The following is a 250,445-nucleotide window of genomic DNA, read 5'->3' on the forward strand; positions in this document are numbered from 1 at the left end:
TACTCACTGTCTTATGAGCAGCCATTCATTTTAATGTAGTGTCAAGACTGAAAATGGTTAAGACAACCACTAAACCTGAGACTTTATATTTTGTTACAAAAGCATAATATCAAATCATGTTTCAGTAGACTGCTTGGTTGAGATTTTCCTCGTAAGTATTATTAATTTTACCAATTTCTTCATGTCATAAACTCTGGAGTTTGAATATCAGATTATCCTTATTAGAAAAAGGGAACTTCATTATCTTATTATCTGACCTCGCTCGATTCATAAATTAGTTAAAAATGAATGTCCTGAAGATGTCCATATAGCCACAACAAAGTGTAGATGACGTGTGATTCAAAACCTGTGTAGGATTAAATTATGAGCAGCAAATACAAAATAAGATAACGATGAAGGCCCTTTAAAAGGCCTACTTCACCATTCCACAAAGATCAGAAAAATGACCAACCACCACAGACAAACCTGAATTCCCCTAAGAGAAAGTTTAAATGACTGCACTAGTGTAATAAGCGATTTTATATAATTGAAACCTGGATAAAGTACCTTTTGCTGCTAATACGACAGTCCTTGATATTAGTGCATGCGTCAAAGTTTCTTCTGAATTACAGGTAAAACTGTATTCATTATCAATAAAGTGGCCCTGAATATTTTCGTGATATCTGTATCACATAGAAATGTTTAAATATTAATAACACTAACGTTAAAATTTTCCATTTTTGAAAGAAAAAAAAGACAGTTCCACCGCATAGAGGTCCCCTCTTGGTAGGTAGATATCGTTCAAGGATCCAAGTGCCCTCTTGGCATTTTCTTGAAGAAAATGTTCTCCTTTTATTTTTACGGACTCCCATCATTGGCTTATGGTAACCCCTTCTAGTCTCTTATCATTGGCTCACGGCTAACTCTGCCCACATCCTCTTGATTGTCTGCGTGAGGGAGTCTGACTCAGTAAGTCTGATTTAGTCTAGAAGAGTTGATCTTTTGTCCAGGTAATAGCCTAGACTGACAGGAGTCGACTTTAGTCATGACGGGTGTCTCAGGAAGCCTGATGGTTCTCAGGTCTTCACTCTCTAAGTCTGCTCTCCGTCTGATAAAAATAGGTTCCTGTTTCGAAAACAGACTCTGTCTGATAAAACCAGATTGCGTTTTTAACAACCGGAGTCTGGGGTTACAGATAACTCTATTCCATGGTCTACAAGATTACCTGAAGATGCTAATGACAGTTAAAACACACAAGTTGATGTGCCTGCTTGAGAAAACAGAGGGAGGGGTGGGTGGCTTGGGAGGGAGCGAGGGAGGGGCATTCCTCTATTCAGCCTGCTACACATTATGCTTAGCTACAGCAGAAAGACAGCACAGAGAAGAAGAGACACAGACTCAGTTTAAAGTTTTAAGACTCACAAGTTTCAGAGTAGGGAAATTGGGGGCAGGAAATACCAAATAAAATTAATTTGATGGAATGTACTCTGCCTGGGGGACGGAAATGAGGGGGCGGGGTGGGGGAGGGTGGGTTGGAAGTAGCTGTCAAAATTTGTTTGATGGAATGTCACTTATATATCTCTCTCTAGTGATGGAACTAAATAAAACTTTATGTGACCAAGAACTTTGGCTGAAACCAAATGTCCAGACTTCCCGGCCCTTGCGTCGTATCGTAGCCTAAAATGTTGGATTCTGGGTATGGGAGGTTTCATTGCAAAGGCAGAGCCACAATGTGAGATGTCCATTACAGTTACTCTTATTTTGACTGATGGGAGCTTCCCAGTGGAAGTGCATACTGTAGATGAATTGGCAAAATCACTGGAACAATCAGATATCCCAGGCCTCACCCTCTATGAGTTGTTTGAATTGAATTCATACAGTTCATTAAACTCACACACACACACACACACACGTTTATGGTTTTTTATTTATATACAGACAGATACACACATGTTTACTGTTTTATTTTATTTATTTAATGAATTGTATTAATTGATTTGTTCTTTTCTATTTTCCTTGTAGCTTGGCAATACTGTTCAATTGACATTCATGCCAATAAAGCAAATTTGAATTGAATTAAATTGCTGTTGATCCTAGACTGTTGCATGTTTTAACCCCAGGGCCTACTGTTTAGTAGCCACCTACCTTGTAATCATGTCGTTGATTCCCACTCCCCTGTCTTACCGCAGCTAACCTTCGGCTACTTCAGCCTGGAACCCCACTCTGAATGCCACTGGGACTCTGTCACCATCTTTAATGGAGGATCCCCTGGCTCCCCTGTTATTGGCCAGTACTGTGGGACCACCTCCCCAGGAACCATCCAGTCAGGATCCAGCAAGCTTGCTATAGTCTTCCTGGCTGACCATAGTGTGTCCAGTGGAGGCTTTATGGCCTCCTGGGCTGCTGATTCCTCAGGTGGGTTTTACACTAGCTAAATGCTGAACTGATTTTCTGTGAGAGAAGTACGTACAGTGGGTACACACATGTTTCCAAATGGTGCTTTTCTTTGTGCTATGTTCTTATCAAAACAGGGAGCCATTTTCTCCACAGAAGTTAGTATCAGCTGTCAGCTCAGTATAAAATCTTTACATGAGCACAGTAATCATACTTTATCTTTGTGTGTCCAAGAGTGAATGAGAGGGGGGTGATAGTGTCTCCCTTTTAAAAGCCTTGATGCCCGGTGACCATTGTATTCAGTACTTCATTACTGACAGAATAGATTGTAAGGCCAAACAGTGCAGGCTCCAGCCATACATATCTAATATAAGACAGAGTTGTGTCCCAGTACACAAGAAGTATGGAATGATATGGGTTAATGTGGCCGCTGCTGGTGTGGAATGTTCTTGTGCCTTTCTGAAAACAGTCCACACCTTTCAACTCGCCAGGGAACTTTCACAAGGATGAGAGCAGCATCCCTGTGAAGGTAGCTCATTCAGTCTGCTTTTATCATTGTTGTCAGCCTTCCATTTATATTACTTTTGTGAACATTTTGTACACGTATTTGTGTTTTTGGCCAGGCTGTGGAGGGGTGATCCATGCTGATTCAGGAACAATCAAGTCTCCAAACTATCCCCAGAACTTCCCAGCCAATGTGGAGTGTTCCTGGCAGATCATTGCCCATGAGGGAAACCACCTTGAGATGAGCTTCAACAGTGATTTCCAGATTCCAGACAGTAGTGGGTCCTGCCAGAGCAGCTACATCAAGGTCCCAGCACTGAGCTCCACCAGAAACATGTGCAAATGATTTGGGGGGATTCTGGAGTTAGTTTGGGGGCTGCTAAGAGAAGAATATTTCTAGATGGACTTATTTATGATGGTCACACACAGAAATAGAAATGAACAGAAAAACTCTAATAATAATAAGCTTTATTTATATAGCACTTATCAAACAGAGTAACCACATAACCACATGGTTAATAAGATACAGGGGGGTAAAATACAGAATGAAAGAACAAGGATCACAACAGAGTATAGCGCAGATGTTCTGCAGGACATAAGGAAAGATGAGACAAGGAAACAAAGATAAAGTGATAAAAGGAAAGGCAACAATAGTAAAATGACTAGCAGCTCAGATAAAATCGGGATATGCTTTCCAGTAAAAAATTTTTTTTTTAAAGATTTAAAAGAAGAGGCAGACCCCGCCATCCTAATTTCCTCAGACAAGTCGTTCCAGAGCTTCGGGGCCCTGACAGTAAATGCTCTGTCACCTTTCGTTCTTAGTCTGGATCCAGGAACAGACAAGAGGCCCCTGCCAGAAGATCTTAGACCACGAGAAAGCTCACAAGGAGTTAAAATATCTAAAATATAATCAGGAGTCAGGCCATGAATAGCCTTAAAAATAATGAATAAAATCTTAAAATCAATCCTAAAACAAATGGGGAGTCAGTGCAACAATGCTAAAACAGGGGTGATATGATCATATTTCCATGTCCTAGTTAAGAGCAGAGCAGCTGTGTTCTGTACAGTCTGTAACCTATTCAGGGTTTTTTAATTAACGCAAGTGAAAAGGCTGTTGCAATAGTCACTGCGTGAGGAGATAAAAGCATGTATAACAGTTTCTGCATCTGTAAGATTTAAGATAGACCTTATTTCTATGGTGGTTAAAACATCCAATTTTTATGTCGGTAAGGCAGTCCTGTGGTGAGCTCAGCATACTCAGGTCAGTGGGCTGTTCAGCTAGGTATAACTGTGTACCATCCGCATAACAATAGAAATAAATACCATGCCTACTTATTACATCACCAAGAGAGAGTGTATATATATATATATATATATATCACAAAATTGGATAAGTATGAATTAAACCAGTTCAGTGCAGTACCAGATACCCACATCCAATGCCTCAGTCTGTTCAACAGGATGCCATGATGAATGGTGTCAAAGGCAGCACTCAAATCCAGCAAAACCAGAATAGAACACATGACTACATCAGCGTTCATTAGGAGGTCATTGGTAACTTTCAGGAGTGCTGTCACAGTAGTGTGATGCTTACAGAAGCCAGACTGTAACTTTTTTTTTTAACTGTAACTGTAACTACAGTTATTTTCCATTGCAGCAAGGACCTGCTTAGAAACCATCTTTTCAAGGGTTTTAGAAAGAAAAGGCAGTCAAGGGTCAAGGCTAGCTTTATTAGGACTGGTTGTACACATGCAGTCTTGAAGACCGGGACACAACCAGTAGATAGTGAGCTGTTAAAAATTAAAAGCAGGTGTGGGCTAATATACTCCATAACTTCAATTAAAAACTTTGCAGGAATCAGATCAAGAGGGCTAGAGGAAACCTTCATCTGCAACATAGTTTCCATAGGTTCTGCTATGGTAATGGAAGAAAAGGAACTCCAAGGATCCTGGGTAGGGTGAACAACATCTAAAAAGACAGGGTTTGGTCTAATGATTCCACCTTACCGACAAAGTGTAATAAAAATGTCTCACAGTCTGCATCACAGTCAGCAGAGGCACAGCGAGAGGCAGGGTTAACTAACCGATCGAGAATCTTAAAAAGTAAACTGGGATTGTATTGGTGGGCAGCAATAAGATTTGAGAAATGGCGAGCTCTTGTTCATGGCCATGAAGTGGAGACCTGATTTTTTTTTTCATCTTCGTTCTGCTTTTCTGCATTCCCATTTACAGCTTCTGATATTTGCATTTAACCAGGGTTGCTTTGCAGATTTTAAGTTTTGTTTGGTTTTCAGATGGCCTATGAGATCAAGGGGTTAAGGAACAGAGAGTTTGAATAGTTGCTAAATTAACTGAAGAGGGCACCAAATTTAGAGGCGCTATGCTCATTTAAAATGCAGGTTTGTTTTGGGAGAGACTGGGCAACACAGCAGCCTGTAGTTCACAGTGGAAATGAATGACCTGATGATCTGATAGAAATATGTCCTTAATTTCTACAGCTGATATCTTCACACCCAAGCTAAGAACCGGGTCTAGAGTGTGCCATGGTGATGGTTTTGGCCAGACACATGTTGAGTAAAATTAAAAGAATGAATGATGTCAAGAGCCGGGATATCTGAAGACTTGTCAATGTGCAAATTAAAATCAGAAGAATTTTATCCTCATATAAAAGTAAAAAATTCAGGGAAATCCAGCATGAAGGGACCAGTTGGAGAGGGCAGTAAATGACAGAAATTATGGTCGGTGGATCATTACATGCAATTTGAGTGCATTTAAAGTGCTTTCTAACAACTACAAGGCCACCCCCGCAACCACACTCCCTGGGGCAGCTAAAACAGTCATGGTCTAGGGGTGCACAGTTCAACAAGCTGACTATGATCACCAGGACGTAGCCTAGACTAAGCCAGAAAGAGGGATCTAACATTAAGAAGAGCCAACTTTAGTAATCTATACTAAGGTAAAGCTGACGTAACGACCTGAGGCGAGGTTATAACCCATATCCTGATTAAATTATTAATATTGCTGAATTGAATGTGTCTGTTTTGTTTAACAGGCCTATGTGAAGTCAATACGGGGATTTTAGGAAAGCATGAGGTAGCGATGTCAGAAGCCAAACTCCCAGTGTGTAGGAAATTCAATTAAATTTAATTCACTTTTATTTATATAGCGCCAAATCACAACAACAGTTATCTCATAGCGCTTTTATATTTACTGCCAGACTGAAACCTAGAGCTCATATTTTCCTCTGCTCGCCTTCACCTTCACTTTCTGCTGCCTGTCATGTAGCTGTCCTTTGAAGAATGAGGAGAGGACGCTAGCTAAGTGTTATCGTGCTGCACAATGTGCGGGTGAAAATCATAAATGTTAGTTGCGTATTGATTTTATTGATCATGTGAAAGTTTAGTAGTACCATACGTTCTACAGTTACTTTCAACAACCCTAGCGTTTAATAAACTCACCCACGATTCTGTTTTCATAGCAACAGGTGTGCCGCATGTGGATCGAAACCAGCGTGTTACTAAGTGACATCTGCAGTGGTGCGTTCACTGTCGCTACGTAATGTCCACAATATCCACATCTTGTAACATTAAACCAGATAACGCCTCTCTCTGTGTTTGTCTGCAAAATGCTAAAATGGGTTGCCAGATATAGCCTACTTAAGCAGCTGCTAATATAAGTGGGAGGCCCACCCAAGTAAAGTATATGTGGGAAACACTATATTTTGTAAATATTAAATGGTAAATCTATTTTATTATCTTCCAACTGTGTGTCACATGACTATTTTGGTCCAGTCATGATTGAGTGATCATGCCTGCAAGTTAATTAACCCACGATAGATAACAATAATAATGCCCCCACCCCCCCAAAAAAAAAAAAAATTATTAAAACAGAAGAAAACCAAGGTATGAACCTAAACCGAACCATGGATCTGGAGAATTGTTACTACGATCTGATTAACTGAATCTTTTATGAATATATTATCATTGCCCCTGACTCACTATTAATTCACAAACTTACTGGATAAGATGAAGCAGAAAAGTTAAACTATGTGCGTTACATGGCACAGGTACACTAGTAATTGAGAATTTGTTAGTTATTTAGGGCAGTAAACCAGTCCCACCAGGATTTCGCGTTGTAGTGATCACAACTATTAACTCAAATTCAGCAAATCCCTGGCCCCAGCTTTCACCTCTCCCGTCCCCCCAGGCAGGAGGACTCCAGGTCCATTAAGCCCAATTCTTGCGGCAAGAGCCCCCCCGAGCACTGGCAGCACCCCACAGCCAGCGACCATCCCGCCCAGCCCTAGCAGTTCAGGCAAATGTTTGACTACATAAGATCCATCCTTCTTAAAACATTAAAGATAGTAAATAATATACAACAGGATAAGTGTAGGAAAATGTTCATTGTTGGTTAGTTGTTCATTTTAATCATTCAGTATAAAGCAGTCCACTTAAACAGTTTCTTCAATTATTTTACATGATGTTTACACAATGTTTGGATATTTTGTTCCTACAAATTCAGACATAGGTTTTTATTTTGTAGAAAACTAAATGTGCAAAGTTGTCTAATAACTCCATCAGGTGTGTGCAGTATGGATCTCTAAACCACTGTTCCACTGGACAACACTTTCTGAATCAGTGTGCATTTTCCTGCAGGTATGGTCAGGTCAGACCCAAAATATAGAGACTCTGCTGTCGACAAGCTGTGGCTCAATGGCGCCAGGCCCCATCATTGCTCCATACAACATCATCACCAGCCGATTCCAGGGCACTGAAGCCCCTGGCAGAGGTTTCACAGCCTCCTTCAGCACCAGTAAGAGCCAGGCAGCCAGGGCAGCTTCATGTGACCATGTTAATTTGACCATACTGACTGACTGTCACAGCATTTGCAACTGAAACACAAAACTCCCTGAAGGAGAAGACATGTTACCTAGTAAAGGTCCTTTTGTGGCTGGAAGCTTGTGATTTATTTGCATTGTAATTACTGTGAGAAAGAGCTTTCTTAAGACAACTTAACTTCAGCGTGGGTCTGATGTTTTGTGTTCATCAGGGTGCGGGGCAATGTTCACAGCTGCCAGCGGTCGTGTGCTTTCTCCAAATTATCCAGCCAACTACCCTGACTACTCCAACTGCAACTACACCATACATGCTGGAGAACAGACCGTGGTTGTCATCACCTTTCAGGTCTTCCAAGTAGAAGGCAAGTGTTAGCAGTAGTCACATATGGACAGGGTCTCCCTTTTGGAATATTTCTTTGTTGTTTGATGAGCAACAGTAAGTTACTGTGGAGTAAGCGGCCTGTCTCTGTTGTTTAGCACACTCCACCTGTCAGTATGACGCGCTGAAGATCTACAGCCTGGCTACTACTGGCCCTGCTATTGCCACTCTGTGTGGTATCAGCATCCCAGGGCCCTTTTCCACCTTTGGCCCTATGTTACTCCACTTCTACTCTGACTCTGTGATCAGCGACAGAGGCTTCATTGCAGAGTACAGAGCCATTCGTAAGTAAAGAAATGGTGAAATAAATGCTATGTCGTAATGAGCAAAATTAAGCAAAACAGGGTGAGGATGTGAGGACTTTGGACTAAAACATCTGTCAATAATAATAAAAAATTAAATATTAAAAACTCAGCATGTATCCATGTATAGATATATCTATATTGCTGTACTGTATCAATGTCCTGTGTGTGTGTGTGTGTGTCTCTCTCTCTCTCCCTCTCTCTCTCTACAGCATGTGGTGGTTTCTTCAACAACACTATGGGTACAGTAAGCAGCCCAGCACTCTCCATGACCAACTACCACCACAACATCAACTGTACCTACCATATTGTGGTCTCAACAGACAGGGTGCTGGATATCAAGTAAGACTGCATTCACTGGACTGCAGGAGTAGACTGAGGAGCTCAAAGTACTTTTCAGTTACAGAGAGAGGCGGATTTTTCACTTTCAGTCTGGTGAAATTTGCTCTAGAGGCTGAGATGCTTTTCAAGTCAGTATAGAGGGTTCTCAATCAACTGCATATATTCTGACTGTGAATTAGGATTTAAAAAGCTCTGTAGCTTGCTGTAATGTTTCTGTTTCTCTCTCTGCAGGTTTAACACCTTTCAACTGGAAGCATCTTCTTCCTGTCGCTATGACTACGTGGAGGTGTATGATGGACAGGACACCTTGGCGCCTTTGCTGGGGAGATTCTGTGGTGCAGCGCTCCCGCCCAATCTGCGCTCCTCCACCAACCAGCTGTACTTGGTCTTCAGGACAGATGCCACAGTGAATGGGATTGGCTGGAGGGCTACTTACAGTGAGACGCTCGGTAGGTAGACATGATTAATGTCCACAAATCCAATGCATGTCGGGTCATGATTTAGTCACCTCAAAGATAAATGATTACATTCTAATTTAGTTATAAACTACTAACTTTATTAGCTCCTGTGTTTCAGCAGTTTTCTGCACATCTGTGCTCTCTCATAATAGTCATAATATTACCAGACTAACGTCATGATTTGATGAGAAGTCTACCTGCCCTTTACTCTCCGGTGCATTACATTTTTTTGTTAACTTCAGCAGCTCTGATAAAGTGCAGCTCACAGTCCCAAACAGAGCAACACTGGCCTCAGTTTTTAGGTGTTTATGTTGCAAAACTCATCAGCTACGTTACCACTCGTCCCAGCTGTCTGGACCATTGCTGATAACTATCACAGCGTACACTGGTGTCAATCAGCTGGGCGGAGTTTATTTGCTCCATGAATCTCATCAGTTATACATTTGTATTTCACTTCGTCAGAAAATTTATGTGTGGCTTGACAGCGCATGAAAAATGTAATTTGAGTGAGTCTCGTGAGACAGCTTTTTGCCTGACAAGAAATCTCGTCACAATTTAATCACACCCCTACTGTTCATATCTCTGTGTGATTCAACATTATCATCCGTTGTGTCCATCATTACTGTTCTGAGCTGCAGGTGTTCTCAGCATGATGGTTTCACTTACTGACGCTCTGACCACGATTTATGATCCAACATTTATTTCAGTTCTATGTCTGACCATTTGTCCTTCATTATACAGCTTACAGTGCACACTTTAGGCTTCCAATGCAATTACTGAAGCAGATTAGATGTGTTTTACAGCTGGCAATCATCAGCACCCGGACAATTAGCACTGGTGCCTCCCCAGGGGTGTGTGCTCACCCCCCCTGCTCTTATCCCTCTACATCAACGACTGCACCTCAGGAGACCCATCAAGAGACCCATCGGCCTCATCCGGGACAGTGACGAGTCGGCCTACAGACGGGAGGTTGATCAGCTGACTCTCTGGTGCGGCCAGAACAACCTGGAGCTTAACACGCTCAAAACTGTGGAGATGATCGTGGCCTTCAGGAGGAGCCGCCCCATTCTGCCCCCCATTACTGTTCTAAACAGCTCTGTGTCCGCTGTCCTTCAGGTTTCTGGGATCCAATATATCCCAGGACCTAAAGTGGGAGCCCAACACTGACACCATCATCAAGAAGGCCCAGCAGAGGATGTACTTCCTGCGCCAGCTCAGGAAGCTCAACCTGCCTAAGGAGCTGCTGATCCATTTTACACAGCCATCATCCAGTCTGTCTCTGCACCTCCATCACTGTCTGGTTTGGATCTGCCACCAAAAAGGACAAGGACAGACTACAACGGACAGTCAGGACTGCAGAAAAAATCATCGGTGCCAACCTGCCCTCCATTCAGGACTTGTACGTTTCCAGAGTCAGGAAACGGGCAGGAAACATCACTGCAGATCCATCTCACCCCGGACACAACCTGTTCCAGCTTCTGCCCTCTGGTAGGCGCTACAGAGCACTGTACGCCAAAACCAACAGACACAGGAACAGTTTCTTCCCACAAGCCATCACTCTGATGAACAGCTGACTCTGACTCACAGTGTCAGGAACAATTCCTGTGCAATAATCCAGTAACTCTGTCTCTAATCAGCCACCTGTTTACTGACTCCCACCTACTATTTATTCACATAGGAGCGGCTGTGGCTCAGGAGGTAGAGCCCGTTAATTGGAAGGTCGGCGGTTCAATCCCCGGCTCCTCCAGGCTGCATGTCAAAGTCTCCTTGGGCAAGATACTGAACGCCGAATTGCCCCTGGTGGCTGTTCCACCAGTGTATGAATGTGTGTGAATGTTAGTTTCTGTTTGAGCACTTAGGCTCAGGTTGCCTTTTTTAGAAAACATTATACATTTTAAGAAGCATTTGTCTCTGAATTGCCTGTAGGTCCAGCACAGGGATGTGGCGGCTACCTGTCCATGGTCATGGGCATGTTTGGTTCTCCAGATCCAAATCTGGATGGGCGCTATGAACCCAGGATGGACTGCCTGTGGACCATTGAGATGCCTGTCAGCAGGGTGATCAATCTGACCTTCAACTCCTTTGAGCTTGAGGCCTCCTCTACTTGCCGCTACGACTATGTGAAAGTAAAGAACGCCCAGCCATTTTCTTTCTTTTATTACATGTAATTGAGTTATGTGTCATGTTAACCAATCACAAGCAATGATTGTGGATAAGCAGATTTCTGCAGTTTGTGATGCCAAGGTAATAATCAGAGACAATTCATTCTGCCAGATATGTCCTACTTGAAGTACTGCAGGACAATAATACTGTTTGCTGTTTTCTGCTAATGTCTTTATGTATGTGTCTCTATCAGGTGTATGATGGCCACAACGTTAACTTCCCTCTGGTTGGGACATTTTGTGGGAACTCCATCCCTTCTTTTGTGTCAGGTGGAAACTTCCTGACTATTCACTTTGTCACTGATAGCTCAGTACAGAGACGAGGTTTCAACGCTACCTACAGAGCTGTGCCATGTAAGACACTTTCTACTCTCCAATCAGAGCACACATGTAGTTTACTATTCAATTCAGAGCGAGAGAGAACACAGCAGCCCAACGAAAGTTCCACATAGATTGGTGAGATGATCCTTCATCTGCTGCCTCACTTTCTTTCACTTTATTTTTTTCCGTGGACATGTGACCGCTATTAAGAGTTTCCCCTCAACACGTCAGACAGAATCCTGCAGTCGTAGCAACATGCACACTCTTTACACTGGAAACCTAAAGAAACTTTAGAAATTTTTCCAAACATCTCTTTGTGTTTACCTTTCTTCAGTGGTGTGCGGCGGAACTCTGAATGCCACGATCACCGTCCAGACCCAGACCTCACCCTTCTTCCCCAATGCCTATCCCCCTTACACCTCCTGCCGCTGGATCCTGGATGCTCCGGCCCAGGAAACCATTAAAGTGTCACTCCAGATATTTGTCGTCCAGCCCAGCCAGAGCTGCACCACAAACTACCTTGAGATGAAGGACTGGCCGATGGTGAGTTAGAGCATTGTATCACATTGCAACCAAGCTAATACCGATGGGACAAATGAGCAGCAGTTATCAGCAGCAGTCTTCCAGATTGGCCAGTAACTGAAACACTTGACTGAAATCATGGTTCTCTTCGTGCAGCTCCTTCAGATCCAGCTCAGTAGAGCTGACAGGTTTATTGTACAATATGTTCTGAATGAGGTGATTCTTGTGTTTCCAGGGAGACTATGGGCAGTCCCACAGGTTCTGTGCATCGGACGCTCATCCACTAGACTTCTACAGCTACGGCAGAACCATCCTCATGTACTTCAAATCCGACACCTTCATGACAGGAAATGGCCTGAGTTTCAGCTATCAGACTGCCAGTAGGTACCGGCAGTAAATCTGTCACCAGATGAGAACCCTTACTCAGGTAGAGGCACTGTTACTTAGTTATTATTTATATGAAATAACTTACAGCTTCACATGTGACATGATGGACATAACTTACACATGGGCATGTTTGGTTTAAAAAAAGAGAATGGACATGATCTCTGGTAACTTTGACCCATATGTGCCAGTAACTGATCAGATCGTCCCACCAAGCAGCAGCGCTTCATTGACTGAGATTTAGTAAATACTGTGAACCTATTTGAAAAGTTTGGGTCACCCACAGAAAACATGTTAGGATCTTTCATCTTCCTCCTTCTCGTGGTTCCGACCCATGCAGACAGTTTCTCATTTGTGCTGCTGAAAGAGACACTGTCCGTTTCTCTGGATACTCCCCAAAACCCATTCTCCCCTGATCTTCTCTGGTAGGCTGATCGAGATTGTAAGGAGAAACTATTTTGACACCCAGGGGTTCTGAGGGAACTTGGTCCAGTCAGATACGTGCTCTGACTGTGGTTGTGGTGATGGTTTCCAGGCTGTAGCAGAACCTATGAACAGGAATACGGCTACCTGAAGAGTCCAGGCTGGCCTGACACCTACCCCCACAACATGGACTGCACCATTATCCTGAAGGCACCGCAGAACAGCTACATCTCCTTCTTCTTTAACAGTTTCGATGTGGAGAGCCACAGCCACTGTGAATTTGACTACCTGGAGGTAAAACAACCAGCACACACTTTCACTGATCCTTCGTCCTGTAGCGGGGGGGGGGTGGCTTTATCTTTCTGTCTCTGTGAGCATGCCTTAACAATAAGTCAACAATATTTATACTAGAAGGACATTTCCTTACGAAAATGCGTGTGAGAGCTGCCAGCTATTTTTTGCGATTGCTACCGCCGTCGGTGCAATGTGCGGCTCCATCAGCAATTTTTTTAATTTTGTAGCACCACCTACATATAAGAGACTTGATGTGCCACACACTTGCTCAGCAAACATATGTAATAAGTTCTGCTCCATTTGGTTAACATGCGGGGTTTCATCCAACAATCTCTGGATCTGAAGAGCAAGACCTAAACCACCGGACTACTGAGATACACTGTGGAAGGAAGGCTTCCAAGTTTCTACGTCAATCATGTGTCTTATTCTGACAAAAAAACCCTCCTAAGCACCAATAGAAGGCATGTTTTGCTTACTAACACATTTTCTGTGATGTCTACTCCACTGTTGAAGAATAAAATAAACAGCCAAAGAATTATGCTGTGAAAGACTTAATTTCATGTAAACAATGATTTCATTTAGCAAGACTGACAACACAGAATTTTGAAAGTAAGCACTGCAAGTCAGAAAGGACTCCACATTTTGTTCATCAAAACCGCCATGCATCATGGGAATTCTGAGGGATGGACTTTCGCTGCTCCATATCACCTCGTTCCTCAGAGTTCACATGATTTATGGCTGTGAAAGAAAGTTTTGTTAAAATTTGCTAATAAGGAAGTAGTACTCTGAGGACTTTCTCTTTGCCACTACGCTATTGGACCACACGGCTTTTTGAGCAACAATTTTAAGTTTTGTTGATGCTAAAGTGCATTTGCCTTAAAAAATTAAGCTTTTCAGCTGTCCTTTGGTTTTTTTAGTTATAGCTTGAGCAGCTGAGCATGAAAATATAAAGCATGGGTCTTCACAATAATTACAGAGATAGATAGATAGCAAGTTGAAGAGAGGGAGCAAAGAAGACAGTCAGAAATTACTACTTAAGCCAACTCAAACTTGACCACAGGCTAGCTGTCAATGCAGCCATTTTTATCAAATGAAACAGGCACTTCACTCCTGGTTTCAATAGTAACCCACCACAAGAATGACAATTACCAACAAAAAACACTATTTTCTAAGCAGACACATTTAACAAATACATGAATCACAAAGTATTTGTTTTGTATTTCAAACAAATAGGAGACTTATTAGCAAATTTTAACAAAACTTTCTTCACTGCCATGCATCATGGCAGTCTAGCTCTGCCCCCACTAGGTTGGAAGAGGAGTCCCATAGGAACCCATTCATTTTAAAATGCATAAAAATATTAATATAAAATCGACCATTACAGATATCAGCTACACAGTAATAGCACCCATCTCATGAAGAAGATGTACAATTTGAAGTTGAAACCAAGTTTGTCAGACAAAAGGTAATATTAAAGAGCAAAGAGAAGTAAAGTGTGAGAGCTACAGCTCTGTGATACAGCGATTAACATGTAATCTTAAGATGGCCCATTTACAATAATCAAACTGGTGTTAAATGCAATGGACACTGTTCCCCTTTATATGATCAGTCCAGTTTGTCCTGTCATCGTGTGCCTGAGCTTGCTTCTAGCTCAGGGAATGCAAAGAACAGAGTCACTCTGGAGGCATCAGAGTAAATATGAGTTAATGCATGTGTATAGGTTCTGTGTGTGTGTGTGTGTGTGTGTGTGTGTGTGTGTGTGTGTGTATCTCAGGCCTGTGTGTATAATCATAACAGAGTGTAAAACCTGAACTTCCCATGGAGGGATTCATAAAGCTTCTTCTCAGCCCTGTAGTCAGTCTTTCTACATGGAAAGTGTTGCTGCTCTGGCCTCAGTACATCACAGTGCTCTCTATCGCCTCTCAGATCCGTAATGGCAGTACAGCAGACTCACCTCTGATCGATAAGTTGTGTGGTAGCACACTGCCCAGCCCCGTCTTCCCACAATCCAACCTGCTCTACTTACGCTTCAAGAGTGACTTCTCCGCCACCCGAGATGGCTTTGAGGCCACATGGACGTCCTCTCCTCACGGTCAGAACTGAACTGTTTATACAAATGATTTTAAAGCAGCTTCCATGAATCAAGAGCTTACAGCAGGTGCTGCACCAGTGAAAAGAATTTTAACATTAACGAACGTTGCTGCCCCACCTGGTTTTGCAGTTGCAAAACTACTTTGGTGAGAAGCTGAGAGAAGCCATAGCTAAAACATTCTGACTATCAATGTGGACACTCAAAACTTTCAAAAAAGCTGCACACAAAGTGTTCCTGAAGGTTTTAGTTTGTAATGGACTAGTGGCTAGTGTGACACAAGCTAAATAAATATATAGATATAAAGCAAAGTGTGTTTCATGGGACCATACCTTCACTTATGTCTTTAAATTCCACAGTCCCAGTTTAAAGCACGAGCTTTCCCTTCACACTGTAAAGCTTAAAGCCAAAGATGAATCAGCTGAGGAGCCAGCAGTGTTTCAGGTGGACTTCACTTGGAAGTTCTCCAAAATGAATCTGGTCTGGACTGGCAGTACCGTGACATGTCATGGACTGTGGATGTGTTTACATTGGTAACTGTCATCTTGCCTATTTCTGGTTAGTCCAACAGTCCAAGTTCTTGACCAGGTCTGGAGGTGGTACACATGGATAGGAGAACTACAGAAGCATCGGTTTTGTCTAACCTGGTTTTCTTCTACTAGGTTGTATATGGTGTTTCTTGTGGTAATGTTTTTGTTATATTTGATCTGTGGTTATTACTGTGTGTAATATAGGTGTAAATAATAATACGGCTTGCGAGCAGCAGAGATGGTTCATGTCCCTGCTTCTAAAATCCTGAGCATCTTTGTTGAATTTGTTTGTGTACTAGGTTGTGGTGGCATTCTGTACGGAGACCATGGCTCATTCTCAAGTCCAAACTATCCAGGCACCTATTCCAACGGTACCCGCTGTGAATGGGGCATCCTGGCACCCAGAGGCCGCGTGGTGACAGTCACCTTTGCCCAGATCAGTATTGATGACCCTGGAGATTGCCAGAACAACTTCCTGAAGTTGTATGATGGGCCAGACACCTCCTCACTGCCTGCTGGACCGTACTGTGGAGTGGTACGTAATACAAGAATCAGTTGTACTGTGGCAGGTGCAGGGGGTAGTTACTAAGCCTGTTCCCAGCAGGGGCAGAACATGTTTCTATTTAATGGACTGTTTTAGACTAAGATGTAAATGAGCCCAGCCTCACTTCAGTTCAGTTCACTTGAAGGACCACACAGCTTGGTTGGTGGAACTGGTTTCCAGTACGGTGTGCAACAGCGCAGTTCATCCACATCACTGGATCTGCAGAACGTGAAGAGCAACTGGTATCTACAGAGTAACCAAACAAACCCACACCGTTTGAATAAAGGAGTCTGTCAGAAACAAAGCAAGCTGCATATGATTCCATGCTGCACACAACAATGGGACACATTGACAGGAGTCTTCGTCTCACTGCTCACTACAGCGGGCCCTTGTGGTCCCTTACTGTTAGGCCTTCAGTGATCTGCCCTCAGAATATGACCTCAGTGCCAAATGCACCGTGTCTCCTGTGACTGCTGCAGCAGCAAAAGTAACAGCATCCAGCTCTCATACAGCTTTAGGGTAGGATTAAAGCTGAGGGAGGCAGATGATTCAGAAGCATTTTTGTTCTGTTTGTTTAAATTCTCTTTACATTCCAACAGTTAGTCATCAATAAATCAAATTCTCTGACACAAACATGGAAAAAATCTGGCATCTGTGGCTGTCAGGACTGTAATAAGCACGGCCCCTACCTGCCTGCCTACCTGTCCGCCCTCTGCCCGTGCACTCACTGCTCATGTACATGTGTTTTGAGGGAGTGGCTTTGAAGGGAAGCCTGTGGGGGGGGGTTTCTTTTTCTGGATGCTTTCAGAACCTACCTGTCACTTGCTGGTGTCTCCAGCGTTGCCTACCCCAGCTTTAAGTTACTTTACAATGTGTCTTTCTTGGTGCGGTCCTCTGTTAAACAAGTGCAAAGTGACTATTCAGCACGTGAAAAGCATTTTGGATTTCAGCTAACTGCTTTAAATTGGAATAAATGTTTTCTAAGAAGGATCTGCATAGACAGGGTGTTGTGGGTAATGTAGATATTCGCACAGTGACCAACCTGTGCGCGCGCACACACACACGCACGCACGCGCGCGCGTAGCTTTGTATACTAACCAAGCATGGGTATTACCTCAATTTAAAGATTTTAAGGACTGTTAAAATTAATCAGTTTGATAGATTGTGTGTGGGCTGCATCACATGTTGAGTCAGTCAATAATTATCCAGAACACACAAACACAGTTCTTTAGTCTCTCTGTCCTGGAGGTTGTTAACAGGGATGTTAAAATCACCAACAATAACTACACAATCAAAGTCAATACAGGTTATATACAGCAGTTCACCAAAGGCATCAAAAAAGGTTGCACAGTATTTAGGGGGCCTGTAGATATTTAGAAATATAGCTTAGTCTAGGTGATATGTGCCAAATTTGAGGTGATATGTTCACTTTTTCATAAAAGCATGAAACTTTGTACACTTCTACAGTTTGGGTCCTGAACATTTTCAGAAATGGAGCCATCACAAAACTATTCTCTCATTCTGTCTCCTCCAGACTGACACAGAGCTATGAACTTTTTTGCATTTGCAAATAGGGCTGAACGAGTAATTGCAGTTGCGATAATATCGCAGTATGATCAAACGAGATTTTGTAATCACAAACGCTGCGATTACACTGTGGTCACATGACAGACGGGAGAAAAACCATGGATATACTTGCTTTTCAACAATTGTTGTTGCTTTGTTCACATACTTGCCTGCGTACTTTGTGTGTACCTGGAAGATTAAACCTGAATCCACTAGGGGGCAGACCAGGACCGGATCATCCCGCGCCTGCACCGGATTATCTTCCTTGACAACCTCCCAATTTGCACATCACATCACATTTCCCGCCACTTTGGCGGACAAGGAAGACGCACAAGACTAAGACACATCTACACATGTAGTGGCGTATTGTGGCAATAGGCGCACGCGCCTGCGTCACACAGGCACACGCAGCTACCATTCAGCTCAGGGAATATCTGTGACGGCATTTCAAACCAAACCGACCAGTTCGGTAGAGGACCACTCTGTCCAGAGTTACAGCCAGTGCGCTGCTTACCAACAGCAAAACACTTTTTACTCACCTCCAGCTCTCTCTGTAGCTCAGACAATTCATTCTTTCACCCATATTCTTTGTCTTTATAATTGATATCTTTATAATAACAAACAACAGCTGGTTTGAGTGTAGGTTCGCATCGTTTCCCGTTTCACATTTCACGTGTGTTTTCTTGACAAAAACGTGGTTTGAACCTGAACAGCATCCACAAGAGCTTGGTTTTGTTGATGCATTTGATCGTTGCTCAAAACACTTCTAAATCTTTGTGACGGTGAATTTCCCTGTCAGAAACTCCTTTGCCACAAAACAGAAATTGAGGAATTGCTGCTTCATGGTACACCAGTTGTCAGTGGTGACAAGCGGATCAGCAGATAGTCTTGATTCAGTGTAGGGGAGAGCAGGGGCGAAAGTACCATTTTTCAGAAAAACCTGATTTTAAAAGATAATGTTTCAGAGATATATTTTTGCTGTGGTCACTAACTCACAGGTGTGGTCTATCAATATCAGGTGGTATTTTGTACAAATGTAGAACGACTTCCGTATAATTTCACTTTAAATGTAAGTGTCACATTGTTACTTTCGACCCGTCAGCTGGGACAAAAGTAACACAACAATACAAGCTAGATTTTTTGTGTTACCACCCTTGTATTTAATAAATAAACATGACTGTGACCTTGTTAATGTGTAACTGCAAACATCTTTTGTCCTTTATCTTTAAAAAAAAAAATTTAAATTACATTTTTATTTTAAATATTCAGTTTCAAAAGTAACCTGACAACCCAAACTTGAATTGATTAGAATATTTCATATTATATTAAGGATATATTATAAATATATAATATAAATATGCAAATGTGTGCACCTAAAATAGCGGGGAAATGGTAAGATGGACATTGTTTATGAACCTGACATGATTAAAATAAGACTTTACTGATCCTGCACTGGGAATATTTCCATGTTGTAGCAGTTTCAGAAACAGTGAAAAAATGAAACATAATTTAGATAGATAGGACAAAAATGAAAATAAACAATAAAATTAAGACAGAATAGGCCTATACAAATTTCACATTTTGAAATTAATTTAAAATTGTTTCAGTAAGAACAGTATGGGTCATCTGCATTTTGAGTGCTTTTTACTGACACCTACTACACTGACCCCATTAGGAGACAGGCCAAAATAAATATCAGCCGCTCTCTTAATATAAGCATGCAGCTTCCTTTCCTAGTCCAAGGAGAAGACTTAATAATGTGATCTGTATCTGTGGTCTAGTCTTCTCCCAAATTATCTCTGCCCTCCTCCTGCATTATCTGAACAGCTTTATCAGCTGACCTGAGTCTAATGTTTCTAATAGAGATGTCCAGAAACGCCTTCTCATAAACATCTGGCTGAATCAGACCTTTGTCTTTCTGACCCACACTATTGACATATTCTGTTGGTATAATATAACATGAACATGTTTTAATAACTGCTGCAACACACAAAGTCACCACATTAGCAGCGGGACAACAGAAACACTTGTGGTCAGGTATAGCGGGACAAAAGTAACAAGTGTTACTTTCATTCCAACAGGAACTCCTGACATATAAACACAATTTATATTTATACTGAAAAACTCTGACAGGGCAAACTTCAGGGTGTGTTAAAGCACTAAATAACCTGTAGATTAATCATTACTGTGACACATGAAACGAGAGAAACAACTTGTAATTCGACAACAACAGTCCCGCTTCAGAAAATTACTTGCCGTGCTCAAAAACAGTTTTCTGAAGACGTCCGCGGGAAACGATGACAAAATCATGTGATATTTGGCAGCTCCATCAAGGGTTGCGTGCTGAAGGTGCTGTCACAGCTTGGACTGCAAATGCAGTCAGGGCTCTGAGAACATCGCCATGTTACTTTTCCCCCGGTTTACCCCTACTGGTTGTAGGCTTTTGTCATCAGGATGTGGAGACTACTGGCAGTCACTTGATGCGAACACCTTTTCTGTGTGCCATGGGACACTTTCAGGAAGGACTCTGCTACTCCCTGGGTGGCTATGTTAGCTTGGACAAGGGCGTCCACCCAACCACTTCGAGCCAGCCCAGCTAATAAATATATTATTAGCTAGCTAGCTAGCTAGCTTGCTCCACATCCTGATGTCATATATTTCAGGGATATTTAAAAAAATCCTCTCAGGAAAGTGTATTTTTACTTACCTCAGGCAGAGTGCAGCTCTGTTCCCAACATGACATTAGGTGTGTTTGACTTCATGCGGCGCTGCGCAGCTGTGACTTAACGTGATGCATGCTGGACTTAACATAAGGCATGCTTGTTAGAAATTGTTTCCAACTTGCAAAATGTCACCATGTCACATTAAAACCTCACGGGAGCAAGGCGGCCGCAGTCCCTTTTCTCCTGCTGGACAAAGTTGGAACCGCCTTTTGCCTAGTCTTGCCTAGCATTTTTCTTTGCAAATGCCACAAGATCATTTTCTAAGCTCATAGTAAGCTCACGCAGGAAGAATGTGTCTGATTTAACGGCACCGTCTTTTTCCCCCCGTCCCTGCAGTCTCCTTCAGCTCACGTTAGACTATCAAGTCAGCGAAAGTCAGCCGCAGTCATCTTGAACGCACCTAATAGTGACAGTTCAACTGTCACCTGGCTGCAATTGCAATAAATGCTTCCCCCTTGTGGACACTAACATAACAGATCATTCTGTTAAATTGGTAAATTAAAGATTACACCAAATATGCTAGAAATTGTATCAGATACTGCAAATCTTGTAAATCTTCTCACAAAATCAATGAATTCACCATTAACTGTTCAACTGATGCAGGTTATGAACATGTTTGGTTCAGGAGATATGATGCAAAATACATAATTTGGTTATGGAAAGTAAACGTGGCGCCATGGCTGCCATGAGGTGATTTTGCAATGGCTCCATTTCTGAAAATATGTAGGGCCTCAAAGTGTACCCCGTTTTCATGCTTATATGAAAAAGTGAACATAATTTTCACATATCACCTGGACTATTAGAAATGCGATTCAACAGGAGAGCCACATATTTAAAAGAAGCAAAATTTCCATAAGACATCTTCTTTCACTGGAGGGAGTCGGGAGGGGTAGACTTGAAGAACAGCTGCTCTGCTCTGGCAGAAGATATGTGAAGACCTATCGATATGGCTAAGTTACCCCGTCCCAGTTTCCCCATCACTCTGCGTGCTGGGGGACCTAAGTGACATTAGTATAGAGGTTGACACATCATACATGTTTGCCCTGTATTCGGCATGCCAGTGCTGCGGGGTGGGTAGCCACTCTGCTTGGGTGTCGCGCGGTTGTTGGTATCGGTGCGCGGGTGGTGATTTTGACTCGCGCGCTGTGCACATGTGGTGGCGCTCGGTGCTTGGCTGCCTCTCTGTGTGTCCTGTGTGTGGGTCCGGGTTGGGTGGAGGGCATGGCGGTGGGGGTTGGCGGGGGGGGATGCTTGTGGTGGGTTTCGGTCCGGTGGTGAACGTGCGGTGTGGGTCACGGTGTAGCCGTGGGTGGGGTCTGTGGTCTCTCCTGCGGGGGGGATGGGGGCGGTTTGCGCCGGCTGGCATCTCTCCTGTGCAGCGCATTACTTGGCTGTTGTGTGCCGCTAGTTAGATTGGTAGCTTATTAGTGTTGGTTGGCTCACCTGTAGGTTGTTATTGGCTTGCGTGCTTGTTGGGGGTTGGGGGCACCAGGTGCGGGCCTGGACTGGAGTGGTGTGGAGGGATTGTGCTTTGGGGTGTGTCGATGGTTGCTTCGCAGTCGCGTCGCGGCCCTCTGGATTGTGGTCGTGTTGAGTCCTAGGGGCTGGGTGCATCTGCTGACTCCCTAGGGCTGAGGGGCTGTTGCTGCTGTCGCGGGGTGATTGCTGTCTCTTTTCTTTGGGGACGGTGAGGGTTTGTGTGTGAGGTGCTTCGCTGCTAGGGAGGGAAGGGCGCGGGGGTGGGGGTCTTCTGGCCTGATCTGGCCTGAGTGGCATTGCCTCCTGGGTGTGGGCCGACCTTTGGGTGTGGGCCGTTGGGCCGTTCTGTCCTTGGGCGGGGTCCTTGCTGCTCCGGACCTGCTCCCTTGTAGGGGGGGGGGGCCCGGCGAGGACGGGGGATTGTTGGACTTTGGGTTGGGGCTGCACTGACCTGCCTCGGGGTGCGTGGGGGTCTGGGGATGGCCTGGGTTGTCGCTGACTCTGGGGTGCTGCCGGTGCTAGAGGGGCTCTTGCTATAAGCCCTGTGCTGGACGGACCTGGCGTCCTCCTGCTTAGGGGGGTGGGGGACAGGACTGAATGAATGAGGGGGCCAGTCAGGAATCTGGTCTTCTAGCCTCCCTATGACCTCCTTCACCTTTCCCCCTTTGGTCATGTCTCACAACATACACCCTTAGGACCCTGGGGGGGCGGGCAGCCTGCAGGGCGTTTGGGGGGTGGGGCTGCTTTATTGCGGCCTCGCACTTCTTCCTCCCCCCACTGCCCGCCCCTCAATTTTAATTACACATTAGACAAAGAGGGCTTGGGTGGTGGGAGGGGCACGATGGGAGGCTCCACTACCTGCCTGTGTCACAACTACCCTCCAATTTTAGTTGCACCTTAGTTACTGCACACCTTATCTTTACTCCACCATACAACACTTCACAATCCATGACATGCATCCAACACAAAACAATACATTTACAGAGGCAGGCAGAGGGGTTGAAGGAGTGGGGGAGATTCTCATTGGCCTCGTGTCCTGGAGCCCCGGGCGTCGGGGGTGCTGTGGGGTTGGTGACGGCCTTGCCTGATCTGGGGGGTTGGGTTGGGGGGGGTCGGGGCTCCCTTGGTGTGGGGGCCCGCCCTTGACCTAGGGTTCTGGGGACTCGGGCTTGTGGCCTTTGCTCATTTCTGGGCGGGTCTGGCCTGGGGGCCCGTTGTCTCCTCTCCTCGCCTGGGCCCTCTTCAGCAGAGGTGAGGCTCCCGCTGCTTCCCCATGCCAGCCCTCTCAACGTGGGGGCATTCGGGAGTCTCTGGGGCACATGGCCGGCGTTGTCGGGGTAGGTTTTGGTGCTCTCCTTGGGGGTCCCTGACTGGGGGGACTGGGCCCCTGTCCGGGGATGAGATCGGCCTCGGGGGCTGCTGGCACTGCCTGCACTGTAGGGAGGGATGCCTCTGGCTGGGCTGGGGGACCGTTGGCCTGGTTCTCCCGCGTTATCGCTCCCTGGTGGCAGGGAGCTTCCAGGCACGGCTTTCTGCTGTTCTTCCTTGGGGCGGGGTACAGCTTCCCCCGGGACATACGGTCTGGGGTCCTTTGCGCTTTGGGGGGTCGCGGGTTGCCCTGGCTTCTGGGGGAGGGGGTCTCTGCGCGGGTTGATCCGATTGCGGTTTGGTGGGCTGCGGTGGGATTGTGGGGCGATTGTCGATGCATCTTGATGCATTGTGCTTTTTCCCTGGGCAGGGTCTCTGAATGGCTGCTGGGCGTTTAGTTTGTGCATTGGAGTCCGGGGGAGGCATTTCCTCATTGGCTTGGAGGGACCTGTTTGCGTCCCTGTTTTGCTTCATTGGCCTCGGATCCGTGCTTCCCCATTTTTTCTGTCGGCCAGTTGTTGGACCCCTCTGGATACTGAGGTATATAGTTAGTTTTCGGGATGTGCAGTGTGGGTGCGGGGCAGGGCTGTGCTCCGGTTTGTTCTGGGTTTGTGCCTGGATTTCTCGGCCCTTGACGGGTGGGTGGGTTGTTGGTGGCATGCAGCTGAGCTAGTTGATTTTGCCTCGTTGCTGGTTTGGCTGGTGTTGCACGGTGGCCGGGGGGGCGTGCTGGGCATGGGGGATGTCTGCTGGCGCCGGCGGCCTTAGTTTTTTCCAGCGGTTGGGGGGGACGGCGGACTTTTATTGGCGGGTGCATGGTGACCTGTGCGGCGCGTTTGCTGCCGGGCTGGGACTTGCTGCTGGTGTTTCTCTCCGCTGGCTTTCACTGTCGTGTTGTTCCGTTTGCTCTCTCTCGTTTGCCCGACCTCGCACGCGGGATTCGCGGGGGCGCTGCTGGGCATTGGCAGTCGCCGTACTCGCGCAGTGTACGCGTTGGGCTCGTCACTTGTGCATTGGTGTTGATGATTGCGTGGCATTTGGGCATTTTGGTTATTCGCTGCGCGGCGGTGGGGTGCTGGGTTGGGGGGAGCACTGGTCTATGTTGTGTGCGCGCGGCAGTCGGTCCGGGCGCGGGTTACGCTTTTTGCGTTCTGTCAGCATTACGTTGTCAGTTGGCATTTGGGTCGGGGTCTTCCGCGTTTGCATCGCGGTGCATCTGGGAGTCTTTGGTTTTTTTTTTATTGATTTATTCTTTTTCTTTCTCCCACCCCTATTGGCTACTGGGGTTCTTGCCTGCCTGTTGCTGGGGTAGGTGTGGCACAGTCGTGGCGTCCCACTCTCACTAACAACTACATTCTTTAACAGGCTTATGCGCACACACATGTACACACACACACATACAGACACACTCACCCACACGCACACAGACAAAATCAGTCTCACACATAGACACAAACGAATTTAGGTTGACCCTGGTAGAATTATTCCTGATGCTTTTCTTTCAGTTACTTATTTAAATTAATTATTATTCCAGCTCTCGTGGCTGTGCTGTGTTGCTTATTTAGTATGTGTGACTGTTTCTTGTTTTCATTTTTCTCTTAGTTGTCTTGCTATGTCAGCTGTTCATTGCTGCTGTTCGGCTGGTTGTCTTTTACTATTATTATTATTTTTATTGTTTGTTTTTGTTTGTGTTTGTTTTTTGTGTTTTTCTCCTCCCCAAGCCCCCCTCTCTGTTCTATTGCAGGTTTCGTTGCTTTCTGCAATTGCTGTTTCCCACTGCTTTTCCCTGTTGTCCCCACCTTCCATCCCCCTTTCCCCCTTCTCTTACAGGTGTTGTCCTTTCTCTGTGCTGTCTGTTTGTGCCCCCCCATCCCCGTGTCTGCCCCCCTGTCCGGCCCGGTGACAAATCAATACATAATTAAATATATAATAAAACAGACAAAGGTGTATTTTAATACTCTCTTGTTAAAGTAAAATCTGTCTGGCACAATATGGTATCCAGGTCATTATACTCTATACCTGCTGGGCAGGACAGGTTTAAAAAAAAAAAAGAACAGCTGCTCTGTTATCTTGGTCTAACCAAGTTTCAGTTAAAAACATGAAGTTAAGATTGTGATAGATTACACAATTGTTGGTTAGAAATGTTTTTTCTTGCCAAACACCCGACGTTTAATAAAGCTAAATTGTGTAAAAAACATTAGAAAACATTAACCCAAAGGAGGGATAAGGGGGTTCAGAGTCACAGTCTGTGGTACCTTGCAAGTGATGGCTGTGCTGTTGATATCTGTAGCTAACTAGCTACATGTAGTGAGCTTGTTGGAGAGGCAGCATGGTCAGGAAACGGGGAGAGGTCGAGTATGATGGAGTTTAACTGGCTGCATATATAAATGGAGTCGCTTAGGGAAATACACAAAAAACACACTATCAGTAATATCTCACACATAAGTTACTCTCATGTGTGAGTGTGGAAGGTGCTGCCTATACTACATAGTATATTTCGACTGTGAAGTAATGAATAATCAGGACTATGATTGATAGTTTGAATAAACAAGTGTGTTATTAGTTTCTCCTCTCTCTGTTGTTTGTTTAGGAAACCAACATCGCTCCGTTCACAGCCTCCTCACATCAAGTGTCCATCGTTTTCCAAGCCCAGTACGCTACCCTGCCCTCAGGGTTCAGACTCACCTGGAGCAGCTGAAAGAATGTCCTTCTACACACACACACACACACACACACACACACACACACATTTAAAGGTAAACATTTTTTAATCAAACCACTGTAAATCCACTCCGTGATAATAAATATGATTCAACAACAACAACAGGTGGTCAGTTATTTGTGTTTTCAGATGTTCATTTTAGTTTTGTTATGTTCCGCTGACCTGCTGGTGAGACACTTTCCAAACTGGGGACGGACGGACAAGCATTGTTTAAACCTAAAGAACTCAAGTGGACCTTGACCATTATTTAATCAAAGGAATTTTTCAGTATCAATGGATGAAAATAATCCAGGTTTGGACTAATTCTAGTTCACACTCTGCTTTTGCCTTCTGAATTGCATCTTTTGCTCTTCTTCTTCTGAGAAAAGAATGAAATACCACTAATACTACTATCTGAAGTATTTTACATTGTAAATGAACACATCCCTCCAAGGGTTCCCCTTGAATGCAGGCCATATGTACACAGCTGTGATGGAGTGACAAAGTACTGTGCTTGTGGTAGTGGACTGTCCTTTTAACACAAGTTGGAAAGAGACACTGATGAGCGCAGTGCTTACTGTGCATTGTTGCTGAGACGCTCTTCAAAGAAGGTCAGATGGTGTCAAAAGAGGGAGGGAAGTTTCCCTCCCCGAGAGTTGACCTTTTCACATGTAAAAACCAGAGACATCGCCTGGTGTTTGGTAAGGACCGAAAGAGACTCAATCAGACAATGCATCGCTTAAGGATTGTGTTTTCAAAGAGCCTTAGTGAACCTTTCTAGCCGTAAAGGTGTCACTAAAGACAGTCCACAGGACAGGAGAAGGGGCTATCTGACCCCTTTCTCCCTCCCGCAGGTCACCTCTGGCCTCAATCTGACTCTTTTCTCTCCACAGAACGGCTGAGCCATAAACCACCATTTCATTCTCTGATAGCCGATGCGATAAGCCAGGAATGCAAAGAAAAGAGACCATAACAACCCCTGTTTCTCGAACCAAGCAAGGTTCCATTATAACTGTGTTTGTTCTGTTTAAATAATAACCTTGCTAAGTGAGCAGCGGCATTTGCCTCTGAGTTTAGTAAGTAATGACCCTGTTGTTATCCTTTTAGTGATGGTTAAAAACTCGCAGACCCATAAGAAAGTAATCTTGAAGAAGTTCCCTAACCTCTTTCTGTTTTGTCTTAATTCATCCCTGTTACTCCCTAGTAATCACTGTCTGTTCAGTATTAACTAATGCTTTAGTTAAATGTTTCATATACAATTTCCTACTAAAATATCCATTGATACGCTCGTGCGTATCACCAGCCTCTCAGTTAAAGTGGAATGTCTACTGTTTTCTCGTGTGACCCGAGCGCCACCAAGGGGACAGGTAAGATATAACACGCAAGTGTTTAAAACTCGGCTTACACTGACATGATCGCTACCTATCACCATGTAATTGCATAAACGAAATTTTGCTGCCACGCTTACATCTAAATTGTCTCGAGTTAAAACCAGTAACCAGCAAGTATACTGAGGACATGTAATTAAGCGTTGTTACGTTTTATATAACCATTATAACCTTTTTCCATAGTGTTTAGCCTCGTTTTAATTGTTTTTATCCAAATGTTTAGAACTGAGTATTTTTCCAAATGTCGATATTGTGGAGAGAGAGATTAAAGGGAAATACGCGCATATATTAACATAACATATATATATAACATATATTCTTTATCCCAAAAAGTTAACACATTTGGGGACTTCCCTCGAGACCCCCTCCAAAATTGACGTCACCACTACCTAATGAAGTCAAATAAAAGGCCTTGCTGTCTTTTGTCTTCCTCTGCTTCTCTTCTAAAAAAAAAAACTCTCTTGAAACTAAACGTATACGCTCTCTTAACTTCCTTTACGTTTTGAAATTCCGATCTTTTTTTCGTTTCGTACTTAAATTTCCTTCAGACGAGCTGAGAAAGCTACGACCCTGAATCCCAATTTTCTTAGCGGGAGATTTGATTTTTGATTTTTGTTTGGAGCTGCCTGGGAGAAACTTTCCCCAGACCTGTTTAATCTCAGCAACATTAAATAGCCTATATTCCCGAGGCCTGGCGAACCTACGGCGAGTGTCAGTTTATTTGATTTTGTTGTTGCAACCTTATCTGATCGTTTTGAACAACTTTGGACCAGAAACTCTGAAGCCTTCATTATGGCCTTGAATGAATGAAACCACGGCTCTGATGAAAGAACCCTGAGTGGGCTCCGCTATAGCGACACCAAACGAACTGAGATCAGAGTAAAAGCCTTGGCTGACGACCCGTTGCTGCAAGCGCTTCCCACAAAGGACTCCTGAACAAATCCACCGGTTTCGAACTCAACTCGAAAACGCCACTGGGGTCGGGCCAGAACCAACTCCACAAGCCTACCGGCAGTCGAGCCTTGCTACGGGACGTGCGGCAACGGTAGGGCAAAACAAACCACACTCTGTGACTCGTTGGTGTTCTCTAGTTGGCTCAATCCACCGTTAATAAACCCCTAGATTAGTCAAACTAAATCTGCAACCTAATTTCGGTCATTCGTTCCCTCATACTCGTAGAATTCTCTCCCTCTACAATATAAATTGAAATTCAATCGAGCCTTACATAGGCTATCCTGTTCATTACCTCCTGGTTGTCAAATTGACTGTTGTCCCTGTAATATTACCACATTTACCCACTATTGTACTCTCTTTTGTTCACCTTGAGCACAATGATGTTGTGTGTGTGTTATTAAGTCCCTATACATAGAACTCACCCTCAGATTTGAGATTGACTGATTGACTAGAGTTTACGATTTCAGAATAACTGAACCAGTAACAACAAATGAATTACCAGAAATTCGTGTAATTCTCAGGCTATACTCAAGGACCTAAAGCCTTGGTCAGACAAGCAAATCTTTGGGTGGTGCTCCTATTTTGAGGCATAAATTAATATTCCTGGAAATATTCATTTTCATAACTGTATTAAAATTTTACGTAGCCTAGATCTGCTACAAATGGTGCCCACCGCGAGGTATGTAAAAACTCTGGACTCACACACGATAGTACACACACGAAATCCTTGACGCTGTGAAATTATAAACTGAAATACTGAAATTCCCCCATCCATATTGGGTTTTAATACCAACAATTAACAAACATTGAAGTCGCTCCTCAGAATGCTTTCTCTCTGATAGATGTCTGACCTATTGCTGAAATGTGTGTGTGAAGTGGGCCTCTACGCCTTAACCCGCTTTTGAAATTTAATGCAATTGAATGGCCGCCGCGCCTGTGTTTATGATTAAATAATCTGTAATTGAGCTAAACTGTACCGCGTTTCAGCCGCTGAACTAATGTCTGATTGAGTAATTTACGGTAACCATATGAGATTGAGCTACATTTAATAAACGGTCTGCTGACGAGTAGACAAATCCGCTTTGACGAAATAAACTCGAGAACTAAAATTGTGAATTCACTGTGAATTAAGGCCGGTTATTGTTTTGGCAAAAGATTATAGCTGCGCTGCGCCAGTATAATTTGTTTGCAGCTATAAATAATGGCTAGACGTGTGGAGCCATTGATCGTTAGGTTACCAGCAACTATTCCCATTTCTATTTAAACTAGCTACTTAAATAGTAAACAGCTACTTGCAGCGGAGTTATACAGCATCCGAAACTTGACTACGAGGCGTTCCTGCCCCGAGCCAAGCCACGGTAAAATTGAGGCTTGGATCAAGCTGTATTAAATAAACGGGAGACAATCCCTTTTTGACCCCGCGAACGGGACTTGTGTCGAGAGCTGGGTGAACTAGTGCGAACTCTGATTGGTGAACTATTGCGTTGCTACAGCAACGATCTGCTAACTGCGTTAGCCTGAGGCTAACAGCTACTGGGTCCGAGGACCATAGCCAGAGAGGAAGCCTTTCTTCTTCTGCTACATTGCGAAACAAACCAACCCACAGCACCCCAACTGGCAGGTCAGGTCCATTGAACGAAACAGCCCTCGGCGGCGCCACAGCTCCCCTCCGGGCTGGCGGAACAAATTACATGCTCTGCACTAAATCGATTTCTGCATCACTAGTGGCAGAAGTGGAACTATAGAGTCTGGCAAATTACACCAGACTTCTGTGATCAAATTTGGATAACTGACTTCAGACACATAAGCCAGTGTGTTAAGTTAATTTGGAGTGTTGCTCCTTGAGTGCAGGATAGAGCCCAAGCTCTCCTTCCTTTAATACCTACTAATTTTAAAGATCTCTTGGGTGTTGCTTTAGCAAAGGTACTATGCCAACTTTGCACCCTAACCGGGAACTACACTGAATAGTTCTAATAATTTGATGCAATCTTTTATTCAAAGTTTTGCTTAGCTAATTTGGATCCAGCTATGTTGGAATAAAAGCTTTATTCTCACTACTGCTGCAATATCCCTGATTTGAACTTTGCCATTTTGAAACCTTTTCTGTGATGCTATTATTTTGATCCTTGCAGGAATAAGAAATACGGAAAATAATAACATCTTGATTTGAATGTTGCTAGCTTTTGTTATTTGGACTGTTATTGGAATTCGGAAGCCCACATTAAGCTTGATCATTTGGATTGATCGCTTTCCCACTCAGACTTTCTTTAATCCCTACTCACGGTAAATGTAATTTGGACTCTGACTTCTATAGCAATTAGATTTTGATAACTTTGATAATTACCGTAATTAAGACTTTCAATTTAATCATTTTAGATTCTCATCTTAAATTTGACCCACATTAATCAACTTGGGGTTTTTGTTAATTTGGCTTGAACTTTGAGTTTATTCTCATTGACTTCGAACTTTGATTTTAGAAATTTAATTATTTTTAATCTCAAATTTTAATAATTTTTCCCAATCTTGACTTTGATTTTAAGGTTTAATTATTTTAATCTAAAAGAAAAAAAAAAAGGAAAATTTTTTTTTTAATAGTATTAAATTTTTCTCAACTTTGACTTGGATCGTCAATGACTCTGAGCTTTGATTACCAAGCCAGTTGTAACCTTAACTTTGAGTTGATCTAGAGCATTTAACTTTAATACCAAGTGTGATTTAATTTCATATTTCTTTCATATTTGTTTTATTAATTTTATTATATTATTATTATTATTAAGTTTTATTTTATTTTTTCATCCTAAATTTGTTTTGTTTTCCAGTTTAACCATCCAAGTCTGATTTGAAAGTCAGCTTTTTCCAACCTGACACCCGTTTTGTTTTCCCCAACTAGTAAACACACTGCTGAACTAACAGACTCAGGCCTGCTGTACCAGCGAACACCTGTAGTCCACTTGATTCCCTTAAAGCAAATTGTGTAACTGAGAGTCTATAGATTTGATTTCAACTCTTCTTTTCTTCAGATCCCCACCTTCCAAAATAACTTAAAGGACCATATACACAGTTCCAGTAAGCCATAGCAGCAACATCCCTTTTTATTTTAGAAACATCTCCTCTGATTTAACACACTTGCTTATTGTCGGGTTGAGACCCAAAACAAAACCCCTAACCAGAAGGTGCGATCACCCGTTTTCAAACATGGCAAACCAAGACACATCGGAAAAATCTGTGAGCAGTGGGGGAGGCCCTGCTGGACAACTTAGATACAGCACTGGCAAACATGACTGATGATTTGATACCTGGCTACTCAAATGACATCCAAAACGTTGACGCTGTTGAACTTGAGATGGTGCTGGCACAGCTGGTAGCAACTGCACTAGTCACTCCACTGAAAGACAAAGCCCTTGCCCAGATGCTTGGGAAAATGGTGATTGCGATGTCTGCACAATCTAAACACACACATAGGCTGTTAGCACAGTCAACAGCCGCACAAAAATCTGCCCTTCAGGAAAATCGAGCCCTTAAACAGCAGCTGGAAAACACCCAACAGCTGCTCAATGAAGCGCAAGAATGCATCACTGAGTTGCAAGCTCCTCGTACCTCCCAAAGCGATGACGAGGATGACGAGGATGACGAGGATGACGAGGAGAAATCTGAACTGAAGGGAAAGAACTCCCAGCTTGAACAGTTACTCCATCAAAAAGAACAGGAGTTAGAGATAACTAAATCAAAACTTAACAACACAACTAAGACCCTTGGCCGATCAGAGACCCTCCTTAAACAGGCAGCTGGGGAAATAAAAGACTTAAAATCACAAGTCAAGGTCCACAGTAAACACAGAGAAGCTGAACAAAAACGCACACACGATATGCAAAAACAATTAGGGGAGGCTAGGGACAGAATAGCACAATCAATGCGATAGCAGGAGTTCAAGGAGGAGGAGTTGGCCGACGCCAGAAGAGAGTTCTAACTCTCACTTGAAATAGGTCAACATACAAACCCCTTCTTGCAGCCCCTGCCTGAAAGGGACCGTCCTCGCTCCCCTTTACCAGACTTAGAAGACTGGTCCTCACAACCACTCCCCCTAATCCCACCAGACCACATGACTGAGCCCCAGGTAAGGAGACCCCCACCTGCTCAGGTTAAACAACTCACCTACCTCGGCCGCGTCCACTGCATGCTACTGACCACAGTCTGAGCCCTTCTGATAAGGGACCTCGACAAAATTGCTCGCCATATAACACGTTTCCAACCTAGCGCTGGGGGCTCGAACGAAACCAACATCTATCTAAAAGACATTGACTACTACTTACATAAATTCCCTGCTGCCACAGTAGATGACAAGATTTACCTCATCAAGGTAACATCTAGTCGAGAGGTTAGCAGTTTCATTAAACGCCAACCTAGGTATGTCAGAGAAGATTATGATATACACTGCCAAATGCTGGTGGAAGAATATTCTGATTTGGGATCCCAGGCAGGTTTGGCAGCTGCTATTGCGGTTAAGCAAGAGCGTTCAGAGCCTCCTCAGCAATATTATCACCATTTGAGACAAGCGTACTTCGGTACCAAAAACGAGCCTGAAATGGAGGAAGAGGTAAACTTTAAATGCCTTTTCATTCGATCGCAGGGAAACACACGCCCGAGATTCCCCAATAAGGACAAAAAGAAAGACGACACTGAAGGTAAGTCTGATGCACCTGCACTCAGTAGGGAAGAGCTTAAAACCCTCAAACGGTGGCTCCAAACCCTGCCTAAAGATGACAACAAGACGGCAAATCTCTTGACCATAGCCACCATTAAACCTGAGTCCTCTACCCCAGATACTACTACAAAACAACTTGAAGTAGTAGTGGACGACATATATCAGGGACCCGATGTAGCCAGTCCACCACTCCAAGCCAACATCTCAACAGAACCGGCAACCGCACCTGAACCATCCGGCGCACCGGTGGGGGAGATAACTCCCCCCAGCGCAATCCTTGTGGTACGGTCCGATTCAAAGGGAAGTCCTCACAAAGAAAATTCCCCAACCATTCAAGGCAGCCCACCTTTTCAACAGTTCTTGTGTCACCTGACTGAAAAGGGAGTGGCACGAAAATTCTTTCTGTCGATGACACTTGAGGATGAGCTGATGCATGAAGCACTCCTTGACACCGCTGCAGACATTACCTTAATGTCATATGCTCTTTTTAACAAACTGCAGGCCATGGTTTGAGCCTCTAACAGAAACCTGAAACTACAAACATGTGCCCTTGAGGTCCAACCATTTGGTCCCACAGGGACCACTTTAACAGCCATGGCATTTATTCGAATGACCATTGGCCCGATGGTACTCGTTCACCCGGTGTACATATCTCCTTTTAATACCATTCCCCTGCTCATCGGGAAGGATTTCCTCAACCGCTTTGAACCACTTCTTGACTTCCAGAACTTGAAAATCTGGGCACAGGTCAGACAACCTCTGCCGATCTCGCTTACTCAATCCGCCACAGCTCACTGCTGCATCCTCGAAACTGACGCCTTGCAGGCCCCCTTGTGGCCTCAAAATTAACTTCTGGTCCAGCGCGAGACCTTCTTGTGTGCATTCACTGCCCCCAAAGGGACAAATGACTGTCACATGCAAGTGATGAATGGTGTCCAACTTGAAGACACACATATCGATAACGTGGCTCTGGCCTTGTGGGCAGACAAATCTGCCATCAGCCAAGAGCTGTTTGAAGCACTTTCAAAAACCAGCCCCGATCTCCAGCTGGCCAAGAAATCTTTCCTCTTTCCTTTGGACCCTCTTCCCAATAGGGTGCTGACAGCAGTGGGCATCTGTGCTCTAAAAGTGCGCTGGAGCAAAAGTGAGCTGACTCACTCCTTTCTAGTCATTCCTGGTTTTCCATACCACGTCTGTGTCGGCAGTGACATACTTGTCAGACTAGACGTGCAAATAGACACGGTCAACAACATCCTCTGGTCCTTAACAGGGGTCCAGAAACGCCTGCCCCTGATTCCGAAAACATGATATCTGGCCAAACCATACCTGAAGCTTGCCAGGTAGCTACTGGGTACCATGCAGTGGTATCGGCAAACACGGCTAACGTGTCCATACGCGTGGACATGCGGCCGAGCCAACACCTTAACCATTCGCAGGCATTCTTTCAGCCATCTCCACTCTTCTTTGGACTAGGGCTCTCCATCGAGGCTACACCTCTAATGGAACCAGTCGCTAGACCAACTCACCTGTTGGTGGAAAACAACAGCAACCAGGACATCCTGATCCCTAAACCCACCCCGTTGGGATGGTTGATCAGCACAGAATTCCATGATTTTGAGCTCAGGATCCTAGTGATGGGGAGTATACCTCCCTTCCTGTCCCCTGACCTCTCAGAAGAAAAAGTGGTGTATAACAAACCCTCAGTAGCTATTGCTATCTTTGCCTCCCTGCCACTAAATGATGACTTTGTTTGCAGAGTCGACCTTAACCACGACAACCACATGGTTCTTGAAACAGTCAGCGTCACGGCTATCAACGTGTCGCCAGAACCACAGTCAATGCCCCTCCCACAACACATGGGGGGAGGGCCCGGCGCCACTCCACATGATGCCACTGCTGAACTTGATGCAAAGTTTATAGCTCAGGTAGACCAAATCGTAGTGGAAGCCAACGCCTTACATAATGATGAAGAACGCGGGAGACTCCGCGACCTCCTGTTCAAATACAAAGCGTCCTTTGCCAAAGATTCCCTTGACTGTGGTCTGACCACACTTCAGTCGGTGCGCATTCCCACTCCTCCTGACGCACCACCAACTTTTGTACGTCAGTACAAAATACCACTTGCATCTTACAAACCCGTTCAGGAAATCATAGACGACCTGCTAGAGAAGGGATCATCCGACCCTGTAACAGCACTTACTCGGCTCCACTCTGGCCGGTGGTGAAACCAAACGGCAAATGGCGACTGACTATTGACTACTGCCGGTTAACAGGTTCGCCTGTCCAGGTGGCCCATGACTCAGTTGGGCCAAGAGCTCCCTAAAGTCAGGGATGCCAAATACTTTTCGTCAATGGATGTGGCTTCTGGATTCTGGACTATTCCAGTCCATGTCGCAGACCACCACAAATTGGCTTTCACCTTTGCAAATAAGCAATACACCTTCACCAGGAGCCCGTTTGGCTACGCCAACTCACCTGCTGAATTCAACATCTTCCTCAACAAGGCGTGTCCCGATGCCGCTAGTCACGGTACCCTCATATACGTCTATGACATCTTGATGAGGAGTTCCACTCTGGACTCCCACTTGCTGGAAATAGATCACGTGCTCGGACAGCTAACTGCCGCCGGCGCAAAGATCTCACTCTCCAAATGTCAATGGTGTAAAACCAAGTCAACTACGTCGGTCTCCTCGTAGGCTCTGCTGGTGTAGAGCCACAAGCGACTCGCGTACCGGGCATCTCCAATATCAAAGCCCCTGCGAACGTGTCAGAGCTCCGTAGCTTTCCGGGAGTCTGCAATTATTCCCGACAGTTCATTGAATATGAACTGCTGGACTGCTGACGTACTGCTGACGTATTGCGGTAAGCGTGTCGACTTATTTCCGTTTCCGGTGCTTGTGTGTTGGTACCGTGTTGTGCTGCTCTCACTAAATAACAGTTACATTTGTTTGATTACAGCGGCCAACTGTTCGCTAAACACTTATTCTTTACAGTAATTTTGCCTAAGCACTCACAGTTCTTTCCATCTTTTAGTGACTGCTGTTCAATCTCATAGTTGTTCTAAAGTTTTGGTAGCTGACGCTACAGTACTTTAGCTTTTAGCGACTTTAGCTTAGCAGCTAGCGATGGCTTCTCCTTCTCCCTCTCTCTCTCCTACTTTCTCCTGCTCGGTGTGTCAGATGTTCAGTTACTCCTCTGCCTCCTTTAGCGGTAATGGTACGTGTAATAAGTGTAGTTTATTTATAGACATGGAGGCGAGGCTCAGTGATTTAGAAATCCGGCTCCGCACCTTGGTAGATCAGTCTTTAGCTACTGTAGCTAGCCAGTCCCCGGTAGTCGGTGCGGAACGGCCTGAGTTAGCCTCTGGTAGCCGTCCCCCGGCATCCCCTGTGCAGCCAGGAAAGGGGGGCTGGGTGACTGTCCGAAGGAGGAATAGTCGTAAGCATTCAAAGTCCACGGGGCATCATCAACCTGTTCACGTTTCTAACAGATTTTCCCCACTCAGCGACACACCCGCTGAGAAACCAACTCTGATCATTGGCAGCTCCATTTTGAGAAACGTGAATTTAGCGAAGCCAGCGGCCATAGTTAAGTGCATCCCTGGGGCCAGAGCGGGCGACATTGAGTCTTATTTGAAACTGCTGGCTAAGGATAAACGTAAATACAGTAAGATTGTTATTCACGTCGGCGGTAATGACTCCCGGTTACGCCAATCGGAGGTCACTAAGATTAATGTTGAGTCGGTGTGTACATATGCAAAAACAATGTCGGACACCGTAGTTTTCTCTGGACCCCTGCCAAATCTGACCAGTGATGACATGTATAGCCGCATGTCGTCATTCCGCCGCTGGTTGTCGAGGTGGTGTCCAGCAAACGATGTGGGCTTTGTTGATCATCGGCAGACTTTCTGGGGAAGACCTGGTCTGATCCGGAGAGACGGCATCCATCCCACTTGGGAAGGAGCAGCTCTCATTTCTAGAAATCTGGCCAAGTTTATTAGTGGACCAAATCCATGACAACCCAGAGTTGAGACCAGGAGGCAGAGTCGCAGTTTAACACACTTCTCTGCCCTTCTAATTCAGCAGTTACCCACCCAAAACCCTACGCAGAGTCGCAGTCTAACACACTTCTCTGCTCCTCCATTTCAGGAGTTACTTAGTGAAAATCCTATAGTGACGGTGTCTGTCCCCCGACCATTGAAATTATTTAAAAAGGTAAACAGAAGAGGAGCTGTGCATAAAAACCTCATAAAAATTAAAACCACAAGAGCAATAGTGCAAATGAATAGGAGAGTTAAATGTGGACTCTTAAACATCAGATCTCTCTCTTCTAAAGGTGTACTAGTAAATGAACTAATATCAGATTATGATATTGATTTATTTGGTCTTACTGAAACCTGGCTGGGTGATGGAGAATATGTTAGCCTAAATGAATCCACCCCTCCCAGTCATATTAATACTCACATTCCTTGAGGCACAGGCCGAGGAGGTGGAGTTGCAGCTATCTTCGACTCTACCCTACTAATCAGCTCTAAACCTAAACTAAATTATAACTCATTTGAAAGTCTTGTTCTTAGTCTTTCGCACCCAAGTTGGAAATCACTGCAACCAATTCTTTTTGTTATAGTGTACCGAGCACCTGGCCCGTATTCTGAATTCTTATCTGAATTTGCAGAGTTTTTGTCAACTTTAGTCCTTAAAACGGACAAAGTTATTATTGTAGGGGATTTTAATATTCATGTGGATGTTGAGAATGACAGCTTTAGTACTGCGTTTATCTCTCTGTTAGATTCCATTGGCTTCTCTCAGAGTGTTCATGAACCGACTCACTGTTTTAACCACATCCTCGACCTTGTTTTGGTGTATGGTATTGAAATTGAACATTTAGTGGTGTTCCCACAGAATCCCTCTTTGTCTGACCACTGTTTGATAACTTTTGAGTTTGTATTGCTGAACTACACGCCATTGGGCAAAAATTTTTATACAAGATGTCTGTCTGATAGTGCTGTAGCTAAATTTAAGGATGCAATTCCATCAGCTCTAAATTCATTATCAAGTCACAAAGTAACGGAGGACTCCTATGCTAATTTCAGTCCCTCCCAAATCGATCATCTTGTTGATAGTGCTGCAGGCTCGCTGCGAATGACACTGCACTCTGTAGCCCCTCTAAAATAGAAAATACTAAAACAAAGACGGTTAGCTCCATGGTATAATACTGAAACTCGCAAATTAAAGCAAATATCGTGGAAACTTGAGAGGAATTGGCGTTCCACCAAACTGGAAAATTCTCGTTTAATTTGGCAAGATAGTCTTAAAACTTATAGGAAGGCCCTCCGTAATGCCAGAGCAGCGTATTACTCGTCATTAATAGAGGAAAATAGGAACAACCCCAGGTTTCTTTTCAGCACTGTAGCCAGGCTGACAGAGAGTCACAGCTCTATTGAGCCAAGTATTCCCATAGCTCTCAGTAGTTACGACTTCATGAGCTTCTTTAATGATAAAATTCTAGCTATTAGAGACAAAATTCACCAAGACCTGCCCTCAACTGGCACCAACTTATCTCTTAACTCAGGAACCTTAGAAACAGCTGTAGAACCAGATATATGTTTAGACTATTTTGCTTCCCTCAATCTTTACCAACTAACTTCAATAATTTCTTCATCTAAACCATCAACCTGCCTCTTAGACCCCATCCCGACTAGGTTGCTTAAAGATGTTTTACCCTTAGTCAGCACTTCTATACTAGATATGATCAATCTATCTCTATCAACAGGCTATGTACCACAGTACTTTAAAGTAGCTGTAATTAAACCTCTTCTGAAAAAGCCCAAACTTGATCCGGATGTTTTAGCCAACTATAGACCTATATCTAACCTTCCATTTCTCTCTAAGGTTCTGGAGAAAGCAGTTGCTAAACAGCTGTGTGACTTTCTACAGAGCAATAGTTTATTTGAGGATTTTCAGTCAGGATTTAGAGCTCATCATAGCACAGAGACAGCACTGGTGAAAATTACTAACGACCTCCTTATTGCATCAGACAAAGGACTTGTCTCTGTACTGGTTTTATTAGATCTTAGTGCTGCATTTGATACCATTGACCATCAGACCCTATTGCAGAGACTGGAACATTTCATTGGCATTAAAGGAACCGCTCTAAGCTGGTTTAAGTCCTATTTATCAGATCGATTTCAGTTTGTACATGTTAAGATGAGTCCTCCATGCATGCCAAAGTTAGTCATGGAGTTCCTCAAGGATCTGTCCTCGGACCAGTCCTCTTCACTTAATATATGCTTCCTTTAGGCAATATTATCAGGAAATATTCCATAAGCTTTCATTGTTATGCAGATGATACTCAGTTATATCTATCGATCAAACCAGATGAAACTCATCAGTTAACTAAACTAAACTTCAAATGTGCCTTCAGGATGTTAAAACCTGGATGACCTGTAATTTTCTAATGTTAAACTCAGATAAAACTGAAGTTATTGTTCTGGGGCCTAAGCACCTCCGTGACGCATTATCTAAAGATATAGTTTCCCTTGATGGCATCGCCCTGGCCTCCAGCACCACTGTGAGGAATCTTGGAGTTATCTTTGATCAGGATGCCTTTTTTCACCTACGTAATATTGCGAAAATCAGGAACATCCTGTCTAAAAATGATGCAGAAAAACTAGTCCATGCATTTGTTACTTCTAGGCTGGATTACTGCAATTCGTTATTATCAGGCTGCTCGAAAAAGTCCATTAAGACTCTTCAGCTGATTCAGAATGCTGCAGCACGTGTTCTGACAGGAACCAGGAAAAGAGATCATATTTCTCCTGTCTTAGCTTCTTTGCATTGGCTTCCAGTAAAATCCAGAATAGAATTTAAAATCATTCTTCTTACCTACAAAGCTCTTAATGGTCAGGCACCATCTTATCTTAAAGAGCTCATAGTACCTTACTACCCCACCAGAGCACTGCGCTCCCAGAATGCAGGGTTACTTGTGGTTCCTAGAGTCTCCAAAAGTAGACTAGGAGCCAGAGCATTCAGCTATCAAGCTCCTCTCCTGTGGAACCAGGTTCCAGTTTGGGTTCAGGAGGCAGACACCATCTCCACATTTAAGAGTAGGCTTAAGACTTTCCTCTTTGATAAAGCTTATAGATAGGGCTGGCTCAGTTGAGTCCTGAACCATCCCTTAGTTATGCTGCTATAGGCCTAGACTGCCGGGGGATTTCCTATGATGCACTGAGCTCCTCTCTCCTCTACTTTCTCTCCCTCTGTATGCAACCTCATCCCATTATTGCATGTTACTAACACAGACTTCTCCCCTTTCTGGTAGTCTTGTGCTTTCTCGTCCCTCTCCTCTCTCCTCCTATCACTTCCTGCAGGTTTTCTGGCTCTGGAGCTGTGGAGTCTGGATCTGTGGCTGCGGGTCACCTGCTGCCCCCGTGTGCCTGCTCGACACCCTCTGCTACAACGACTATTGTTACTAGTCCTATTGTTATTATTGTTATTATAATCATTAACATTACGACTGTTACCATTAACACTACTATAAATATCTGTACCATTTTTTTCATTTAGTCTATAGCAACATCACCTTTACTGTCTGTACATCTGTGTGTGTATATTGTGTAGGCTGCCTCCCTCCCCTCTCTCTCTCCTTCCATCCCTCTCTTTTTCTCTCTGTTCCTCTCCTGCCCCCTCTCTCTCTCTCTCACTCTCTCTCTCCCTGTATCTCCTTCACCCCAACCGGTCGAGGCAGATGGCCGCCCACCCTGAGCCATGGTTCTGCTCGAGGTTTCTGCCTCTTAAAAGGAAGTTTTTCCTTGCCTCTGTCGCCTAGTGCTTGCTCTTGGTGGGAACTGTTGGGCTTCTGTAAATAGCATCATAGAGTATAGTCTAGACCTGCTCTTTTATGAAAAGCGCTGTGAGATAACTGTTGTTGTGATTTGGCGCTATATAAATAAAATTGAATTGAATTGAATTGAATGTCCCCTTCACCTGGGACAAACCACAGGAACACGCCATGCAGGCCCTAAAGGAGAAACTTGGTACAGCTCCCTGTCTAGCTTACCCCGACTGCTCCAAAGAATTTCACTTGGAAGTGGGATTTTCTGCCCACTGCTTGAGCGCTGGCTTGTACCAACTGCATGACATGGACAAACGAGTCGTTGCATATGCCAGCAAAACACTGCTTGCCCCAGAACTCGAATACACCGACTGCGAGAAGGCACTTCTGGCCACGGTGTGGGCTGTCAAAAACTTTTCCAACTATCTCGGTGGTCAGAAGGGGATCGTTGAAACCCATCACCATCTGGTGACTTTCTTAATAGCCAACACATTAGGGATGGGGTAGTCACCAATGCTCGCATCGCCTCGTGGTTGATGGCTCTTCAGAGTTTCGACATAGAGGTGCGTTATGCACAAAATAGGAAATCCCCTTTGGGCACAGAGCTAGCAGCCTGCCGGCGCTGCTCTGACGATACCCTCTCACATGCCACGGTACTTTGCAACCCCGCAGCCCCCAGGAACACATGCTGATGATAACATCTGCAAAGGCATGATCACGGCATATGTGGACGGCTGTTCCTTTCACCACGAGACACATGTCCGTGCTGGCGTGGGCGTGGCATGGATCCACGACACCCTATACAAACCTTGCTGGTTCCACTTGGGATCTCAGTCATCCCAATACGCTGAAATAGCTGGCGTCCTGATCACACTTGAAATGGCAGTTGCCCACAACGTCAAAACTTTTGTGCGGTGCACCGACTCCAACTATGCACGCCTCAGTTTCTCTTGTCACCTACCAACATGGCAACACAACGGTTTCCTGACAGCAGGACGGAAACCGGTCAAACACAAAGAGCTGTTCATAGCTTGCGAATACCTAGTGAACACACATGACTTGCGAGTTTACTGGAAGAAAGTTAGGGCCATTCCCGAGTCCCTGGCCAGGACAAAGACCTAAACGATTTGGCGGACGCATTAGCCAAACAAGGTGCCATGGACGGCACACCCTGGCAGTTCCAGGCAGACTCGTGCCCGAACCCGCCCGCCCCTACAGTCTGCGCGGTCACCAGGGCTCAAGCGGTGCATGCGCCTCAGACCGCTGCCCCTCAGCCAGCTACGGTCTCCGTAGCTCCCGCCTCCACAAACTCTGACTTGGTCACTCTGCAGACTCAGGATCCTGCCATTCACAAAATGGTACTCTGCCTTACTGAACCGGCAACTCCCACCACCTCAGTCAATGACCTTGCTTCCGTGGCCGGCTTCAATGACCTCTACCGCGTACGCCAGTCTCTACGCCTCGTCAAGGGCCTCCCTTCTCTGAGGCCCTCACTTCACCTGCGTTCGTGGTACCTCAGAGCCATAGGGGGGTTATGCTAATACATGCCCATGACTCGCCATGTGCGGGCCACAAAGGCACCAACGCAACACATCACGCACTCAAACAGGTAGCGTATTGGCCACACATGCAAAAAGATGTAGCAGACTACATCAAAGGCTGCCTGGTATGCTGCCAATTCCAACCTGCAACACCGCTTCACAGAGCCCCGTTACAATGGAGAGGCATCTCTTTCCCCTGGTCAGACCTACAGATCGACTGGGTGTGACCTCTAACCAAATCAGCCAGAGGAAATAAATATTTCCTCACAGTCACTTGCGCATTCACCAAGTGGGTGGAGGGCTTACTGGCGCCTAACGATACGGCCCAAACCACCGCATACTTGCTAATGAATCACATCTTTTCACGGTTTGGTCTGCCCTGTCGCGTCGACTCAGACAGAGGCACGCATTTCACAGCTGAGGTCATGCGACAGCTGTGGCAGCTGCTTGGTGTGGAAGCCAACTTCCACATCAGCCACCACCCTCAGTCCTCTGGCCAAGTGGAGCGAGCAAACCGAACAGTGACTGCTAATCACAAGGACTGGGATGTAAAACTGCCCCTGGTACTGATGGCAATCAGAGCAACACCCCACACGACAACAGGGATCTCCCCCTTTGAAATGATGACAAATGACAAATCGCCACTGCATATACGACACACCAGTATATGACCGATCTAAGTAAACACCTCAGGGACACGTTCGCCTTTGCCCAAAAAAACTTGAACAAAAGTGCAGAAGGAAGAAAAGCCTACTACGACCAGAAGACGTACCACCATGAGCTGCAAGTGGGAGACAAGGTGTGGTATTTCATTTTCGCCCCACTAGCGCAAAGGCAGCCAGAATGCAGGAAGGCGTGCTCGCAAGTTTTTCCCCCACTGGACAGGCCCTCACGTGGTCACAGACAAACTCTCACCAGTTGTGTACCAAATCAGAGTACAAAAGGGTCACAAAGAACCCATCTTCAAATGGGTTCACCGCAACCAAATCAAGCCACACCAAAACCCCATGGGACAGGTCGGGGACGCCAACGTCTGTTTGAATCAATAAATAATCAGTAACGAGAGCGGCTAGTGGCTAAAGAAAGAGTTTCTTTGTGCGTGCCAGGTTAGAAGCCAGGTATCTCTTACTCGGGCTACCATTAACAGCTCTAACCACTGCCAAGGATCCCACCTTACTTAGTGCCTGTCTCTCTAGTGCAGGACCTACTAGCGGCCGCCACTAGAGACACCATTACCCCACTCCAAACACACTTGGCTTACACGCTGGGTAGTGCCGTGCCCATCCATGTTGACCCGGAAGAAAGGGAAGTAGCCTTCCTCGTCAATCTTCCCATAATTAACTCGGAAAACATCTATAGACTCAAGGATGTGGTAAATGTGGGGCTCTGGCAAGGTAGTACACACGTTAAAGTGGAGATACCTGCTGTCGTTGCCTACCATGACAGCGACCCTGAACTACACCTGGCTCCAAATTTACATATGTGCACCCTCACCAGAGAAATCCACTATCTGTGTCCCAGTAAGCCATTCCTTCGCGACAACACAGATGGGTTCTGCCGCATCAAACCCATGGCGGAACATGCCCAGTGCCCCACAACGCTCACACCCTGGGCCCAAGTCATTAAGACGCAGGCCGAAATAATTGGGAACCGCTGGCTAGTCAAAACCCCTGCGAGAACTGCCACCCTGACCTACGACCTGCATGACACTCGCATCCAACTACCCAACCAAACCATGTGGGTAGACATACCAGAGAATGCCATTCTACACATAGAAGAGGTAGCCCTCTATCATCAGAAGTACCTGACTTCTTTGGTACCTGCTCTCTAGAGTTGAACCCTGACACTATCACTCAGATACAATACAAAGGAGCCCAGACAATTGATGTGACCCCTATTGATGACATGCTCTGTGAGACTGCCACCACGAATTACACCCTTAGTCAACCCCTAGCCCACTCATGGTCCGGGCCTGACTCAATCTTAGCCACCACCATCATTCTAGGTTACTTGTTCATTTTTGGGTTGGCCTTCTTTTATATCAAGTGTACCCAGGCTCTGCAAGGCAAACTAGACAAATGCCGCCCTAGTAGGTAACATGGCCTCTAAACGAAGACAAGCTGCAGATCTAGAAATAGTGGAGGAGGACCGCGAATACAGCAGACCAGAAACCATAATGGCCCCTGCTATTCTAGAATTAGTATACTAATAGAGCCACTCAAAACTTAGCGACTCTAGAAGTACACCAAACTGATCCCAGATGTTGTTGTGTTTTGCCACCTGTTCTCCCCTGCTTGATCCCTTCTACCTCACCAGCATCTCACCAGCATCTGACCAACACCTGACCAGCACCTGACCAGCGCTGGTTGCTCCTCATCTTCGACCCGGTGTTCCCTCAGAGCGAATACCCGCTCGAAAGGGGGGACTGTTGTGAACTCAACCAGACGCACTTCAAAGAAGGTCAGATGGTGTCAAAAGAGGGAGGGAAGTTTCCCTTCCCGAGAGTTGACCTTTTCACACGTAAAAACCAGAGACATCGCCTGGCGTTTGGTAAGGACCGAAAGAGACTCAATCAGACAATGCATCGCTTAAGGATTGTGTTTTCAAAGAGCCTTAGTGAACCTTTCTAGCCGTAAAGGTGTCACTAAAGACAGTCCACAGGACAGGAGAAGGGGCTATCTGACCCCTTTCTCCCTCCCGCAGGTCACCTCTGGCCTCAATCTGACTCTTTTCTCTCCACAGAACGGCTGAGCCATAAACCACCATTTCATTCTCTGATAGCCGATGCGATAAGCCAGGAATGCAAAGAAAAGAGACCATAACAACCCCTGTTTCTCGAACCAAGCAAGGTTCCATTATAACTGTGTTTGTTCTGTTTAAATAATAACCTTGCTAAGTGAGCAGCGGCATTTGCCTCTGAGTTTAGTAAGTAATGACCCTGTTGTTATCCTTTTAGTGATGTTTGAAAACTAGCAGACCCATAAGAAAGTAATCTTGAAGAAGTTCCCTAACCTCTTTCTGTTTTGTCTTAATTCATCCCTGTTACTCCGTAATAATCACTGTCTGTTCAGTATTAACTAATGCTTTAGTTTAATGTTTCATATACAATTTCCTACTAAAATATCCATTGATACGCTCGTGCGTATCACCAGCCTCTCAGTTAAAGTGGAATGTCTACTGTTTTCTCGTGTGACCCGAGCGCCACCAAGGCGACTTACACTGACATGATCGCTAAGTAGGCCTACCTATCACCATGTAATTGCATAAACGAAATTCTGCTGCCACGCTTACATCTAAATTGTCTCTTGAGTTAAAACCCGTAACCAGCAAGTATACTGAGGACATGTAAGCTCTGTTACGTTTTATATAACCATTCTAACCTTTTTCCATAGTGTTTAGCCTCGTATTAATTGTCTTTATCCAAATGTTTAGAACTGAGTATTTTTCCAAATGTCAATATTGTGGAGAGAGAGATTAAAGGGAAATACGCACAATGTATATTTCTTTATCCCAAAAAGTTAACACATTTGGGGGGACTTCCCTCGAGACCCCCTCCAAAATTGACGTCACCACTACCTAATGAAGTCAAATAAAAGGCCTTGCTGTCTTTTGTCTTTCTCTGCTTCTCTTCTAAAAAAAAAAAACTCTCTTGAAACTAAACGTATACGCTCTCTTAACTTCCTTTACGTTTTGAAATTCCGATCTTTTTTTCGTTTCGTACTTAAATTTCCTTCAGACGAGCTGAGAAAGCTACGACCCTGAATCCCAATTTTCTTAGCGGGAGATTTGATTTTTGATTTTTGTTTGGAGCTGCCTGGGTGAAACTTTCCCCAGACCTGTTTAATCTCAGCAACATTAAATAGCCTATATTCCCGAGGCCTGGCGAACCTACGGCAAATGTGTCAGTTTATTTGATTTTGTTGTTGCAACCTCATCCGATCGTTTTGAACAACTTTGGACCAGAAACTCTGAAGCCTTCATTTATGGCCTTGAATGAATGAAACCACGGCTCTGACGACAGAACCCTGAGTGGGCTCCGCTATAGCGACACCAACCGAACTGAGATCAGAGGAAAAGCCTGGGCTGACGGCCCGTTGCTGCAAGTGCTTCCCCACAAAGGACTCCTGAACAAATCCACCGGTTTCGAACTCAACTCGAAAACGCCACTGGGGTCGGTCCAGAACCAACTCCACAAGCCTACCGGCAGTCGAGCCTTGCTACAGGACGTGCGGTAACGGTTCTGCAAAACAAACCACACTCTGTGACTAGTTGGTGTTCTCTAGTTGGCTCCATCCACCGTTGATAAACCCCTAGATTAGTCAAACTAAATCTGCAACCTAATTTCGGTCATTCGTTCCCTCATACTCGTAGAATTCTCTCCCTCTACAATATAAACTGAAATTCAATCGAGCCTTACATAGGCTACCCTGTTCATTACCTCCTGGTTGTCATATTGACTGTTGTCCCTGTAATATTACCACATTTACCCACTATTGTACTCTCTTTTGTTAGTTAATAAATTCACCTTGAGCACGATGATGTTGTGTGTGTGTGTTATTAAGAATCTAGAGTCCCTATACATAGAACTCGCCCTCAGATTTGAGATTGACTGATTGACTAGAGTTTACGATTTCAGAATAACTGAACCAGTAACAACTAATGAATTACCAGTAATTCGTGTAATTCTCAGGCTATACTCAAGGACCTAAAGCCTTGGGCGGACAAGCAAATCTTTAGGTGGTGCTCCTAATTTCGAGGCATAAATTAATATTCCAGGAAATATTCATTTTCATAACTGTATTAAAATTTTACGTAGCCTAGATCTGCTACACAGCCCTACATGAGCCCAGCAGCAGCGCACCGGACCGCCTGCCCACAGAAAGCAGCAATACAAATGTCTATGTACAAAACTGGGACACGGGAGTAAGGGAAGTTTGAGGGAGGGAGGAGAGAGAGCCATTTCAATAACTGTGAGTAGGGGAGAGCAGGGACGAAAGTACCATTTTTCAGAAAAACCTGATTTTAAAAGATAATGTTTCAGAGATATATATTTGCTGTGGTCACTAACTCACAGGTGTGGTCTATCAATATCAGGTAGTATTTTGTACAAATGTAGAACAACTTCCGTATAATTTCACTTTAAATGTAAGTGTCACATTGTTACTTTCGACCCGTCAGCTGGGACAAAAGTAACACAACAATACAAGCTAGATTTTTTGTGTTACCACCCTTGTATTTAATAAATAAACATGACTGTGACCTTGTTAATGTGTAACTGCAAACATCTTTTGTCCTTTATCTTTAAAAAAAAATTTAAATTACATTTTTATTTTAAATATTCAGTTTCAAAAGTAACCTGACAACCCAAACTTGAATTGATTAGAATATTTCATATTATATTAAGGATATATTATAAATATATAATATAAATATGCAAATGTGTGCACCTAAAACAGGGGGGAAATGGTAAGATGGACATTGTTTATGAACCTGACATGATTAAAATAAGACTTTACTGATCCTGCACTAGGAATATTTGCATGTTGTAGCAGTTTCAGAAACAGTGAAAAAATTAAAGCTGCAAGCAGCGTTGGGCGGGCCCTCGCACTTGTAGCGCGTCCGGGCGTGAGCCGGCCGAGTTGCATATTCTGGAGCTCTGCCGGTGCGGCTGTGAATTTCCTACGCGGTTCCGACGCCGCATGAAGGTGTTATATGTCACTTCCTGTGGCCCCTATGTGGAGCTACATAGCACTTGCCGCTATGAATATAAATCGGTATTGGCGTGTAGATGTCTGCGGGGTGGGAGAGTTATCAAGCACGTAAAGTTTGTTTCAGATGTGAGCATGTACACTGAACAATAATGTACCCAAACAATAAAATAAATTCCTTTTATATTTCCCTGCCTTGTTGTTTATGTGTACATACAGAGGAAGAATGTGAGAACAGCACACATTTCATCGTTACTGTGTGTTAGAGCATGGGAGAACAGTGGATACTTTTAATACAGCCCACACCCCTAATACTGTGTAACTATAACAAGTAGAGAACAGAAGAAAAAGATGTTCTTTCTTTACAACTGTCTGCATAGCTCATTCATATTGTGTAATGAATGAAAATAAATAGGCCTACTAGGCTCCTCTCTACTTTGACATTTAAGATTAGCTTGTTTGATCCACCTTCATACACATGTGACATTACTGTACAACTTGAGAAAGGTGAGTTGTTTTCTGCTCCAGCCTGCCTAAAAGAAAAGCGTTTTTGGGATTAAATGGACTTTATTAGCTGCTGCAGTGCAGGATGAACTCAGAATAGACCCATTTCTCACCTTATTATTCTAAATCATGCAACGAAGAAGAAGAAATGCATAATAAATCCTGGGACAAAATCTGTCCACAAATACTGTACAGCATGTAGTCTGATGAACAAGACTTGTGTTATAGCTGACTTGGGCAGTGAAATGTTTTTTTAATTCATGCGGTCATAGTTGTCCACAACTCAAATCAGAATATAAGAAGAAATGTTTTATACCACCTCAAGAAGGCTTCCTATCAGAAAGGTAGGAAGGTATTGTACAACTGCAGTACTTAAATCTAAGTAAAGTAATTTCCCTGACATTTTTGTGTTACTTTACTTTTAATAGACGCATGTAACAGGTTTTATACTTCCTGTGAGTATAATCCAATCAATCTTATTTTCATACTGTATATCCGTTGTGTAATTTGATAAATTGTGTTGTATGTCGTGCTCGCATCTCAGAGAAGACTCTGACTGCAACATGCGTCTTTGTAAAGAGAGAAACGGACAGAAAAAGTCTCTAACTCTGCCTGTCAGCTCGCTCTGCTCCGTTAAAACTGAATTTACCATACAGAATTGAATACGAGTGCACTCCAGATTTAGCTGCAGCTAGCTGACCGTGTGCTTCTCCCTATACCGCAGTTCTGTGTCCATGCATGCAGCAAACTGAAAGCACTGTCTGTCGGAGCGTCTACGTGAAAAGAGAAGGAAGACATTGCTGGTAGTATTGTCTTCAGAGTTGTTAAACACCTCAGCGCACTGAAGGAAGCCATCTGACTGTGTGAGGGGCAAGATCGTTGATGTCTGCAGGCAGAGTAGGAGCTCTCCTGTCTGACTGGTCCACCAATAGCAGAGAAGATGACCCCTTGTCAAGCACGTAAAGTTTGGTTCAGATGTGAGCATACACACTGAAGTCATGGCGAAGACTTGATATTTGACGCCACGCCACGGACACGCCCATTGATGAAAACTCGCAAATAGCACAACTTTTCATCTTCAATGCCTTTAGAAGGCACAGCACAAATTTGAGGTCGGTCGGACTAAATCCCTAGGAGGAGTTCGTTAAAGTACGAAGTGTGTAAATCATCCAAAATTTGACGTAAAATTCAAAATGGCCGACTTCCTGTTGGTTTTAGGGCATCGCTCCAAGAGGCTTTTTTGTGCGTCTGGACAAGATACACGTACCACAGAAAATTCGTGCACGTAGGTGAAACGTGCGGCGGGGGCCGCTTCGTTAAATGTCACTTCCTGTTGCCAGCAGGTGGCGCTATGACTGTGGGTGAATGTCAGCATGTACATGTGTTCAGGGCGGGACTCTCATCCTACATGTACAGTTTGGTGCAGATGTGAGCATGTACACTGAAGTTACGACAACTTCCGTGTCATGGCGAAGAGTTGATCTTTGACGCCACGCCACGGACACAAAAATGTCAGGGAAATTACTTTACTTAGATTTAAGTACTGCAGTTGTACATTTGAAATACCTTCCTACCTTTCTGATAGGAAGCCTTCTTGAGGTGGTATAAAACATTTCTTCTTATATTCTGATTTGAGTTGTGGACAACTATGACCACATGAATTAAAAAAACATTTCACTGCCCAAGTCAGCTATAACACAAGTCTTGTTCATCAGACTACATGCTGTGGACAGATTTTGTCCCAGGATTTATGATGCATTTCTTCTTCTTCGTTGCATGATTTAGAATAATAAGGTGAGAAATGGGTCTATTCTGAGTTCATCCTGCACTGCAGCAGCTAATAAAGTCCATTTAATCCCAAAAACGCTTTTCTTTTAGGCAGGCTGGAGCAGAAAACAACTCACCTTTCTCAAGTTGTACAGTAATGTCACATGTTTATGAAGGTGGATCAAACAAGCTAATCTTAAATGTCAAAGTAGAGAGGAGCCTAGTAGGCCTATTTATTTTCATTCATTACACAATATGAATAAGCTATGCAGACAGTTGTAAAGAAAGAACATCTTTTTCTTCTGTTCTCTACTTGTTATAGTTACACAGTATTAGGGGTGTGGGCTGTATTAAAAGTATCCACTGTTCTCCCATGCTCTAACACACAGTAACGATGAAATGTGTGCTGTTCTCACATTCTTCCTCTGTATGTACACATAAACAACAAGGCAGGGAAATATAAAAGGAATTTATTTTATTGTTTGGGTACATTATTGTTCAGTGTACATGCTCACATCTGAAACAAACTTTACGTGCTTGATAACTCTCCCACCCCGCAGACATCTACACGCCAATACCGATTTATATTCATAGCGGCAAGTGCTATGTAGCTCCACATAGGGGCCACAGGAAGTGACATATAACACCTTCATGCGGCGTCGGAACCGCGTAGGAAATTCACAGCCGCACCGGCAGAGCTCCAGAATATGCAACTCGGCCGGCTCACGCGCGGACGCGCTTACAAGTGCGAGGGCCCGCCCAACGCTGCTTGCAGCTTTAATTTAAAATTGTTTCAGTAAGAACAGTATGGGTCATCTGCATTTTGAGTGCTTTTTACTGACACCTACTACACTGACCCCATTAGGAGACAGGCCAAAATAAATATCAGCCGCTTAATATAAGCATGCAGCTTCCTTTCCTAGTCCAAGTAGAAGACTTAATAATGTGATCCGTACCTGTGGTCTAGTCTTCTCCCCAATTATCTCTGCCCTCCTCCTGCATTCTCTGAACAGCTTTATCAGCTGACCTGAGACTAATGTTTCTAATAGAGATTTCCAGAAACGCCTTCTCATAAACATCTGGCTGAATCAGACCTTTGTCTTTCTGACCCATACTATTGGCGTATTCTATTGGTATAATATAACGGTCAGGGTATCTGTGGATAATCCGTAATTCGTTACGGATACAATACAATACAAATACAAAAACGAAAATACCGTTTATTAGTTTTTTGTTTCAAAACGAAAAACCAAAAAAACGTTTTTTGTGTCAGAATCAAAAAACCAAAAACCAACTAAAACGGCCCGTTTTTCGTTTTTTGGTGATTCATTTCATTGTTATTCCTTTCGGAACAAATAATGAAGAGAGTCTGTGAACTTCAGTCAATTCGTTTCTCGTTATAAACCAAAAACGGAAGTCACATGGTCTATTCCTTTTTTGGAAGGGATAGTAACCGGTAAAGCCTTCAAAATAAAGGTAGCCCATGTACCATGCAGTTAGAAAGGTGATTACAGACTAAAATTAACTAACGTTTTTTAGTAAAACTAAAGTAGCACTGGGTGTGAAAATTATCACTTTAGTTAACTGAAATAAAAACAATAACTAATAAAATAATAACTGTTTGGCTGTTGGGGAGAATGAAACGTTTGTAAGGCCATTGGTGACCTGTAACTTCAGATTAAGACAAGTGAACTTATGTTGTATGTAGTTTAGGACAGCAGTTAGCCTTTTATTTAAGTTTATATTATTTAATTCATATTTTAGTTTACCAACATATGTATAGGCCTTCTTGCTATGTGGTAGCTCAACCAGCAGAGGTCACTCTGCCCCCTTCTGTGTAAGAGTCCTTCTGTGGCGCCAACAGGCAACAAGGTTTTGACCTTTTGACTTGTGTTTATATCAAAGAGAAGGCTGCACTGCTACCAGAGGCAGCTAATCACTGAGTTTGAAGGGTGTGCAGAACTTCACCTGCCTTCCAGCTTCTCTTTCTGTGGTGCTATAGCTGCTAAAAACTTTCAGCTTCAACCATCTACTGTTATGTGTTAAAACTCTTCCAAAACAAATCTGTGGAGGTGAAACTTTTCATTTTCCTTTGCATTTTTCTCCAGTGTAATATACTTATTATATTAGTTAAGTAGTAATATTTTAATGCAGCCTGTAGTTCTCATTAGTTATGTAGGCATACTTATGTGTGAAACCTGGTGAGCATTAATGAGAGTCAAAAATGATCTCTAGCTCTCAGGCTTTCAGATCTTTTAATGCTTTTTGGGCTTTAATTCTGTTTGATGAACCACCAGGGAAAGGCCGTGCTCTGAACTGTTTGTACTTGTGTAAAGTAAAATAAAAGTGAAGTTGAGTCATTTAGTTTTTCTCCCTGGTACTCATCTCAGGACTTCCCAGATTTTCCCCCAATACCTGGAGGATGTGAGTCTGTGCAGGTTTAACGATAGTATCAAGGCTGGTCCCATCACCTACCGTCACTCCCTGTTCAGATAAATGCTGGACTGTCAGGACAAAGCAGAACACCACTCCTTCCTCCAGCACCACAAAAGGGCATGTTGTCACTTTCAGATATTTATATCATGATTTATGGTAACCACACCTTAAATAAGGATGGTGTCAACTTGTGTCTTAATACACATACAGTATGCTTTTATGTACAACAGTACAGTGAAGCAGGGCTCTGCAGTGCAACTCTTTCATTCACATATGCCCTTAAATGATTTACAAGCACAGTGGGTTAGTGAAGACTAAAACCTACTGTGAATATTGTTATAATGTTGTGGTTATATTATACCAATAGTTATAGAACATTCAGATCAAACAGTCTTCACATCATAAGATGGTCATTGCACACGAGGAGAAGGAGCTCAGGCAGATTATAGTTATGTATATAATAAATTCTGTGCTACTATAACATTTTTGGAGTACTGTCCTCCTTAGCAGAAAGGTTAGCGTAGTGCTACAAACAAATAAGCAAGCTTGGGAACAGATCCATGATATCTCTTTTTAACCCATGGGATTTATTTGTTTATTTATACAGAGCAGAGACATGCATTTTGACTGGAAAGGTGATTTATGAAATATCAAAATTTTAAGATCAGGTTTTGGGCAGTTTTATTAACACAAGCTCAAAACAATAAACCAACAAGATGTTAAGGCCAAGAGATGCTAAAAGGATAAAAGCAAACTGTTACCAAAGCACAATTGCCACCAGGATGCCCTGACACCACCACCCACAGGTGTGCTGCACCACCACCTAAAGACAGCAAGTCACACACATGAAACCCCACACAATAAGGCTCAGTTAAAGGTCCGCACACAGCTATCATATATACACACACACACACACACACACACACAGTGAAGGGAAGAGGGGCTCCTACAGTCCACCACCCTGTCAGAACACTTAAAGAAGAGGGAAAAGGGCTGAGGGAAGTCACACAGCCCAAAAACAAGCAAATTGCCCCACCCTTAGCAGAACCTAGCAGTTGGCAAAAACATTCACAGGGCTCATCCACCTGTAACAGAGTCTCATAAAAAATCCCCATTTAAAATCAGGACACAGAAATCAGCAGTAGCTATACAACCCTCAACTAATACAGTAAATCATCCACCCAGCTCTGACTCCACCTCATTCAAGGAGCAGACGTTTAAAGCAAATCAGGGTATCAACCTCCACGGCCATCTCTGTGGTGAACTCTAGCAGAACAGGCCATGCAGTCTACAGGGTCTTGGCGACAGGTGGCTTAAAATGCCTGTAATTAAAAAAAAATTTAAAAGTGTTCACAAAAGTTGGATGGCATACCATCCAAAATCCTAACCTGCTCCCTGATCACAATGCATCGAGAGATCCTGAGTGCTCCCTGAACATCAACTCTTAATGAGGTGATTGTCTCCAGGTGTGTGCCGCTACTGGAGAGGCAGGGTGGAGCTTACCTGAGAGGGTGAAACTAGACTGTGGCATTACTAGGCCAAAAGCCATCACAACAAGAAAATAGATAACCACACAGGCTAACTAATTCACTGATATACAAGCTTAAATTTAAACAGCTAGCCTTGTTATCAAACTGGAACCATCGTTAATATTTAGTTTGATCAGTGTTATTAAACAGCTAGCTATAAATACACAAACACGATAGTTTTTTGTTTGTAAAGGTGACGGGGGCAAAACTCCCCTAAACAGATGAGAAAGTCTGAGCACATTGTCTTCTCCAGAGCAGCCTTTACTGCCAGTTAACAATCTGAGGAGTCATCAGTCAGATGGACACCGAGCTTTATTGGGACATTAAGCATTTCATTCACAAACACCTCAGAAGAAAAACCTTCTGGATATTCACTCTGTCACATCACAGAATACCAACAGCAACTTGTAACGACATTTTCTCACATCGTTTTTGTATTACAAACGAATTATGGATTATCCAGAGATACCCAGAACCCCAGACCTCTTTTTCCGTTTCTTCGTTTTTGGTTTAAAACGACAAACGAAAAAAAAGGTGGTTTTCTCATTTGTTCGCTTAATGGTTCAAACGAAAAAACAAACTATCAAAACGAACACGGACCCTCATCACATCACAGTGGTAGACACAAACTTCTTATATTGAAAGAAGCTGGCCATGTGCTAAAAAAACCTCAGCTTAAACCATAGTTTCCCTTGTTATTCATCCAGCTTTTAATGTTTCTAATGTGTTTCTCATGTAAAAATAGATTTCAAAGAGCTTTTATTGGATGTCATATCATGGGATATAAGGAAACTGGAGATTATTGTTTGAGGGTGACCACCTTTACAGATTTACATACAATATCTCACATGGTCTCTACCCCTGGCATCTCTTGACAGTCACTTTAAGCATTCAGGAAAAGATATATGCATAGAATTTAATGTAACTAATGCACTGATAGCAGGTTGAGCAGTAATGGCACACAAAAACAAGCAGAGCGTCCACAAAGCCTGGAAACAACCAGGGTGCGGCCTGGGGGCCACAGACCAACTCAACCACGGCCAACACAACTGGACAAAATGGAATGATCAGGCTGAAAAACACCTTTTAACCACGAGAACAACTCATTATTATATTTTATTTCATCATACACATATGGTATGTTACTGAACCTTTTTAGCGTCAAAGCTTTAGCTCAACAGGCTACTCATGCTGCTACCTAGCTAGGTTTATTTCTCAGCATCAACGTGGGGACAATGTTAGCTAGCTCCTGTCGGCTCCACCTCTGCAGAGAAAGTCTGGATTTTTGCTTTTCGCAAAATTGTGCCTTTGTTTCTGAGGGGCATTTTAATAGTCAAAACATAGCCATTACGACCAAGCTCACAACCCTGCCTAGCTAGTAAGCTAGACAGCGTGTGCAGCGAGGTTGAAAAAAAATTCAATGTTATTTTCTGTCTTTGTACCGCCTTTATATCCAGCAGCAACTAGCTGGTTGACTTTAGCACTGCTGCTGCTTCAGGTAACAGGTACTACCTAGCTACATGAGGTAGCCACTGTTGATGTAGCTTATGAGAGGAAGGATTGGCTAGAAGAGGAGAGGTCAGCGACTGCACCACTGCCATGAAAAGTGACACGATCAAATAAAAATGAACTGAAAACATTGTTGAAATAACATTACATAATAATGAGCTGAGATTAAATAGCGAAGTAGGTAATAATAATGAATGAAACAGTAGTTGATGAAATGCACATTGGGCTCCACATTCTCACACTGCATCCATTCATTACTTTTGTACTTTTTACTGTTTTCTAAAATAAACCCCTCAGAGAATGTTCATTAGCTCGTCACTTCACATCACACTATAGATGGTTTTGTGTGTATCCACAGAGTTCAAGATGTAGTCAAGTGTCTCTCAGGTTTTTCAGACATCTTCGGTCAGTTTTGTGGGAATAAAAACAAAAACATACATATTTCAGATATATTTATTATATAAAAGTCATTTACTGCCCTCCTCTGTGTTTCAGCTTCAACGCACTGTGACATCCTGCTCTCTTATAGGCTTAATATGGAACCAGCTGCGAACAGTTAACTCTTTCAGAGGTGATCTGACATACAAATACAGCTGCCAGATGAAACAAACTTTACAGTATTAATATACCAAAAGGGTAGGAAAGTAGTGTTTATCTTGTCTGAGCTTTTTTTCCCACTATAGAAATATCTTCACGACTTGTCTTTAATGCGTCAGTACGCTTCAAACAGAGTCCGACAATTTGCTTAACTTTCCAAAGTCGACTTTACATGTGGAGGTGTGACAGCAGGCAGAGCTTGAATTCTCAAGCTCATTTTTCATTGTTCACACAACTACTTCCATCACTCACAACAACCAAGTGCTACACCAAGAATGTTTTTCCAAAGTGTGTGCCATTTTTCCTTCTTTGTGTCGAGGCACCACACAGTCTGGTGTTTAACAGGTGGATCTGTGTCACTTTAAGCACAGTCTTCATCTTCCAAATAAAACACTGAATCCATGAGATAAAGTCACCCATGCACAAACACTTTTACTTTGCTGCTACAGCCTTATTTGGTCTGGTATAGACCAAATGGTGGCTATTGGTAGGAGCCTTTGGATAGATGTTAGTTTGTAGTTACCTGGTCACTTCACTAACTTTATAATTGTTCTCTAGAATTAAACATCCTGTAAATGTCACTTCTGGGCACAATTCAGCAAATGTTACAGTCTTACTTGGGAACATCATCTTCCAAAAAAACCAGCTACCTAGCTATAGTCAGGAAAAAATGTGACAGAATTGCAGCATCAGGTGTGGATGAGACTGACACAGCTGTGCAGTTGTTGTAAGAGGACTTAACCCCACTCAAATAAACTGGCGTATTTCTTCAATTGACGTGGAAAGGGTTAACTTTAATGGTTCTGGCAATCACCACTGCAGCTTCTGTTTAGGATAAAACAGACATCAAGAGACAAGGTAACCCCTCGCCCAGCCAGAAAACGATCAACATGCTGAATTAAAAGTGAGTGAAAAAATGATTTTCAGGCTAACAAGACACTAGCCTGGACGCTCCTGGAGAGAGACTGAGGCCTTTACATGGTGGGTGCTAGTTTGTTTGAAGCAAACTGAGGCCTTAGTACCACCCAGCAGGGCTGAACAGTTTTAAAGCCTGTCTTGAGGACGACAAAAGATTACAAGTGTCCAAACAGGATAATGGCTTTAGACTAAACAAAACAGCTTGCTCTTGACCAAAGGGGAGAAGTGATCTGACTACTGTCAGTGTACTCATCTGGGATGGTGGTAGAATGATTTCCTGCTTAAATTGAACTTTAAGTTACACCACAGTGAGGTCTCACTCTCTAAACTATTAACCATAAAAAGCATTTTCACACCTGAAATACTAATGTATACTGAAATAGTCAAAATGATGGATTTGCTCTCTGATGGTGAAAAATTAATAAATGCTTATAGGCTTGGTTGTGGTGCGGACCGTTTTAGTGCACTCGTGTTCCTGCCTTGCTGTAGTGCATTTCAAGTAAAACTATTTTAAAATGGAAAAAATACATTACAAAGCTGCAGTTACCTTCCAACTGAACACAATCGAGTGACAAACACACTTTGACACGGTCAGGTTCCTTAAACGAGGTGTACATTCAGAAACCTTACAACTTATTAAAATGAAAACAAACCTAAAAGCCATTTTGTTACATTACTTTTTTGATTCTTGTTTTAATCTCTGAAACTGCTGTACAATTCTGTCAGACAAAAAAATCTAGTTGAACAGTAATAATGAGGAAAAAGCATAAATATGCTGTTTTAGAAATAAAGGTAAGAACCTTACTCTCCACTTAAATGTAAAAACAGAAAATTAAATCTAGGAACATCCTAATAATTAAGTAATAAGTTAATTGTTTCCAACCCTCAGTGCAAAAATATCGATAAGAAACTGAAAGGGTGTTCATGAGACAGTGAATCATCTCCATGGGAACCACATTTCCTCAGGCACATGTACTTCAGCTTCATGGCAGGTCCTTGGCAGGTCACCCTCTCTTTTTGACATGAAGTCCACAGGGAGAAACCAGAGGAACATCGCTGTGGAAAGACCAGAGAATCTCGCCTTCGTCCTTTCCTCTTCTTCAGTCGGCATTGTCAAGTGCTTCTGAAATGTGGGAGGCTGCGTACTTTAACCGAAAGCCACCTGCAAAGTGAAGACCAACACACAAGCCACCACATGCACACAGAAAGAGATGCATCCAAACACACACAGGATATACAATCAGTGGACAGCTGAAAAAAGTCTGAACATTACTGAAGGCCAGTGGGGGCCCTGAATGCTGTCAGGCTGTTTAGCTTGGGATGAACATGTGGTATACACTTTTTGGCTCTCTGTTTCTGTACCATCCTGGCACTTGCTGGTTGGCTACGGCTTCATTTCTCAATGCAAATCAAACTGCAGGAAGTTTTCAAAGGACACCACGTCCGCTATTATTTTTATTTTAATGTAAAGTTACTGTGTTGCATGAGAGGCTGTTCAATTTTTAGTTTAGAGACGAGTTGTAAGCCAGTTTCATGAGGTGCTTCAGGTAAAGTGTGGGCCTAAAATGCTGTCTCATATTTTGCTACTTCTTAAAACAGGTGAAACACTCAGACCTGCTGCATGCTGCTTTTTCAATTTGGTTGGTTTCAACGCAAACCAGGGGCTGGCACCGGCATGGTACTCATGGCGTAATCACTCACAGTGGCCTGTGATGTAGCCAAAACAAACTATTCTTGTCCCTGATAGCTGTTCCATGTTTTTCTTTCTCTGGCATTTATACCAGGTGAGAACACTCACATTCGGACTCCTACTCCTTGTTATTTGGTGCAATTTGAATGTTCCAGTGGCACAGCTTCTCTTCTGGCCAAATAAACTGAAGGAGGTAACCCACCAGAGCTGAAATTAAACAGCTCCAAATACAGCTACTGAGGACAGGCCTAACTTTTCTGGGGAGGAAGGAAACTAAGGGGTCCTCTGTTTCTCCCTGTTCCGTGAGGCTGCACTACCTTGCTGTGTGGAGTCTATGGAGGGTTGGCTGCAGTCCAGAGCGTAATGGCCGCTCACACCACAGTTATAACAGGACACATTGCCGTTCTTCTTATTGACTCCAGCTCCCCCCAGTGTAGCAGCAGGCAGCATCCCCAGAGGATTTGAGTACACATGCTGGTAGACACGGTGGCAGAACGACGGTGCCATCTGCTGCTGGATGTTGTAGTTTGCAGCTGCCGCGGCTGCCACTACCGCGGCCTGGGTGCCCAGCATCTGTGACGGCACGTCTGCATGGCTGTGAGAGTGCGTGTGGAGGGGCCCATAGGGAGGTGGGTGTGCAGGAGGTGGAGCGGTGGGGAAGAAGGGAGACAGGGTGGCAGCGCCGTTGGCCTGGTGAGGAGACTGGGAATGGGTGAGGTAACTGTTACTGCACAGGCTTGTGAGCTGGAAAAGAGGCGGCGGGACACTGAACACCTGCCGTGCTGGTGCTGCCATTTGGTGGGCAGGGAAGAACAAGGGCGCCTGGCAGCCTGAGGTGCCGCCCACTCCGCTGTTGTTACTGCCACTAGCCCGGCCGCCGCAGTTGTTATGACAACCACAGGTCCCGCAGCCCACTGGCGGCTGCTGCTGTGGTGCGGGGGGTGTGGGTGTTGGCAACTGTTGTTGCTGGGGTTGCTGAAAACTAATAGGGTTGCCAGGGGCAACAGGGGCACTTCCACAGGAAGCGCTGCTGTTGCTGTAGGACGTGCAGTCGCTGTGTGCCGTGCTGTGAGTGAGCGCTGGGCTGGGACTGGGGGCAGGTCCAGGGGTGTGGGTGGGCACAGCTGGAGGAACAGCTGCTTGAACGTGTCCAGGAGATGGAGTGACTCCAGTGGCCACAGGTGCTCCTACAGCAGACGTAACAGGGGGCAGGCAGTAGGGGGAAGGCAAACCAGTCGGTATGGTTAAGCCCGGGCTGGCATGTGAGCTCTCCACATGCGGCAGGGAGGAGGCCATGCCTGGGCCAACACTGGCCAGGTCTTGGCAGGCCAGAGACTGCTGTAGAGGAGAAGGGTAGGATGTGGGGCCAGGAGACATAACACTCATGGCTCTTACAGGAGCCTGGTGTGAAGCCTGCTGGCCAGTAGGAGCAGAACCACCCCCCGAGGCGCCATCAGTGCCACCCTGGCTGTGAGACAGAGCTGTTTTGAACCTCTGAACCAGAGGCTGCACAGCAGGACTTCCTGAAGGGTGACCAACAGGTGGAATACCAAACATTGGGTGCATGTCCCTTTTCTCTTGGTCTCCCACCATTCCAGGGCCTGGGACAGCTGGAGGCACTAGGGGCATATGCATTATCAGAGTCCCAGACGAGGGCTTCACATCGGGGATGATACTTTGGCTGAGAGGGGGGACCAGTGGAAGTGGAGAGTCAGCGGCCCCGTTGGGGAGCACATAGGGCAGAGACCGCATGAAAGACAGAGGGGGAAACTCTGTGCTGGTGTCTGGGAAGAGTGGCTCCATCTGGGCCTGGTGGTTGTTGGAAGACAGAGGGTGGACAGAGGGGACCTCTCCCACAACAGCTAGATCAGTCTGGTGGGCGAAGAACACATCAGGAACCAGACCTTTGCTGGAGTCATCAGAGTGGCTGTCTGTATCTAACAGAGAAACAATACTAGGTCAGCGTCAGCCCATGTTACATCGACATCCTCATGACAGCCGTGTGCATCACACAATCTTTAACTCATCAGGTGTACTGCATACAAAGTGTGTGTGTTACCTTTGTTGTTGTCATCCTCACTGTCCATGCTCTCTGGTCCTCGGTGTTGAGGGCTGGATGGAGAGCTGTAGCTTTCTGATGATGTTTCACCAAAGGTATCTGGACCAGAACCTCCATCTGCAACAGCATCAGTGGTCAAACTCCAGACAAGTCAAACTTTATATAATGTTAAGGTTGAATGTGTGTTTAATTACATGAAGCGGAGCTGTGTGTGTGTGTGCAGTGTGGCGCTGCGAGGAATAGGGTCCGCCATCATTTTTAGCAGTAAAAAGATATTTATTTGTCATATATAACAGACCAGGTGGATTTGTGATAGTAATGTTTAAATGATTTGATATTTGGCCTCGAGTAGGGATGGGGATCGAGACCCGGTTCCAAAATTTCTCAGAACCCGAAAATCAATAAGGTTCGAGCTTATCGATACTGCTATCGAGACTTGCGGTCTATGATGTAACGTTATGTCTCGAGTGTCAAATGTGATTTAATTTGAAACGCAATAGATAAGAAAATCATCAGGCTGCAGTCTCTGCCTGCTCTGTCGGCTCACACACACACACACAGCGGCAACAGAGCGAGAGGCTGCGCCGTCGCGGTGGAATACGGTGAGGGTTAAGTTAGCTCAAAACTACTGTAACGTTAGTTGATGACAGCTACGCTCGTTACTGTAAGTACGTGCGATAAAACCTTCGCAAGTAAAAAGACAATACTTTATCAATACCCCTGTCTGTAAGGTAACGTTAAACATGTAGAAATGGTTAATTTAATCATCTCTGTCCCCAGTATCTCATCCTGTATGTTTTATACAAGCACAGCTAACCCTAGCTTGGCATTAGCCAAATGTTAAAAACAAGCTAAATAGAAAGCTGTTTGTCTGGAGCACAGACTGGTCTGTAGTGTTAAAAACTCAGCTGCTGGCTGAGACAAACCAGCCGCTCCTCCTTCTACCTGGTAACGTTACCTGCAGCCAGCGAAAGAGGAGGAGGGACTGATACAGACTGATGTTGTTCTTTCTAAACGTCACTCACTACTTGTGATGTCAGATAAAGTTATTGAGTTACTTTGCTGTTGTAAACATTAATGTTGCTGCTCTAGAAACAACATTTAGCTGTATTTAAAATATTAAATTAAAAACAACCAGGCAGTTAATATGTACACTTCAATATATATGTTTATTTATCGCAAGTGATATGTCATCTCAATATATTTTCGCTCAATACGTTATCGCACAGTGAATATTTTTCTCATAACCTGCAGGCCTACCTCATGCCCGTTGTGTCTGGTCTTACCAAATAACCATCACTAAATAGTAGTAAAGTATCGATAGTGGTATCGATACAGAATCGGATCATTAAGCAGTCTCAATAAGGGTATCAATATCAATAAAAATTAACGATCCTCATCCCTAGTCTCGAGTCATTGTGTCACACAGCCATGCAAACACTCACCTTTCCTCTGAGGTGACAGAACGGGTACCAACCTACCGTTGGCTATGAAGGCAGCAGCCTTTCCCTTGTCCCTGAAAAGAGACAAAGACAGGAGATAGGGACAGAGTAATGTCAACAGAGAAGCCCAGTAACAAGGGATACAAAGATGGTAGACGAGTACAGACTGATGGGCTTTTGCCAGTGAGCTGCAATAACATAAGCAGCTAATATTAGTGACACTATGTCAATACACATCACATGATCAAATCATTCTGATGTTAACATGTTCAAAAATCCATAGGTTTTGATCTAACATACAGTGTAAGCATGACTTCTTATTTTTATATTTTACTCAACGGTTTCACCCTCCAGCACTGATAGCTGTAAATTTAGCATAGCTGTCGCTGACCCACCTGTCTGTGGGCAGGCCTCTGCTCTTTGTTTGAGCGACTGGGTGGCTTCTTTTTTCGGTGTCCGGGTGCTGTGAGGAGGACAGACAGTCAAAACAGCTTCACAAGTTTCAACCAAAGCCTTCAACACAGTTAGGTTTACAGAGAATTCCTTGGGGATACAGGATGGCCAGCATCACTGAGTTCTCTCGGTACCACTGTGTAACATGGTGAAAAGCCCAAATCATGTTGTTAAAGAGACACTACAAAGTTACAAACTACTACTATACCATGCATTAATGGAAGGGGGACAGAGGGGCACTGTATCGTTGCTCATGGGAATAGTCTTTTGAGGAAAGGGAAATTCTGTGCTACAAAAATTACATTTACTATGTATGTAACTTGTAAAAAAAGACAACCTTAAATACACTGTATAGAATATGATTTGCTATGATTATTGCCATTACAAGAACGAACAGACAAAAAAGACGTTTGGAAAAGCACACACGTCTGGCAGCACAGAGGCATTCAGTGTTAAGCCTCTATTGTGATGGTGGCACAGAACAGAGAAGGGATGTGCTCTGTCAGCAGCGTGCCGCCTGTCTCATGCATACACAGTCTTGAACTATATCAGTGAGATTAGTGCCGAGTACTCCCATTCATGTGGCAGTGTGTGACACATTCTACCAAACGCACGCACATGCACACGCACACACAGCTGTCTCACTGGAACAGAGGAATAGCTGTTAACTAAATCCTACAGGCCTTCATGTATCTCGCCATGTAATGACTAACTAGTGTTCATGGACTCCCTATGACTGGGATGTGGAGCTTCACAGCTGAGTTAATCATTAGACCCACTCTGCTGCCGTTACAGAAGCAATCATGTTGACCCAGCAAGGCCTTCAGCCCAAAAATCACCAAGACATCTGATTGGTGTTTTGATTTGTAAATGCACTTTCTAAACACCATATTAGTATGATGCCAGCAATGCCTTGTGCAGTGATTATTATTAATGTTAAAGGCTGGAACTGGACATTATACATTTGAAGGACAGCAAATGTCCAAACAAATGTATAAAGACGACATGAATCTGTGTACAGAGCACATAAAAGTTTGTCTCTGGCCTGTATTTCACTGGTGTATAGATGGACTGCAGATAAAGAATAAAGTGAATGCAGCAGTAGAAAGATATCTGGCCTTAGTCCTCCTGCTGCCCAGCCATGTCCAGTCATCATCCCTCACCTGTTCAGCCTTCTGGCTGCTCCTCAGTGTACAACTCTTTCTCCTCTCTGCTGGGCCGTTGAGCTCTGCAGCGTGCCCCCCCCTCCAAATATCCCCCTGGGAGGCTTTGGCACTAGAGAGACTGGTGGAGAAGAGAGGAACAGCACACCATAAAGATCTCTCAGCATGTTCCACTGCTGATACTGAACTTATTTCTCTTAAGGTTAGACTCAATATGTTTTAATCCTTTCATCTATAGAACTCTAAGTCTTGCTGGGGATGTAAGTAAACACCTTTGCTCAGTAATTAGGCAATGTATCTATAGTAGTATTACACTGTTTGCTACTTTTATCGTGGGGATGAAGACAGTTCTGATGCAGATCAGACCACAATCTACTTACCCCTGACATGGACTCTTGGTCCCATGCTTTTTCTTGTGTCCCTGAACATACAACTCCAAATCTGGGAGAAACATCAATAATAATTTAAATATTAATAATTATTTCCCACTGTGACAGGATGCAGAAGAGATATTGAAAAGATACAGAACAGCAGCAATCGCATCAGTATCACTTTCTATCTTAAAAATCTGTTACTGCTAAACCCTTACTAGAACCAAAGAAACCTACACAAGACGTACTACTCTACCACCAACCTGAAAACTACGTTATGTCAAAGCAGCTGTTCAAGCGAGACGCTGACGTATACAGGGTTTATCCTGCACGAGGTGGCCACCTACGTCAGATGTGGTCCAGCTCTGACGGTGTCTTCAGGGTGAACAGCTCTGCACTTTGTGGATTTCTATCATTTGTACCTGCAGCATCATGCTGACGTGGGGACACTATCATAATCAGCACAGTGCGCAGGGAATGACGCTGCCAAAACTTCCAGAGAGGAAGAACAGAGCAATCTGATTGGCTGGACCACAGCAACAAGTATCACTGAAGAAACTGAACTGCTTCTCCTGCTGTTCATGTTTTGATACAGTTTTATATCGCCAGCAGGCATTATAAAACTGTCTTTTAAAAGTGTGAGGGGATTACTTAAATACAATTATTTAAATTTTTTTAATGCTTCAAAAACAGTTTTGTCAGCAGAATATTCAGTATTTCAGTATTTGATGTTCTCTGTCTCAAACAGAGCTTAACCAGTTTATGTGACCTGTTTGAGTAACAACAAATATTACTGGGACACTAAAGAAAACTGCAGATGAATATTTAATATCAGGTGCAAGAGGACCCTGAACTACTGTATACATGAAAACAGGAGCTGATGTTATATTTTATTTGACAATATGCTGTTTAACTGTGTCAATGAACACATTAGATTTATGTTGTATTTTATGTTGAACATTATTCTTATTTTATTATAAAATATGCTTTAAGGTGATAACTATCGTTTTCTACAATCATATCATTATTAAAACTCTAAAAGCGTTTGTTTGAACCAGTTGAAGGTGCGGTACACATGTACGTGTGTGCACGTGATCAGTATGGTACCACCTCAGCCTCAGTTTGAGACAGGGAACACCCTGATATAGACAAATATATTACACTGAACTACAAAAACTGCAACTCATCATTAAAGATAGAGATACCCTTTCAAATGAAATCAAATATGTCATTTTATTATTTCTGATGTTAAAGGAGACATAAACAGGAAAGGACAACTTTTATATAACCTAAAGAGTCTGTTACCATCAGCAGTCTCAGTTTACTGTTGCCAGAGCACTTTTATCCAGAAAGTGGGACACTGAGAAACATGTTTGTACCAGTTAAGCAGTTAAGTACAGCGCTGACATTTTTCACCATATGCCTGAATGTAAAGCCTACTGAAACAACTTCCAGCCATCATAAACCCTCAGAAAGGCTCCGTGCTGCTGAGAGGCCTGTTTAATGACTTCTTTGTGCTAACCTACGCTACACATGACCTCTCTCTGTACTGCACACACATATGAAGTCATTAAGTCCTAAATTCTAGAGAAAGTCGGAGTATGACTGCTAATAATATTTCCACTCACACACACACACACACACACACACACACACACACACACTTTGCCCCATGGCTTGTTGCTGGGACCACTGAGAAACTACAGTCCATCCCGTAGATCAACAGCTACTCACTGATTTTCCTTATTTGTACCTCTGTGTGAGGTAGGCTAGGGCTGTGGCTTCTGCTGCTCGAGCTGAGCTCAGTCCAGCCCATGATCAGGCAAATATAGCCATGAAATATAGCCTTTCCAATGGCCTCCAAAAATAAATGCTAGTTTACTGTGACGCCACTGGGGGAAATGAGTGGATTCACTTCCCCTGAGCTCACCTTCCTCCTGACTGGAGGCATCAGAGCAGTCTCCCTGGTAGGCCTTACCCAGCTGGCAGTTACCTGTAAAGAAGAAGACAGCAGTAAGAACCTGTAGATGTATGAACCGGTGTGTGTGTGTGGATGAACCGTGTCATCTGTTGACCTTCAAGTTCATTCTGATAAATAATGTGTGCTGGAAGTTGGGTTAAATATTTAATACCTACTTTTCTATTCAATACATATATTATAGGTTTTGTTGTACTAAATGTTCAAAGTGGAACTTTTTAGGTTTTAAGTACTTTGGTAATTAGTCTACTTTAGTTCACCTCAGTAACAAGATCACACCCAGGAACATATAGTGAATATTTAATGTCTGGTTTTGTATTTTTCAGAGACGTTACGTTACAAGTCGCGACACAGTGGTTATTTTACAAGTGCGGACCAGGTAAAGTGGCAGTGAACACAATAGTGCAGATGTAATTCGTTAGCTACCATGTCGATTTTGTTTTGAAAGGCTAACATGCGGCACAGCTGCTGCTGTGAACGGAATCATGGGAGGAAAAGTCCGGAAGACAAGTTCTGGACCCCCCCAGCCTCCACTTAGCAGAAAATACCGATATATATTTTATACCGGAGTTCTGCCTAACAGTACCGGGATTGGGTCCATATCGCCCAGCCCTATTACCTGTATTTGGTAAAACCTCCAGTGTAGACACAAATGTATGTCAACAACAGTCCAACAAGAAACCAGCTAAAGGCATTAAAAAAAAACACCACTCCACACCTGAAACTGTTTAATACCCCTGATATTCTGACACTGTCAGCTGGCAAAAAGCTTTCTTCATGGCTTCACCAACAGCAGATGTCCCTCCATATCTGATGAAAATGAAAAAATGTTCCCTGTGCTGTCTAGGTGTTCTGGTCTTCTATGTATTACGAGGTTCCAGGTGCCTGGCCCACAACCTAATAACCCTGTCGTGTGCATTCTGACTGTAGAAATTATGTTACTGCTAACCCAGCAGTGCCTGGGCACATAAACAACTATTCAAATAACGATTATGGATGCTGCTATTTTAAAAAACCAACAACTGCAACAATCTGATGGTTATAGATGGCTCAATGCTGCAGTAATGCTCTTGCTCTTTAAAACTGCAATTTTCCACCAAATGTATTTACTCAACATAAACATAAGTCGTCACCTGAAAACTAGAATATCCGCCCCGTGGTCAGGTTGCAGTCAATCCATCCAGACTCGTAATATAAATAGTGAATACTTGGAAGGAGCTTAATAAAAAAGTATTATTTTTTGGCTTAGCTATATTGATTATACATAGGTATGATTTCATTCAGAGGCTTTATTAGCTAAACAGGTACACATGTACTTAATTATCATGTAAAGATGGATTCTTACAGTCCAGCTACACAACATGTGCTGCTGTTTTCTGTTAGATGTGAAGCCTCTCTATAAGCACGTCACGTGACTTTGATGACGCTCGAGTTTCAGCCCCCCACCCTCTCTGTTCCTGAGTAATGATGTTAAATAATGGCCAGGACGTATGATGTTACATTGAAGTTGACTTTGACCTTCTGGGTAAAAAATATCATCACCTCCTCATCTGGGTGAAATTACGTCATAATTTCTTGATTCTTATAGCCAGAATAAAAACGGCATGGGATGTGCACGGCCCAGGACTGGGGGGCTCTGCAGCGGGTGATTAAAACTGCTCAGAAGATCATTGGTACCCATCTCCCGAGCATCAGTTAAATTCACAGCTGTCACCGGTGCGAAGGTGTAAATATGGATCAAAGAAACGCGGTTTGACTTGCTCTAGAAGAAGATATCAGTGAGTGCACTGTGAAACGGAGGAAGGAGTATGTGGTGTCCTTGTGAGGAGATCAGATCGGTGAGACAACAGGAAAGCTGAACTGTTACTTGTTCCAGGGGCTGGCTTTAAAAAACATTAACATAGCTGAAGAAGGAGCACGTTTTTTAAACTCACATCTGCAGCAGGTAGGTTTTGTAGAGTAACTGGAGTCACAGTTGAAGAAGCTGCAGACCTTCCTGGTCTGTCTGAAGACCGGAGGAGCCGACAGGAACCTTTCCCTAAAGGGGACAGAACAGAGGAAACGGCTATTAGGGTTTCTGTCAGGGGCAAGCAGAACACAATGCATAAAGATCCATCGTCCATCTTCTCTAAATATTATGTTCACTTCTTAGTCTGTATCCATGGCAATGGCAGCGCATGTAGACGCAGCGACCAGTAGCTCCCTTAATTTTTGCTATTATTTTTGCTTTTAATCTGTTTTTTTCCTCCTTTTTTATGGAAACTTGTCTAATTATGATCACCTATGACAGAAATACATTAATCAATATTGGAAAAGAAAGTGCGGGGACTGGACTGAGTGCAACAGATCTGGAAACGATAACTAGCAATGGCATCTCCCGACAAAACAAGCAGACAAGCTGAAGGAAACATTGGAGAAGGAAGAGAGGAAAGAGAGCGGGGAGAAGAGTGAAATTAAATAAGTTCGAACTAAAGGCTTTCCCACTCCCGCCTACTCCTGGCTAATGTCGGGTCGTTGGAGAGTAAAAATGAGGAAGTAAGGCTCGCTCAGCAATGGGAAAGCAGAGACTGCTGTGCCAGAGACCTGGCTGCACAGCAGCGTACCTGAGGAAGCCGTCACACTTAACGTGAGGAGTTTATTCCGCGCAGACAGGGCACTAGAGTCCGGTAAGACGAGGGGAGGAGGACTGTGTATCTACATAAATAATGCTTGGTGCTCAAACGCAGCTAAAGTGGATGGACAATGTTTATCAGATCTGGAATTTTTAATGTTGAGATGTCGGCCATACTATCTGCCCAGAGAATTCTCCAGTGTTTTTGTCGTTGCTGTTAACATTCCTCCAGATGCAAATTCAAAATAAATGCACTACAGGAACTGTATGAGGTCATCAGCAGTCACATGACAAAACAACCTGATGGTGTTTGTATTGTTGGTGGTGATTTTAAATCAAACAAATCTCAGAACAGTATAACCTAAATTCCACCAGCATGTCCACAACCCCACCAGAGGAACAAACACACTGGACCACGTCTACACCAATATTCCTGGCAGCTACAAAGTCCTCCCCCGTCCCCATTTTGGTTTATCAGACCATATTTCTCTGCTTCTTCAGCCCACTTACACCCAGCTGATTAAAAGGGTCAAGCCAACAATTAAAACAGTCAAAATGTGGACAGATGAATCTTGAGCAGCTCTGCAGGACTGTTTTGGGAGCACAGATTGGAGTATGTTCAGAGAGACCACCGCCCAGGAGAGCCACATCAGCTTTAAGGAATATACATCATCAGTGACATCTTACATCAGCAAATGTGTTGATGATGTGGTGATCACTAAAACGATAAAATCATTCCCCAATCAGAAGGCCTGGATGAATGGAGAGGTGAGGGCTCTATCCAGAGCCAGAAAAGCTGCTTTTCTTGGGTGATAAAGAAGCTTACAGCACCACCAGAGCGAGACTGAAAGTTGGCATCAAGGAGGCAAAGCGGAGACATCAGCAGAGGAGAGACCTCAACACCAAAGATATGTGGCAGGCCATCAGAAATATCACAGGCTACAAAAGCAGGAGCGCCCCCGTCATGTGTGAGGCCACATTACCAGATGAACTTCACACCTTTTATGCTCGCTTTGATCTCCTCAACAAGGAGTCAGCTGTAAAGTCTACTCCACCTCCAGAGGACCGGCCACTGTCAGTATCCACAGCAGATGTGAGGAGAGTCCTGCTGAGAGTGAATATGAGTAAATCTGCTGGGCCTGATAACATTCCTGGCGGTATACTAATCAGCTAGTTGATGTTATTACTGACATTTTCAACATCTCACTGTCTCAGGAGAGGGTTCCCACCTGCTTCAAGACAGCCACCATCGTTCCTGTACCTAAAAAGTTTGCAGTGTCTAGTCTGAACGACCGCTCTGTGGCACTCACCCCTATTCTAATGAAGTGCTTTGAGAAACTGGTTATTCAGCACATAAAAAACAACATCCCACCCAGCCTGGACCCTCACCAGTTAGCTTTCAGAACCAACAGATCCACAGAGGATGCCATCTCCACTGCCCTCACACACCTTGAGAAAAACAACCCATACATCAGAATGCTGTTTGTGGATTTCAGCTCAGCATTCAACACAATCTCCCCTATGAAACAGATCAGCAAAACCAGCACTCTGGGTTTAAACACAACACTCTGCAACTTGATATTGGACTTCCTCACAAACAGACCCCAGTCAGTTCGGATTGGCGGACTCACCTCCTCCACTCTAGTCAACACCGGAGCCCCCCAGGGCTGTGTGCTCAGCCCCCTCCTGTTCATGCTGTACACCCTCGCCTGCATCCCCCAACATGAAGAGAACTCTGTTGTGAGGTTTGCGGATGACACCACCATCATCGGCCGGATTTCAAACAATGATAAGATTTCATATCGGGAGGAAATTCATAATCTTGTAGTGGTGCTCAGAGAACAACCTACTGCTCAACTCAGCAAAACCAATGAGCTAATCATTGATTTTAGGAAGAAGGAGATAAAGACACACTCCTGTCTACATCAGTGGTGCTGAGGTGGGGCAGGTGAATAGTTTCAAGTTTTGGGAATCTGCATCACAGAGAACCTGACATGGTCATCACACATCTCGACGCTGGTGAAGAAAGCTCAGAAACTACTGTATTTCTTGAGGAAGCTTAAGAAGGCCAAATTCCCACGCCAAGTTCTTGTCAGCTTTTACAGAGGAGCAATAGAAAGCATCCTGACTGGAAACATCACAAACTGGTATGGGATGTGCACGGCCCAGGACCAGAGGGCTCTGCCTCGGGTGATTAAAACTGCTCAGAAGATCATTGGTTCTCTGAGATAACTGTTGTTGTGATTTGGCGCTATATAAACAAAAATTTAATTGGTACCCATCTCACAAGCATCAGTGATATCGGTTTGGTGAGGGGCCTTCGCAGTGCCCAGAGTATACTAAAGGACAGTACCCACCCAGCCACAGCCTGTTCACCCTGCTGCCTTCTGGGGAAGAGATATAGAAGAGCAGCTTTTTTCCCCCCAAGCTACCAGAATTTTAAATTCAAATTCATCCTCAGCACTGCTCCAGTGATGATAGTTTATTTCTGTTACCATTTTTCATAATTGATTCTGTATTAATGTATGTTGTGTGCTATGTAGGAGAAGGGGGTAAAAAAAAAAAAAACTATATTTCACTCTACAACTTGTTTTGTGACAAACCTACTTACCTACATAGTCCCTGTCTCGTGGGAAACAGCAACGGCTGGACAGTCAGTCAGTCATGTGTGGCTTACACACAAGTTCTCAAAGCATGGGTCTGACAGGACATCTTAGACTTAGGGTCATTTTGAGGGTGAAATTAAACTATAAGGAGGAAGGAAACAGATGAGGACCAATTTATAATTCAAACTGCAAGCAGCGTTGGGCGGGCCCTCGCACGTGCAGTGCGTCAGGGCGTGAGGTGGCCGCGTTGCATATTCTGGAGCTATGCCGGTGTGGCTGTGAATTTGCCGCGTGCTTCGGACGCTGCACAAAAGGTGTTAATCATCACTTCCTGTGTCCCCTTTGTGACACTACATAGGACTTGACGCTACGACTATAACTGAATATTGGCATGTAGATGTGTTCGGGGCGTGACTGTATTCAAGCATGTAAAGTTTGGTGTAGATGTGAGCATGTAGACTTAAGTTACAACAACTTCCTCTTTCATGGCGAATTTGGATGCCACACCACGGGCACGCCGTTTCACAAAAACTCACCATTTGTACAACTTTTAATCGTCAATGGGTTTAGAGTAGACAGTGAAAATCTGAAATCAGCGGACTAATTCTCCAGGAGGAGTTTGTTAAAGTACAGAGTGTGTAAATCATTCAAAAATGACCATAAAATTCAAAATGGCCGACTTCCTGGGTGTCAGGCATCGCTCCAAGAGGCTTTTTTGTACGTCTGGACATGATACACTTACTACAGAAATTTCCTTCACGTACGTCAAACTCTGCTCTATAGGGGATGCTAGCGAACCATTTTACCACACCCATGCGCAAAAATCCATAAAAGACAAAAAATTTTGATGTGCCTGAATTATGTGCAGTTTGGTGAGTTTACGAGCATGTTTAAGCCCCCAAAATTGAGGTTACTTTGCAGGACTAAAAAGGAAGAAAGAAAGAAAATAAAAATTAAAGCCGCAAACAGCGTTGGGCGGGCCCTCGCACATGTAGCACGTCAAGGTGTGAGGCGGCCGCGTTGCATATTCTGGAGCTCTGCCGGTGTGGCTGTGAATTTCAAACGCGCTTCGGACACTGAACAAATGTGTTAGTCATCACTTCCTGTGTCCGCTTTATGGCGCTACATAGCACTTCACACTACGACTATAAATGAACATGTAGATGTGTTTGGGGCGGGACTGTTATCAAGCACGTAAAGTTTGGTGCAGATGTCAGCACGTACACTGAAGCTGAAACAAATTCCTCTTTCATGGCGAATCATTGATTTTGGAAAACTCACAGTTTGTACAACTTTTAATCGTTGAAGGCTTTAGAGTAGACAGGGAAAATTTGACGTCAGTCGGACTAATTCTCTAGGATAGTGGTCCCTAATAGGCGGACCGTGGTCCGGATCCAGACCCAGCCGCTGTCCTCTCCGGACCGCCGACTTACAGTGGATTTATTATTGAGACTACGTCGTGACGGAGCGTTTCTATTTTAACCCGCGCAGCTTCTCTAGCATTTACTGTACTGGTTTAGCGGCCCAGGAAACTCAGACCAATCGCATGTGCTTCAATCGTCTCGTGTCGCCGCTCTGCCAATCAAATCTGTGCATTCCGATGCTTGCGAGTCAAGTCCATGAGATTCACCAGAGAGGTTTAGGAAACACACACGAATTGAGGAGACGAAAGGGAAAAGAGATTTCACATGGCTTTTCAAGAATGTACAGATTCTTATATGTACATTCCTCCCACAGGCAGTTCAGAACCAGAATATCTCAGATCTCCAATGCTAGCTGGCAGGACAAAAGAGAGCTCACGTTTCTCACTGACCAAGAGAAAGTAGGGAGATGGTAGCTCTATAAGAGGGATTGAAAGAGAAGAGGAGGCATTACAGCTGTTCATTTGTTACGATGTGTTGAGTGTTTATTGTAAAATTGGTTAAGACTCCACTTCATCACTTCAAGCTACACTTTTTATGTAATTTTTCCTAAAAATTAGGCACTTTATTTTAGTTTACTTAAATTTAGAATTTATTATTAGATTAGTTATTTATTATCCCTCCAGTTTGATGTAAAAACTGACTGAAATATTATTTGATTTGACAGTCCGTTGTTGACTAAAAACATATGTTGATACAACTATACGTTATGGTACTGAATGATAACGCAAGTTAGTCGTTTTGATGTTCCGGACCTTTGCTTCGGGAAATTTTCTCTAACGGGACCTCTTTGAATTATAATTGAATACCCCTGCTCTAGGAGGAGTGTGTAAAAAATCCAAAAATAACCATAAAATTCAAAATGGCCGACTTCCTGTTGTGTTTACGACATCGCTCTAAGAGGCTTTTTTGTACATCTGGACATGATACATGTGCCACAAAAATTTCATACATGTAGGTAAAACGTGCCGCAGGGGCTGCTTCGTTGAAGATCACTTCCTGTTGCCAGTAGATGGCGCTATGACTATGGGTGAATGTTGTCTTGTACAAGTGTTTAGGGCAGGACTCCTTTCAAATGTGTAAAATCTGGTACAGATTTGAGCATGTACAGTCAAGTTACAACAACTTCCTGTGTCATGGCGAAGAGTTCAACTTTGCCACCACGCCACCGCCACACTGTTAACTGCAAAGTCACGAGTTTTACAACATGGCTTCAACAATGCATTATGGGTTTTCTGGGAAAGTTTTGAAGTTGATATGTCCAGCCTGCTAGGAGTAGTACATTACAGCGTAAAATGTGTTATTTCCTGTTGCCAGCAGGTGGCGCTATGACTTTGAGTGAATATTGGCATATGAATGTATTCAGAGCAGTACTTTTGTTATACTTGGAGGAGATGTGAGCATGTGTACTGAAGTTATAACATCTTCCTGTTTCATGGCGAATCACCAATTTTTGATGATACGCCATGGGCAAACTGGTCGACTTCTAATAACCGTTTGAATGAGTGCACAGCGAAAATTTCAGGTTGATCGGACTAAATCCCTAGGACGAGTTCGTTAAAGTACGGAGTGTGTAAATAGCCAAAATGGCTGACTTCCTGTTGGGTGTCGGGCATCACTCCAAGAGGCTTTTTTGTACGTCTGGACATGATACATGTGTCACAGAAATTTCATACATGTAGGTGAAAAGTGTCACGGGGGCTGCTCTGCAGGGGGGCACTAGCGAGCCATTTTGCCACACCCATGCAGGAAACCCATAAGAGTTTTCGAGTATGTTTAGGCCCCCAAAATTGAGGTTACTTTGCAGAAATAACAAAAATAATCCCTTCAATTTCAATAGGGACCTCGCACAGTTCGTGCTCGGGTCCTAAAGCTGCGTTCACACCGGAAGTGAATTTAATATTCGCCTCGCTTTACTCGCGCAAGTTTGACCGCTTCAGTGTTCTCACACACGCGTTTTAACACAGCCCGCGGATACTACAGCTATATGAACCCAAAGTAAACCTTTTGCTGTGATTTAATTGCAATAAACTGATCAAACTGCTGCCGAAATAACTACAATATGATGCCATTTTGTTAGACATATGAATTCATGCTTTGTCAGGTCTGTCAGCAAGTCAGCAGGACGACAACTTTTAAAATACGCGTTTTCTGATTGGACTTCGGATCGATCAGGGCTATGCTAACCTGTTCACAGTAAAGTACAACGACAGCTGGAATAAAGTTACAGACACACATTTTCTAAACTCACCAGGTAGTTCAACTTCCTCGCTTTCTTTTCTCCAAGTAACGTCCAGCTTTGTCCGGTTTTTATATAAAAATGAAGTAGTAGTCCAGCAGAACTCTGATGCCATCCGACGCTAAAGTCAACAGTGGAACCGGATGTGCACGGAAGCTAGCTGCCGAGAAGCACAAGTGAAGATAAATCAAGTTGTAATTCCAAAAACTAAAGTGAAAAGATAATTTAATAAAACCAGTTAACTCGGACCTCCTCCTGCTGGTAAACGGCATAGTTGTTAGAGCAGAATCCAGACCCACTACGGGTGTTTATTTGTCCGAAACCTGCAGCACTACTCCCCATCCACTTCCCCGTTCTTTAGCAGCTCCCTGTCGGACAGTGGCTTGTCATTACACCGCTCGCCTGGTCCTCTCCAAACAACGCTCCGAAGCCGCCAGTGACGTTTGGACAATCTCAACGCTGATAGGCCTTCGCAACATCACGTCAAGCGAATTTCTCGCCCAAGTTGAAAAATTTTAACTCGCACGAACTGCGCGACAAACGTCGTGAATTTGCGTCTTTGCATTGACTTTGGATGTAATCAAACCCCCCAAAACGCTGGATTTGCTTTCGGTGGGAACGCACCTTAATAATCCCTTCAGTTTCAATAGGGACCTCACACAGTTCGTGCTCAGGCCCTAATAATTTAGTTTCATCATAGTCAGTGGACCTACACGTGTTTTTTTTTTGTTTTTTTTAAATGCTTCATGAAAACTCATTTTTAAACCGTCTATCCCTTCCAACACCAATATACTGTAGGTATAAAGACCATCTGCAGGTAAAATAATAAAGCAAAAGCTTTTCCTGCAGCGCTGTAAAGCCCAGGCCCACAAAAGGTGAGAGGGTTGCAAAAGCAGGCATGATTGATTGCAGCGCATCCAGTTGTGGGCCGGGCTTCTGATGAAAAGCTTGAGTTCATGTAGGTTCACTGTCCAGTTTCACTTCCCACAAAATGAAACTGATGTGCACCAGTGTGAGAGGGAGGGTGAGCTGTGGATCACAAAAAGGGCAGAGCTGGCTTTGAAAGTCAGCCTCACCCATTGTTGGTGGTCAACTATCAGTCCAGCTATTAGGAAATAATCATAATATCTTTCCAAACGGTGAGGCATGGAGCCAGAGACCTACATGCATGACCTGTGTACTGGGACACACAGCTCTTGGAGGCAGTTACGGTACTTTAAAACCCTTAGGGTTTGATTGTCCCAGTTTTTGCATTAAAATTCCCCCATGTTTCATAACCAGTCAAATCCAAACACACAGACATGATACACACATTTTTAGATTGAGTGTGACTCACACTTTCTGAGGATATCATTATCTCTGTCCTCATGTTCGTCACATCAAGTTTTCTTAAGCATCAAAGTAATCCAGTGATAGACAGATATGGGCACTCTGCAAACAGGAAGTGCTAACAGCTAATTCAGCATACGCAGCTGTCCGGGAGTCCACAATGGGAGATTTTATAAAGCCCTGCTTTACATGACCATGTTTGGCTCTTCATACACTCCCTACCAAAAGAATAAGTCATGTTGAGTGACAACCAACAGATCATTCACATCAAACACACTGGAACTGTTGTGAAGAGTTTACAGCTTTAATCTAGGTTCTTCTAGGTCAGGGGTTCTTGACCTTTCTGGCAGTCCGACCCCTTTTTGAAGTTGAAAATATTTAGCTGCTTGAATTGTCCGGAGACTGCAACAAACTGTCCCTGACTCATCCTAAAATAAGACTTAAACCGATCATCATTAAGACGAAGCTCCTGGACCAGCGGTGTCTCCCCTTTCTTAGAGTCTCATGTGCCCACACAGATCTCAGTTTCCCTGTCTTCTGCGTGTTTGTAGGCTACACCTCACACACTCAAAACAGTGCCAGAGCAGGCGCTCTGCGTTTGGCAGATGTTTTTAGCAACAAAAGACACAGACCTGTGAGTTGTGATCAGGTTTCTGCTAATATGAAAGTTATTAATTAGCAGCAAACCAAAGATTAGCCTACAGATCGCTGGCGCTATAGCCTAATCTTTGATTAGACTGACAGGACAGCTGTTTCAGTGGTTGCCTAGCAACATTTAAAAAAACGCAGCGCTGTGCTCTTTTCTAAATTCAACCAAAAGCCATTGCTGTGCGCCACGTGTTTTTCGAACCTACAAAGCGCTTTCTGTCTGATCGGGGCCTGAGTCTTCTTTGTCGTTTTATAGCGGTTGGCATCACCGCCACCTACTGGATTCAGCAGCTCATTTCGGGTTAATGAAGCAAAATACAGATCACAGACTGGTTAAGTTATGAATTGAAAATGTAGCGAAATTAAGAGTAGATTACTAGCCCAAAGAAAATATTGGATTAAAGAGTAAAAATATAAATAATAAAGGAACGTGAAAAGGCAATGACTTATTTTTATTTATTTATTTTGCAAATTTGCGTTACTTGTAACAAGTTACAACCCACCCTGCTGCAGGCGCCCTCACTGCTGTATTCAGGTAGGTTGTAATAACAGCAGCACAGAAGAAAAGCCTGCCTCCAGCAAACTCGTATTTTTTCTCCCGTAACATTTCAGCATCTCCTTTGCGTTGTGTCGGATGTTTTCTATAGGCCTAATTTACATGTTTTTGTCCGCGTTTTAACCGTTTAATTATGTCTGATGTGGAGTGATTGATTGACTAGCCACTCATAGTAAACGTTCTCACGATGGAGAAAAGCGGGGGGGAGGGACAAAACATAGATTTTGCGTATATACGTTATAACGTTACAATTTCATCTGCCCGTTATACTTTACCGTTCGTTACGGGCACCGTTAAAGTACGTCTCTGTTGCAGTTAACGGTTTTACCACTCAATGTCACTGTGAGACTAGCTGTAGATTAAGGTTTCATAGTTATCACCTAATCATAATTATTTGTCCTTGTATACGTACATTTTTGTTGGTGTTTTGTTGCTATTTTTAGCCGTTAGCCTCTTCAGTATTGCAAAATGTTGAAAGAGAGAGAGACAAACAGATGACAAAACCGTAATAAACTCTGTTAAGAACAGTGCTGTTCACTGATTGGCCATGGGACGTGTAAATGTCATTTTCTGCGACACTGTTTTGATGAGTATGGACTTTATGCCAGAGTAGCTAAGATGCACCTTACGTCTCGGTGGTGCAACCAAACATCAACACAGTTTAAGTCTCAAACTAACTAGTTTCAACGTATTGTTTAGTGTGGACTTTGCACCCTAACTTAAGGTAGAACTTGCGTATCGCTGGTGCAACAGGCTGCTGGACTCTAAAAGTCATCTCAAGACTTTTGTGGCCTATTACTTTTCCTGCTGTTTTGACTATCCTGGCCAGCTTGTTTTTGATAGTGTGTTAGAGCCAGTGTTAGAAGTCCGAACTAGACAGAGATATTAAACACCAGAGTACTCTCTATCAGGAATACACATTCTCAAGGATGTTTTGACTGACCACAAACTCCTTCAGTTTCTTAATTAAAAACAGTCTCTGCCAGGATTTATTACATTTGGAATCAGTATTTTCAGTGAAACTCAATGTGTCATCCATAAGTGTACCTAAATACTGAAAACAGTTTCCACTGATTGACCACAGTGTGTAAGCGACAGGGGTGGCTCTGCATGATGTGAAACAAGGTCCTTATAGGCACGTCGTACCACTCGGCAGCCATCTTGGCAACGCCTCCGAGCAGCCATTTCATAAAAACTACATGACTGGAATCAGCAATAAAAGCTGATTAAAAAAAACGACTTTGCCTCAAAATAAGGTTTAAAAACCATTTTTCCCGACCGGTGACTCCGGTTATACTTCTACTGCACATGCGCAGTAGGCCCCTTATGTGGAAGCACGCAATTGGCTGAAATATGTTTCCCGCCTCGGACGATTGACTTTCTAGCAGGAGGGGTTGGACAACTGCCATCTTTGGCGTTATGGGTTTTCCCTATAAAGTTGTACTGAGGATTCTTAAAGTGGCATGTCTCCTCTGTAGCATATCTAAACTAGCTATTAATTTTAATAAATTTCTTGATTATAGTGAATTTATTAACTAACTAAAGCGATATAAAAGGGTGGTTAAATACATCAGGGAAAATAAGCAATGGCTAAACAATGAGAATGGAGGTTCGATAGTGGGAAGCATTTGACTCATACGGCAGAGGAGAACTAATGAAAGTAAGCTATGAGTTTAGGAGTTAAAAAGATAATATTAACATTATGGGACATCCCTGACCACAGAATGTTTTGTTGGGTCTTACTGCTTGTTGACGGCCTGCTTTGGCCTGTTGCACGGGTCCCACGCTAGCTGCCTGATCCTGGCTTTTTGCTAGGGATTCTCCAGGGTTCTCCGTGTCTGATTGAAGAAAAACCTCAAGGGTTGGCCGTCCTCCGTCTGGCAATTCGGCTGTTTTCAGGTTTCCTTCTTTGCCGGTGGTGAGACCACGTGGCTTGGTCTGACCTTGGTGAAGTTGGCTCGACGAAAAAGCTTAAAAAGGGAACTTGGTCCAGTGTAACTTAACGGACTGATAACTTTAACAAAACAAAAGAAAGAAAGAAAATAAAACAAGTAAAGTTGCTGGAACTGAGGTATGAATCGATGTCGCGGCACTTCGCGTAGCTTTCAAACAAAGACTTCGTTGCACCGGTCGGAATTCTTAGGGCGTTACCGGGAGAGGCACGCCGGACGCGTACCGAAGCATCCAGAGAGCAGAGCGGAAACAAGAGAACGAGGAGAAAAAAAGAGAGGATGACATCGTGTGTTGCTCTTTTGTGGTCTGGTGCGTGGTTCCCCAGAGGGCAGCCCTTTGTTCCCGACAGGCAGCGTTTCCGGTTTCCCGAGGGACTGTCTTTCTAAACTTTTAATGTCTATAAAAGAAAAGAATCTATAGAATCTATTTGCGCGTATTCTAATCAAATATTTTAGGATTTCCTGCCCCCCTCTAAAGGGGAGTTCCGATAGGCTGTTCAGGGAAATGCTAATCGCTGGTTAATGTCCCTTTTGTCAGTTTAACAGTCAGGCACCGCATTATCAGGCTGTAGAATCAAAGGTGCCAGTTTTACGATCAGGCTGCTCATGAATAGCACTTAGAGAAAGCAACCTTTCCACCACCTTTCTGTTGGGGTCTCTTCAGCCGTCTGCTGAAAGTTGATCTCAACCCCTCCTCCTGCTCTCAGGGAGAGGGGAATAATTTTGAGTAGTTCAAATTTATTTAATATAAAATGCACAATCCACACTGTTGGTCCCACTACACCTCTATATAACATCTCTGTAAAATCCGCTCCGCTGGACCTACACCACTGCTCCAGCCTGGAAACTTGAGCAAAGTAATCAGAGACAGCGAAAAATTCTACTGACTGCTTCACAATCAGGTCAAGAGGGGTCTTGGTTGGCAGCAGTTTGCGGTGTATTCATGTAATCGTATCTATGAACACAAAGAACACCAAACAGCAGCACAGAATCCACACAGGTCCATTGTTTTTTGCTGAAGGACCCAACACTGAATTTATTTTACTTTCACTGAAGGAGACCAATGCAGGAAAGAATACAGAAAGAAATGAGTACTAAAGAATTGTTTTCCAAACTGCACTTCCCCGTCTTAGTCAGCCAGTTCAAGAAGCACGTTTGCACTGTTCCACTTTGTTCATTAAATTTAATTATTATACATTATAAATAACACTCGACTGCCTTCAGGTTTGTATTAGAGCCACACTCAAAAGAATGATGCTAAATATAAATTATATTATATATCCCAATTATTTGACACTAAAGGTTAAATATCAAGTACCTGAGGCTCCTTTCCACCTCCCGGGTCTCCTTCTGGTCCCCCGGGTTCAGAAGCCTCAGGATGTTCTTCTCAAAAGACTCAGTACACTGATCCTTAGGAAGCTGCAGAGACACAGGGCGGAGGAGAACAAATCAGTGTGTGTGTGTGTGTGTGTGTGTGTGTGTGTGTGTGTGTGTGTGTGTGTGTGTGTGTGTGTGTGTGTGTGTGTGTGTGTGTGTAAACTTGTCAAATCTGGTATCAAGTGCAATTCAGCGTCAGCGGTCTTTACTGACTAGCCTTACCCTGAGACCTAGACTTGAGCTAATCCTTTCACAAACTAATAAAAATAAATTTTATTTGTAATGCACCTCCTATTTAAACAAATCCTAAAGTGTTACAGGATAAAAACGGGTAAGTGCTAAAAATAAAAACAATACGGCAAAGAAAAGGGCAAGAGTTCAACCAAAAGCTCTCCTTATAAAGGTGGGTGTTGAGGCTGCGTTTAAAAACATCCACAGTCTGTAGTTTCCTCAGGTGGTCACGGAGAACATTCCAAAGACTGGGAGCGGCTGAGCAGAAAACCCAATCTCCCACTGTATGGAGCTTGGTCCTGGGAGGTTTCAGGAGATATGAGTCAGAGTGAATGATGGCAGGGCAGCAGAGGGGGTTGTGTTTGCCCCGAGGTACAGTTTAGTGTCATCAGCATAGCAGTTCAATGAAATTCCATGCTGGCTGATGACACAGCCAAGGAGGAGCATGTAGAGAATAAACAGGGTGGGGCCGAGCACTGAGCCTTGAGGGATTTAACCTCACCCAAGGCGTCTTGCTCAGTTCTCCCAGTGAGGGTGAGGACCAGTTATGGACAGAGTCAGAGAGACCCATGGTGGAATGTAGACGGTGAAGGAGGATGTTGTGGTCCACAGTATCGAACACTGCAGTCTAGGAGCATGAGAAGAGAAGGGGAGTCAGTGTCTGCCGTCATCAGCAGGTCATTTGTGACTCTGACGAGAGCTGTTTCTGTGCTGTGGCCAGTGGGGAAACCAGACTGGAATTTCTCAAACAGGTTGTTTTGTTTTAGATGGTCCTGAAGCTGTGAGGCAACTACTTTTTGCAGTACCTTAGAAAGGAATGGAAGGTTGGAGATAAGCCTGTCGTTGCACCTCTCCTCTGAGGCTTCTGAATGAGAGTGAGTTTGCAGTTTGAGTTTGTAATTTATAGTGGACAAAAGTTGCTTGGAGTTGCCAGGGCTATTGTTGATGATGTTGGAGTAGAACTGTGACCGTGCATCTCTCAAGGACCTTGTGTAGGACTTCTGATGCTCTCTGTAGGCTTCAACAGTGAGTTCTGAGGCCTTGAGATGCCGCTCAAGGACATGCCCAGCTGTCATCATCTTCCACAGTTCGCAGGTGTACCAGGGGGCTGAGCGTAAGAAGATGACCGTTCTGGTTTTGACAAGGTGTGGAGATCTAGGGGACTGCTCAGAGATTGGTTGTAGAAGTCAACCAACTCAGTGACAGAGAAATCAGCAGAGGAGAGATCCTGAAGGTCTACAGTCAAGGTGTCTGGGTTGATCTTTTTCAGGTCCCTAAAGCAGATTTGACGCTCATCTTTGGTGTGTGGAAGGGAGTGGCAGCTTCATGGAGATCCATGAAGGACACATCCAGATCATAAGGTTGCTAATGGAGGCGGAGTTAGAGATGACAGTGTCTTTAAATGGTGCTGATCCACTTCACATTACACAGACCTGAAACTGAACTGGGATTTAGCCAAGCTTCATTATTGGTGCCTGTATGAACACATCCCGTGTGTTACTTTTTTTTCATAGGAGCTACAGGAGATGACTTATGAACACGACCACGGCTGCATGCCAACAAGTCTGGAAATTCAACAACACAGATGAGGACTGAAGCTGCTACCGCTCCTCCGTGTAGACACAGTGATGCTTTGACACTGTCGCTGCTCTAACGACTGGCTAAATGTGGTAGCAGTTGTTGCATATGCGTGGAAAGTCAATAACATCAGCAAAAGTGGTACCTTAAGAAGGAAGTTCTCCAGTTCCAGGTGGGTTTTGGTCACAGTGCTAGAAGAAGAGTCTGACCACTTCACCTGAAACACAGAACAGAACATTCTTCATCAAGACATAGGCTACCATGAGAAATCTGCAACATGAAAAAGGAAATGGGGCTACGCAGTGACAGTAAAAAGAACAAGATTAAACTGTACTGACTGAAGGGACCTGTTTTTAGTGACTCAGTGTTACATACAACTCATACAACACCAAAATGGTAATAAAAAGAACATTTTAAACAAAAGAAAAAGAACAATAAGATGTGTTAGAGCACCGGCTGAGACACAGAGAGAGGTCCCATCTTTTCTGAGTAACTGCATGAGTCTGAGGAATACATTCATAAATGGCAGGAGCACCACCATCCGGTCAGTTGCGAATGGTGAGGTGACTTTCAGTGGACACAGAGTGGCACAAATTCAATACAAATTACGTGATCAATGTTCATGAAGCTAAGAGCTAATGAGTCTAATCAGCTGTGGGAACACATCATAGTGTACTGTGACTCAACATGCAACACCAGTGGGGATGAACGTTTGAAGACCCCCGAAGACTATAAATTATATCATAAGGACAGATTTGGCAGACCTGGTGGTGGGGTATGCCTCTATGTACGTTCAAACATGCAAGCCGATGTTTGCGATCTTGCCGTAAATGATAATCATACAGACTCTCTCTTTATTGAGATAAAAAATGACAAAGGTAAAAACATTATTGTGGGCGTAATTTACCGCCCCCCAGATTCTGATTTAAACATTTTTAATAATACACTAGAAGAAATTCTATTACACATAAATAAATTAAATAAAGACTGCGTCCTCCTTGGAGACTTCAATATTGATGTCTCCAAGGACGATGCAGTCAAAAAGGACTTCATTAATACACCACATTCATCCTCTTTCTTTCCAACAATAAATATATTTACCAGAGTCACAAATACTTCTACAACTGTTATTGACAATATTGTCACAAATATACGAAATGTTAAGCTTGAATCAGGAGTTTTACTTTCTGATATATCTGATCATTACCCAATAATGCTGTTCTTTATTTTGATTATAAATGTTTACCCTTATGTCACCCGATAAAAATTAAAGTAGTAAACGATCGAACAATGTATCAACTTAAGGCAAGTCTGCAAGCTAAAGCATGGGACATTGTTTATTGTTGCTGCGATCCTGATACTGCATATGATTTCTTGGTAAATGAAATAACAGACTCCATTCGCTGCTCCATTCCTATAAAAACTGTTACAAGCAGAAGGGCAGAACACAAACCCTGGCTAACAAGGGCAATCTCTAACTCCCTTAAACAAAAGAATAAACTTTACCAAAGATATGTTAATAAACCAAATATAGAGAACAAAACTAAATACAATGTTTACAAGAATAAATTGGTATATATAATCAGGAAAAGCAAATATAATCACTACTCTGAATTGATAAAAACCTCGCAGGGAGACTCTAAGAAATCATGGGAAGTGTTGAATAATGTTTTGAATAGGGACCATAAAGATACCGTGCTCCCTGATACAACAAATAATACTGATCTTGCAAATGAATTTAATAATTACTTTGTATCAACAGGGGCAAATCTCTCAAAAAACATTACTCAACCACACAGTGTCTCTTACCAACAATATATGTCAGGCAATTATCCAAACTTCTTCCTAAAGCCTACTGATGCCATTGAATTGTATAATATCATAATGGCTCTGAAGAGCTCAAATTCTGCAGGAGAAGATGAAATTAGCAGTAAAATATTGAAAAGTATTGCCAAAGAAATAACTGAACCACTTACACATTGTATTAATCTCTCACTGCTTACAGGAACTGTTCCCAAAATGACAAAAATTGCAAAAATAATTCCGATTTTCAAAGCTGGTGATAAAAATGACATCATAAATTATCGTCCCATATCAATTTTACCAACTCTTTTCAAAATATTGGAAAGAGTGGTTTATAATAGACTTATTAATTATCTTAATACACTGAACATACTTAACCCATCCCAGTATGGCTTTAGGAAAAAACACACCACCTGTATGGCGATCCTTGACCTTACTGAAAAGATCAATGATGCCATTGAAAAGGGGGAATATGGTATCGGTATATTCCTAGACCTTTCAAAGGCCTTTGATACCATCGACTTTACCATATTACTGTATAAATTGCACCATTATGGAATCAGAGGTCAACCACTGAATTGGTTCAAGAGTTATTTACACCAGAGGCAACAATATGTAACTATTCACGAACAGAGATCAGAAAACAAACACATTCAATGTGGTGTTCCACAAGGATCCATATTAGGTCCTCTCCTCTTTATTATTTACATTAATGATCTGGAAAATTCTTCAAAGACCCTTCATAAAGTAATCTTTGCAGATGACACTAACCTGTTTCTATCACACAAAAATGAATTTGAACTTCAGAAACTACTTAACAAAGAACTTCAGAATGTGGATAACTGGTTCAAAGTAAATAAACTATCTATAAATACCAGCAAAACAAACTATATAATATTCTGTCCAACAAAAAACAACTTGATTTCGATGATCTAAATTTTCAAATTAAAATAAAGGGAGAGGAAATAAAGAGAGTGAAGACAACTAAATTTTTGGGTGTCTTTATAGATGATCACCTAAATTTTAAACACCATATTGAATATCTTGTCAAAAAGCTATCAAAATATGTTGGTCTGTTCTTTAAGCTTAGACATCTGCTTCCTCAAGCAATACTACTTACTCTTTATAAAACACTCTTTGAACCCCATTTAAACTATTGCAATATTATTTGGTGCAATACTTATCATACTTACTTAAAAAAATTAGAAATTCCACAAAAAAAAGTCATTTGTGCCATATCATGGTCAGATTTCAATGCTCCAACTCGTTCTATTTTCTTGGGTACGGTATTTTAAGACTAAATGAATATAATATATTTCACAATGCATGTACTATGTATCAGGTGGTCTTTGGTCTGAATAGCAGTTTGTGTGAGCTTTTTCCCCATCCGCTGTCCCCAGCACACTCACCTCACTAGAAAAAAGCACATTATTATTGGGAAAAACACGGAGATTAAAAAGCACTGGTGTGAGTGTAGTGTGCCGGGGACCGCGGATTTGGAATGAGCTGGATGACAATCTGAAAAACTCAAGCTCTTTTGTTTCCTTTAAACAAAATCTGAAGAAACAACTATTAAGCTTGTATTCATCTTCTTGATGTATGTACTACCTCATATTCTGAATGTATGTCAGTGTTACTCCTACAATCTCAAGGTAAACTGTAAAACAAAATTGTACTTGTTAAATGGGATCCCTTAATGTGTTGTGTGAAAGTTATGTATGAAATGTCTTATATGTAGGCCACACATTTTCTTGTTTTTGTTTTGTCTTTCTTTTTTTTGATTGTAATGGCGCCCGAGCATAAGCTTTAGATAGCTTCTTTGGGGACCAGTTCACATATATGATCACTTCTTTGTTCTTTGTTATATTGCAAGTGCATATGAATATATGTATGTATATGTGAATAAATAAAACCCTTCTACTTCTAAGACAGTCAGTTCATGACACGCTGCACGCTTTTCTTATTGCTTAGTTAGGCTGCAGTAAGCATGCTGTAGGGCTGATAAATTAGAAAAATATCTAATTGTGATTATTTTGACTGATACTGCATTTGCAATATGATTTGTAATACTAACAATTTTTAAGAATTGTTCTCATTCCATCACATATTAAAATGATTATGGTGTTTTTAAGGGTCTCTTTTCCAAAGATGTTTTCTGAATTCTGCAGAACATGATGTGTCGGCCAGGACATCTCTGCAGCGCCACAATATTTCATTTTAAATGCTATTTTTACAAACATCACCTTAAAAAACTGCCTTTTGAAAATTGGTAGTTCATTGGTAGTTTATTTCAATTCACTTTTATGAACAGACCACAGTACTGCATAATCTAGTTACACAGGAGAACATAACCATGTGTTGGCAGTAGTGAATCAGTGTTCCCACTAAAACAGTTTTAAAGTAGCAGTAAAGTAACTACAGTAGCTGTATACTTCAGGAGCATATCAATCCTTTGTTGTGGAAAATATGGGTATCACATAAACATGAGGCCAACGTGGTAGTTTTTTTGCCCATCACAACTAACACTCAGGCTTAGACAGCCGGTCACATTTACACTCAGCTCTATGCTAACCTTTTTCACAACGAGTACATGTGCTGCTAAAGAAAAACATTTAGCAGCACACAAACACATTTAGGAGCACTGTGAAAAAAGTAACACAAAGTTAATTAACAATTTATTACATACATATTTACACTGTGTGTGTGTGGTGACCTACCTCAAAGTTGTATTCCTTGTCTATTCTGGTCTGAGAGATGCCCCTGAGCACAATTCCCTCTATATGCACCGCTGCAACAACACAGAGCAGTGATAAACTCTTAAACCAAATATCCACTTGACAGTACATGTCTAATGAAAGCCTTTACAATTATCAGGGTTATTACAGCACTTACTATTATCAATCAGTATGTTCTGTGTGCTGAGACATTTATTGTTTAAAAGGTTACTGAAAGAAAGAAATGTGTGTGGGGGGAGCTGTACAGTGTAGTGGGTAGGTGTTTGATCCCTGCAGTGTTTATTTTAGGACCATTACTAAATCAAGCTTATAAAATCCACAAATCCAAATGCTGCACCTCCAGTAAATGATAGCAATTATTAAGTACAGTAACTGTTTCCATTCACCTTCTCTTTGTGTCGCCCAGCTGCTGGATCGTGGGCTCTGGCAGGGAGAGTGGGAGGCACTATATTCCCCCAAACCCAGCGCTGGGGAAGGCAGGTAATCCGTCTTGTGACACATCAGCTCCTGGAGAAAAAAAACACAAAGAGTTAGTTATTGGCTCACACGGGTTCTTCATTCGCCTGAACCTGATCAACATACCGGGCCCAATCAGATCTAAGGTACAGTATGTAAAATTTTATGTTTCAACTGAAATATCTGACGTTTCAATAACAAAGCCCCTGATATATGAGTCACATTCATAATGTTTGAGCACAGTGTAAAGTTGGATCATCCACATCAGGAGGGCTTTGCTTTGTTTCCTTATGATCAGGCTGCTCTCCCAGAACTCAGGGTTCCACATTTAAGAGTGGGCTTAAGACTCTTTGATAAAGCTTATAGTTAGGGCCATGCGCTAGAGGATAATTAGGCCGATTCACCCCTCCTGACAATCGCAGGGGGGACGCCTTCATGTCTGTTTATTTCTGAAGTCACTGAGAAACCGCCACTCTGAAATCATTCATCTAAAGGCCGAATGTGTGGTCCTGCTGACGCATGTGTCAGCATACTTTTTTTTTTTTTTTTTATTGATGTCTTTATTGCATTTTTCGAAACTGGCAAAGCATTATAGGACATACATATACAGGAGTGCAATATGTAAACAGGAGAATAGAAAAAAAAGCAACAACAAAAACGAGAAAAAAATTGGAAAATAGGCTAATCAAAAGTGTATTTGTGGAGAAGTAAAATAAAAAGCAGGGCAGAGATAATCATAATGAGCTAAGTGAGCATGGCTGAAATTTATTTTCTTTCCTCTTATTTATATTTATATATTAATATCGGATCAATTACAAATTATAGCATTACATCTACACAAACCCACTAAATGTTAAACAGGCTGAAAACAGTTAAGAGCAAACATAATATGTAATACATGAAGCTGACACCAGCTGAGCTGTAGCATGCAGCCTGTGGGGTTTCAAAAAGGCAACTAAAGCAGAATTGCCTGAGGACAACACACCAGGACCCACTGCGGCCTCCCTCTATCTTTTACCACATCTGACAGTACCACAGTCCAGAGACCCTACAGCACTCTAAAAATGACATGTGTAATTTTATTAAGAGCAATTCATCTTCACCAGGCCCTGACTCACAACACTGTCAAGCTCAGGGATTCATCCCAAACCGAGCCACAGAGCATCAGTCCTACTGGATGTCTGTTTAAAGGTACGAGCAACATGATAAAAGGTCTAACACCAAGTTGGTCATCACCTATTGATCACTACGGACCCATGTCATTTACATTAGACAATGACACGTTTCCAAACATTGCTCAGTTGCTAACTGGCTGACCCCGAGTGGTGGGGTTGGGGGGTTCACGTGCTGGTGGGAGGCTCGGACACTCAAGAGTCGGCTGCAGAACAGCTTTGCATTCTAACATGACTTCAGATATTTGAGATGTGATTTTTCCATTTATTAGTGTACAGTCAATAATCTATCCTTGCCTCAAAGACACACAGTACAGATCTCATATTTCAGACTGGAGGGTTTCATTCCCAGCAAAGACAACACTAGTTTTTCCCTCGAATGAATAAAACAGGTCTAATCAGGGCAAGCAGCAGTCTGAATTAGTCTGGAACTAGATGGAATAAAAACCTGCTAACTCACAGTCAGACCTCTATGGACAAAGGCAGACGGAGAGGAACGCAGAGACTGGCGGACAGAGACAAAGATGGTGCTTGGGTGATAAGGAATGCAGTGTAGAAATGGATTGACCCCGAACCACCAAATAGCTACTAGATACTAGCTTCAAGAAAGCTTGGACATCAAGGAAGTGACCTTAAGGTTTCAGTTGCTCACATGTGTGTCCTGGTGGTCATTTTTAATACAGAGGTTTGTTTGGAATAATGTTTGCTTGATTGGCAGGTGTCCGCCCTGGAGGTCTCCACTTGGCCTTCCCACATTAGCTCCACCCAGGCTCCATGCCCTTTGGCCACATCCGGATTTTCTGGCTTCAGTAACTGACAAGCACTGAACCCAAACTCCAGGGGGCGGTTACACAAAGTGGGTTTACAGATACCTGGATATCACTGTAAAAGGTAGAACCCCCTAAGATCTGGGAATGGTGTAGAAAGGTTTGTTTCAACGTTTGGTGAGGACTTTCAGTCCAGGTTACCTGCTTTGTAAAGAGCCAGCTTGCTTCCTTATTTCCCTCCTTAGATGCTACGTCTAGGTTTGTCTCTGGTAAACAAGACAACATTACATCACTGTGTAAGGAGGCTTGTACTTTAATCAGCACATCCTTTCAGCAACACATACTAAGCTTTAACACATCCAACACTAACACAGACACTGAAGTGCAGGGTGGGAAAGGGGGCTGAAAAAACAAAACTAAAAGCTGGAATACTCCTGCTGAGTAAATAAAGTCCCAGTTCTCAGGCAGGTCTCTCAAAGTTTAGTTTTTATCAAGTGCTCTGACGGTAAATTACAGATGAAGTGATGAAATGAGAAGCAGCTGTGTAAAGAGCAGCTCTCTGCTCATAAGTTTGTCAGTTTAAATTAAAGTTAGCGAGTTGTCACCCCAGTTTACCCAGCACCACTAACGTTAACGTTACATGGTCACCAACACATAGCAGTAACTTACCCCAGACATGTGAGGGACAGTTGTGGAACTGACTAAAACCACTTTAGCTGCTGGCAGGTTAATCTGCTATGTGGGCTAGCCTTTCCTCTGTTAGCATGAAGTTAGCTGTCCTGCCACAGGCGATCGCTCATGATACAGGGACAGTAAGGTTCATGCTACAGTACTTAGCATACAGGCCTAGTACCTTATTTAATAAGCTAATTTATCTAGCTGTGCTTCAGACCTCCCGGTTGAACTTCGAAGCAAGCGGTTAGCTTAGCATTAAACGTAGTGTTGGTGGTTACCGCTGTCTGGCGTCTCTCCTCCTCCATGGCGAGCTCCGTCTTGTTCAGCTGGCCTCGGACTATCTCCCGCTGGTGGAACTGGAAAGCTGGGTGCAGAGAGGCCATGGTGAACAGCAGGGCCAGCTGCTCCAGGGGCCCCGCCGCGGGGTCGGTAGAGGAGCAGTTCTGCTCGGACCCCGGATCCCCGTCCTGACACGGTGGCTGGAAATGAGGGTCCCTGAACGGAGGAAGCGGGTAGTCGTACTTCTTGTAGAACAAGGCCGGGTCTACATGGCTCAGTATCCGAAAGAGTATTCCAGCACATTCCCTGCTGTCAGACCCGAGGAGGGACAAGCACACCAGGAGCTTGGACCGAACAACTGGGTCGATTATGTCTGTCAACAACCCCAGATCACTCGGACTATTAGCTCGAAACTCGAAGTCCCTTAAAACATGGAAGTCTTTTCTAGCGAGATCCTCCAGGTAAGACCCCAGAAAGCGGAGCTCCAGGGGCTGGCACATGTGGAGCAGTCCGCACATGAACTCGACCCGCCTAGCCGGGTTCAGATGTAGGCCGAACCACTCGAACACGGTCTCCTTATCCAGCTGGGATGGATGCACAGACGGCCCGGGCGACTCGTGTAGTCTGCCTGACCCCGAGGAGGGAGGTACTGGTCCAGACTGGATATGCTGGTCCAGTGAGTCTTCCTCGGGCGTGTCGTCGCCTCCTTCCTCGCCCGTTTTCAACGGTAGCTTCATTTTCAGCATCATCAGCGCAGCGAGGGAGGCTTCAGAGCGGAAACACCGGCCCGGTCCACATCGTTGACCACTCACACCGGGTTTAAAGCTGAAGGGGGACCGAACTGTCACACGGGGCTCTCAGAGAACCACCTGACGCTGACTGTCTTCTACTTCTACGGCTTATTTCCGGCAGAGCCGCTGTAAGTGAGCGCACAATGCCACCGTGCGGCTGTTCCTGTAACCTACCGGTGAAACACACCTGAGTACAGACGAAGTATGTATCGTCTATGGTACAGGCTGTAATAAAGAGGGTATTTAGTGTTAGTGGCCTAGTGTGTCTGTCAGAATATGTGTCAATGTTGAATTAAAGTAAATGTCCCAGCACCCTGTTAGAGGTTAGAGTCTGCTAGTGAGGAAATCTAACAGCCAGTCAGAGAGTGTGGGCTTCAGGTCACAACTGGACCATTTGTTTGTGAATCTGTGAGGGAGGACTGTATTAAAGGCTGAACTATAATCAACGACCAGCGTTCTGATGTAAGCATTTATGTTTGCCAGGTGAGAGAGGGCTGTATGCAAGGCTGCAAAGGGGCAAAATGTCTGAGTGTTATTAAGTATAAGATATTAAGTATAATATCACAAGGATAGCAGTCAAAACTTCTTAACTTCTACCTTTACTTATAACTGATGATGATAATAATACACTTTATTTTTAGAGAATATAGCTTTCATACACAAAATGAAGCTGAAATTGCTTTGCAATAAAATAGAAAAACAGAAATTGGGAATGTATGTAAATAACAGCAATAATCATTACAGTAACAACCTTCACCACCACCATCTAATAATTGTAATAATCTGTCAAATGTTTAGCGAACACTGCCCTCTGAAGGAAAGGTGGACAAGACACCAGTGGCTGAGGGTGCAGCTTTACTTTCTCTGGGTTTGAAGACGTGTCGCTCAGTGAAACTGTCTGCTGGAGTGTTTGCTTTCTCTGAATATGAATTGTCAAACAACTGCCTCCTTTTCCTGGCAACATTTTCAACATGAGGTCAGGAAGTCAGATAAAAGGAGATAAGAAAAGACAACCAGGGTGCTGAGAGAATCCCACTGAGCTGACCCTGTGTGAAATAAAGAAGCTGTCAAACTAAACACAGATACAGATATGTTGGCTGGAAGATCTGCAATGCTTTTCACACACACTCAAATGTTTAATCTTTCTTGAGTTCCAGAAATACAAATACAAATACGGTGTATGAGAGCACTGAGATAAAAGGAAATGTTCTGTTGGTTCTCCTGGATTTACACATGTGGAAATGAGTCAGGACCACCCACACTGTGAAACGTCCATGCCTTCATGTTGTGGACAATTCTGTCTTTTAAGATACACCCCTTGGCCTTCAGTGACCTTCCTAACATGAATGTTAGGCTGTGCTGCAGTGTATTTAGTATGTAGACAGATGAGTATTGTATGTCTATAATCCCAAAGTTCCTTCCCCTTCCTGTTCTCTTAAAATAGAAACATGCAGCAGGTGCCTTCAGTAGAATGGTCAATTCCTCTGCAGTGAACACAGACTTGGAGCGTGGCATGGTCCTCTGTGTTGTCCAGCCTTGCGTGGGGCTGGTTGAAGAGGAAGTGAAGGATCATCTTTGGACATTTCTTTCATTGCTGTGTTCTTGCTGTTTTTTTAGTTATTTATTTTTGCAGCTCACAAAGGCCTTAAACCAGCACTGAGGGAGCAGCAACTTCATGATTGGGGTCTCTGAGAACACCTTTACCGTGCCGTTCCAACAGGGGGCAATGGCAGTTCAGAGTTCCTTGTTGTATGAACGCAGTGCGGCTGCCTCCCCTTCTTGTCTTTTGCGGCTTGAACTTTCAGTGCCCTTTGCTCTGCTTCTTATTCATATGGCTCCTGGTTCCGTGGTCACACTTCTCTGAAATGGACAGACATCTTGTTTCTTTTGTAAAATATATAAAATATTTTATTTGGTGCATTTTATTCTGCAGTATTCTGTTCTATTTTATTAGCACTATCTGGAGCTAGGCACAAACTAAGTCACTACACATTGAACAGTGTACGAGACAGATATACGTGATTTGATTTGATATGGTGACATGTAATAACATGAGGAGGAGATTTTAACCCTTTGGAGTAGCTACATGTTCAGCCACTAATGGGAAACCTGATCGTTCTTGACAGTGTTTGCATGTAATGATGTAATGAGTACATGTAGGCCTACTAAAGTACCGTGCCTAAGTACAAATTTGAGGTACTTTATATGAGAACTTCCATTTTATGCTACCGATATACTTCTTTTCCCTAAAGTTCAAAGGACATATTGTACTTGTTAGTGCACAGAATTATTTTGACAGTTACTAGTTAGTTACCAAATTAAGATATTCCATATAAAATATATGATATAGAATATAGTGCATTGCAGATTAAAATAGCCTTTTAGTCTTTAAATAGTCCAAATTAGCTCCACCTTGACCAACTACAGAAGTTAAATGCTAGAAGGTGCACTTTTCTAGTACTTTTACTTTTGATAGTAGTCCTGTATTACTGCAGCCCCGTGATCCTGTCCTTGGTGGCTGTGCTTCAACAGCCTCCGGATTCCCTGTCTCCTCCAGTTCATCTCACTGACTCCTAGTTGCCAGCTTCTAGTCCAGAAACCCCATAACCCACCTCTGGTTCTGCACTCCTGCTTTGTTGGCCAGCCTCCAGAGCGGTCCTGCCTGTCTGGTTGTCCTCCTGTGCGTCCTCCTGAGCGGCTCCGCTTTTGGTCCTACCTCCTAGTCGTCCTTCAGACCTGCTCCACCTTCTTTGACTAAAAGAACATAAAATATGTGATGGACAGTGTTCAGGTGTGTCTTTGGTTCTTTGACAATACTTTGGACAACAAATGAACAATGTCAACAAATGTTGACAATAAGAAAAATATAAAATATTGCCAGCATGATCCTTTAAAGTTAACTAGATGACTATGCCCGTAATAGTTTCTCCATCCACAAAGTCACTTTATGCTTTACTTTACGCTCTGGAGTACATGGTACTCTGACCTAGTTTACCCTAGCCCTTTTAGAAACCATCAAGTAACTGAAGATATCTTAACTGTGGGTTTCAGTCTATGTGATATATTAAATGATAGCAGTAATTCAATATGAAATAAGAAACATTAATGCATTTTCACATTGTGGTCAGTCCACACATTGGAAGTGTGTGTGTGTTTGTGTGTTTGCGTGTGTGTGGGTGTGTGTGCAAATCCACTTTCGGTCCACATTGGTCTCTGTAGTGTCTCATTCTGTGGTGAAGTTAGCCACAGTTTTCAGGGCTGCCGTGACACTCCCACCACTCCCTCTGCCAACCAGAGGGTTGACTGTCACCACTCTCTTCACTCTCTTCACTCTCTTCACTTTCTGCTAGCAAAGTGGCATTCATCACTGCTACTGGCAGCTGGAAGAGAAAGGTAAGGGTCTGTTATCATGTCTCTACTGCATGTGCTGTTATGGGCAGGGACTTTATGCCCTGCATTAAGGTCTGTCTAATCAGAGTGCCAACCATTGGCTATATCTGTCCAGCCTGAGATTTAGTGACATATATATTATGCTAATCAATATCAAAGGGATGTTATTTATATAGAGACAGTATTACAAATATATTATACTAATCAATAGCAAAGTGATGTTAGGCATAAGGGGACAGGGCTATAAAAGCATCCTTTGTTCTGTTTTTTTAAAGAACACAAATTTTGTCAGTTTGGTGGTTGTTGATCTGCTGCTGTATATATAGGATCTATGCCTAGTATCTATGCCTGCATGTATCATCACTGTTGTTAGTAGCCTGTTCCAAACTTGATGATATCGTGGCCTGGGTTTGGTTTGGCCAGGCCATGAGTGTCCGGCTACCAGGACAATGAGAAGACAAGCTAAATATACAGTCTAACTGCATACATCCACCTCTGTGATTATGGGTCAGCGAGGTCCACACCAGTCTCTCTCGCTCTGTGTCTCTTGGCATTTCAGAGTTATGCTGTTAAATCTGTAGTCGGAAATAATTTCCATCCTAATTACTGCATGTACAACTACCGAACAAAAAAAATGATGGAGAAGGTGTGTGTGAGTGGGTGTTTGTGTGTATGATGGTGTTCAGGATCGTCAGTGCAGCTATTTGTAGTTTGGGACATAGTGTATAGTTTCATCATATGAAAATGATTTTATTGACGAATGTCAGTATAGTCTTCAGAAGAAGTCACAAATTATCTGTCATCAAGAGGTTTTAGGCTATGTGACACTAAAATACTTGGCTCATTGCAGTTATTCTTGCCATTAAATACCTCAAAGTGAGACTATGCTTTTGCTAGCCCTTTGCTAGCACTGCAACATGATCCATATCTACACAAACCTTAAAAATCTAAATGGTATTTTTGATATCTGCTGTTCTGGGGATAACACAGATGTCTCCTCGTAACGTTTCCCGCTCCACTCATCAAGGATCTCATCTCTGCTGTGCTATGGCAGGCGAAGAAAGTCTGTAGAAATATTGGGTATATTATACTTAATATCTTATTATACTTAATAATACTCGAAGACGTTTTGCCCCTATGCAGCCTTGCATACAGCCCTCTCTCACCTGGCAAACATAAATGCTTACATCAGAATGCTGTTCGTTGATTATAGTTCAGCCTTTAATACAGTCCTTCCTCACAGACTCACATCCGCTGTGCAGCGGCCCAGATCCAAATCCATTCTGTGGCCCTTCGCTACGTGTTGCCCCCTATCTCTCACCCTCTTCCTTTCACTATGCACTGTCCTGTTGCAAAAAATGTATAAATAAATATTTATAATATAACAAATATATCTTTAAAAAAATACAATCAAGTAATACATCACTAGTAGGTGACCCATCCAAATGTAGGGCAATGTTTAACAGAATTTCCAGAAAATCAGTGAATGAATGCATCTCCTCCGTTTCATGTAGGCATAGAGCACTGGCTATGACCAATGATATTATGAGCAATCAGTCAGAATGTAATGGATCTTAGCGGGACTATATGGCAATACTGCTCTCCACAGTAAACAAACCAACCATAGGCGCTATGCAATCCCAACATCTGTGCACAAGGAATGTTCTGTGAGGCTGAAGCCAGCAGAGGCGGTTGATGTGGTTGGTATACTGTACTTCTGATTTGCCAAATGTAGAGTGAGGTTTCACTACCCACCTATCCACACTGTTTGTTTGTAATGACTAACGGGCTTTAAAATGAAAGAGTGAGGCACCAAGGAAAGGATGTATAGATGATCTAAGGAAGGGGAAAAATGTCTTTTTGAGGATCCTGGTGGAGACACTTTTAGAAACAGTGAAAGGTTTGAAAGTGCCGCGCTGTCTCAGTGCTACTTGCAGCCATAAAGTTTGAAATGGAAATCAAAGCAAAGAAAATTAAACTAGGGACAACGGTCCTTACATATTGCACAAGCGTGATAGTCGGGGGTCAGCGACAGAAAAAACCCACTAGGAGGCACCCGCCATTAATGTATGGACACACGTAGTATATTTACAGGAGTACAAATATAGTTTCCTGGTCTTCATCCAATACCTGAAGATACCTGTATTGGTATAGAGACCTGGCTGGATTGACTTATAATCCATTGAATTGCCGTAAAGCTGACCCTTTGAGACAAGGGCAAAAGAAAATGTGAATGAATGCTTGTCTCTGCTTCTGCTGCTGTGTGGACACGAGCTCACTGGCTGATGGAGATAAACAGCTGGTGGAGCTGATTCTCCAGTCACTGCCATTAAAAATGCCACCTGTTTACTAATTTAAGTGTTCAGTTTTGTCTTTTCAGTTACATGCTTGCTTTCTCTTTTAAGGAAGTTGTTTTCGTTGCTGATTGAGTTTAATTTGTTAATAAAAATCTTTATTTTGGTTGCACAGAATCTGTGGAGTACAAATTATTTCTATTAGTATAATATTCTAACATTAAATTAAAACTAATTTCATAGCTAGGCCTACTGTTAGCAGTGTTGGGCAGGAGCTGTAATAATATTACTTTTCTCATTTTACATTAAGTACATTACATACAGTAACTAGTAGTATAACGGATTACTATTTCCAAAACAGTAATAATATTTCAGTTACTAATCCAAGTAACGCTGCAGTACTGAGATACTGAACAATTCATTTAAAAAAATTATTATCAATTTGAAAGTCAGTTGCATTGGCTCTGAATACACATACAGTCAATCCATGGGTCACATGAGGGGTGGGATGTTGATCAGTCTGCAAGTCACCCATCCAAACAAGCAGTGGAGGGTGGCTTCGGCAGACTTCTTGGATGCAGCGTGTGGGAGAAGTAAGACAGGCACTCTATTGAGGGTAACCATGGCAACAGCTTCTGTGCGCTACACAGCTGTAAACATAACTTTACCTGGTAGGCCTCGTTTTGCAGGGATGTTCTGCCATGCGGATTCCTCCTGTTGATGCCCTGATAACTATTTAGATTCTGGAAACTCCCAAACAGTGAGGATCAGTCTCTCTTCCAATGATTTGTGCTCCGCATCGCGTACAAAACGTTCAAGACAATTTAACTTCGGCAGCTGGGAAACTTGCTACTCAATATAGACCCTTTCTGCTGCTCCCTGATAAAAGAAAAATGTTTCTGCTGATACCTGTTCAGAAAAACCCCAAGAAAACTGGACTCTGATGGTAATAAAAGGTTAGGTATAGGCTAAAGGTATAGGCTAATGCCCTGGCAGTGGCAAATAGCTATGGTTTAATATTTGATTTGATTACATTAATGTTTAAGTTGAGATTCACAAGAAATATTTTATTGCTACTGTGTAAAGGGAATACTGCTGGTAAAAAGTACATTTGTTTAAAGTTTTTGTAAACCACATGTTATTGCACTGTATATATAGCAGTACATTTAAATTAAAATTGCACAAAACACCACTTTAGAATTCATTATTCAATTTTGTGCATACCAATGCGATTAATCGCGAGAAAATTGTTGCCCAACACATTACATTTAATTACATTAACTGTAACTAATATGTTACAGTTACTGGGGAAAATGTGTATTTAAATACAGTTAGTTATGAAAATGTTCATGATAAAATTGGGGGTTACATCTGAATATTTTCTGTAAAAGGTCAGCTATATGTTAATAATATTAATTTTATTGCTTTACATGTTTTTCATGTGCGCAATGTCTTTCTTAGCCAGTTCCATACACAGCTGTTTAGTAAAGTTTGATGCTGTTCTGATGCTTTTGATTTGCAGCATCATCTACCAGTTAAACTGCGCCACCAAGCTGTCTTTTGAAAATGGTTAACAGTTGAAAAACATTCATTAGAAATTTAGAAAAGTAATGAAATGTGATGTGTGAAGTTAAATTACTTTGATAGAGTTAGTTGACCTTACATTTTAAATTTGTAATCGGTAACCTATTACATTTCCAAAGTAACCTTCCCAATACAGCCCAGAGTTACAGCAGTTTAATTTTTGTGGAATGATTCCATTTATAAAATCCATGTGCAAAAAAAACAGTCTGCATTGGTCTGTAATTTATCAATGCTAAGTAAATACTTGTCAATAATCATAACCATTCACGCAGAACAATTACGGTAGGTTGTATGTCATGTGTGCAGCCCGTCAGAGTGCTAAAATAGTTAAATATAATCAAAAACGTCAATACAGTCCCATAAAATAGAGCAGTGTCTGTGTGTTTGCATAAAAATCAAATCCCTCATCTTCAGCTCTGAGTAGGCCTATCTCGGGCTCAGCTACCCCTGTGCTGGCCTCTGCTGATTATCCAGCTACATATGCATGAGAAAGACATCAGTAATAATTAAAGCTGCAAGCAGCGCTGGGCGGGCCCTCGCACTTGTAGCGCGTCCGGGTGTGAGCCGGCCGAGTTGCACATTCTGGAGCTCTGCCGGTGCGGCTGTGAATTTCCTACGCGGTTCCGACGCCGCATGAAGGTGCTATATGTCACTTCCTGTGTCCCCTATGTGGAGCTACATAGCACTTGCCGCTATGAATATAAATCAGTATTGGCGTGTAGATGTCTGCGGGGTGGGAGAGTTATCAAGCACGTAAAGTTTGTTTCAGATGTGAGCATGTACACTGAACAATAATGTACCCAAACAATAAAATAAATTCCTTTTATATTTCCCTGCCTTGTTGTTTATGTGTACATACAGAGGAAGAATGTGAGAACAGCACACATTTCATCGTTACTGTGTGTTAGAGCATGGAAGAACAGTGGATACTTTTAATACAGCCCACACCCCTAATACTGTGTAACTATAACAAGTAGAGAACAGAAGAAAAAGATGTTCTTTCTTTACAACTGTCTGCATAGCTTATTCATATTGTGTAATGAATGAAAATAAATAGGCCTACTAGGCTCCTCTCTACTTTGACATTTAAGATTAGCTTGTTTGATCCACCTTCATACACATGTGACATTACTGTACAACTTGAGAAAGGTGAGTTGTTTTCTGCTCCAGCCTGCCTAAAAGAAAAGCGTTTTTGGGATTAAATGGACTTTATTAGCTGCTGCAGTGCAGGATGAACTCAGAACAGACCCATTTCTCACCTTATTATTCTAAACCATGCAACGAAGAAGAAGAAATGCATAATAAATCCTGGGACAAAATCTGTCCACAAATACTGTACAGCATGTAGTCTAATGAACAAGACTTGTGTTATAGCTGACTTGGGCAGTGAAATGTTTAATTTTTTTAATTCATGTGGTCATAGTTGTCCACAACTCAAATCAGAATATAAGAAGAAATGTTTTATACCACCTCAAGAAGGCTTCCTATCAGAAAGGTAGGAAGGTATTTCAAATGTACAACTGCAGTCCTGAAATCTAAGTAAAGTAATTTCCCTGACATTTTTGTGTTACTTTACTTTTAATAGACGCATGTAACAGGTTTTATACTTCCTGTGAGTATAATCCAATCAATCTTATTTTCATACTGTATATCCGATGTGTAATTTGATAAATTGTGTTGTATGTCGTGCTCGCATCTCAGAGAAGACTCTGACTGCAACATGTGTCTTTGTAAAGAGAGAAACGGACAGAAAAGGTCTCTAACTCTGCCTGTCAACTCGCTCTGCTCCGTTAAAACTGAATTTACCATACAGAATCAGAATTGAATACGAGTGCACTCCAGATTTAGCTGCAGCCAGCTGACCGTGTGCTTCTCCCTATACCGCAGTTCTGTGTCCATGCATGCAGCAAACTGAAAGCACTGTCTGTCGGAGCGTCTACGTGAAAAGAGAAGGAAGACATTGCTGGTAGTGTCTTCTGAGTTGTTAAACACCTCAGCGCACTGAAGGAAGCCATCTGACTGTGTGAGGGGCAAGATCGTTGATGTCTGCAGGCAGAGTAGGAGCTCTCCTGTCTGACTGGTCCACCAATAGCAGAGAAGATGACCCCTTGAGACACAGCCCCTCCTCATTTGCATAATGAGAGAGAAATGCATACAGAAATTTAAAAAGGACAGGCAGAAATAAATACCATGGGTGAAAACAAATAAGGTAGAAAAATACAAAGGAAGAATAAAACAGACAAAAATATTAAAACATACACATAAATAAATATATTTAAAAAATTAGTAATAAATAAAGTTGAATAAACAAATAAGGTAATTATAACAAAGGTTAATAAATAAAGGTATTATTATTATATATAATAATAATACTATTAAAGGCACTATTAAAGGCGTATTAAAGGCACTAATTAAAATATATACATTTATGTCTCCTTGTATAATTTAATTACTACCTACATTTATTTATTTACTTTATTTTTTTGTGTATTTAATTGGATGCTTATTTATTTATTGAGCATTTATTTATTTCTGTATTTATTTCTGACTGTGTCAGGATCAGTCCTCCATAGCGGGGTGGGAGAGTTATCAAGCACGTAAAGTTTGGTTCAGATGTGAGCATGTACACTGAAGTTACAACAACTTCCTGTGTCATGGCAAAGACTTGATATTTGACGCCACGCCACGGACACACCAATTGAAGAAAACTCGCAAATAGCACAACTTTTCATCTTCAATGCCTTTAGAAGGCACAGCACAAATTTGAAGTCGGTCAGACTAAATCCCTAGGAGGAGTTCGTTAAAGTACGAAGTGTGTAAATCATCCAAAATTTGACGTAAAATTCAAAATGGCCGACTTCCTGTTGATTTTAAGGCATCGCTCCAAGAGGCTTTTTTATGCGTCTGGACAAGGTACACGTACCACAGAAAATTTGTGCACGTAGGTGAAACGTGCGGCGGGGGCTGCTTCGTTAAAAGTAACTTCCTTCTGCCAGCAGGTGGCGCTATGACTGTGGGTGAATGTCAGCATGTACATGTGTTCAGGGCGGGACTCTCATCCTACATGTACAGTTTGGTCCAGATGTGAGCATGTACACTGAAGTTACAACAACTTCCTGTGTCATGGCGAAGAGTTGATCTTTGACGCCACGCCACGGACACGCCCATTGACGAAAACTCGCAAATAGCACAACTTTTCATCTTCAATGCCTTTAGAAGGCACAGCGGAAATTTGAGGTCGGTCGGACTAAATCCCTAGGAGGAGTTCGTTAAAGTACGAAGTGTGTAAATCATCCAAAATTTGACGTAAAATTCAAAATGGCCGACTTCCTGTTGGGTTTAGGGCGTCGCTCTAAGAGACTTTTTTGTGCGTCTGGACAAGATACACGTACCACAGAAAATTCGTGCACGTAGGTGAAACGTGCGGCGGGGGCTGCTTTGTTAAAGGTCACTTTCTGTTGCCAGCAGGTGGCGCTATGACTGTGGGTGAATGTCGGCATGTACATGTGTTCAGGGCGGGACTCTCATCCTAGATGTACAGTTTGGTCCAGATGTGAGCATGTACACTGAAGTTACAACAACTTCCTGTTTCATAGCGAATCATCGACGCCACGGACACGCCCATTGACGAAAACTCGCAAATAGCAAAACTTTTCATCGTCAATGCCTTTAGAAGACACAGCAGAAATTTGACGTCGATCCGACTAAATCCCTAGGAGGAGTTCGTTAAAGTACGAAGTGTGTAAATCATCCAAAAATGGCAGTAAAATTCAAAATGGCCGACTTCCTGTTGACTTTAGGCTATGGGTTCTTGAGGCTTTTTTGTGCGTCATGATATGATAGATGTCACCAGAAAATCTCGTACATGTAGGTTGAACGTGAACGAGGGGCTAATCTTTTCCAATTTTCTAGGTGGCGCTAGCGAGGCATTTTGCCACGCCCATGTACGAAACTTGTAGAATACGAAATTTTTCACCGGTTCTGACATGTTTGCACGGTCATGCTCGGGCCCTAATTAAAGCTGCAAGCAGCGTTGGGCGGGCCCTCGCACTTGTAAGCGCGTCCGCGTGTGAGCCGGCCGAGTTGCATATTCTGGAGCTCTGCCGGTGCGGCTGTGAATTTGCTACGCGGTTATGACGCCGCATGAAGGTGCTATATGTCTCTTCCTGTGTCCCCTATGTGGAGCTACATAGCACTTGCCGCTATGAATATAAATCGGTATTGGTGTAGATGTCTGCGGGGTGGGAGAGTTATCAAGCACGTAAAGTTTGTTTCAGATGTGAGCATGTACACTGAACAATAATGTACCCAAACAATAAAATAAATTCCTTTTATATTTCCCTGCCTTGTTGTTTATGTGTACATACAGAGGAAGAATGTGAGAACAGCACACATTTCATCGTTACTGTGTGTTAGAGCATGGGAGAACAGTGGATACTTTTAATACAGCCCACACCCCTAATACTGTGTAACTATAACAAGTAGAGAACAGAAGAAAAAGATGTTCTTTCTTTACAACTGTCTGCATAGCTTATTCATATTGTGTAATGAATGAAAATAAATAGGCCTACTAGGCTCCTCTCTACTTTGACATTTAAGATTAGCTTGTTTGATCCACCTTCATACACATGTGACATTACTGTACAACTTGAGAAAGGTGAGTTGTTTTCTGCTCCAGCCTGCCTAAAAGAAAAGCGTTTTTGGGATTAAATGGACTTTATTAGCTGCTGCAGTGCAGGATGAACTCAGAACAGACCCATTTCTCACCTTATTATTCTAAATCATGCAACGAAGAAGAAGAAATGCATAATAAATCCTGGGACAAAATCTGCCACAAATACTGTACAGCATGTAGTCTAATGAACAAGACTTGTGTTATAGCTGACTTGGGCAGTGAAATGTTTAATTTTTTAATTCATGTGGTCATAGTTGTCCACAACTCAAATCAGAATATAAGAAGAAATGTTTTATACCACCTCAAGAAGGCTTCCTATCAGAAAGGTAGGAAGGTATTTCAAATGTACAACTGCAGTCCTGAAATCTAAGTAAGTAATTTCCCTGACATTTTTGTGTTACTTTACTTTTAATAGACCATGTAACAGGTTTTATACTTCCTGTGAGTATAATCCAATCAATCTTATTTTCATACTGTATATCCGATGTGTAATTTGATAAATTGTGTTGTATGTCGTGCTCGCATCTCAGAGAAGACTCTGACTGCAACATGCGTCTTTGTAAAGAGAGAAACGGACAGAAAAAGTCTCTCACTCTGCCTGTCAGCTCGCTCTGCTCCGTTAAAACTGAATTTACCATACAGAATTGAATACGAGTGCACTCCAGATTTAGCTGCAGCCAGCTGACCGTGTGCTCCTCCCTATACCACAGTTCTGTGTCCATGCATGCAGCAAACTGAAAGCACTGTCTGTTGGAGCGTCTACGTGAAAAGAGAAGGAAGACATGGCTGGTAGTGTCTTCAGAGTTATTAAACACCTCAGCGCACTGAAGGAAGCCATCTGACTTTACGACAACTTCCTGTGTCATGGCGAAGACTTGATCTCTGACGCCACGCCACGGACACGCCCATTGACGAAAACTTGCAAATAGCACAACTTTTCATCTTCAATGCCTTTAGAAGGCACAGTACAAATTTGAGGTCGGTCGGACTAAATCCCTAGGAGGAGTTCGTTAAAGTACGAAGTGTGTAAATCATCCAAAATTTGACGTAAAATTCAAAATGGCCGACTTCCTGTTGATTTTAGGGCATCGCTCCAAGAGGCTTTTTTGTGCGTCTGGACAAGATACACGTACCACAGAAAATTCGTGCACGTAGGTGAAACGTGCTGCGGGGGCTGCTTCGTTAAAAGTCACTTCCTGTTGCCAGCAGGTGGCGCTATGACTGTGGGTGAATGTCGGCATGTACATGTGTTCAGGGCGGGACTCTCATCCTACATGTACACTTTGGTCCAGATGTGAGCATATACACTGAAGTTACAACAACTTCCTGTGTCATGGCGAAGAGTTGATCTTTGACGCCACGCCACGGACACGCCCATTGACGAAAACTCGCAAATAGCACAACTTTTCATCTTCAATGCCTTTAGAAGGCAAAGCAGAAATTTGAGGTCGGTCGGACTAAATCCCTAGGAGGAGTTCGTTAAAGTACGAAGTGTGTAAATCATCCAAAATTTGACGTAAAATTCAAAATGGCCTACTTCCTGTTGGGTTTAGGCTATGGCTCCAAGAGACTTTTTGTGCGTCTGGACAAGATACACGTACCACAGAAAATTCGTGCACGTAGGTGAAACGTGCGGCGGGGGCAGCTTTGTTAAAAGTCACTTCCTGTTGCCAGCAGGTGGCGCTATGACTGTGGGTGAATGTCGGCATGTACATGTGTTCAGGGCGGGACTCTCATCCTACATGTACAGTTTGGTGCAGATGTGAGCATGTACACTGAAGTTACAACAACTTCCTGTTTCATAGCGAATCATCGACGCCACGGACACGCCCATTGAGGAAAACTTGCAAATAGCACAACTTTTCATCGTCAATGGCTTTAGAAGGCACAGCAGAAATTTGACGTCGATCCGACTAAATCCCTAGGAGGAGTTCGTTAAAGTACGGAGTGTGTAAATCATCCAAAAATGGCTGTAAAATTCAAAATGGCCGACTTCCTGTTGACTTTAGGCTATGGGTTCTTGAGGCTTTTTTGTGCGTCTTGATATGATACATGTCCCCAGAAAATTTCGTACATGTAGGTTCCTCGGGTGGAGGAGGGGAGGGGAATAATTTTTAATCCAATTTAGGTTGATTCAGTAACATTTATCCGGATCAGTGTCCTTCAATCGCTCTCATCCTCAGCGTCATACGTGCATCCAGTTCATGTAGTGATTTCGACATTTCTTCTAATTTCATTGTCAGACCAGTGGTTACTCTCAGCAGCTCACCAGACTGCGCCCCGATGGTGTCAATCCTCCTCTGCGCTTCCACAGACCGGTCTGAGATCTTACGAAACAGTTCACCGTTCTGATCAGCCCTTTGATGTAAAACCTTCAGCTTTTCGTTCACCCCATTTAAGCACTCTTTAAGTTCCCCAGACAGCTTTTGGGTAAATTTACTGGTGGCTGTCTTACCAATTTTACGATATATTAGGGAGATTCCAAGCCCGATAAAAAGGAAGCCCACTAACAAAATTCCAATTGTCCATAAATCTTCAATGTCCTCCACAGATAAAACATCCAAGCAAACCGTTTGCCAGGTCTCCCACGAGTTGCGAGCGCAGCCTGCAGCGAATGTTCCACTGGGACAGTTCGGCTCACCCGGTGAAGCACGTTTCTGGGTGAAAAACTTGTCAATAGCGCTGAGTGACCAGTTGATTAATTCCATTTTGATGGTTTCAGGAAAACAGCAGGCCGGTGGTCGAAAGAGAAAAGTTTCCACACGACCAAAGTAGACAGAAAATAGGAGCAAGCCATGATAAGATGGGAGAGTAGGAAAAGCATGACTGCTCTCTACAGTAGCAGGAAGAGGAGGGCAGCAGGTGACTCGCAACCACAGATCCAGACTCCACAGCTCCAGAGCCAGAAACACCTGCAGGAAGTGATAGGAGGAGAGAGGAGAGGGACGAGAAAGCACAAGACTACCGGAAAGGGGAGAAGTTGTGTTAGTAACATGCAATAATGGGATGAGGTTGCATGAGGTTACATAGTGCCAGTAAAAGCGATACAGACACTGTCAGGCTATGGCAGACGTTTCATTCAACCTATTGTAAGTCGATGTACCATGTCAAGGGTCTTGGAAATATATTATGAAGGTTGAAAAAACTACATAGTGTTTCTTTAATGTAGAGTAGCTAGTAGCTTAGCTCACTACATTTTCCAAGTAGCTTGCCCAACACTGAAAATAGTGTAGCACAAAATAGTAATGTTTACGGTTTTGATAGAAGAGTGTTATTAAATAGCAATCTGAGTGTAAAGCAGTGAGTTGTGTTTACTGTAAAGCCTCTCAAAAAGTGTGTTATAAAATTACAAACTCACTGTAATCAGAATCAGAAAGAGCTTTATTGCCAAGTAGTTTTTTACACTTACGAGGAATTTGCTTTGGAGATAAGGTGCTACACATAGACAAACATAGAGTTGACATAAATAAATGTAGAAATATATAAATATGGAATAAACAGATGATATAAATATATAAATTGACAAAATATAAAATATGGAAGAATAACGATTAACATTTAACAACAAACAACAAATATGTGCAATATACCAGCTATGTGCAATTATGTGAAATTAAATAATATTTATGTTACGTTTTATGTGCAAAGATAGTATTTGAGAGTGAAGGGGGGAGTGTCAGTGAGGGTTCCAGGAATTGTTAATAAGCTAGCTGCAGAAGGATAGAAGCTGTTTTAGTGGCGAAAGGTTTTGGTCCTGATGGACCGTTTCATTCACTCCCTGGACAGGAGCCAGATTGAAACAGTGTGTTACCGGGATGGGAGGGGTCAGCTGCAATCTTTCCTGCATGCAGCTAATCAGCGCCTCTGCAGAGCAAATGATAGCAGCAGCAGCGTAACTTGAGCTGCAGACAACTGCAGGAACGGGGAATAGCAACGGCGCTGTCAAGTCGGACACATTCTACGTGCGTTATCTTATTGTGAGTTGAGATCAATGACCTCGAGGTATTTGCAAAGAAAAATGCCGCGAGACCAGGCAAAAGTGTGGGTCCAACTTTGTGCAGCTGCAGAAAAGTAACTGCGGCCGCCGGACTGGCCTCCAGCAGCCTTGCTCCCACAAGGCTTTAATGTCATGTGACATGGTGACATTTTGCAGCGCCAGCAAAAGTCGGACACAGTTTCTAACCAGCATGTTTTATTTTAAGTCCGGCATGCATCACATTAAGTCAGCGCTGCGCAGAGCCGCATGAAGTCAAACACACCTATTGTCTTTGGCAGGCTCAACTTCTTCAACTGCCGCAGGAAGTGCATCCTCTGCTCGGCCTCCTAAAGCAGAGAACGTGCATTCAGTTTGGCACACTTGGTAAATGATTTGGCTACAAGTGCTAATGGTTTCAGAAATAGTGCTTCAAGAATGACTGTTAGTGTTTAAACATTCAGACAAAACACACAAAATGTAGAATTTTGCCCATTGTGTCAAAACTCTACACAAAAGCCAAATAAGACCCAACACCTGGAGATAAACATCTCACTTCTTTGTCAGAATTAACTTCTGCAATCAAACACTTTTTATTCAAAAGGGCATGCAAGACAAAATATAGTAAAATACTGTACTGGTAAACAGACATAGTTGTGTATGGGAAGGGGAGGATCCTTTTATGGATTACACATTCTGGCCACATCATCTCATCCACAAGCTACACTCCCTGGCTCGGCAATGGGGGAAATATCATCTTGCGTCTTGTATCCAACCGTGAGTTGAACCCACCTGAATGTCTCCGCACATCTCCTCCATTGCTTGCAGAAGAGGCTTGTGGGCATGTGGTCGGCAGTCATATACTGTCCAACGCCAAGCTGAACAGAGTAAGGGGTAGCCATCGTCCAGCGGTGATGGCTGACAGACATCACGACATTGAGCAGGCATCGTGATTGTAAAAAAAGTGTCATCTTCCATCCGTTTCAATGTAGACATTGTCTGATGGAAATTTTGTAGACATCGGCAGCTTACCTGAGGTCTATGTGTAGTGCTACAGCTGTTTAATTGATGTTCAGTTACTGTGTAAGTGTTTTAATGTGTTTGTGTGGGTGGGTGTTGCCAATTTTAAATGTGTTTAGCATTTTGAATGGTTCTTGTTTTCCCAATAACTGCAAGAGTTTTAATTCTTGAACAAAGTGTGCAAGGTAAGAAACTGTGTGCAGTGTTTTGCACTGTGTGTTGCAGAATGGATCATAAGTGCAAAGCTGGAAATGTGTTTGTATTTTTGGTGTCTGTGTGGAAGGCATGACACAAACGTCCCTGCTTCATGTACGGTAAAGTGTATTTGCTAAATCTTTTTGCACTTTGTTGCATGTAGTTTTTTTGATACACCAACTTTCTACCTCAGCCAAGCGTAAAACGTTTTAGCTTGTCCAGCATTTCCACTCATGGTTGGATGGAAGTGCACTTGCTGCCGTTCGGCTCAGTCTCATCCAGAATCCAGCTGCTGTAAACTGAAGAGCGTCTTAGAGAACAAAACAACATACGTGATTTGTCATTGCCTTTAAAAACACAGTATTTTTTAATCTGGTGTCCCAGCACAGTATGTCAATGCCTTCAAAAAATCTGCCATGGCTATGGTTAAAGTTTAGTTAGATTTATACACAAAAAACATTTGTTTAGTGTTAGGAAAAGATTGTGGTCATGGTCAGAAGAAACCAATGTAGACATGTCACACACTTTGTTGACCCATCCATCCAGCCTGGCCTACTCCAGATCTGCTCTTTATCTGTAAATGCAAATGCAGGTCGTATTTAGACATTTCAACTGTGGGAACACCTCAGATCTGTAGCAACAGCAGGGCCCCAGCGGATGAAATTTTCTTATGTCTTATGAGTGCAATTCTAAAAGGAATGCAGCCATGAAAAGATTATTAGCTACATCTACTCTATATCAGATCATTTAAAATGTCTGCTGAAAGAAAAGTCCATTGTGTCCTGGCTTTGTTTACTGTTGTTTTCTACTTTTAGGCTGAAAAACAATAGGCTTCTTATTTTGTTCACCCCTTTAAAAAAGCGGTTAATAAGACAAAGTCTTTCTTCTGGTCTTCAATGCACACTGATTCCACTCTAACAGCTTTCTGTATGTCACCTAATGAAAGAGCATTGCTATGTTAGCATTAGCTTGCACTGTGTCTGGACCAATTTAGGTCAAGATAGAAGAGGCTTAAAACTAATTGGGGTGATTTAGTCAAGTAAAAGCTCTGCACAGGTGTCTTTGTATATTCTTGCTGATTAGACCTCTGCTCAGGTTTAAGATGGGCAGTGCTATGTGCTGGAATTATGTGGCATCACCAAACTTGATGAACTATAAGAATGATAAAGGTTGCAACTGGTGCAACCAAACAAATATGAGGTTGAGGTTTATGTTAACCAAGCATAGCCTAGCGAGGCCTACTCAGGCACACAAAGTAAGAAAAACCTGTGTGACTGAACCCTGGGCCTTTCACAAGAAAAAGAGAAAGAGAAGTACAGAAAAGGGGAGGGAGGGAAAAAAAGAAATACTCATTCACAGTTGTTGTAGCCAAATAGATGCTATCAGCAGAAGAAATTAAGCATTCAGCATGTTTTAGCAAACATGACCTGAATCTTAAAGTAAGAATTTATCTTAGAATCTAAACTTAATGCCAGTCAATCAATCACACCCATTGTTCAAGCTGTTACACAACACTATTAAAGGATCCAGGAGTCCCTTCTGGATCTCTATTTCTGTGTCTGTTGCAGTAACATATCTTCTATGGGACCTAATCTATAAACTCACCAGTAATTAATAAAAGTTTACAATCCACTGTTAGCTACTGGTCTACTTTAAAGCAATGCCTATAATGAGGGAAAATGTCATTGTTTGGACATGATGTGAGCTATTACACTTGCATGCTGTAATTCAGTAGTCAAAACTTAAAGAGCAACAGTTTGGGCTGAAATCAGTTCTCACCTTGTTACACCTGTATAGAAGTGTTTCCTGCACACTGACGTCACTGCTTCAGATGCAGCGCACCTGAACAGAGCAGATTTTAGAGCAAGAGATTCGAAACGTCAAAGATAATAATCATTTTCAGCTTGGTGTTAAATTTCTCTTTAAAGATCTCCATGATCAAATACTTCAACGAACTAAATAGCCCGTAAAGACTAAATGTCCCTTTCCTGTATGCATTCCATAAGTGAGAGATGTGTTTGGATTTACTGTGGCACGGTATTTAAATGGCAGCTGGGAGCAGACATGCAGAGCTGCAAACAGAGACTGAAAACATCAGAGGCCAAAGCAGCCATGATGGGCTGACAGATGTTTGGGTATTTATATAGATAGATAGAAAGATAGATAGATAGATAGATACTGTATTTTGAATAGATGTGTTTTCCCAATAGTACCCTGAGATTTCATTTTTGAGCTAAGTGTCTTATATATGAAATAGTGTGTAGTGTCTAGGAGCAAGTGTGTTGCAGAAAGGAGCAAGTGTGTTACAGAATTGCAACTAAAGTGCAAAGCAGCGCTTTTGTTTAAGGTATAGTAACAACAACTTCAAGTTATGTTACTTTGGTTTAAGCATGTGTCTATAGTGTTCAAGCAATGGGTGAAAACTGTAACACCTTTGTGCAGCATCACGAAGCACGTAGCCACACAGTCAGAGCTCCAGAATCTGCAACGTGGCCGCCTCACACCTCAACACGCTACACATGCGAGGGCCCGCCCACACTGCTTGCAGCTTTAATTTAGTCTGGTCCAGTCAGATGTGCGAGCGCCCGCCCCCCAGCACACCACACCAAAGGAAAGAGCCCTGGCCACAGCAGTCCTATAGAAGGTGCACAGCAAAGGTTGGCAGATGTTAAAAGATCACAGCCTTCTTAAAAAATATAGCCTGCTCTAACCCTTTTTCATATCGCCTCCATGTGGCTGGACCAGTCAAGTTTATTGTCCAGTTGTACTCCTAGGTACTTATAGTTGGATACAAGCTTTACATCTGATCCCTGTATGGAGATTGGATGTGGTTTGGGCCTCTTTCTCCTAAAATCAATGACCATTTCTTTGGTCTTTGAGATATTGAGCCTTAGGTGGTTATTGTTGCACCAGTCCACATAGTCACTAACTGTGCCCCTACATTCACTTTCATATCCTCCCCTGATGCAGCCCACAGTATTGGTATGGTATTGTTAATGCATTTCTGCAAGCAGGAGTCTGTACTGAACACATTCACTTTTACCAGCTATTTATTTTAATTCTGGTCCTTCCACATTGCATTGTTAACTTTGTTTGGGGGTAAAAACAAGTTACATGTGGAAGTAAATTGGTGAGATGTGGTTCTATAATAGCAAGTTAAACAAGAGAGGAAGAGAAAAAAGAGGAGTACTGGGAGGATACTTTCCATAAGAAAGCTTGTGGTAGCTGCACTGATCCTCCCCTGTCTTTATTGCTTCTGCCAGCACACTGCAGCCCTCTCAGCCATGTTTAGATTTCTGTTTTCCCATCCCAGCAGAGTGCTCACGTTGTTATTTTCTCCAGCCCAGCCTTGTGGTCAGTGGAACCATGTTTGAGCAGCAAAATGAACACAGGGAGAGCTCCACAGAAAACACACTACTAGACCATATGTTGCATGGCACAACATGGAAGCTCACAAAAGCATTTTACCGGGGAGAGGAGGAGGAAGGAAGCACAGTGGTGAGGAAACGACAGGTGTGGTGAATACACCAGTGCAGATGTCATTTGGTACCACGTTGGTTTTGATTATTTCGATAGGCTTTGTTATTAATGATACTCCTCCACATGTGGTGCACCTGCTGCTGTGAAAACAGAATACCAAAGACAAAAATCCAAAAGACAATTTCTGAGTCTTTTTGGCGACTTTTTAAAACATCCTTCTGGTGGAGAAAGTCAGCAGAGCAAACACATACAGAGAGAGAGAGACAGGAGGAGGCGGGGCTAGCAGGTGTATCTGCAGTGACAGTAGGTGTGTGGAAAAAAGATAAGTGAAGGGAAAAGCAAGGTGAGCAGACTGAAGTAGTGAGGAAACTCTAAAAAAGGTGGAGTGTGAAGAGCAGAATAAAAATGGTGAAATAAGATATAACCAACTAGAAACAGAAAATATACCCCTCCATCCCACCACCACAGTTACACTGTCATTCTGTGCATGATCATATCATATGATCATATGTGCCATCGTAGCATTACAACAGTCTATTCATTGACTGTTGGAAAGAAACACACTGTATTAGCTCTGTATGCGTTATAATGTGTACAGCATGTCATTGTTTGGACATGATGTGAGCTATTACACTTGCATGCTGTAATTCAGTAGTCAAAACTTAAAGAGCAACAGTTTGGGCTGAAATCAGTTCTCACCTTGTTACACCTGTGTAGAAGTGTTTCCTGCACACTGACGTCACTGCTTCAGATGCAGCGCACCCGAACAGAGCAGATTTTAGAGCAAGAGATTCGAAACGTCAAAGATAATAATCATTTTCAGCTTGGTGTTAAATTTCTCTTTAAAGATCTCCATGATCAAATACTTCAACGAACTAAAGAGCCCGTAAAGACTAAATGTCCCTTTCCTGTATGCATTCCATAAGTGAGAGAGGTGTTTGGATTTACTGCTGGGAGCAGACATGCAGAGCTGCAAACAGAGACTGAAAACATCAGAGGCCAAAGCAGCCATGATGGGCTGACAGATGTGTGGGTATTTAGTTCAGCTTTAGTATGTATCTGCACTGAAACAGATAGCAGACGTAGACCTTTCTCCTTTCTCTCTCTCTCGTTGTCTCACACATTTTAGACTCACTAAGTCACTAAGTCAAACAACACATAACATTGTTTTATTGTCAGTTATTGTAAACAGGGTTGAGCCTGTCTGGACTATGAATGTACTAAAGACGTGGTGCTAGATGAAAGGCTGGGAGGTTACCAAACACATTAGGAATCAACATCTGGCATCATGAATATCCACAACTGTTATCTTTGCTGTTTTTAACACTAATACAGTAGCCAGGTTGGGCTGGACCGAGGTAGACCGCTCTCCTACGGAGCCATGTTGCTGTGGTCAGTATGGAGTGCAGTACTGCTCCTGACCCCCCTGGAGGCAGTAGAGGTGGACGATGTCCGAGCAGGTAGGGATGACTGTTATACAGAGCCCAACAAAGTGCACCACGTGAAAACACAAGCAAATAGCAACACTTCCATACCTGAAGGACGCTCTGTTTGTCTGATTTGGGATGATATATTTCACGGTTAAAATGATGACAGCGTCAGATACTGACCTCGAGTCTGAAACGTAATGGGAAGTGCAGAATTTCAGTTTATATCAGTCTGTATGTTTAAGATATTTCTCTTTGATCACTGTGTGTGTGTGTGTGTGTGTGTGTGTGTGTAGGCTGCAGCACAGCTGTGAATGACCTGGTCTACATTGTTGATGGCTCATGGAGTGTTGGCTTCTCTGACTTCGACACGGCCAAGCAGTGGCTTGTCAACATCAGCAGCAAATTTGACATCAGTTCCCACTACACACAGGTACCACAGGAGTCTGTATGTTTGAACCTATGGAGTCTGTTCATGGCCAGTCTCAGTACTATCACCTGATTGTTTCCTCCTGTCAAATCAAGAACTTGGTGTATCTGTGTCCGTACCCAGCTTGCCACAGAATATGAGTAAACCTGCACAGCACCTACTTTGCTTTGTGTCTGCTGTAGGTGGCTGTGATCCAGTACAGCGACACTCCTCGTCTGGAGATTCCTCTGGGGAAACACCAGGCAGGATCAGAGCTCATCCAGGCCATATGGAGCATCGCCTACTTGGGAGGAAACACACAGGCAGGACTGAATCTTTTCTCTTTATAACTCTATCAGTCCGACTTCTATATCTAGGGCACCTATCTGAACATATCCTATGAGTTTTGTGATGATTGGCCCTACGGTTGCTGATTTGTGGTCATTTATGTCCAGAGCCACGCCCCTTTCAAAGAAAAGTAATTGACATATCGATATGCTTTATACAACTTTTAATAGGCTTGATCCAATGATGATTCACTGAAAATTTGTTGGCAATCGGTGCTACGGTCTAGGAGGAGATGTCAAAAATGTGATTTTCAAAAAATTCAAAATGGCGGAAAAAAACTCTAGGCGGACCTTAATAGTCCTTGAGGCTTTTTTGTAGAGCACATTGAGCTGCACCTGTGTGTGAAATTTAAAGTCAATCACACTTACGGTGTAAGAGGCGTGGCCTTTCAAAGTTTGCATTTTTAAGCCTTAATTATAGCGCCACCATGCGGCCGATTGGGTTCATATTTCTATGGAAGCTGATGCACACCATTTCCAGTTATTTCCCCAAGTTTCATGTTTCTAGCTCATTCCAGCTCACGGGAATTTGAGCCGGCGCGGCAGACAACAAATAATAATAATAATTAAAGCTGCAAGCAGCGTTGGGCGGGCCCTCGCACTTATAAGCGCGTCCGCGTGTGAGCCGGCCGAGTTGCATATTCTGGAGCTCTGCCGGTGCGGCTGTGAATTTGCTACGCGGTTATGACGCCGCATGAAGGTGTTATATGTCACTTCCTGTGTCCCCTATGTGGAGCTACATAGCACTTGCCGCTATGAATATAAATCGGTGTTGGCGTGTAGATGTCTGCGGGGTGGGAGAGTTATCAAGCACGTAAAGTTTGTTTCAGATGTGAGCATGTACACTGAACAATAATGTACCCAAACAATAAAATAAATTCCTTTTATATTTCCCTGCCTTGTTGTTTATGTGTACATACAGAGGAAGAATGTGAGAACAGCACACATTTCATCGTTACTGTGTGCTGTACCGCAGTTCTGTGTCCATGCATGCAGCAAACTGAAAGCACCGTCTGTCGGAGCGTCTACGTGAAAAGAGAAGGAAGACATTGCTGGTAGTATTGTATTCAGAGTTGTTAAACACCTCAGCGCACTGAAGGAAGCCATCTGACTGTGTGAGGGGCAAGATCGTTGATGTCTGCAGGCAGAGTAGGAGCTCTCCTGTCTGACTGGTCCACCAATAGCAGAGAAGATGACCCCTTGAGACACAGCCCCTCCTCATTTGCATAATGAGGCAGAAATGCATACAAAAATTTAAAAAAGACAGGCAGAAATAAATACCATGGGTGAAAATAAATAAGGTAAATAAATACAAAGGAAGAATAAAACAGACAAAAATATTAAAACACACACATAAATAAATACATTAAAAAAATTTGTAATAAATAAAGTTGAATAAACAAATAAGGTAATTATAACAAAGGTGAATAGTAAAGGCACTAATTAAAATATATACATTTATGTCTCCTTGTATAATTTAATTACTACCTACATTTATTTATTTACTTTATTTTTTTGTGTATTTAATTGGATGCTTATTTATTTATTGAGCATTTATTTATTTCTGTATTTATTTCTGACTGTGTCAGGATCGGTCCTCCATAACGGGGTGGGAGAGTTATCAAGCACGTAAAGTTTGGTTCAGATGTGAGCATGTACACTGAAGTTACAACAACTTCCTGTGTCATGACGAAGACTTGATCTCTGACGCCACGCCACGGACACACCCATTGACGAAAACTCGCAAATAGCACAACTTTTCATCTTCAATGCCTTTAGAAGGCACAGCACAAATTTGAAGTCGGTCGGACTAAATCCCTAGGAGGAGTTCGTTAAAGTACGAAGTGTGTAAATCATCCAAAATTTGACGTAAAATTCAAAATGGCCTACTTCCTGTTGATTTTAGGGCATCGCTCCAAGAGGCTTTTTTGTGCGTCTGGACAAGATACACGTACCACAGAAAATTCGTGCACGTAGGTAAAACGTGCGGCGGGGGCTGCTTCGTTAAAAGTCACTTCCTGTTGCCAGCAGGTGGCGCTATGACTGTCTGTGAATGTCAGCATGTACATGTGTTCAGGGCGGGACTCTCATCCTACATGTACAGTTTGGTCCAGATGTGAGCATGTACACTGAAGTTACGACAACTTCCGTGTCATGGCGAAGAGTTGATCTTTGACGCCACGCCACGGACACGCCCATTGACGAAAACTTGCAAATAGCACAACTTTTCATCTTCAATGCCTTTAGAAGGCACAGCACAAATTTGAGGTCGGTCGGACTAAATCCCTAGGAGGAGTTCGTTAAAGTACGAAGTGTGTAAATCATCCAAAATTTGACGTAAAATTCAAAATGGCCGACTTCCTGTTGGGTTTAGGCTATGGCTCCAAGAGACTTTTTTGTGCGTCTGGACAAGATACACGTACCACAGAAAATTCGTGCACGTAGGTAAAACGTGCGGCGGGGGCTGCTTCGTTAAAATTCACTTCCTGTTGCCAGCAGGTGGCGCTATGACTGTGGGTGAATGTCAGCATGTACATGTGTTCAGGGCGGGACTCTCATCCTACATGTACAGTTTGGTCCAGATGTGAGCATGTACACTGAAGTTACGACAACTTCCGTGTCATGGCGAAGAGCTGATCTTTGACGCCACGCCACGGACACGCCCATTGACGAAAACTTGCAAATAGCACAACTTTTCATCTTCAATGCCTTTAGAAGGCACAGCACAAATTTGAGGTCGGTCGGACTAAATCCCTAGGAGGAGTTCGTTAAAGTACGAAGTGTGTAAATCATCCAAAATTTGACGTAAAATTCAAAATGGCCAACTTCCTGTTGGGTTTAGGCTATGGCTCCAAGAGACTTTTTTGTGCGTCTGGACAAGATACACGTACCACAGAAAATTCGTGCACGTAGGTGAAACGTGCGGCGGGGGCTGCTTCGTTAAAGGTCACTTTCTGTTGCCAGCAGGTGGCGCTATGACTGTGGGTGAATGTCGGCATGTACATGTGTTCAGGGCGGGACTCTCATCCTACATGTACAGTTTGATCCGGATGTGAGCATGTACACTGAAGTTACAACAACTTCCTGTTTCATTGCGAATCATCGACGCCACGGACACGCCCATTGATGAAAACGCGCAAATAGCACAACTTTTCATCGTCAATGCCTTTAGAAGGCACAGCAGAAATTTGACGTCGATCCGACTAAATCCCTAGGAGGAGTTCGTTAAAGTACGAAGTATGTAAATCATCCAAAAATGGCCATAAAATTCAAAATGGCCGACTTCCTGTTGACTTTAGGCTATGGGTTCTTGAGGCTTTTTTGTGCGTCTTGATACGATACATGTCCCCAGAAAATTTCGTACATGTAGGTTGAACGTGAACGAGGGGCTAATCATTTCCAATTTTCTAGGTGGCGCTAGCGAGTCATTTTGCCACGCCCATGTGCGAAACTTGTAGAATACGAAATTTTTCACCGGTTCTGACATGTTTGCAAATTTTGGTGAGTTTTCGAGTATGTTTAGGCCATGTCATTTGGGCCTACTTTGCAGAAAAAAAAAAAAAAAAAAAAATCCGAGCAATTTCAATAGGGACCTCGCACGGTCGTGCTCGGGCCCTAAATATAGCCGCAAGCGGCGATTCGCAGGTTCATACCTTTTTCCGCAATATCGCGGAATATATATCAAAATTATTTCACACATACGGTTCAACATTTTTATAAAACACATACTGCAAGTTTTGTAATAACTGGACAACCATTTTCTGATCTATAGCTTGATTTGTATCATTCCACATCCAGTTACGATGCATTCATAGCGCCCCCTAGTGGTGGATTTGAATGAGACTTTCAGGGTATGCGTGAGGTGCTGATTTAGACATATCCTGCAAGTTTTGTGTTGATTGGACAAACAATATGCATTTTGTAGCCTGTTTTGTGTTTTATCCCCTGCAGTTAGTTTGCATTTATAGCGCACTCGGGTGTTCAATTTGAATGAAACTTTCAGGGCATGTTTCATTTACTTATGTGGACATATCCTGAGAGATTTATGATGATTTCAGAATGAATATTGGATTTATAGTGTAATTTGTGTAATGCTAAGCACCTGTCTTGTGCTTGTAGCGCCCCCTAGTGACGTATGTACATCAAACTGTCCAGGTATATCTGGGGCACCTATCTGAACATATCCTGTGAGTTTTGTGATGATTGGCCCTACGGTTGCTGATTTGTGGTCATTCATGTCCAGAGGCACGCCCCTTTCAAAGTTCATTGGTCCATATCTTGAAAAGTAATTGAGATGTCGACATGCTTTATACAACTTTTAATAGGCTTGATCCAATGATGTTTCACTGAAAATTTGGTGGCAATCGGAGCTACGGTCTAGGAGGAGATGTCAAAAATGTGATTTTCAAAAAATTCAAAATGGCGGAAAAAAACTCTAGGCGGACCTTAACAGTCCTTGAAGCTTTTTTGTAGAGCACATTGAGCTGCACTTGTGTGAGAAATTTCAAGTCAATCGGACTTACGGTGTGTGCTGATCCCTGTTTTACTGACACTACTGACCCCCGGTGGACGTTGACGGTGGTTTTAATTTTTTTTTTGGTAATAATTTCCTTCCACCATTTTGTTTTCAGTTGAGCAACGAGCTATATACCATGTGCACGCAAGACAGTTATTTCCTTTCGATCGAGCCTTGGAAAAGATATGTCCGTGAGTAAAAATGTGACTAGAAAAGATTGTAGATGTTAATAGACATATGAAAAAGTAGTTTATGTTTATTGTATTAAGTTTATGGAAGTTCGCCACATGTAACCATTTACATGGTCATCTTTAGTTCATACTCTATGGATATGTGCTATATGTACTGTCTGCTGTATACTGATTCATGCTTCGTATTGTATTTTGTTTAGTTTTACAGAAACGACCATCAGTAAAGCCTCAGTCTGTCTTACATACGGTTTTCTGGAGTTTTTGTTTGCTATCTGTCTAGCTCAGGACAGCAGTCGTGAGGACAGAATACGGTGTAAGGGGCGTGGCCTTTCAAAGTTTGTATTTTTAAGCGTTAATTATAGCGCCACCATGTGGCCGATTGGGTTCATATCTCTATGGAAGCTGGTGCACACCATTTCCAGTTATTCCCCCAAGTTTCATGTTTCTAGCTCATTCCAGCTCACGGGAATTTGAGCCGGCGCAGCAGAAAACAAATCATAAATATAGCCGCAATGGCGATTCGCGGGTTCATACCTTTTTCGCCATCAAAAAAATTTCACACGTGGTTCAATATTGTTACGTTTTGTAACGATAGGACAAGCATTTTCTGAGCTATAGCTTGATTTTTATGATTTCATGTCCAGTTACGATGCATTTATAGCGCCCCCTAGTGGTCGATTTGAATGAGACTTTCAGGGTATGTGTGAAGTGCTTGTAGACATATCCTGGAAGTTCTGTGTTCCGAGCCGCTTCGCGGTACTGGGCACCGCGATACCTTGCATTCACGGGTTCCCAGCCCACTTCGGGCTTGAACCCCTATTGTAATCGTTCTCATTTTTATTAGGGGTCCGAGCCCGAGTGAGCTGGGAACCCGCGAATGCAAGGCATCGCGTCTCCCAGCGTAGCTGGGAACCCTATTGTAATCGCTCGGATTTTTATTAGGGCCCGAGCACGACCGTGTGAGGTCCCTATTGAATTTGCTATTATTTGTTTATTTTTAATTTTTTTAGGGCCCGAGCACGACCGTGCGAGGTCCCTATTGAATTTGCTCGGATTATTAGGGCCCGAGCACGACCGTGTGAGGTCCCTATTGAATTTGCTCTAATTATTTTTTTTTTTTCTGCAAAGTAGGCTCAACTGACATGGCCTAAACATACTCGAAAATTCACCAAAATTTGCAAACATGTCAGAACCGGTGAAAAATTTCGTATTCTACAAGTTTCGCACATGGGCGTTGCAAAATGACTCGCTAGCGCCACCTAGAAAATTGGAAAAAATTAGCCCCTCGTTCACGTTCAACCTACATGTACGAAATTTTCTGGGGACATGTATCATATCAAGACGCACAAAAAAGCCTCAAGAACCCATAGCCTAAAGTCAACAGGAAGTCGGCCATTTTGAATTTTACGGCCATTTTTGGATGATTTACACACTTCGTACTTTAACGAACTCCTCCTAGGGATTTAGTCGGATCGACGTCAAATTTCTGCTGTGCCTTCTAAAGGCATTGACGATGAAAAGTTGTGCTATTTGCGCATTTTCGTCAATGGGCGTGTCCGTGGCGTCGATGATTCGCAATGAAACAGGAAGTTGTTGTAACTTCAGTGTACATGCTCACATCTGGACCAAACTGTACATGTAGGATGAGAGTCCCGCCCTGAACACATGTACATGCCGACATTCACCCACAGTCATAGCGCCACCTGCTGGCAACAGAAAGTGACCTTTAACAAAGCAGCCCCCGCCGCACGTTTCACCTACGTGCACGAATTTTCTGTGGTACGTGTATCTTGTCCACACGCACAAAAAAGTCTCTTGGAGCCATAGCCTAATCCCAACAGGAAGTCGGCGATTTTGAATTTTACGTCAAAGTTTGGATGATTTACACACTTCGTACTTTAACGAACTCCTCCTAGGGATTTAGTCCGACCGACCTCAAATTTCTGCTTTGCCTTCTAAAGGCATTGAAGATGAAAAGTTGTGCTATTTGCAAGTTTCCGTCAATGGGCGTGTCCGTGGCGTGGCGTCAAAGATCAAGTCTTCGCCATGACACGGAAGTTGTCGTAACTTCAGTGTATATGCTCACATCTGGACCAAACTGTACATGTAGGATGAGAGTCCCGCCTTGAACACATGTACATGCTGACATTTACCCACAGTCATAGCGCCACCTGCTGGCAACAGGAAGTGACTTTTAACGAAGCAGCCCCCGCCGCACGTTTCACCTACGTGCACGAATTTTCTGTGGTACGTGTATCTTGTCCAGACGCACAAAAAAGCCTCTTGGAGCGATGCCCTAAAATCAACAGGAAGTCGGCCATTTTGAATTTTACGTCAAATTTTGGATGATTTACACACTTCGTACTTTAACGAACTCCTCCTAGGGATTTAGTCCGACCGACTTCAAATTCGTGCTGTGCCTTCTAAAGGCATTGAAGATGAAAAGTTGTGCTATTTGCGAGTTTTCGTCAATGGGCGTGTCCATGGCGTGGCGTTAAAGATCAAGTCTTTGCCATGACACAGGAAGTTGTTGTAACTTCAGTGTATATGCTCACATCTGCACCAAACTGTACATGTAGGATGAGAGTCCCGCCCTGAACACATGTACATGCTCACATTCACCCACAGTCATAGCGCCACCTGCTGGCAACAGGAAGTGACTTTTAACGAAGCAGCCCCCGCCGCACGTTTCACCTATGTGCACGAATTTTCTGTGGTACGTGTATCTTGTCCAGACGCACAAAAAAGTCTCTTGGAGCGATGCCCTAAAATCAACAGGAAGTCGGCCATTTTGAATTTTACGTCACATTTTGGATGATTTACACACTTCGTACTTTAACGAACTCCTCCTAGGGATTTAGTCCGACCGACTTCAAATTTGTGCTGTGCCTTCTAAAGGCATTGAAGATGAAAAGTTGTGCTATTTGCGAGTTTTCGTCAATGGGTGTGTCCGTGGCGTCAGAGATCAAGTCTTCGCCATGACACAGGAAGTTGTTGTAACTTACGTGTACATGCTCACATCTGAACCAAACTTTACGTGCTTGATAACTCAAGGGGTCATCTTCTCTGCTATTGGTGGACCAGTCAGACAGGAGAGATCAGCGATCTTGCCCCTCACACAGTCAGATGGCTTCCTTCAGTGCACTGAGGTGTTTAACAACTCTGAAGACAATACTACCAGCAATGTCTTCCTTCTCTTTTCATGTAGACGCTCCGACAGACAGTGCTTTCAGTTTGCTGCATGCATGGACACAGAACTGCGGTATAGAGAGAAGCACACGGTCAGCTGGCTGCAGCTAAATCTGGAGTGCACTCGTATTCAATTCTGTATGGTAAATTCAGTTTTAACGGAGCAGAGCGAGCTGACAGGCAGAGTTAGAGACTTTTTCTGTCCGTTTCTCTCTTTACAAAGACGCATGTTGCAGTCAGAGTCTTCTCTGAGATGCGAGCACGACATACAACACAATTTATCAAATTACACATCGGATATACAGGATGAAAATAAGATTGATTGGATTATACTCACAGGAAGTATAAAACCTGTTACATGCGTCTATTAAAAGTAAAGTAACACAAAAATGTCCGGGAAATTACTTTACTTAGATTTCAGGACTGCAGTTGTACATTTGAAATACCTTCCTACCTTTCTGATAGGAAGCCTTCTTGAGGTGGTATAAAACATTTCTTCTTATATTCTGATTTGAGTTGTGGACAACTATGACCACATGAATTAAAAAAATTAAACATTTCACTGCCCAAGTCAGCTATAACACAAGTCTTGTTCATCAGACTACATGCTGTGGACAGATTTTGTCCCAGAATTTATTATGCATTTCTTCTTCTTCGTTGCATGATTTAGAATAATAAGGTGAGAAATGGGTCTATTCTGAGTTCATCCTGCACTGCAGCAGCTAATAAAGTCCATTTAATCCCAAAAACGCTTTTCTTTTAGGCAGGCTGGAGCAGAAAACAACTCACCTTTCTCAAGTTGTACAGTAATGTCACATGTGTATGAAGGTGGATCAAACAAGCTAATCTTAAATGTCAAAGTAGAGAGGAGCCTAGTAGGCCTATTTATTTTCATTCATTACACAATATGAATAAGCTATGCAGACAGTTGTAAAGAAAGAACATCTTTTTCTTCTGTTCTCTACTTGTTATAGTTACACAGTATTAGGGGTGTGGGCTGTATTAAAAGTATCCACTGTTCTCCCATGCTCTAAATATGAAATGTGTGCTGTTCTCACATTCTTCCTCTGTATGTACACATAAACAACAAGGCAGGGAAATATAAAAGGAATTTATTTTATTGTTCAGTGTACATGCTCATATCTGAAACAAACTTTACGTGCTTGATAACTCTCCCACCCCGCAGACATCTACACGCCAATACCGATTTATATTCATAGCGGCAAGTGCTATGAAGCTCCACATAGGGGACACAGGAAGTGACATATAACACCTTCATGCGGCGTCATAACCGCGTAACAAATTCACAGCCGCACCGGCAGAGCTCCAGAATATGCAACTCGGCCGGTTCACACGCGGACGCGCTTACAAGTGCGAGGGCCTGCCCAACGCTGCTTGCAGCTTTAATTATTTTTATTCTTCCGCCATTAATTCCACTACTGCAGCCTAGACGGTAACTGCTAGGGACGCCAAACTCATGGGGTAGGTACAAGCCCCTGCAAGTAACTCAGGCGTAAAAATCTGCACACTTCCACCTCTAGGGGGTGCTATAAGCAAGGCCAACACGTTTGGGCTTGGAACTCCCGCCTACAAAGGCGGATATTAAAAACCTTATATCCACGCGTTCGGGGCATTAAGCTGAATCTCGTGGTATAGGCCACGCCCATTTCCGCCTAAACCTTTTTTTCGCTACATCACCAAAACTGAAAAACCTATTTTAATTAACTCCTCCGAAGCTGCAAGTCTGATCAACACCAAACGTGGCACACATAATCTCTGGACCAAGCTGATGAAAATTGTAGAGGAAATTTTGATCCGACAAAAAAGGTCGCAATTATACGTTAACAAATGTTTGTGAAAAACGCTACTAACAGGAAATTATGTAATATCTTCACTTTGGAATGGCCGATCTACACCAAATTTGGAGCATTAATGTGGGACGCCCCTCTGAGGGCCTTGGCTTTGGTGCAACTTGGCTTTGGTGCAACTCGCCCCTAGGTGGCGCTATTTAATTCCAAAACATTGTTCCTCTATAACCACAACTCACACTGACATGTGTAGTAGACCTAAATTTATTATTTATGCATTTTAATAAATTTATTAGAATTGATACCCAATTATGAATTAAAATTCATAAAATCAGAATTTCCTCGTTAAGGGCACCACCGGAGTTGTTATAATCCTAGAGTCTCCGGACCTCTAGGTAGTTTTGAATAATTATACAATTATTACTAGTGATCAGTTAGTTAATAATCGCTCAATTATCTTAAATCAGTCAGTCAGTCTCATATCTAAAGGGTCAATTCTCTTGGCAGGAACTATAAATAGGCAACACACACAGCTCTTGATTATATTACAGTGAATTTATTCTCTAACTAAGGTGATAAAAAGACGGTTGGATACAGGGAACATAAACATTTGCTGAACAATGAGCCTGGAGGTTCGATTGTGGGAAACATTTGACTCATACGGCATAGAAGAGCTACTGAAAGTAAACTAATGCTATGATTTTAGGAGTTAAAATGGACATCTGATCACAGAACGTGTGTTAAGTCTTACTGCTTGTCGACAGTCTGCTTTTGGCCTGTTGCACGGGTCCCACGCTAGCTGCCCGATCCTGGCTTTTTGCTAGGGATTCTCCAGGGTTCTCCGTGTCTGATTGAAAACGACTCCTCCGTCTGGCAATTCGGCTGTTTGCAGGTTTCCTTCGTTGTAGCTGGCGAGACCACGTGGCTTGGTCTGACCTCGGTGAAGTTGGCTCGACGAAAAAGGCTTAAAATGGAACTTGGTCGTTCCTGAATTAGTCCAGTGTAACTTAACGGACTGATAACTTTAACAAACAAAAGAAATAAAGAAAATAAAACAAACTGAAGGGCAGATCGATGTCTCGGCACTTCACGTGTGTAGCTTCAAGCGAACAAAGGCCTGTTTGTTTCGCTGGTCGACTGAGGGCGTAGCCTGGCGCGGCACGCCGGCGCGTGGTTCCCCAGGGGGCGTCTCAGGTTTCCCAAGGGACTGCCTTTCTAAACTTAATGTCTAAAGAAAAGAAATCTATTTGCACGTATTATAATCAAAGATTTTCCACAATCGAACCTCAATGGTTGAACGGTTGTACTGTTCTAAGCATTTGGTAACAGGAAACAATTGTCACATTATTGGTCAGGATATTTATACATTTAACGGCATTTCCGACGAGGGCATGTAATACTTATTTCGCCCACTTGGGGAGCTCAGGTTACATGAGGAAGGCTTGGATTACATTAGATGAAGGAGTGTCTTGCTGAAAATAAAAACACTGCACAAGTAACTTCTTTTCAGCACTAATATCAACAACAGATAGCAACAACAGTTAACATAACTACTCAAATAGAGGCAAACGTAATCAGGGAACTAAAGATTTAATTAAATTTAATTAAATGCTTTGAGTCTTTTGGAGACTGCAGTCCTTTTACATTGAAAGTTCAGCTGTCCTGGACAATGTCACACTTAGGTGAGACAAGGAGTATCCCTTTGATGTGGTAATAAAACAAAGAATAAGGTCAGTTGCCACGGAAACGTGTGTGGGGGGCCAGTTTTGATAGGCTGTTCAGGGAGATGCCAATGGCTGGCTCGTGTCCCTTTGTCAGTTTAACAGTCAGGCCCCGCGTTATCAGCTTCGGAATCAAAAAGGTGCCAGTTTTATGGTCGGGATAGCACTTAGAGAAAGCAACTTTGACCCCTCCCTTCTTCTCTGGGGAGGAGAAAGGAATTTAGGGTAGCTCCACATTTATTCCATGTAAAATGCACAAATCCACACCGTTGTTCACTACAGTCCCCCCTTCGGCCAAAATGTTCCCTCCGATAGGTAACGTTTTGGACGCAATGAGAAACAACATGTGTGGTTTGTCAGGTGCAGGTCGACTTTGTCAGGAGCTGATGATGTGTTGGTCAGCTGCTGGTCAGGTACTGATGATGCTGGTGAGGTGGAAGGAGTCAAGCAGAGCAGAGCAGGTGGCAAAACACAACATCTGTGATCAGGTTGATGTCCTTCTAAGGCTACTAATTCTGCTAGTCACTTAGGGTGACCCCAATTAGCTAGTCTGAAAGTAGCAGGTGCCTGCTGTGTTACTTAATCACCTGAAACAAAGTAAAGCGGAAAATTAATTTGGGAAGCAAAACAAATATCTTAACAAAATGACAAGTCGTGTGTGAGCATGACCAACATTATTTTTCTCAGAAATTCTTGATATTCAGAACCATAACCTGCAGTGAGCTTGAGGGTTGTTTAGCTGGTTTAGGCTAATAGTCTAGTCTGAGGGTCTTAGCCCTTTCAAAACAAATTTTCTAAAAGAAGCGGCTTTTAGTCCTGAGAGGAACTGTTCTGAGTGGTTTCTATTTCTGCAGTTGCTGCAAGAAGATGTCTGCTCTGGAGCAGGTATTCTTAATTGGTATAAGGAACAATAAATTTAGACAGTAACCCCACTTGTGACTAAGTGGTCAGGTTGAGAGCGGCTCCACCTGGTGGGTGATAAATTTTTGGAAATTCTAATTTAATTGGTTAAAGACCTCCACTGGTAATTTAGTGGTAGGTTTAAATTGCAACAGGGAGACACAGAATAGTGGCTAGAGCTGTGGGTGGCGGACCGAAATAAAAAGATACCTGGCTTCCAAGTTCTGTTTTACAAGGCACGCACGTGAACTCTAATGACCTTTTAACCACTAGCAGCTATCGTCCCTAATTGAGGATTTCTGTTAATTATTAATTTATTAGGACGTTATCGTTCCCGACAAGTCCCATGGGATTTTTGTGAAGCTTGGTTCGGTCCAGAACAGGTGGATGTTTGTCTGTGACCACAGAAGGATCGGTCCAGTGGGGAGAGAACTTGTGTGCAAGTCTTCCTGTTCTCTGGCCGTCCTGTTTCCTTAGTGGAGCAGAGATGTGATGACAAACTCTGTCCCCCCTTCGGAGCTTGTTGTGAGACGCATTTTGGTCGTTATAGACTTTGCATCTTTGTGTGCTGTCTAAATTATTTTGGCCTGCGAGGAAATGTTTATTTCCTCTGGCTGGTTCAGTTAGGGGTTCCCTCCTGTCAAATTGTGTCTTTAACAAGGGAAAAGAAATGCCTCTCCGTTGTAAGGAGGCTCTGTGTGATGGTTTTGCTGGTTGAGACTGGCAGCAAACCTTACAGGTTTTGATGTAGTCTGCTACATCTTTTTGCATGTTTGGCCAATATGCTACTTGTTTAGTGCATTGTGTGTTGCACTGAACCCTTTGTGGCTTTTGTAAGGTGAGTCATGGGCGTGCATGAGCATCACCCCCCTGTGGCTCTGAGGCACCACGAACGCAGGTGAAGTGCGGGCGTCTGAGACATACGAGAGAATGCCCGTGACGACACGCAAAGAAGAGCGCACCAGGTAAAGGTGTTTCAAGCCAGGGATGGAATCAAGCTCAGTGTTTGAGACAGGCTCTGCGTCAGAAAGGCAGAGGAGCATTTTGCTAATGGGGGATCAAGAGTTTGAAGCCGAATTAGTCAGAGTCACCAAGAGAGTCAGGGACTGAGATTTGTGGCGCAGGGGCGGCTGTCAGACAAGCCTGCTGCCTGGGCTCTGGTGGCGTCGCAAGTCATAAGGGCGGGATGGGTGGGGAGCAAATCCGCTTGGGAGTGCTGGGGTGTGTCTTTAACAGCACCCTGTTTGCCTAGTGCTGTAAACTTGGTGTCAAGTTCAGCTGTAGGATACAATATGTGGTGTCTGACCCCCCTCTCATGCCTTTATGTAAAGTCATGGAGGATGCTCTGGTGAAGTGTTGACAGGGAAGGCGGTGACAGTTTGTGCACCATCTGTCTGTCATTGGTCATGTTGCCTGTGGGAACAGAGTCGCTGGTAGCGGCAAAGAAGAAAGGCTGACAGTAGCCTTTGAAGGCTCAGTGTGATCACTTCTTAGAGAGGTCAGGAGGCAAGGAAGAAGGCGTGTGCCCCATCTCTGGAGTCCTGAGCTCACAGTCATGAGTGTCGGTGCTGATCGGCCAATCCAGTGGAGTGGTTTTGGGGATCAGTGCGTCATTTGAGGTGGTAACTAAAGCACAGAGGCGGGTTTCTCGTTCTGTGATGTATTCAGACAGTGAGATAGGCAGAGGTCGTTTCACCTGTGCCCAGATCGTCAAGTTCTGAAAGTCAAGCAGTGGCTCAAAGCGGTTAAGGAAGTCTTTGCCAATGAGTAGAGGAATGGCGTCAAATGGTGAGACATACACCGGGTGGATGAGGTCCATGGGACCGATAGACATGTGGACTAATGTCATGGCTGTCAAATTGAGGTTTTCAGGGCCGAGTGGCTGGACCTCAATGTCACAAGTCTGTAGTCTCAGGTCTTTGTGGGAGCGGGTCATAGCCTGTAGCTGCCTGAAGAGGGCTGATGACATTACAGTGATGTCTGCGGCTGAATCAAGAAGTGCTTCCTGCACCAGAGTGTTTTCAAGTGTTACAGGCAGGTAGAATTTCCGTGAAACTCCCCTTTCAGTCAGGTGACACAAGAAGTGTTGGGAGGGCGGACTGCCCTGAGTGGCTTTGGACTCTGTGAGAGGATTCTCTCTTGAGTCGGACTGTACCACCAGGAGTGTCCTGGAGGGAGCGGTTCTCTCAGTCCATCTGTGTGAGCGTGTCAGTCGTTTTGACAAAGTGTCAGGAGAAGGGGACTTTGGCTTTGCAGCAGCTGCGGCCAAGTGCTCTGCCTTCTTATCTTCCTGTTTGGACAGGGTTTGGAGCAGGCGCTTAAGCGCTGTAATTTCCTCCTTACTAAAAGTGGGTGTGTCAGACTCACTTTCAGTGTTATCGCTATTTGTGTCTCTATAGTGGGATCTCTGGAGTGTAGCTCTCTGAGATCGCCTGTCCCAATTGTTTTGGGATTTGTGCTGCTTGTGTCCCCCCTTCTGTGAAAAGAGGTGGGTTTCACAGCGGTTGGGCGTGTACCTGGGCCGATGGGTTTCAGGCCTCAGATTTTGGCTCTTCTCAGACCAAGATGGCTCTGAGTGACGTCGACCATGCTCATTTTGCTGAGGCAGGCTGCACCTCTGCTTCTGGCTTGGTCTATAATTCTGGGAGGTGATGCAGGTTGACGCAGGTGTTTGAAGACCAGGGGCTCGTTTTGGCTCCACCTGTAGGGAATTGATGCTGAGAGTGAGGACACCATGGGGCTCAGAATGCCTCGTCATGGTGAGTCTCTGCTTTTCAAATCCTTTTGTAGCTGTCGACTGGTTTGGGTGCGTGGGCAGGCTGCCACACCCAGATGATGACTGGTAGTGGGGTGGAGGTTTTGGATAAAAAGATATTTGAAGTTTAATTCTTCCTCCATATCGGGCTCATTTTTGGTACCAAAGTACACTTGTCTGAGTCGGTTGTAGTACTGCTGAGGAGGTTCTGGCCTCCCTTGCTTAACAGCAAGTGCAGCTGTTAGACCTGATTGTGCTGTCAAGTCAGAATATTCCTCCACCAGTGCCTGGCAGAGTGAGTCATAATCTTGTCTGACATACCTGGGCTGGCGTTCAATAAAGCTGCTGACCTCTCGACTAGATGTCACCTTGATCAGGTAAATCTTGTCGTCAGTGGTGGCAGCAGGGAATTTCCGCAAGTAGTATTCAATATCTTTTAGGTAGATACTGGTCTCATTTGAGCCTGTAGCCTCAGGCTCGAAGCGTGTTATGTGGCGAGCGATTTTGTCTAAGTCCCTGTCAGAGGGGCTTAAGTCATGGTCAGCAGTGGGCGGCGGATGCAGCCGGGGGAGTAAGCCGTCTTCACCTGAGTAGGTGGAGGGCTATTTCTCTGGCGCTCTGTCATATGATCCTGTGGGATCAGTTGTGGGAGTGGTCGTGGAGACCATCCTCCTGAGGCTGGCAAAGGGGAGCGAGCCTTGTCTCTCTCTGGTGGGAGTGTTTTGTAGGAGGGAGTGTTGGGCTGTCTCACATGAGAGCTGGAACTCTCTTCTGGTATCAGCCAACTCCTCCTTGTTTTCCTGCTGTAGCGGGGATTGGGTTACTCTGTCCCTATCCTCTAGCTGTCTTCGCATTTCTTGCATGCGTTTTTGGTCAGCTTCTCTAAGTTTGCTATAAACCTTGACTCGTAATTTTAGCTCTTTAATTTCCCCCATGCTTGTCTAAGGAGGGTTTCTGATTGGTCAAGGGATTCAGTTGTGTCTGTAAGTTTACTTTTGGTCCACTCTAACTCCTGTTCTTGCTGAAAGAGTGAGTGTTCAAGCTGATTGGTCTTTTCCTGCAGCTCAATTTTCTCCTCATCGACTCCACCCTCCTGTGGGAGGTGGCAAGGAGCCTTTAGGTCAGTGATGCGTTCTTCCGCTTCACTTAGTGACTGCCTGGTGAATTCCAGCTGCTGTTTAAGCTGGTGCGTGTGCTTAGACTGGGCAGACATTACAATAGCTAGTTTTCCTAGCATCTGGGACAAGGCTTTGTCCTTTGAGGAAGTGGCTAGAGCAGTTGTTACCAGCTCTGCAAAAATTGTTTCAAGGTTCACCGCATCGGTGCCTTGTAGTTGGCTTGAGTAGCCAGGTACCATGGTCTCGGTCATGTGGGCCAAGATGGAGTCAAAGTGTTCCAGTGGGTCGCCCCCACTGGCTGCCACTAAGCGTAGGTCTGCCATGTTCAAAGTGTACTCAAGTGGTTTGGTTAAAGGACTTTGGTGTGAGTCCAAATAAGACAAATAAGTGTGCCAACTCAGAGGATATGCATAAAAATACAAAAATAAATGGGTGTTGCTTCTATAGCTTCCTGGAGCTGTTGACTGTGTTCCTTTAAGTTAATTTGGAAGGCTGGAATCTGAAGAAAAGAAGGATCAAAATCAAATCTATGGACTCAGTTATACAATTTGGTTTAATAAATCAGAAGTGGACTACAGGTGTTAGCTGGTACAGCAGACCTGAGCCAGTCAGTTAAACAGTTTCAGCTAGTGTGTTTACTAGTTGATAAAAAGGGAATGTCAGGTTGGAGAAAGCTGACTTTCAAGTCAGACTTAAATGACCAAACTGAAAATTTTAATTTAGGATGAAAGCAAAAATAGGAAAAATTAAATTAAATCACACTTGGGATTAAAGTTAAATGCTATAGATCAAATCAAAGTTCATGTTACAACTAGCTTGACAATCAAAGCTCAAAGTCCTTAATGATCAAAGTTGAAAAAAAAATTGTTTGAGAAAAATTTAATTTTAGGATCAAAGTTCAAAATTGGAAAAATTAAAATTTGAGATTAAAATAATTAAATTTCAAAAATCAAAGTTTAAAGGCAATGAGAATAAACTCAAAGTTCAAAGTTACATTAACAAAAATCCCAGGCTGATTAAAGTGGATTAAATAAAAAAAATTAAAAATCAAAGCTGATTAAACTGAAGGTTTTTAATTACCCTTTGGTAATTATCAAGTTATCAAAATTCCAATTGCTATAAAAGTCAGAGTCCACATTTATAATGAACAAGGATTAAAGAAAGCCTAGTTGGAAAGCTATCAATTCAACTTATCAAGCTTAATGTAGGTTTCAGAATTCCAATCAGTCCAAACAACAAAAGGTTAACAAAAATTCAAATCAAGATGTTATTCTGCATTTATCTTATTCCTGCAAGGATCAAAAATAGCACTACAGAAAAAGCTTCAAAATGACAAAGTCAAAATCAGGGATATTGCAGCAGTAATGAGAATAAAGCTTTTTATTCAAATACAGCTGGATCAAAATTAGAAAAGCGAATCTTTGAATAAAAGATTGCATCAAAATTAACAGAACTACTCAGTGTAATCCTAGGTTAGGGTACTAAACTGGCTCAGTACCTTGTTACAAGCAAACACCCAATAGATCTTTAAAATTATTCAAGGAAAAAGGAGAGCCTGTGCTCTATCCTACACTTAAGGAGTAACACTCCTTATTAATTTAATCTGAGAGTCGACACAATGGTTTATGTGTCTCAAGTTAATAAGATCTATCACCAAAGTCTGGTTTAATTCACTCGATGATTCAAACGCTCATCTCTGTCACTGATGACGCTGAAGTCGATTTAATGCAGAGCATGCAATTTATTCCGCCAGCCAGTAGGGGAGCTGTGGCTACGCCTCGGGCGCGGCCTATTTCTCAATGTAGAAGAAGAAGCGGCTTCCTCTCTGGTCCTCGGACCCAACAGCTGTTAGCTTCAGGCTAACGCAGTTAGCAAACCGTTGTTGCAGCAACGGCAGTAAATCAGAACACTGACGGACACCAGTCCCGCTCAAAATGGGGGAAGGACTCGCTCCTTTGTTTCAATGACTCAGCTTGCTTTCAAGTTTCGATTTAGCGTTAACTTAGCACGGTAGGTACAATGCTACAGGCTAAACTCGGCGTCTTCACGCCTGTGACTCCGCTGCCGGGCAGCTGTATTTGTTGAAGTAGCTAATTTCAACAGGATACCGGAGTTTTGCATATAACATAACAATCCACGGCTCAGCGCGTCAGACTGTTATTTATAGCCGCAAACAAATCACATTGGCACAGCGCAACTGTAATCTGTCTGCCTCTTATTAGGCCTTAAAATTATCAATATCGGTTAAGTTTCTCTCAACCAAAAGGGCATTTCATCCGCTCGTCAGCGGAGATTGTATGTAGCTTTAGCTCAGATTTCTCAAATGGTAACGTTACAGGGACGCATTCAGTTTAGCGTTAGCTCGGTCGGACCTTCATAGCTCAGCTCACTACAGCTCTGTATTGAACAACAAAGAATGATGGCCCGGCGGCCAAACAAGTTGCACAAAGCATTTCATTTCACAACAAAGAACATGGTCAAAACTCACACACACTTTCATCACTAACGTTAAGTTAAGAGGGAAGACAGGAGAGTTTCTATGGAGCAACTTACTGGGCGATAATTATTTCAGTGGCACAATTTTGGAGGGAAAAATTTTCTGGGACTCAATAATAACTTCTCTGCATCAGGGCTGTGTGTATAGTCTATTATAGTATGTCACAAGGCCTCACACGGGGCACCATTATGTAGTAGACCTACATTTATTATTTATGCATTTTAATAAATTTATGAGAATTGATACCCAATTATGAATTAAAATTCATAAAATCAGAATTTCCTCGTTAAGGGCACCACCGGAGTTGTTATAATCCTAGAGTCTCCGGACCTCTAGGTAGTTTTGAATAATTATACAATTATTACTAGTGATCAGTTAGTTAATAATCGCTCAATTATCTTAAATCAGTCAGTCAGTCTCATATCTAAAGGGTCAATTCTCTTGGCAGGAACTATAAATAGGCAACACACACAGCTCTTGATTATATTACAGTGAATTTATTCTCTAACTAAGGTGATAAAAAGACGGTTGGATACAGGGAACATAAACATTTGCTGAACAATGAGCCTGGAGGTTCGATTGTGGGAAACATTTGACTCATACGGCATAGAAGAGCTACTGAAAGTAAACTAATGCTATGATTTTAGGAGTTAAAATGGACATCTGATCACAGAACGTGTGTTAAGTCTTACTGCTTGTCGACAGTCTGCTTTTGGCCTGTTGCACGGGTCCCACGCTAGCTGCCCGATCCTGGCTTTTTGCTAGGGATTCTCCAGGGTTCTCCGTGTCTGATTGAAAACGACTCCTCCGTCTGGCAATTCGGCTGTTTGCAGGTTTCCTTCGTTGTAGCTGGCGAGACCACGTGGCTTGGTCTGACCTCGGTGAAGTTGGCTCGACGAAAAAGGCTTAAAATGGAACTTGGTCGTTCCTGAATTAGTCCAGTGTAACTTAACGAACTGATAACTTTAACAAACAAAAGAAATAAAGAAAATAAAACAAACTGAAGGCAGATCGATGTCTCGGCACTTCACGTGTGTAGCTTCAAGCGAACAAAGGCCTGTTTGTTTCGCTGGTCGACTGAGGGCGTTGCCTGGCGCGGCACGCCGGCGCGTGCCGAAGCGTCCAGAGAGCAGAACAGAGTGGAAGAGAGCCAACAGCGAAGTAAAGAGAGGGAGAGCAGGTCGCGTGTCGCTCTTTTGTTGCCTGGGGCGTGGTTCCCCAGGGGGCGTCTCAGGTTTCCCAAGGGACTGCCTTTCTAAACTTAATGTCTAAAGAAAAGAAATCTATTTGCACGTATTATATCAAACATTTTCCACAATCGAACCTCAATGGTTGAACGGTTGTACTGTTCTAAGCATTTGGTAACAGGAAACAATTGTCACATTATTGGTCAGGATATTTATACATTTAACGGCATTTCCGACGAGGGCATGTAATACTTATTTCGCCCACTTGGGGGAGCTCAGGTTACATGAGGAAGGCTTGGATTACATTAGATGAAGGAGTGTCTTGCTGAAAATAAAAACACTGCACAAGTAACTTCTTTTCAGCACTAATATCAACAACAGATAGCAACAACAGTTAACATAACTACTCAAATAGAGGCAAACGTAATCAGGGAACTAAAGATTTAATTAAATTTAATTAAATGCTTTGAGTCTTTTGGAGACTGCAGTCCTTTTACATTGAAAGTTCAGCTGTCCTGGACAATGTCACACTTAGGTGAGACAAGGAGTATCCCTTTGATGTGGTAATAAAACAAAGAATAAGGTCAGTTGCCACGGAAACGTGTGTGGGGGGCCAGTTTTGATAGGCTGTTCAGGGAGATGCCAATGGCTGGCTCGTGTCCCTTTGTCAGTTTAACAGTCAAACTTGGGGACTTTATGTGGCACGACTTCCCAAAAGGCTTGAAAGGCATGAAAGTAAATCGTAAGATAACACTCATACATCAATAAAACACAAAATAAAGAAACCAGTGAAGGGGAAAGATGTGACCCACAATCCATCATAGTGAAACACAGAGCAGCAGAGTAACACAGGCTTCATGATCAGAGATGATTTTTATATCACGTCCACACTTTTCTCCATATCCCCTCTCTGCTGTGAGTCACGGGGAGAACATGCAAACTCCACACAGAAAGACCTGGGACCACCAAGGTTCAAACCCCAGACTTTCTTGCTGTGAGGCAAGAGTGTTATCCACTGCATCACTGTACCGTCCATGACTAGTCAAGTAACATTTCAGAGAGTTTTAACAATGTCCTCACTTACTTAAGCAAATGTTGATTCATTTATATTTTACACAATGTATTCATATCACTGTTATATAAGGAAACAATTTTATTGATTAAGTGTTCCACACATGACCCGGTTTATGGAGGAATGATCCTGACAAAATCAGAAATAAATACAGAAATAAATAAATGCTCAATTTATAAATAAGCATCCGATTAAATGCACAAAATATAAAGTAGATAAATAAATGTAGGCAGTAATTAAATTATACAAGGAGACATAAATGTATATATCTCTTTTAATTAGCTTCTTTATTTAGTCACCTTTGTAATAATTACCTGATTTATTTACTGTCCGTTATAATCTTCAACTTTATTTATTAATTACTTCTTTTTTAAATTTATTTATTTATATGTGTGTTTTAATGTTTTTTGTCTCATTTATTCTTCCTTTTCTACCCTATTTATTTCCACAATGGTTATATATTTCTGCCTCCTCTTTTTACATTTCTATATGCATTTCTGCCTCATTATGCAAATCAGGAGGGGCTGTGTCTGAAGGGGTGAACTTCTCCCCTATTGGTGGATCAGTCAGACAACTCAGAGGTCAACTCTAAACTCACACATCAACAAGCCTTGCTCCCCACACAGTCACAAGAGATGGCTTCCTTTAGTGAACTGAAGTGATTAGCAACTCTATCTGAGGACAATTCTACCAGCCATGTCTTCCTTCCTTTTTGGTGTGGACGCCCTGACACAGAACTGTGGTATAGGGAGAAGCACACGGTCAGCTAGCTACAGCTAAATCTGTAACTCTATATGGTAAATTCAGTTTTAACGTGGCAGAGCGAGCTGACAGGCAGAGTTAGACTTTTTTCTGTCTGTTTCCCTCTTTAAAAAGACAAGTGTTGCCGTCTGAGAGTCTTATCTGAATAGAGGCAATGAAGTCTCAATGCGAGCACCACATACAACAATTTATCAAATTACACAACGGATATACAGTATGAAAATAAGATTAATTGGATTATATTCACAGGAAGTATAAAACCTGTTACATGTAGCTATTAACAGTAAAATAACACAAAAATGTCAGGGAAATTACTTTACTTAGATTGAAGTACTGCAGTAGTACATTGAAATACCTTCCTACCTTTCTGATAGGAAGTCTTCTTGACGTGGTATAAAACATATCTCCTTAAATTCTGATTTGAGTTGTGGACAACTAGGAACACATGAATTAAAAATTTAAACATTTCACTGCCCAAGTCAGCTATAACACAAGTCTTGTTCATTAGACTACATGCTGTACAGTATTTGTGGACAGATTTTGCATTTCTTCTTCTTCATTGCATGATTTAGAATAATAAGTTGAGAAATGGGTCTGTTCTTAGTTCTTCCTGCATTGCAACAGCTAATAAAGCCCATTTAATCCCAAAAATGCTTTTCTTTTAGGCAGTTGTCAAGTTGTACAGTAATGTCAAATATGTGTATGAAGGTTGATCAAACACAGCTAATCTTAAATGTCAATTATTCATAATATTTCTTACTCACCGCTGGTTAAGTCACTGCATCTCCCGACACAACACCACGGTTAAATTTTCACCCTGAATAGTATTTTTGTTGAAACAGCAGCTGATAACAGCAGAGCAAGGAGCTGCTCCGTGTGGGAGCATTTACTGTAAATACTCGAATAGGAGTGCACTCCAGATTTAGCTGCGGCTAACTGACCATGTGTTTCTCAGAAACAACAGCTCACCTTCCCGCAGTTCTGTGTCCGTGTAAGTCACTAAATGAAAACTCTGTAGGTCAGAGCGTCCACATGAAAAAGAAGGAAGACATAGCTGGTAGTATTGTCTTCAACTAGAGTTGCCAAACACCTCCTCAGCGCACTGAAGGAAGCCATCTGACTGTGTGAGGAGCAAGCTTGTTGATGTGTGCAGGTAGAGTAGGCCTACAGCGCTCCCGTCTGACTGGTCTACCAATAGGGGAGAAGTTCACCCCTTAAGACACAGCCCCTCCTCATTTGCATAATGAGGCAGAAATGCATAGAGAAATGTAAAAAGGACAAGCAGAAATAAATACCATTGGTGAAATGAATAGGGTAGAAAATGCAAAGGAAGAAACAGACAAAAATATTAAATAAATACATTTAAAAAAGAAGTAATTAATAAATAAAGTGCGGACAATAAATAAATAAGTTAATTATTACAAAGGTGAATAAGTAAAGAAGCTAATTAAAAGAGATATATACATTTATGTGTCATTGTATAATTTAATTAATACCTACATTTATTTATCTACTTTATTTTTTGTGCATTTAATCGGATGCTTTTTTATTTATTGAGCATTTATTTACTTCTGTATTTATTTCTGAATTTGTCAGGATCAGTCCTCCATACTGGTTGCTGGACTAACGCACTGATTGATCGTGGGGAACCTGCTTGTAGTAGGGGAAGAATAAAACTCCTAAAATGTCATATAAAGTTTATTATTTAAAATCTTCACTACTTCCGGTACTCCATCCAAAAACAAGAAACTAATAAAGTGGAGCAGACTGAGACTGTTTATGGTTGAAGCAGACTACTCTTAGGCGGGTCCAAAGGTGCCAACATTCACTCACCACAGGTGAATCTGTTGCAGCATGACCACACAGCAACACCACAAGCACACAAATGGTCAATAAACATGTAGACACCTGTGTTTGATTGCTTTGCTTTACATCACATGATCTAGAAATACATTTCATCCCTTAGAATTCTATCGTAAACAGTCTATCTGCTGAACCCCATGGTGATATTAAAAAAAGTTGTTCTTATATGTTCATATCATCTAATTTGCAATTTCTGGTGAACAAACCAGTCCACACGCGATTCCTACAGCATCATGGCGTTTTTCATCACTGTTTTCTGGCTGTTTTGCAGACTGGCAGGGCCATCAAGTTTGCCGTGGACCACGTCTTCTCCTCCTCCGAAAGATCCAGGCAGGTCAAGAACCGCATTGCTGTGGTGGTTACCGATGGCAAATCACAGGATGACGTGGTAAATGTCACTTTGAGAAAGAGACTGACTCCCCCAACCATACCATAACCCTAACCCAAGGAAACACTATCTGACATGGGGTGTCCACATTTTATATGACAGCTGTCGGCTGTAATTATATTGTATTTTTGTGATTCTGTTCTGTATAACCCCTCTGTCAAAGGCCTTAATGGAAAGTCTCTTAACCACGAGAGACTGACTCATCACAAACAGCATGTGCTTTTTTAGGTGGATGCCAGTATGGAGGCACGAGGTCAGGGCATTACAGTATTTGCCGTTGGAGTTGGCAGTGAGATCACCACCTCGGAGCTGGTCTCCATCGCCAATAAACCATCAACCACCTACGTCCTGTATGCTGAAGATTACACCACCATTGACCGTATCCGAGACTCCATGGAGCAAAAGCTCTGTGAAGGTCAGGATATCTAGTTTGTATTCCTTCTCGGCTTGATTATTCTCAGTCCCACTGGCTATGGCATACAGCTGCGAAGTGGGAGGGGCCAGTAGTAGAAGCATTTTTTCCCATTCTGTATTCTCACTAAAATAATAACTTCAGAGTTACTTTACATGGAAACACAGGACTCTCCCAGATAATAAGATCATATAGGTTTATGTTATGGCCACCATTTAGCTTAATTTCTGAGAAACTATGTTCTGGCTGTCAGTTTGGCATGGCGGATGACTCTAAACGCTAGAACAGCCATGAGTCCCTCGGCTGCTGTTGTCATTGAGAAGAAGCCAGTCTCCAGGGTGGACAGTTCAAAACACTTTGTTGTTGCAGTTGGGAACAAAAGGCAGAGCCGTAGGTGCTGGGTTCAGCCTAACTTGACCCAGAAATTTAAAGTGTGTCAGAGTTTGTTGTGAGCTGTCAACTACAAACTAAAACAAGACACAAAGCACAAAATTTCAAAATGAAACAGAAAAACAGACACAGATCAAAAACACAGGAACAAAGAGCAGACAGACAAAACCGTGACAATGTCAACTAGAGCTGGAAATTAAGTTTTATAATATAATATATGTTATTGGATGTTTCTGGCTGATATGCACCTTGGGAGACGTAATTAACTTCTACCCCAAAGTTTTTATGTACACAGGCTTGTATGCCTGAAATAGCTTCTCACGCTTCACAATCCTGTTACTTTTCTTATGTTTTGATTGACTGAGATGAAGTTGGTGGCATTGTTGTCTGGTGTGATTTTGCTGATGAAACCTAAGCCACTGGAATTGGCGGAAGCCTATTAGCTTCCATATTTACAATATACTATAGATGGTAATGTGAAAAAGGCCTCTTGCTCTGTGTTTCGCTAGCCTCTTTTAGAAACATTTTTTGGTCTAAAAAAATCAGATAAACCCTTGATGCTAACTGCCTTGCACCAAATAGACGGTCAGCAGTTAGCAACTAACGCCACTGTAGTTGTTCAAAAAAGTCAACATACCAGCTAACATCTAATGTTAAAGCAAGAAAGAAAGCTATTTTTCTCAGAAGTTGGTGGAGGCCAAAACAGAGCTAAAAGATGATGGAACATTGGATTTACATTCAAAAAGTTAACCAATTATATGTCAATAAATTGTCTTTAAGGAGACCTATTATACTTTTCCATATTTTATGACTTATCTACAATGGTACAATGTTGGATGTTCATGTTAAACATGGCCAAAGCTTCAAATAATGATGTAAAAGTATTTAAAAGAAATCCCTGTGAGCCAAAACCTCAGATTTCCTCGTGTTCTGAACACTCTGTTTTGAACTGCTTTTTCTACCAATGGTTCCGTTCTACGACACATGGAGCTAGATGGAGACGGTGTTCCATATACAGTGAGGAAAATAAGTATTTGAACACCCTGCTATTTTGCAAGTTCTCCCACTTAGAAATCATGGAGGGGTCTGAAATTGTCATCGTATGCATGTCCACTGTCATCGTATGCATGTCCACTGTGAGAGACATAATCTAAAAAAAATCACAATGTATGATTTTTTAACTATTTATTTGTATGATACAGCTGCAAATAAGTATTTGAACACCTGTCTATCAGCTAGAATTCTGACTCTCAAAGACCTGTTAGTCTGCCTTCAAAATGTCCACCTCCACTCCATTTATTATCCTAAATTAGATGCACCTGTTTGAGGTCGTTAGCTGCATAAAGACAACTGTCCATCCCATACAATCAGTAAGAATCCAACTACTAACATGGCCAAGACCAAAGAGCTGTCCAAAGACACTAGAGACAAAATTGTACACCTCCACAAGGCTGGAAAGGGCTATGGGGAAATTGCCATGCAGCTTGGTGAAAAAAGGTCCACTGTTGGAGCAATCATTAGAAAATGGAAGAAGCTAAACATGACTGTCAGTCTCCCTCGGACTGGGGTTCCATGCAAGATCTCACCTCGTGGGGTCTCAATGATCCTAAGAAAGGTGAGAAATCAGCCCAGAAGTACACGGGAGGTCAATGACCTGAAAAGAGCTGGGACCACCGTTTCCAAGGTTACTGTTGGAAATACACTAAGACGTCATGGTTTGAAATCATGCATGGCACGGAAGGTTCCCCTGCTTAAACCAGCACATGTCAAGGCCCGTCTTAAGTTTGCCAATGACCATTTGGATGATCCAGAGGAGTCATGGGAGAAAGTCATGTGGTCAGATGAGACCAAAATAGAACTTTTTGGTCATAATTCCACTAACTGTGTTTGGAGGAAGAAGAATGATGAGTACCATCCCAAGAACACCATCCCTACTGTGAAGCATGGGGGTGGTAGCATTATGCTTTGGGGGTGTTTTTCTGCACATGGGACAGGGCGACTGCACTGTATTAAGGAGAGGATGACCGGGGCCATGTATTGCGAGATTTTGGGGAACAACCTCCTTCCCTCAGTTAGAGCATTGAAGATGGGTCGAGGCTGAGTCTTCCAACATGACAATGACCCGAAGCACACAGCCAGGATAACCAAGGAGTGGCTCTGTAAGAAGCATATCAAGGTTCTGGCGTGGCCTAGCCAGTCTCCAGACCTAAACCCAATAGAGAATCTTTGGAGGGAGCTCAAACTCAGCGACAGCCCAGAAACCTGACTGATCTAGAGAAGATCTGTGTGGAGGAGTGGGCCAAAATCCCTCCTGCAGTGTGTGCAAACCTGGTGAAAAACTACAGGAAACGTTTGACCTCTGTAATTGCAAACAAAGGCTACTGTACCAAATATTAACATTGATTTTCTCAGGTGTTCAAAAACTTATTTGCAGCTGTATCATACAAATAAATAGTTAAAAAATCATACATTGTGATTTCTGGATTTTTGTTTTTAGATTATGTCTCTCACAGTGGACATGCACCTACGATGACAATTTCAGACCCCTCCATGATTTCTAAGTGGGAGAACTTGCAAAATAGCAGGATTCAAATACTTATTTTCCTCACTGTATGGTCATTTGCTCCGCACAGCAACTCTCAGTCTGCCTGTACCACTCAGCGACAACAAGGTCTAGGCCAATCAGAAGACAGTGGGATTTGAGAGGGGTGGCCTTGAAGAGACAGAAGCATCTACAGCTTGTTTCAGACAGAGGCTGAAAGGAAACCCTACATGAAGAGCCAGTATAAGCCAGAAAGTTATTTTTTTGAACTTTGAATCATGCAAAGCTGCCATACAGGAGTCACAGAACTACAATATAGGACTGGAAATGCAGTATAATAGGTCTCCTTTAAATGTTGCTTGTAGCTTGTAACGGTAGGTCATTTCTCACTGAATACGGTAAGACAGAATGAAGGAAGAGCAGAGAGAAGTAATGCTTATAGGCAGACATTTTGATATGTGATAGCAGAAAAAGGGCAGGTGTTATCACTAACAGAGTGCATGTATTTCGTTGTGCCTGTCCCATGGCCCTGTATGTGTGCATTACAGCTCACTGTTAACATTACTCGCTGCGGCTCGGGGGACCCGTGGAGAATAAATGAGCAGAGTTATAAAGTTGTGAAATGAGTGTATGTCTATGGGAGTGTTATTTGATTTCCAATTAATATCGCCACCTAGAGGCGGATTGACGCAAAATTTCACAAAGCCCCTCGGGAGGGTGTGCCAGATAAGGTCCCCGAGTTTGGTGTAGATTGGCCATTGTTTTTAGCGTTTGCACTAAAATTAGTTGGCCTGTAATAGCGCCACCTTTTGCACCAAATTTTTTTCAGGTTTCATCAGGGCCCCATGGGGAACAATTGCCCCAAATTTGGTATGAATCAGACTTGTGGTTATGGAGATATAAAATGCATGTAAATCAATGGGATTTTTTTTTTGACGTCTTTAATCTGCAATAACAGCACAACCTATGGGCATATTTGGGTGAACTTTGGTGCCTGTAGTAAGGGGACAATGCTGAACAATTTGGCTCTGGATTCATGTCAATGTGACTTGTGGTTACACAGGAACAATTTTTTCAAATGAAATAGCACCACCTAGGGGCGGGTTGCACTAAATTTTGCACAGGCCCTCAGGGGGGCGTCCCACATTAATGTTCCAAAATTGGTGTCGATAGGCCATTCCAAAGTGAAGATATCATTTCCTGTTTTTAGCGTTTTTTGCAAAGATTTGTTATCCTATAATTGCGACATTTTTAGTCGGATAAAAATGTCCTCTACAAAATTTCATCAGCTTGGTCCAGAGATTATCCGTGCCAAGTTTGGTGTCTATCGGACTTGCGGCTTCAGAGAAGTTAATTAAAATAGGTTTTTCAGTTTTTGCGATGTAGTGAAAAAAAAGTCTAGGCGGAAATGGGCGTGGCCTATACCACGAGATTCACCTCAATCCCCCAAACGCCAGGAGATTCAGCTCGATCCCCCGAACGAGTGGATATAAGGTTATTGATATCCGCCCTCATATGCGGGAGTTCCAACACCAAACGTGTTGACCTTCCATATAGCGCCACGAATTTTTGTGCCTGAGTTACTTGCAGGGGTTTGTACGTACCCCATGAGTTTCGCGTCCCTAGCAGTTACCATCTAGGCTGCAGTATTGGAATTAGCGGCGGAAGAAAAAAATAATTTAAAAAAACGATTACAATGGGGTTCCCAGCTCTGCTGGTACTGGGAACCGCGATGCCTTGCATTCGCGGGTTCCCAGCCCCACTCGGGCTTGGACCCCTAATTAAACTGCCTTGTGTTGTCCACAAAGATGCAAATCAATGCACCATCAAATAACACAGTTGACCAAAAATAAAAAACTTTTGCTTATCTATTTAGATGTTAGCTTAACTTAGCCAAATAAATGACCCCTTTCTTTCTAGAGTCTGTGTGCCCGACACGAATCCCAGTGGCCTCTCGTGATGAGAAAGGCTTTGAGCTGATGGTGGGCATGAACATTCAGAGGAAGGCCAAGAAGATCCCTGGCTCTCTGATCTCCGAGACCGCCTATGCTTTGACTGCGTCCACAGACATTACTGAGAATACACGGTAGAGTCCTGTCTAAAGAGTGCAGTGAGGTTCTCAAAATGCCTTTCACTTGATCAACTATTGTTTATATTTAATTATATTGTTTATTTTACTTCATCCTCATTCTAGAGAGATTTTCCCAGAAGGCCTCCCTCCATCCTATGTGTTCGTAGTCACCCTGCGTCTAAAGGGGTCTCCTAGCAAGCTGACCTTTGATATTTGGAGGGTGCTGTCTAAGGATAAGGAGATCCAGGCTGCAGTGACACTCAGCGGAAAGGACAGAAGTGTCATCTTCACCACCACCAGTACAACAGAAAATGAACACAGAGTCATCTTTAAAACAGGCTTTCAGGTTGGTCTTAGGATTGAGTTTAATGTCTGTTCCAGATCAGTATGAGACATGTTTCTCACCTCACTTTAGCTTCAGCTCTGCTGGTTTGCTGCACAGATTCTTGAGTGACTCACACTATTACAAATGATTTACCTTACTTTAAAAAGTGTGACAGGTTAAGAAAAGGCTGAAATCAAACCATCTTTATGTTGATCATCACCAACAAGCTGTATTAAAACAGAACTAAACAGAATGATTTGGATTAAGAATGCAGAGGCAGAGAAGAGAGAGAACACAGCAGTCCGATGCAAGTTCCACATAAAGATGTAAAACAATAGTAAAGTGGTAGTGGTACAGATACCATGAGAAAATGAATAATAGTACGAATAACAATAGTAATAGTAACATTAATTATAATAATAACAATTATAGGACTAGTAATAATAATTTTGCAGCAGGTGTTGAGCAGGAACTTGGGGGCAGCAGGAAGCCCGCAACCACAGATCCAGACTCCACAGCTCCAGAGCCAGAAACACCTGCAGAAAGCGATAGAAGGAGAGAGGAGTGGGAGGAGAAAGGTTGCATACAGATGGTGACGGAGAGAGAAGCTCAGAGTATCGTGGGTAGAGTAAGTCCCCCTGGCAGTCTAGGCCTATAGCACCATAACTAAGGGATGGTTCAGGACTCACCTGAGCCAGCTCTAACTATAAGCTTTATGAAGAGTAATGTCTTAAGTCTACGCTTATATGTGTCTGCCTTACATTTACATTTGGCATGTTGATTTGAGAGGTGCTATGTTACATCTCTCATTCCAGGGCTTACTGTTGCAATATGCATATTTGTCATTAACGTTGGTTCCTTGTGTGTCTTTACAGCACTGTGATTCAACGTATTCAGGAAGACTCAAAAATGAAACAAAGCAATTGTTTTGGTCTGAATGAGCGAGCAGCCAATCACATACAGTATCTCACAAAAGTGAGTGAAAGTATTTGATTATATCTTTTCATGTGACCACACTGAAGAAATGACACTTTGCTACAATGTTAAGTAGTGAGTGTACAGCTTGTATAACAGAGTAAATTTGCTGTCCGCTCAAAATAACACATCACACAGCCATTAATGTCTAAACCGCTGGCAACACCCCTAAATGAAAATGTCCAAATTGGGCTCAAAGTGTCAATATTTTGTGTGGCCAGCATTATTTTTCAGCACTACCTTAACCCTCTTGGGCATGCAGTTCACCAGAGCTTCACAGGTTGCTACTGGAGTTCTCTTCCACTACTCCATGACGACGTTATAGAGCTGGTGGACGTTAGAGACTTTGCGCTCCTCCACCTTCTGTTTGAGGATGCCCTGCAGATGCTCAGTAGGGTTTAGGTCTGGAGACATGCTTGGCCAGTCCATCACCTTTACCCTCAGCTACTTTAGCAAGGCAGTGGTTGTCTTGGATGTGTGTTTGGGGTCGTTATCATGTTGGAAATACTGCCCTGTGGCCCAGTCTCCGCAGGGAGGGGATTATGTTCTGCTTCAGTATGTCACAGTACATGTTGGCATTCATGGTTCCCTCAGTGAACTGTAGCTCCCCAGTGCCGGTAGAACTCATGCAGCCCCAGACTATGACACTTCCACCACCATGCTTGACTGAAGGCAAGACACACTTGTCTTTGTACTCCTCACCTGGTTGCCACCACACACGCTTGACACCGTCTGAACCAAATAAGTTTATCTTGGTCTCATCAGACCACAGGTCTGATTCAGACCACAGTCTGCTTGTCTTCAACAAACTGTTTGCGGGCTTTCTTGTGCATCAACTTTAGAAGAAGCTTCCTTCTGGGATGACAGCCATGCAGATCAATTTGATGCAGTGTGCAGCGTATGGTCTGAGCACTGACAGGCTGACCCCCCAGCTCTTCAGCCTCTGCAGCAATGCTGGCAGCAACCATACGTCTATTTCCCAAAGACAACCTCTGGATATGATGCTGAGCGCGTGCACTCAACTTCTTTGGTCGACCATGGCGAGGTCTGTTCTGAGTGGAACCTGTCCTGTTGAACTGCTGTATGGTCTTGGCCACCGTGCTGCAGTTCCTTATAGCCTAGGCCATCTTTATGTAGAGTAACCATTCTTTTTTCAGATACTCAGAGAGCCATGTTTAACTTTCAGTGACCAGTGTGAGGAAATCTGAGAGTTGTAACACTAACGAGTCACATGACACCGGTGAGGGAAAATGGCTAATTAGGCCCAATGTGGACATTTTCACTTAGGGGTGTACTCACTTTTGTTGCCAGTGTTTTAGACATTAATGGCTGTGTGATGTGTTATTTTGAGGGGACAGCAAATTTACACTGTTGTCACAAGTCGGCCATTTTTAATTTTATGTCAAATTTTGGATGATTTACACACTTCGTACTTTAACGAACTCCTCCTAGGTATTTAGTCCGACCGACTTCAAATTTGTGCTGTGCCTTCTAAAGGCATTGAAGATGAAAAGTTGTGCTATTTGTGAGTTTTCGTCAATGGGTGTATCCGTGGCGTGGCGTCAAAGATCAACTCTTCGCCACGACATAGGAAGTTGTTGTAACTTCAGTGTACATGCTCACATCTGCACCAAACTTTACGTGCTTGATAACTCTCCAACCCCGCAAACATCTACACACCAATACCGATTTATATTCATAGCGGCAAGTGCTATGTAGCTCCACATAGGGGACACAGGAAGTGACATATAGCACCTTCATGTGGCGTCGGAACCGCGTAGCAAATTCACAGCCGTACTGGCAGAGCTCCAGAATGTGCAACTCGGCCTGCTCACGCCCGGACGCGCTACAAGTGCGAGGGCCCGCCCAACGCTGCTTGCAGCTTTAATTTATCAATACATCTGTTCTTCATCTTATAGAAAGTAGTGCTGGGCAACGATTAAAATTTTGAATCGCTATTAATTGCATGATTTTCTTGCATTGTTATGCGCAAAATTGAATAATGAATTCTGAAGTAGTGTATTGCACACTTTTAATTTAAGATATACACTCACTACTTTACATTGTAACAAAGTGTCATTTCTTCAGTTTTGTCACATGAAAAGATATGATCAAATATTTACAAAAATGTGAGTGGTGTACTCACTTTGGTGAGATACTGTATGTGATTGGCTGCTTGCTCATTCAGACCAAAACAACTGCTATCACTTTGTTTCATTTTTGAGTCTTCCTGAATACGTTGAATCACATTGCTGTGAAGACACACAAGGAAGCAACATTATTAATGACAAATATGCACGTTCAACAACAGTAAGCCCTGGAACGAGAGATGTAATGTGGCATCTCTCAAATCAACATGCCAAATGTGTTTAGTTCACTAGTGATAGTCAAATAGGATTCAGATAGTATTCCAGAGGAAGCAGAATGTGGGAGTTTGTGTGATTTGGGAGAAATGAGTGCCATTTCTTCTGTATTGTACATGTTGAGTGTCAGTTTTCGACAAAACTTTGGTATACATCGTCAAAAACTGGAACTTTTGTGAAACTTGTGTGGCGATGGAGCAGTGGATAAGTCACATGTCTTTGGTATGAGAGACCTGGGTTTGATTCCCATTGTGACACATCCACCAATGTGTCCCTGAGCAAGACTCCAAACACCTGGTTGCTGTACAGGTGTAATGTTTTGTTTTTTTTGGATAAAAAGCATCAGATAAATGAGTAATTATAAATGCAATGTATATGAAACACAGTTAATGCAGCTGCATCAACCTCAAAGTTGATTCATAAAGGATCTGAATGAATCAGTTTGTAGTGTTAAATATAAAAGGTGGACTGTGCTTTGCTCGGGTTATGAAAGAACGGCTTGTGTTACTGGGGTGCACAATGTTTCTTTCAGTCTCGGGTTTCCCTTCATGTTGGTTGCTGTGAATGGACCTGACTGGGATGACTTGCAGAGAGCCAGATTAGCAGCTATTTAAACATCATCCCCTGTTCAGTTCAATTGACAGCTGAACCGGTGAAGGTGAAATGTGGTGGTAGCCAGGAAGCGGCTCAAAGAAAACCTTTCCTGCATTCCCCGACTGGAAACTAGTTGGTGGATGCGTAGTTCTTGGAGGCCGTGCCTTTTTTTTCCCATGGCAGCACAAGGTAATAATCCATCCTGTTGGACACGCCAGGTTGTTTTTTCCAAAAGACGCCCACCACCCTTCATCCCAGCATGCACCTAGACTATAGCACAGAGCGCTGGACAGGGTTGTAATTATGTTTAGTTGGTGTTTGATTTAATTTGATGTGGCACAGTGTAGAAGCCTGTGATTTGTCATTTGTGGCTTAGTCCCAGTGAAACAATGGCGGCTCTGTTTCTCTCTGTCCGTCTGTATTGTTTGAGCTTTTTAGAAAAAGGAAGGACTTCTTAATAAGACTATTAGTGGAGTAACATGTTTGGCCTTACTGACAAAACCAGGTTAGATGAAACACATAAGAAATGAAATGGAAGGCTCAATGAAAGTTCACACTTGTTTTCACATCCAGCTCATTGCTCAAAGTTTGAACAAAGATACGTTTCGTGTCATAAATGAACTCTCAGTAAATATATCTTTATATTTGAGATAATCTTGTCAAACAAAGGTATTACAAAATGCTTGTCTGTGTCTCTCTCAGACTCTGTATGATGGAAAGTGGCATCAGCTCAAACTCCTGGTGAGGCCACGCCAAATCACTGGTTTCCTTGACGATCAACTGATCCAGGAAGTAATGCTGGAGCCGGTGGAGCCCATTTACACCAATGGGGAGACACAAGTGGCTAAGAGGCGAGGGACAGACATCACTGTGCCTGTGAGTACCAGCACCACAGAGAGGTCCCAGTAAACCTTAGAAACCGGGACATGCAGGTGATCCCGTGTCGGGTTCATGCACAAACAGCAGCAGAGGAACATTAAGCAGATCTCACAATGTTGTTGGCGGGTGTGACATTTAGTTCAGCATATTTTAGCCTATTTGAATGAAACAGTTTCAAATAACAAATAGTGTAGAAGAAAAGGAACAGGACGATCATTTCCAGTGAAGGGACCTCATGTTTATCTACTGTCGTGAGCTAGCTGACCACAAAGGATCCCATTTGTAGGATGAGATGTGCAGCACAGTGCTTTTGTTACTAACTCTGCATTTGCATTTGTCCTCCTCTTTTTTTATTCAGGTGGAGATTCAGAAGCTGCGTCTGTACTGTGATCCTCATCAGAGTGAACGGGAAACAGCGTGTGAGATCTACTCTGTGGTAAGTACTGTTGCCTGGATCTGCTGTCATGTCCAGCACAAAGGTCACACAGAGGTCCACTTCTGTATATGGCTGCATGAATAATCACCATTCTTCTTTTGTCTATTGTCCTCTCTCTCTTGTGTGACGCAGGATGATGAAAGGGTAAGAGCATTTTCTTCCCTGTTTCTTACACACTTTTAATCAGACTTTAGTATTTATCCTCTCAGGTAATGTAAAGGTAATGACATCACAGATAAACAGATATTACACAGTGGAAATTACTGGGTACATTCGTAACTCATGCTAAGAAGGTATTTTTATTTAAACCATAACAAAACCTTAATGTAATGAAGTTTTGAAATGCCTAACCTTTTATACCCTTTCTAAATGTGTGTATACGCCTTCTCTGTATAATGAGGAAGCTCTGAGTGTGTCTTGTATCGCAGTTGTCAGTTCGTTTGTGTTTTCAGTGTCCTCTGAATCGAACAGCCACAGTGGAAGAAGACTGCAACTGTGTGGTCGGACCACCAGGGCAGCGTGGCCTGCCAGGACCCATGGTAACACACACTCACGCTTACAAAACTCAAAGCACATTTGATATGATGTGTCTCTTGTCCCTCTAGTGGTATTGACACCAGTGCCTTTAAACGCCAATCTACAATTGGTGTACAGCATTCCATTGCTCAACTATGATGTAACAGACTGTGTGTGTGTGTGCGTGCGTGTGTGTGTGTGTGTGTGATCAATCATAATTAACCCCCAGCTATTATTACCTTTTTATTATTTAAGGAGGTCAAAAGCAAACTTCTACAAATAGATAAAGTGTTGGAATCAACACTATGTCATTATACTGGAGGTTCTTACACACACACACACACAGTCCACAGTGCTTTATGCTATGGAAAGAGACCACAACAGGCAAATCAGAAACTGTCTACTAATAACCTCTAATGACCTCTAGCTGTAGTGAGTCACAGTATTTGTTTACCAGGAAGGTTTTGAAGTGTCCTTCTTGGAGAGCTGCCTAACCATGCAGTGCTTTTTGAAGGGGGTAGACTTCTAATCTTCTGTAGTATTGGTTTGGCTTTTTTCACACTACATAATAAATACAATACAAAATACATATTTAAAGATTGTAAAAAGAAGAAATTTGGTCATAAACTAAAGTATTTGGTAAATTTGATGATGCTAGAGGAAGCATCAGGCAATCACCAAAGTTATTCAAATTCATTATGGACCAAATCTCATGACAGGCCATCCAATAGTTGTCAAAGCATTTCACTCAAAACTTCCAAAGTCAATCTCATGGTGGCGCTAAAGGAAAAGTCAGGAGATCAGCCAAAGCCATTCTGATACATTGTCTGGAAACCATGACTGGCGACCCATCCAACAGCCAAGATATTTCAGACAGACCATCATTGCCATCCATACAGCCGCACTGTTGCCATGTCTATAAATCTGTATTAAAGCCTGTGTATCTAGCAGTCCGACGCACTACCTCAAAAGAATATGTTTCTAAGGGTCATGATGCTTTAATGCTACAGGGATTCAGAGGGGAGAAAGGGAGGGAAGGACCACCAGGACCTGATGGGAAGCATGTAAGTGCAAATCACTTTGTTTCCTTTAACCACTTCATAATTTTGTCACCAGTCTTACATGTTGTAAGAACCAGCTTATGTTGTCTCTGTCTCCAGGGTAAAGACGGGAAACCTGGGGAATCCGGCCCTCCTGGATTACCAGGGATGAAGGTACACATCTGTTGCATTATATCAAACTGTTTCTGTCACAACCCCCTTCAGAAGCTGAAAAAAGTTCAACCCCCCAACTCATTAACAACATGGCAGAAATAAACAAGATTGAGATTAGCAAAACAGCCTTGCTAGCATCAGAGTGCTTTTGTTTGTTTATGTCACCACATGAATCCTATTCATGCAACTTTAGGTCTACGCCCCCCAGTTTGAGAACCGCTGGCTTACGCCAATGCAAGCTCCAGTTTCTACATGGATTTTGTTGCACTGCTGCTACACCAAAGAGAGGGACACACTACAAAATCCAGTCAATTAAACTCATGTCAACTCCAGCCTGGCAGGGCTCTAAGAAGCATACTCTGTAACATATAAAACAGGTTATAAGGAAAAAAACAAGTGATCTCAACTACAGAACTACAAGTTGATTTTATTTTCTAAAGGCTAGAACCAACTTTTGGAATTCTAGGAAGAAAATGTATTTGATAAATACCAGTTTATTTTCCCTTAAGGTTACTGCACTACACTCCATGGTGTCACAAACTGCATCATGTCATAGTATGATGATGGCAAGCTTGCATTTTAGTTGTTCTTAATTTAAGCACAGCTTTCAGTACCAGACGAAGTGCGTTGGTATATCTCATATAGCACTTACATGGTTTTCCTAACTAAAGTGTCTGTGTCAAGTCAATCAATTGTCACACTGTGGGCCTGTCTGTTCTGCTTTGGTCATTTAGTTTTCAGTCAGTCATGTTATTTGTTGTCTTGTTAGTATCTGTCTTACTGTATGTTGAGTTGTGGGTTCTGTCTTGTCTAGTGCCCGGTGCCCAGTATCTGTTATATAGTTAGTCTGTGTTTTGAGTTTCAGTTCTTTCTTGTGTCCAGTTACTCTGTGTGCTTGTGCTGGTTGGTCTGTTACTGTCTGTGTGTCTGGTTGTGGGGTTAATATTATTGTCAGCTGGTGTTTAGTGGTGGTTTGGTATTTTCCTGATTTCAGTTCTGTTCCAGTCTTATGTATTAGTTTCTGTATCATCATGCTTGAGTTCTGCCTGCTTGTCTATTTTTGTTCTCTGCCAGTTTCAGTAATTAATCTGACTTTGTTCATTCAGCTCTAGTCTCTGTTTAGCCTTTATTGTTATTCATCCACATCTTACTTAGTATCTGTCTTGCCTCGTATCTTAGTTCTTAGTCCTGTACCTTAGTTCTTGTCTTAGTGTTCACTCCTGGTCTGTGAACTTTTGTGTTTTGCCCATGTAAATCTGAGTTCTGTTTTACCTTAGCTTCTGTCTGTGTTCCTTCTTGGTGTTAGTTTATTTGTGATCTGTCCGCTAGTTTATATTACTCTGATGTTTAGTGTTGAGTAACTTGTGTTTTGTCTTTTCCCCCTGTCGTGGAAATTGTATTCCTGGTGAGAGGTTGAGCAAATAATTGAGTTACAACGAACCGTTGTCTTTGAAGAATTTATTTAACAAAAGAGAAAAAACAGAGAAGTACTACAGCAGAATCAGCTGGACCAGAGGTTCTGTCTCCTAAGACAGTCACTAACGTCTGGCCCAGAGCAAACAATTGCATGATCATTTACACAGTCTGTGCATCTATGTTTTGGGAAACAAAAGGTCCTTGACTGGGACCAGTCAAGGAAGGAGAAGAACAGCTAGTGAGGAAAACAATCAACAACCCCACATCCCTGACCTAAACCCCACACATGTGGACAGATTGGAATAAGAAGAACAATAATAAAGATGGAACAGGTTAAAGAACAATATATAAGACATAATAAAAGGAGAAAAATAGCACTCTTATAAGTACTTGCATAAAAGATGATAAGTGTAGGAAGAAAACAATTTTCTGCCCTTACACCCCCCTCAGTAATCTGCCTGCCTGCTAGTCTCTCTGTTTTCCCTGCTGTCTCTCTGCCTGCCTGTGTCTCGCTAGTCTCATGTCTGTCACCTGTGTTGCTCCCGCCCTGCTCATTAGTCCCTGTATATATTCCTGGTGTTTCTGTCCACACAGACTCTGCCCAGTCTCGTCTTGCTTGTCCCCCGTCAGTTGTTTGGATTTTCTCCTGTTCTGGATTTTTCTATTGGATTACTCTGTTTGTTTTGGACTGTGTTATCTTGGATTACCTGAACTCAGCCGCTCTTGTAAGTGTGCTCGCCTTGTGTTTATATTAAATTATCACTGAACTGTAACTGCAAGTCTACGTGTCCTGCATTTGGGTCCTCCAACCTGCTCTGCCTCACCACCACAACCCGTGACATCAATCAATGCTAAGCTGCAATACACCCCTTCTCATTCCAGCAGTTCCAACAAATCATCCATTGGTTGTTCTCTCCTGGTCTTGGCTGCTAGTGTTTGCTCTGTACTCTTGTTTGTGTGTTCCCGTGTTACCCTGGTGCTACCTTTACTACACTGGTTACCTGTTAAGTGTAGGACTGAATTTAAATCCTTCTCATTACTTTTAAAGTATTACACATTAACATCCAAGGAGTTTGGGCAAAAATTACAATGCTCTAAACCTTTTGATTAGCTTGCCATTTCTGAAAGTCAAAATTCCATAGACATGTATTACAAGCCACATAATGGAGTCTTAAAATGTTTGATAGCGTTCATTAATTTGAGTGAGTGTGACGTGGCTGATTAAGTGCTCTTACCTACTGTCTTCCCTTGACTGGCCAGGGTGAATGTGGCCCAGCAGGACCAATGGGGGAGCCTGGTCTAAAAGGTAACAAGGTAAGTTAAAGAAGCAGCTGTATAAGTGTTGTGGCTTTTCTACTCTGCTGCCAGTACTGATGATGGTACCTGATTCTGCTGATACCGCCCAGGGAGACAGGGGGGAACCAGGCTTGTCGGGTGAACCAAGACCCCCAGGACCCAAGGTGAGACTATGATGCCAATAACCTTAACAGACATCTTTTTATAATGGTGGCCTATTGGGAAAATGCTCTAGGGCTGCAGGGCTTTCCTTTGTTGCAGTTCTTGCTTAAAACAGGAAGTGAGCGAATATTGAAAACTTTGCTCTTTGCAGTCAGTGCTAACCAGGATAAAACACTGACATTTTTTATTGTAGTTCCTGTGTTTGCTGGGATTGGCTATCATATTGAATCCCAGGTTAGGTAGAAACTGTTCCAAATTTACAGGTTAGTTCTGATGGACATTTGAAATGGATGTCTGTAACAGAACTCCTATATAGCACAGCAGTGTGTGCTGTGATAAGCCTGATGTTTGCAGCTCTGCACCTAAACGACTCATTGCAGCTGTTTTTCCAGAGATGGGGACTCGAGTTAGAGACTCAGGTTCGAGTTGCTTGACTTGGCCTTGGCCTAATGACACTACTCGCTCTCTCAGATGTGCCTGTAGAATAGCTGATAGAAAGTGGAAAAAGGACAAACTTCAAGTCTCATTTGAAATATTGCGGGATACACTATCTAAATACCAGAGAGCAGTAAAATCTGCTAAAACTAAATTTTTATCCCGTGTAGTAGCAAATAACAGCCAGAGGCCTGAGGTTCTTTTCAATGTCTTTAACTCTCTTGTTAACCCTCGCAAATCAGACTGTTGTGCCATCTACAATTTTATGTGGAAAACTTCCTGAAATATTTTATAGACAAAATTGCCGTCTTAGCTTTTCACCCACTACATTTACCAGTGACCCCTCTGTCCCCCCTGTCAGCCCAGCTGTCTTCCTGCATTTTGAGCCAGTTACATTCCCCCTTCTTTCTGACGTAGTCAAGCAACTACGTCCTGCAAACTGCCCCCTTGACAGTATTCCTGCACGCTTTTTGAAAGATGTTTTTAACACTGTTGGATCAAGCATTGTTGCCTTGGTTAATGCATCTCTCAGCTCAGGGTGTGTTCCAGCTGCTTTCAAACATGCAGTTGTGCAATCACGTTTAAAAAAGAACAATCAAATAATTCAAACCTCTCTAAATTTAGACCTATTTCTAAGCTCCCCTTTGTAAAAAAAAAAATCCTAGAGTGGTTTTTAATCAACTTCAATAATTTTTAGATGATTTTAGTATTTATGAAAAATTCCAGTCTGGATTTAAGCCCCGTCACAATACTGAAACTGCCCTTAAGAGTTTTTAAGGATCTCCTTTTAGCTGTTGACTCTGGAAACTCTGCTGTTTTGGTGCTTTTAGATTTGACTGCTGCCTTTGATATGGTTAACCACTCCATTCTCTTATCCCGACTCGAACAGTGTGTCGGCATTAGGGGCACAGCCCTCAAATGGTTTCAATCATATCTGGCAAATAGAAGTTTCTCTGTTCACCTTGGTGAATTTTCTTCATCTGCTGCCCCTCTTTCTTGTGGGGTCCCCCAAGGGTCCATATTGGGCCCCATGCTTTTTTCACGTTACATGCTGCCATTGGGGTCAAGTTTCAAAAAACACAACATCTCCTTTCATTGCTTTGCAGACGACATACAAATCTATTTACCTGTAAAATCTAATGACAAAGCTGCAACTCAGTCCTTGCTCAACTGCCTGAGAGATCTTAAAATATGGTTGAATCAGAACTTTCTATGTCTGAATGAAAGTAAGGCTGAGGTTGTTTTCAGTCGACCTGGGGATTTAAGTGCTTGTATAGATGTTCTTGGTACTTTAGGAACATAGTCATCCATTTACCAAGAATCTAGATGTGCTCTTTGACAGTGCTTTTAAGTTTGAAAAACCGGATTTTTTTTTTTTTTTTTTCTGTAGTAAAAGCCAGTTTCTTTCAGCTGAGACTGTTGGACAAAATCAAGCTCTACCTACCACACAAATACTTTGAAAGAGTAATACATGCATTTATAACGTCTCAACTACTGTCACTCTTTGTATGTTTGAGTGGATCAGTCATCTCTCCATCGGTTAATTAATTCAGAATGCAGCCCGACTTCTAACAGGAACTAAAAAGCGTGAGCACATTACCCCTGTTTTAGCCTCGCTCCACTGGCTTCCTGTCCGCTTTAGGATTGATTTTAAGATTTTATTGCTTGTTTTTAAAATTTTAAATGGGTTGGCACCTTATTTATCAGAACTTTTACATGTACACACGCCGGTCAAAGCACTGAGGTCATCCAATCAGATGCTCCTTGATGTCCCCAGATCCAGGTTAAAAACTAAAGGTGACCGAGCCTTCTCAGCTGCTCCTAATCTCTAGAATACTTTACCTGTTCAAATAAGAAATGCCCAAACTCCTGACACTTTCAAATCCTTGCTAAAGACCTATCTTTATTCATTGGCCTTCAAACAGAGTTGAGTAGTGACATTTATATTTTTTACTTTTTCTACTGTTATGTATATTTGTTGTCTATTGTGGAAAGCACTTTGGTCAACTAGTGTTTTTAAATGTGCTATATAAATAAACTTGACTTAAGTTGCGCGCGCACTCACAGCGACTTCAGACTTGACTTGAGACTCGTCCTCAAAAGACTTCAGACTCAACTCGAACTCGAGGTGAGGGACTCGTGAACAATGTTTATTTTTTAGGAAACGTCTGAGCATGCTGTTACCTATACCCTGCCTATGTAGCATCTGCTGCACGCGGCCGCTCGTGAGAACAACAAACAGCAACAGCTGCTGAGCCATTCATCATAAACTTTGGCTTTAAAACTTCATACAACAAGACCCAAACAAAGAAGTGCTGAACGCAAATAGGTTAGTAACCTGTGGTGAGTAAACATGTTTAGCTCAGCGTTGGCCTTCTAACGTTAGCTTGCTTTAGCTACAACCTTCGGGAGGTTAACTCGACTGTCCGTTATGAAAAGATGAATGAGCGTTTGTTTACTTTCAAAACTTGTAGTAGTCGATTAATGTAATTATTACATCCCGCTGGCTACCATCACCCATACAGTCTATGCCAGGTTACAGGTTTACTGTTGATCATGTAGCCTTACAGTTTTATTTAGTTAGAACATTACACTGGTTTGAGAGTCTGCAGGGTGTGTTGACTTACAGTAGTTTAAGCTGTCATTGATTGCATTGCACATTGTGCTCTGTAAGTTAAAAAAAGGGTTCCAGCTTTATTGTTGACTGTTTGACTTTACAGTTTTATTCAGTTAACTTTAGACTGGGTTTGAAAATCAACAGGGTTTGTTGACTTACAGTAGTTTAAGTTGTCTTAATTGTAGATGCATTGTACATTAGGCTGCATTGTTGTGCTCTGTTAAGTTAAAAATAGACAGGTTTATTGATTATGCAACGTCAGTTTTATTTAACATTACACTGGGTTTAAGAGTCTGGGGAGTGTGACTTACAGTATTTAATAAACCATCAATAATTGCATTGTACATTACATGGTTGTGCTCTGTAAAAGCAAAGCAGGTTAGTTACAGAATTCCTTATAGCTATACAGTTTTATTAGCAACCTGGATTGAACGCAGCAGGTGATCAGCATTCGTAATAACCACGAGACTTGAGACTTGACTTGGACTCTAGCTCAAAGACTTGTGAGCATCTCTGGCTGTTTCTACTTGTACCATTCCTCATTTTATAATTAACAATTAAATAATAAGTGCTGAATATGTTCACATCGTAAATATTTTAATACATAAAATATTTTAATGGAAATTAATGCATGTATGAAAGTAAACAGTAATAAAGCTGATATCTGGTGTACAATCAAGATCGTACTGACGAGTCACAAAAGCACTGACGGCTAAACACAGCAAGACTTTTACAAACACTGCTTTGTCTCTTGTCACCACCACAGACACACGGGTGTTGAGTGTACCAGTTCATTATTTAGACTCTTAATGCAACATTCACCATCCAGTTGTCTGTCTTGTCATAATCATGAATTTAAGATAGCATTTTTCTGTCTCCCTGGAAAGAAAGTGACTGACAGTAACAGGACCTGTCTGCAACATGCATTAAACAGGCTTAACTGACAGCTTGATGTAGGACAGATAATTACTGTAATATTGTTGCATTTGGCTGCTGCTGCTCCACTTTGCATTTCAGAGTATGTTTATTGTGCAACCAGGGGGAGCCAGGACTACCAGGCATCACCGGACTGGTTGGGTCACCAGGACCAAAGGTCAGTGCAGACTGTAACTATTGGGAGATCTGGTGGGAGACACATACTATATGGCCCAAAATATGTGGACATTAAGGGTTCAGTGTGTAATATTTCTGAGGATCTATCAATAGAAGTGCAACATAAGATCCATAACTATGTTGGTGTGTAAAGACCTTACATAATAAACTTATGTTTTTATTACTTTAGGATGAGCCAGTTATATCTCCATAACCGCAGGCACCCCCTTCCATGGACGTCACCACATTGCATCGTCATGTTTCTACAGTAGCTGAAAATGGACAAACAACAATACAAAGTGCGTTTCGTCACTACATTGTCCTTGTTCTACTTCTGGTAAAATTCAGGCAGTGCAGACACTCATCACTATGTTGAATATGTACGTTAGAAGAAGATGTAGTAGTAATATACTGCAGTGGTCTGCAAATACGTTTTGCATTGGCGCAATAATTTCAACCATTAGGAAGGCATGTGCTGCACTGTTGTTTCAGTGTTCGATCCACATCCATCAACCTATAGACACTTTTTGACCTATGGACGCAATTCCCCAGTATCTCCAGAGGACATTTAGGGGAATCACATTTTCTGACGGCTTTTCAGCGCTGTGTCAAGCAGACTACAGACTCTTTTTCAATTTTATTTATATGGCGCCAAATCACAACAGTTATCTCACAGCGCTTTTCATAAAAGAGCAGGTCTAGACCGTACTCTGACGTTTACAGAAGCCCAACAATTCCCACCAAGAGCAAACACTAGGCGACAGTTCAACTCCAATACTGCATTACAGTAAACAAGCTTCTCGTACTCTGGTTTTGTAGGCTAAAAACACTAAAGAGGAAGTGATTATGTGAGTAACTGTTGCTGTCATGACAGCATCTATTTCAGCATCGCTATCCAAACACCATAATCTGGCTGTGGGCCAGATATTGATGGCTGGCAGCTTTGGTGAGGGTCCATAATCACAGAGATAATGAAAGTGTTTCCCCTGTCAATGTTTGTATAAACTTCATCTAATGTGTGGTTTATAATGGACTGGTGCAGAAATAGTGACAGTGTTTCACACTCTTGGCTTACATTTTCCATGTTATCTGACAGTGGTCACAAATCACAAAAACATATATGGTTTTACTGAATAATTAAGTAAATGTAATTTGTTAATAAATATACCTAAAGAAACCTCATTTCTTGACTGGCTACTCTGCTGTCCCAAAAGAGACACCTTTTGTGCTGTTGTCAGCGACTGTGTGCTGTTACAGACATCGTAGCTGTCCTACGCTCTTTGAAATTTTAGGGGGCAGTAGTAGACTGGATATAGTTTAAATTCACAACCCTCACGACTAGATGCCACTAAATCTTACACACTGAACCTTTAATCCTACACTCCTTGACTATTGCACATTTAATTCAAAAACCATAGGGATTAATGTGGATGCTGCTGTAACAGCCTCCACTCACCTGGAAAACCTTTCCACCAAATGTTGGAACCCGCTGCAGGGATTTCCTCCCTATCAGACAGAAGAAATTTCTGTGGTCCAACACTGATTTGTGGGCATCAGACCTGTCTGTAAGGGAATAAAATAAATTGGGCGCACATTGTTGTCAGGTATGTAAAGAAAGTGAAGTGAATTTTCACCTCCTGGATTGTCTGTGAAGTCTGGTAAAACAGACAGTGAAACGACTGTTGATGTTAGGATATATGCTGACTGATCTCAGAAGTCACCAGTCACTCAAATTCTTTCAGTTTTTCCCTTTAGTCTCTCTGATTTTTCCTCTCTGTATGTTTTATGAAGTAGTGGTGGTTCCATGATGGAAATTGTTAGACCTACTCTATATGAAAAGTGCAATGAGATAACTACTGTTATGAATTGGTGCTATGTAAATAACATTGAACTGAAGTGAATTTAATAAAGACCCTGGACGGAAATTTAAACATTTCCTTACTGTAGGGTGGCTTGAGCGCCTATTTGTGCTACTTATGTCTTTCCATTGCCCAACTATTTAACCATACAGCATAAAAAAAGTTGCTGTCTCACCACACCTTTAGATATAATTGTATGCTGTAATGTTGATTTCCCTTAACACCAAACAGCCACAAGTACACACAAGTACTGTGTATGTCCATATACTTTTGGCCATATAGTGTACTTGTTTTCCCTGTCATTGATTTCTATTAATTTTACTACAGTATAACTCTAAAACTGAGCTTACCTCACTAAAATAAAATGATTCAAATTTAAAGCAGACTTGATCCTTCATGCTTCAAGTTTTAGCTGCTATAAATTAAAGCAACATTATGTAATTTTTATCTTAAAATAAGAGCTTTAAAATAATTTTGATGGTACACTGACTTGTAATAGGGTGAATGGAGTCGCTGTTATTTCTGCTCCGGGCTTGCAGTTCCAGCTACTGCTCTGTAACACTGGAATCCTGTGCACAAAACCTTTCGAGACAACATAATCCTTTACGGCACCAACGTGACTCTTCAGCAAGCTATAAGAAGCAACAAGTATATAATGTACAATGTAAGCTCTGAAGAAGCTAGCTTGGTATTATCAGTATGGATATCATGGTAGAGACCGAAGAAGATGTCGGAGGAAGTGAGGCAGAGAAATAGAGAGTGACGAGCAAGAAATCGGAGAAGAGTAAATATGGGACTGTCTTTTACTCGTTGGTGTGAGCTAAGAGTTGAAAGGATGCAGGACAGACGGTGAGCTGGCTTTCTTTCTGTTGGACTACTCAGTAATAACTTATTAGCTGCTTGCTGTGTCTTGTGGTGTTGCTGTCCTTATCTGCGACAGCTCTGAAAGCAACACACATGATTTGTAGTAAATGTTTGTCATGTGACATGCCTGCAAGAATCCAAATTTGTGCACCAATTAAACAAGAGGCATCAAAACCAGTTTATAGTTGAACATGTCACTGCCTGACTGTACATTATAATGTAGCCTTCAGACCTTTCCTGTAGACTTGTTGAACACACTGTAGCACAGTGAGTCATCATTTCTGGTACCACAAAGGGAAAAGCTTCCTGTGTGAAAGTGAAACAAACTCTCTCTCAATCAACATCTTTTCTCATGTCAGTCCTACTCTGACAATGCTTCTGTCAGTTAATGAAATCACCACTGCGAGGGGGGGCTACATATAGTATATGCAATGTTTCCTCATGGCAGCTTGGAAGGAACAGTGTGCACACATCTGTAAGCATGTGAGCACGCCCAGCAGCTAAACGCTATTTTCAGTCTTCTCTGAACTCCTTTGAGTGTTCCACCAGTTTGACTCGCAGGCATTTGGGATTCTTCCTGTTATCACAGTAAACTACTTTCCTCAAGAATCTGGAAGTGCTCTGCACCAAGTGGAGGGTGGTGGTACATAGGGAGCTGAACAGCACACAGTTGGTGGGGGTACACAGTAAGCAGCTAACTGTTGACTGACTTTAGAAAAACACCAACTCAAACCAAATGCTAACTAGTGTGTTCTCCCATCCAACCAATCCAAGAATACAGTGCAAAATCATTTAGTATGGACTGCTTCTGGAATGTTGCTGCTGGACCTACAGAAATTGTGTTAGAAAAGTTGCATGTAAACGCAGGAGACGGTGTGGTCAGGGGGCCCTGTGAGTGACTTTGTCCCTCAGACAAACCAAAGAAATGCCTTAAAGCTGCTTTAATCTTTTTTTTATTTAGTGACTTAGAGCAGCGGAACAAGGTGAAAACATATTCACGTTATAAATGTGTTAGCAGTTCCCTATTTACATACTCAGCTGACACAGAGTAACCTGGTGAATGTAACTCTGACATTCACTCTGCTTTCAGCTCCAGTGTTTTCTCCACTCGTGGGGAAACATGTGGCTCTTCATCTGTAAAATGCTCCACTGTGTTCATGAGCTAGTTGCTAACTGTATCTGTTTGTCCCCCTACCTGCCAGCAGCAGAGTTTATCAGTGAGACCAAAACACAAGACCAACAAACACAAGACAGAATTTCTTCCTGCAGTGTCCGAACACTGAACGCCCTAATGATGAACAGCAAGCAGTGTAGTTTTATATTCACACCACATCAGTGAGATATTTATTCTCATACTGATCTCTCTCATGCTTCTCCTGTTATGACACAAAGCAAATCGTATGGCACAAGATCCAGTATGTCCCCTGCTTTGACCAAACTGTCCTGCTATGAATCCCTGAAACATGTTTGCTGTAGTCTGGACATTTATTTTGGGCCAGTGTGAATATAAATACAATTTTATAAATATTTTAAATACAAAAATTCAATTCAGCTCTAGTACAAGAAACCACCTGAGCTAAATAGTGCTGTCCATCTATAGCCGCTGTAGGTGAATGTGGAGTGCTTCATGTCACAGAAACTCGTCACACATGGCTCGATTGGAGAGCTGAACAGGTAGCTGTGTTTGTACGTGGGAGTATTTGTCAGGTTGTTCTGTTTGCTGGTGATCTGGCTCTGGGCTGAACATGGATTCCTTTGACTGATCCCAGTATGGACTGTCCTAGTAAAAACAGGGTGCTTTTTTCTTCCAGCTTAAAATAGTCCCACATGAAATGAATTCCTTGGTGAACTGTGTTTTCTCAGTCGCGAGGCTTTTCTTGTGAACTGCTCAATATATATCCAGTTCCACTCGATACTACCAGGGCCAAAACCAAGATTTTAGAGATACTGAGTTGAGACACAGTCCAATGTGACATTAAAAGCCTCCAGTTTCCCTTATTTCAAAACAATCAGGTCTAAATTCTGTTTCAAAGCATTCCTTCCACAGCCAGGGTTAACATGATGGTCTTTATTTATGTATTTATTTTGTTGGCTTAAAATAACTTCAATTTAAATACAGTCTGAAATACTTCAGTCAAGTGAAATGAACTACTGAATGCTAATTGTTATGCAGCACCCTAAAACCAATAAAACAGCAGGAATTATGAGTGACTGAGTAGCCAATCAAGACCTCTCACAGGGAGGCTATCCCTGTTTCTATTTCTTGTGTCATCAATAACTGCAGCTTATCGCTAACAAAAGCACAGACTTTTAACCACTTTTTAAGAAAGAATCAAATCAGCTCTGATACGTCTGTTGTGTGTGAGGGGGGCACATTGTTCGAGCTCTGACTTTATTCAACTTCTTCCTGTTTACATGTGGCCTTAGTACAATAGTCTTGTACGACAAATGTCCATTAGCACAATGTTAGCCACTGCAGCTTACTGGTCCAGTCAAGCAGACTGCAACGTCACTAAACAAAGGAGCGGTCAACAGCAAGATGTCGGGAGGGCTGAACTGTAGCCTGTTGCCACTTTACATGAACTATTGCATATTTGCTGTGATATTACTATCACAGAAGCAGCAGAATACAGCAACCAAGTACAGACAATATTATATAATATATTTATGAAAAATGGGAAAGAATGTAATTCCACATTTATGTTGAATTTAAATGTCTGAATTAAATAAACTCTATAGTCGAGGGTTTGTCTTTCTTCTGCTTGGTGACAAGAGACAGATCAAGTTGCCAAACTGAGCTGTTGGGTGGAGTGTGTCTGTAGCTTGAGCCCAAATTTAGTGAAGCAAACTAGAAAACAATATTGCTCATGTGAAAGCAGACCTCAGTGCCACACCCAGGTAAATGCTGAGAAAAAAAGATCTTATCTTCAATGAGTCGGAGGCATTTACTGTGCAGTGGAGAACAGAAAACGCCACTTTTTGGTAACTGCCGCAGTGCTGCTGTCAGGTATGGCAGTTATTTTGAATGTAGGACAAGGTCTGTGCCTTCCTAATGTAGGAAATTCTTCAGTTTGGATGCCTCTGTAAGAGCTAAATCCTAAGATGAGACAGGGTTTCTTCCTAAATATAGGCAGGAAACATGCTTCTGTTATAACAAAGGATTCTAAATGTCATTCTGAACTGAGATAAGATTTCAGACTTAGGAAGTTTCTGTAATGAGATCCCTGTAGCATAAATACATAAAGCTTATCCATCCATAGATGTTCATTCTTGACCTTTTGGGCAGAGAATCTAAGCTCAAAGGTTCGCTAACGCTTTGGACTTTTCAACTGCACCTTGTGTTCTTCATTCATACCCTCCATTTGCTGACCTTTAAACCTAGATTTTCTTCAACACAAAGCCTGTATGTCCAGACCACAGCTACAGTAGCACTGAGGGCACTGAGCTCATGTCCTCAGTACTGTTTCTGGGAAATTGGAGATATTGTTAGATAAGATTATTTCATTCTACAGTTACCACATGCCGGTTATTTGAAACAGTATTTAGAACATCACAGAGTATAAGTGAGAGATTCTATGAATTCTTTGAACTAAGAGGTTTTTGTTATCTACTCAAACATTTTGGACTCACCACTTCCTTTACAGCTGGCAGAGGATGAACACCCAATCATAGTAAAGTAGTAGAAAAGAATCCAGATGTGATCTGCGCAGAACCAAATTAGCTGCCAGCGCCTGAAAAAGCAAAATCTCCCATTAGCTGTAAGGAATTTCTGTCCAACAATCCATGACAGCTCCATTTAAGGTTAATGAGGCCTAAACTTCCATATACTGTATAAGGCTTAAGGCTGTCAGCATGGTCTTTATTTGTGCACTCCCACACACATACACATGAAACTGCTTTCTTTCAGCTATGTATTACACACAAACTTTCAAACAAATTTTGGAAGTGATGTTTCACACTACATCAAAGCAAGCTTAAAATGATCCGCTTTGTGGTACTTGCAGGTCTCTTATCACAAACCCAAAATGATGGCTTTTCAGATGTCCGAGGTTTTAATGTCACAGAGAGATGCTTACTATATATACTATTAAAGATATATTCTCCAGAGCTTTAATATACTTCTCAAAAGTATACTTTTAATAAATGGTAATAAATATATACTTAATTAAACTTTTAATAAATATGCTTAAATAAAAGTGTATTTTTCACAACATATTAGTCTATTTATTAAAAATATATATATTTAACTCTTAGTAAATAGTATTTAGGTGTACTTTGTGGAAGTACATTGTTAAACAATTACACTTTTAGTGGGTTAAAAATATATTTGTCATTGCCACATGTTTCAGCCTGATTTCCAGAAGTATTATTTTTAGGGCCCGAGCACGAACCGTGCGAGGTCCCTATTGAAATTGTAAAGATTATTATTTTTCTGCAAAGTAAGCTCGATTTTGGGGGCCTAAACATACTCAAACTCACCTAATTTTGCACACATGTCAGAAGTGGTGAAAAATTTCATGTTTTATGGGTTTCGTGCATGGGCGTGGCAAAATGACTCGTTAGCGCCACCTAGAAAATTAGAAAAAATTAGCCCCACGTTCAACCTACATGCACGAAATTTTCTGGGGACATGTATCATATCACGGCGCACAAAAAAGCCTCAACAACCCATATCCTAAACTCAACAGGAAGTTGGCCATTTTGAATTTACGGTCATTTTTTGGATGATTTACACACTTCGTACTTTAACGAACTCCTCCTAGGATTTAGTCCATCGACTTCAGATTTCTGCTGTGCCTTCTAAAGGCATTGAAGATGAAAAGTTGTGCTATCTGTGAGTTTTCGTCAATGGGCGTGTCCGTGGTGTCGATGATTCGCCATGAAACAAAGTTATTATAACTTCAGTGTATATGCTCACATCTGGACCAAACTGTACATGTAGGATGAGAGTCCCGCCCTGAACACATGTACATGCCGACATTCACCCAGTCATAGCGCCACCTGCTGGCAACAGGAAGTGACTTTTAATGAAGCAGCTTCCGCCGCACGTTTGACCTATATGTATGAAATTTCTGTGGCACATGTATCATGTCCAGACGTACCAAAAAGCCTCTGGAGCGATGCCCTAAACCCAACAGGAAGTCGGCCATTTTGAATTTTACGGATATTTTTGGATGATTTACACACTCTGTACTTTAACGAATTCCTCCTAGAGATTTAGTCGGACCGACTTGTCACAGGAAGTTGTTGTAATTTCAGTGTACATGCTCACATCTGAACAAAACTTTACGTGCTTGATAACTCTCCCACCCCGAAGACCTCTACACACCAATACCGACTTATATTCATAGCGGCAAGTGCTATGTAGCTCCACAAAGGGGACACAGGAAGTGACATAACACCTTCATGCAGCGTCCGAAGCGCGTAGCAAATTCCCAGCCGCTCCGGCAGAATTCCAGAATAGCAACTTGGCCGGCTCACACCCGGACGCGCTACAAGTGCGAGGGCCCGCCCAACGCTGCTTGCAACTTTAATCATACTTGTTTCTGTTTGTAAACAGTAAACACATGTGTACACAGGGGAAAAGTGTTTCCTCCCGCCCAGCCCACTAGCAGTGCATTCTATTTGACCAATCAGAATCAAGGTTTTCAAATCGACAACCCAATCACACAGCGTGAAAGTCCGCTCCGCGAAAGTTAACGTGTGTACTGTCGTTGAGAGGGAAGTTATTTTTGGCCAGAAATCATTTTGTTTCTCAGGTTTCCTTTGTTTTACCGACTCGGACTTGGAAGGTGGACACCACAGACATAATACGAAAAGAACACAGAAGAGAAGAATATCCGGTCAGCTCCCTGCAGAAGTTAAATGTGAAAAGAGCTAAAGAGGCGTGCCTGGCAAGTACAAGCAGGAGAGGACAGGCGCAGAGACTGTCAGCAAAAATTGTCTTTCTTGGTAAGTTTATTATTTTTAGCAAGACAACACAATTGTGTGAGTTAACTAAAGTTGCGCTCACTCTGGTTTGGAAAATATTTTCCTTGGTGGATAGCGCTGGTGTGCATTAGCTAATGCTAGCACGTGGATTAATATACAGGTGCTGGTCATATAATTAAAAAATCATCAAAAAGTTGATTTATTTCAGTAATTCCATTCAAAAAGTTAAACTTGTATAATGTATACATTCATTCCACACAGACCGATATATTTCAAGTGTTCATTCCTTTTAATTTTGATGATTATAACTGACAACTAATGAAAACCCCAAAATCAGTATCTCAGAAAATTAGAATATTGTGAAAAGGTTCAATATTGAAGACATCTGGTGCCACACTCAGCTAATTAACTCAAAACACCAGCAAAGGCATTTAAATGGTCTCTCAGTCTAGTTCTGTAGGCTACACAATCATGGGGAAGACTGCTGACTTGACAGCTGTCCAAAAGACGACCACTGACACCTTGCACAAGGAGGGCAAGACACAAAAGGTCATTGCTAAAGAGGCTGGCTGTTCACAGAGCTCTGTGTCCAAGCACATTAAAAGGGAGGCAAAGGGAAGGAAAAGATGTGGTAGAAAAAAGTGTACAAGCCATAGGGATAACCACACCCTGGAGACTATTGTGAAACAAAACCCATTGAAAAATGTGGGGGAGATTCACAAAGAGTGGACTGCAGCTGGAGTTGGTGCTTCAAGAACCACCACGGACAGACGTATGCAAGACATGGGTTTCAGCTGTCGCATTCCTTGTTTCAAGCCACAAGACACAAGCATCAGAAGCGTCTCGCTTGGGCTAAAGACAAAAAGGACTGGACTGCTGCTGAGTGGTCCAAAGTTATGTTCTCTGATTTTGCATTTCCTTTGGAAATCATGGTCCGAGTCTGGAGGAAGAGAGGAGAGGCACAGAATCCACGTTGCTTGAAGTCCAGTGTAAAGTTTCCACAGTCAGTGATGGTTTGGGGTGCCATGTCATCTGCTGGTGTTGGTCCACTGTGTTTTCTGAGGTCCAAGGTCAATGCAGCCGTCTAGCAGGAAGTTTTAGAGCACTTCATGCTTCCTGCTGCTGACCAACTTTATGGAGATGCAGATTTCATTTTCCAACAGGACTTGGCACCTGCACACAGTGCCAAAGCTACCAGTACCTGGTTTAAGGACCATGGTATCCCTGTTCTTTATTGGGCAGCAAACTCGCCTGACCTTAACCCTATAGAAAATCTATGGGGTATTGTGAAGAGGAAGATGCGATACGCCAGACCCAACAATGCAGAAGAGCTGAAGGCCACGATGAGAGCCCAGGTTGCTCTGATAACACCTGAGCAGTGCCACAGACTGATCGACTCCATGCCACGCCGCATTGCTGCAGTAATTCAGACAAAAGGAGCCCCAACTAAGTATTGAGTGCTGTACATGCTCATACTTTTCAGTTGGCCAACATTTCTAAAAATCCTTTTTTTGTATTGGTCTTAAGTAATATTCTAATTTTCGGAGATACTGAATTTGGTTGTCAGTTTTAATCATCACAATTAAATGAAATAAACATTTGAAATATATCAGTCTGTGTGTAATGAATGAATATAATATCCAAGTTTTTTGAATGAAATTACTGAAATATATCAACTTTTTGATGATATTCTAATTATATGACCAGCACCTGTATTTGTTAGCTAACGTTAGGTAGCATTTTAAAACTTCATAAATCGAGACAGCAACTTTCGTCTGCCTTATAAACAGTGTTGGGAGTAACGCGTTACAAAAGAAATGCAATTAATGTTACAGTAATGTATTGCTTTTTGCTGTAAGGCAGTTTTTAATGTTACTAAAATTTCAGTAATATACAGTCTCAGTAACCTGTTGCTGGAATTTGATGCATGAGATAACCCTTATGAGCCCTCAATTCTGTTTTTGCGCTGTTAAAATGACCAGTGAGGTCTTTATCAGAGTAATAAATGCAACTAATATGTTGCTGTCTCTGTGCTAAAGCTTCACATTTTTTATAGTCAACCTTAATACTCACATGTCCATGTTTACAGGAAGTTGGTCATTGTAATCCTTATTATTCCTGCCCATGTAGTCTGTAAAGACATCACCACAGTTGTCATTTTTGTATGAATTCATTCTAAAGTTTAGCTGAAGCCACTATGAATCATCAGCTAAGCATCTGCATTAGACTAGTCAAAAGCAGATATCTTAGAGTTGTGCCATTCAATGAACGTTTCGTTCATAAGACCTAATCGTGTGTATGACTCGGGAGGAACGGGTAGTCTCAGTGAGTAATTTGTTCATTTTCACACATACTTACAAACAAACATACAAACATACTTGAAGGATCTTGGACTCTTACATTCTGTGGTGTAGTCTAGTTTTTTGTAGTGAGTATACTGTGATTTTTCCCTCCCAGCCCCATACTCACCCGTCCCAGAGCGATGTCCCATAAGCACCACTACACTAACTAATACATACAGTATGCATGTAATAGCATTCTGATGGACTGCCTAGGCCAGTGGTCACTAATAGGCGGACCGCGGTCCGGATCCGGACCCAGCCGCTGTCCTCTCCAGACCGCCGACCTACAGCCGACTTATTATTGAGACTTCTATTTTAACCTGCGCAGCTTTTCTAGCATTTACTGTACTGATTTAGCGGCCCAGGAAACTCAGACCAATCACATGTGCTTCAATCGTCTCATGTGACGCTGCTCAGCCAATCAAATCTGTGCATTCCGATGTTTGCGAGTCAAGTCCGTGAGATTCACCAGAGACGTTTTGGAAACGCACACGAATTGAGGAGACGAAAGGGAAAAGAGATTTCACATGGCTTTTCAAGACTACACTTCATCACTTCAAGCTACACTTTTTATTTCATTTTTTCTAAAAATTAGGCACTTTATTTTAGTTTACTTAAATTTAGAATTTATTATTAGAGTAGTTTTTATTTATTGTAGTAACAACGGTGTGGATTTGTGCATTTTATATTGAATAAATTTGGAGCTACTCTAAATTCCTTTCTCCTCCCCAGAGAAGAAGGGGAGGGGTCAAAGTTGCTTTCTCTAAGTGCTAGCCCGACCATAAAACTGGCACCTTTTTGATTCCGAAGCTGATAACGCGGGGCCTGACTGTTAAACTGACAAAGGGACACGAACCAGCCATTGGCATTTCCCTGAACAGCCTATCAAAACTGGCCCCCCCACACATGTTTCCGTGGCAACTGACCTTATTCTTTGTTTTATTACCACATCAAAAAAGGAAAACCCCTGTCTCACCCAAGTGTGACATGGTCCAGACACTGAACTTTGAATGGCTAAGGACTGAAGTCTCCAAAGACTCAAAGCATTTAATTAAATCTTTAGTTACCTGAATACGTTTGCCTCCATTTGAGTAGTTATGTTAACTGTTGTTGCTGTTGTTGATATTAGTGCTGAAAAGAAGTTACTTGTGCAGTGTTTTTATTTTCAGCAAGACACTCCTTCATCTAATGTAATCAATGCTTGTTCATAATACTTTCCTACAAAATTCCTTTAGAAATGATGACAAAGGAATGTTTTACTATACTCTTAACTGTCAGCTTGAATTTAAGGATGAATCAACAATATTCCCAGTTCCTAAGGAGAGACGATCTTTGATTTAATCCAAGCTTTCCTCATGTAACCTGAGCTCCCCCAAGTGGACGAAATAAGTATTACATGCCCTCGTCGGAAATGCCGTCAAATATATAAATATCCTGACCAATAATGTGACAATTGTTTCCTGTTACCAAATGCCTAAGAACAGTACAACCGTTCGACCATTGAGGTTCGATTGTGGAAAATATTTGATTATAATACGCGCAAATAGATTTCTTTTTAAACATTAAGTTTAGAAAGGCAGTCCCTTCGGGCAGCTAGTGTGGGACCCGTGCAACAGGCCAAAAGCAGGCTGTCGACAAGCAGTAAGACTTAACACACGTTCTGTGATCAGATGTCCATTTTAACTCCTAAATTATAGCATTAGTTTACTTTAATTAGCTCTTCTATGCCATATGAGTCAAATGAGCCACAATCGAACCTCCAGGCTCATTGTTCAGCAAATGTTTATGTTCCCTGTATCCAACCATCTTTTTATCACCTTAGTTAGAGAATAAATTCACTGTAATATAATCAAGAGCTGTGTGTGTTGCCTATTTCTAGTTCCTGCCAAGAGAATTGACCCTTTAGATATGAGACTGACTGATTTAAGATAATTGAGCGATTATTAACTAACTGATCACTAGTAATAATTGAATAATTATTAAAACTACCTAGAGGTCCGGAGACTCTAGGATTATAACAACTCCGGTGGTGCCCTGAAACGAGGAAAATTTAGATTTTATGAATATTAATTCATAATTGGGTATCAGTTCTCATAAATTTATTAAATTGCATGACTAAAATTTAGGTCTGCTACATTATTATCCCTCCAGTTTGATGTGAAAACTGACTGAAATATTATTTGATTTGACAGTCCGTTGTTGACTAAAAACATATGTCAGCCAGTTAGGAGCTGCATGAAGCCTTAGATGTTACATGAATCTGGTCCCTGGAGCAGGTTTTATCAGCTGGCAATTTTCAATGCACAACTTACAATGAGTGTAAGTTGCAACTATTATTAACAATGGAAAGCCGAGGCTCAGTAGCAGTAAAAACAATGAACATAGGCCTGTGTGCAGTTCTATCACCAAAACTTATTCATTACAGAATACTATTAACAGTGAGGATACCAAAAAGTGGTTCACATCATCTCAAGCATAGGCTACTTATCTTCCAAAACCATTTTCAAACTTAGGTTATGTAGCTTCCTTATCAGCGATCATCCAGGAACTGCTAACATTACTTCTTCTACTGTAGACACACACACACACACACACACACACACACACACACACACACACACACACACACACACACACACACAGCCTCCTGCATTCATTGAACCACCACATGACGTTAGTTAACTACTTCTAGATGCAATTCAATATACCAACAATGCTGTTACAGTTCCGTTAATGATAACGTATATGCTGTTTTCACTCACCAGGTAACGTTACGACAGCATCAGCCTCATCTGGCTCGTTTTCTGTTGTTTCAGTAACCATAACGTTCGTGTCATCTGCTGCAGCCGCGGTGTCACCACCCGGAGCGGCAGCAGCTTCAGCCGCATTTGTGTTGTTTGGTGGGTGACGTCAGATCCCAGTCACAGGCCACAGAAGCAGCAAATGTCAGTTCAGAGCTTCACAACACAGACAGGGTGAATTTATGAATGAACGTGTGAAAGTTCTGTCACAAAACGATGTTGTTACGTATAATCTCGCTATTTTAAGTGGGTATACGGAAATCCGTGACCGTTCCTAGTGGGTATACGGCGTATACCTGCTTATCACGTAGACTACACCACTGAAAACGTTCACTCATCACACGGCAGCTGCCTGGGCTCCTTCAGCAAAGAATTGATTAGTTCAGGACTCAACTGTGGGTCTGTTTGAGTAGTTCATTTGTCATGTGACAGCTCGGCTACAGGGCTGTGGTAAGCAGGCAGCACAGGAAACAGAACTGATTAGTTCATGACTCATAGCAACTGTGGGTCTCTAGGTTTGAGTCATTCATTTGTCACGTGACAGCTACTGTGGAGCAGGAATGAACTAATCGTTCACCGCTCACATGGGTCCTCCTCAGTCTTTTGTTCATTCGGCAGGCTGAGTGACTGCCAGCTATTTTGTTAATTATGTGTCATTTAATAAAGCATAACATTATTACAGCGCAGTGATGTTGTGCTAAGTTATAGTTTTAACACAGCTGTACCGTAACTTTAGTCCTGCTAGTGTTTACAGCTAAAAGCTGATGTTCCACTCCACTTCAGTGCCCTGACAGGGTTCTACCAGGAGCCGAATTACCTCCGAGGTCGTCTCCTCTCCAAAACAAACCGACCCGGTCATTAAAACACTAAAACACAGCCACATAGCGTCATTAGCGTTAGCCCTGTAAACAGCTAACAGCTGATCCAGGTCCGCCAGAGAACGTAACTCTTACTTTTTATTTATCAACAGAGCCGTGCTGTTTCACAGCTCCTGATTGGTAAACAACCTGGCCGTGTATGAGAGCGATGTGCTCATGTTTGTTTCTCTGTCTGCAGAATCAGGACCTGATGTGGCCCATTCTGCGTCCAGACCTGCCAAACTGCTACATTTATATAATGTGTTAATATTTCTTTGCTCCTCTCTCTGTGCTGGAGTTCTTTTAAGAACTTGGTGGCTTGATCCAGATTATTATTAAATTGGTTGAATTTTAATAAGTGTGTTTATTGATATAGTGTATCAAGCTTATTACTTCTATATACGCAAATCTGATATTAATATTTTACTCATGGATAGGGACGTTAGGCTACTGTATGAATGAGCACTTTAGAGGTAATGATAGTAATTATATACATAAACCTTTATATGGCTGGTCTGGTTGTATACTCAGGAAAGATTGTGAAAATGGAAGGATTTAGCCAGAGTAGTGGATTGCATATAGACAATATATTTCTGTGGTTTTTATATGGTTTGAATTTGGTTGTGGGCCCAAAGGGGTGTATATAATGATGATGGAGAGTGATCAAGAGGTGAATTTGTGCATTATACTTGTTATAATGCACAAATTCTCGTTATCATTATACTGTCAATTAAAGCAAGCCAGGCAGCCTTCCGTGTTTGAGAATGGCGCTGTTTTTTAATCGCCCACTAGAGGGCTGCAGCGCCACAATAACCAGCCTAGTTCAAATGAACAAAATGACTCAAAAAAAGAATAGTTAACTGCAACCATGGAGGGGGTAATCATTACAGTGACCAATAACTACAATGTTAAAGTGTACACAGCTATGTGAGAATTCTTTTGAGACGCGCTTGAAATAATGTTTTTGTGTACTGCAATGCCTGACTAGGTGGAAGTACTGGCAAAACTGAAGATTTATCTCATTTGCAACTGCATTTCTTTTAGAGCTTCTTGGGATCGTTGCCTCACTCAGATGGCTTAGAGGCCACGAAAACCTCAAAGGACCAGCTGGACCCTCACAAGCTCAATGTACTCATAGGTATGTCTGACTCCTGCACACTAGGGGTGCAACAACTAATCGACATAGTTGACAAAAATTGATTATTAAATTTGTTTCCAACGAATTTAATAATCGATTCGTTCATGACGTCATCTGGCCTCCAGAGTGTGGCAGCATTTCACTCTTCACTCAGCAAAAAGGTTGTTAACTGCAGCGTTTGCAAAGCGGAGCTTTCCTGGAAACATGGAGCATCTGAAGAGGAGGCGCGTAACGTTGTTGCTCTGTGGATGATGAAGACTCATCTCGGTAAGCTAGTTAGCGAGCTAGCTTCCCATTAAATTATGCCGTGTTGCTTCACACTATAAGTTGTAACATTTTCTATACAGTTTGCTTTGAAAAATTTGATTGTTAATGGCACTGAGAGTAGCACATTTATGATACACAACGGCCGCGTTCACATTCATCATAAATGATGCATCGCTCATGGCGACATTCCCAACTGGAGAACGTGTTGCTGCCAAGTGCGCAAGATTAGACAACACCGGACAATTTCATACTTTCTAAAGAAGAGAAAACGGTTCTCCTGTCAATGCGTGAGGCGGCGGCTAATCCCCCCCAAACTCCCTTAAAAAAAGAGTTTTGTGAGTTGTTGAGTTAGGGGAAATATATAAACGTTATTTTATTGTCATGACTGTTAATTAGCTCATGCCTAAAACAACCTCAAGTTTAATTTAAAAGCTGATAGCTAAATAAGACACGTGTAATTTTGCAATTCATAATCCGAATAGTCCATTATTCGTTTCAATAATTGATTGATAGATCAACTATCAAAATAGTCGTTAGTTGCAGCCCTACTGCACACGATCACTGTTTTTGCTCACTACATGTCAACGGGGTCAGACTAAATAAACAAATATTCTTGTGAAGTAATTTATTTATTTAAAAAATACTTTTTATTATTATGCTAAAAGGGCATTTTGCAAGTTATCTTTAATGCATTAATAATGAATTATTCTCATACTGAATGGTTTCATAAAGCAGCTTCCCAAGATATTAATAGTGGCTCTTGGAGTATACTAGTAATAAATTACTAATATGCTGAAATGCTAATAAAAATATTCAGGGAACACATTTAAAATATATTTAAACTGTTCTTCAAGTATAGCACAAAGGGGTATTTTAAGTTAAATTTAAAGAAGTATATTTAAATTACAGTAAAGGTACTTAAAGTAGGTCCATTTTAACACGACTAAGTATATTAAAATTAGGGCTGGACGATGTGGCCAAAAATATTATCACGATAAAAAGTTTCATGTCTTTCGATATCGATCATTATCGTGATAAGTATCAAATCGTTATTTCTTTCAAGTTCAAAGGCAGAATTTTCTCCTGAGTGGAAGTTGAAGAAACCGGTTTTAAGCTTTTTTCAGTCCTTTTTCCTCAACAAAATAAACATCTTATTAAATAAATTAAGTCATAATTCAGGTATGATTCAAGTGAATCAAATCAAACATTTATTGAATATTTATTGAACATTTGTTATATTGTTATTGGAGAAAAAAAATTATATTGTGATAATTATTGTTACTATTTTATTGTCCAGCCCTAATTAAAATATATTGCAATTATCTTAAAGTTGACTAAAATGACACTTGACATACTGTATGCTGAAGTAAATGGGGAAACAAAACAAAGTGGCGGACCCTGCCACACAACAGTATTCCAGCCATGATATGTGTGTCAGTAACGTTAAATGACTTGCCGATGGACATTCAGCTTACTCGTTCACCAGGACATGCTGTTTTTGTGATGTTATCTGTAGCAGCTGGAGAGCTATTAATACCGTCCTCTCTGCATGTTAGAAGGCCTGGATGAATGGAGAGGTGAGGGCTCTGTCCAGAGCCAAAAAAGCTGCTTTTCGGTCAGGTGATAAAGAAGCTTACGGAGACATCAGCTAAGACTGGAGAGAGACCTCAACAACACCAAAGATATGTGGCAGGCCATCAAAAACATCACAGGCTACAAAATCAGGAGCTCCCCCATCACGTGGGGCCATATTACCAGATGAACTTAACACCTTTTATGCTTTTATCCACAGCAGTAATAAAAACCTGAGCCAATCAGCTAGTTGATGTTATTAATGACATTTTAAACATCTCACTGTCTCAGGAGAGGGTTCCCACCTGCTGCAAGATAGCCAACATTGTTCCTGTACCTAAAAAGTCAGCAGTGTCTGGTCTGAACGACTACCGCCCTGTGGCTCTCACCCTTATTCTGATGAAGTCCTTTGAGAAACTGTTCAAGTTAGAAGCTAACATGTTAGGATCGCAGCAGCAACAGTAGTGACAGTATACTAACCCACAACGTAGCTAACACCAGTTGCATACAGGACCTTGGGGCCTGGATGTTGTTACATTTGTGCTTTATTAATTTTTGTATTTTGTGAAAAATATTCGTAAGTGGGAGAAGTCTGCGTGTTGAAGTATCCTTGGGCAAGATGCTGAAGCCCAAATTGCTCCTGTGAATGTGTTCATTTCTGTATCTGTTTCTGATGAGCAGTAGGCACCTTAGCCTCGGCCTCAGTGTATGAATGTGTGTTAATGGGTGAGTGTGACGTCGTGTGAAGTGCTTTGAGTAGTCAGAAGACTAGAAAGGTGCTACTCAAGGACAGACCATTTAGCATTTACAGCCTGCATACTGCATAAAGCAGTAACATCAGCATTGTATCATCTAGTCAATCAGCAGCCTGATATACAAGAGCCAGACTGAACAACCATCACATGAGCCTCCTGCTGAAGTCTCCTTCTTATCTAATGTACGTAATGAACACACTTCCTGTCCTGCACCATAGTTTGTAGACTGAGCCACCAAACAAACGTTTATCAGGGGAAAGTGCTAACTTCCATTTGCAGGCTACAAAGAAAATTAGCTGTTCAGCTGCAGCACATAAAAGAGGTCATATTATGTTTTTTAGCTTTTTCCCTCTTCTTTATTGAGTTATATATCTTTTTTTGTGCATGTAATAGGTTTGCAAATTGAAAAAGGCCAATGTCCACTCCAAAGGCAGTTCCCATCTCCCACAGAAAACTCGGCTCTGAACTGCCAGAAAACAGCTTGTTTGTGACGACACAGGGATGAAAGCAAAATGCGTGTCATAATGTTAATGCTTGCCAAGCGGCTACACTGACATGCCCTCAAAAACACCGGTGGGAAAACGCTGAGCTGCAGCACCCACCTCTCCTCTCCCTTCCAAACACTAGCTACCCTCCAGGCAGTCAAAGTTGTTACTGTGATGTAGAGACAGAGCTCAGTTAAAACTTTATGGATGAAAAATACTTTTGTTACAGATTAATAACTCACCACTCTGAAACTCTTGCTCCAGTCCATGTTGCTAAGCTGGTAACAGGAACATGTACAGCTGAAGCGAAGCCGTGTTTACTGGCTTCTCACGACTTGCCCTTCTCTGCTTCTCATTGGCTAGTAGTCCTTAACTACGAACTGCGCATGTGCAACTCCCAACAAAGATCATGTAGAGGCAAGATGTATCACTCCATAGCTAAAACAAAGCGTTCAACACACAGGGTGAAAAGAGGAGCTGCAGCAATGTGCTGTATGACAAAAATATGGTGTTTTTTGAAAATGAAACCATGTTAACCTGTTCTGGTACAACCCCTAAATAAGATTTTGAACCTGAAAATGAGCATAATACCACCTCTTTAAAAATAATGTAACGTTGCTGCTGTCAATCAAACACAGACACCCCCCTCCAACTGGCTGAGACGGACAGCATTTCTGATATTTTTCTTCCTTTTAATGATGACAAATATAATATATTTTAAAAAACATGTGACATTCTTTATGATATAATTTCAGCTGGACTTTCAGAGGTCCAACTGTCAGATCGCTGACGTAATTGCTGACGTAATCTGCACTCTGCGCATGCGTTGGCGTCTGTAGCCACCTGTCGGAAGCTCCATCTTAAACCGAACTCTTATCCAGTTTTAATCCACTCTTTTTTGTTACATTTTTTATATCCTTTTTATTTAACTTAAGTTTTTAACTTAAGTTTTACATGGGTTAAGGATTTTAGTCATCCGACATGGATTTTAAGCTAGATGACCGTAAAAACGCGATCAACGCTTCTGATCGCAACAAAGCTCCGGTGACTATGCTAGCCGAGATAACTCCCATGAGGACTGCACACTCCTTAAGAAAGCAAACAAGAAGTTTGCTGACCTTATGGAAGACATCCGACGACTTTCAGAGGAACTCAAAGAGAAAGATTCCCTGCTGACTGGCTTTATGGATGTGGCTTCAGTACAAGCCAAACAGATTGTTTCTCTTAGCGCAACCGCTAACATCCAGGACACCGTGTTTTGGGACCCCTCTAGCCTTCCGAGGCTTTCATCCTGCTCGACTCCGAAGCATCAGTCAACCTGGGCTGAAGTGGTGGTCCGTGGCTTTAAGAGAGGCTCGGATGGGGCTGCCTCTCCTCCACACATCGGCCTCTCCAACCGCTGTGCAGCCTTGTCTAACGACACTCTGCAGCTTCGAGTCTCCCTGATACGGATCTCTTTCGGCGCACAGTGCCTGCCGACACTGTTGCATCTCCTCCACCGGCTACATCTTCTGCACTGGGCCACCGGTCTGCCGCTGGGCCTGATCGGCGTCCGTCATCCCGGTAAAAAACCTCTGCTTCCCGACGTAGGATCCTGAAGGAGGCTGTGCTCAGACGCTCCGGAGGCCGTCTCTACCCTGCACCGTCGGGTAGCCCTTCTCTCAGGTCTGTTACTGCTACTCCAACACAACACTCGGCAGCTCACACACTCCATCCTCAGTCCGCACGCAGTGTTGATGCAGATACTGCTCAGTCCTGCCCTGGAACCCCACAACCGGCATCTCCTCGTCCTCTTTTCTCCCCAACCACACTAATAATTGGTGACTCCATAACAGAGTTCTCACTCTTAAACTCGGAGGGCTGCAACCTATCATATTTGTTATAATTTATCGCCCCCCAAAACCGCCTGGAGGATTTTTATCAGAACTTCCTGAATTTTTATCTACTCTGGTTTTAAATTATGACAGAATTGTTCTTTGTGGCGATTTTAATATTCATGTTGATGACCCCAACAATGTTAATGTAACTAACTTTTTAAATATGGCCACTTCTTTTAACTTCAAACAACATGTCAAAGGGCAAACACATAACCGTGGTCATACACTGGACTTGGTTTTTACCCTGGGTGTCAGCATTTCCTCTGTGGAATTAGTGGACATGACCATATCTGACCACAGATGTATTGTTTTTAGCTGCGATTCGCCTGTTACTCATGCCACCTCACCAAGCTCCGTGTGTTCTCGCTTCTTTAATGAACAAAGTGTTTCAAAGTTTTGCGCATTCTTTCAGAGTCAAAGCCAACACCTGTCTGATTCCAACACCAACAATCTGGTCGATCACTTCAATCATATCTGCTTGTCGTCACTAAATATTACTGCTCCTCTAAAGGTTAGGCCTACGTCTAAAGCTAGTAAGCAACCCTGGATAAATGACAGCATTCGCAGCCTAAAAAGGGAATGCAGGAAAGCAGAGCGCAGATGGAAAAAATCCAGTCTCCAAGTCCATTACCTCAGTCTGAAGGATTTATTAATTAACTACAATAACATGGTTAAGGATGCGAGAACACACTATTTTTCTGAACTCATTACTACACATAAACACAATCCCAGGTTTCTGTTTAAGACTGTGGATCAGCTGGTAAACCCAACCCCTCCTTGTGCCTCAGCTGGAAGTAATGATGACTGTGAATTGTTTTTATCTTATTTTACCAATAAGGTGGTGTCAATCAGAGCCTCTATTACCCCCGCGGCCTCTTATTTAGAGGTTCCTCACCAGCAACAAGAGAGTTTTAACCAGTTTTATCCCATCGACTTGTCTGAGCTTTTGAAAACAGTAACACAAATGAGAGTGTCCTCCAGCCTACTTGATGTAATACCTACAACGTTTTACTGAAAGTAATAGATTCTGTTGGGCCCCATTTGATCTCTGTTTTCAACAGCTCCCTATCTACTGGTTGTGTCCCTGATTATTTTTAAACGGCTTGCGTGAACCCACTTTTAAAGAAACCTGGTTTAGATCCCTCAATCCTACATAATTTTAGACCAATTTCAAAACTTCCTTTTATTGCAAAGATACTAGAAAGAATTGTGTCCAAACAGCTGCTCACTGTACTGGAAAATAACAAAATATTTGAAAAGTTTCAGTCTGGTTTTAGGAAGTACCACAGCACTGAGACTGCCCTGCTTAAAGTCACCAATGACCTTTTAATGTCTGCTGATGAAGGCATGTGCTCAGTCCTTGTACTCCTGGACCTTAGCGCTGCTTTTGACACCATTGATCACAACATCATGTTAGACAGACTGAGGCACTGGGTGGGGATCTCTGGTACTGCCCTAGAATGGTTTTCATCCTACCTGTCAAATAGGAAGTTTTGCGTGTCTGTAAACAACTATGTCTCCTCGTTCTGTCCAGTTAAATATGGTGTGCCTCAGGGGTCGGTCTTAGGACCCATTTTTTTCCCTTTGTATCTGCTTCCCCTTGGACATATTATCCATAAACATGGCATTTCTTTTCATATTTATGCTGATGACATACAAATATACTTGCCCGTCAGATCCACAGACCCTGGAATGCTGAGTTCACTTAACAACTGCCTTTGTGAAGTTAAAAAATGGATGTCAAATAATTTCCTCCAGCTGAACTCAGACAAAACAGAAATCCTGGTCATTGGGTCCCAGCAGATGGCAGTTCGCTAGTAAATCACATTAAGCCTGTGGCAAAGAACCTTGGTGTTTGGTTTGATAGTAATTTAAATTTCGAGCAGCACACCACAAAGCTTGTTCAATCATGTTTTTATCAACTTAGAAATATAGCTAAAATTCGATCTATGTTAACTTTTAAGGACACCGAGACCATTTTACATCCTGGATTATTGCAACAACCTTTTCACCTGTTTAACACAAAAATCTATTGATCGACTCCAGACTGTCCAGAACTCAGCTGCCAGGCTTTTAACCAGAACAAAGAAATATGACCACATTACTCCTATTTTAGCTTCATTACACTGGCTCCCAGTATGTTTTAGAATTGACTTTAAAATTCTATTGATCACTTTTAAAGCTCTTCATGGCCTCTCGCCGTGTTATATTTCTGACCTTTTAGTCCCATACACACCAGCACGCACCTTGAGATCCTCGGGCAGAGGTCTGTTGTCTGTTCCAGAGTCTCGACTGAAAACTAAAGGGGACAGAGCGTTTGCTGTCAGGGTCCCGAGGCTCTGGAACAGCCTGCCCGAGGAAATCAGGTCAGCTGAGTCAGTGAACTCTTTTAAGTCCCTTCTTAAAACATACTTTTATAGGAGAGCCTTTCCCGATCTTATTTGACTTTATTTTATCCCTTTTATTTTATTGTATTTTACTAATTTTATATTTATCTGTATTTTAGTCTTTTCAATGTTTTCATGCTTTTATCTTGTATTGTTTTTTGTATTATTGTCTCTTGGGTATTATTGTCTTTACACTTGTTAAAGCACTTTGTAACTTGTTTTTGAAAAGTGCTCTACAAATAAGGATTATTATTACATAATCAACTAACATTGTCTCTAAAGAAAATGAACAGGCCTTTCACTTTAAGAACCCCTTCCACTTCATATCTCCAGAACAATAAATTATACTGAGGACCTTATACTGTAGCTGTACTGTCACATATTAAGCTATTTAATGAGCTGATTAATGATGGTAATTATGGAGGCACATTAGGCACTGTTTTACTCATGTAAATGCTGAATGAGGCAAATGAGGCACTTGACACCTACTGACCCCCCCACCCCTAAACACACACACAGGATACTATAAACTGTTTATAATGGGACAGAGCACAGACATGCTTTATGGGGCAGTAATATCATTTAACCCTGCTGTCCTTCTCATGTTCCATCTCAGCCTCACTCATGAACAAGCCCCTGAATTCCTGTACTGAACTCAGGTTTATCCACTTCTCAGAAGGTCGGTGATTTGATCCCTGGCTCCTCCAGTCTGCATGTCGAAGTTTCCTTTTTGCAAGATACTGAAAATTGCAAAATTGCTGTTCCATCTGTGTGTGAATGTTTATTTCAGTTCTGATCAGCAGTTGGCACCTTAGCCTCTGCCATCAGTGTATGAATGTGTGTGAATGGGTAAAGATGACTTGGTGTGAAGAGCTTTGAGTGGTCAGAAGACTAGAAAGGCGCTATACAAATACGACTATTTACTTGAACTCCCTCACTTGGGGCAGCAACTCACTCCCAACCCAGAGTGGGTAGCACACTGTTTAGTTTGAGCCTCTGTTATAAAAGCAGATGGATGTTCCATAGACATTGTTATTGTATTGTTCTGCTAGCTGTCTTTTATAGACCTTTCTTTAAGATTCCCTACCAGAATTCATTGATGCGCACTCACAGTCTCTTCAGTCTTTAACAATAAGTGGCAGGGTGAAGGAGCAATGTTAGCCTGGTTTCTGTGTACTTGTCTATTTTGTCTTGTTCTGGACATCCAGAGATGTCATCTTGTCATTTATTGGGCGTCTTGGCTATGTAATTATGAGGTCTGCTGCTCTTATGGGTTTATGTACGTAGAGCGGTGAGACACTTCAAAAGGAAACAGCTAATTCAGCTGTTTCCTCACTGCCTTCATGCACAGCTCTGCACTTAAAATATATGTTTGTGGGATGTGGTAACCTCTACATCTGCAGAGAGTTTGAACAGAAAGAAAGTTCTTCAGACCTCATGGTGTCACACTTGAAGCCCTGCAGAGAACATAGATGAATCTAGGTTAAAAGGAAGACCAGGTTCAAAGTGAACACCAAGTCAAGAGCCACCTGACTTAAGTTACTTCCCAGGATATTGTTTTGGATTAACGAACGAAAAGACATTTCAGACACACAGAGAGGTCTCAGTTATGTTGATGAATCTGTGAAGCAGCATAGATTACAATGATAGCAGAGAAAATAGGGTGTTTGAAATTCTTTTCAGCTAAGATGATCATTGGATGGCAGGAAAGCCTGCACACAGAACCAGTTGACATCACTGGATTGTAGTTTGTAGGTGGAGCCTTAGTGTGATGATGAAATAGACTGACAGTTGTCCTTAAACTAAAAACTTCATTTAGACACAACAATGCTTTGAGCTGAACGTTACATGCTAACATGTTGATGGTAAGCAGGTTTACCACAGTTAACATCTTTGTTTAGCATGTTAGCATGCAAAAATGGGAACTAATCCATGCTCGTCACACTCGCGACTGAGACAGTGGAGAAGCTGCGTGCCTGAGTATCGGTAAAACAACAATAAATGGATGGTCGAATGGTCGGGAACGGATGTTAATTTTTTCCTGGAAGTAAATTTTTTTTTAACCTGAAATTCGGATGTACCCTACTCGTCTCGTCAAAATATGGTCATGTCCGGTGTCTGGTTGCAAAACTGGAGACAAACCAACAAGTGACGTCACAGCGGCTACATCCACTTATTTTATACAGTCTGTGGTCACAAGGCAACAAGCGGCAGATCTGTGCTAACGTTAGCTGGCTGCTCCTGCCCTGCATCACTATAGGCTAGTAGAAACAATCCACTTCACATTTGCTTTGTACTGTTCCATTATTTCCTGCAAAATCAACACTTTGACATAATACTGGTGGAACACAGGATAGTAATATGGATCGTGTTAGCTGGTGAAGTCATATAGAAAGCCATACAACTATAGTATTTTGCACGTTAGCAACTGGTCGGGGTTAACAGGTGAGCTGACAATCAGCCTTTCCAATGTTGACTGTGTTTTCACCAGGCATCAATCTGATTCTCATTTGTTCTGACGGGCTTATTGTTGGTTTTTAAGAATCAGAATAGTGGCTATTCCAAGGGAGCGAGAAAGCAGGCATGTGCTTCATTTTTATGTCAGATTACAGCCGGCTGACAGATAGAAAAGTGATTAATTGATAAGTGATTTCATTAAAAAACTACATGTAGTACATTGTTGTAAACAAACCAGTGTGGATTTGTGCATTTTATATCAAATAAATTTGGAAGACTCCAAATTCCTTCTCTCTTCCTGGGAGAAAGAGAAGGGGGTTTGAGATATCAACCCTCAACAGACAGCTGAAGCGACCAAAGGAGGAGGTGAAAGGTTTGCTTTCCCTACGTGCTGTTTCTGGGCAGTTCGATCGTAAAACTGGCCACCTTTGGCAGCAGCCGAGACAAGGCTTGGTGCCTGACTGTTAAAATGACAAAGAAACACTAACCAGAAATTAGCTTTCTCCTGAACAGCCTATCAGAGCTCTTTTTAAGAGGGGCAGGAAATGTCTCGGGTTACGTAGGTAACCCTTGTTCCCCGAGAAGGGGAACGAGATACTGCGTCGGTGACGACACTATGGGAACGCCTCTGGGCGTGGCAGGGCTGAACTATGAATGAAACTACTCCAATCCTATTGGTGTTACTAGAACGGTAGTGTGTGACGGCGTAACCGGAGGGGGTATATAAGCGCGCCGGCACATAGGACACATTAGCCCTTTCTATGAAGCAAGGCACTCCAGGCGGGGTGAGGTGTGGCGGACCGATGCAGTGTCTCGTTCCCCTTCTCGGGGAACAAGGGTTACATACGTAACCCGAGACGTTCCCCTTCGAGGGAACTCGAACTGCGTCGGTGACGACACTAAGGGAACGAGATAACGAGATAGAGTGCGCCCTTACGGCCATAGGTGAAGGTAAACCGCTCACCTGATAGGCCAGGGAAATAGTCTGAACGATCCAGTTGCTGATGGTGGGTTTAGAAGTGGGGAGCCCAGCCTTGGGGGACCCGAAACACACCAGCAACTGGTCTGCTTTCCTCCACCGGGAAGACCTCAGAGTGTAAATACTCAGTGCTCTGACAGGGCAGAGCAGATGAAGTCTCCCGTCCTCCGCCGTCACATGAGGTGGGGGATGAAACGCCTGCAGCACCGTGGACCATGCCAGTCTGGCCGGAACCTTAGGGACATAACCTGGACAAGGATGCAGGATGGCCCTGACACTCCCCGGGGCAAACTCCAGGCATCGGGGAGAAACCGAAAGTGCCTGGAGATCCCCCACCCTCCTCAGAGAGGTGATAGCGAGGAGAAAGGTCATCTTAAAGGTCAGGTGCTTGGCCTCAGCCGATTCCAGGGGTTTGAAGGGGGCCTCAGCCAGTGCTTCGAGAACCACTGACAGGTCCCAGGTGGGAACCCTGGAACGAGTCACGGGTCTCATCCTCCGGGCTCCACGGAGGAAGCGCACGACCAGTGGAAGCCTCCCCAAGGGCCCATCACTCAGAGGGGCGTGGAATGCTGCAATGGCAGCCACATACACTTTGAGAGTGGACTGGGAGAGGCCGGCGGAGAAACGGTGCTGGAGGAACTCCAGTACCACAATTACCGAGCAGGTAACTGGGTCCACCGCCCGTTCTCTGCACCAGGTGGTGAACACATTCCACTTTAGGCCGTACATCCTTCTCGTGGACGGGGCTCTGGAGCTGAGCAGCGTCTCGACTGCTCCTGTCGTCAGGCCCGCCTCTAGGAACTGTGCCCTCTCAGGGGCCAGACCCATAGCTGCCACAGGGTGGGGTGCGGGTGAAAGATCCGGCCCTCTGCCTGGGACAGCAGGTCTCTCCTCAGAGGGACCTGCCAAGGCGGGCCCTCGAGGAGCGATATTAAATCCGAGAACCACACTCGTGCCGGCCAAAACGGGGCTACTAATACTAGACTGACGCCGTCCTAGCGGACCCGCTCCAGAACCCCCGGGAGCAGAGCGACTGGGGGAAACGCATACAGACGCAGCCTTGGCTATGTCTGCACCATGGCATCCAGCCCTAGCGGGGCTGGGGGCGAGAGGGAGAACCACAGTGGACAGTGCGCCGTCTCTCGGGACGCAAACAAGGCCACATCTATGGGGCCGAACTCTTCGCATAATAACTCCACCACCTCGGGGTGGAGTCTCCATTCCCCGGGCCTCAGCCCCTGTCTCGACAGCAGGTCTGCTCCTTGATTCTGGGTCCCAGGGATGTACATCGCTCTAATGGACAGCAGTCTCTGCTGGGACCACAGGAGGATCTGATGTGCCAGTTTGCATAATTGGTGCGACCTCAGGGCTGGTGGCCTCTCCACAGTTTTGACGACAGCATCCACTGCTTCGCCAAACAGGCCAGAAGGCGAGAGGGGCGCATCCAGGAGAAAAGCCCTCTCCTTCCCCTGGATGCCCGATAGGTTGAGCCACAGATGGCGCTCCGTAGCCACCAAAGCCGCCATGGATCGGCCGATGGAACGGGCCGTTTACTTGGTCACACGGAGAGCCAAGTCCGTCGCTCTACGGAGCTCTGTCAGGTCCTCCTCAGAGGGACCTCCCCCTACGTCACAGTCCTGAAGGAGATTGGCCTGGTATGCCTGTAAGACAGCCATCGTGTGCAGGCTGGCACCAGCTCGACCCGCTGCCATGTAGGCCTTGCCCACCAAATCGGACGTCACCCGACACGGCTTGGTGGGGAGCGCTGGCGTCCGGAGTGATGAGGCGAGGTTGGGAGAGAGGTAGCTAGCCAGTGCCTCCTCCACTCGTGGCATCGCTCTGTAGCCGTGCTGTCTGATCTCTGACACGTTGCCGTAGTCCAGCCGGGGAGACGTAGACAGCAGCGCAGAGAAGGGTTTGTTGAACAAAACGTCCGGAAAAAATGGTAGGGGCCGACGCGGGGGTGGCGCTCGGTGTTGCAGAAACTGCTCGTCCAGTTTGCTGCCCACCGATGGCTGCTGCACCACCTGTGGCCAATCAATGTGCAGCTTGTCCACAGCCCGCGTCACCACTTCTAACAACTCCTCGTATCCTGGCGAGGGCTGATGACGTTCCGTTTCCCCGAAGTCATTCTCCATGCTAAGCACATCTAGCTCCTCAGAGCCAGATCGTGCAAGCCTCTCCGGACTCACCCCTCAAGTGGGAGAAACCGAGAAACGGGCTCCCGATCGGGGATGAGGAGGATTCCGTGGACGAGGACCGGAAAAAGGCCTCAGCCGTTCCGGCACCCTCAGCGATCTCGCGTTGCAAACCCCAGGATCGGAGCCGCCGCGACGCCTCAGCGACCGGGGGGAGCGCATCTGACCATCCTCTAGGAAAAGAGCTGCTCAAGACCTCAGCACCCTCAGGGAAGGGGCCTCACAGTGGTCGCAGGCAGCCCCCTCGAGAGCTGCCTGAGCATGCGACATCCCCAGGCATGAGACGCACATCCCATGGGTATCACCCTCCGTGATGAAATGCTCACATGGAAAGACACACTGTCGGAATCGCTTCGACATGATCTGCTGCTTCGTCTCGACTTCAGGTAGGATGATGGAGCTTCCAAACATATCCAGAGCGCCTGCTGAATAGAAAGAAGCTAATGTGTCCTATGTGCCAGCGTGCTTATATACCCCCTCCGGTTACGCCGTCACACACTACCGTTCTAGTAACACCAATAGGATTGGAGTAGTTTCATTCATAGTTCAGCCCTGCCACGCCCAGAGGCGTTCCCATAGTGTCGTCACCGACGCAGTTTGAGTTCCTTCGAAGGGGAACCCTAAACTGCCCCCCACACATGTAACCATGGCAACTGAACTCCGTCTTTGTTTAATTATCTCACATCAAAGGATATTCTCCTCTCACAGCCAGGCGTGAGAAACTCCAGAACACCAGAGGAGGACAGCCCTGAATTCCTTTGTGTAAACAAGGAGTACTGTCTCCTCCAAAACTCAAAGTATTACCTTGTTTAATTAAATAATCATTAAGTTACTTAACTAGGTCTCTCCACTCCATTTGAGTAGTTATATTACCATGTTGCTGTTGATATTTGTTGTTGAAAAGAATCTAAATAAGTTAATTTTGCAGTGTTTTAATTTTCAGCAAGGATCCCTGACATTTCTTCATTAGGGCCCGAGCACGACCGTGTGAGGTCCCTATTGAATTTGCTCGGATTATTATTTATTTATTTATTTATTTTTTCTGCAAAGTAGGCTCAACTGACATGGCCTAAACATACTCGAAAACTCACCAAAATTTGCAAACATGTCAGAACCGGTGAAAAATTTCGTATTCTACAAGTTTCGCACATGGGCGTGGCAAAATGACTCGCTAGCGCCACCTAGAAAATTGGAAAAGATTAGCCCCTCGTTCACGTTCAACCTACATGTACGAAATTTTCTGGGGACATGTATCGTATCAAGACGCACAAAAAAGCCTCAAGAACCCATAGCCTAAAGTAAACAGGAAGTCGGCCATTTTGAATTTTACGGCCATTTTTGGATGATTTACACACTTCGTACTTTAACGAACTCCTCCTAGGGATTTAGTCGGATCGATGTCAAATTTCTGCTGTGCCTTCTAAAGGCATTGACGATGAAAAGTTGTGCTATTTGCGAGTTTTCGTCAATGGGCGTGTCCGTGGCGTCGATGATTCGCTATGAAACAAGTTGTTGTAACTCCAGTGTACATGCTCACATCTGGACCAAACTGTACATGTAGGATGAGAGTCCCGCCCTGAACACATGTACATGCCGACATTCACCCACAGTCATAGCGCCACCTGCTGGCAACAGAAAGTGACCTTTAACGAAGCAGCCCCCGCCGCACGTTTCACCTACGTGCACGAATTTTCTGTGGTACGTGTATCTTGTCCAGACGCACAAAAAAGTCTCTTGGAGCCATAGGCTAAACCCAACAGGAAGTCAGCCATTTTGAATTTTACGTCAAATTTTGGATGATTTACACACTTCGTACTTTAACGAACTCCTCCTAGGGATTTAGTCCGACCGACCTCAAATTTCTGCTGTGCCTTCTAAAGGCATTGAAGATGAAAAGTTGTGCTATTTGCAAGTTTTCGTCAATGGGCGTGTCCGTGGCGTGGCGTCAAAGATCAACTCTTCGCCATGACACGGAAGTTGTCGTATCTTCAGTGTACATGCTCACATCTGCACCAAACTGTACATGTAGGATGAGAGTCTTGCCCTGAACACATGTACATGCTGACATTCACCCACAGTCATAGCGCCACCTGCTGGCAAAAGGAAGTGACTTTTAACAAAGCAGCCCCCGCCGCACGTTTCACCTACGTGCACGAATTTTCTGTGGTACGTGTATCTTGTCCAGACGCACAAAAAAGCCTCTTGGAGCGATGCCCTAAAATCAACAGGAAGGGATTTAGTCCGACCGACCTCAAATTTCTGCTGTGCCTTCTAAAGGCATTGAAGATGAAAAGTTGTGCTATTGGCAAGTTTTCGTCAATGGGCGTGTCCGTGGCGTGGCGTCAAAGATCAGCTCTTCGCCATGACACGGAAGTTGTTGTAACTTCAGTGTACATGCTCACATCTTAACCAAACTTTATGTGCTTGATAACTCTCCCACCCTGTTATGGAGGACCGATCCTGACACAGCCAGAAATAAATACAGAAATAAATAAATGCTCAATAAATAAATAAGCATCCAATTACATACACAAAAAAATAAAGTAAATAAATAAATGTAGGTAGTAATTAAATTATACAAGGAGACATAAATGTATATATTTTAATTAGTGCCTTTACTTATTCACCTTTGTTATAATTACCTTATTTGTTTATTCAACTTTATTTATTACTAATTTTTTTAATGTATTTATTTATGTGTGTGTTTAATATTTTTGTCTGTTTTATTCTTCCTTTGTATTTATTTACCTTATTTATTTTCACCCATGGTATTTATTTCTGCCTGTCTTTTTTAAATTTTGTATGCATTTCTGCCTCATTATGCAAATGAGGAGGGGCTGTGTCTCAAGGGGTCATCTTCTCTGCTATTGGTGGACCATCAGACAGGAGAGCTCCTACTCTGCCTGCAGACATCAACGATCTTGCCCCTCACACAGTCAGATGACTTCCTTCAGTGCGCTGAGGTGTTTAACAACTCTGAAGACAATACTACCAGCAATGTCTTCCTTCTCTTTTCACGTAGACGCTCCGACAGACAGTGCTTTCAGTTTGCTGCATGCATGGACACAGAACTGCGGTATAGGGAGAAGCACACGGTCAGCTGGCTGCAGCTAAATCTGGAGTGCACTCGTATTCAATTCTGTATGGTAAATTCAGTTTTAACGGAGCAGAGCGAGCTGACAGGCAGAGTTAGAGACTTTTTCTGTCCGTTTCTCTCTTTACAAAGACGCATGTTGCAGTCAGAGTCTTCTCTGAGATGCGAGCACGACATACAACACAATTTATCAAATTACACAACGGATATACAGTATGAAAATAAGATTGATTGGATTATACTCACAGGAAGTATAAAACCTCTTACATGGGTCTATTAAAAGTAAAGTAACACAAAAATGTCAGGGAAATTACTTTACTTAGATTTAAGTACTGCAGTTGTACATTTGAAATACCTTCCTACCTTTCTGATAGGAAGCCTTCTTGAGGTGGTATAAAACATTTCTTCTTATATTCTGATTTAAGTTGTGGACAACTATGACCACATGAATTAAAAAAATTAACATTTCACTGCCCAAGTCAGCTATAACACAAGTCTTGTTAATCAGACTACATGCTGTACAGTATTTGTGGACAGATTTTGTCCCAGGATTTATTATGCATTTCTTCTTCTTCGTTGCATGATTTAGAATAATAAGGTGAGAAATGGGTCTATTCTGAGTTCATCCTGCACTGCAGCAGCTAATAAAGTCCATTTAATCCCAAAAACGCTTTTCTTTTAGGCAGGCTGGAGCAGAAAACAACTCACCTTTCTCAAGTTGTACAGTAATGTCACATGTGTATGAAGGTGGATCAAACAAGCTAATCTTAAATGTCAAAGTAGAGAGGAGCCTAGTAGGCCTATTTATTTTCATTCATTACACAATATGAATAAGCTATGCAGACAGTTGTAAAGAAAGAACATCTTTTTCTTCTGTTCTCTACTTGTTATAGTTACACAGTATTAGGGGTGTGGGCTGTATTAAAAGTATCCACTGTTCTCCCATGCTCTAACACACAGTAACGATGAAATGTGTGCTGTTCTCACATTCTCCCTCTGTATGTACACATAAACAACAAGGCAGGGAAATATAAAAGGAATTTATTTTATTGTTTGGGTACATTATTGTTCAGTGTACATGCTCACATCTGAAACAAACTTTACGTGCTTGATAACTCTCCCACCCCGCAGACATCTACACGCCAATACGATTTATATTCATAGCGGCAAGTGCTATGTAGCTCCACATAGGGGACACAGGAAGTGACATATAGCACCTTCATGCGGCGTCGGAACCGCGTAGGAAATTCACAGCCGCACCGGCAGAGCTCCAGAATATGCAACTCGGCCGGTTCACGCGCGGACGCGCTACAAGTGCGAGGGCCCACCCAACGCTGCTTGCAGCTTTAATTTTATGTTGTAACCAATGCTTTGTTCCCAATTTTCTGACACTTCCTTTAGAAATGATATGATAAAGAAATGTCATACTCGATTAATTTTCTAGCTCGAATTTAATGTTAAATAACTAAATTTCCCAGCTCCTGAGCAAAGGATTGTTTTAGGAATAATCAAATCTATCTTCATGTAACCAGAGCTCCCCCAAGTGGACAAAATAAGTATTACATGCCATCAATCTGAAATGCCATTGAATGTATGAATGTCACTCTGTATTTACCTGTTCATAATCTGATGCCATTCGTGTATCTTGCCTATATTCTCTAAGAATGTGTAAAGGCCAATATTATCCAGGAAGCTAGTTAAGTTCCTCTCATCTGATGTGATTCCTAGGAAATGCTAACTTTAAGGTTGAACTACTGACAATTGCTTTCCTTTTTATCAAATGCTTAAAACTAAGAATGGTATAACCGTTTCACAATTAAGGTTTGATTGTGGGAAGATATTTGATTACAATACGTGCAAATAGATATTTGAATAGACATATTAAAAGTAAAAAAAAAGACAGTCTCTCAGGAAACCGGAAACAAAGCCCTCCCTCTCAAAGGAAACAAGCCCCCTGGGATCCACGCCCCAACAAACAAAAGCAGCGACACGCGCTCTTGTTGTTTCTCTTGTCCTCTTGCCCTCTTCGCCTGCATTTCGGCACCCGCTCAGCGTGCTCCCTCTCCCGGCAACGCCTAAAGTTCGACCCGGCGCCGCGAAGGCTCCTCGGCTTTTCCCTCGTTTCCAGCAACTTACTTGCTTTTATTTTCTTTGGTTTTGTTTGTTAAAAGTTATCAGACCATTAAGTTACACTATTTTAATTCAAGAACGACCAAGTTCTTTTTAAGCTTTATTCGTCGAGCTAACTTACACTGCTCCCACCGAAGCCGGACCCAGCCAGGTGGGCCCGCCAGCAGTAACAAAGGACGACCAAACCTCTAACCCGAGCCAGGGTTGTAAAGGCCTCCCACTGCAAGCTTCCTTCAATAAGCCGACCAAGACGGACCTTCGGAGCAATTCCCTGGCAGAGAAAGCGACTGGCCAACAGCTTTAAGCCGTCCTAACCGAGAACGCATGGAACTCCGCCAGCGTAGGCCGCCGACCAGCAACTCGGCTGGGAGAAACGACAAGCAGTAAGACCAAACCATGGCATTCTGTGTTCAGTGATGTCCAATAATCTGTTAATCCAGTATCTTTAATCCTTAAAACTCCTAGACAAATTTAACCGAGTTAGTATCATCTAATTGCGTCCATTAGCTTCCCGTATGAATCAAATCTCCCGACAATAGAACTCCACATTGTCATTGTTCAGCCATTTTTTATTTCTTTGATGTATATTTAACCGCATTCATATCCACCTTTAGTTATTTAATAAATTTCACAGGAATTGTGTGTGTGTGTATTGTCTAACTCCAAGTCCCTGTCACGAGAATTTACTACTTCGATATGAGACTGACTGATTGATTTGATAATTGAGCGATTATTAACTAACTGATCACTAATGAATAATTGTATAAAACGCTACCCAGAGGTCCGGAGACTCTGGGTGAATTAAATCTCTGGTGGTGCACCTCGAAACGAGAGCTGTATGAATTAATATTCTCTAAATATTAAAATTCATAATTTGTATTAATCCTCATAAGTTTATTAAAATCATAAGTAGACATGCTACAACATGATACTACATAGCCCCTTTACAGCTGGGCTAGGCAGTTTATTTTGGAAGCAGTTTTTTGTAATATTTGTTGAAATTCTCTTTACATCCCGACAGCAATCAATAAATCAAATGCTGACTGAAATGTGAAAGAAATTGTCTGTGGCACGGCCAATCATTTCATTCGGCCCGAATGCCTCACTGCTACACGTTGGGTGACATGTTCCTTCATGACCATGAACACACACTGTAGTTTATTCAGACTCAGTCCCACATACACCATCCTGCTGCCCCAAATACTCACTATAGCACCACACGTGGATTCATCCGCTGCTTAAAAAAAAAAAAATGCAGTGAGCAACTGATTTAGGATATTACTGAGCCTGTTTTTTAACTAAAAGTATATTTTTGTGATTTGTTTATTAAAGATGTATGTCTCCACAGACATAGTAGGGTAGTTGACACGTATTGCTGACAAAAAAATATATATAGTGGTCGTAACTACTAGGCCACCCCAAGATTTAAGTTTTTGATGTTCTACGCGATCCCAGTAAGTTAAAAAGCAACACAGACTACAAACATATCACATGGTTAATCCAGTACAGAGACAACAAAACACTTCCACAACATTTAGTAGATGGCTCAAGTATACTTTAAATAACAGTTATGATGATTTTTGATGCCAGATAAAGCATGAAGTAGGGGTTTATGTTGGGACAGTACCACATTGTTCGATATGTCTATTATGTGTAAAACTACAGATTGTTTTAGTGTCAGAACTCTGCAGCGAACATGTAATTTTACAAATGAATGGCTTGCAGTACCAAGAGATATTTTACAGCTTGTTTCACATTTTCATTGCCGGCGTCAGTGTATTACAGCTGCACTGTTCACATACCACTTGCATCGTAATACATTCAGCAAACACAGTTAAACAGTATAGAGAGGTCTGAGAGCAAAACCAACCAGTGGATTGTGGTGCGGCTGGTTAAAACTTTATTTGCATGTTGTGTTGTGGCTTAAATGTTTGTTTGTCGCTGGCTCACTGCAGGATCTCTGACCACAGCACCGGCCACACTGCTGTTCATGCGTCAGTATCACACCACAGATACGCCAAATCCAAACAGTTCCCTTAAATTCAAGTAGTGCTGATATATGACTTCAAGAACCAAGCTTTCACAGGGAGTCAAGCAGAAGGAGCAAACTTTGTAATGCAGTGTGAATCTAAACCACTGCTTCTCCACTGCACGGGCAGATTTTTGCCTATGCACTCTTGTTAAAACCACTGCCTATAACTACAGGGACGGCAAATATTGCGTCATGTTTTTAATTCAAAATCAGCCTCATCTCTGTTGAGCAAAATTACACAACACACACACCTGCGGCTGTGTGATGAATACAGGTAGAAAGACTGATAGAGAGAGTGATAGCCATAAAGAGGGAGAGAGGGATGGGGGGGGGGGGGTATGGGGGAGCAGCCTACACAATAAACACACAGAGGTACAGACAGTAAATGTAATGTTGGTACAGACTGAATGAATAATGGTACAAATATTTATAGTAGTGTTTATAATAATAATCGTAATGTTAATGATAATAATAACAATAATAACGATAGGACTGGACTAGTAACAATATTTGTAGCAGAGGGTATCGAGCAGGAACACGGGGGCAGCAGGTGACTCGCAGCCACAGATCCAGACTCCACATCTCCAGAGCCAGAAACACCTGCAGAAGTGATAGGAGGAGAGAGGAGAGGGACGAGAAAGCACAAGACTACCGGAAAGAGAAGAAGTCAAGTTAGTAACATGCATTAATGGGATGAGGTTGCATACAGAGGGAGAGAAAGTAGAGGAGAGAGGAGCTCAGTGCATCACGGGAAGTCCCCCGGCAGTCTAGGCCTATAGCAGCATAACTAAGGGATGGTTCAGGACTCACCTGAGCTAGCCCTAACTATAAGCTTTATCTAAGAGAAAAGTCTTAAGCCTACTCTTAAATGTGGAGAAGGTGTCTGCCTCCTGAACCCAAACTGGAACCTGGTTGCACAGGAGAGGAGCTTGATATCAGAAAGGCAAAACTAGCACTTGCTTGTACTGTTTACTCATTGCAGCTGACTGACTTGTCTTTTGTTCATTCATTCACTCACTTGCTCATAAGCCACAATCATTCATTTCCCTGAACTGTAAGTATATGTAGCTGCACCACATGTGTATTCTTTGGATCGTATCCTTGTGGGTTGTGATGTCTTTAACAGGAATATGTGAATAAGTGACAGTGATCAGACACTGTACAGCTCATGCTGTCCCTTGGAACTCATTAGTGAAAGGTATTGATATGTCTGTTGTGTCCTCAGGGAGAAACTGGGCCGACTGGTGCTGCTGGAGCTCAAGGTGCCCCGGTGAGTTGATAATATGTGTCATTTATTACAGAAGGCTGCATAAAGTAAGTGTACAATATAAACACCTGGAATCTGTTGTTTTTCAGTTATTAGATATTAAACTAGATCACTGTAATTAATCTGCAGAAACAATGACAAGATCAATGTATTAATACAAGTTATTACAGCATAATTCACAAAGTGATCAGTGTTATAGCTGCTGATGAACGCAGAGACAAATATCGTTTTGTAACTTATCTGTTAACTCAGCGTTATATGGATATCACAAGCAACTGGTTTTCAAATGGTCCTATAAAGTTCTAAAGGAAAGACAAATCAGGACATTAACATGAGAGCTCCGATTCACCGCTGCTTTTACACATTGCTGTGTGCTAGTAAACACACACATACACTGCACACACTGCACACACTAGGACACATAGAATAGGCAAAGCTGTCCTAAGTCTTCATGTATGCATGGGGCGATGAGCACTCAGGCTTTATTAACTGCTAAAAGAAATGAATTCAAAAACATGCTGTTTTTAAAACCAGGAAGTTGTTTTCGACCAGTCAGACAAAGTTACAGTCCATGCTTTACTGTCAGGTGTTACTGACTATATTTCAGCTCAAACCATCCATGCTGGAAGCAGAATATTTTGCTCAAAAGTCAATTAAATCCAAAAGAAAAAGTCTTTGATAATTTTATTTTCCATAAAAAATATCTGCCATATCTGATTATCCTGTGATGTTTGTTTTAAAAACCACATTTATTGCAAGAGTTGCAGACCATGCAGTGAAAGCTTGTGTGTGAAGGTTGGGGTGAATGATGAATGTGTTTGCTTCCTGACCCAGCCCATCCTCAGCAGAGAAACAGCCGTATATGTTGACTGTGCAGCAGCTTATTACAACACATTTTTAAGTTTCACCCAGGAGACTGAGGCTACATCCACACTACTACGTTTTTGTTTTAAAACGCAGACCGTTTGCAACGTTTGCACCTCCTGTCTAGACTACAACAGCGAATCCGAAGACCTAAAACTGAGAAGTTTGAAAACGCTGCTGACTCATTTTGGTTAGGTTTGAGTCCCATATGAAACCAAGTCAACGCTGACTTATTTAAAGTTTTATGTTAAATAATGTTACGTAGGTGAGTAAGACACAATGTTCTGGGCATGTCATGGAGGTTGTTGCTTGTCTTGTCGACTAGGTATACTGCAGGTTGAATATACTTTTATGAGGCATAAAACAGTATTGTTAATATGGAAAGTCACCATTTATTACTTCAAGTCCTCCAGCTAAAAGGCTGCTCTTTGGAACAACTGGTGAATGTCCCACCTCTCTAAATGTTCATACTTTTACATTCTGCAAGCGTCAGACTGGTAAACTCATCACTATCACGCCCCACAACCACACACTCACTTTATAGGAAGCAGAGTCAAAAGCAAAGCACATGCAGACATGCAGACACGCAGACACACAGACACACACACAAACTGAGGAGCTTGTTTTCCCTGTCTTACTTATTCAGCAGCCTTCAGTACTGATACCCAGAACCCATTAACACCATGTTTAAAATACAATGCTAACATGTGCATGTGAACACACAGACCTCCATAGGGCCACAGTAGCAGACAGCATTGCCTGCAGAGTAGCTCCAACTGCATCCTAAAGCCAAACCTCCCTTCCAAATCAAGTTGATGATGGTTTTATTATTGTAAATTGTTTTACTATCCTATGTTTTCCCAGTTGTTATTGCCTTGTATCAGAGGCTGCATTAATCTCTCCATGTTCATGTCTGAGGGTTTATTATTACACAAACAATCCCTGAATGAAGGATGCTGAGCAGAGCTGAAAATCTCTCAGCAAACATTAGATTATGATGATGGGGTTGTTGCCTCTCCAGCTGGCTTAGAGCTGATGTCTTTTAGTGTCAGAGGGGTGGCCAAACAGAAGCAACTGTATGCATATAATCTAACTATATGGAATGAAATGTCAACAAAGGATGCTGTGATCCAGCATTTCACACAATAAACAGCAATCAACCAAATGTAATGTCTTTAGAGTCTAAGCAGATCACTAACTGGTTCTTGTCAATGAACATTTCATAGCAAGCCATGGTATAACTGTTCATACAGCACTTTCTTGTGTCATTAGCCCTGAACTGACTCACAGCTGTGGTTCAGACCAAAAGCTTGGTCTTCTTTGTCATGTTCTACATCTGCCTCCTCTGGCCTCATCGTCCACAGACAGTATGCTGATGAGTTGATGGATGAGTAAGACAAATGTTACCATGCAGGGCCTGCTTCACTCCAGTGTTTGTGAATTTTTCCAGGTTGAAATATTTGTTGTCACCCTGATTGGTGCTCATGTTTCACCAGAAAACCTGACCCGTCTCATATTTCAAGTATCACCAGAGACCTTCTCACTGGTGCCTAAAGCCTACTCTTAAATGTGGAGATGGTGTCTGCCTCCCGAACCCAAACTGGAACCTGGTTCCACAAGACAGGAGCTTGATAGCTGAACGCTCTGGCTCCTAGTCTACTTTTGGAGACTCTAGGAACCACAAGTAACCCTGCATTCTGTGAGCGCAGTGCTCTGGTGGGGTAGTAAGGTACTATGAGCTCTTTAAGATAAGATGGTGCCTGACCATTAAGAGCTTTGTAGGTAAGAAGAATGATTTTAAATTCTATTCTGGATTTTACAGGAAGCCAATGCAGAGAAGCTAAGACAGGAGAAATATGATCTCTTTTCCTGGTTCCTGTCAGAACACGTGCTGCAGCATTCTGATTGAGCTGAATCTGAGTCTTAATGGACTTTTTCGAGCAGCCTGATAATAAGGAATTGCAGTAATCCAGCCTAGAAGTAACAAATGCATGGACTAGTTTTTCTGCATCAGGATGTTCCTGATTTTTGCAATATTACATAGGTGAAAAAAGGTGGTACTTGAAATTTGCTTGATGTGAGACTTGAACAACATATCCTGATCAAAGATAACTCCAAGATTCCTCACAGTGGTGCTGGGGGCGAGGGCGATGCCATCCAGAGAAACTATATCTTTGGATAATGTGTCACGGAGGTGCTTGGGCCCTAGAACAATAACTTCAGTTTTATCTGAGTTTAACATTAGAAAATTACAGGTCATCCAGGTTTTAACATCTTGAAGCATATATAAAGTGAAGAGGATTGGTCCAAGCACAGATCCTTGTGGAACTCCATTACTAACTTCGGCGTGCATGGAGGATTCATTGTTAACATGTAAAAACTGAAATCATTCTGATAAATAGGACTTAAACCAGCTTAGAGCAGTTCCTTTAATGCCAATTAAATGTTCCAGTCTCTGTAATAGGATCAGATGGTCAATGGTATCAAATGCAGCACTAAGATCTAATAAAACCAGTACAGAGACAAGTCCTTTGTGTGATGCAATTAGGAGGTCATTAGTAATTTTCACCAGTGAAATGAAATGAAAAAAGTTATACTATATATCACTACATTGTGGAAACTGCTTTGCAGCCATAATTTCATGAATCGACAGATTAATCAATAATGAAAATAATAGGGCGTCCAGGGAAGCGGGCCCAAAGGGTCCTCAGGTAGAATGTGACCTTTGGTTTATGTTGGTGACTTAAAGTCATTCCCGTCTGTGTTCTTGAATATCTTTTAGGGAGAGAGAGGGCTGCCTGGGCCACAAGGACCACCTGGAATAAAGGGAACACTGGTTGGTAGAACATCATCAATCTTTTAATTTTCTTCAACAGCTGAAATGATTCAGCTCAAGTTAATATTATGCAAGACAACACTAATTTATAATCATGAAGAAAGTTGGAAAGCATGGAAAGGTTTAAATGTGAGATATCATCAAAGCACATGCAAATAATGATTTCTGTGCATTTCTGATTGATTGCTCACATGGGTTGTTGTGGTCCACCATAACTCCATTACCGACCCACATGGCCAGACACACATGGGACCTGAATAGACTTAGCAGGTTACTGCAGGATCCATATGTTAGCCTGTAGGTTAAGAAATTTTAATTTTAAAGAATTTTAGTGGGATAGCAATAGACTAGTGTGTATCAGTGAGTTTAGATTTGGTCTCAGTAGCCTGCCCTACCTATGGATCTCAGATGACTTGATCTTGAATTTGGAGCACCGCTGCAGAGACCTTGGTGGATAGATGCCCAGTATTGTTATGCCATTTTTTTATTCTTTATAATTTTATTTTATTATTTAAGCTCTATGGGATCCACACATTTATAGGATATTCCCAGTTGTTACCTATATAACAAGTGGGTAACAGGCTCCACCTGTTTTCAGATGCAGTATTTTCTCCTAGACTCTTAGTCCACACATAAAATGGCTCACATTACCATCTCTGCAGTGGGCTCATAATGAGATCATTAATCTAGCACAGGCACCATATGAGTGCATTTGGTTTATTTAGCAGTACTATTAAGGTGGTGAATTGCTGTTAATTTAGGACCAAAGTCAGATGAGTGTGTGTAGGGTTACGGCTGTACACACAGTAAGGGCACCCCCCTCTGGTAAACAAGATTACACACAGCCAGATACAACTAACAGCAGAGCATGGTGAATCCACAGTCCTCCATGGTGATCACTGGACAGGGTGTTTATCACTCTACTGCCCTCCTGTGGTCACAGTGAGACAGTACAGATAGATTGAGTGAAGAGTGAACCCTGAATGGAAAGGCATTTACAGGTGCTGGTCATATAATTAGAATATCATCAAAAAGTTGATTTATTTCAGTAATTCCATTCAAAAAGTAAAACTTGTATAATGTATACTGTACATTCATTCCACACAGACTGATATATTTCAAGTGTTCATTCCTTTTAATTTTGATGATTATAACTGACAACTAATGAAAACCCCAAAATCAGTATCTCAGAAAATTAGAATATTGTGAAAAGGTTCAATATTGAAGACACCTGGTGCCACACTCTAATCAGCTAATTAACTCAAAACACCTGCAAAGGCATTTAAATGGTCTCTCAGTCTAGTTCTGTAGGCTACACAATCATGGGGAAGACTGCTGACTTGACAGCTGTCCAAAAGACGACCATTGACACCTTGCACAAGGAGGGCAAGACACAAAAGGTCATTGCTAAAGAGGCTGGCTGTTCACAGAGCTCTGTGTCCAAGCACATTAATAGAGAGGCGAAGGGATAGAAAAGATGTAGTAGAAAAAAGTGTACAAGCCATAGGGATAACCACACCTTGGAGAGTATTGTGAAACAAAACCCATTGAAAAATGTGGGGGAGATTCACAAAGAGTGGACTGCAGCTGGAGTCGGTGCTTCAAGAACCACCACGCACAGACGTATGCAAGACATGGGTTTCAGCTGTCGCATTCCTTGTTTCAAGCCACTCTTGAACAAGACACAGCATCAGAAGCGTCTCGCCTGGGCTAAAGACAAAAAGGACTGGACTGCTGCTGAGTGGTCCAAAGTTATGTTCTCTGATTTTGCATTTCCTTTGGAAATAAAGGACTCAGAGTCTGGAGGAAGAGAGGAGAGGCACAGAATCCACATTGCTTGAAGTCCAGTGTAAAGTTTCCACAGTCAGTGATGGTTTGGGGTGCCATGTCATCTGCTGGTGTTGGTCCACTGTGTTTTCTGAGGTCCAAGGTCAATGCAGCCGTCTAGCAGGAAGTTTTAGAGCACTTCATGCTTCCTGCTGCTGACCAACTTTATGGAGATGCAGATTTCATTTTCCAACAGGACTTGGCACCTGCACACAGTGCCAAAGCTACCAGTACCTGGTTTAAGGACCATGGTATCCCTGTTCTTTATTGGGCAGCAAACTCGCCTGACCTTAACCCTATAGAAAATCTATGGGGTATTGTGAAGAGGAAGATGCGATACGCCAGACCCAACAATGCAGAAGAGCTGAAGGCCACGATCAGAGCAACCTGGGCTCTGATAACACCTGAGCAGTGCCACAGACTGATCGACTCCATGCCACGCCGCATTGTTGCAGTAATTCAGACAAAAGGAGCCCCAACTAAGTATTGAGTGCTGAACATGCTCATACTTTTCATGTTCATACTTTTCAGTTGGCCAACATTTCTAAAAATCCTTTTTTTGTATTGGTCTTGAGTAATATTCTAATTTTCAGAGATACTGAATTTGGTTGTCAGTTTTAATCATCACAATTAAATGAAAAAAACATTTGAAATATATCAGTCTGTGTGTAATGAATGAATATAATATCCAAGTTTCACTTTTTGAATGGAGTTAAAAAGCATCTAAAAGCCAGTGGAGGCTGCTGCATAGATGAACATGCACAGAGGTCACCTTTCCACAACCACAGCTTCAACTTTTAATCTTCATCCCCCTCTTTCTATTCCGGTCAGTAGAACAGACTGCTGCGATGACGCTATGCCTGCAGTGGGTCTGAGTCAGGAGACGGAGGTGTCTAGGCAACCACATACAATCATGTGATAATAAATGTACATTTAAGTCTAAGTGTCAGTTGACCCAACCAATACAAATCATTGACATTATAGATTTCATATCTGTCACAATCACTTTACACAGATCAGATTTAGTTCTGGACTGTAAACATCTGATACTTTCACTAACCCAAAGAGCTCAGGTGCAAAAGTCGTGTAACACAGATGAAATGATCTAGGTTTAAAAATAGGAAAAGCCTATAAAAATCTGAATGAGAGTGATTTTATTCTTGAAATGCAACTTGAGAGATTATCTAAGGATTTTAAAGGGTTAAAATTCAGTTACCAGGGCAAAATAGACCGACAGGTTAGTTTGGCCAATCAGCTGACAGCAGGTAGGCCCGCCCACCTGCTCCCGTGTCTCTGGGAGCGAGCGAAAGTTTTTTGTTTTTTTCCGCTGCTGTGTGTGTGGAGAGACAGAAGTGCTATGCTGCTGTAGAGGATGAAAACTGTGAAAAACGGAGAAACCTGGAGAAAATACAGCTAAAAACGAACTACACTGAGGCTAACTTCAACACTACAAATGTGGTAGCTAACTGCTGTAAGACTGTAGTTGTAAGTTCAGTGTTTAGATATAGCGTTTGAGACGACTACTAGCAGCGTCTGTAGCTTTGATGTCTGTAGAATTCCCCGCGATGTACAGTCTTTGCTGATTCAAGAGCGAGAAGACCTTGTGGCTTTACTGGGCGCCGCCATTTTGGGTGTGTATGTCCAGCCGCTCTGGTGAAATCGGTCAGGTTTTTTTTGTGTGTGCGTGTCTTATTCCATTGTCTGGATTGGATCTGATGAAAACTTGCAAATAGCAAAACTTTTCATCTTCAATGCCTTTAGAAGGCACAGCACAAATTTGAAGTCGGTCGGACTAAATCCCTAGGAGGAGTTCGTTAAAGTACGAAATGTGTAAATCATCCAAAATTTGACGTAAAATTCAAAATGGCCGACTTCCTGTTGGTTTTAGGGCATCGCTCCAAGAGACTTTTTTGTGCGTCTGGACAAGATACACGTACCACAGAAAATTTGTGCACGTAGGTGAAACGTGCGGCGGGGGCTGCTTCGTTAAAAGTCACTTCCTGTTGCCAGAAGGTGGCGCTATGACTGTGGGTGAATTTCGGCATGTACATGTGTTCAGGGCGGGACTCTCATCCTACATGTACAGTTTGGTCCAGATGTGAGCATATACACTGAAGTTACGACAACTTCCGTGTCATGGCGAAGAGCTGATCTTTGACGCCACTCCACGGACACGCCCATTGACGAAAACTTGCAAATAGCACAACTTTTCATCTTCAATGCCTTTAGAAGGCACAGCAAACATTTGAGGTCGGTCGGACTAAATCCCTAGGAGGAGTTCGTTAAAGTACGAAGTGTGTAAATCATCCAAAATTTGACGTAAAATTCAAAATGGCTGACTTCCTGTTGGGTTTAGGCTATGGCTCCAAGAGACATTTTTGTGCGTCTGGACAAGATACACGTACCACAGAAAATTCGTGCATGTAGGTGAAACGTGCGGCGGAGGCTGCTTCGTTAAAGGTCACTTTCTGTTGCCAGCAGGTGGCGCTATGACTGTGGGTGAATGTCGGCATGTACATGTGTTCAGGGCGGGACTCTCATCCTACATGTACAGTTTGGTCCAGATGTGAGCATGTACACTGAAGTTACAACAACTTCCTGTTTCATTGCGAATCATCGACGCCACGGACACGCCCATTGACGAAAACGCGCAAATAGCACAACTTTTCATCGTCAATGCCTTTAGAAGGCACAGCACAAATTTGACGTCGATCCGACTAAATCCCTAGGAGGAGTTCGTTAAAGTACGAAGTGTGTAAATCATCCAAAATGGCCGTAAAATTCAAAATGGCCGACTTCCTGTTGACTTTAGGCTATGGGTTCTTGAGGCTTTTTTGTGCGTCTTGATACGATACATGTCCCCAGAAAATTTCGTACATGTAGGTTGAACGTGAACGAGGGGCTAATCATTTCCAATTTTCTAGGTGGCGCTAGCGAGTCATTTTGCCACGCCCATGTGCGAAACTTGTAGAATACGAAATTTTCACCGGTTCTGACATGTTTGCAAATTTTGGTGAGTTTTCGAGTATGTTTAGGCCATGTCATTTGGGCCTACTTTGCAGAAAAAAATAAAAAAATAAAAAAAATAAAAATACTCCGAGCAAATCAATAGGGACCTCGCACGGTCGTGCTCGGGCCCTAATAATCCGAGCAAATTCAATAGGGACCTCGCACGGTCGTGCTCGGCCCTAATTAGTAATAAATAAAGTTGAAGATTATAAGGGAGAATAAATAAATAAGGTAATTATAACAAAGGTGAATAAGTAAAGGCACTAATTAAAATATATACATTTGTCTCCTTGTATAATTTAATTAATACCAACATTTATTTATTACTTTATTTTTTGTGTATTTAATTGGAAGCTTATTTTTATTATTGCATTTATTTATTTCTGTATTTATTTCTGACTGTGTCAGGATCGGTCCTCCATAGCGGGTGGGAGAGTTATCAAGCACGTAAAGTTTGGTTCAGATGTTAGCATGTACACTGAAGTTACAACAACTTCCTGTGTCATGGCGAAGACTTGATCTTTGACGCCACGCCACGGACACACCCATTGACGAAAACTCGCAAATAGCACAACTTTTCATCTTCAATGCCTTTAGAAGGCACAGCACAAATTTGAGGTCGGTCGGACTAAATCCCTAGGAGGAGTTCGTTAAAGTACGAAGTGTGTAAATCATCCAAAATTTGACGTAAAATTCAAAATGGCCGACTTCCTGTTGATTTTAGGCTATGGCTCCAAGAGGCTTTTTTGTGCGTCTGGACAAGATACACGTACCACAGAAAATTCGTGCACGTAGGTAAAACGTGCGGCGGGGGCTGCTTCGTTAAAAGTCACTTCCTGTTGCCAGCAGGTGGCGCTATGACTGTCTGTGAATGTCAGCATGTACATGTGTTCAGGGCGGGACTCTCATCCTACATGTACAGTTTGGTCCAGATGTGAGCATGTACACTGAAGTTACGACAACTTCCGTGTCATGGCGAAGAGTTGATCTTTGACGCCACGCCACGGACACGCCCATTGACGAAAACTCGCAAATAGCACAACTTTTCATCGTCAATGCCTTTAGAAGGCACAGCAGAAATTTGACGTCGATCCGCTAAATCCCTAGGAGGAGTTCGTTAAAGTACGAAGTATGTAAATCATCCAAAAATGGCCATAAAATTCAAAATGGCCGACTTCCTGTTGACTTTAGGCTATGGGTTCTTGAGGCTTTTTTGTGCGTCTTGATACGATACATGTCCCCAGAAAATTTCGTACATGTAGGTTGAACGTGAACGAGGGCTAATCATTTCCAATTTTCTAGGTGGCGCTAGCGAGTCATTTTGCCACGCCCATGTGCGAAACTTGTAGAATACGAAATTTTTCACCGGTTCTGACATGTTTGCAAATTTTGGTGAGTTTTCGAGTATGTTAGGCCATGTCATTTGGGCCTACTTTGCAGAAAAAAAATAAATAATAAATTAAAGCTGCAAGCAGCGTTGGGCGGGCCCTCGCACTTGTAAGCGCGTCCGCGTGTGAGCCGGCCGAGTTGCATATTCTGGAGCTCTGCCGGTGCGGCTGTGAATTTCCTACGCGGTTATGTCGCCGCATGAAGGTGCTATAGTCACTTCCTGTGTCCCCTATGTGGAGCTACATAGCACTTGCCGCTATGAATATAAATCGGTATTGACGTGTAGATGTCTGGGGTCAGAGAGTTATCAAGCACGCAAAGTTTGGTTCAGATGTGAGCATGTACTCTGAACAATAATGTACCCAAACAATAAAATAAATTCCTTTTATATTTCCCTGCCTTGTTGTTTATGTGTACATACAGAGGAAGAATGTGATAACAGCACACATTTCATCGTTACTGTGTGCTGTACCGCAGTTCTGTGTCCATGCATGCAGCAAACTGAAAGCACTGTCTGTCGGAGCGTCTACGTGAAAAGAGAAGGAAGACATGGCTGGTAGTGTCTTCAGAGTTGTTAAACACCTCAGCGCACTGAAGGAAGCCATCTGACTGTGTGAGGGGCAAGATCGTTGATGTCTGCAGGCAGAGTAGGCCTAGAGCTCTCCTGTCTGACTGGTCCACCAATAGCAGAGAAGATGACCCCTTGAGACACAGCCCCTCCTCATTTGCATAATGAGGCAGAAATGCATACAGAAATTTAAAAAGGACAGGCAGAAATAAATACCATGGGTGAAAATAAATAAGGTAGAAAATACAAAGGAAGAATAAAACAGACAAAAATATTAAAACACACACATAAATAAATATATTAAAAAATTAGTATAAATAAAGTTGAAGATTATAAGGAGAATAAATAAATAAGGTAATTATAACAAAGGTGAATAAGTAAAGGCACTAATTAAAATATATACATTTATGTCTCCTTGTATAATTTAATTAATACAACATTTATTTATTTACTTTATTTTTTTGTGTATTTAATTGGAAGCTTATTTATTTATTGAGCATTTATTTATTTCTGTATTTATTTCTGACTGTGTCAGGATCGGTCCTCCATAGGGGTGGGAGAGTTATCAAGCACGTAAAGTTTGGTTCAGATGTTAGCATGTACACTGAAGTTACAACAACTTCCTGTGTCATGGCGAAGACTTGATCTTTGACGCCACGCCACGGACACGCCCATTGACGAAAACTCGCAAATAGCACAACTTTTCATCTTCAATGCCTTTAGAAGGCACAGCACAAATTTGAAGTCGGTCGGACTAAATCCCTAGGAGGAGTTCGTTAAAGTACGAAGTGTGTAAATCATCCAAAATTTGACGTAAAATTCAAAATGGCCGACTTCCTGTTGATTTTAGGGCATCGCTCCAAAGGCTTTTTTGTGCGTCTGGACAAGATACACGTACCACAGAAAATTCGTGCACGTAGGTGAAACGTGCGGCGGGGGCTGCTTCGTTAAAATCACTTCCTGTTGCCAGCAGGTGGCGCTATGACTGTGGGTGAATGTCAGCATGTACATGTGTTCAGGGCGGGACTCTCATCCTACATGTACAGTTTGGTCCAGATGTGAGCATGTACACTGAAGTTACGACAACTTCCGTGTCATGGCGAAGAGTTGATCTTTGACGCCACGCCACGGACACGCCCATTGACGAAAACTTGCAAATAGCACAACTTTTCATCTTCAATGCCTTTAGAAGGCACAGCAAAATTTGAGGTCGGTCGGACTAAATCCCTAGGAGGAGTTCGTTAAAGTACGAAGTGTGTAAATCATCCAAAATTTGACGTAAAATTCAAAATGGCCGACTTCCTGTTGGGTTTAGGCTATGGCTCCAAGAGACTTTTTTGTGCGTCTGGACAAGATACACGTACCACAGAAAATTCGTGCACGTAGGTGAAACGTGCGGCGGGGGCTGCTTCGTTAAAGGTCACTTTCTGTTGCCAGCAGGTGGCGCTATGACTGTGGGTGAATGTCGGCATGTACATGTGTTCAGGGCGGGACTCTCATCCTACATGTACAGTTTGGTCCAGATGTGAGCATGTACACTGAAGTTACAACAACTTCCTGTTTCATGCGAATCATCGACGCCACGGACACGCCCATTGACGAAAACGCGCAAATAGCACAACTTTTCATCGTCAATGCCTTTAGAAGGCACAGCAGAAATTTGACGTCGATCCGACTAAATCCCTAGGAGGAGTTCGTTAAAGTACGAAGTGTGTAAATCATCCAAAAATGGCCGTAAAATTCAAAATGGCCGACTTCCTGTTGACTTTAGGCTATGGGTTCTTGAGGCTTTTTTGTGCGTCTTGATGATACATGTCCCCAGAAAATTTCGTACATGTAGGTTGAACGTGAACGAGGGGCTAATTTTTTCCAATTTTCTAGGTGGCGCTAGCGAGTCATTTTGCAACGCCCATGTGCGAAACTTGTAGAATACGAAATTTTTCACCGGTTCTGACATGTTTGCAAATTTTGGTGAGTTTTCGAGTATGTTTAGGCCATGTCATTTGGCCTACTTTGCAGAAAAAAGAAAAAAAAAAAAAAAAAAAAAAATAATAATTAAAGCTGCAAGCAGCGTTGGGCGGGCCCTCGCACTTGTAAGCGCGTCCGCATGTGAGCCGGCCGAGTTGCATATTCTGGAGCTCTGCCGGTGCGGCTGTGAATTTGCTACGCGGTTATGACGCCGCATGAAGGTGCTATATGTCACTTCCTGTGTCCCCTATGTGGAGCTACATAGCACTTGCCGCTATGAATATAAATCGGTATTGGCGTGTAGATGTCTGCGGGGTGGGAGAGTTATCAAGCACGTAAAGTTTGTTTCAGATGTGAGCATGTACACTGAACAATAATGTACCCAAACAATAAAATAAATTCCTTTTATATTTCCCTGCCTTGTTGTTTATGTGTACATACAGGGAAGAATGTGAGAACAGCACACATTTCATCGTTACTGTGTTTCTGCTCCAGCCTGCCTAAAAGAAAAGGTTTTTGGGATTAAATGGACTTTTTTAGCTGCTGCAGTGCAGGATGAACTCAGAATAGACCCATTTCTCACCTTTATTATTCTAAACCATGCAACGAAGAAGAAGAAATGCATAATAAATCCTGGACAAAATCTGTCCACAAATACTGTACAGCATGTAGTCTAATGAACAAGACTTGTGTATAGCTGACTTGGGCAGTGAAATGTTTATTTTTTTAATTCATGTGGTCATAGTTGTCCACAACTCAAATCAGAATATAAGAAGAAATGTTTTATACCACCTCAAGAAGGCTTCCTATCAGAAAGGTAGGAAGGTATTTCAAATGTACAACTGCAGTACTTAAATCTAAGTAATTCCCTGACATTACTGTGTTACGCATAACGGTTTTATACTTCCTGTGAGTATAATCCAATCAATCTTATTTTCATACTGTATATCCTGTGTAATTTGATAAATTGTGTTGTATGTGGTGCTCGCATCGGGTAACTGAGACTTCATTGCCCTCTTCAGAGAAGACTCTGACTGCAACATGCGTCTTTGTAAAGAGAAAAGACAGAAAAAGTCTCTAACTCTGCCTGTCAGCTCGCTCTGCTCCGTTAAAACTGAATTTACCATACAGAATTGAATACGAGTGCTCCAGATTTAGCTGCAGCCAGCTGACCGTGTGCTTCTCCCTATACCGCAGTTCTGTGTCCATGCATGCAGCAAACTGAAAGCACTGTCTGTCGGAGCGTCTACGTGAAAAGAGAAGGAAGACATTGCTGGTAGTATTGTCTTCAGAGTTGTTAAACACCTCAGCGCACTGAAGGAAGCCATCTGACTGTGTGAGGGGCAAGATCGTTGATGTCTGCAGGCAGAGTAGGAGCTCTCCTGTCTGACTGGTCCACCAATAGCAGAGAAGATGACCCCTTGAGACACAGCCCCTCCTCATTTGCATAATGAGGCAGAAATGCATACAAAAATTTAAAAAGACAGGCAGAAATAAATACCATGGGTGAAATAAATAAGGTAAATAAATACAAAGGAAGAATAAAACAGACAAAAATATTAAACACACACATAAATAATACATTAAAAAATTAGTAATAAATAAAGTTGAATAACAAATAAGGTAATTATAACAAAGGTGAATAAGTAAAGGCACTAATTAAAATATATACATTTATGTCTCCTTGTATAATTTAATTACTACCTACATTTATTTATTTACTTTTTTTTGTGTATTTAATTGGATGCTTATTTATTTATTGAGCATTTATTTATTTCTGTATTTATTTCTGACTGTGTCAGGATCGGTCCTCCATAGCGGGGTGGAGAGTTATCAAGCACGTAAAGTTTGGTTCAGATGTGAGCATGTACACTGAAGTTACAACAACTTCCTGTGTCATGGCGAAGACTTGATTCTGACGCCACGCCACGGACACACCCATTGACGAAAACTCGCAAATAGCACAACTTTTCATCTTCAATGCCTTTAGAAGGCACAGCACAAATTTGAAGTCGTCGGACTAAATCCCTAGGAGGAGTTCGTTAAAGTACGAAGTGTGTAAATCATCCAAAATTTGACGTAAAATTCAAAATGGCCGACTTCCTGTTGATTTTAGGGCATCGCTCCAAGAGGCTTTTTTGTGCGTCTGGACAAGATACAGTACCACAGAAAATTCGTGCACGTAGGTAAACGTGCGGCGGGGGCTGCTTCGTTAAAAGTCACTTCCTGTTGCCAGCAGGTGGCGCTATGACTGTCTGTGAATGTCAGCATGTACATGTGTTCAGGGCGGGACTCTCATCCTACATGTACAGTTTGGTCCAGATGTGAGCATGTACACTGAAGTTACGACAACTTCCGTGTCATGGCGAAGAGTGATCTTTGACGCCACGCCACGGACACGCCCATTGACGAAAACTTGCAAATAGCACAACTTTTCATCTTCAATGCCTTTAGAAGGCACAGCAGAAATTTGAGGTCGGTCGGACTAAATCCCTAGGAGGAGTTCGTTAAAGTACGAAGTGTGTAAATCATCCAAAATTTGACGTAAAATTCAAAATGGCCGACTTCCTGTTGGGTTTAGGCTATGGCTCCAAGAGCTTTTTGTGCGTCTGGACAAGATACACGTACCACAGAAAATTCGTGCACGTAGGTGAAACGTGCGGCGGGGGCTGCTTCGTTAAAGGTCACTTTCTTGCCAGCAGGTGGCGCTATGACTGTGGGTGAATGTCGGCATGTACATGTGTTCAGGGCGGGACTCTCATCCTACATGTACAGTTTGGTCCAGATGTGAGCATGTACACTGAAGTTACAACAACTTCCTGTTTCATGGCGAATCATCGACGCCACGGACACGCCCATTGACGAAAACGCGCAAATAGCACAACTTTTCATCGTCAATGCCTTTAGAAGGCACAGCAGAATTTGACGTCGATCCGACTAAATCCCTAGGAGGAGTTCGTTAAAGTACGAAGTGTGTAAATCATCCAAAATGGCCGTAAAATTCAAAATGGCCGACTTCCTGTTGACTTTAGGCTATGGGTTCTTGAGGCTTTTTTGTGCGTTGATGATACATGTCCCCAGAAAATTTCGTACATGTAGGTTGAACGTGAAAGGGGCTAATTTTTCCAATTTTCTAGGTGGCGCTAGCGAGTCATTTTGCAACGCCCATGTGCGAAACTTGTAGAATACGAAATTTTTCACCGGTTCTGACATGTTTGCAAATTTTGGTGAGTTTTCGAATGTTTAGGCCATGTCATTTGGCCTACTTTGCAGAAAAAAAAAAAAAAAAAAAATATAATCCGAGCAAATTCAATAGGGACCTCGCACGGTCGTGCTCGGGCCCTAATAATCGAAATTCAATAGGGACCTCACACGGTCGTGCTCGGGCCCTAATAAATAATAATAATCGAGCAGATTCAATAGGGACCTCGCACGGTCGTGCTCGGGCCCTAAAAATAATCCGAGCAAATTCAATAGGGACCTCACACGGTCGTGCTCGGGCCCTAATAATAATCCGAGCAAATTCAATAGGGACCTCACACGGTCGTGCTCGGGCCCTAAAAATTATAATCCGAGCTAATTCAATAGGGACCTCACACGGTCGTGCTCGGGCCCTAATAATACAAACGTAACTGACCGTTTACTTAACAAACAGTGCTTGTCCAGTCATAGTGTGGCAACCATAACTTGTTTTATGAGGGTACGTGTGGTAAGAGAGACATTCTGTACATAAAGAGCAAAGGGATGCATTTTCTTTCACGAGCAAAGGTGTAAGGAACAGATGACTCAGTGTGCAGCCGGGGTAGCACCAGAGAGTTACCATCTTCACTGATTAAATTTGTTTTTTACATTACAGGTTGTGTTAAAAAGAAAGCCCCTTTCACAGCTAGCATATCCATGGTGCTATTTTACCTGTCAAAGCCAGCCATCAGAGCCTAGGCTAACGTTAGTAGCAATGCAAACTGTTTCTTACTCCTCTTCTCCTCTGTATGGTTCAGCAGGTAAAGATGACTTTCTCTTTCAGGCTTTAAGCACTGTATCACCATGTAAGTCCTTGTGTGTGGATCCAGTTTATTACTGGTTTTAAAATCTGTACAAGTCAGTCGGAGACGGTGTTTCTACCAACTCATGAGGCTTACGTTATCCCAATTAGCTAGATAGCTAGGGGGTTCGAAAATGACCAAGAATTTGGATCGGCAAATCCTCAAAGGGCGCAAACGTGGATGTTCATGAGAGTGTGTGTGTGTATGAGTGTGTGTCTGAGTGAGTGAGTGAGTGAGAGTGTGTGTGTGTGGTGTGTGTGTCTGTAAGTGTGTGGGTGTGTGAGGACCTGAGCCATCTCATTTCTCCTCAGTGCCTCCTGACTAAGCCGTCATGCACTCTGTCACATTCAGCCCAAAGCACTGTGTCTGTCTCTTTCATCTCATTCTCTCTCCCCCTCTCATTCCATTCCTCCCTCGTCCCTTCTCTCCCCTCCTTCTCCTTCAATGTCTCTCTCCACTCAGGGAATCCAGGGGCCTCGGGGGCCGCCCGGAGAGATCGGCCAAGAGGGTCCCAAGGTCTGTGCGTTGAACGTTCTAATTAGTTATTATGCTAATGTCCTGCTGCTCCCCAGCCACTCGGCTATTCTCAGTCTGTTCTAATGCCACTCCCTCCTCCCTGCTCGCTCTATGCTTCTGTAGTGAAACATACATTTTGTGAGAGGGAGTCGACTTGTTTGGAATCAAATTGCTGTTGTATATGATTAAGGACGGTGTTGTGTTACTTGTATTTCTCTCCTTCACAGAACAAGTTAAAAGTTCTACAGGCACTGATGAAAAGTTAACACTATTTTACTTAATGAGGAGCTTGTTACAGATTAAAGGGGGACTCAAGTGACCTGTAAAGTCTGTGGATGCCCTATTTTTCTTTGCAAAGACAAGCACAAGCAGCATGAGGACATGTTTGTGTTTCCCTGACCTTGAAATTACCTTGGAAATGCATTTTCCTGGCCTTTGGAATTGGCACACTCAACGCAACATGCGCTTGATTAAATTTTGCATAAGCAACAACTCCTAAAATTCTGACTGTAACATTTCGATAGTTTGTAAACAGCATCGTCATGAAGAAGTGATAAGAAAGCTGTAGAGCAGTGTTCTGTGCAACAGACTCACTAACTGGACATCATAACTATCGTGTAATAAATATATGACACAAGCAGATTCCACCAACGTAAATTCTGCTTTTGGCAGCACAGTATGTGTTTTCCGTACAGCAGTATAATGTTCGTACTCAGAACAGCTGATGCACCACTCACAACTTATCACAGCTGTTTAACAGGGAAGAGACCCGTAGAGATTTAGGAATATTGTCAGACAGATGTGGTGTGTGTGTGTTTCATTTAGGGGAAGTGTGGAGATCCAGGGGTTGCTGGTCCTCTTGGTCCACCAGGCCAGAAGGTGAGTGGAGCAGCAGATTATCAAGATTGTTTTCTTTAACCTCTGTCTGAACTGCTCTCCAGCTCTGCATCTTCCTTCCCTCTGTCGGTTTTTCTTTTTGCTGCCTTGTATTTTCTTTAATGTCTATATTGTTTTTATACCTTCTTTGAATAATTGCAGGCATTTACATCTACTAGTGTCGCTAGATAGATGTTTTTTGACAAGATTGTCTGGTTTTCAGACTTAGAGTGGGACAAACAGTAGTTAGCCTGATCTGTTTCTGAAGCTCATCTGTTTTATCCTTACACAAACTCAATTTATGGTTTTATTGACCATTGACTTATGTGCTCCAGCTATTTCTTGAGGAACAACAGGTATCCACCCACCCAGCACTTCTGTGTAACCTCTATGTTTGGTGAGCACAGGTTGTGAATTTGGTCTCTGTAGAGACAAGGTAGTTGAAAACCTGGCAACCTCCCGTGACGACCAGACTTTACGACTGTAGAGAGAGTTTCAGCACCATTTTCTCTGTACCTGTGTCCCACATTTCTTTACAGTTTGTGCATTCATGTGACTCTCCACAAAGCTCTGTGCTACAATCGTCTATCCCTTAGTCTTCACTTGCCAAAGCATCTACACTATTTGCACCTTTATTCCCCAGTCTGTTAGTCTATACTTACGGCCACATAAAAGTGACAAACACAACACGGCGGTCGGATTAGTGAGGGCACTGCTAATTCTCCCGGAGGGATCAGGGTGCGATCAGGGTGACAGCTTTTGTCCTTTCTCTTTTCTCCTTCTCTGACTGTCTGCCAGCCGCTTCTTCCAGTAGGATCCTGCTGATGAGCGTTAATTCTGCCCATAAATGTCTACCATTGTGGTTTTAAAAAGGGATCTGAGTTTTCACTGTTGTGCTTCTTTAACTACAGGTAGCCTTGGTAATTTTGAAGGTGCCATCCTTCAAAGCAGAAAGGGCTTTAGCTTTTTAGAAATGAAACCAATTTCATGAGTTAAAGACAGTTTTCACTCAAACAAATTTAAAAGCCATATTTACCCAGCACCTATTCTTCTTTTTCACTGCACCAGCCTGGGAAGTTGTTACATGTGAAGAATGGACCATGTCTCACACACACACACACACACACACCTGGAAACTCCTCAAGTTTGATATTTTGACCAGGTGTTAAATAAAATATGTCCTTTTTTTCTGCTAGATAAAGGTTTTCCATCTTGTGTGAAATAAATGGCCATTTGAGTTTGACCACATCATATGAATCTTTTCTTTTTTTGAATTCCATCATTAATAACATTTCACCACTGTAGGGTTTAACAGGGGAGCCAGGTTTTCCAGGGCTGCCAGGGGCCTCGGGGCTGGGGTTCAAGGTCACAAGGTGAGAGCCGATTCATTGAAAAACATACAGTACATGAACAGAGTAAGATAAAAGATGATTTGGTTCGGACTTAATGAAGTCTACAACTGGCAACAAAGGCCACACTTGATGAATGATTTATAGCACTGGCTGTCAGGAGTTTGTACATTTACCTGTTGTATGTAGACATGTTGACAGCTTAACATGGTACATACTTGGTAATGTATTATTCATGTTTTGCTTAGATGGCGTGATTAATTTGAACAGTACTGAAGGTTGTCCTTCAAACATGCTCAGGCAAGTCCAGTACAAACAGTCCTGATCTGGATCAAGCTGTTAACATGTTGTATGTTGTTTTCAGCAAAGTATGTCGTTAACAGGACACTGATGCTATGTTACTGTTAATTCATTAATTAATGATTCAGTGTCAGGCGACACTAGAGATGCTCACAAGTCTTTGAGCTAAAGTCTTAGTCAAGTCTCAAGTCACTTGTGCTTGTATCACCTGCTGCGTTCAATCCAGGCTGCTTAGAACACAACCTGTTTTTCACTTACCAAGTAGTGTGCAATGCAACTAATCAAAGGTTATAAATACTGTAAGTCACACATCCCCCAGACTCTCAAACCCAGGGTAATGTTAACTAAATACATCTGTAATGTTACATGATCAACAATAAACCTGTTTGCAGCCAACGTTAATAATTAACGTGATGGCAGCCAGCGGGATGTAAATGATTACGTTAATCAACCACCAAGTTGGCAAGCAAAGAAATGCTCGTTCATCTTTTCATAACGAACGACAGTCAGAGTTAACCTCCCGTAGGTTCAGGGACGTGCACAGGAATTTTGAAGGGCAGTTGCTCTGACCTGAAAAAAGGCACTAAAACAGTATCCAAATGTATTAACAATAAATGTCACACAAATACATATGAGAAAAAGAGTTCCTTATATTATTGTTTATTGTTTTTTTTAATCATTATTATTTTTTATTTTTTTTCCTTTTTTTTTTTTATTTGAAAATAATAATCTAGATTGAATTGACAGATGGGGAAAACTCGCTTCTAATAAAATATTAAATAAAAAACGCTTAGATTTCGGAAAAAAATACAATCCTTTTTTAACCTTTTGGCTTCCCGTACATTCAGTTGCGCTTCTAGCTCGTATTCACTTCTGTTGGTACGTATCACGTATGGTAACTGGGCAAAACTACGCATGATTTGTTGTAGTATGATTGCATAAAGGAAGGAAACAGGAATTCCGGTAGGAACAGAATCGACTGACGTGCAGGCAGCGCTGCAGCAGTGCAGCCACTTAAACAGAGTTTGCTCTTCCCCTGCTGAATGGAAGTGAATGAGGCTTTGCGATCGCGATTATTTTTTATTTTATTTTTTTTTCCTCGGAAGGGCAACTTGAGTCAGGAAAGGCAAACGGGCAGTTGCCCGGGCAACCAGAGCAACCCCCCTGTGCACGTCCCTGCGTAGGTTGTAGCTAAAGCAAGAAGCAAGCTAACGTTAGATGGCCAATGCTGAACTACGCATGTTTACTAACCTCAAGTTACTAACCTATTTGCGTTCAGCGCTTCTTTGTCTTGTTGTTGAAGTTTTAAAGCCAAAGTTTATGATGAATGGCACAGCAGCTGCGGGTGTTGTCCTTATCATGTGTGGCAGTGTGCAGCAGATATGTAGCATGTGTTACGTAGGTAGGTTATAGGTAACACGGAGGAGAATAACAGCAAGCTCATACCGACGTTTGTTCACGAGTCCCACATCTGGAGTCCAGGTCAAGTCTGCAGTCTTTTGAGGATGAGTCTCAGGTCAAGTCTATGTCAAGTCACTGTGTGTGTGACTCAAGTCCAAGTCTCAAACTCGAGTCCCCATCTCTGGGCAACACATGTGAATTACTGTGAGTTTGATGTTTTCTAATGTTCACTGTTGTATCTTTAGGGGGAGAGAGGAGAGACGGGCTCTAAAGGACACCAGGTACTTTTTCTTCACACTTCTACTGGATGGTTAGATGAGCTACTTATCCATAGTCAGTGTAGGGTTGAGCCATTCTGACAAAAATATCTAATTGTCATTATTTTGAGTGATGACGGCCTCCGATCAGATAATGTAATGTGATCAAAACATCAGTCAACAAGTAACACAGTTTCACACTACAATGGCTCTGATTTAATAAAGTGGCTTCAGGTTCAATTCAATTTAGTTTCAGTTTTTTATATAGTGTCAAGTCATAACAGAAGTAATGTCATTGCACTTTTCATTTATAGCGGATCTAGACTGTATTCTGTGTAATATTATTTACAGAGAACCAACAGTTCCCACCATGAGCAGCAATTGGCAACAGTGGCATGGAAAACTCCCTTTAAAAGGGACCTAGACTCAGGGTCATCTGTCTCAGCCAACTGGGTAACATTTGTAGATGACACATGTTTTAGTTTGAAGTAAAATGCTACATTATATACATTATACACGTTAGGGCAAAAATTTCTAAACAAGATGTCTGTCTTATAGTGCTGTAGCAAAATTTAAGGATGCGATTCCATCAGCTCTAAATTCATTATCAAGTCACAAAGTAACAGAGGATGGTAATTTCACTGCGAATGACACTTGACTCTGTTTCCCCTCTAAAAAAGAAAATAATAAAACAAAGACGGTTAGCTCCATGCTATAATACTGAAACTCGCAAATTAAAGCAAATATTGCGGAAACTTGAGAGAAATTGGTGTTCCACCAAACTGGAAATTCTTGTTTAATTTGGCAAGATAGTCTTAAAACTTATAGGAAGGCCCTCCGTAATGCCAGAGCAGCATACTACTTGTCATTAATAGAGGAAAATAGGAACAACGCCAGATTTCTTTTCAGCACTGTAGCCAGGCTGACAGAGAGCCACAGCTCTATTGAGCCATGTATTCCCATAGCTCTCAGTAGTTACGACTTCATGAGCTTCTTTAATGATAAAATTCTAACTATTAGAGACAAAATTCACCAAGAACTACACTTAATTGGCACCGACTTATCTCTAAACTCAGGAACCTTAGAAACAGCTGTAAAACCATATATATGTTTAGACTGCTTTGCTTCCCTCAATCTTTACCAACTAACTTGAATAATTTCTTCATCTAAACCATCACCTGCCTCTTAGACCCCATCCCGACTAGGCTGCTTAAAGAAGTTTTACCCTTAGTCAGCATCTCTACTAGATATGATCAATCTATCTTTATCAACAGGCTATGTACCAAAGTACTTTAAAGTAGCTGTAATTAAACCTCTTCTGAAAAAGCCCAACCTTGATCCAGATGTTTTAGCCAACTATAGACCTATATCTAACCTTCCATTTCTCTCTAAGATCCTTGAGAAAGCATCAGAACCTATTACAGAGACTGGAACTTTTAATTGGCATTAAAGGAACTGCTCTAAGCTGATTTAAGTCCTATTTATCAGATTGATTTCAGTTTGTACATGTACATTGTACATGCATGCCAAAGTTAGTCATGGAGTTCCTCAAGGATCTGTCCTCGGACCAATCCTCTTCACTTTATATATGCTTCCTTTAGGCAATATTATCAGGAAACACTTCATAAACTTCCATTTTTATGCAGATGATACTCAGTTATATCGATCAATCAAGCCAGATGAAACTCATCAGTTAGCTAAACTTCAAATGTGCCTTCAGGATGTTAAAACCTGGATGACCTGTAATTTTCTAGTGTTAAACTCAGATGAATTTATTGAGATAAGATAAGATTAAGATATAGTTTTCCTAGATGGCATCGCCCTTGCCTCCATCACCACTGTGAGGAATCTTGGAGTTATCTTTGATCAGGACATGTTGTTTAAATCTGACATTTCAAGGACCGCCTTTTTTCACCTACATAATATTGCAAAAATCAGGATAAATAATAATCAGTTTAAAATGATGCAGAAAAACTAGTCCATGCATTTGTTACTTCTAGACTGGATTACTGCAATTCCTTATTATCAGGCTGCTCGAAAAAGTCCATTAGGACTCTTCAGCTGATTCCGAATGCTGCAGCAGGTGACAGGAACCAGGAAAAGAGATCATGTTTCTCCTGTCTTAGCTTCTCTGCATTGGCTTCCTGTAAAATCCAGAATAGAATTTAAAATCGTTCTTCTCACCTACAAAGCTCTTAATGGTCAGGCACCATCTTATCTGAAAGAGCTCATAGTACCTTACTACCCAACCACAGCACTGCGCTCCCAGAATGCAGGAACATAGGGGCAGCAGGTGACCCGCAACCACAGATCCAACTCCACAGCTTCAGAGCCAGAAACACCTGCAGGAAGTGATAGGAGGAGAGAGGAGAGGGACGAGAAAGCACAAGACAACGGGAAAGGGAAGAAGTCAAGTTAGTAACATGCATTAATGGGATGAGGTTGCATACAGAGGGAGAGAAGGAGGAGGAGAGAGGAGCTCAGTGCATCATGGGAAATCCCCGGCAGTCTAGGCCTATAACAGCATAACTAAGGGATGGTTCAGGACTCACCTGAGCCAGCCCTAACTATAAGCTTTATCAAAGAGGAAAGTCTTAAGCCTACTCTTAAATGTGGAGATGGTGTCTGCCTCCCGAACCCAAACTGGAACCTGGTTCTACAGGAGAGAAGCTTGATAGCTGAACGCTCTGGCTTCCATTCTACTTTTGGAGACTCTAGGAACCACAAGTAACCCTACATTCTGGGAGCGCAGTGTTCTGGTGGGGTAGTAAGGTACTTTGAGCTCTTTCAGATAAGATGATGCCTGACCATTAAGAGCTTTGTAGGTGAGAAGAAGGATTTTAAATTCTATTCTGGATGTTACAGGAAGCCAATGCAGAGAAGCTAAGACAGGTGAAATGTGATCTCTTTTCCTGGTTCCTGTCAGAACATGTGCTACAGCATTCTGGAGGCTGAAGAGTCTTCGGGCAGCCTGATAATAAGGAATTGCAGTAATCCGGCCTAGAAGTAACAAATGCATGGACTAGTTTTTCTGCATCATTTTTAGACAGTTCCTGTTTTTTGCTATATTACATAGGTGGAAAAAAGAATTTGCTTAATGTGAGACTTAAACGACATCAAAGATAACTCCAAGATTCCTCACAAATGCGGTAAATGTACCGTTATCATGTAACCAGCATGGGATTAGTTCAACCTCAAGCTAATAAAAATATTACTGTAACACTGCAGTAGGAGTTTAACCTGAGTTTCCAGCATGTCTGTCTATAGCTGCTGTCACACTGCCTTTTTTCCCGGGAGTATTGTGTCAATATGCGGTATGACAGGTACGATTGATATGCCTCTGAGCTGGGAATATTTAAGTAACAGAGTCTGAACATGTCTGGAGAAAAGCCACAGCCACCATGCCGGTGTTTCTGCATTTATTTCAGAATTTCTGTATGAAAGTGGTTGTGTTTCAGATTATGCTCGCTCATGGGTTTAAGCAAGCATGCATACCAGGTTGCAGTCTTCAATCTGCAACGCTAGTGGCTGCGGAAAACTACATATTGCCCCTTTAAAGGAGTAATAAGTAACTAGTAACTTATTACAATTTTTGAGTAACTTGCCAAACACTAGCAAGGAATGCATTATAATAATGCAAAGGTATAAAGGGGGACTGGGGTCTATCCCAGCAGGAGCACATGAACACCTCCACGTTGTAGCAACAAGACGCCACCCTGCACTTTTTCTACCATTGTGAACACAGAATCAGTCACAAATTGAACAATCACAGCGAGTGATGATGGTCTGATTCAGTTCTGCAGACAGTGTGATAGCCCAGCGGAGCAGTATGTTACAGTGCTGCAGGATATGGTTGGAAAGCCACACACCAGATAAAAAGTCAGGTTTGTTAAAGGTCACAACTAGCCAATTCCAATCCCTCTCACTGGGTTTCTCTTATTGGCTGCTAGTGGTAATCATGACCTTTTTTACACACACACACACACACACACACACACACACACACACACACACACACACACACACACACAGACAGAATGAAGGCAACACACACACACACACACGCGCAGACACAGAGATTGAAGGCATGGACCAGCACACACTAATACACACACCTAAATTGACACACCCGTTGTTACACAGTCTCGCACAAGCAACACACACACACACACACACATACACGCACACACACCGCATGAACACACCAGCACATGTGTAAACACACTCACAAGCTTCAGTTAATCATGGTGTGTCTTTTTGCAGGGGGAGCCAGGCAGAGATGGAGATCCAGGGACTCCTGGTGTACCTGTGAGTGTGCAGTCATTCTGTTTCCACTGGGTGGCAGCGAAGCTTATGTTTCTGTAGGGTTAGCAGGGGGACTGGGTTTTAAAGATGTGTGTCCGTATGTTTGTGTTCAATTATGAGGATCAAATGTCCCCACAAGGGCATGAGGACAAGGAAGTCTATCAGTCCTCATTTACAAGGAGCTAATTTGATTTGATTTTTTTTAAGTGTGTCTGTAGTTAAGTCACCACCATATAAATTTAACAATAATGAACTCAACCCATACAACACCTCTCTGAAAGTGACTTTACTATGTGCTTTATCTGAAAAAGTGAACTTTCAGCATAGACATAGTTCATCTGTTTAGGAGAGTACTCATGGCAAAGCCATGGCCCTGTTTAGCGTTAATGCTCAACCTCAGAAAAACCACATGAGGATCGTTGTGTCATGGTTCAGAAAAGGACCCCTCAAAACTGAACAAATAAGGTATAAGAACATACAGCACTAGTACGTACACAACTGTTTGAAAAAATAGGTGTTTATATAAATATGTTTATTAAAATAAAAATAAAATATCTATATACAATTTAAGAATGTTTGTAAGGTGCAAACAGTAGTGAAAAGAAATAAATATTGAAAGGCCATGATGATGTTAAACTATAAAAATGCAATCTATAATGTTGGAGGGTATGACACCATGACTGAATTATCTGTCAATCAGAAGGATGGCCTGTGGAAAGAAACTGTTGTTGTGTCTCTAATGAGCATTATAACTGATGGCTGAACTCATTTCACTGAGAGTTAGCAGGTTTAGGGAACTGTTGCTGCCATGATAGGTCTTTCAACATCAGACATGTAGACTTGTCATAGTAGATAAAGCACTGATACCAATATTAACGATGGCTCCGTTCTGTCCAAGTATCCCAGTGAGTCCTGAGATTTTCATTCATTGATCATTCACCTGTGCTTTTCTTCCTGTCACATTTTCAGCTGATAATATGAGAACATAATGCCTTTTTTCCATTTCCATCGGTACCAGCTCAACTCGCCACAACTCGACTCTACTCGACTTGGTTTTGGCCCGCTGTCCGTTTCCCATTGCAGATAGTACCCAGAAATACTCCAGAGATAGTACTCCCCCAGGTTGGCGCAAGCTTCCCCCACCACCACTTGCGGAGCTCCTTAAAGGGATTATTTGTAAGTCTTTCAATTAAATTAATAAAATTTTCATTGCCTTATTGTCAATGGGCTCAAAACTCACTTAGAAATGAAGCACATGCCTGTTTTCTCCGTTGCTTGCATCACTATTCTGCTTTGAATGTGAGGTCTCCGGGTCGGATTCAGCCCTGTGCGCGCTCCCGAGCCTTTCTCGTGCAACAGCGACAACACGGCAGCTAACGACATGCAGTGCACTAACACGATGAAACAACTGGCTCACAGCAAAACACAGGCTCCACATAAGGATACAAAACAACAATAAAGGTTTATGTGCTGAAGCCCATCAGTCCAAACAGGTTCAGATGGTGTCGAGTAAGAACAAAGTGAGCATTAGTAAAGCTGGAGAAACACAGCGAAAGTCACGTTAGCTTGCAGGCTAACGCCAAGCAGTTGCTAAAGTTATCCGGTGCAAAGTTATAGAACGTTGGCTTTCCATATTACTTCACCAACTAACGCGACCCGTGTTATATCCTGTGTGCCACACACATGATTTAGCCTGCAGAGAGGATGTAACGGTAAAAAGCAAATGTGGAGCGATTTGTTTACTAACGTTAGCCTATAGTGATGCAGCCAGGACCAGCCAGCTAACGCTACAGTAGCTCGGACCTGCCGCTGTTTGCTTCATAACATTCAGTTTATGTATTTATATATAGTCTATGGGTTTTACCAATAACGTTACTCAGGTACACAGCTAACTGCTACTAACGTGACCCACATAACATAAAACACGGCCACAACAACCCAGAGGAAGAGCCATCCACTATCACTAGTTACAGTAAAGTTACTTACTGCAGTCTAACTCTAGATTCTCTTTGACCAATCAGTAGTCTGCTGTGTTTTCACGTTACATTTTAGTATCGCCTTAGCTTACTTGGAACCTCAACGGAGGTGATTTGAAAAAAAGTACCAGGTAGCAGTTACAACTTTTCCCCGATGGAAAACCAAAAAAGGTGTGTAGAGTCGAGGCCAGTGGAGCTGGTACTATGCGGTGAAAAACGGGCTTATGTGACAAGATGTCTTTATAATTAGTACCAAGCAGAGTTGCCAGTGGGAATATGGAAATACTTTTGTAAAGGTTTGATGGATGCTAACGCTAACGTGAGTGACAGTGGAACCTGCATGGATCTGAATATACCAGCTACAGATAGATGTTGACTAATGAAGCCAGTCCAGATGGCATAGTTGACGTCTTTTTGGGCTCACCGAGCGACTCTCTCTTTAAACCTGTCACCAAACAGAAGAAGCGTGAATGCAACTGTAACAGGAGTAACACCAGATAAGACATCTTGCCACTAATCGTGAAACTTTCCATCAAACATGAAGAGATGTTCCACAAGATTTCAGCGATGGAAATGACAGCAAACACAACCTCTAAACAAATTGAAATGACATTTAACTAACTAAGACCACGCCAATTAAGGTATAACAGGTAGTTTATTTGGTTAGAGAGAAGGTTCAGGAAGGAAAGAATGGAGGGGATGAAGCGGTCGAAGGGAAGGGGTCGAGTGGGGAAGTATGTAGGGGTCGAAGGGGAGGGATGAAGGGATCGAGGAGGTAGGGATGAGGGGTCGAGAAAGTAGATATGAATTGTGGGGTAGAGCTCGTAGAGGGTCAGGGGAGGACAGTTCCAATGGCCACTCTGAGATGAACTATCTGCCACCGTAGTGGCCGTTGATTCCAGCGGACGGTGCTGCATCGGTGTATTGGTTGATGTCTTCGGGTTGGGTTAAGTGGTTGTTATGAACAGGAATAGCGATGCCATTCCGAGAAGAAAGGAATGATCTCAGCTCCATTTACAAGTGTTGTCGAGTATGGAGTAATCGTGGAGGGAAGGAACTGTGGCGAATAGGTAGGATAAGTGGGAAAGAAGGGATCCTACTTGTGGAATGATGAGGATAGCAAAATTTAAGTGTCCAAGTATGGAGGGAAGTTGGTGCTTGGTACAACGGTTGGGGAGCTAGTTTAGAATGTAGATAGAAATATGATGGAGTTTCCCAGGTTGGGAGGGAGGCTTGAAAGAAAGTGGATAAAATACCTTGGGGCTGCTCTTGCACCCGAATTTGGTACAGACTGTTAAGTAATCTGAAACTATTCCGAGAAACACAGAAAAGAAGAAACTCTAGAATAAAAGAGCTGGTAATGTCGGATTAAGTTGACCAGGCGCTGTGGCTGGTGGTTGAGGTTGATGTGTGAGCTGGTTGCTTGGTGCATGAAAAGATCTGGACTCAAGATGAGACTATTGTTACGGGGTGTGGTGTGTGGACAGAGAGGACCCAAATGCAGCACTCTGAGGGAAGGAGGTTTATTTAGGGAAAAAGGGTGAGAGGGACTGGAGTGGAGGGAGAGGAGGACGTCGGGGAAGTACAGGCACGGGGAACCAAGGGGTCAGGGGACCAGGGAGCCGGGGAACACAGGGGCCGAGGAAGCGAGGAGAGGCGGGGAAACAGGGAGGACGCCGTGAGGGAAGTCCGAAGAGGAGTGGGCCAGTGGATGAGCCCAGCCGAACGGAGGACGAGGGTGAGTGTACCTGGGAGGGAGACAGACAGAGAGACAAGGTTAGGGAAGACAACGACAAGGCACAGGGTAAGTGTGAAAAAATAAGAAACATGGACGCTTGAACACAGAAGTGGCACCAGGTATGGAGCAACGACGATCAAGCGAGGATGGTGTGGAGAACCGGGGTTGAAATACAGGCAGTCATGAGGTGATTACTGGCAGGTGTGGCAGGCTGACGAGGTGGCTGATGAGATGCAGGTGCAGGTAGTTGGCTGGGCTCAGGAGCAGAGGGAGAGAGAGAGCACACAGGGGAGAAAACACAGGGAGGCAGGCAGGGAACAGAAAACCAAGGAAAAAACAAAAACTGAAAAAAGTGCGAGGTCCCTATTTATTTGCTAAGATTATTAGGGCCCGAGCACGACCGTGCGAGGTCCCTATTGAATTTGCTAAGATTATATATTTTATGTATCATATCAAGACGCACAAAAAAGCCTCAAGAACCCATACTCTAAAGTCAACAGGAAGTCGGCCATTTTGAATTTTACGGCCATTTTTGGATGATTTACACACTCCGTACTTTAACGAACTCCTCCTAGGGATTTAGTCGGATCGACGTCAAATTTCTGCTGTGCCTTCTAAAGGCATTGACGATGAAAAGTTGTGCTACTTGTGAGTTTTCGTCAATGGGCGTGTCCGTGGCGTGGCGTCAAAAATCAAGTCTTCGCCATGACACAGGAAGTTGTCGTAACTTCAGTGTATATGCTCACATCTGGACCAAAGTGTACATGTAGGATGAGAGTCCCGCCCTGAACACATGTACATGCCGACATTCACCCACAGTCATAGCGCCACCTGCTGGCAACAGGAAGTGACTTTTAACGAAGCAGCCCCCGCCGCACGTTTCACCTACGTGCACAAATTTTCTGTGGTACGTGTATCTTGTCCAGACGCACAAAATAGTCTCTTGGAGCGATGCCCTAAAATCAACAGGAAGTCGGCCATTTTGAATTTTACGTCAAATTTTGGATGATTTACACACTTCGTACTTTAACGAACTCCTCCTAGGGATTTAGTCCGACCGACTTCAAATTTGTGCTGTGCCTTCTAAAGGCATTGAAGATGAAAAGTTGTGCTATTTGCGAGTTTTCGTCAATGGGTGTGTCCGTGGCGTGGCGTCAAAGATCAAGTCTTCGCCATGACACAGGAAGTTGTTGTAACTTCAGTGTACATGCTAACATCTGAACCAAACTTTACGTGCTTGATAACTCTCCCACCCCGCTATGGAGGACCGATCCTGACACAGTCAGAAATAAATACAGAAATAAATAAATGCTCAATAAATAAATAAGCATCCAATTAAATACACAAAAAAATAAAGTAAATAAATAAATGTAGGTAGTAATTAAATTATATAAGGAGACATAAATGTATATATTTTAATTAGTGCCTTTACTTATTCACCTTTGTTATAATTACCTTATTTGTTTATTCAACTTTATTTATTACTAATTTTTTAATGTATTTATTTATGTGTGTTTTAATATTTTTGTCAAGTGCACTCGTATTCAATTCTGTATGGTAAATTCAGTTTTAACGGAGCAGAGCGAGCTGACAGGCAGAGTTAGAGACTTTTTCTGTCCATTTCTCTATTTACAAAGACGCATGTTGCAGTCAGAGTCTTCTCTGAGATGCGATGCGAGCACGACATACAACACAATTTATCAAATTACACAACGGATATACAGTATGAAAATAAGATTGATTGGATTATACTCACAGGAAGTATAAAACTGTTACATGCGTCTATTAAAAGTAAAGTAACACAAAAATGTCAGGGAAATTACTTTACTTAGATTTAAGTACTGCAGTTGTAGATGTCCCTATTGAATTTGCTAAGATTATATACCTTATTATATACCTAAACCTTGCATCATCTTGTCACAAGATCGCTGACGTAATTGCTGACGTAATCTGCACTCTGCGCATGCGTTGGCGTCTGTAGCCACCTGTCGGAAGCTCCGTCTTAAAACGAACTCTTATCCAGTTTTAATCCATTCTTTTTCGTTACATTTTTTATATCCTTTTTATTTAACTTGAGTTTTTAACTTAAGTTTTACGTGGGTTAAGGATTTTAGTCATCCGACATGGATTTTAAGCTAGATGACCGTAAAAACGCGATCAACGCTACTGATCGCAACAAAGCTCCGGTGACTATGCTAGCCGAGATAACTCTGCCCCATTAGGACTGCACACTCCTTAAGAAAGCGAACAAGAAGATTGCTGACCTTATGGAAGACATCCGACGACTTTCAGAGGAACTCAAAAAGAAAGATTCTCTGCTGACTGGCTTTATGGATGTGGCTTCAGTACAAGCCAAACAGATTGTTTCTCTTAGTGCAACCGCTAACATCCAGGACACCGTATTTTGTGACCCCTCTAGCCTTCCGAGGCTTTCATCCTGCTCGACTCCGAAGCATCAGTCAACCTGGGCTGAAGTGGTGGTCCGTGGCTTTAAGAGAGGCTCGGATGGGGCTGCCTCTCCTCCGCACATCGATGCAGCCTTGTCTAACGACACTCCGGTCCATCCAGCGGATGCACCTGCGGCTTCGAGTCTCCCTGATACGGATCTCTTTCGGCGCACAGTGCCTGCCGACACTGTTGCATCTCCTCCACCGGCTACATCTCCTGCACTGGGCCGCCGGTCTGCCGCTGGGCCTGATCGGCGTCCGTCATCCCGGTCAAAAACCTCCGCTTCCCGACGTAGGATCCTGAAGGAGGCTGTGCTCAGACGCTCCGGAGGCCGTCTCTACCCTGCACCGTCGGGTAGCCCTTCTCTCAGGTCTGTTACTGCTACTCCAACACAACACTCGGCTGCTCACACACTCCATCCTCAGTCCGCACACAGTGTTGAAGCAGATTCTGCTCAGTCCTGCTCTGGAACCCCACAACCGGCATCTCCTCGTCCTCTTTTCTCCCCAACCACACTAATAATTGGTGACTCCATAACCAGAAACATCCATTTCTTTAACGCTACCACTCACTGCTTCCCCGGTGCCACCACGGCTGACATTTAAAAAAAACTCCAGGACCTGATGCCGTTGCTCCCGTCCTCCATCACAAGAGTGATAGCCCATGTCAGAACAAATGACACAGCTCTTAAGCAGTCTGAGCTGACAAAATCAGATTTTAACCATCTTCTTAACTTTTTAAAGCAGTGTGGAAAGTCTGTTTTTATCTCTGGTCCCATTCCCACAGTTGGTCGCGGTGCTGGCCACTTCAGTAGACTCCTTGGCCTCCACGACTGGCTCAAGTCCGCCTGCAGGGCTCATCGTGTGTGTTATGTGGATAATTTTAATATTTTCTGTCAAAGAATGTCTCTTTTTAAGACAGACGGACTTCACCCAAACAAACGGGGCTCAGAAATGTTAGCTGCGCACATACAGCATGTGGTGCGGTCCACACATGACTTACGTGAATGCACACCTGGACACACCACCGCTCACTGAACAGATCTCTGCCTCACTGCCACAAACAACTGTCGCCACCTGCTGGCATGTAAAGCCGTCTGCTCCCAGTACTGTTCCACAGACTTCTATTCCTGTCATCATCACGCATAGACCAGTAAACCGAAATGTGCACATCCCACACAGAAATAATAGTAATCTCTTAAGGATTAGGACAACTGCACCAACTCCTGCACCCAGAACAAACTCATTTAAAATGGCTCTCTTCAATGTGAGATCACTTTCAAGTAAGACTTTTATCTTAAATGATTTTATCTTGTCTGCAAAACTAGATTTTATGTTTTTAACTGAATCCTGGTTGCAAATAAATGACTATAGCCAACTAGCTGAACTGTGTCCGCCTCAATATGATTGTTTTAGTCAACCGAGGGTCAGTGGTCGTGGTGGTGGGTTAGTGAGCGTGTATAGGAAAAATTTAAAATGTCATCAGGTACGCTGTGATGAATTTAACTCCTTTGAAGTTCTCACTCTTAAACTTGGAGGGCTGCAACCTGTCATATTTGTTATAATTTATCGCCCCCCAAAACCGCCTGGAGGATTTTTATCAGAACTTCCTGAATTTTTATCTACTCTGGTTTTAAATTATGACAGAATTGTTCTTTGTGGCGATTTTAATATTCATGTTGATGACCCCAACAATGTTAATGCAACTAACTTTTTAAATATAGCCACTTCTTTTAACTTCAAACAACATGTCAAAGGACAAACACATAACTGTGGTCATACACTAGACTTGGTTTTTACCCTGGGTGTCAGCATTTCCTCTGTGGAATTAGTGGACATGACCATATCTGACCACAGATGTATTGTTTTTAGCTGCGATTCGCCGGTTACTCATGCCACCTCACCAAGCTCCGTGTGTTCTCGCATCTTTAATGAACAAAGTGTTTCAAAGTTTTGCGCATTCTTTCAGAGCCAAAGCCAACACCTGTCTGATTCCAACACCAACAATCTGGTCGATCACTTCAATCATATCTGCTTGTCGTCACTAAATATTACTGCTCCTCTAAAGGTTAGGCCTACGTCTAAAGCTAGTAAGCAACCCTGGATAAATGACAGCATTCGCAGCCTGAAAAGGGAATGCAGGAAAGCAGAGCGCAGATGGAAAAAATCCAGTCTCCAAGTCCATTACCTCAGTCTGAAGGATTTATTAATTAACTACAATAACATGGTTAAGGATGCGAGAACACACTATTTTTCTGAACTCATTACTACACATAAACACAATCCCAGGTTTCTGTTTAAGACTGTGGATCAGCTGGTAAACCCAACCCCTCCTTGTGCCTCAGCTGGAAGTAATGATGACTGTGAATTGTTTTTATCTTTTTTTAACAATAAGGTGGTGTCAATCAGAGCCTCTATTACCCCCGCGGCCTCTTACTCAGAGGTTCCTCACCAGCAACAAGAGAGTTTTAACCAGTTTTATCCCATCGACTTGTCTGAGCTTTTAAAAACCGTATCACAAATGAGAGTGTCCTCCAGCCTACTTGATGTAATACCTACAAAATTTTTACTGAAAGTAATAGATTCTGTTGGGCCCCATTTGATCTCTGTTTTCAACAGCTCCCTATCTACTGGTTGTGTCCCTGATTATTTTAAAACGGCTTGCGTGAACCCACTTTTAAAGAAACCTGGTTTAGATCCCTCCCTCCCACATAATTTTGACCAATTTCAAAACTGCCTTTTATTGCAAAGATTCTAGAAAGAATTGTGTCCAAACAGCTGCTCACTGTACTGGAAAATAACAAATTATTTGAAAAGTTTCAGTCTGGTTTTAGGAAGTACCACAGCACTGAGACTGCCCTGCTTAAAGTCACCAATGACCTTTTAATGTCTGCTGATGAAGGCATGTGCTCAGTCCTTGTACTCCTGGACCTTAGCGCTGCTTTTGACACCATTGATCACAACATCATGTTAGACAGACTGAGGCACTGGGTGGGGATCTCTGGTACTGCCCTAGAATGGTTTTCATCCTACCTGTCAAATAGGAAGTTTTGTGTGTCTGTAAACAACTATGTCTCTTCATTCTGTCCAGTTAAATATGGTGTGCCTCAGGGGTCGGTCTTAAACATGGCATTTCTTTTCATATTTATGCTGATGACACACAAATATACTTGCCTGTCAGATCCACAGACCCTGGAATGCTGAGTTCACTTAACAACTGCCTTTGTGAAGTTAAAAAATGGATGTCAAATAATTTCCTCCAGCTGAACTCAAAAACAAAACAGAAATCCTGGTCATCGGGTCTCAGCAGATGGCAAATCAAATACTGCCATCTACTGGTTCCCTAGTAAATCACATTAAGCCTGTGGCAAAGAACCTTGGTGTTTGGTTTGATAGTAATTTAAATTTCGAGCAGCACACCACAAAGCTTGTTCAATCATGTTTTTATCAACTTAGAAATATAGCTAAAATTCGATCTATGTTAACTTTTAAGGACACCGAGACCATTTTACACGCCTTCATCTCATCACGCCTGGATTATTGCAACAGCCTTTTCACCTGTTTAACCCAAAAATCTATTGATCGACTCCAGACTGTCCAGAACTCAGCTGCCAGGCTTTTAACCAGAACAAAGAAATATGACCACATTACTCCTATTTTAGCTTCATTACACTGGCTCCCAGTATGTTTTAGAATTGACTTTAAAATTCTATTGATCACTTTTAAAGCTCTTCATGGCCTCTCACCTTGTTATAATTCTGACCTTTTAGTCCCATACGCACCAGCACGTACCTTGAGATCCTCGGGCAGAGGTCTGTTGTCTGTTCCAGAGTCTCGACTGAAAACTAAGGGGACAGAGCGTTTGCTGTCAGGGCCCCGAGGCTCTGGAACAGCCTGCCCGAGGAAATCAGGTCAGCTGAGTCAGTGAACTCTTTTAAGTCCCTTCTTAAAACATACTTTTATAGGAGAGCCTTTCCCGATCTTATTTGACTTTATTTTATCTCTTTTATTTTATTGTATTTTACTAATTTTATATTAATCTGTATTTTAGACTTTTCAATGTTTTCATGCTCTTATCTTGTTTTTTTTGTATTATTCTTTACACTTGTTAAAGCACTTTGTAACTTGTTTTTGAAAAGTGCTCTACAAATAAGGATTATTATTATTATTATTATTATTATCTACACGCCAATACCGATTTATATTCATAGCGGCAAGTGCTATGTAGCTCCACATAGGGGACACAGGAAGTAACATATAACACCTTCATGTGGCGTCGGAACCGCGTAGCAAATTCACAGCCGCACCGGCAGAGCTCCAGAATATGCAACGCGGCCGGCTCACACCCGGACACGCTACAAGTGCGAGGGCCCGCCCAACGCTGCTTGCAGCTTTAATTTCTAATTAAGTTGCAACTTGCTCTTTTTTAGCAAATATATTCTTTCCTCTTGCTCATGCTGACTCTGAATGCAATCTGCGTTCAATAAAGCAGTAGTCATACATTTGTGGGGAATTTGAAATTCTTGGGTAAATGATATCACTGACATTAACCTACAGTAACTCCATTAGTGTGTGATCCGCTGTACTCTCGCAGCTGCGAGTGCTGCAGACAGACAAGATGTTCAACTAACCTCAACATTAGGAAATGGCATTGTCCATTTTAGGGGTGTCAGAAATCATATTTCAAGATTCTTGAATATAAGACATGAATATGGGAAATATATTGTACTATTTACAATTACAGGTAAGAAAGAACCCCTGAACTGTTGTTTTTGCCTGTTAATTAGGGTCAGACCCCCTCAATCCCCCCTGTAATTCGAACCATGGGTCTGGCCTGTGACACTTGAGACTGATAAAATGATTGTATTTCTCAGCATAATGTTCATACTCTTTAATTCCACAGTGCAGAGAGCCTCCAGCCTCTATGTGAGACACTCACACATAACAAGGCTAAATGCATCAGCAGTGAATCACAAGTGTGCCACTGCTAAAATGAATTTTTATCTTCAGACAGACTTCCCAATTCCTATTGGGTAACATAAATACGACTGTGCAGTTTAGGTTTAGGTGTTTCTGTTTTCCTGGTTTACACTTATCTTCTGCTGGGGAGTAATGCAGGGCCGGCCCTGACAGTGTCAGAGCCCTAGACGGAATTTGAAATTGGCGCCCCCCGTCCCAACCACCCACCCACCACTGCAGGGGTTGGGGTCATCACTCCTCAGAGATTGTTTAAAAAGTTCAGCAGCTAAACTCACAATTTTAGCACGAATGGATGAACAGACAAGTCAACAATCATGTTCAATAATGAATAAGTGTGATCAACCTCCACATCATAGCCTGAATTAGGTAGGCAGGTAGGTTTATTTTCACAATATAACAAGTTAAAGAGTAAAATTGAGTTTAGTAACTCTCTTCTGCTACATAGCAGACAATATACATTAATAAAGAATCAATTATGAGGATTAGGAGACCAAACCTAACCTGGTATCTGGGAATGTGTCTCCCCATAAACTGTGTGTCAACCCACATATTGTTTTCTTGCATTGCAAGGTGGGGGGACTAATGAAGAGGAGATTTTTAAGCATTAAAGACTTCATTTCCTGCATTCTGGTAAAAAAAATTCTGCATTAATTTCTGGTGGATGTCTTTATTTATATAAAGGGAAACACAATATTCAGGCAGCATGTGACAATTCAAAATATATAAAACAAAATAGAATATGTTACAGTAAGGCTTTAAGGCATTCTGTAGCTATTGCTTAATTATTTATTACTAATTATATTTTCTCCTTTCGATCACATTTTCTAATTTAATAAAATCCCTGCTGAGTCCGTGCATGCTTAGCCTTCTCTCCTCTTTTGAGTCTCTCTTTGAGGAAGTAACCTCAGTAGGATTTCTGCTCATGTTCAAAACTTTCTGCACATTCAGAAATGCTCACACATATCTGTGTTCTCTGACGTGTCACAATATTATGAGACTAACGTCATTATTTAATGAGGATTCATAATATTTTTGCTCCGCTGAAAGTAAGCTATCCCCTTTATACCGTTTGACCGACACAGTTTGGGACTGCGTGCTGCATGTGAAACCGAAACCAACCAACAACACTTGTGATCAGGCAGAAATCTCACCACAAATACACACGTTAACTTCAGCAGCTCCGATAAAGTGCAGCTCACATACAGTCTCAAACAGAGCAAGGTTGTGCCTCAGTTTTTAGATGTTTATATTGCAAAACTCTACCAGTTACGTTACCAATCGTCACTGTCTGGCGCGAGGTGCACTTGATTAACCTAGTATCACGGCTTACGGCGGTGTCGCATCAGCTGGGCTGAGTTGATTCACACTGAGCCAAAAACTTTCTCTTGTGGTACCTCCTGACATTTTGTGCCCTGGGCAACCACCTATGTCGCCTATGCCACAGGCCGGCCCTGGAGTAATGTGGGGCTCACTTTACAGTGCAAAGGCCAGACTCCTGTGCACACTGCAAAGACCTGTAGGCTAAAATGGCAGCATTGCAAGCTCAGACTGAAACAACATCTGTGTTACAAACCTGGTAGCTGCAGCTGGAGGCTCATATTTCAAAAAGCAGTAGTTTAATTTGTTGAAAGAACAATCTTGACTCAGCTTGTGGTGTAGCGTTTGTATCATACAGTCGTCCTCAGCAGATTGAGTTTGCTCAGCTGCGGTTGAAGATAGTGTTCAAACTCTCCCAAACGCTAGGCTGAGAGACACAGCATACACCTACACTTGCAGGCTACTATTTTGTTGTCGGGTGGGTGCGGGTATTAAAGGTGCTGTAGAATGGAAAACTGTATTTCCCTTGGCATAGTTGAATAAAAAGAGTTCAGTGCATGTGACTGACACACGGTGAGTCTCTATCTCTATTGTTTCCCCCGTCATATGTAAATCTTGTGCACCCAAAATACCCCTGAAAAATGGGCGAATGCCAACAAGCACTAGATGTTATGTAACATCTGGGTTGTTTACGCCCCCAAAGTTACATAGACCAGCCCACGTTTCAGAGTTAGAGGTCATACGAGCTGACGATTGTGCAGTGTGTCTCACAGAAAGTGCTTTTAGGGAAAGGTAAATATTTTCTGGTCCTCTGGCTGCTCTGCCTCAACTCTGTGGTTTATGAAGTTTCTTGTTGGACAGATAGCTTTACTCATTGCTAACGCTACGGATTGATAACCACTAGCTGTTGCTAACAGTAGCTCCTGTTATCAGATGGCTCTGAACCAGAGGTCCAAAGCTTCTGTAGTAACGTTAGAGGTGTAAACACCAACACAAAGGATGAGAAAAGTGTTTTTTGAACATTAACGCATGTGAACATTTTCTAGTAAAAACCCTAAATACAAGTATGAACCTGAAAATGAGCATTAACTTTAAAATAACTCTGACCCCAACTCACTACTGGCTTCCATTGCTGCTGCTGGTGATCAGTTTGGATATTTAGCTTTACAGTGTGTTTACTCGTAACCCAAAGAGGCAGGTGGTCTCATCTTTTTAAATGTTGTCATATTTACTAAAACAGTCACTGTATCCTGACAGCAGTACATTTGACAAATAATCAGGTTCCTCTGGCTCCTCAAACTGCTCCTGATGGCATCTGCAGCAATCCACCGCTGCCTGAAGAAAACAACCAATCAGAGCCAGGAGCAGTCTCTAATGCATTGTCAATCACTGCTCGTGCATGCAGTCAAGCTCAATATCAGTGTGGCTGTCTGATAATGACTGAGAAGATCAGCTTTTTCTTAGTTTCAGTTTTATGTAGCTGAGCTGTGTGCCTCCATTTCAAGAGGGAATCAAAATGGCCATGATCAGGTGTCCCCAGGTTGTTGTTTTTTTATCTTTTTTTATTCAGGGAGCTTCACTGAGAGCCTCTGATTTGCAGGAAGGCCCTGACCACATTCACACCAGGAACAACCACAGCCTGGAGCAGTTGGGGTTATGGGCCTTACTCAAGGGCACCTCAGTGGTGGTAAAAGAGGGAGGGCAAACACTGCATGTTTTACTTTCCAAATCCAGATTTTATCCTGCTGTTCCGGGTATTGAACTGGTGACCTCCAAGCTCGCTTCTCTAACTGTGGGGCCACCACAGCCCAGGTTTTGCTGTTCATCAGAGTTCTTCTGTATAAAACTAAAGCTTTCTCAGCTTCCCCTTTTGCACTGCTGAGCGTCTTGTAGTGTAGTGGTCATCATGTTTTAGTTCACAATAATTGCTGTCCTGTTGTGTGTCCAGTGTTTGGGACTGTATGCGTGAATGGGGCTGGTGAGTCAGCTGGGTTTCTGTGCTGGTCATTAAAGTACTTCTGATGATACTCCTCCTTTTTCTGATGTTGTTTCCTTGGACAAAGCATCCTCAAAGCAGACTGAGAATGCTGGTTTGTTGGTTACCTGCAGCACTAGGACGGCTAAAATCACTTACTAGGAAGAGAGGAAATAGAACACACACACCTCAGATCCAAGGTCCAAGGTTCATTCTAGAAAAAGCCTTTCTAAACTGATGTTACTACTGGATGGTGCTTTTAAAGGACTAAAAGATCCACAGATGCATTTTATTCACATTACAACAGCAAAAAAAGGGAATGCATTACAATAACCAATCTAAAATGTTTTGTAAGCCACTGGTTTTGACAGAAAACTGAGTGGTTCTGCATCAGCAATGCAGAGCGGCAAGCACAGCTCCTCTGACACACTAACTCAGCCTTTGATATGTAAGCGCAAGTTTCTAACTGTCTCTCTCTATTCCTCCCCCTTTCTTTTTTTCCATCAGGGCGAAGTGGGACCCAGGGGAAGGAAAGGAGAGGTTTGTCGAATTAGACTTCATGGTATTAGATATAATCATTCTGTCTTATTCTGTGCCGCAGTGAAAAGCCCTGTCTAGCCTGCATGGCTGCTATGGAAGTCTTACAGAGCCAATACCTCCAGGCCTGGGGAAATCTGACCCCCCGGGCAAAAATGTACATCACAAAAGCCCTCTTTTATAAAAGCGCACACATGTGAAATATCAAACACTTACTGTACTGTCTACAGAATCACAATTTATGGAGATAGAGCTTCCTTCAGTTGTACAAGTGCTATACCATTTGTAGGATAGCATTAAATCCGTCCATAAGTGCAAGCTTTCTGATCACTAAAAACAGTGAAGAGCAGAAATCCTTGTAAAGCTGTATAGATTTAATTGGTATATGAAATGACAACTGCCATCTAGCTACTTCAGTTGGCTTACAACGCAGTCTGTTAATGTTTGTAGAAATGTAAATGTTTCATGCATTAAGTTGGCTCCTCACCAGCTGAAGGTCCATGTAGAAGAGACTGAAACAAAGACATAGCATTGTTCTTGTATGAGTACAAATAAAATATCAAATTGTTCTAGAGCAGGACAGGTCACCAGTGTTAGCCTAAACTCTGTTTTTTGGCTTTTTTGTAACCTGTAACCCCAGAATGTACGTAACCAAGTTAGTTAATGATCTGCTCAGCCTTGGTAGTAACACAGACACACCTCTACAGGAGCTGGTAAGCTAGTTCACCACACATGCTAATGATTGCCACTTATATCTGAGTAGACGAACACACTGTTCAATCTTGTATTTTTGCGTCTTGGACACGTAAAAAAAGACATAGCTCTTTAAATACTGAGTATCTTTCACTGCAGAGAAGCTTGACAGATCTGCCGTGCCTAGTTACGGTTGTTAGGCAGTGTTTGGGGGCGGGATTAGCAAACAGTTCATTGATCATATAAAGAAATAACATAATTTTGTCAGTGACTGCAGAATAACTAGATCACCTGTTTTTCTTTTGTAATGTGAGATGTTCTGTCCTAACTCCTGCTCCCTCAGAAAGGAGTGACAGGTGACGTAGGCTCCAGGGGGCCTGAAGGAAAGAAAGGGGACATGGGCCACATGGGTTCTGTTGGTCAAAGGGGATTTCCTGGCCAGGACGGGTTGCCGGGCCAACCAGGCCAACCAGGATATCCGGGGAAACCTGTGAGTGAACCTCCTCCTGACCATCTCTGAGCGGATTAGCAAAAGAAAGAAAAATGGAAGTAATTTTCTGCCTGTACTAGAGGACTTATGTTGGGAGTAATGGGGACGCAGCTGTCAGTGTGGGTGGGCTATGTGGAGACAGAATGTAAATTTGCAGGGCTACTCAGTCGTGAGTCGCTGATTCAGCTCAAGTGTAACTGTGTTGCAGGGCAAGCCTCCCTCAGATGAACATCTTCTAAAGCTCTGTGAGGACGTTCTGCGCAGTAAGTACTTGCTTGTTTTTATGTTACTTGGCTGAGAACCTGAGTCTGAAACTCCTTCCCAACACACACCACATGCTGCTAACAGTCCACAGCTCCAGAGCCAGAAACACCTGCAGGAAGTGATAGGAGGAGAGAGGAGAGGGACAAGAAAGCACAAGATTACGGAAAAGGGAAGAAGTCGAGTTAGTAACATGCATTAATGGGATGAGGTTGCATACAGAGGGAGAGAAAGTAGAGGAGAGAGGAGCTCAGTGTATCATGGAAAATCCCCCGGCAGTCTAGGCCTATAGCAGCATAACTAAGGGATGGTTCAGGACTCACCTGAGCCAGCCCTAACTATAAGCTTTATCAAAGAGGAAAGTCTTAAGCCTACTCTTAAATGTGGAGATGGTGTCTGCCTCCTGAACCCAAACTGGAACCTGGTTCCACAGGAGAGGGGCTTGATAGCTGAACGCTCTGGCTCCCTTTCTACTTTTGGAGACTCCAGGAACCTCAAGTAACCCTGCATTCTGGAAGTGCAGTGCTCTGGCGGGGTAGAGCTCTTTAAGATAAGATGGTGCCTGACCATTAAGAACTTTGTAGGTGAGAAGAATGATTTTAAATTCTATTCTGGATTTTACTGGAAGCCAATGCAGAGAAGCTAAGACAGCAGAAATGTGGTCTGTTTTCCTGGTTCTTGTCAGAATACGTGCTACAGCATTCTGGATCAGCTGAAGAGCCTTAATGGACTTTTTCGAGCAGCCTGACAATAAGGTATTCCCGTAATCCAGCCTATAAGTAACAAATGCATGGACTAGTTTTTCTGCATAATTTTTAGACAGGATGTTCCTGATTTTTGCAATATTACGTAGGTGAAAACGACATCTGATCAAAGATAACCCCAAGATTCCTCACAGTGGTGCTGGAGGCCAGGGCGATTCCATCCAGGGAAACTATATCTTTAGATAATGCATCACGGAGGTGCTTGGGCCTTAGAACAATAACTTCAGTTTTGTACATTTTTAACATTAGAAAATTATAGGTCATCCAGGTTTTAACATCCTGAAGGCACATTTGAAGTTTAGCTAACTGATGAGTTTCATCTGGCTTGATCGATCGATATAACTGAGTATCATCTTCATAAAAATGGAAGTTTATGGAGTGTTTCCTGATAATATTGCCTAAAGGAAGCATATATAAAGTGAAGAGGATTGGTCTGAGCACAGATCCTTGTGGAACTCCATGACTAACTTTGGCATGCATGGAGGATTCATCATTAACATGTACAAACTGAAATCGATCTGATAAATAGGACTTAAACCAGCTTAGAGCGGGTCCTTTAATGCCAATGAAATGTTCCAGTCTCTGTAATAGGATCTGATGGTCAATGGTATGAAGTGCAGCACTAAGATCTAATAAAACCAGTACAGAGACAAGTCCTTTGTCTGATGCAATAAGGAGGTCATTAGTAATTTTCACCAGTGCTGTCTCTTTGCTATGATGAACAATCCTGAAATAAACTATTGCTATGTAGAAAGTCACATAGCTGTTTGGCGACTGCATTCTCCAGGATCTTAGAGAGAAATGGAAGGTTAGATATAGGTCTATAGTTGGCTAAAACATCTGGATCAAGGTTGGGCTTTTTCAGAAGAGGTTTAATTACAGCTACTTTAAAGTACTGTGGTACATAGCCTGTTAATAAAGGTAGATTGATCATATCTAGTAGAGAAGTGCTGACTAAGGGTAAAACTTCTTTAAGCAGCCTAGTTGGGATGGGGTCTAAGAGGCAGGTTGATGGTTGAAGAAGAAGATGAAATTATTGAAGTTAGTTGCTAAAGACTGAGGGAAGCAAAGCAGTCTAAATATATATCTGGTTTTACAGCTGTTTCTAAGGTTCCTGAGTTTAGAGATAAGTCGGTGCCAGTTGAGGGCAGGTCTTGGTGAATTTTGTTTCTAATAGTTTGAATTTTATCATTAAAGAAGCTCATGAAGTCATAACTACTGAGAGCTATGGGAATACTTGGCTCAATAGTGCTGTGACTCTCTGTCAGCCTGGCTACAGTGCTGAAAAGAAACTTGGGGGTGTTCCTATTTTCCTCTATTAATAATGAGTAGTACGCTGCTCTGGCATTACGGAGGGCCTTCCTATAAGTTTTAAGACTATCTTGCCAAATTAAACGAAAATTTTCCAGTTTGATGGAACGCCAATTCCTCTGAAGTTTCTGCGATATTTGCTTTCATTTGCAAGTTTCAGTGTTATACCATGGAGCTAACCGTCTTTGTTTATAATTTTCTTTTTTAGAGGGGAAACAGAGTCTAGTGTCATTCGCAGCAAGCCTGCAGCACTATCAACAAGACGATCGACTTGGGAGGGACTGAAATTAGCAGAGTCCTCTGTTACTTTGTGACTAGATAATGTATTTAGAGCTGATGGAATCGCATCCTTAAATTTAGCTACAGCACTATCAGACAGACATCTTGTATAGAAATTTTTGCCCAATGGCGTGTAGTTCACCAATACACACTCAAAGTTATCAAACAGTGGTCAGATAAAGAGGGATTCTGTGGGAACGCTATTAAACGTTCAATTTCAATACCATATACCAGAACAAGGTCGAGGGCGTGGTTAAAACAGTGAGTCGGTTCATGAACACTCTGAGAGAAGCCGATGGAATCTAACAGAGAGATAAACGCAGTACTGAAGCTGCCATTCTCAACGTCCACATGAATATTAAAGTCCCCTACAATAATAACTTTGTCTGACTAAAGTTGACAAAAACTCAATACAGTATGTTGTGTTTGTGGATTTAAACACTGATTCTGTCTATTGCTCCAGTAGCTCTAATCAAAACATCCTTCATGATGGTCGACCATGATCAGTTTTGTGGTCAGGGGCTGGAGGACCAAGAAAAGGAGGAAACATAATTAACTTAGTGGAAAGTATCCAACGAAGGTTAAAATCAAGGGCAACTGGACTTGGTTGAAGATACTGGAAGACGTTTCGTCCCTCATCCAAAGAACTTCTTCAGTTCTGACTGACTGGCAGGGAAACTCAGCTATTTAACCTCAGTGGGGTCGTTGGCCAGGGTCATCGATACCACTGGTTCGTTAGTGTTCCTGGTTGCTGTGACGACAGTCGTTACAGTCGTTAAGACTACCTGTGGCCAAGACTGAACGACCAACGTTGGTATCTTCACCTGAGGCCAATAGGTTACGTTTGTTGAGTTTCCTGGGAAGTGATGAAAGGACAGCATTGTAAGTGGGGGATAAGTGGTGCCGTAGACCCCCTCCCCTGTTCAATGACGGCTTCTCAACCCTGGTGTAGATGGCTTCCTTGACACCTCTTTCAAACCATCCATCTTCTCTGTCTAAAATGTGCACCTGGTGGTCCTCAAACGAGTGTCCTCTGTCCTTCAGATGTAAGTAGACTGCAGAGTCTTGACCTGAGGAGTTGGCCCTTCTGTGTTGAGCCATGCGTTTGTGTAGTGGTTGTTTAGTCTCCCCAATATACAGGTCTGTGCATTCCTCACTGCATTGGACCGCATACACTAGATTGCTTTTCTTGTGTTTGGGTGTGCGGTGTTTGGGGTGTACCAGCATCTGTCTTAGTGTGTTCTTGGGTTTAAAAAACACAGGGATGTTATGTTTGTTGAAAATCCTCCTGAGTTTCTCTGATACTCCAGACACGTACGGAATCACAATGTTGTTGTTGTTTTCCTCCTCTCCTGTAGTTTTGTTCTTCTTGGATCTTGTGGCTGTTTTCACAAAGGTCCATTTAGGGTATCCACAGGCTGTAAGTGCCCCCTTCAGGTGGTTCTATTCCTTCTCTCTGGCTTCAACCAAGTCCAGTTGCCCTTGATTTTAACCTTCGTTGGATAACTATGACCTGGATGACTGAGAATCTTCATAGACATCTTAGTGGAAAGCACCCAAAGTCTTTGCAGCAAACATGCTTCTGATTGACTTCCTGTTCCAATGTTGTGACTCCTACTGTAACAGGAGAAATCACTAAGTAGAAGTGAGAATAAGAACTCTACGATCACACAATTCTATGATAAATATGCACACACACAGTAGCTATATGTGAGAATGTGGTCAGACTCTCTTATGAAAGCAGTTGTGACAAAATATTCTAATATACTGTAACGGATTACTCAGCACCTTCTGGCTGTGCCCTGCAGATCAACTTCCAGCACTGCTCCAGACCCTGATCCCCCAGCTGGGTGTGAACCTTGCCAGAGCATGAAGGGACCCCCGGGTGAGCCAGGACCACCAGGGCCCAAAGGCTCCATGGGAACTCCAGGCTACCCTGGCAGGAATGGTGCTCCCGGTTACCCAGGACCTCCTGGCCTGCAGGGTCCTGTAGGCCTTAAAGGTGATATAACCCATAATGTAGGGATTGACATGGTAATAATCAACACCTTAGGACAAGTTTATAGTATCTGTATTTAATACTCCCTTTTGAGGCAGAGGTGTCAGATTCACTGTCTGCAAGTGTAACTGAAACTTGAAAACAAGACAATGAATAACAACATCAATTCATGAACAGGAGCTAAGACAAAATGTATTGCTCTCATCAACGATTAAAATCAAAACAGTGTCAGCGACTAACAAATTGAATGTGTTAATGCTCAGTGTACCCCATAAAACAAGATCATTAAACAAGTGAACATCAGCACAGCTACAGACATAAAAATCTTAGTGAGCTGTCTCTGATTTATCATCACTTGAAGATAGCGAGTGGCTAATCAGCCGTGAAAGATGCCAAACTGTACCACTCCACTGCTGTGTATCATTTCCACTCACTGGGTCAGGCAAACAGCAACTTCTGAGGTATCAGGCTTGGTTGAAAACCCTGAGGGAAGAGACAATTTATAAGTAAAATTTACTTATTTTTTTGCTAATTAGCAAATATTAGCATGCTAACAAGCTAAACTAAGATGGTGAACACTGTGAACATTAGATATCAAATGCTAAATATCAAAATATTAGCTTTGTCACTGTGAGCATGTTAGCATGCTTACATTATATTTAAGCTGAGAACACACTATGCCAAAATACAGCATCACAGAGCCGCTAGCATGGCAGGAGGCTGCGGTCCATCAGGACCAAACCTCTCGCCACAAGAACAGTTTCTTTCCGATGGCAGTGGGCTTCCTCAACAAGGCCTGGGTCCCCACTGTCACTGATTCTCATGCCCCCCTCCCCAAACACACACACACACTTATACACACTCTAGACCCCTACACTTTACAACGCTCAGCTGTGCTTTATGCTTATGTTGTGAACTTTTGCACATACTTGTCAGCATTGTATTATAGTATTATTGTATTTTTTGTATACTTTTTATATTTTTATATATTTATATTTATGTTCATGTGTACTTCAAGCACCAACTTATAGCAAGGCAAAATGTACCTGGCAATAAACCCGATTCTGAGTAGATCATAGGCGTTTTACTGGGGCACATGCACCTGTATCCATGTGCTGTGCCTCAGTAAAACTGTCAAGACCCCTTTTTGGACGTGTAGGGCTTCGCAGTGAAGTTAGCAACAATTGGCAACATCTGCAACGTCTGGTCAAGTTAGCAATAATATCAGAATCAGAATCAGCTTTATTGCCAGGTATGTGTACACATATGAGGAATTTGACTCAGGATTGTACATTGCTCACGAAGCGCTTACTCATACAAAAATATAAAAATAAAATAAATCAGACACAGACTTCAGTGTAGACAACAAAAAACAATATAGACATATGACATGATGTGAGCTGGCCGAATTGCACATTCTGGAGCTCTGCCGGTGCGGCTGTGAATTTGCTACGCGGTTCTGACGCCGCATGAAGGTGCTATATGTCACTTCCTGTGTCCCCTGTGTGGAGCTACATAGCACTTGCCACTATGAATATAAATCGGTATTGGCGTGTAGATGTCTTCGGGGTGGGAGAGTTATCAAGCACGTAAAGTTTGGTTCAGATGTGAGCAAGTACGAAGTGTGTAAATCATCCAAAAATGGCCCTAAAATTCAAGATGGCCGACTTCCTGTTGGGTTTAGGCTATGGCTCGAAGAGACTTTTTTGTGCATATGGAGAAGATACACGTACCGCAGAAAATTCGTGCATGTAGGTGAAACATGCGGCGGGGGCTGCTTCGTTAAAAGTCACTTCCTGTTGCCAGCAGGTGGCGCTACGACTGTGGGTGAATGTCAGCATGTACATGTGTTCAGGGCGGGACTCTCATCCTACATGTACAGTTTGGTGCAGATGTGAGCATGTACACTGAAGTTACAACAACTTCCTGTGTCATGGCGAAGAGTTGATTTTTGACGCCACGCCACGGACACGCCCATTGACGAAAATTCGCAGATAGCACAACTTTTCATCGTCAATGCCTTTAGAAGGCACAGCAGAAATTTGACGTCGATCCGACTAAATCCCTAGGAGGAGTTCGTTAAAGTACGAAGTGTGTAAATCATCCAAAAATGGCCGTAAAATTCAAAATGGCCGACTTCCTGTTGACTTTAGGCTATGGGTTCTTGAGGCTTTTTTGTGCGTCTTGACATGATACATGTCCCCAGAAAATTTCGTACATGTAGGTTGAACGTGAACGAGGGGCTAATTTTTTCCAATTTTCTAGGTGGCGCTAGCGAGTCATTTTGCAACGCCCATGTGCGAAACTTGTAGAATACGAAATTTTTCACCGGTTCTGACATGTTTGCAAATTTTGGTGAGTTTTCGAGTATGTTTAGGCCATGTCATTGGGCCTACTTTGCAGAAAAAAGAAAAAAAAAAAAATTAAAGCTGCAGCAGCGTTGGGCGGGCCCTCGCACTTGTAAGCGCGTCCGCGCGTGAGCCGGCCGAGTTGCACATTCTGGAGCTCTGCCGGTGCGGCTGTGAATTTCCTACGCGGTTCCGACGCCGCATGAATGTGCTATATGTCACTTCCTGTGTCCCCTATGTGGAGCTACATAGCACTTGCCGCTATGAATATAAATCGGTATTGGCGTGTAGATGTCTGCGGGGTGGGAGAGTTATCAAGCACGTAAAGTTTGTTTCAGATGTGACATGTACACTGAACAATAATGTACCCAAACAATAAAATAAATTCCTTTTATATTTCCCTGCCTTGTTGTTTATGTGTACATACAGAGGAAGAATGTGAGAACAGCACACATTTCATCGTTACTGTGTGTTAGAGCATGGGAGAACAGTGGATACTTTTAATACAGCCCACACCCCTAATACTGTGTAACTATAACAAGTAGAGAACAGAAGAAAAAGATGTTCTTTCTTTACAACTGTCTGCATAGCTTATTCATATTGTGTAATGAATGAAAATAAATAGGCCTACTAGGCTCCTCTCTACTTTGACATTTAAGATTAGCTTGTTTGATCCACCTTCATACACATGTGACATTACTGTACAACTTGAGAAAGGTGAGTTGTTTTCTGCTCCAGCCTGCCTAAAAGAAAAGCGTTTTGGGATTAAATGGACTTTATTAGCTGCTGCAGTGCAGGATGAACTCAGAATAGACCCATTTCTCACCTTATTATTCTAAATCATGCAACGAAGAAGAAGAAATGCATAAAATCCTGGGACAAAATCTGTCCACAAATACTGTACAGCATGTAGTCTGATGACAAGACTTGTGTTATAGCTGACTTGGGCAGTGAAATGTTTAATTTTTTTAATTCATGTGGTCATAGTTGTCCACAACTCAAATCAGAATATAAGAAGAAATGTTTTATACCACCTCAAGAAGGCTTCCTATCAGAAAGGTAGGAAGGTATTTCAAATGTACAACTGCAGTACTTAAATCTAAGTAAAGTAATTTCCCTGACATTTTTGTGTTACTTTACTTTTAATAGACCCATGTAAGAGGTTTTATACTTCCTGTGAGTATAATCCAATCAATCTTATTTTCATACTGTATATCCGTTGTGTAATTTGATAAATTGTGTTGTATGTCGTGCTCGCATCTCAGAGAAGACTCTGACTGCAACATGCGTCTTTGTAAAGAGAGAAAGACAGAAAAAGTCTCTAACTCTGCCTGTCAGCTCGCTCTGCTCCGTTAAAACTGAATTTACCATACAGAATTGAATACGAGTGCACTCCAGATTTAGCTGCAGCCAGCTGACCGTGTGCTTCTCCCTATACCGCAGTTCTGTGTCCATGCATGCAGCAAACTGAAAGCACTGTCTGTCGGTGCTTCTACGTGAAAAGAGAAGGAAGACATTGCTGGTAGTATTGTCTTCAGAGTTGTTAAACACCTCAGCGCACTGAAGGAAGCCATCTGACTGTGTGAGGGGCAAGATCGTTGATGTCTGCAGGCAGAGTAGGAGCTCTCCTGTCTGACTGGTCCACCAATAGCAGAGAAGATGACCCCTTGAGACACAGCCCCTCCTCATTTGCATAATGAGGCAGAAATGCATACAAAAATTTAAGACAGGCAGAAATAAATACCATGGGTGAAAATAAATAAGGTAAATAAATACAAAGGAAGAATAAAACAGACAAAAATATTAAAACACACATAAATAAATACATTAAAAAAATTAGTAATAAATAAAGTTGAATAAACAAATAAGGTAATTATAACAAAGGTGAATAAGTAAAGGCACTAATTAAAATATATACATTTATGTCTCCTTGTATAATTTAATTACTACCTACATTTATTTATTTACTTATTTTTTTGTGTATTTAATTGGATGCTTATTTATTTATTGAGCATTTATTTATTTCTGTATTTATTTCTGACTGTGTCAGGATCGGTCCTCCATAGCGGGGTGGGAGAGTTATCAAGCACGTAAAGTTTGGTTCAGATGTGAGCATGTACACTGAAGTTACAACAACTTCCTGTGTCATGGCGAAGACTTGATCTCTGACGCCACGCCACGGACACCCATTGACGAAAACTCGCAAATAGCACAACTTTTCATCTTCAATGCCTTTAGAAGGCACAGCACAAATTTGAAGTCGGTCGGACTAAATCCCTAGGAGGAGTTCGTTAAAGTACGAAGTGTGTAAATCATCCAAAATTTGACGTAAAATTCAAAATGGCCGACTTCCTGTTGTTTAGGGCATCGCTCCAAGAGCTTTTTTGTGCGTCTGGACAAGATACACGTACCACAGAAAATTCGTGCACGTAGGTGAAACGTGCGGCGGGGGCTGCTTCGTTAAAAGTCACTTCCTGTTGCCAGCAGGTGGCGCTATGACTGGTGAATGTCAGCATGTACATGTGTTCAGGGCGGGACTCTCATCCTACATGTACAGTTTGGTCCAGATGTGAGCATGTACACTGAAGTTACGACAACTTCCGTGTCATGGCGAAGAGTTGATCTTTGACGCCACGCCACGGACACGCCCATTGACGAAAACTTGCAAATAGCACAACTTTTCATCTTCAATGCCTTTAGAAGGCACAGCAGCAATTTGAGGTCGGTCGGACTAAATCCCTAGGAGGAGTTCGTTAAAGTACGAAGTGTGTAAATCATCCAAAATTTGACGTAAAATTCAAAATGGCCGACTTCCTGTTGTTTAGGCTATGGCTCCAAGAGACTTTTTTGTGCGTCTGGACAAGATACACGTACCACAGAAAATTCGTGCACGTAGGTGAAACGTGCGGCGGGGGCTGCTTCGTTAAAAGTCACTTCCTGTTGCCAGCAGGTGGCGCTATGACTGTGGGTGAATGTCAGCATGTACATGTGTTCAGGGCGGGACTCTCATCCTACATGTACAGTTTGGTCCAGATGTGAGCATGTACACTGAAGTTACGACAACTTCCGTGTCATGGCGAAGAGCTGATCTTTGACGCCACGCCACGGACACGCCCATTGACGAAAACTTGCAAATAGCACAACTTTTCATCTTCAATGCCTTTAGAAGGCACAGCACAAATTTGAGGTCGGTCGGACTAAATCCCTAGGAGGAGTTCGTTAAAGTACGAAGTGTGTAAATCATCCAAAATTTGACGTAAAATTCAAAATGGCCGACTTCCTGTTGGGTTTAGGCTATGGCTCCAAGAGACTTTTTTGTGCGTCTGGACAAGATACACGTACCACAGAAAATTCGTGCACGTAGGTGAAACGTGCGGCGGGGGCTGCTTCGTTAAAGGTCACTTTCTGTTGCCAGCAGGTGGCGCTATGACTGTGGGTGAATGTCGGCATGTACATGTGTTCAGGGCGGGACTCTCATCCTACATGTACAGTTTGGTCCAGATGTGAGCATGTACACTGAAGTTACAACAACTTCCTGTTTCATGCGAATCATCGACGCCACGGACACGCCCATTGACGAAAACGCGCAAATAGCACAACTTTTCATCGTCAATGCCTTTAGAAGGCACAGCAGAAATTTGACGTCGATCCGACTAAATCCCTAGGAGGAGTTCGTTAAAGTACGAAGTGTGTAAATCATCCAAAAATGGCCATAAAATTCAAAATGGCCGACTTCCTGTTGACTTTAGGCTATGGGTTCTTGAGGCTTTTTTGTGCGTCTTGATGATACATGTCCCCAGAAAATTTCGTACATGTAGGTTGAACGTGAACGAGGGGCTAATTTTCCAATTTTCTAGGTGGCGCTAGCGAGTCATTTTGCCACGCCCATGTGCGAAACTTGTAGAATACGAAATTTTTCACCGGTTCTGACATGTTTGCAAATTTTGGTGAGTTTTCGAGTATGTTTAGGCCATGTCATTTGGGCCTACTTTGCAGAAAAAAAAAAAAAAAAAAAAAAAATAATCCGAGCAATTCAATAGGGACACGGTCGTGCTCGGGCCCTAATTAAAGCTGCAAGCAGCGTTGGGCGGGCCCTCGCACTTGTAGCGCGTCCGCGTGTGAGCCGGCCGAGTTGCATTCTGGAGCTCTGCCGGTGCGGCTGTGAATTTCCTACGCGGTTCCGACGCCGCATGAAGGTGATATGTCACTTCCTGTGTCCCCTATGTGGAGCTACATAGCACTTGCCGCTATGAATATAAATCGGTATTGACGTGTAGATGTCTGCGGGGTGGGAGAGTTATCAAGCACGTAAAGTTTGTTTCAGATGTGAGCATGTACACTGAACAATAATGTACCCAAACATAAAATAAATTCCTTTTATATTTCCCTGCCTTGTTGTTTATGTGTACATACAGAGGAAGAATGTGAGAACAGCACACATTTCATCGTTACTGTGTGTTAGAGCGGGAGAACAGTGGATACTTTTAATACAGCCCACACCCCTAATACTGTGTAACTATAACAAGTAGAGAACAGAAGAAAAAGATGTTCTTTCTTTACAACTGTCTGCATAGCTTATTCATATTGTGTAATGAATGAAAATAAATAGGCCTACTAGGCTCCTCTCTACTTTGACATTTAAGATTAGCTTGTTTGATCCACCTTCATACACATGTGACATTACTGTACAACTTGAGAAAGGTGAGTTGTTTTCTGCTCCAGCCTGCCTAAAGAAAAGCGTTTTTGGGATTAAATGGACTTTATTAGCTGCTGCAGTGCAGGATGAACTCAGAATAGACCCATTTCTCACCTTATTATTCTAAATCATGCAACGAAGAAGAAATGCATAATCCTGGGACAAAATCTGTCCACAAATACTGTACAGCATGTAGTCTGATGAACAAGACTTGTGTTATAGCTGACTTGGGCAGTGAAATGTTTTTTTTTAATTCATGTGGTCATAGTTGTCCACAACTCAAATCAGAATATAAGAAGAAATGTTTTATACCACCTCAAGAAGGCTTCCTATCAGAAAGGTAGGAAGGTATTTCAAATGTACAACTGCAGTACTTAAATCTAAGTAAAGTAATTTCCCTGACTTTACTGTTACGAATGTAAGGTTTTATATCCTGTGAGTATAATCCAATCAATTATTTTCATACTGTATATCCGTTGTGTAATTTGATAAATTGTGTTGTATGTCGTGCTCGCATCTCAGAGAAGACTCTGACTGCAACATGCGTCTTTGTAAAGAGAGAAACAGACAGAAAAAGTCTCTAACTCTGCCTGTCAGCTCGCTCTGCTCCGTTAAAACTGAATTTACCATACAGAATTGAATACGAGTGCACTCCAGATTTAGCTGCAGCCAGCTGACCGTGTGTTCCCTATACCGCAGTTCTGTGTCCATGCATGCAGCAAACTGAAAGCACTGTCTGTCGGATCTACGTGAAAAGAGAAGGAAGACATTGCTGGTAGTATTGTCTTCAGAGTTGTTAAACACCTCAGCGCACTGAAGGAAGCCATCTGACTGTGTGAGGGGCAAGATCGTTGATGTCTGCAGGCAGAGTAGAGCTCTCCTGTCTGACTGGTCCACCAATAGCAGAGAAGATGACCCCTTGAGACACAGCCCCTCCTCATTTGCATAATGAGGCAGAAATGCATACAAAAATTTAAAAAAGACAGGCAGAAATAAATACCATGGGTGAAAATAAATAAGGTAAATAAATACAAAGGAAGAATAAAACAGACAAAAATATTAAAACAACACATAATAAATACATTAAAAAATTAGTAATAAATAAAGTTGAATAAACAAATAAGGTATTATAACAAAGGTGAATAAGTAAAGGCACTAATTAAATATATACATTTATGTCTCCTTGTATAATTTAATTACTATACATTTATTTATTTACTTTATTTTTTTGTGTATTTAATGGATGCTTATTTTTATTGAGCATTTATTA

The 250,445-nt window shown here is 42.6% G+C and overlaps 4 protein-coding genes across 9 annotated transcripts in view; 3 read left to right on the top strand and 1 right to left on the bottom strand.

The window, feature by feature from the left end:
- cubn (cubilin (intrinsic factor-cobalamin receptor)) overlaps positions 1–26,410 on the top strand; it is a gene marked incomplete in the record, with an annotated part of 148,500 nt that extends 122,090 nt beyond the window's left edge. The window contains 15 exon segments of the mRNA XM_038723011.1: positions 2,169–2,394; positions 2,997–3,184; positions 7,532–7,688; positions 7,926–8,075; positions 8,191–8,376; positions 8,607–8,736; positions 8,968–9,185; positions 11,121–11,320; positions 11,551–11,710; positions 12,012–12,220; positions 12,435–12,579; positions 13,119–13,300; positions 15,227–15,392; positions 16,219–16,454; positions 26,190–26,410. Of these exon segments, the coding sequence (XP_038578939.1) occupies positions 2,169–2,394; positions 2,997–3,184; positions 7,532–7,688; positions 7,926–8,075; positions 8,191–8,376; positions 8,607–8,736; positions 8,968–9,185; positions 11,121–11,320; positions 11,551–11,710; positions 12,012–12,220; positions 12,435–12,579; positions 13,119–13,300; positions 15,227–15,392; positions 16,219–16,454; positions 26,190–26,297 (2,661 nt within the window).
- A 30,196-nt stretch (positions 26,411–56,606) lies between these two features.
- On the bottom strand, positions 56,607–92,257 carry zcchc2 (zinc finger, CCHC domain containing 2). 3 transcript variants are annotated; one of them, XR_005444871.1, is made up of 14 exons: positions 91,277–92,257; positions 88,315–88,435; positions 87,911–87,981; positions 83,536–83,607; positions 81,523–81,623; positions 68,777–68,880; positions 66,795–66,857; positions 64,874–64,934; positions 64,494–64,614; positions 63,273–63,340; positions 62,881–62,951; positions 61,436–61,552; positions 59,485–61,313; positions 56,607–58,848 (listed from the first exon to the last, which is right to left on the bottom strand). XR_005444871.1 is itself a non-coding variant. In XM_038723042.1 (14 exons), exons 1-14 carry the CDS (start codon positions 92,024–92,026, stop codon positions 58,787–58,789), a joined length of 3,366 nt encoding a protein of 1,121 aa, XP_038578970.1. In that variant the 5' UTR covers positions 92,027–92,257; the 3' UTR covers positions 56,607–58,786. The 3 variants fall into 3 exon arrangements, 2 of the variants coding, with proteins under 2 accessions (XP_038578970.1, XP_038578956.1); XM_038723042.1 differs by having other exon boundaries at positions 59,694–61,313; positions 62,917–62,951; XM_038723028.1 differs by having other exon boundaries at positions 59,694–61,313; positions 91,277–92,256.
- Positions 92,258–114,018: 21,761 nt separating this feature from the next.
- LOC119918435 (collagen alpha-1(XXI) chain-like) lies at positions 114,019–215,129 on the top strand. The gene is made up of 20 exons (XM_038739223.1): positions 114,019–114,139; positions 114,403–114,539; positions 114,719–114,838; positions 138,713–138,829; positions 139,058–139,244; positions 144,094–144,259; positions 144,368–144,590; positions 149,204–149,377; positions 149,739–149,816; positions 149,949–149,960; positions 150,269–150,355; positions 151,343–151,396; positions 151,493–151,546; positions 154,223–154,276; positions 154,369–154,422; positions 195,815–195,859; positions 199,503–199,556; positions 212,823–212,876; positions 213,702–213,755; positions 215,058–215,129. Exons 1-20 carry the CDS (start codon positions 114,061–114,063, stop codon positions 215,127–215,129), a joined length of 1,875 nt encoding a protein of 624 aa, XP_038595151.1. The 5' UTR covers positions 114,019–114,060.
- Positions 215,130–216,707: 1,578 nt separating this feature from the next.
- On the top strand, positions 216,708–242,755 carry LOC119905753 (collagen alpha-1(IX) chain-like). 4 transcript variants are annotated; one of them, XM_038723059.1, is made up of 8 exons: positions 216,708–216,917; positions 217,048–217,083; positions 221,323–221,367; positions 222,383–222,540; positions 236,305–236,337; positions 237,375–237,517; positions 237,726–237,780; positions 241,941–242,755. In XM_038723059.1, exons 1-8 carry the CDS (start codon positions 216,907–216,909, stop codon positions 242,003–242,005), a joined length of 546 nt encoding a protein of 181 aa, XP_038578987.1. In that variant the 5' UTR covers positions 216,708–216,906; the 3' UTR covers positions 242,006–242,755. The 4 variants fall into 4 exon arrangements, 2 of the variants coding, with proteins under 2 accessions (XP_038578987.1, XP_038578979.1); XM_038723051.1 differs by having other exon boundaries at positions 216,708–217,083; XR_005444879.1 differs by lacking the exons at positions 222,383–222,540; positions 237,726–237,780; positions 241,941–242,755 and having other exon boundaries at positions 237,371–237,506.
- Positions 242,756–250,445: the final 7,690 nt, after the last annotated feature.

The sequence above is a fragment of the Micropterus salmoides genome, unplaced genomic scaffold (assembly GCF_014851395.1).
Source record: "Micropterus salmoides isolate LMB-PRFRI ecotype aquatic unplaced genomic scaffold, ASM1485139v1 Ms_hic_scaffold_1, whole genome shotgun sequence".
Lineage (NCBI taxonomy): Eukaryota > Metazoa > Chordata > Actinopteri > Centrarchiformes > Centrarchidae > Micropterus > Micropterus salmoides.

What these genes read in the sequence shown, in the direction of transcription:
- zcchc2 (XM_038723028.1), bottom strand. Translation starts at nt 92,026, where the DNA reads ATGATGCTGAAAATGAAGCTACCGTTGAAAACGGGCGAGGAAGGAGGC. An exon ending in GCAGCCAGAAGGCTGAACAG is followed by an intron (nt 63,341 to 64,493) that starts GTGAGGGATGAT and finishes TCCTCCTCACAG; the next exon opens with CACCCGGACACCGAAAAAAG. An exon ending in CATAGACTCCACACAGCAAG is followed by an intron (nt 58,849 to 59,693) that starts GTAGTGCAGCCT and finishes TTCACTTTGCAG; the next exon opens with GTGGCTTTCGGTTAAAGTAC.
- LOC119918435 (XM_038739223.1), top strand. Translation starts at nt 114,061, where the DNA reads ATGTTGCTGTGGTCAGTATGGAGTGCAGTACTGCTCCTGACCCCCCTG. An exon ending in GCAAATCACAGGATGACGTG is followed by an intron (nt 138,830 to 139,057) that starts GTAAATGTCACT and finishes GTGCTTTTTTAG; the next exon opens with GTGGATGCCAGTATGGAGGC. An exon ending in GGACAGACATCACTGTGCCT is followed by an intron (nt 149,378 to 149,738) that starts GTGAGTACCAGC and finishes TTTTTTATTCAG; the next exon opens with GTGGAGATTCAGAAGCTGCG.
- LOC119905753 (XM_038723051.1), top strand. Translation starts at nt 217,016, where the DNA reads ATGTTTTCTAATGTTCACTGTTGTATCTTTAGGGGGAGAGAGGAGAGA. An exon ending in CGGGCTCTAAAGGACACCAG is followed by an intron (nt 217,084 to 221,322) that starts GTACTTTTTCTT and finishes GTCTTTTTGCAG; the next exon opens with GGGGAGCCAGGCAGAGATGG. An exon ending in CCAGGGGAAGGAAAGGAGAG is followed by an intron (nt 236,338 to 237,374) that starts GTTTGTCGAATT and finishes TCCCTCAGAAAG; the next exon opens with GAGTGACAGGTGACGTAGGC.